The sequence below is a fragment of the Leptodactylus fuscus genome, chromosome 1 (assembly GCF_031893055.1).
Source record: "Leptodactylus fuscus isolate aLepFus1 chromosome 1, aLepFus1.hap2, whole genome shotgun sequence".
In the NCBI taxonomy this organism is placed as follows: domain Eukaryota; kingdom Metazoa; phylum Chordata; class Amphibia; order Anura; family Leptodactylidae; genus Leptodactylus; species Leptodactylus fuscus.
The window spans coordinates 340896289-341184646 of NC_134265.1; the positions used below are offsets into that span (position 1 = coordinate 340896289).

Below are 288358 nucleotides of genomic sequence, written 5' to 3' on the forward strand. Positions count from 1 at the left end.
TGCATTATTTCTACTGTCTTCCAGATTCTTCCCACTGCTTAAAGGGATTTTCCCATCTCATTGTTTCAGCAGTTTGCCTGTTGTCTCTTCTTCTTACTTCCTGTATTTCTCCTCTCCTCCTCCCCCCTCCCTCTTGCTGAACGGGACACTGAAGTATCACAATACACAGATCTGATAATATGCATATGCTTGTAGAGAACCAACTCAGTGTTATCTGTTTGTTTACCTAGAGACAAAGCTTTATTAGAAAAATGCAATTAGCTGAACTGATTGTCTTGCCAGCAGAGCAGTGAGTGATATCACTTGTCCTATCTCCCAGGTCCGTGGTTATTTCCACGCTGTGTAAACAATGGGAGTAATAAGTTCACATAGCAGGCAAAGCAGTGTTTATAAAGCAATATATTTAAGAAAATTCTTCAATATACATAAGTTACTAGTATAAATAGGATCCTTGAGATGGGGCAACCTCTATAAGGTTCTCTGGGACTCTGGAAAAAGTAAAATATGGACTTGATACAGTCCTATGAAAAAGTTTGGGCACCCCTATTAATCTTAACTTGCAACTTGCAATTGGCCACCTTAAATACCTTTTCTTATGATTGGATACACCTGGCTATGAAGTTCAAAGCTCAGTGAGGTTACAAAACCAATTTTGTGCTTCAGTAAGTCAGTAAAAAGTAGTTAGGAGTATTCAAATCAATAAAATTATAAGGCTACCAAAATTTTTGCACCGGTCAAATTTTGGTTTAATGCATATTGCACATTTTCTGTTAGTACAATAAACCTCATTTCAATCCTGAAATATTACTGTGTCCATCAGTTATTAGATATATCAGACTGAAATGGCTGCTGCAAACACCAAAATATTTAGAACTTAAAATGATTAATATTAATAGGGGTGGTACACCCCTGGTACAGCTTTGTGGTCCTGGCTTTGAATCTGATCATGGATAACATCTGCATGTAGTTTGTATATTCTACTATGTTGAGTATTCAGGTCTCTTTCTAGTCCAAAAACATACTGATAGATTAATATGGAATTTAGATTGCAAGCCTTATGGAACAGGTACTGATGAGAGTGATGACTCTCTCTATGCAGCAATGCAGAATGTGTTGACAATATATACTGGCTTTGTTGGTAATATATACTCAGATTATTGAATTATTATTGGAATTGACATGGATTTTGGTTTGGGATTGCAACCAATCTGAAATATGTACAGTCCTATGAAAAAGTTTGGGCACCCCTATTAATCTTAATCATTTTTAGTTCTAAATATTTTGGTGTTTGCAGCAGCCATTTCAGTTTGATATATCTAATAACTGATGGACACAGTAATATTTCAGGATTGAAATGAGGTTTATTGTACTAACAGAAAATGTGCAATATGCATTAAACCAAAATTTGAGCGGTGCAAAAGTATGGGCACCTCAACAGAAAAGTGACATTAATATTTAGTAGATCCTCCTTTTGCAAAGATAACAGCCTCTAGTCGCTTCCTGTAGCTTTTAATCAGTTCCTGAATCCTGGATGAAGGTATCTTGGACCATTCCTCTTTACAAAACAATTCAAGTTCAATTAAGTTTGATGGTCGCCGAGCATGGACAGCCCGCTTCAAATCATCCCACAGATGTTCAATGATATTCAGGTCTGGGGACTGGGATGGCCATTCCAGAACATTGTAATTGTTCCTCTGCATGAATGCCTGAGGATTTGGAGCGGTGTTTTGGATCATTGTCTTGCTGAAATATCCATCCCCGGCATAACTTCAACTTCGTCACTGATTCTTGAACATAATTCTCAAGAATCTGCTGATACTGAGTGGAATCCATGCGACTCTCAACTTTAACAAGATTCCCGATGCCGGCATTGGCCACACAGCCCCAAAGCATGATGGAACCTCCACCAAATATTACAGTGGATAGCAAGTGTTTTTCTTGGAATGCTGTTTTTTTTGGACGCCATGCATGACACTTTTTTGTATGACCAAACAACTCAATCCTTGTTTCATCAGTCCACAGGACCTTCTTCCAAAATGAAGCTGGCTTGTCCAAATGTGCTTTTTCATACCTCAGGCAACTCTATTTGTGGCGTACGTGCAGAAACGGCTTCTTTCTCATCACTCTCCCATACAGCTTCTCCTTGTGCAAAGTGCACTGTATTGTTGGCCGATGCACAGTGACACCATCTGCAGCAAGATGATGCTGCAGCTCTTTGGAGGTGGTCTGTGGATTCTCCTTGACTGTTCTCACCATTCTTCTTCTCTGCCGTTCTGATATTTTTCTTGGCCTGCCACTTCTGGGCTTAACAAGAACTGTCCCTGTGGTCTTCCATTTCCTTACTATGTTCCTCACAGTGGAAACTGACAGGTTAAATCTCTGAGACAACGTTTTGTATCCTTCCCCTGAACAACTATGTTGAACAATCTTTGTTTTCAGATCATTTGAGGGCGGGCTGTCCATGCTCGGCGACCATCAGACTTAACTGAACTTGAATTGTTTTGTAAAGAGGAATGGTCCAAAATCCCTTCATCCAGGATCCAGGAACTGATTAAAAGCTACAGTAAGCGACTAGAGGCTGTTATCTTTGTAAAAGGAGGATCTACTAAATAGTAATGTCACTTTTCTGTTGAGGTGCCCATACTTTTGCATCGGTCAAATTTTGGTTTAATGCATATTGCACATTTTCTGTTAGTACAATAAACCTCATTTCAATTCTGAAATATTACTGTGTCCATCAGTTATTAGATATATCAAACTGAAATGGCTGTTGCAAACACCAAAATATTTAGAACTAAAAATGATTAAGATTAATAGGGGTGCCCAAACTTTTTCATAGGACTGTATATCTATCCACTCAGAAGTGGACATTATGAGAGAACCCCTTGTCTGTTCTGGCTCCAGGCCACCCACTTTGACTGTAAAGAGTATAATTAGCACATCAGGCACCAAAACTAACTGTACTGATTTCTCATTAATGGTGGGGGTTAGATGGAGCCGTGCCAGTCAGTCTAATGGATTAGGTCAATAATAGCATTCACTACTAAGTAACAGTGAATGTGATGAGTCAAAGCCCTTGTCCATAGCCTTCATCCCATAGTTTTGCTCAGGTTCCCCTACGATTTCTTGGGGGCAGCATACAACAAGATATTAATATATAGAGATTTTAATGGAACTCTCTATGAGTAGATACATGTTACTGTAACAGATTGTTCTTAAACATGTCAGCATGGCTACTCAGAAAAGTAATAGCTTCTTTTCATTTTTCGAACTTTTCCCTCGGGATTTTCACATTTCTTCTTAACCCGTAGGTTAGTGCGATAGCGCTGTCTTCTCCACGCCGTTGGTGCAATCCTTTCAAGCTTGTTTACAGTGTATAAGTATATATTCTATCTATCTAGCTCTCACAATTGTCAATGGATTTAAGTAATCACGCTGTTATCATCCACATGGGCAGTTATTCAATATTCAGTCATCCATACTGTTTGCCTATTATCCAGCATGTCCCAGCAAGCCATAGCATAATAAGACCAGGTTTCCCATGGATTTCTGTCATATGCATGATTGAATGCAAGTCCCATGATAAAAATCACCCTGCAGTCATTCCATTATATCTGATACGGACTTAAAGCAAATTCTTTACAATAAGTGCTTTATTGTATTGTGATGTTTTTCTACAGGATGTTCAGAATATGACAGCGTTACGGTAAAATATTGTGCATTGTATTATATATGACGGACATTATTTTTCAAACCTATATAGGGCATGACCTCATAACTAGATGTGTATAAAAATAATACAATTCTATCTATTAGAAAGGTAGGGCAAATCAGAATCATAAATGCTTTATTGAACACCATTTCTTTATGTTCACCTCTGTGTCAGGAGGTTTATTGTTCTGATTCATCGAAGGACCATAAGAACGGAAAAATGGACCACAACTATAGCAGATCTGAATGAAGCCAAGTTTAAATTAGGTTTGACTGTTGTCCACTTTTTTTTTTTAAATTGAAATAAATTAACAAAAAAGTCACCTTTTCATCCAGCGATTTATGATGAATCTTTGTCAGATGGACACCTGATGCTGATGTTGAAGCCTTAAAGGGGTTGTCCCATCACAAGGATCCTATCTATACTGCTAGTTTATATGGCTTTAAGACATTTCCTAAATGCATTGCTTTATCAAAACTACTTTGTTTGGCCGCGATCTTAATTTATTCACTTCATTGTTTACACTCTGTTTCTATGGAGCTTGGGATCGGAGGATTAGGAGAGGTAAGGGAACATACAAAACACTGTTACTTACCTTTCCTATGCTCCAGAAGGCTTCAAGTCTACTTGGTGATGTCCCAGACGTCACTTGGGCTGGGCCTGCGTCCTTATGCATCGCGACGCCGGCCTGGGTCAGTTGTCAACTGGTCCATCATTGAAGATGGTTGACATCAGTGGGGAGTGCACTGAAAAGTATAATAATTGTTCATGGGTGGTTCACAATGGAGAATAATTCTGTGTGCAAGGACCACTATGGGACATAATACTGTGTGCAGGAGCCACTATATGGCATAATACTGTGTGCAGGGGCCACTATATGGCATAATACTGTGTGCAGGGGCCACTATGGGACATAATACTGTGTGCAGGGGCCACTATGGGACATAATACTGTGTGCAGGGGCCACTATGGGACATAATACTGTGTGCAGGGGCCACTATTGGGGATAATACTGTGTGCAGGGGCCACCATGGGGCATAATACTGTGTGTAGGGGCCACTATGGGGGATAATACTGTGTGCAGGGGACACTATGGGGCATAATAGTGTGTGTAGGGGCCACTATGGGGTATAATACTGTGTGCAGGGGCCACTAAGGGGAGTAATACTGTGTGTAGGGGCCACTATGGGGCATAATACTGTGTGTAGGGGCCACTATGGGGGATAATACTGTGTGCAGGGGACACTATGGGGCATAATAGTGTGTGTAGGGGCCACTATGGGGAATAATACAGTGTGCAGGGGCCACTATGGGGCATAATACTGTGTGCAGGGGCCACTATGGGGGATAATACTGTGTGCAGGGGACACTATGGGGGATAATACTGTGTGCAGGAGCCACTATGGGGGATAATACTATGTGCAGGGGCCACTAAGGGACATAATACTGTGCGCAGGAGCCAGTAAGGGACATAATACTGTGTGCAGGGGCCACTATGGGGGATAATACTGTGTGCAGGGGCCACTATGGGGCATAATACTGTGTGCAGGGGTCACTATGGGGGATAATACTGTGTGCAGGGGCCACTATGGGACATAATACTGTGTGCAGGGGCCACTATGGGACATAATACTGTGTGCAGGGGCCACTGTGGGACATAATACTGTGTGCAGGAGCCACTATGGGGCATAATAGTGTCAAATGTTCACCTTGGGACCCTGCCATTCCTAGTTACGCCATTGATTAAAATCTTCTGACATCTGTGGCAAATGTATGGCCTTGACAGTGGTAGAAATACAGCATTGTTAACCTGAATGTTCTGCTGTGCGATAGCTTTCTGCAGTCTGACATCTTAACAACAAAGTCATTGGAAAGTCATTGTCACATCAGAGAAAACATTATGTATTGCAGTGTTGTTAACATATTAGTGTAGACATTAAATAACCTTGTTACATCAGCATGTGGTTCATTCATTCATTTTGTAAAATAAAGGGACCCTGCACAGTTTGTATTTTTTCTCGCGTCTTCTGTATTGAAGATCTTAGACAATAAGTCTTTTCAATAGAGTGTCATAGAAAATGGTGCAGATGTATATAACCGGAATGTACACCAAACGTCTTGCTCATTATATACATGGGGCACACAGGATGTAAACATTAGGGGTATTTCTACATTGTTTTGTGATGAGTTTATTTTGTGTCTTCCCCACCCATAAATGCAATGAGATCACATTCTTTCCAGTAAAATCATTTAATTAGATTTTGTGGGTCTATAAACAACGCTCTATGCTAATGGATAGACAGCTAGGAGTAAATGAGGCCTCGTGGGTAGATTAATGATAAAAAAGAATATGGCAATTAACACCATCAAAAGGAAGATCAAAGTATATTAAATGCAAATCATATGCAAGCACCGTGATAGCTGTCAAAATGGAATGACAAGGAAAAGTGCAGACATCAAACACTCCAAGACTATATTTAATTACATGAATTAGAAAGACCCTAAACAAGGGCAGAAACCTGAGATACAAAGTGTTAAACCGAACTTCATATGCAAAAGCACTACACTGTAATGTAAGGACTACATTGTATTACTCTGCCGTGTATTATCCCTTAGGTCTTCCCTTTTACATGCTGCTGGCCTTCTTCTTATCTTGTCATTGGCTACAGAAGAAGTGCCCAAAAATGTTCACCTAAATCAGAACATAGGGCGTTAAAGGGGTATTCCGTATCAGAAGATTGATGGTCTATGGTTAGAGATGAGCAAGTACTGTTCGGATCAGCCGATCTGAACAGCACGCTCGCATAGAAATGAATGGACGTAGCCGGCACGCGGGGAGTTAAGCGGCCGGCCGCCGTCAAAGGGGAAGTACCAGGTGCATCCATTCATTTCTATGGAGCGTGATGTTCGGATCGGCTGATCCGAAAAGTACTCACTCATCTCTAGTTAGGATAGGTCATGAATATGAATTGAATGGGACAAAACTGCAATATCAAACGCTGCCACTACCAAGCCTATGGTACACAGGTAGACGGACTGATGTAGACTAGAGATGAGTGAACACTAAAATGTCCGAGGTTCGAAATCCGATTCGAACAGCCGCTCACTGTTCGGCTGTTCGAACGGATTTCAAACCCCATTATAGTCTATGGGGAGAAATGCTCATTTCAGGGGTATGCGAACTTCGATAAAATTATACTTATCAAGTCCACGAGCGACGGTCGGGCTGGATTCCCCTTGAAGTCTTCTCCCGGCGCAGCACCCCCGTGGCGTCTTCTGGCTGGAATTCACTCTGCCTAGGCATCGGGGCCTAGGCAGAGCCGACTGCGCATGCGCGGTCGGCTCTGCCTGGACCGACGCCTGAGCAGAGCCGACTGCGCATGCGTGGGCATGTCCGCGCATGCGCAGTCGGCTCTGCCTAGGCCGGATGCCTAGGCAGAGTGAATTCCAGCCAGAAGATGCCGCGGGGACGCTGCACGGAGAAGACTTCTAAAGGTAAGAGAAGAACCAGCGTATATGTATGTATGTATAGCATTCTGCCAATCAACGCTGGTTCTGCATCGAACCTTAAACTTCGAACAGCTAGTAGTGTTCGGTCGAGTACGAGTATTTCGAATACCGTAGTATTCGATCGAACATCTAATCGATCGAACACTACTCGCTCATCTCTAATGTAGATAATACAGGGGAGGGGGTTCTACAATTGAACCCAAACTGACCAGATATTCATGAGCTATCCTAATGATTTTTTAGCAAAATCATGAATCCAGAAATCACCATTAAAAAAAAAACCCAAAAAACTATCTCATAAATTTACAAAAGTTTAAAAAGAGTCTTAAAGCTATAAATCAATTTCTGTATTAAAAACAGAAGCTTCTTTATGGGTTTATAGTCTCAAGTGTCCAAAATATCTACTGTAGACTTGGATCTGGTCCCATATCTGTGCAATAAGATCATCACAATATCTACACAATATACTTACTACTCTATATTAGTCTTCCATAGTAACCAAATGAACCTTTGGGTCCAGGCAATGAACACCCCAACACATTCCAGACACCACATACACATAAGCGGCTGCCATTACTGGAGTATAACAGATGAAACACTGTATCCAGAGGGTGAAAGGGTTAATGGCTTTGGTTTCTTTAGAGCGTACAAGAACCAAAACAGTTGTTCATTTGTTAACCCTTTGTTAACCCTTTGAAGCTTCAAAAAATAGACTGTAGGTGTCAAAGTTAACACTTTCTCTCTGCTTCAGGTGTTTTCTGGACGCAAATTGATTTTTCATACTACTAAACTATCCACAGGATCTGTGACCTGGACCCTACACAGTTCAGGGCTCGTTCACATCTGCGCCCGGTCTCCGTTCTGCAGGTTTCCGTTTCCTGCACAAAACAGAGGCACGAGATGGAAACCTGCAGGACTCTTTCATACACATTCATTTGAATGGGTTTGAAAGATGTCCGGCCGTGAGTGTTTTATGCTCTCCGCCGCGAAACCGTTTTTTTTTAAATCGAACACAGAGTTGGACATGCAGTACTCAGAGTCCGATTTAAAAAAAACGGTTTCGCGGCGGAGAGCATAAAACGCTCACCGCCGCTCACGACCAGACCCGGCCTGACAGGTTTCCGTCTTCTGCATGCACCCGAACGCAGGTGTGAACCTAGCGTCAGCTGTTGTGGTGCTGTACTTCTCTGAAACCACCATTAGGCAGTGGATGGGGTTTCTAGATCACTTTGGCCTTGCTGACACACTGTCCCGGAGGTGCTGCAACAGCTGATCTGTGTGGTCTAGATGTCAGACCCCTACAGATCACATACTAATGACGTATCCTATGGATAGTTCATCAATATAAAAGAGAAATTCAATCGGAGGCCAGAAAACCTGAACATATAAGCTCTGACTACCGAAGTTCTGCACATCACCTACCTGCAGTAACACTTCAATGGCTTTATTTTCTATACTGAATTAACCATGTGAATGCCAAGTTTTACGTTTGTAGTCATAACTTCTATATTTTAGCCATGCGAGTATTAGAACAATTCCTATTCACTTTGGAAACATCAGAACAAAGACATATACAATGCAAGCTTCCCTTCCCAGTTTGATGTAACCGCCAGTGACACTGACTTTTTCCTTCCCTTGTTTTCCTGCGGTCTTTTCTATTTCATGTGGACACAGGGTTATGTTCTGCTTGATTAAGAAACAATTTATTTTGTTCACTCCTGTTATTTCGGTTGCCCCCCTTTCTCTGACCTCCTGAAGTTGAAAATTGGTTCTTTCCATATGTCTTTCACAGTTGTGTGAATACTGCTTTGTGTTCATAGCTTTAATTAACAAATCCCTGTCAGTTGTAATTTCTGTCTATTTTATTCTTATTAGCTCAAAGCTTAGTACGAACTTTTGCATCTTTGGAATAGCTGAATATCAAGGTTTCAGCTTAAGGCCAGTACTTCTTTATAGAGCATATATTTACATTGAGAAGGAAATGTTATTTCTAATGTGTCCAAAACATCCTCGGGCAAAGCAATATTAATATACAGAATTATAAACATAAATATACTTAAATAATGAATAATTAATGTATTATTATTGAGTGGAAAGGTATGTAAAATATAATCTAATAATAGCATATAATAATATATTAATATAATTTAAAAAATGGTGAAAGTTTCTGGAAGGTAAGAACTAGAGATGAGCGAGTAGTATTCGATCGAGTAGGTATTCAATCGAATACTACGGTATTCGAAATACTCGTACTCGATCGAGTACCACTCGCTATTTGAATGGAAAAGTTCGATGCAGAACCAGCATTGATTGGCCGAATGCTATACAGTCGGCCAATCAACGCTGGTTCTTCTCCTACCTTTAGAAGTCTTCTCTGTGCAGTTTCCCGCGGTGTCTTCCGGCTCTGAATTCACTCTGCCAGGCATCAGGCCTGGGCAGACCCGACTGCGCATGTCCTCTTGTAGTGTGGGCATGCGCAGTCGGCTCTGCCCAGAGCCGATGCCTGGCAGAGTGAATTCAGAGCTGGAAGATGCCGCGGGGACGCTGCGAGGAGAAGACTTCTCGGAGGATCCAGCCCGCCAATGTACATTTCTTCCCTAACAGTATGTCTTCGAAGTATGGGAGAAAATCCATACAAACACGGAGAGGACATACAAATTCATACAAATTCCTTGCAGATGTTCCTGGTAGGATTTGAACCCAGAACTACAGTGCGGCAAGGCTGCAGTGTGAACCACTGAGCCACCATGTTGCCCTACCTCATCTGGTCTGTCTGGGATTACAGGAAGAGACAGAAGGATTGGATCAAGCCTACAACCACAATCTCCAAGATGTTTAGAACAACAGATGTCCCTACCAAGCTTCTTCAAAGCCAAGTGTTCCTAGAAGAACTGATGCTAGTTTGAAGGCAAAGGGTGGTCACACCAAATACAGATTTGATTTAAATTTAGATTTTGTTTATTCACTTAATTTTATTAATTGACAAAAAAAATTATTGGCTTTGAACATTCATATTTAGCAACATTTTTTTCATTCCTGCCTAAAAATTTTGCACAGTACTGTATGTCAGAAGTTAAGTAAAGTAAATCATAGGTCAGCCGTTCGGTGGCATGGGAAAGAGGTACTACAAAGTGCTATGCCACGAATGTATAAGAGCATAGTCAGCAGACTATCTTATGTATATAGGCTTTTTCCGAGTCATTGTGATGGATCCTTTGTTCTCCCAAGAGATAAATTGCTTCTGCACTTGTCCCGCAATGACTTATTCCCATTTTCCCATTCGAATGGATTATTTGCAGTTGCTCTCCACTCCAAATAAACAGGAATACTAAACAGGAAACACCTTCTAAGCTATTCATTTACTGTCATCAGAAATACAGGCAAAGGTTGTCCCAAAATACTAGTCCATTATAAAAAAATAAAAAAAAAACTAATAAAGTGGCTTTGATGTTATAGACATGGCCATATCCTTTCATTGTTCTCTACCGTATCTAACCACTATTCTGCATACACTTGTGTTTGCACTTTATCTTTAGTCCTTCCAGTCCCCAGGAGGCTTGAACCTGCAATCATTTCTTTGCAAGTCGCATAGACTGCAATACAAGTGTATTGCAGTCTATGGGAGATTCTGTACATTACTATTGAGGCTGCTCATAGACCAGCCACAATAGTGATATTACTATGCCAGGTCTGGGAGTCTTTGGTAGGCTCCTGGCTCTCACAGGAACAGGTCTTACTGCGCGGGAGACAGCATGCAACTTTAGAGGTATGGGGCCAGTGGAAACCGGCTCCTTGAGCAGTTTTAAAACTTTGGGGGTTAGGGAGGGAGCTTTTAGATAGTAATACCCGAGATCAGAGTGTACATTACAGCGGAGACCTGGTAGCTCCAGCATAGCGGCCGCCATTATCTTTGCAGTGGGACACCCTCTCCTCCATGTCCATCGTCCCATTCCTGCCACTGCAGGAAGCTACAGTATACACTCCGCTTACAGAAAACATTGAAAAACTCAAATACTACAATGATTTAAGGTGACACTATGGTGGAAATCTACTTATGATTTTGCAATGTCACATTTTGCAGTGACTCAGTGGTCGGGTGCCCATTGCTCCCTGTCGAGGGTTTTGTTAACATATCATGATATTGCATTGATCCACACCCTGACGGGGAGAGATACTGCTTTCTTTCAATACATTTTTTTAAAACAGATGTCAAATTATAAATAAGACATTAAAATACAGCATAAGACTACACTCCAAAAACTTGCTGGGTTTCAGAATTGAAAGCTTTCCATTTCAGTTTTATACATTTTTAAGGGACTTGAGAGATAACTAGACGACACTGTACTTGTTTTATTACCTGATTGATGAATCTGTCATCATTTTATCTGAGACGCTATATGGAGGCAGAAAGAGTAAAATATGGTAAGATATAAATTCTTTATATCAATTGTAGCCACAAAAGGAATATTAGCTCTGAAATGCTATCCCTAGGTTACATTCTAGCACTACTGTTCAATTTTGTTTCAATGACAGAAAGATCAAAAATTGCATTATTTCTCTTTTCTTTACTAGAGATGAACACGCCGGCTCATAATGAAATGGATTAGACCTGGATTTCATAAAAGTTTCAGTTTCCAACTAAACTGAAATTTTTGGGATTCTTTTTGGACAAACCAGATGGTACCAGAATGCCTGGAAGCCTCCTATGCCTCTCTGAGTGCTTGACAAACGTTCCTTAGTGTGTAAGGAAAATTCATTCTACACACTGTGCCCAGACAGCAGTGGTTAATAATATTCATGGTTTGCCCAAGAAGGTGTTAATTGTGCTCTTGCCATTATCCCAATTAACTACTTGAGATCAGGGACTTCTTTAATAGGAGGCAGCGGCCAGGCTCATCTATCAGGCTAGACGCTACAGCGATGCCTCCGGTCTGTGCCAGTCACTACACTGGCTGCCTATTCATTATAGAATAAAATATAAAGTTATTATTCTCATCCACAAGGCTCTCTATAATGCCGCACCTCCATACATCTCCTCCCTCATCTCTGTCTACCGCCCAACCCGTGCTCTCCGTTCACTCAATGACCTAACACTTACATCCTCTATTATCAGACCCTCCCATGCTCGTATACAAGACTTCTCCCGAGCTGCACCACTTCTCTGGAATGCTCTACCCCGGACAATCAGATTAACTCCCAATTTCTACAGCTTCAAGCGCAAACTAAAGACACATCTCTTCAGACAGGCCTATCACAATTCCTAATGTCAACCCCTCCGTACTACAATTAGAATCCCTACATTTTAACCCTCCTCTGTCCCCGCTCCCACATTACCCCACTTGATATGATGCCTTTCCAGCCTAACTTATTTGTTCAATCTCCATCCACATGTTAAAGGTCACCACTAGTGACGGCTCATACAGTATTATTTGTGTATTGACAGTAACCTCTATTACAGAATTGTCTGAATACTGTATAAGTAATGCCACCCCTGCTACCTCTTGTGTCACCCCCTCTACCTCATAGATTGTAAGCTCTCTTGAGCAAGGCCCTCAGTCCCATTGTGTGAAATTAAGTTCTTTGTTATGTATCAGTCTGTATCTGAACGCTACAAATTGTACAGTGCTGCGGAATATGTTGGCGCTATATAAATAAAATGTATTATATTATTATCAGGAGAAATCCACCCTCTCTGATGCAACCTCTGATAGATACCAAGTTCAAAACCAGCCCTCTAAAGCTAACTCTAACTCCCCATTATTACCCAACTACACACTACCACCAGCCGGGTGCCGAAAGAGCAAGGTAGAGCCCAATATCTGACTATATAGTGATGAGTCTAGTATTGATACATCTGCAATTTTGTGTTACTAAGCCCAAAAATCATGGTTTTACTCACCCTGGTAATACTAGGCTAATACTGCTTTATTTTATCTGTCTGGTTCTGAAAATGGGAGGGATCTCAGAAAGTTTAAAAAAATAATAATAATTGGGGGGAAAAAAAACATGGTTGGGAAAAATCCATGGGGTTGGAGCTTTTTCATCCTAATAACATCTGCCTTCAGCTGCCCTTTACCATCCTCTAGATTTTTGGTACTATTGGACTTTACCTGGCTCTTCCCAGTACCTTTGGTGGTGGTGTATACTAGGTAATAATAGGAACTGCTGATTGCAGGACTACCTAGGGGCCAGCAGTGACTAATGCTTACTGCAGTTCCTCAGACACGGAGGGTGATGAACACTGTATAGCAGCCCTAAGCAATGTTTGTTAGGGCAGACATACAGATAGAATATAGTGGTCATTATAATGTAGATTCAGAAAAAAAAAATTGTATCTAGCCTGAAAATGATTTGCAGAGTGAAGTGGCTAAACCTGAAGCAAAACTTGAGCAGTTCACCCAACACTATTTACAAATTGATGATTGTTCATTTCATTGTTTATTCAGACACAATGGTTCGTCCCTCTGGGAGGCCGGACTGGTAATGCAGTTCATTCATTTCACTCGAATGAGACTGGATGAGACTCAGCTGGAGTATCCTCAGGACCACTTTTTTAAACATTTCAAAGTCGTTAAGTTACCAGTTGTAGATAGAAGGAATACATTGTTATTTGAGAGAGATTGTGGCATTATTTCGTGAAAAATTGTAGTTTCTATTACTTCTGATTGGTCAAGCAAAAAGCCCTAGTCTTCTAAAAGTTTGAAACAATATACAAAGTAAACTTATTTTTTACCATGGTTCAGAAAAATAATGTCAAGAGACGTTAGATGGGAAAGAATCTGAAATTGAAAACACCTCATTAGATGGTATAGGGAACTACAGAGCAACAAAGACGATATAAATGAGGTCAAGTCATGGATTGTTATACTATCGTCTCAGCAAACACATAATAGACATCTTCCAGTACACAAGAATCAAATCAACTAGATGACCGAGAAAAATTTAAGCCTAAAGAAATCAAAGGTTAATAATTTTTCATTAAGTTGATACAGTATACAGTAATTTCAGTCCTAGGGTATATTTCCCTTTGGCCTAAAAAATTGCTTCCATTATAGCTTAATGGAAGTTTTCTTATTCTTTAAAAGAAACTGATAATTCTTCAAGGAATCTTGGGTATGGAATTGGAAATGACACCAACCCTCAGACCATTTATTGCCACCATTTGGCCTGACAGGTTTATATCAGCCTGGATGATTATTCTTTCTGTAGAGTCTGGCAAAACAAGAAATCCCTCCAAGACATGTTTTCATTCAGTTTAGAAACAGATAAACCAATTGCAACTTTTGAAAGCAAAAAATTGCAGAAGATTGACTTTGGCAATATCTAGTAAAAAGGAAAGTTTATATAGAATTCATGCCTGATATCTTTAGACGTGAGCAATGAGATTGCGGCCAAAAATGGAAAATGAACATTCCTGTGCTCTCGGTGGGAGATCTTTTTACGGTAAAATGCTTGTGTGTTCCAATAGTAGTTTTTGACACTCTTAGTAGACTTGGAATGGCTGGCCATAGGCTCAGGAGATTCCCAATATGAGATTTGTATTTAGGACTACCCCAGGTTTTCGGGGGGGTTTGCACACAATAGGAGCAGTATGGAAGCAACTGGAGATAACTTAAACTGTTTGCACAATTTTGTACCTCCAAGCCTGTTTTTTTCACATGTTCTTCAGTGTATCAGAAAGAAATATTACTCTATTTTAGCTTGTGTTAATTTAAAGGGGTTCTACCACTAAATCGCTTTTTTCTGTGCTTTAGACGTCAGAATAGCCTTCAGAAAGGCTATTTGTCTCTTACCTTTAGACGTGGTCTCCGCGGTGCCGTTCCTTAGAAATACCAGTTTTAACAGGTATACAAATGAGTTCTCCGCAGCGATGGGGGAGGGCCCCAGCACTCAAACCCACTGCTGCCAGAGAGCTCTCTCCAGCGACGCCTCCATCTTCAGCTGCAACCCCGCCTCTTCTGTCTTCCGTCTCGGTCCAACCTCCAATGCCTGCGCAGTACGCTCCTGTATTGAACTACAAGAGCAAGAGCAGCCTCCCAAAAATGGCTGCCGGCCGCAGTACGCAGTACGCAGTACGCCCTGTTTGAGCGCTGGGGCCCGCCCCCATTGCTGCGGAGAACTCATCTGCATGCTGGTTAAAACCGGTATTTCCAAGGAACGGTGCCGCGGAGACCACGTCTAAAGATAAGAGACAAATATCCTTTCTAAAGGCTATTCCGACGTCTAAAGCACAGAAAAAAGCGATTTAGTGGTAGAATCCCTTTAATTTTGTTTATAATGTAGATTGTGAGCTCCATATAGGGCTCACAATATACATTTTTTTGTTTTTCCTATCAGTATGTCTGTAGTATGGGAGGAAATCCACGTAAACACGGGGAGAACATACAAACTCCTTTCAGATGTTGTTACTGGTGGGATTCAAACCCAGAACTCCAGCACTGCAAGGCTACAGGGCTAACCACTGAGCCACTGTGCTGCCCCAATTTAATTATTGTTTATTGTTTTACTTTTGTTTAGTTCCAATAAAATATTTTTAAAACATTCTGAAGGATTTTAACGCTATTAACCCTGTTTTAGGCCTTAATGACTGAGCACGTTTTATATTTTTTCCATTGTCACATACCAAGCCCTGTAACTTTTTATATTTTTTAAACAATGTAATTTTTAGCATTTATTGGGGCTATTTTAAATAAACAGTACTATATGAAATCAATTATTGGAAGGAATAGGAATATATTCAATTTTATCTGTCTTTTTTTTTTAAATTCAGTTTTTCATTGGTTTTATTAAATATAATACATAAACATGGTATATTAATGCAAAAACAACATTTTCAAGGAAACCACGTACTGTCCATGTAACAGTAATGACATTAGGGAGTAATGCACATAGGCACAATGTCCAATGAGTTGTAAGACATATGCGGAGTCAAAGACATATCTTATATACAACATAAGTGAAGAGAAGATACATAAAGAGGGGGAATGGTGGGAGTGTGAGGGAGTGTTAGTACCGTATATACTCGAGTATAAGCTGAATTTTTCAGCACAGTTTTTGTGCTGAAAAAGCCCCCCTCGACTTATACTCGAGTCAAGCAAAACAAAAAAAAAAAGTTTTTTTTTTTTTTTTTTTTTTTTTTTTGGGGGGGGAGGTCTATGACCAGCCGCAATAGTAATGTATAGAATCTCCCATAATATAGTGAAAAAAAGAAGCTTTAAAAAAATATAATAAAAAAATAAAGTAAATAAAAGTTGTAAATCCTTCCTTTCCCTAGAATACATATAAAAGTAGAAAATGACTGTGAAACACAAACAAATTAGGAATCCCTGTGTCTACTGAATATAGGGGGTCTGCAGTGCTCCTGTTCCGTCAGGAAGGGGTTAATAGGAGCACTGCAGATCCCCTATAGTCAGCCAGACTGAATTCCAAGTGGGGGAAAAAAATCCCAGTCCTCAAGCTCAGGGAAGGGGCAGACAGACAACCAAAACACCCCCTCCCCTTCCCCAGCAACTACTGCACCCAAAAACTCTGACTATTTTAATTTTTGAAATTTTCCAGTAGCTGCTGCATTTCCCCCCTCGGCTTATACTTGAGTCAATAAGTTTTCCCAGTTTTTTGCGGTAAAATTAGGGGCCTCGGCTTATATTCGGGTCGGCTTATATTCGAGTATATACAGTAGTTAGTGGAGGAAAGGGGGAAGAGGGGACGGAGTGTAGGGAGACTGGGTGGTAGAAAAAGGGGGAAGTGACTGGACTCACGATTGCCGTTGTTGCCAACTTTTTCAATGAAATTGTGTAAGGGCTTATTTTTTGCAGGAAGACCTGACATTTTTATAGATGGCATTTTGGGGAACATTACACTTTTTAATTGCTTTATAGAAAATTTGTCGGTGGCCATCAGACAATAAATGGCAATTTTGGCATGATTTTTTTTTTTAGATTTTTAACGTGTGAGTAAAATAGCATGGCAGTTGTATTGCTCAGATTAAGAATGGTGCAGCAATACCCAATGTATGAGTTATGTTATTATTTTTTATTATTTATTAAATATTTTGGGATGAAATGATTAATGTGTTATGATTTTACTGTGTTTTCCATTCAATTTTTTTTCTATTTTTTAACTTACAATTCTCTGATCTCTTTAATAACATATTTAGTTCTTAAAATGTGCAGTGACCAGCTGTGTGGTATTATAACGCACATGTACAATATGAGCCTGAAGCTGGGGGTGGTACCTCAACTGTGGAAAACATCTTGCGTGGTACCAGTCCCAAAGAAACCCAACCCGATGGGCTACAATGACTACCGACCTGTAGCACTGACATCCCACCTGATGAAGGTCCTAGAGAGACTGGTCCTGACACACCTACGCCCCCTAGTGAGCTCCGCTCTGGACCCCCTCCAGTTTGCCTACCGGCCAGGCATTGGGGTAGATGATGCCATCATCCACCTTCTTCATAGAGCTCTCTCTCACCTGGAGAAACCCGGGAACACTGTGAGAATAATGTTCTTTGATTTCTCCGGTGCGTTCAACACCATTCAGCCAGGGCTACTGAGGGAGAAGCTGAACCTTGGCGGTGTGGACCATCACCTGTCCAACTGGATCCTAGACTACCTGACAAACCGCCCTCAGTATGTGAGAGCCCAGGACTGTGTGTCTGACACTGTGATCTGTAGTACGGGGGCACCTCAAGATACAGTTCTTGCCCCATTCCTCTTCACACTGTACACTGCTGACTTCAGGCACAACTCATCCAGCTGTTACTTACAGAAGTACTCCGATGACTCTGCTATAGTCGGTCTTATCACTGATGGCGATGATAGGGAATACAGAGACTTAAACCGGGATTTTGTTGAATGGTGCCAGCAGAACCAGCTCAGGATTAATGCTGGGAAGACCAAGGAGATGGTGGTGGACTTTAGTAAACGGAGAGGTGCTCCGACCCCGGTGGAGATCCAAGGAACATGTATTGAGATAGTCAGGACCTATAAGTATCTGGGTGTGCTCCTCAATAATAAACTAGACTGGGCTGATCACCTGGAGGCGCTGCACAGAAAGGGCCACAGCAGACTCTACCTGCTCAGGAGGCTGAGGGCCTTCGGAGTCCGGGGGACACTTCTTAGGGCCTTCTTCAACTCTGTGGTTGCCTCAGCCATCTTTTTCGGTGTGGCCTGCTGGGGAAGCAGTATATCAACCAGGGACAGAAATAGACTTGACAGGCTGATCAGGAGGGCCAGCTCTGTCCTGGGGAGCCCCTTGGACCCAGTACAGGTGGTGGGTGACAGAAGGATACTGTCTGTGGTGACCTCCATGCGGGAGAACAAATCCCACCCCATGTATGGGACCCTGATGGGACTTGGCAGCACTGTAAGCGACCGTCTGCTTCACCCCAAGTGTGAGAAGGAGCGCTATCGCAGGTCCTTCCTTCCAACCGCGACCAGGCTGTATAATCTACATCAGACCAAACGAAGAGCTCTCCGCACAGAGAACTAATGATTATGAGGATGACCATGAGGTCTTCCTCTTTCTCTTCTGTTTTTCCTTAGCTGCCATGGACTCCTAGTATATCTTCTCTTCTCAGCTTATCTGTGTCTACGTCTGTAACATATTACTCTGTATTATCCTGTATCTGTATTACTATGCTGCTGTAACACGATGAAATTTCCCCAAGGTGGGACTATTAAAGGATTATCTTATCTTATCTTACACTACCTATGTAGAGCGATGCATTATACTGCCTGTCATATTCTGACAGGCAGTTTATTAGTCCATAACTTCGGCACTAATAATAGCCTAATAGGATTGTACAGAGCCATCAGACCTCTGAGATTTTGTTTGCAAGGGTTCTGATTAGAGATGAGCGAACAGTAAAATGTTCGAGGTTCGATATTCGTTTCGAGCAGCCCCTCAATATTCGACTACTCGAATCGAATATTGAACCCTATTATAGTCTATGGGGGGAAAATGCTCATTTCAGGGGTAGGCAACGTTCGATCAAATTATACTTATAAGTCCACGAGTGAGGGTCGGGCTGGATCCTCCGAGAAGTCTTCTCCGTGCAGCGTCCCCGCGGCGTCTTCCGGCTCTTCATTCACTCTGCCAGGCATCGGGCCTGGGCAGAGCCGACTGCGCATGCTCGCACTACAAGCGGACATGCGCAGTCGGCTCTGCCCAGGCCCGATGCCTGGCAGAGTGAATTCAGAGCCGGAAGACGCCGCGGGGAAGCTGCACGGAGAAGACTTCTAAAGGTAGGAGAAGAACCAGCATTGTTTGTCCGACTGTATGGCATTCGGCCAATCAATGCTGGTTCTGCATCAAACTTTTACATTCGAGCAGCGAGTGGTACTCAATCCAGTACGAGTATTTCGAATACTGTAGTATCCAATCGAATACCTACTCGATCGAGTACTACTCGCTCATCTCTAGTTCTGATGCCTACACAGTTACAGTCCCATTCCTTTCACATCAATGTTGTCAAAAACCTTCTATGTAGATAACAATATATCAATAACAATATTCACGTGAATGGATCTATGTAGCAGTTCTATGGGGTTTTTTTAGGGGATCAGTTATTTTTTCAATAATCAGTTAATTTTCAGATTTTACAGCAAAAAAGCAACAATTAATAAAGATAACATAGAAAAGGCTTCAATACAATTAGAAAAAATCAAGAGTAAAAGAGTAAGAACTTTCTTGGGAGAAAATTTATATACAGATGTGTCCACCTAGAATAACATACCACCTAATAACTTGTCACAAAACTATGTCGTGTTTAGAAAAGCTAGTTAATTTGTGTTTTATATAATTGGAAATGCCCAGCCAAGACGACATCTAAGGGAGAATTCATGTGTGTATACAGTATAACTCATAATGCTGCAGGTTAAGAAAATAAAAAGCAGTACTCACCTCTCCAATCTCCCTCCACTCCTATTCTGGTACTTCCCACTACTCCATGTTCCTAGAGAACACTGGTCGCACACAGTCAGTGATCGGATGAGTACCATTTCCTACATATTGAAGTTGTTCAGGGAGTAGAGAACACTGGGGAGCAGTGATTAGGACCAGTTGGGATCAGATCTATTTCCAATTTTTTAGTTACCCTATCCTTAGCAATATATAAAAAAAAACCACCCCACCTTCTTGGAAAACCCATTTAATGCCAAATAGACCCTGTTTAGGTCCCAATGATCATCAACTGAACAATCAAAATATTACAGTATCCTTAGAAATACATCATACCAGTCTTAATGTACACTGTCTACCAATAAGTATTTGGTCACCCAGTAAAGTTCTGCGGAGGTGGAGTTATGGTCTGGGGGAGTTTCTCCTGGTATGGACCCTTGGTCCCAGTGCATGGTAAACTCAACCCCAATGTCTATTGCACTATTTTAGATAACAGTGAGCTTCCTACATTATGGCCGTTCCATGGGTCGGACCAATGTTACTTCCAGGATGACAACGCCTGCTGTCATGTAGCAAGGTACAGTGACAATCAGGTTAACCCACTGGACTGGCCTGCCCAGAGCCCAGACTTGCACCTTGTCGAGCACCTCTGGGACGAGTTGGATCGCCGAACTAATGGGTGCAGCAGCCAACCATAATCGGTGAAAGCACTTAACTGTCTTCTCCAAGCCAAATGGAATATAATATCACTAGCCATCATACAAGGACTTGTGGAAAGCCCCGGAGGGTTGAGGCTGTAATTGCCGCCCAGACCACAGGTGGCCAAATACTTATTGTTAGACAGTGTAGAGCTGATCACAAAACTGCACTGATGCTTTATTTACCGGGGAAATGCATTGGGATTTTCGGCATCCGGTTCCCTGTTTGCTGGACGTTCCAGTGGTCGTATCCCCAATCTGAGGCTCGAGAATAAACATCTACAATAGCTAAGCCTTTGTAACTGACAAAACATTGAAGACTTCACCTACGTGAGGTTTCCTACATAAGCCTCAATATACTCTCAGGCAAATTACCTTCATTATGTAGTATAAACCTATCCATCACTATTTCCTGACTTTAAGAGATGAAGTATTAATTTTAAGGGCTAAAATTATTTTAACAGCGGGAAACATAATATAATAATAAAAATAACAAGTCTAATTGAATTTTTTAGCTAAATTATTCTACAGAAAATACAGATCCGGCTTTATTGCTATCGTTGAGTAATTGAAAGAGGATGCCGCTATTATGGCTTTTATTGCAGGTGTATTTTTGTGTTTCCAAATGATGCCTTTCTTCCAATAATTGACTATGCCATTTGTTGTTTGCGCTGAAGAGTAATAAATCTTTAAGAACATTTTCCCCAGTATTGTATTCAATTAAAAAAGGAAAGCAGTCAGAAAGCATATACTTTTCTCATACTAATGGCTTCATTACCATGACTCAAGTCAAATGAAAAATGCATAGTGCAGATAAAATCAATTCCAGAGTGAAGTAGCACACATGCTGTAATTATCCCTATAGACGCTCCAAGATTTTATTCTTTCTGAGAAAAAAAATGAAAATTGGCCAGATATTCAATGACATTATTTATTTCAAAGTTTATTATTTCCAGACAAAGACCATCTAATGTATAAGATGCACAAAGAATAGTCAGCTGCAACAAGAAGCAGAAAATATAAGATAGGAGAACATAAAACATGGCATACATTTATAGAAGGTAGCGAAATGGGTTAATTTCTACCATGAAAGCGCAATCATTCCAATGATAAAACTCATACATCAGCCATACTTATTAATGTTACATGTAATTATAATGAGCCTTCTCTCATGTCCGACTTCTGGACAGGTAATATATCTAGCGCTAATCTGAAATGACTGAGAAAACTAAAAATGGAGACTATATAAATAGGTACTGAAAGATGTGAGAGGAAAAGGCTATGACGATCCTGGAAAACATGGAAGTCTTTGCTCAGATTTTTGGCTTTTCATTTAAAAGGGTTATACAACAAACTGGCCAACGTATAGTCATAGTTTATCTGGATAGAACTTGTTCACTGGACCTCCATTTATTATACTCTGGGGTCTTAAGATATTTTATTATTATTATTATTATTATTATTATTATTATTATTATTATTATTATTATTATTATTATTATTATTAATAAATATTATATTATCATTTTTATTATGATTATTATACTACTACTACTAATAATAATAACAACATATAATATAATGTGTATCATGATTATGATGAACATAATTATATGGTAATAGTAATGCTAAAAATAAAAAATAATACCAAGGATAAATGTTATATTGTCATTATTATTATAATTATTATTATTCATAATAACATATAATATAATGCTTATGATGTTGATGATTATTATTATTATTATTAATCATAATTTAATAATAATCGCATTAATAATAATGTTAATAATAATGATAAAATTATTATTATTGATGTTATTAATAATAATAATAATAATAACCATAATAATGTTATTAATGATAATGCTAATAGCAAATAATAATAATAATAATAATAATAATAAAATTATTATTATTGATGTTAATAATAATAATAATAATAATAATAATAATAATAACCATAATAATGTTATTAATGATAATGCTAATAGCAAATAATAATAATAATAATAATAATAATAATAAATATTGTATTAATTATTTAATTATTGTATTAATTATTATATTATTATTGTATTAATAATAATAATTATTATTATTATTATTATTATTATTATATTAACAACATTATTACTAGAGATGAGCGAGTAGTTAAATACTCAATATTCGTTTTGAGTAGCCCCTCAATATTCGACTACTTGAATCGAATATCGAATCCTATATGGGGGAAAAATGCTCGTTTCAGGGGTAGGCAACATTCAATCAAATTACACTTACCAAGTCCACGAGTGAGGGTCAGGCTGGATTCTCTGAGAAGTCTTCTCTGCGTTGCATCCCTGCGTCATCATCTGGCAATGAATTCACTCTGCAAGGCATCAGGCCTGGGCAGAGCCGACTGCGCATGCCTGCACTACAAGAAAATGGCCGCTTACAGTCAAAGCGGCCATTTTCTTGTAGCGCGGCATGCGCAGTCGGCTCTGCCCAGGCCCGATGCCTAGCAGAGTGAATTCAGAGCCAGAAGACGCCGCGGGGAAGCTGCACGGAGAAGACTTCTAAAGGTAGGAGAAGAACCAGCGTTGATTGGCCGACTGTATAGCATTCAGCCAATCAATGCTGGTTTTGTATCAAAATTTTCCATTCGAACAGCGAGTGGTACTCGATCGAGTACGAGTATTTCAAATACCATAGTATTCTATCGAATACCTACTCGATCGAATACTACTCGCTCATCTCTAATAATAACAACTATCATCATTATTGTTATTATTATTATTATTATTGAGTTTTGCCAATTTTGTAATAAACATGGCTTGCTATGAACGGCTTCGCTCATCTCTAGTGACAAGCTTGTTACCTTTTTTTAATAAACTACAATTCTCATTGCAGCTCACGATTTTATTATATGCTCCAAATGATGTTCAAGCATTAAACACGGGTTCAAATTACTGTAACATTACCAAAAAGTTGTGTAATGGATCCACTTTAGAAGAATTTCCTTGTGATACAATATTTATCCATTAATTCAATCAAACTTGTTGCATTTTTCATCAAAAATCTTTGTATTTGGCAGCACATCTGTTATTTCCGTCTTATCAGTGTTAAAACGAAAAAGATCACATTCTAATCAGATTAGAGGCTACAAGCGTGGTGCTGCCATATGGTTATTATATCAGCTAGAAATGGGACTTCAGGATTTGTGCTTTATTTCATTTACTTTCATTTAGAATGTATAACATACACAAAAACAAATCGCTGTAATAAAAAAGTACTATGCTCACTATGTAACTAATAGAAGACACAGGGGTTTAGAATATTGTAGTATGTATGTAGACACTGTTATATACTGTATATGTCATAACATTATGAATGTCGGGATTTAACCACTGGAGCCAAATTACAAAGAAGTCTAATTCTCTTTGGCATGTCACCTGCAAAATGAAGTAAGTGGATCTGTGATAGTTTCACACCAATATCCAGGGTAATTCTGCAAAGGCTAAATATCACTTAAAGAGGACCTTTCACCATTTTTCCCAAAGGCAGTTCTATATACTGCCGGAAAGCTGACAGTGCGCTGAGTTCAGCGCACTGTCGGCTTTCCCGATCTGTGCCCGGTGTGAAGAGCTTACGGTCCGGTACCGTAGGTCTTCTATGGTCAGAAGGGCGTTTCTGACAGTTAGCCAGGAACGTCCTTCTGCCTCACGGCGCCTATCGCGCTGTACTGTGTGAGCGGGGAGGAACGCCCCCTCCCCTCCTGATAATACTCGTCTATGGACGAGCTGTGTGAGCAGAGGGAGGGGGCATTCCTCCCCGCTCACACAGTACAGCGCGATAGGCGCCGCGAGGCAGAAGGACGTTCCTGGCTAACTGTCAGAAACGCCCTTCTGACCATAGAAGACCTACGGTACCGGACCGTAAGCTCTTCACACCGGGCACAGATCGGGAAAGCCGACAGTGCGCTGAACTCAGCGCACTGTCAGCTTTCCGGCAGTATATAGAACTGCCTTTGGGAAAAATGGTGAAAGGTCCTCTTTAACTAGCGTATTCATGATAAGATGATGCTATATCCTGGCAGGAATCCATCTCCTTACAGGATATCATCACCCTTTATGGTGATAAAGTCCATTTTGGAATGCAAATAATTTATCTTTCCCTCAGCATTGTTAACACATCTCATATTATACATGCTGAACATCAATGTATAATATTTGTAATGAATTTATTATACCATTATAGGGCCATAGGTCCATAGTGCCATAGCCTTAAAGTTTAAGGGTTAGACCAGTGGCGTAACTAGGGATGGCAGGGCCCCGTGGCGAACTTTTGACATGCCCCCCCCCCCACCGACACTGACGACCTCAACCAGCCCCTGCACACAGTATTATGTCCCTTAGTGGCCCCTGCACACAGTATTATGTACCTTAGTGGCCCCTGCACACAGTATTATGTCCCTTAGTGGCCCCTTCACACAGTATTATGTCCCTTAGTGGCCCCTGCACACAGTATTATGTCCCTTAGTGGCCCCTGCACACAGTATTATGTCCCTTAGTGGCCCCTACACACAATATTATCCCCCATAGTGGTCCCTTCACACAGTATTATGCCCCACTGTGGACACCTATAAACAATTATTATACTCTGGGGTCTTTTCAGACCCCAGAGTATAATAATCGGAGACCCAGGGGAATAAAAACATAAAAAAAACACTGTTACTCACCTTTCTCCTGGCTCTACTGTCCTCTGCTGTCGGCCTCCACTGTAGTCCATCTTCAATGACGTCAGACGTCACATGACCCTGGACGCAGGCCGGGGTCATGAGACATCAGACGACTAGGCCTGAAGCCTGCCCGGATCGTGAAGAGGTAAGTAACAGTGTTTTTTATGTTTCTTACCTCTCCCGGGCCTCCGATCATTATACTCGGGAGTCTGAAAAGATCCCAGAGTATAATGATAGTGTTTGTGGGGCCCGCGGTTTCACTGGGCCCTGCCAGGATCAGTAAGTAAATAGGGCCCATTACCAGCTGGAGTAACTACAGCCGGTAATGGCCTATTAAGAAAAAAAAAAGCAGCGGTAGCGGCTGTTGCTGGGCCCCCTAATGTCCCGTGCCCTGTGGCAGCTGCCTCTGCTGCTACGGCAGTAGTTACGCCACTGGGTTAGACCTTATATCTGTAACTCAGAGGGATGATCTAAATAAGTAATATATACCAAGCCAATATTTCATTTTGATTCAGTGGTGGTTCATGCTTGCTACAGGATCATATATGATAAAAAATAAATAAAAAAAATAGTTTTTCTGGTTTAGATTGGGGCAGTAAGAATTACACCAGGAAGTTCTTCATAGCCAATGATGACCATACACGTTAGATGAATATTGGGTCATTGGGATGGAATCAACTCTATATCTAATGTCTATGGGGTGTTTTTGCTCTTACCAGATGGCAGGTGTCAGTAGAAAGAACAATTAGTCATGTTGGCATATCGGATTGTTCTCAAGAGAGGTACGCCACTGTGAGAAGTATCTGGCAGTGATCTATTACCTCCTTCCCAATGAGAACAAAAAAATAATATTATTTGATCATATTATATAGATTAGAAATAAATCTAACTCTCTGATGTAACTATGTTACCTAAAATGTATAATCTCAGTCAATATACACTCTCTACCAATAAGTATTTGGACACCCAGTAAAGTTCTGCAGTGGTATGGACTGGGACCTATTGCACTATTTTAGATAACAGTGTGCTTCCTACATTATGGCGGGTCTATGGGTCGGACCAATGTTACTTCCAGGATGACAACGCCAGCTGTCATGTAGAGAGTAGAGATGAGCGAACACTAAAATGTTCGAGGTTCGAAATTCGATTCGAACAGCCGCTCAATGTTCGTGTGTTCGAACGGGTTTCGAACCCCATTATAGTCTATGGGGAACAGATACTCGTTAAGGGGGAAACCCAAATCCGTTTCTGGAGGGTCACCAAGTCCACTATGACACCCCAGGAAATGATGCCAACACCTCTGGAATGACACTGGGACAGCAGGGGAAGCATGCCTGGGGGCATCTAACACACCAAAGACCCTCTATTACCCCAACATCACTGCCTAACAACTACACACTTTCCACATTCAAAAAAACCTCTATCAAAGTGGGAAAATACCTGGAAACCTTCTTTACTCCCCAAATGGATGGACACAAACCCCAATTTAAGCTCAACAAACAGTAACAACCACCCCTTTAAATCACGTTCCCCATGACAACCACAAATGGAATAGGCAATGGGAATTCCAAAAGCCCTCACCCTTAACTGTCATTTTGAGTGTGTGTGTGTGTGTGTGTGTGTGTGTGTGTGTGATGTGGTAAGACCTTCCAAAATTCACTTTTCTAGCCCTTAACATGAGCCCTTCCAAACAAAGTTACATGACCTTAAGCTGAGCTACCAGCAGAGATTGAGGCCCTTGGCATGAGTAGAGCCTTGCACCAGCAGTGTTTTTGGCACTTAGGGTGAGTTGAGCCTTGTACCAGCGTGTGTCCCTTAACATCAGGCGGGCCCTAAGTTCTGCGCTTTGCACAAAAGTTCCACATTAACTAGGCTGAATGGTACAAAGATTAGTAGGCCCGAGAACCAGGAACAGGTCTTGCAATGGCTGTCGGATAACGCTTAAAGCACATTGTCCACCAGCCAGTCAGCCTCTACCTCCTCTTACCCAACAGTCTTGTCCTCCTTCCACCCAAAATTCCCAATCTTCTCAGAACAATAACCCCAACTGTCCCTGCTCCCCAGAGCTGTTCTCCCTTCCTTTGACTGTACCGCAACCTGCCCCTCCATTTCGCGATTCCACGGACCTAACAGACGAGTATCTGTGTCCAGATGCTCAAACACTAGAGTCTCCTCCATTCCATCTCCGGTCGATTTGGTGGCGGATGACCAGCAACCCACCCTCATCGACGACGATGAGACGCAGTTGCTGTCAGGGCAGCCAGTTGACATGCGCATTGTGCAGGAGGAGGAGGCGAGACAGGAGTTGGAAGAGGAGGTGGTGGACGACGAGGACACCGACCCCACCTGGACAAGGCAGATGTCAAGCTGGGAAAGTAGTGTGGATGTTGAGGCAGGTGCAGCACCAAAAAGGGTAGCTAGAGGCAGAGACATGTCCAGAGGCAGAGGTCAGCTGCTTTGCCGAAGCCAGGCCAGACCCGGAATGTCCGAAGATGTTCCCTTTTGTACCCAGCCCAGAAAAACTCCCCCATCGAGGGCACGTTTCTTGAAGGTGTAGAGTTTTTTCAAGGAATGCGCCGAGGACAGATATAGTGTCGTCTACACAATTTGCCTCTCGAAATCGAGTAGGGGCCCTGAGAAGAGCAACCTGTCCACCACTTCAATGCACCGTCATTTGGAATCCAAGCAATGGAATCAGTGGCAGGCAGCAACGGCAGGACAAACGTCGCCCGCCGTTCATGCCACTGCCTCTGCTCACAGTGCTGGCGATGCACTCCAGAGGACGAGCCAGGACATCACTTCATCTGCCTCCGCCACTTTGTTGACTTCTCCCTCATCCTCCCCTGTTTCTGTCTTATCTCCTTCTCCTGCACCATCAAAGGCACCATCAGGCGCTTCTTTACAACAACCCACCATCTCTCAGACATTGGAGCGCCGGCAGAAATACACCGCTAACCACCCACCCACGCAAGCCTAGAACGCCAACATCGCTAAACTGCTGGCCCAGGAGAGGTTGGCGTTCCGGCTTGTTGAAACTCCCGCCTTCCCGGACCTGATGGCAACTGTGGCACCTCACTATGCCGTCCCTAGCCGTCTCAACTTCTCCCGGTGTGGCGTCCCCGCCTTGCACCAGCACGTGTCACTCAACATCAGGTGGGCCCTTAGTTCCGCGCTTTGCTGCAAGGTCCACTTGACCACCGACACTTGGACAAGCGCCTGTGGTCAGGGATGCTGCAGTGCTTATCTTTAATGACAGGCAGGGTGAATGTGGTGGAGTCTGTTCCCCGGGTGCAAACTGGGGTGGCCTATCTCCTCTCCCAGGCCAAAATTCATGGCAGGAGTAGACTGAAACCCTACGACGCTGCAACCTCCACCACAGCTACTAGCGGCAAACGCTAAAACACTGGTGTGGGGAGACGTCAGCAGGCGGTGCTGAAGCTCATCAGCTTGGGGGACAGACAGAACAGTGCCTCCGAGGTCAGGGATGCCATCCTGGCTGAGATGGCATTTTTTTTTCCCTGCTACACCTGGGGCCTGGCATTTTTACGCCTGTGATAATGGCTGAAACCTGGTAGCGGCTCTGGAGCTTGCCAGCCTCCAACACGTTCCATGTTTGGCCCACGTCTAACCTAGTGGTGCAAAGTTTTTTAAAAACATACCCAAATGTACCGAAGCTACTGTTGAAAATGCGGCGCTTGTGCGCCCACTTTTGCAAGTGCACAGGAGTCGCTGCTAGCCTAAAAACACTCTAGCAAGGCCTACATCTGTCCAAACACAGGCTGTTGTCCGTCATTCACACACGCTGAAACCCTACAATACCATATCTTGAGCAGGGTGTGTGAGCTGCACAGACCTTTGATGGAGTTCCATCTACAAAACCCAAGGGTTCCTCAAAGTCAGCAACCAAAGTTTCTGCACCATGAGTTTCCAGGGGTGGCAGAGTTATGGCTAGGGGAAGAGGCATGGATAGGGATGATGTCTAGGGGCAAAAGCAGTGTGGATGTGGAGGCAAGCTAAGCAGGAAAAACTGGGGGTACAAGCTAAGGCATGGACTGGGGTGATGTCTAGGGGCAAAAGCAGTGTGGATGTGGAGGCAAGCTAAGCAGGAAAAACTGGGGATACAAGCTAAGGCATGGACTGGGGTGATGTCTAGGGGCAAAAGCAGTGTGGATGTGGAGGCAAGCTAAGCAGGAAAAACTGGGGGTACAAGCTAAGGCATGGACTGGGGTGATGTCTAGGGGCAAAAGCAGTGTGGATGTGGAGGCAAGCTAAGCAGGAAAAACTGGGGGTACAAGCTAAGGCATGGACTGGGGTGATGTCTAGGGGCAAAAGCAGTGTGGATGTGGAGGCAAGCTAAGCAGGAAAAACTGGGGGTACAAGCTAAGGCATGGACTGGGGTGATGTCTAGGGGCAAAAGCAGTGTGGATGTGGAGGCAAGCTAAGCAGGAAAAACTGGGGGTACAAGCTAAGGCATGGACTGGGGTGATGTCTAGGGGCAAAAGCAGTGTGGATGTGGAGGCAAGCTAAGCAGGAAAAACTGGGGGTACAAGCTAAGGCATGGACTGGGGTGATGTCTAGGGGCAAAAGCAGTGTGGATGTGGAGGCAAGCTAAGCAGGAAAAACTGGGGGTACAAGCTAAGGCATGGACTGGGGTGATGTCTAGGGGCAAAAGCAGTGTGGATGTGGAGGCAAGCTAAGCAGGAAAAACTGGGGGTACAAGCTAAGGCATGGACTGGGGTGATGTCTAGGGGCAAAAGCAGTGTGGATGTGGAGGCAAGCTAAGCAGGGAAAATGGTGGCTAGAGGCAAAGGGATGTCCATAGGCAGCAAGGGCAAAGATGCAAAACTCTCCCGTTTCAAGAATTTTCCTGACTTGTTTCCCCACAAAACATTCCTGGGAGGAGGGCTGAAACACCACCCTCCTCCTCCTCCGCTGTTAGATTTACCCCAGCTACGAGCTGAAAACGCTGCAACACTGGTGTGGGGAGACGTCAGCAGGCTGGGCTGAAGCTCATCAGCTTGGGAGACGGACAGCACACTGCCTCTGAGGTCAGGGATGCCATCCTGGATGAGATGGCAATTTGTTTATCCCCGCTGCCCCTGGGGCCAGGTTTTTTAGCTTGTTGGAGGGCTCTGGAGCTTGCCAGCCTCCAACACGTTCCATGCCTGGCCCACATGTTCAATGTAGTGGTGCAATGATTTTTAAAAACATACCCCAAATTAGCTGAGCTAAGGGTGAAAGTGCAGCACTTGGACACCCACTTTCCCAAGTCTACAGTACCTGGAGCTAGCCGCAATACACTCCAGCAAGGCCTACATCTGCCTGAAGCACCTACTGTTGTGCGAGGTCACCACACGCTCTAACCCTAGATACCGTATGTTCAGCAGGGTGTGTGAGCAGCAGAGACCTTTGATGGAGTACCAGCTACAAAACCCAAGGGTTCCTCAGAGTCAGCTCCCTCACTTTCTGCACCATGAGTTTCCATGGGTGGCAGACTTATGGCTAGAGGCACAGGCATGGATAGGGGTGATGTGTAGGGGCAAAAGCAGTGTGGATGTGGAGGCAAGCTAAGCAGCAAAAACTGGGGGTACAAGCAGCCGGTGACATCATCACTGACAAGCACAGCTGTCTGTCAGCTGACAGGCTGACTTTCACCAAAATGAACAGACAATGGATAGACTCATCATATACATGTCAGTTACATGACAAATTTAGTGCAATTTGCAAGTCCAAGATGGTTTGGAGATCTGCGGAGAGGAATCTCACCACCTCTTGCGGGTGCCATCATTTGGAAGGCAAGCCCTGGGCTCAGTGGGTGAGAGCAAGCGCAGGATAATCGTCGTTTGGCCTGGCGGCCACTGCCTCTTCCACTGTTGACAGGGCTGGCGCTGCAGTCCAGACCAGGAGCCAGGACACCTCCACATCTGCCTCTGACACTTTGGGGAGTTCACCCTTATCCTCACCTTTTCCTGCCATTTCTCCTTTTGCCCGCGCCATCATGCGCCTCTTCCCAGCAACTCCCCATCTCCCAAGCCTTTCATTTCATGCTAAAGTACAGCGCAACCCACCCACATGCCCAAGGCTTCAACGGCCTCATCTCAAGAAATCTGGCCCAGGAGATGTTGGAATCCCGGCTGGGGGACACTCTGCCCTTTTTGGGCAGAGTGTCTACTGCGCCACCGCACTGTGCCGTCCACACCAGCACTTTCCCCCAAACATGAGGCGGTCCCTAAATTCAGCGCTTAGCCCTAAAGTTCCATGTGACCAGTTACGAATGGACAAGTGCATGCGGACAGGGACGCTACCTTTCAATTTGGGCACAGTGGTTGAATGTAGTTGAGGCGTGGACCGGGTCGCAAAATGTGGTGGCCTGACTTGTCTCCCCACACAACATTCCTGGGAGGAGGGCTGAAACACCACCCTCCTCCGCTGTTAAATTGACCCCAGCTACGAGCTGGAAACGCTGCAACACTGGTGTGGGGAGACGTCAGCGGGCCGTGCTGAAGCTCATCAGCTTGGGGGCCAGACAGCACACTGCCTACAAAGTGAGTCATGCCATCCTCGATGAGACGGCAATGTGGTTTTTGCCACTGCACCTGGGCCCAGGCATGTTGTCATGTGTGATAATGGCCGTAACCTGGGATTGGCTCTGTAGCTTGGCAGCCTGCAACATATTCCATGCCTGGGCCACGTTTTTAACTCATTGCTGCTAATCTTTTGAAAAAGGTACCCCAATGTTCCTGAGCTACTGGTGAAAGTGTGGCGCTTGTGCGGATAGTTTTTAAAGTGTATAGTTGCCGCTGCTAGCCTCTATGCACTCCTACAACGCCTGTACCTGCTGGAACAACGGCTGTTGTGCGACGTCTCCACACTGCTGGCACTAAACATATCATGTGTTGAGCAGAGTGTGTGAGCAGCACAGACCTTTGATGTAGTTCCAACTCCAAAACCCTCGGGTTCGTCAAAGTCAACTCCCTCAGTTGCTCAACCATGAGTGGCCATGGGTGGCAGACTTATGTGAAATCCCATCCCATCCATTGCACTGGACACGAAACATTAGCATGCGCTCAGCACAACTTCGGATATGGCAGATGCGTTAAGCAGGGTGCAGGGTACAACACAGACCAGGCCCGAGCACCAGGAACAGGTGTTAGAAATACTGCAGCATCTGCCATTTCCTTCCAATTTTGGGGTTTTGGACCCGCCACCGACTTGTCTGGACCTAAGTGGGGATCATGAGACACAGTTGCCATCAAGGCAAGCTGTGGTCATGTGCGGTTTGCAGTAAGGGGGCAGTGCGCAATTGGAAGAGGAGTTGGTGGATGACGAGGCCACCGACCCCACATGGACAGGGGTGATGTCTAGGGGCTAAAGCAGTGTAGATGTAGAGGGAAGCTAAATCAACAAAAAACCTGGGTAGAAGCAAAGGCATAAACTGGGGTGATGTTTAGGGGTGAAAGCAGAGTAGATGTGGAGGGAAGCTAATTCAACAAAAAAAACAGGGTAGAAACAAAGGCATAATTTGGGATGATGTTTAGGGGTGAAAGCAGTGTAGATGTGGAGGGAAGCTAAGCAGCAAAAACAGTGGGTAGAAGCAAAGGCATGCAAAACTCTACCCTGTTGGAAGACTTATTCCTAGGTCTGGAACACGTTAATGGCCCCCCTGGACAAATTACTGCCACTCAGGGGCCTAGTGTCACCAGGAGGGACAAGTATAGGCGCATGTTGTGGGAATACCTGGCCGACACCAGCTCTGTCCTCTCCGATCCCTCTGTGCTCTACAGCCTAAACTTATTTTCTCATCTTTTTTTCTGAACTGCACATCTCTTGCCTGCTTCCTTTGGGATCTTAGAAATGGTGGTCCACTTCCACAGATGGTAACTTCAATAGACAGTGTAACGGGAGTAGCTGAGGGATCGCTGTCTTAACCACTTTTTGGCACAAAATTAACTTCCAAAGCCAAATATGGTGCAAGTATATGATGCAAGGACACCTACACACCTATCTCTGACACATTGGGGAGTTCACCCTCATGCGCCCTTTTGGCCTGCACCATCATGCGCCTCTTCCCAGCCACTCCACATTTCCCAAGCTTTTCATTGCAGGCAGAAGTACAATACAACCCACCCCCATGCCCAAGCCTGTAACAGCCTCATCGATAAACTGCTGGCCCTGGAGATGTTGGTGTTTGTTTATGCTTCTGGAGACCCAGGCCTTCCGTCAGCAGATGGCAGCTGGGGCACCTCCCTATGCTGGGCCTAGCCGTTACTACTTCTCTTGGTGTGCTGTCTCTGCCTTGCGCCTGCATGTGTCCCATAACATCAGTCGGGCCCAGAGCTCTGCGCTTTGCTGCAAGGTCCACTTGACCACCGACACATGGACAAGCGCCTGTGGTCAGGGATGCTGCAGTGCTTATCTTTAATGACAGGCAGGGTGAATGTGGTGGAGTCTGTTCCCCGGGTGCAAACTGGGGTGGCCTATCTCCTCTCCCAGGCCAAAATTCATGGCAGGAGTAGACTGAAACCCTACGAAGCTGCAACCTCCACCCCAGCTACTAGCGGAAAACACTGTAACACTGGCATGGGGAGATGTCAGTAGGCCGTGCTGAAACTGATCAGCTTGGGGGACAGACAGCACAGTGCCTCCGAGGTCAGGGATGCCATCCTGGCTGAGATGGCATTTTTTTTTCCCTGCTACACCTGGGGCCTGGCATTTTTGCGCCTGTGATAATGGCTGGAACCTGGTAGCAGATCTGGAGCTTGCCAGACTCAAACACGGTCCACGCATGGCCCACGTTTTCCAACTTGTTGGTGCCATGTTTCTTTGAAACCTACACCATTGTGCCTGATATACAGGTCAAAGTGGGGCCATTTTCGTAAGTGAGAACTAGCCTCTGCTAGGCAGAAAACATTCAGAGCACACTCCTCTCATCTTCGCACCGTTGGCTGGCGGAGGAAGACGAGGGGGTTGGAGTGGCATCTGATGTCCCTATCCCACACGAGGCTAGAGGGTGCACTTCAGTGCATCCCATTGCTTCACCACAAATGGTGTGAAGGGGAGTGGAAAATGGAGGAAATGGAGAGTGACCCTTACAGTTGGGGCCAGCAAAGGCATGCCAAGTAACACACTGGCACACATGGCTGACTTCATCTTGGGTTGCTTTTCAACACATATTTCACATCATGAAGAACAAATAATACTGGATTTTTTCAAGCCTCGAACCCCGGTCTAGGTCTAATGTCTGTTCCTTTCTTATATTAGGGGAGAGGGAAAAAAAATTACTTCAGTGATACGTTTAGCGTACATAGACTGACTATTAATGTGTATCCCACTTAGTGTTGTTAGGGTTACACACCGTCACAACCTGGCTAAAGCTTCTATAGCTGTTAATAAAGTCAACATAACTTTACGGTATCCAAAAAGACAGCTGGTACCGACAGAGAGCAAGACAAATGTCACCCAAAGCTGTGAGCTCTGAACACCCACAGTGACTTTGGCGTCATCATCATTATAAGGGAGCGGGTGGTAATAAATAACTTGGCAGTGCCTAAAACCCAAAAAGCTTATACAACTATATTTACATTAAGATACACAAATGAAACTTTTCAGTAGCATGTCATGAGACAAGCTGATAAGCTCTTCCTTTGTGCAGTGCTATTTGAAAGTTAAACGCTGCCTTTATTTTAATTCTGGAGAAGGTGCAGACATTAGATTTAGAACATGTTGTCTTCATTGTCCAAATCCTCTATATAGGTAACGTGTTTTTCGGGCCGAGCTGTCTGGGAACGAGCTGGTGCAGCACTGACAACCTTGGGTGAATATGGCAAGAGCCTGAGATGTAGGGTGAATGAATCCCCAAATTATTTGTGGAATTCCCAGTGAGACAATGGCACTGTATACCAGTATTAAAAATTGTGGGTGCACATAACCCCAATATATTCTTTGAATTCCCAGTCAGACAATGGCACTGTATACCAGTAGTAAAAATTGTGGGTGCACATAACCCCCATATATTCTTTGAATTCCCAGTCAGACAATGGCACTGTATACCAGTATTAAAAATTGTGGGTGCACATAACCCCCATATATTCTTTGAATTCCCAGTGAGACAATGGAACTGTATAGCAGTAGCAAAAATTGTGGGTGCACGTAACCCCCATATATTCTTTGAATTCCCAGTCAGACAATGGCACTATATACCAGTATTAAAAATTGTGGGTGCACATAACCCCCATATATTCTTTGAATTCCCAGTCAGACAATGGCACTGTATACCAGTATTAAAAATTGTGGGTGCACGTAACCCCCATATATTCTTTGAATTCCCAGTCAGACAATGGCACTGTATACCAGTATTAAAAATTGTGGGTGCACATAACCCCCATATATTCTTTGAATTCCCAGTCAGACAATGGCACTGTATACCAGTAGTAAAAATTGTGGGTGCACATAACCCCCATATATTCTTTGAATTCCCAGTCAGACAATGGCACTGTATAGCAGTAGCAAAAATTGTGGGTGCACGTCACCCCAATATATTCTTTGAATTCCCAGTCAGACAATGGCACTGTATACCAGTAGTAAAAATTGTGGGTGCACATAACCCCCATATATTCTTTGAATTCCCAGTCAGACAATGGCACTGTATACCAGTATTAAAAATTGTGGGTGCACGTAACCCCCATATATTCTTTGAATTCCCAGTCAGACAATGGCACTGTATACCAGTAGTAAAAATTGTGGGTGCACATAACCCCCATATATTCTTTGAATTCCCAGTCAGACAATGGCACTGTATAGCAGTAGCAAAAATTGTGGGTGCACGTCACCCCAATATATTCTTTGAATTCCCAGTCAGACAATGGCACTGTATACCAGTAGTAAAAATTGTGGGTGCACATAACCCCCATATATTCTTTGAATTCCCAGTCAGACAATGGCACTATATACCAGTATTAAAAATTGTGGGTGCACATAACCCCCATATATTCTTTGAATTCCCAGTGAGACAATGGAACTGTATAGCAGTAGCAAAAATTGTGGGTGCACGTAACCCCCATATATTCTTTGAATTCCCAGTCAGACAATGGCACTATATACCAGTATTAAAAATTGTGGGTGCACATAACCCCCATATATTCTTTGAATTCCCAGTCAGACAATGGCACTGTATACCAGTATTAAAAATTGTGGGTGCACATAACCCCCATATATTCTTTGAATTCCCAGTGAGACAATGGAACTGTATAGCAGTAGCAAAAATTGTGGGTGCACGTAACCCCCATATATTCTTTGAATTCCCAGTCAGACAATGGCACTGTATACCAGTAGTAAAAATTGTGGGTGCACATAACCCCCATATATTCTTTGAATTCCCAGTCAGACAATGGCACTGTATAGCAGTAGCAAAAATTGTGGGTGCACGTCACCCCAATATATTCTTTGAATTCCCAGTCAGACAATGGCACTGTATACCAGTAGTAAAAATTGTGGGTGCACATAACCCCCATATATTCTTTGAATTCCCAGTCAGACAATGGCACTGTATACCAGTATTAAAAATTGTGGGTGCACATAACCCCCATATATTCTTTGAATTCCCAGTGAGACAATGGAACTGTATAGCAGTAGCAAAAATTGTGGGTGCACGTAACCCCCATATATTCTTTGAATTCCCAGTCAGACAATGGCACTGTATACCAGTATTAAAAATTGTGGGTGCACATAACCCCCATATATTCTTTGAATTCCCAGTGAGACAATGGAACTGTATAGCAGTAGCAAAAATTGTGGGTGCACGTAACCCCCATATATTCTTTGAATTCCCAGTCAGACAATGGCACTATATACCAGTATTAAAAATTGTGGGTGCACATAACCCCCATATATTCTTTGAATTCCCAGTGAGACAATGGAACTGTATAGCAGTAGCAAAAATTGTGGGTGCACATAACCCCCATATATTCTTTGAATTCCCAGTCAGACAATGGCACTATATACCAGCAGTAAAAATTGTGGGTGCACATAACCCCAATATATTCTTTGAATTCCCAGTGAGACAATGGCACTGTATACCAGTATTAAAAATTGTGGGTGCACATAACCCCCATATATTCTTTGAATTCCCAGTGAGACAATGGCACTGTATAGCAGTAGCAAAAATTGTGGGTGCACGTCACCCCAATATATTCTTTGAATTCCCAGTCAGACAATGGCACTGTATACCAGTAGTAAAAATTGTGGGTGCACATAACCCCCATATATTCTTTGAATTCCCAGTCAGACAATGGCACTGTATACCAGTATTAAAAATTGTGGGTGCACATAACCCCCATATATTCTTTGAATTCCCAGTGAGACAATGGAACTGTATAGCAGTATTAAAAATTGTGGGTGCACGTAACCCCCATATATTCTTTGAATTCCCAGTCAGACAATGGCACTGTATACCAGTATTAAAAATTGTGGGTGCACATAACCCCCATATATTCTTTGAATTCCCAGTGAGACAATGGCACTGTATAGCAGTAGCAAAAATTGTGGGTGCACGTCACCCCAATATATTCTTTGAATTCCCAGTCAGACAATGGCACTGTATACCAGTAGTAAAAATTGTGGGTGCACATAACCCCCATATATTCTTTGAATTCCCAGTCAGACAATGGCACTGTATACCAGTATTAAAAATTGTGGGTGCACATAACCCCCATATATTCTTTGAATTCCCAGTGAGACAATGGAACTGTATAGCAGTAGCAAAAATTGTGGGTGCACGTAACCCCCATATATTCTTTGAATTCCCAGTCAGACAATGGCACTATATACCAGTATTAAAAATTGTGGGTGCACATAACCCCCATATATTCTTTGAATTCCCAGTCAGACAATGGCACTGTATACCAGTATTAAAAATTGTGGGTGCACATAACCCCCATATATTCTTTGAATTCCCAGTGAGACAATGGAACTGTATAGCAGTAGCAAAAATTGTGGGTGCACGTAACCCCCATATATTCTTTGAATTCCCAGTCAGACAATGGCACTATATACCAGTATTAAAAATTGTGGGTGCACATAACCCCCATATATTCTTTGAATTCCCAGTCAGACAATGGCACTGTATACCAGTATTAAAAATTGTGGGTGCACATAACCCCCATATATTCTTTGAATTCCCAGTGAGACAATGGAACTGTATAGCAGTAGCAAAAATTGTGGGTGCACGTAACCCCCATATATTCTTTGAATTCCCAGTCAGACAATGGCACTGTATACCAGTATTAAAAATTGTGGGTGCACATAACCCCAATATATTCTTTGAATTCCCAGTCAGACAATGGCACTGTATACCAGTAGTAAAAATTGTGGGTGCACGTAACCCCAATATATTCTTTGAATTCCCAGTCAGACAATGGCACTGTATACCAGTATTAAAAATTGTGGGTGCACATAACCCCCATATATTCTTTGAATTCCCAGTGAGACAATGGAACTGTATAGCAGTAGCAAAAATTGTGGGTGCACGTAACCCCCATATATTCTTTGAATTCCCAGTCAGACAATGGCACTATATACCAGTATTAAAAATTGTGGGTGCACATAACCCCCATATATTCTTTGAATTCCCAGTCAGACAATGGCACTGTATACCAGTATTAAAAATTGTGGGTGCACATAACCCCCATATATTCTTTGAATTCCCAGTGAGACAATGGAACTGTATAGCAGTAGCAAAAATTGTGGGTGCACGTAACCCCCATATATTCTTTGAATTCCCAGTCAGACAATGGCACTGTATACCAGTAGTAAAAATTGTGGGTGCACATAACCCCCATATATTCTTTGAATTCCCAGTCAGACAATGGCACTGTATAGCAGTAGCAAAAATTGTGGGTGCACGTAACCCCCATATATTCTTTGAATTCCCAGTCAGACAATGGCACTCTATACCAGTAGTAAAAATTGTGGGTGCACGTAACCCCCATATATTCTTTGAATTCCCAGTCAGACAATGGCACTATATACCAGTATTAAAAATTGTGGGTGCACATAACCCCCATATATTCTTTGAATTCCCAGTCAGACAATGGCACTGTATACCAGTATTAAAAATTGTGGGTGCACATAACCCCCATATATTCTTTGAATTCCCAGTGAGACAATGGAACTGTATAGCAGTAGCAAAAATTGTGGGTGCACATAACCCCCATATATTCTTTGAATTCCCAGTCAGACAATGGCACTATATACCAGCAGTAAAAATTGTGGGTGCACATAACCCCAATATATTCTTTGAATTCCCAGTGAGACAATGGCACTGTATACCAGTATTAAAAATTGTGGGTGCACATAACCCCCATATATTCTTTGAATTCCCAGTGAGACAATGGCACTGTATAGCAGTAGCAAAAATTGTGGGTGCACGTCACCCCAATATATTCTTTGAATTCCCAGTCAGACAATGGCACTGTATACCAGTAGTAAAAATTGTGGGTGCACATAACCCCCATATATTCTTTGAATTCCCAGTCAGACAATGGCACTGTATACCAGTATTAAAAATTGTGGGTGCACATAACCCCCATATATTCTTTGAATTCCCAGTGAGACAATGGAACTGTATAGCAGTATTAAAAATTGTGGGTGCACGTAACCCCCATATATTCTTTGAATTCCCAGTCAGACAATGGCACTGTATACCAGTATTAAAAATTGTGGGTGCACATAACCCCCATATATTCTTTGAATTCCCAGTGAGACAATGGCACTGTATAGCAGTAGCAAAAATTGTGGGTGCACGTCACCCCAATATATTCTTTGAATTCCCAGTCAGACAATGGCACTGTATACCAGTAGTAAAAATTGTGGGTGCACATGACCCCCATATATTCTTTGAATTCCCAGTCAGACAATGGCACTGTATACCAGTATTAAAAATTGTGGGTGCACATAACCCCCATATATTCTTTGAATTCCCAGTGAGACAATGGAACTGTATAGCAGTAGCAAAAATTGTGGGTGCACGTAACCCCCATATATTCTTTGAATTCCCAGTCAGACAATGGCACTATATACCAGTATTAAAAATTGTGGGTGCACATATCCCCCATATATTCTTTGAATTCCCAGTCAGACAATGGCACTGTATACCAGTATTAAAAATTGTGGGTGCACATAACCCCCATATATTCTTTGAATTCCCAGTGAGACAATGGAACTGTATAGCAGTAGCAAAAATTGTGGGTGCACATAACCCCCATATATTCTTTGAATTCCCAGTCAGACAATGGCACTGTATACCAGTATTAAAAATTGTGGGTGCACATAACCCCCATATATTCTTTGAATTCCCAGTGAGACAATGGAACTGTATAGCAGTAGCAAAAATTGTGGGTGCACGTAACCCCCATATATTCTTTGAATTCCCAGTCAGACAATGGCACTGTATACCAGTATTAAAAATTGTGGGTGCACATAACCCCAATATATTCTTTGAATTCCCAGTCAGACAATGGCACTGTATACCAGTAGTAAAAATTGTGGGTGCACGTAACCCCAATATATTCTTTGAATTCCCAGTCAGACAATGGCACTGTATACCAGTAGTAAAAATTGTGGGTGCACATAACCCCCATATATTCTTTGAATTCCCAGTCAGACAATGGCACTGTATACCAGTATTAAAAATTGTGGGTGCACATAACCCCCATATATTCTTTGAATTCCCAGTGAGACAATGGAACTGTATAGCAGTAGCAAAAATTGTGGGTGCACGTAACCCCCATATATTCTTTGAATTCCCAGTCAGACAATGGCACTATATACCAGTATTAAAAATTGTGGGTGCACATAACCCCCATATATTCTTTGAATTCCCAGTGAGACAATGGAACTGTATAGCAGTAGCAAAAATTGTGGGTGCACATAACCCCCATATATTCTTTGAATTCCCAGTCAGACAATGGCACTATATACCAGCAGTAAAAATTGTGGGTGCACATAACCCCAATATATTCTTTGAATTCCCAGTGAGACAATGGCACTGTACACCAGTATTAAAAATTGTGGGTGCACATAACCCCCATATATTCTTTGAATTCCCAGTGAGACAATGGCACTGTATAGCAGTAGCAAAAATTGTGGGTGCACGTCACCCCAATATATTCTTTGAATTCCCAGTCAGACAATGGCACTGTATACCAGTAGTAAAAATTGTGGGTGCACATAACCCCCATATATTCTTTGAATTCCCAGTCAGACAATGGCACTGTATACCAGTATTAAAAATTGTGGGTGCACATAACCCCCATATATTCTTTGAATTCCCAGTGAGACAATGGAACTGTATAGCAGTATTAAAAATTGTGGGTGCACGTAACCCCCATATATTCTTTGAATTCCCAGTCAGATAATGGCACTGTATACCAGTATTAAAAATTGTGGGTGCACATAACCCCCATATATTCTTTGAATTCCCAGTGAGACAATGGCACTGTATAGCAGTAGCAAAAATTGTGGGTGCACGTCACCCCAATATATTCTTTGAATTCCCAGTCAGACAATGGCACTGTATACCAGTAGTAAAAATTGTGGGTGCACATAACCCCCATATATTCTTTGAATTCCCAGTCAGACAATGGCACTGTATACCAGTATTAAAAATTGTGGGTGCACATAACCCCCATATATTCTTTGAATTCCCAGTGAGACAATGGAACTGTATAGCAGTAGCAAAAATTGTGGGTGCACGTAACCCCCATATATTCTTTGAATTCCCAGTCAGACAATGGCACTATATACCAGTATTAAAAATTGTGGGTGCACATAACCCCCATATATTCTTTGAATTCCCAGTCAGACAATGGCACTGTATACCAGTATTAAAAATTGTGGGTGCACATAACCCCCATATATTCTTTGAATTCCCAGTGAGACAATGGAACTGTATAGCAGTAGCAAAAATTGTGGGTGCACGTAACCCCCATATATTCTTTGAATTCCCAGTCAGACAATGGCACTATATACCAGTATTAAAAATTGTGGGTGCACATAACCCCCATATATTCTTTGAATTCCCAGTCAGACAATGGCACTGTATACCAGTATTAAAAATTGTGGGTGCACATAACCCCCATATATTCTTTGAATTCCCAGTGAGACAATGGAACTGTATAGCAGTAGCAAAAATTGTGGGTGCACGTAACCCCCATATATTCTTTGAATTCCCAGTCAGACAATGGCACTGTATACCAGTAGTAAAAATTGTGGGTGCACATAACCCCCATATATTCTTTGAATTCCCAGTCAGACAATGGCACTGTATAGCAGTAGCAAAAATTGTGGGTGCACGTCACCCCAATATATTCTTTGAATTCCCAGTCAGACAATGGCACTGTATACCAGTAGTAAAAATTGTGGGTGCACATAACCCCCATATATTCTTTGAATTCCCAGTCAGACAATGGCACTGTATACCAGTATTAAAAATTGTGGGTGCACATAACCCCCATATATTCTTTGAATTCCCAGTGAGACAATGGAACTGTATAGCAGTAGCAAAAATTGTGGGTGCACGTAACCCCCATATATTCTTTGAATTCCCAGTCAGACAATGGCACTGTATACCAGTATTAAAAATTGTGGGTGCACATAACCCCCATATATTCTTTGAATTCCCAGTGAGACAATGGAACTGTATAGCAGTATTAAAAATTGTGGGTGCACGTAACCCCCATATATTCTTTGAATTCCCAGTCAGACAATGGCACTGTATACCAGTATTAAAAATTGTGGGTGCACATAACCCCCATATATTCTTTGAATTCCCAGTGAGACAATGGCACTGTATAGCAGTAGCAAAAATTGTGGGTGCACGTCACCCCAATATATTCTTTGAATTCCCAGTCAGACAATGGCACTGTATACCAGTAGTAAAAATTGTGGGTGCACATAACCCCCATATATTCTTTGAATTCCCAGTCAGACAATGGCACTGTATAGCAGTAGCAAAAATTGTGGGTGCACGTAACCCCCATATATTCTTTGAATTCCCAGTCAGACAATGGCACTATATACCAGTATTAAAAATTGTGGGTGCACATAACCCCCATATATTCTTTGAATTCCCAGTCAGACAATGGCACTGTATACCAGTATTAAAAATTGTGGGTGCACATAACCCCCATATATTCTTTGAATTCCCAGTGAGACAATGGAACTGTATAGCAGTAGCAAAAATTGTGGGTGCACATAACCCCCATATATTCTTTGAATTCCCAGTCAGACAATGGCACTGTATACCAGTATTAAAAATTGTGGGTGCACATAACCCCCATATATTCTTTGAATTCCCAGTGAGACAATGGAACTGTATAGCAGTAGCAAAAATTGTGGGTGCACGTAACCCCCATATATTCTTTGAATTCCCAGTCAGACAATGGCACTGTATACCAGTATTAAAAATTGTGGGTGCACATAACCCCAATATATTCTTTGAATTCCCAGTCAGACAATGGCACTGTATACCAGTAGTAAAAATTGTGGGTGCACGTAACCCCAATATATTCTTTGAATTCCCAGTCAGACAATGGCACTGTATACCAGTAGTAAAAATTGTGGGTGCACATAACCCCCATATATTCTTTGAATTCCCAGTCAGACAATGGCACTGTATACCAGTATTAAAAATTGTGGGTGCACATAACCCCCATATATTCTTTGAATTCCCAGTGAGACAATGGAACTGTATAGCAGTAGCAAAAATTGTGGGTGCACGTAACCCCCATATATTCTTTGAATTCCCAGTCAGACAATGGCACTGTATACCAGTATTAAAAATTGTGGGTGCACATAACCCCCATATATTCTTTGAATTCCCAGTCAGACAATGGAACTGTATAGCAGTAGCAAAAATTGTGGGTGCACGTAACCCCCATATATTCTTTGAATTCCCAGTCAGACAATGGCACTGTATACCAGTAGTAAAAATTGTGGGTGCACGTAACCCCAATATATTCTTTGAATTCCCAGTCAGACAATGGCACTGTATACCAGTATTAAAAATTGTGGGTGCACGTAACCCCCATATATTCTTTGAATTCCCTGTGAGACAATGGAACTGTATAGCAGTATTAAAAATTGTGGGTGCACGTAACCCCCATATATTCTTTGAATTCCCAGTCAGACAATGGCACTGTATACCAGTATTAAAAATTGTGGGTGCACATAACCCCCATATATTCTTTGAATTCCCAGTGAGACAATGGCACTGTATAGCAGTAGCAAAAATTGTGGGTGCACGTCACCCCAATATATTCTTTGAATTCCCAGTCAGACAATGGCACTGTATACCAGTATTAAAAATTGTGGGTGCACATAACCCCCATATATTCTTTGAATTCCCAGTGAGACAATGGAACTGTATAGCAGTAGCAAAAATTGTGGGTGCACGTAACCCCCATATATTCTTTGAATTCCCAGTCAGACAATGGCACTGTATACCAGTAGTAAAAATTGTGGGTGCACGTAACCCCAATATATTCTTTGAATTCCCAGTCAGACAATGGCACTGTATACCAGTAGTAAAAATTGTGGGTGCACGTAACCCCAATATATTCTTTGAATTCCCAGTCAGACAATGGCACTGTATACCAGTATTAAAAATTGTGGGTGCACATAACCCCCATATATTCTTTGAATTCCCAGTCAGACAATGGCACTGTATACCAGTATTAAAAATTGTGGGTGCACATAACCCCCATATATTCTTTGAATTCCCAGTCAGAAAATGGCACTGTATACCAGTATTAAAAATTGTGGGTGCACGTAACCCCCATATATTCTTTGAATTCCCTGTGAGACAATGGAACTGTATAGCAGTATTAAAAATTGTGGGTGCACATAACCCCCATATATTCTTTGAATTCCCAGTGAGACAATGGCACTGTATACCAGTATTAAAAATTGTGGGTGCACATAACCCCCATATATTCTTTGAATTCCCAGTGAGACAATGGCACTGTATAGCAGTAGCAAAAATTGTGGGTGCACGTCACCCCAATATATTCTTTGAATTCCCAGTCAGACAATGGCACTATATACCAGTAGCAAAAATAGTGGGTGTATATAGCCCCAATTCTATTGCTAGGGGACTTGCAGGGTATTTCTGAGGTGAAGGTGGGGGGGCACACCGTTGGAACGGGGATTTGGGGTGTATATATGGGGTATACGGGAATACACTGTCAGTGTGTTCCATTCAGGATCCTGGGAAAGCTGGGTTGCGGCGATTGAGCCCGTCAGTGCCACGTTACACTGACAAGCTTCTCCCTGGAATTGAAGTTATATGTAAGCCCAATATATTCTTTGAATTCCCAGTGAGACAATGGCACTATATGGCAGTAGCAAAAATAGTGGGTGTATATAGCCCCAATTCTATTGCTAGGGGACTTGCAGGGTATTTCTGGGGTGAAGGTGGGGGGGCACACCGTTGGAACGGGTATCGGGGGTATATATCGGGTATACGGGAATACACTGACAGTGTATTCCATTCAGGATCCTGGGAAAGCTGGGTTGCGGCGATTGAGCCCGTCAGTGCCACGTTACACTGACAAGCTTCTCCCTGGAATTTAGCTCTTATAAGAGCTGTTGGTTGTCTTCTCCTTCCTATCCTAGCCTGTCCCTGCCTACCCAGAATCTAAGCCCTAGCTAACTGGACGGAAACCTCCGTCCTCGGTGAATTGCAAGCTCAGAATGACGCGAAGCTGGGCGGCGCTGTTCTTTTAAATTAGAGGTCACATGTTTTCGGCAGCCAATGGGTTTTGCCTACTTTTTTCAACGTCACCGGTGTCGTAGTTCCTGTCCCACCTACCCTGCGCTGTTATTGGAGCAAAAAAGGCGCCAGGGAAGGTGGGAGGGGAATCGAGTAATGGCGCACTTTACCACGCGGTGTTCGATTCGATTCGAACATGCCGAACAGCCTAATATCCGATCGAACATGAGTTCGATAGAACACTGTTCGCTCATCTCTAGTAGAGAGGTCTGCCATGGCTTGGTACAGTGACAATCAGGTTAACCCACTGGACTGGCCTGCCCAGAGCCCAGACTTGAACCCTATCGAGCACCTCTTGGACGAGTTGGATCGCCGAACTAAGGGGTGCAGCAGCCGTCCAAAATCGGTGAAAGAACTTACCTGTCTTCTCCAAGCCGAATGGAATAAAATACCACTAGCCATTATACAAGGACTTGTGAAAAGCCCCGGAGGGTGGAGGCTGTAATTGCCACTCGGACCACAGGTGTCCAAATACTTATTGGTAGACAGTGTACTCTTGTCTGAGCAAGCTTCTTATTTCCATGATTTAAGATTCCATTCTCTTACATATAAGACATTGGAGTTATTAATCTAATATTTAAGAACTCTAGGTGTTGTGTATTGGTATATGGTGACCCCTTACAGCCAACTCCAATAGTATACAGACAGAGATGACCGCTACGATGTACTTCTCACTTTCAGAGCTGATATACTTGTTCTACTTACACAATTTTTTTTCTTATATCATTTCCACTTCAAAACCTGATACTATTTTAATTTAAAAATAAATGTGATAATTTTGCATTTAGGGCACAGATTTTCTGTAGCCTCTGAAATCCCTTTTTCCACCTTCTATGCTTTAGAAAAGCTGATTATTCAACATCTGTGATCCTCCGCGCCTATAGAAAACATTTCTGTTGTTTGGTTCTGCTCTTAAACAGATAGGTTACGGACTTTCATCCTGAGGTTGCATTATCATGGTGTCACTTGCTTTGTCATGCTCCCCGTATGAGAAATACATCGGCCTGATCTCAGCTTTGCATCTGCTGGCTGCATAAATGTTGCTGCTGCAGCTTACAGTAAATTCAATGTAATGTTTGCCATTGTACAGCATTAGATTATAGGTGCAGAATAGCTGCTTTTACTGGTTTTGATGACTTTATGGAAAGTGTAAATGAAGTTGATATTAAGTAGAGGCCAAATTTGTGTACAGTGTTCAGCAATTCTTTAGGATGTGTTTAGGTTTCTGTAAAGCACCGCTCATATCAGCTCCACCAAGACCCTTCAAAAACTGTCTGCAAGTGTGCCTAAAGTCTCCACACACCTATATGGTAGTCTCTCCCCAAGGAGTGACGATATGCCCCTAACCCTGTCTAAGCCTCTCACCTCTACCAGGTTAGTCTTCTCTACACTGGGCTGACGAGATGCAATAACATCGAAATGGTTGTTCTCGATTGAGGACTATATCTGGTAATAATCCCAGCATCATTGCAAAACAAAGGCCTCTTGGAAGGTCGAGCATGATGTTAAAGGGAGCAGCCTTTATTGGGCTATATCACTGAGATTCTCTCTTCCTAATTATATCAGGGAAGACAGGCTTGCACATTCCAGTGAGCGCCCTCTATTGGTTTGCAACACTGAGGCTCCTGACTTCCTAATTACATCATGGAAGACAGATTTGCATATTCTTCCCATGTGCCTAATGGTAAAGGTGATGATGAAGACAAAGGGCCAAATATTGATGGGATTTAGAGTTCGCGTCTTTTTGTTAATTGCCAAAAAACTATTAAACAATTAACACTTCTATTTTTCAAAGCATTCTTACTTTGCAGCATTTTTCTACCTAAAACCTTTGCACAGTACTGTAGTTCTAGGCAGCCATATAATTCCAAAGTAATTGTGCAATGCAGTGCACAAATGTTACTTTCGTAAGATAGCAAAGCAGGAGATCCCATCACTGTCTCTTCATAGATGACATTTTGTGGGAGATATTTTTGCATATTATGCATGCATGATAAACAAGGGGAATGATATGGAAAATCAGCACAAATACCAAGGCTTCATTCTCTAAAATCTAGAGAATCTCTGACTTGCTGTGTAGTTATAGGCTGTAATAGATCAATTTTATGACGGTCAAAGAAGAGATGGACGACATGAAATTTGACGAACACCAGGCAGTTTTGCTTAGGTTTGTTCTAAAAAAAAGAGCTTTTATAATACTAAGGATTCTCTTTAGAACCCAGAGTATAATAAGTGAAGGCTTAGGTGAGGTACGGTAAATTAATAATAACAAATCAAATCAAAGAAGCTTTATTGGCACGTCCAAATAGATATTTGGCATTGCCAAAGCAAGTAAAGTGGGAGGGGAGAGTTGGGGATGGGGGGGAGAATGGTGAGTATGAGGGTGTGGGGTGGGTTATTTGGGGTATAGCGGTCTGTGGAGTCTCATCTTCCTCTTGTTTGGTGACAGCTGGACACGTATTGGGCAGCGATCTCCACAGTGGCCTCTTCTTCTCCCAGTAGGATGTAGAGTTTCCTCTTCTCGTCTGCAGATGTGAAGTCTGGGATGTGGGCAGAGAGTCTTTGGTAGTAGACGGCCCTCACAGCTGAGTATATGGTGCAGTGTAGAAGGAAGTAAGCCTCATCTACTAGGGCCCCCTGGTCACAGTGCTGGAGCAGTCTATTCTCTTGTGGTTTGTACATCTGCCTGTGTTGCCTTGTCTCCATCTCCAGAATGTGGGCACTCGAGTCTGTACCAGCTCCTTCCCTTAACTCTCCTGGGATCCTTTGAGGCATCTGTCACTCCATCACAATCTTCTCCCGGCATATGGGTGATACTGTATCACAAGCCCTGAAGTTCTGTTGAGGGTTGTGGATAGACTTGAGCGGTCATGTGGGGTGCAGTGACATCCTAACGCTTGCCTCAAAGTACCATGACCTCAGTGCTCCCCATGTGACTGCTGAGACCCAATCACAGGCCTCTGTAGTCCCCTGGGGCTGGTGATATCACCTATAATGCTATAAGAGGCTGGAAGAGAACCATAATGGAGCAGTATACTCATGTATATTGTCACGAGTCATGTACATATAACATTGTCATAGTTATGTATTTTGCACATTATTGTGTCTCGTTAAGGTTTTCATTGTGGTGGTTATCTCTTGCTTTATGTATAATGTGTAACTGAAATGTGACAGTCCACCTAATATCCAGGTCAATTTATGTGCCCAGTGGCCAAGTGGCTTATTGTATGGTACATATAAGATATCCCAGCTGAATGGTTTAAGCCAAGAATCCTGCACATCCAAACCTACATAGAGGTAATTGAATAAATAAGACTTCAAACATCCATCCATCTTGTTCGATGACTAACGAAGGTTCTTGAGCATCTCCTTGTAGTCTCAGCTAAAGATAACTAGATGTAACATGCCAAAAATCTTTACAGTGACTGTGTGTGGGGTGAGGGGCTGTGATCTGTATAAGCCAGCTGAACATGTTCATACATGGGAGACGAAGAATTGAAGGAATGTTTACCAACTGGCCGTACATGGACAGCAAGGGATGTATAAGACTGATCAGCGACAGAATGTAACCTGGTCTGGCTCATGTAAAAAGTGTTAAGTGTACAAGTTAATATTAAAGTAGTAAAGTACATGCCACATTAGATGAGTAACCAGTGCAGGCTTTAAGTGTTTTGGGGATCTTGGGCATCAAAATCATAGTAAGCACCCTGACTACCCCAACTTATCTTGACACGTGTAACATATTTGAACCCTTATTGCCATGGCGCCTTCCTAGGTTTCCCATGTGTCAATGTTTCAGAGGCTCCTTTAAGACTCTATATTGCAAATTACATCAAAGTGGATGAAATAACACGGCATGTTGCACTATGTTGACTGGAAAAAAATGACAGAAACCATAACAACAATCCCAACAGACCCTGTTATAGTCAATGGGGGTTGTTATTTTTTCTGTTCTCCATATGACTGACAAATTACATTTTTATAACATGAAAGAAAAATGGAAAATACATCAATGCTTGTAAAAATATCTAATCTTTGTATACATGTTTATACATTCTGATTTGCTTTGCCTTATAGAGAAGATGTGTTCATCTCTTATAGAGGTTATTTAATGGATATCACAAAGAGTTAAACCCCATCCCCCTTCCAGGAGCCTTTTCATTCACAGTCTCTCCCATTTGCTGATTAAACCTGATAGAAATACAGATGTGTTCACACTAGAGATGAGCAAACACTAAAATGTCCGAGGTTCGAAATCCGATTCGAACAGCCACACACTGTTCGACTGTTTGAACGGATTTCGAACCCCATTATAGTCTATGGGGGGAAATGCTCGTTTCAGGGGTATGCAAAATTCGATAAAATTATACTTACCAAGTCCACGAGTGATGGTGGGGCTGGATTCTGCTTGAAGTCTTCTCCCGGCGCAGCGTTCCCGCGTCTTCTTCCGGGTGGAATTCACTCTGCCCAGGTCTGACGCCTGAGCAGAGCCGACTGTGTATGCGTGTGCATGCCCGCGCATGCGCAGTTGGCTCTGCCTAGGCCGGATGCCTAGGCAGAGTGAATTCCACCTGGAAGAAGACGCGGGGACGCAGCACGGAGAAGACTTCGGAAAGGTAAGAGAAGAACCAGTGTTGATTGGCAGAATGTATAGCATTCTGCCAATCAACGCTGGTTCTGCATCGAACATTAAACTTTGAACAGCTAGTAGTGTTTGATCGAGTATGAGTATTTTGAATACCGTAGTATTCGATCGAACGCCTACTCAATCGAACACTACTCGCTCATCTCTAGTTCACACTTAAATAATCCACTTTGGTTAAGGATTCCAAATCTCATGAACCCAATGTAACACTAGATTGCAACGAAAGTTTAGAATTCAGACCTGCTCTGTGTGGCCATAAATAGGCACAAATAGGATCTGGACATATTCACCCAAGATAACAGGTAAGAAATCTGTGTTTGTATTCCGTCCAGGGGAATCTGGATAAGGACCACCCTGAACGAAATACTGAACACAATTTCAAGTGAAAGCACACGGACCCCACAGACTATAATGGGAGTCAGTGTGCTTGCCGCCAGTTCTCCGCAGGGATCATGCAGACAGGAATTTAGTTCACAATTTACTTTCCTGATTCGTGCAGGCAGCGCGCGGCAAGCACATGGACCCCATTATAGTCTATGAGGTGCATGTGCTTTTACTGCACAGCGCTTGCAGTTGCGTTCAATATTCCATTTGGGGGGTCCCCATGCGGACTCCCCTGGACGAAATGCAAACGCAGATGTGAACGAAGGGTAAAGAAGGATATATCTATATCTATGTATTTTTAAACATTCTAACCATAATAGATAAAGGGACTTCAAAAGCAAGATACAAAAAAGATACCAGGTACACAGACTAAATTGATTATATAGTTTGTAGATATGTCCAAGGTTCTCTGTGTCTGTCATTTTTTTTATACATTAGTCGCAAAGTATTTAAAGAAGTGTCCTTGTTGTCCTTATCAATCCAAACACATATTCTTCATTTTCAATACAATTCAAAAACTAAAAATCTGAATTAGGCCTAGTTCACATCAGCGTTTGGGCTTCCAATCGAGGATTCCACTTGCGGCCCCCCCGACCAGAAATATATCCGCTTAAAAAAGCGGTTACCTTTGGAAACCGGCAGACCCCATAGACTATAATGGGGTCTGATCAGTTTCCGCACGAAAGATGTGGAGAAAAAAAGTGCTGCTTGCAGATTTGCATATTTTTCCAACAATCCACTAGTGGAGCAAAAATGGCTTTGTAAGACTCCGTACGCCTGTCAAGGTGATCTCTCCTCAAGGAGAGATATTATACCCATAACCTGGTCCAGAAGTCTATCATCTTTGCCAAACCTGTTTTCCCTATGCTGTGCTGAAGAGATCCAACCAGATCGAACAGCACTGTTCACAACTGGGATTCCGTTCCTTTTGGAATACAATAAATTGGTTTGCCATATCCTCGCATCATAGCAATAGACTTGAAAAAGCCATGCATGATGTTTAAGAGGGCTACCCCTAGAGGGCAGCAAACAGAGGCACTGTTTTCCTATTTGCATATTGGAGAACAGATTTCCATATTTTTCCTACATACATCTGATATTAATTATTATTATTATTATTGTTTATTTATTTATATAGCACCATTAATTCCATGGTGCTTTTCATTATTATATTAATTCCATGGTGCTTTTCATTATTATATTAATTCCATGGTGCTGTACATTATTATATTAATTCCATGGTGCTTTTCATTATTATATTAATTCCATGGTGCTTTACATTATTATATTAATTCCATGGTGCTCTGTACATTATTATATTAATTCCATGGTGCTGTACATTATTATATTAATTCCATGGTGCTGTACATTATTATATTAATTCCATGGTGCTGTACATTATTATATTAATTCCATGGTGCTTTACATTATTATATTAATTCCATGGTGCTGTACACTATTATATTAATTCCATGGTGCTTTACATTATTATATTAATTCCATGGTGCTGTACATTATTATATTAATTCCATGGTGCTGTACATTATTATATTAATTCCATGGTGCTTTACATTATTATATTAATTCCATGGTGCTGTACATTATTATATTAATTCCATGGTGCTGTACATTATTATATTAATTCCATGGTGCTGTACATTATTATATTAATTCCATGGTGCTTTACATTATTATATTAATTCCATGGTGCTGTACACTATTATATTAATTCCATGGTGCTTTACATTATTATATTAATTCCATGGTGCTGTACATTATTATATTAATTCCATGGTGCTGTACATTATTATATTAATTCCATGGTGCTGTACATTATTATATTAATTCCATGGTGCTTTACATTATTATATTAATTCCATGGTGCTGTACATTATTATATTAATTCCATGGTGCTGTACATTATTATATTAATTCCATGGTGCTGTACATTATTATATTAATTCCATGGTGCTGTACATTATTATATTAATTCCATGGTGCTTTACATTATTATATTAATTCCATGGTGCTTTACATTATTATATTAATTCCATGGTGCTTTGCATTATTATATTAATTCCATGGTGCTTTACATTATTATATTAATTAGATGGTGCTGTACATTATTATATTATTCCCATGGTACTGTACATTATTATATTAATTCCATGACGCTGTACATTATTATATTAATTCCATGGTGCTGTACATTATTATATTTATCCCATGGTACTGTACATTATTATATTAATTCCATGGTGCTTTACATTATTATATTAATTCCATGGTGCTCTGTACATTATTATATTAATTCCATGGTGCTTTACATTATTATATTAATTCCATGGTGCTTTGCATTATTATATTAATTCCATGGTGCTTTACATTATTATATTAATTCCATGGTGCTTTGCATTATTAGATTAATTCCATGGTGCTCTGTACATTATTATATTAATTCCATGGTGCTGTACATTATTATATTAATTCCATGGTGCTTTGCATTATTAGATTAATTCCATGGTGCTGTACATTATTATATTAATTCCATGGTGCTTTACATTTGGGGGTTTACATACAATACACAAAATATAAAGGTAGATATAATACTAACAGTGACCGATTGGCACAGTGGGGTAGAGGGCCCTGCCCGCGAGGGCTTACAATCTATGGGGAGGGGTGACTAAGCTGCCACCAGACACATTTAGGAGGGCTTTATCCGGACTGAGAAATATAGGACTGGGGTTGTTGGACTCCAATGTATTTGACTTTTTCCCCCTCCTACGCCATCTGAAGAGTTGGGGCCCCCAAGCACATTATATTGTGCATGTAAAAGGAAATTAGAAACACAAATACTTTAAATATCTTCCATTGAGTTATTTAGCTTGTAAGTTTCCTTTATCTAAATTGAATCTGTCTTCCATTATTTTGGATTCCATCCACATTTATGGCTTTACCATTTGCAATTTGGAAAATGCGACAAATTGAAATCCTTGCAGATCTTATTTGAATGCAAACATAGAACCCATCGGAGGTTTCAGCTCTAAAATTCTCATGTGCTGAAAGACTGAATTCATAGTTGGTAGGTATTATATGTAAAATATGTAAAGTCACGGCGGAGATTTATGGACTCCGCGGCACAAGGTTGGTGGAAGTCATGAGGTGAGCTTGGAGGAATATATAAGAATCTAAGTCCTAGAGTAATCATTTTTATTGACCTTATAGGCAAATGAAATATGAACTCTTGCCTAAAGCTATGGGTTTATGAGAGCCGAGACAAATGAAGGTGCTTTATATGCTAAGTGATATGTGAACTGTCTCTCCTGTAGAGATTTCATCCTCTAGTACTCTCTATGTAGCAGAGCTAAGGTTGCCATTATGCAAGTTTTTTAGATACATCTGCTATGCCATTTTACTGTAACATGTTATGGTATCTCATGACAATCCCTTTACCGTATTCTGTTCCTAGAACTCTCATTGTGTGGATAGATACCTTGGCTTCAAGGGCCCTGGTGTCAACATACCCCAAAAAGTAAGCATATATACATATTATGCAACATTTGCTTGTAAAATATATTGAGGGAAATGTATTAAAACTGTATGTCAGTCTTAATCAAATCCCTGAATGGCGTGAGGTGCTCCTGAATTATTACAAGGCTCTGATGCCATAGACGCTCCATCCAAATAGGGAACATCGGACCCCTGATGTAGATCATTGATCAGTTGTGCTTGTATTGCAAACCCTCTTGTGCTTTAGTGATTGGTGATTCCCTGTATTGTACAGGTGGTGGGTGACAGAAGGATACTGTCCATGGTGAGCTCCATGCTGGAGAACAACTCCTATCCCATGTATGAGACCGTGACAGCACTGGGCACTACTGTCAGTTTAAAAAAAACTAAAAGTGAAGCTCTTATCACAATAGAACGAAGTTGAAGTGATGTGTCAGCATGAACAGGGAAAAGAGGCTGCACGGAGGGAAACCCCGGACTGTGGCGAAACACAATGCTGCAAATGAAGAAGCTGTCCACTCCAGCATGCCAAATAAAAAATAACCATTATTTCAAAAAAGATACATGAGTGCGGATCCCAAACATGTTAAAAACAAGGAAAGAAGAGCTTACGTGTTTCAGGAGTATACATTGAGTCCCTTAGTCATAGTTTGCGGGGACTCATTCTATACTCCAGAAACGCGTAAGCTCTTCTTTCCTTGTTTTTAACCTGTTTGGGATCCGCACTCATATAACTTTTTTTAAATAAAGGTTATTTTTTATTTGGCATGGCTGGAGTGGACAACTTCTTCACTGCTGTCAGTGACCACCTGCTTCACCCCATGTGTGAGAAGGAGTGTTATTGTAGATCCTTCCTCCCAAACGCGGTCAGGCTACATAATCTACATCAGGCCAAGCGAAGATCACTCCGCACAGAGAACTAAATGATTCTGAAGTCTTCTTTTTTCTTTAGCTGCTATTGATTCCTATATGTGTGTCTCCTTCTGTAATATATTACTGTTATTATCCTATATCTGTATTACTGTGCTGCTATAACACACTGACATTTTCCCATGGTGGGACTATTAAAGGATTATATTATTTTATCTTAATTCATCTGTTTTTGTATCTCCCCATTTTTATTTTATTCCCTTTTAACCAGCCCATATTTTTTCTATTTTCTTACATTTTGGCTGCACTATTGTATTTTGCTATTTTTTTTTACTGTCAGATGATTCCGATGATTTTGTTGATTCATTTATGATATTAATATATATGTAAAGTACTGAATGAATTAAAGACCTGAATTAAAAACCTGTCTTGCCGGAGTACCCACAGCTGCTTTAATAACCTGCCGGCATATTGTTAATGCACACATTACAATGCACTGTTGATTTCTGCATTCAATTTATTGCATTTTGCCTGGCTGTAGTACTGTGCCGCCTATGTTTGTAGGGGGATACAAATGTATATTAAAGTATGCTGTGATTGATACTTTATATTTCATCCAGGGAAGACATCTTTTCATAGGGAACCAGTGAAATCAGCTAATGCAGCCTGAAAATCATTTTGCTTTATTATCCCTATTGTATAGATAGCTGATGAGATTTATCATGAGACAACTGATGTGCGTTCTATTGTATTGTACCTGAACCATAACTTTAATTGAATTTTTTTTTCGCTATCAATGGACTGTACTATAAGACCCGCGTATTACTTTGCATATGTGTAACTCATACAGACACCGTAATTGAAATGCTCCAGCTCATTCAATCTGAGCAACACTCAGCACTATTAATGATCTGTGCTTTCCTTTCATCCATCTGCCCATAGTTAGCAGTGTGTAACTGTCCTACCCATCCCTCAAAATCCAATTTGTAATGTTTCATATGCCTACATCAGCAGGAGTAGAATAGGCTCCACCACCGCATGGAGACTAAATGAGATGCTGATCTTCACCCACAAAGACAACATGACTTAGAACCACAACCCATAGGATATTGTGACTCTTACATTTCCCAAATGGTGATGGATTTTACAATTACAGAATGTCTGATTTGAGAATAGACATAAAGTTGAACTTTTATAGAGACAAATTGAGGCATCAATACCTAATGAAACAAGTGGTGAAGCTTGACTTATTGAGAAAGGCCAGAAGAGGTTTTGTGTCTCTTTAAAGAGGACCTTTCATGTCCTCGGGCACATGCGGTTTTATATACCGCTAGAAAGCCAACAGTGCGCTAAATTCAGCTCTTCCCCCGGGGCACATAACAGAAAAGCCGACAGTGCACTGAATGCAGCACACTATAGGCTATAAATAGAGCATAATATAGTTGAACTACACCTCCACTTAATCCATTTGGAAGCCCATACATTTAGTGAGGAGTCGACCAAATAGGTACCCCACCAATTGGGGCAAGGACCGTAAATAAGGCACCGCACTCGTTCCGACTTCAAAATCACGCAAACATTTTATTGTGATGGTGTACTCCCAATAAATGTTTTGTGTGATTTTGAACTTGGAAGAAGTGTGGATCCCTGCCCAAATTGGTGGTGTACCTATTTGGTCAACTTGTTTCCTGTATCTGTTCATCCCTTCGTGGATGTTGATGTTGGGTCGCAGCTGTCTCCACATCTGACGTTTTGTGCAGAGTACTCTTATACAGGGGGAAAGCTCCCAATTGGTAGCCTACCCTGCACCTTCTCAGTTGCTCCGTGCATCCTTTGTCTGTTGACCCTCCCATAGAGTGTACTTGTACTTTAGGGTGAGCATAATATGGCTGAATTACACTTCCCCTGATTTTTTTTAAAGGCCAAGGTTTACAGAGAGGTGAGTCTTTGTAGTGTAGGATCCCATCTAAAGAGGTCATCCTGTTTGTCAGATAAACTTATACGATTTGATCACAATCTTAACCAATAACTTAATTTTCTTGTATTTATATACAGAGTAGACACAGCAGAAATACTCTTGGCACCTGCAGAGTGCTGCTGTAATTTTTTGTACATTTTTTTGCAGCCATTGCAACATGTGCTAGCACACAGTCAGCAGTGCTGACTATTTTTTGTATTTGCTGCACTACTTATAGATCGTACATGTGCTGCTAAGGATTCTGGGAGAAAAATAAGCAAAAAAGTCATACCTCATTGAAAAAGGAAGCCTTTCTTTAGCGCTACCTTTTGGAAAGTAGTTTGCTATAGACCAATGCCAGATATTCCTGAAACCTAGTTTCTTGTACCAGAACACTGGAGCCTATTCCAGGGCTGCTAGTTTACTGGGGCAGATTTGTTAACGTTCTTGCAGATGACCGTGGCCGAGATCAGTGTGCTATCTGCGTTTTTTCCAGCTAGCACACTGACCCATTCATTTCTAAGGGCCCGTACACATGACCGTGAATTACACGGTCACTTGTCTGGGTCGCAAAATATAAAACGAGTCTTATTCATGTCTGATTTTGTGGCCCTGCTTCTGTGGCTCCTATTCATTTAATAGAAGGGACCATGGAAGTACAGCTGGTGCATGGGCGGCACACGTGCAGGTTCAGAGCCTCTTATATATTAGGAGAACTCCTGTGCACCAGAACGATGATCACTGCCAGTTTGGAGCTGACATAGACTTCCTTTACAATTCATGGCAGAAAACTGTTGCGTTATAACTAAAGATGAGCAAACAGTAAAATGTTTGAGATTCGATATTCGTTTCGAGTAGCCCCTCAATATTCGACTACTCAAATCAAATATCGAACCCTATTATAGTCTATTGGGGGGGAAAATGCTCGTTTCAGGGGTAGGCAACGTTCGATCAAATTATACTTACCAAGTCCATGAGTGAGGGTCGGGCTGGATCCTCCGAGAAGTCTTCTCCGTGCAGCATCCCCGCGGTGTCTTCCGGCTCTGAATTCACTCTGCCAGGCATCGGGCCTGGGCAGAGCCGACTGCACATGTCCGCGCTACAAGCGGGCATGTGCAGTCGGCTCTGTCCAGGCCCGATGCCTGGCAGAGTGAATTCAGAGCCGGAAGATGCCGCGGGGAAGCTGCACGGAGAAGACTTCTAAAGGTAGGAGAAGAACCAGCATTGATTGGCTGACTGTATAGCATTTGGCCAATCAATGCTGGTTCTGCATCGAACTTTTACATTCGAATAGCGAGTGGTACTCGATCGAGTACAAGTATTTCAAATACCGTAGTATTCAATCGAATACCTACTCGATCGAATACTACTCGCTCATCTCTAGTTATAACGAATAGGTCGGGCCGTCCAATATCATCCTTCAATGCCAGTTTTCGAGGCAAAGAGATTGATACATTTTCCTCCCTGTACATTACCACTTTTGGGAGCAGATGATAATCATTCAGGAAGAAAGCGTGCAATTCTTGCAAGTGCTAAATAAAGTGACTGTTCAGCACCGACGCGTTTCTTTACTATAATTGTCTAGCACCATTCCTTTGTCTGACTCCAGATCTGTAAATAACTGAAGCTACTTTAGTATCTCATAGTTGATATCTCTGGTTGAAAGATTATATGATGTGCGAAAATAACAACATTTGCAGTTCTGGGAAATCTCATATAGATGAATGTGCATAAAGCAGCTAAATTGTGAAATTTATTATTATTTGAAAGCACATTAAATCACGTCTTTATTCTTTAGTTCAGAAACCATGAACATTATGCTGATGAGATCAGATCCACAGCTGGCAAATGACGGGAACAAACGCAAAGTATACTTGACAGATGGTATTGCTTTTCAAGAGTCACATTTCTGAAGGCTCAACAAACTCTTCTATAATATGAATATTTTGAGAAATAAAAACCTTGTCATAGTATCTAATATAGAATGAACTGCGATGCTGTTTCGGCTCTGTCTCTCGGAGCGTGTCCTAGCACTGTATTCGGCATGTGGCACACAAAGAAATCACATAAGCTCCAGCCCAAGGCAAGCAGTCAGCTTCATTTCCCTCAGCAGTTGGACACTGCCAAAAACCCAATATTAATCACTTGAGAAGAATTAGTTTTCACATTTTCAAAGCAAAGACACAGAGATTACATTTGTATGTGAATGATTTGATAAGTAAAGCTGAGTCCAGATGTACGGCCGCGAATATTACATGAGCCACGATTCACACACGGCTCTCACGTCATCGTTCAATAGTTTGAAACTATTCTTTTATTACGTTTTCTATAGGTCAATTTTATATAAAGGGGTTTGTCCATAAATTTGTAGTCAATTAAAAGTGAAACGGTTTTGCAAATATAAGGTATTCAAATTTTTGCAGTGTTTTAAAGGGATTCTATTAGAGATGAGGGAACAGTAAAATGTTCGATATTCGTTTCGAGTAGCCCCTCAATATTTGACTACTCGAATCGAATATCGAATCCTATTATAGTCTATGGCGGGAAAATGCTCGTTTCAGGTGTAGGCAATGTTCGATCAAATTATACTTACCAAGTCCACGAGTGAGGGTCGGGCTGGATCCTCCGAGCAGTCTTCTCCTTGCAGCGTCCGCGCGGTGTCTTCCGGCTCTGAATTCACTCTGCCAGGCATCGGGCCTGGGCAGAGCCGACTGCGCATGCCTGCCCTACAAGCGGGCATGCGCAGTCGGCTCTGCCCAGGCCCGATGCCTGGCAGAGTGAATGAAGAGCCGGAAGACGCCGCGGGGAAGCTGCACAGAGAAGACTTCTAAAGGTAGGAGAAGAACCAGCGTTGATTGGCCGACTGTATAGAGATCGAACTTTTCCATTCGAATAGTGAGTGGTACTCGATCGAGTATGAGTATTTCGAATACCGTAGTATTCGATCGAATAACTACTCAATTGAATACTACTCGCTCATCTCTAGATTCAATCACTAGAACCCCTTCTTTGAACTAAATACACATAGGAATAGCCTGAATAAAGGCTATTCTTCTCTTACTTTTATTATTCTGATCCATGCCGCCATTCCTTAGAAATATCTTCTTTTTTCCTTATGCAAATGAGGCATCCCCAGTGCTGCTTGAAAACTCTCCAGCGATGACCTCTGTCTTCTTCTCTGCCTTCTTTTCATGTGCTTTTCTTCTCTTCGTTCCAAAGTGCCAACTGTGCATGTCCATCGGCGAGGCCACCGGAAAATGGCTAATTGTGCATGTCCGTTGGCCATTTTCCTGTGGCCTCTCCCGTTTGGCCACAGGACAATGGCCGACAGACATGCACAGTTGGCACTTTGAAACGAAGAGAAGAAGAGCACATGAGAAGAAGGCAGAAAAGAAGACAGAGGCCGTCGCTGGAGAGTTTTCAAGCAGCACTGGGATGCCCCTGGTGCTGTTGAGTGCTGGGGAATGGCCCCAGTGCTGCTTGAAAACTCTCCAGCAACGACCTTTGTCTTTTTCTCTGCCTTCTTCTCGTGTGCTTTTCTTCTCTTCGTTCCAAAGCGCCAACTGTGCATTTCCATCTGCGAGGCCACTGGAAAATGGCTAACTGTGCATGTCCGTTGGCCATTTTCCTGTAGCCTCACCCGTTTGGCCACAGGAAAATGGCCAACGGACATGCTCAGTTGGCACTTTGAAACGAAGAGAAGAAGAGCGCACGAGAAGAAGGCGGAAAAGAAGACAGAGGCCGTCGCTGGAGAGTTTTCAAGCAGCACTGGGACGCCCCTGGTGCTGTTTGAGTGCTGAGTGCTGCGTGCAAACTCATTTGCATAAGGAAAAAGAAGATATTTCTAAGGAACAGTGGTGCGGATCAGAATAGTAAAGGTAGGAGAAGAATAGCCTTTCTTAAGGCTATTCCCATATATATTTTGTTTAAAAAGGGATTCTAATGATAGAATCCCTTTAAAGATTTTCTACAACCTTCTTAGTAATGGCAGTCTTTTGTCTTAATCGTTTGCCAATGGATAAGATCAATTTTTCTGATTTGGGACTTGTCAGAAACAAACTGGGTTATCTTCTCACACATATGTTGTCCCTGCCTGTCTCATGGCCGGGTTTATGACAAATGTCAGACCATAGAAAGTTCCTGTGGTGATGGTCATATTCATTGGCAACCAATCATGACAAAAGATGGTCATCACTATGATAGTTGGAGAAAATCTTTAAATCTGCAAAATTTTGAATGACTTGCTACACTTGCATAAATTAGAACGTCAAGTGTAGCATGCCTGGTCGCCTTCAGTCACATATCACGGACGGCCGGGCATGCTGCCCTAGAAACTCGCTATTACAATTTTGTGGCAGGGTTGTATTGGTCTTGGTGCATCCTGCTTCTGCCCAGGAACTACGTTTTGCCTCTGATGAGCTAAAATTTATTAGCAGAAATGCGTCAGCCAAGCTGGGTGTGTGTGTTTTGGACCTTGTGCCCAAATCTATGTTGCCTTATTAGGCATGTGTTATGGGAATGTAATGTAGGCTCCCTAGTCAGTCAGTATTCTGGTCGGTCTTTTACTGATCTTTAGCCAGTGGGTGTGTGGTTGGGTTTGTATGGAATCTCCCAATAAATCCCCCTATCCCCTCTTTGAGTTAGGGTGTTTTTTTGGTGTAGGTTGCCATTAGTGTTGGGGAGTATAGCATCAATTCAGTATTTAGTAATTTTTGAAATTTTCCAGTAGCTGCTGCATTTCCCCCCTCGGCTTATACTCGAGTCAATAAGTTTTCCCAGTTTTTTGTGGTAAAATTAGGGGTGTCGGCTTATATTCGGGTCGGCTTATACTCGAGTATATACGGTGCTTTTTAGTGCATTTCATTACTGTTAGTTTTTGAGTTCATTGTTGAATACACATTCCATATTTCTTTATTATTTTTTATTTAAAAGCTAAGACTCTGCTCAAACTAGTATCATGGCTTCCATGTAAGCAATGTGCAAATAAGATCTCATTGGTCAAAAAGAGGAATTTGCTCCTAGAGCCACATTTTGAAAGCTAGATCCCTATAGATCAATATTTGGTTTTCAAAGTCTAATTATCAGAATTAAGATTAATCAGAATTGGGTGCTGTTGATAAAACTCTGATCAAACCCCAAAGAGTGTGAACAGAGCCTACATAGCACGTAGATGTTTATGGTGAACCAGTCTTGGACAGAATTTTAGGAGCTCAGGTCTTAGCATATGTACCGAGAGTGAGGTTATATACATATGACTGAGACTCCTACAGCGTGTTATACATTATCGTATGTATATTTATTTATAATACTAATATATTGTTTTATGTGTATTAATGTTTGTAATATCCATTGCACATGCTATAATCTCATCTGATGCATAATCTTGTAATGATTATAAAAGGCATGGATTACAGATGAGGCTGTTACATGTTTAATCTGGAGGAAAAAAACTATACAGATATAGGAAATAGATTTACTAAGCAAATGCACCAAATCTGTGTCTCAGTTTGTACATAGGATACATTCCATGCATTAGATGTAGCATGTGTTTTTATTATGATTCTTCCTACATAGAATTAGACAGTAATAAATACGCCATAGCTGTCAATCACAGGGCATGCTAATGGAATATAGTGCAATGTACTGCTAGGAAAGTGAAAGTGCTCTGCAACTAATTTGTAGGCTTTTTCCATAATTGCCATGAGTGACACTTAACTATCATAAAATTTATTTTTTTCCACAATGCAAGGTTTTACAATTTTCCAATATCCTTTTTGTATCAATTTATACGGTTTTCTACATCGATGCTTGCTGTTATTAATTCTGCTTACTTACAGTGCTCATGTGATATATGGTCCATGGTCATGTGATATACAGTCCATGGTCATGTGATATACAGTCCATGGTTATATACAGTCCATGGTCAAGTGATATACAGTCCATGGTCATGTGATATACAGTCCATGGTCATGTGATATACAGTCCATGGTCATGTGATATACGGTTCATGGTAATGTGATATACAGTCCATGGTCATGTGATATACAGTCATCCACGGTTGCCCGACTCGCCCGGCCCTGGATCCGCCCCTGACCCCTTTAAGCCTAGTAATTGCGGCAGCCACAGTGGTTGATCAGTCACACTGATCCTAGGAATACTATATAGTATGCCAACAATGTCTGCACTGAGGCAACTCATTTAAATATAACAACTCCTTTAAGTTTCTGCTGAAAGGTTAATAAAGGTTTATACTATGGTTCATGAACCTAGACTTTGTAATTCTTTGATATATTGTATTGCTTTTATCATTTCATGTTAATGTCAAGTGGCCTAACAACAGTCCCACATGGCATAAGCAGCGATTTACAGTGTCTGTGTAGTGGATGGGATTCTAGCAAATCTCATTCCCCACAGTGCAGGAAAATATGCACTGTAGACATGCAACAATTTCCAAAACCATCACGAGTTTGGAAATCACAGCATGTAAATTATACCTAAGGAAACACCAGCGGTTTCCCCATAGGTATAATGGAAGCTGAGATTTCCTGTTGCTGCTGCAATTTTTCTCACAGAGCTTTTTTTTTGCTCCAGGACATTACATGGAGCCTGTTCATCTTAGGTTAAGGTCATTGATGCCGTGATGCCAATATGTCACTGTTATGACCAGGAATGGTGGGTGAGCACATACCGGGAGTAGATGCATTGGCATGTAGGCGTGTAACATCTCTTCCTGTTCGGGTCACTGCACCACCCTCTGCTCGCATGCGGCGGTGCAGGAGGCAGGTGCAGTTTGGTTCTTGGCTTAAAGTTTTTGGTCGCACTGTGGGAACATGGCTCTAGTTCTCTGATTGTATTTGCACCACACTCGTCTTCTGCCCTTGTTGCCTCTGTCCAGTAAGTGGTTACATTTTGTCTTGCCCTTTGATTGGTAGCCTGCCTTCCTGTCAGGTCCAGGGGTGGGTTCTTCCTCCCTATTTAGCCTTGGCTCTCATTCACACCAGTGCTTGCTATTGCCTTGTGCATACCTCCTCCTTGCTGTCACTACTTTTTGCTTGCATTCTTATCCTTGACCTCTGGCTTTCCCTACTGACTATTCTTTGGACTCCAATTAGGCACTGCATCGCTCGACTGTTACCGAACCCTGGCTAGCTGACCTCCCTTTGTTGTTGTTCATCTTGTCTGCATTTTGTGTCTCACATATCCAGGAAGGGACCATCTTCGTGGTTGCCGCCTATTACATAGGATACGGCCTGGCAATAGAAAGGGATAGTTGGGGGCTTCAGCTTAGGGCTCACTGTCTCGTGTCCCGTCCCAGGGTTCAACAGCTACTGGGGAATTGCTGTCCTAGCAATTCCCTAACAAGGCGGGAGAGAATTGGTAAGGTATTAGCGTTCTGCTACTACGGTATAGTATTGTAACTTGTTTGTATAAAGCTACATTTGGCTTTATAACCTCTTTCCCCATTCACAGACTGTGACTTCATGGCCATTGTTGCTAAGCACAAAATGCCAAGGCTTCTATTGTACTGCTATACAATCGAGTCATTGTCTACTTCTTCACTTACGTCAATGTATATGTTATTTTTCTGACTACATAACCGACAAGGAAACACAATCCGTTATAGTTAAATTAACTTTAATAAGAAATACAAAAAGAGAATATTAAGCAAATACTGTAATTTGAAATAGCAAGCAAAGGTGATACATTAAAACAGTTTCTCACTTGTGTTAACGTTTCTTTGAACAAGGTCACAAATTACAGAATATTTCCATTTCGTTTTTTTTTTCTTTTTTTTTTTTTTAAATACATATGTAAAAATAAAAAAAAAATTTGATCAGGAACCTTAAATGTCAATGATACATTGGGTTCTCAAGAATGAAAAGGAACATTTACACACTAATAGGTAACAACTGCTGTATACACTTGCTTGTTTCTCCCAAATAGCAGGTTCTTTGTATTTTGGCATATTTTGTTGTGTTCTTAGATCCTTAATAAGACATAAAACATGCATTGTACACGAGAACATAATATAGAAATACAAGCTCTTACTAGGGCAATGGTTACAGATTCTTTTCGTTTCGCTTGTAACATTCCATTCACCGTTTACATGGTCTGGTTTACATATATACAGAATAAGGAAAATAATCATTCCGGTGCAGAATTCGGTAAAGTGACTAGTGAAGAGAGGTACAGGAAAGTTAAAATATCAACTAAAGGAACGTTATGACATCTTGCAGAGCGATTCTCTCATGTTTCATTGCAAAAATCTGTTTTTATACTGTATTTATGTATTAAAATGTATCTACTATTATATCTTTAAAAATGTCTAACGCAACGTTCATTTACAACTCTGATCACACGTTCCTCTCATGTAGAGCCAATGTATCATACAGTGTATGGCTGTCAGCATCACTGATTTCATACGTACTAGCTAGTGCAAAGCGGAAAGTCAGTCATTTGCAGGACTCTTTTCTCTACCGGTAATACATAACTTTCTATAGTATATACAAATGATTTACTGTCTGAAATATTATATTGCTAAGGGGGTGTTCACACTACCACCGTGGTCCGTCCAAGGGTTTCCATCCTAAACCCCGGGGAAACTGGACAGGGGATGGCTTGCCAGTGGTCAGCTTTAAAACCCATTCATTTGAATGGGTTTACCGCAGGTGTCCGTATGCAGGCTGTCCCCGGCGAAACCGTTTTTTGCATGGATACAAAGTTGTACATGCAGGACTTTGTGTCCGTGCAAAAAAAAAACCCCAAAAAACGATTTCCACGTGGAAAGGTGGCATATGGACACCGGAGGTTACCTTTAAAGACCCATTCAAATGAATGGGTTTTAAAGCTGACCGCTGGCAAGCCGCCCCCTGTCCAGTTTCCCATGGTGTTTAGGATGGAAACCCCAAGGCGGACAGTGGAAGTAGTGTGAACGCCACTTAAGAGTATATCCACATGGTGAAAGCTACACCATTACCACACTATGACCAACTGTGACATGCCGTGATCGTACAGTTATTGCAGTTTTCTAAAACCATTACTACAACAAAAAAAAACTGCTGCAAAAACTGAGTTCATTGGCATGCAGTTTTCCCCATGGTAATGTTGCAACACTTTTCCTGAAAAGAAAAGAGTAAGGGTGCATTCACATGATTTTTGTTGGCTCGTAATTTGGAACATAGACGCCGCGGGAGCTTTTGTGGGCCGCATACGCTCCCATTGATTTCAATGGGAGCCGGGACCATATACGCGGCACTATTTTGCGACCGCCGCAAATTCACGGCTGCAAAATATCGCCGCGTACACGGTCCGCGTATACGGCCCGCAAAAGCTCCCGCGGCGTCTATGTTCCAAATTACGAGACAAAAGACATTGTGTGAATGCACCCTTAGCATTTTATTTTAGCATTTTAACACGATTTAGAGATATACATACTGTATGCTATGGTAAGGATTGTATAGGTACCAAAGGAACAATGAAACATTACTACTACAGCTGACATCACAAACTACATTTCCCTGGCAAATTCACACTAGGTTTTTTTTTTTTTTATTGTAAGTTTTTTTATTTTTTTTTATTTTATATGCAACCGATAAATAGAATCTGTTTTAGATGTCAGTTGAAGAACAAGGCGTCAGTTCTGTTTTTATTACTTTTCAGACTTTTTTTTACTATACTTTTTATGTTATTACTTATTTTGATCAATAGGATTTGACTTACAAAGTGAATTAGTCTGCAGATACAAGATAATATATATATATATTTTTCAATGCAGGGTACAATAAACCATATTTTTTTTAATATAAAAAACATACAATTATTAATTTTTCTGATATTTTCACGCAGAGAGGGGAACTGAATGGCCCAAACGCAGATGTGAACTAAGCCTAATCTGATCTCACCGATCATTCCACTAACTCAGTAGTAACCTATATAACTAGAGATGAGTGAGTAGTATTCGAAATCTATCTAATCCAATCTATCTATCGATCTAAGGTCGGATCACAATGGAGACTGCTGTAGCCGACCTTAGACTCCGCCTCCTCACAGACGAGCCTCCGGCAGAACCAGCGTTGATTGGCCGAATGCTGTACACTGGCCAATCAACGCTGGTCAATTCATTCCTATTAGAAAAAGTAAGCTCCCTCGTAATAGCAAGCTGCCTGCTCTCCTCACTAGCAAGGACGAGCCTGCTGCAGAAACAGTGTTGATTTGCCGCAGGCTCGTCTTTGCTAGTCAGGAGAGCTGACAGCTTGCTGTTACGAGGGAGCTTACTTTTTATCAGCGCAAATGGGGTCCGTGCGCTTTAACTGCACAGCGCTCCTCCTAAACACTCTCCTCCTGCTATTCATGGACTTGGTGACTCTCCTTTAGTCGAATAGTGGTTTCCCCTGAAACGAGCATTTTTTCCCATAGACTATAATGGGATTCGATATTCGATCGAGTAGTCGAATATTGAGGCTCTACTCGAAACGAATCTTGAATATTTCACTGTTTGCTCATCTCTATATATAACCTATTCTTATAAGGCTAGAGTTAGTCAGTCTCACTTGCTTCATATATAATACTGTAATTATATTATATATGAGTGCTCATAATGCTGGGGATACTTACAGCTGCCTATTGTAGTCTTGTATTTTGTTTCCGATTTTCGGACATTTTGTTTTTCTGCCAATAATTATGGAATTATTGATTTTGCCATTGCTATACTCTTTTGTAAAATATTGTGCTGTTAGAGATGAGTAAACTGGTTTGTAACAAGCCGGGTTTGTTACACATTTTCCAAACCTGAAATTTTTAGGGTTTGCTGCATGTGAAAAATTCTAATACTCTGGCATATATTGAAGCCCCGGAGTATAATAATAGAAAGCTAGAGACAGTGCAAGAAAAATAAAACTTACACACCTTTCTTGGGCTCCAGCACTGCTTCCAGAATTCTTCTGCTGTTCCTAGCCAACGTCATCTACCCACAGGTCAACACCGGGGCTGTGATTGGGCCTCATTGGTCATGTGGGGGCATCACTATTATTATATTCAGTTTGAAATAAATCTTATGGGCAAATCAAACGAAAATAGGCAACTTGCAACTTGCAAGGTTCCCCCATCATGATCTGTATACAACTGGGATAACTATCTTCCTTAATTTCTATGTTATGGTCAACATTTGTCTCCTGTTCTGTATTTTTACTTTCTGATGTACAATTTATGGCCAAAGTTTACATAGTACATAGGAATGCTTAAACTGGTTTACTTTCATCCTTTCCCTATTTTACAAAATTCGGTTATCATGTATCCTACCTCTGAATAGTAGCTTTAATATTCTACTTACAGTCCTTTTCCAGTAAACAAGAAGTACTTAAAGGGATTGTCCAGAATATGATCTATAGCACATAAAGGCCAAATACACAAAGCTTTCATAACTCTTAGACTAGCATTGTGTGTCTGTCCGGGGATTCCGTCCCCCATATCAATTAAATGTGGGTGGAAACCAGGTGGAGACTCGGCGGACCCCATTATAGTCCATGAAATTCCCAGGTTTCTGCAGGTAACGGCTTTTTAAGCCGATAGGGTTTCCGTTTATCAGGTACCAAAGCGGACCCAAAGACTGGAAATCAGAACGCTAGTGTAAATCTTGAGTTACTCAAGTATCTGATGATTTCCTTTCATTCTGTATAACAATACCACAGTAATGTCGAATTAATAATCATATAATATCACATACCACATGATCCAAAATACATGTTTATTCCATTCTTATAGACTCCTAGCTTTAAAAATGTTTCATCACATCAGGCAATTCCTATGGAATCACAAAAGTGAAGATGTCTCCACCTTTACCTTAGTATGAATTTGGCAAAGAACTCCAATTTCTCATGAAACAACTTCAATACAATATTTCAACATGCTAGGAAAACCCATAACCATTACATCCACTAGACATCTACACAGTAGAGACATTTCCTGATGTTGCAAAATCATGTTTTTTAAAAAAGCTGATCATCCTGCAATACGTATGTCTGTCTGGTTATGCAGTATATCTTTACTTGTACTTATAGATTACATTTGTGTTACTTTTTGTAAAACCTACAAAGAATCTATGTCTACAACTTATTGGTCAATTCTTCAATCATTGGAAAAAAAAATGTAGAAAATAATCTACGTGCACGTGGGAATCAATCATGTGACTGATGCTAGGTTCACACCATCAGTCGGATGAATCCACCCGAAATCATTCTGAAATCGTCAGAAACCAGGTGGAAATCCGGCAGATCCCATGTGGACTCGAAGGATGTAAACCGAGTGCGAGTGTGAACCTATCCTGAGCAAACCTTGAATAAGTTAATTTTGTACTATATTTCATAATAACAATTGAGTTCTATATTAAATAATCTTGACAACTTGCATTAGAAAAAATAAACTTTCTGATGTCTAGTTTTGGTAACTTTCAATACTATAGTAAGTAAAAAATTCATTAGCCTCCAAATACTCTGAATTTTCAGTGTTATAATGTTAATCCTTGAATATTGTACTACAGCTGGTTAGTATATTAATACAGAGGAGTGACCTTTCTTTTTTCGTGGCCCATGTCCATTATTGTAAGCAAAATGTCATTTTTAGTCCTATATTTAGGAATTTACACAATATATTAGAATTTTGTTTCGAATTTACTCTGCATGAAAAAGTTACTTTGTGACCTCTGTTAAATCCTGTCATTTAATATATTTGTTCTACTGTAAGTAAGTAAGTAATATTCCACATTACTTTTCACTGCCACTACTCTACAATTTTAGTACGGTTGTGCCTAAAATTGTATATACACTTTCTATTATAGTCCGACCAACTCATTGATTTCCACAAGACAAGCCAACCACTTGATATGTACACAGGCCTCCTTGATTTTAGCGTAGTTGTTAGAGATGAGCGAGTAGTATTCGATCGAGTAGGTATTCGATCGAATACTACGGTATTCGAAATACTCGTACTCAATCGAGACCACTCGCTATTCGAATGGAAAAGTTCGATGCAAAACCAGCATTGATTGGCCGAATGCTATACAGTCGGCCAATCAACGCTGGTTCTTCTCCTACCTTTAGAAGTCTTCTCCGTGCAGCTTCCCAGCGGCGTCTTCCGGCTCTGAATTCACTCTGCCAGGCATCGGGCCTGGGCAAAGCCGACTGCGCATGTCCGATTGTAGTGCAGGCATGCGCAGTCGGCTCTGCCCAGGCCCGATGCCTGGCAGAGTGAATTCAAAGCCGGAAGAGGACGCAGGGACGCTGCACGGAGAAGACTTCTCGGAGGATCCAGCCGGACCCTCACTCGTGGACTTGGTAAGTATAATTTGATCGAATGTTGCCTAGCCCTGAAACGAGCATTTTCCCCCCTAGAATATAATAGGGTTCAATATTCGATCGAGTAGTCGAATATTGAGGGGCTACTCGAAACGAATATCGAATCTCGAACATCTTACTGTTCACTCATCTCTAGTTAGGACTGAATTACAAAAAAAAGATATTTTGCCCTTTCAAAAATCAATGATCAAATTAAAATAATATCTATGACATATGGAATATTTACAGATCATTGTGTTATATACAGTATATGTTACTTTATACATCTATTTATAGTAGTATTAATGGTGCTACAGTATCATTTACATTTCTTAAGTGTTAAATTTAGACTCCACCACCACTACCGCGTCCAAAGATTCACATGAAAATAGAGAATTAAACGATAATAACTATTTAGTAAGTGTAATGAACTAAAATCACTGTATGCTGCAAATAGTCTACACTATACTTATGTACTTAAGCGTATGTCGTGTGCATGTATGTGACTTAGTATTATTGCTTGCCAGTAACTGTGTATGATATATTGCACACACCTCAATGGAAGATCCCGATTAAATTTAGGTCTTCTACTTTCAATTACATATATGAAAAAATATATTTCTTTCTATCATATGGATAAAGTGCTTTGCTTCACCTTATATCCCTTTTTGCCTGAAAATTAACAAAAACACTTAAACGGTATAATGGAAACACTTAACATAAAATAGAACTAAACTACTAAGTGACAATACTCAAGATAAGCCGAGGTGTAACCTGAAGCCCCAATATAAAACTTGTTAGAGGATTCTCCAACTACTACACATCATGTCTGGTCCCGTGTTGGGGGCCAGGTAGCCCTTCTGCACCTTCACATGCTTAAGGACTCGGCTGAGACTGCAATCTTTGCATCTCCTATGCTTACAACTCTATATAACAGATGTTAAAGAGCATAGGGAAACGTTAGCAATACTTTTATACTTTAATGATATCCAAGTCTAAAAATATTCAGTTCACGACAATGTAATCTAAGAGAAATTAAAGTAAAATAAGAAAGACAAAAAAATTTAAATATAATATTGTAAAATTGTAAAAATAGAACTATGGTTCTTGGAACCAAAATATTCATAAGAGTGTTCTTAGTTTTGTGGCTTCTTTTGCTTTTTCTTTTACAAGTTTTCCTCATTAAGTTATGAAACGTCCAAGGTAAACATATCCATTTGCATTAATTAAATACTAATCCAGTTGTCAAGCACTGTTCCTTGGGATGACTTTATTTTCTGTAATTACCTAAACTTGGTAATAAAATGAATTTGTGACCTTGGTAATTATGTTGTCACACAAAGAAGAGCATTAAGTTGACGAAAACAAAATTAATTGACGATACTTTACGATAACAGAATGGACGTACTCTTGATAGTCTACTTGATTAATTCTATAGAAATATACAGTATGCCGCCTTCTCATGCTAAATTTGCTATCCTTTACTGAAATCCTGTACTTGATACGTATACACTGAAAAAGGTTTTAAAGAAAAGTTCTTATCTACAATGTTTTTACAATTGAAATGCTACCGCATGTGACATGTCCAGTTTAAGGCTGCATTCACACAGAGTAACGCCAGGCGTTTTTTGTGTTTTTTGCACATAGCGCCGCGTTTACGCCGCGTAGCGCCGCGTTAACGCCGCGTATACGCCGCGTTAACGCCGCGTTAACGCCGCGCTATTTAGCGGTGGCGTTGCCCGGCGTTAACGTGGCGTATACGTGGCGTTAACGCGGCGCTACGCGGCGTAAACGCGGCGCTATGTGCAAAAAACACACAAAAAACGCCTGGCGTTACTCTGTGTGAATGCAGCCTTAGAAGCCTTTAGGGCACTTTTACCCTGGAAACTTTCCTGAAAAATTCACAAAACACAAAAATGTTCTGTTAGCAAAAATGGTATACTGTGGTTTTGGCCATGTGTTGTAGAATACAGTTTTTTAGGCCACTGCTACAGTAAAAACAATAGAACAAACCTCAAGGGTGTTGAACACCCTATAAAAACAAAATCAGATCTCATAGACTGTTTTCGTTCTCAGGAGTTTTAAGGAGCCCTAAATCTAGAGATGAATGGTAAAGGAAACAAGAAATCTATTCATTGTCACAGTCTGTAGCATTTTTGACGTAATACTGATATAAAGAGTCTTGTACAAATCCTCCGGGAAACACAAGGGTTAAGCTCCTTCTAATCTGTTCCATCTTTGGCTGGAGGCTAGAGGGGCTGGGTTTAGCAAAAGTTTGGCATTAATGCCCTTTGTTTTCTGCCGGTAGGGCTGAGGGTGAATCTACTGTTCCAGCCAGTTGTATTGCAACCAGGCACAGGTTTTAAGAATCATCAGGTACGGAACATGGCTGATCTCCTGGCCCATAGCGAGAAGATAGCTGATCTCCTGGCCCATAGAGAGAAGATAGCTGATCGCCTGGCCCATAGAGAGAAGATTTCATTATCTATGTTTCATCTTAAATTTCAATACAAGAAAATAGAGAAGAACGAGGACCAAGGAAATGTAGAAGATGAGAAAGTTCCAAAACGTTATGTATTTTCTGTCTATACTGTTCATTTGAAGGTTATATCCACCTTTGTGGTCAAGTTATATTGAATCAGTTTCTAAAAGTAAGAATAAAACAAATTTGCAAATTGTCTGCAAATCCTATCATTTTGTCTATACAGCTTGTGCACCGATATATGTTTCTCTGTGGTGACTATATATCGTTTTCGCCCTTCTTCTTCTTCTCATGTATACATGGTACGTTAGCAAGACGTAGGTAATAAAGGAATACGACTGCAGGATCTGACTACACAGGATTTGTTTGTAGTCTGTAACCTTAGAAACACATAGAACTGCACAGAAGATGTATAAACAAAATATTGAAATTTTCAAAATTTTTAGAAATTTTTTCAAAAATCATTTGGTTTCTTTAAATGGATTGGGATAATAAAGGTAAATATTTGCTTTAATACAATAGCATATTAAGTCGGCTTATAGTTGGATGTTTTAAGTTGCTCCTGTCTACTCCGATTATTATACACACAGAGACTAATAAGCTAAGGAAACCATTTTGTGACCTTCTGTAATTGTTGTGATTTTGGACCCCTCCTGCTACCCCAGAGAAAGCACCAGTGTAAACACGTAAATTACAATGCCCGTCTGGACTTGGTAAACTTTAAGATAACATAGTTTCAACTAAATAAAATAGCATTGCACAATATTACAGAAATACTTTGGGCAAAAAAAAAAAAAAAATTCATATAATTTTACATGTTACTTTGACATAATATATTTAAAAAAAGCGAACAGAACTTAGTGCAATTCCAGTGAACAAGCACATCTTAGCAAAGGTTTCAATGTTTCTGACATACAAATTTCCCTGATCAATTTGTTAAACGCCACAACAACACAATGTTACTAAAATGGAATCATTCCTTTTAGTGTGAATCAAAGAAAGAAGAACCTTCATAATTTTACATAAAAATGTCGTTTTAATAATTTGTGTGAAATGGATGGTACACCTAAAGTATGGTATCAGGAAGGGCTTTTAGTACATAAGCACATTGCATTATCATATAAAAGAGTAACATTGTAGTTAACAAAATAGGATCCCCAAAAAGAAAATCAAAAATCGTCTCCGTAAAATGTGTTCTCTGTTAACAAGCAGCCTTTTCCCATATACTGCAGTTACACCTTAATCCAAAGTCAAAAAACTTTGTCATCAAGAGGAAACTTTTTTCTTTTTTTTTTTTAATATGTCAAGACTGCTACAGTATCTATTCAAAGCTCCTCCTAGTTAACAGAGCCCCACCCCACTCTTCTTAGATAAGAGGTGGTTACTGTACATGTCAACTCACAAGTTATTTGTCATACATACTAAAACAATCTATCGGAGTCTGAGAATGCCGATGTATCAGTAGCGTACAAAGTATCGATTCTACTTGGAAAGGACAAGCCCTTCTATGGCGAGTTCCCTGTTCAGATAAGTGGCCCAATATACCAGATTAAATGTACCAAATAAGAGTGGAAAGACTATCCTAGACATTCTGTCAATTTTACTAACACTGTTGAATGTTTTCTTTGCCTCCTGTGGTTTTGCTTTGTTGGCATCTGCCGTGGCACTTTTTGATATCGTTGGGAGGGCGGAATCCTTGGTGATGTTTGGAGCATAGTTTGCTACAGCGACTGCATAGGCATTGTTCTTCTTAATGACAGATGCTTTCTCCTTTTTCTGAAACAAGAGGAAATTGATCAAAAATATTAATTGTTCCCTCAAAAATAAAATAGCCATGAGCTATATTGTCCAAAAGGTTTCATATAATGTTTTCACTTCCTAAAAAAATGTACCAAGAAATAAAAAGTAGTCAAAGAGAAAAGGAGGTTTGAGTCAAGATCGTTAAAAAATACTACAATTGATGTCATATCACAACTTTTCACCCAATTTTTTTTTTTTTTTTTACATTGTAAACTTATATTGAATCTACAATGTTAAACAAACCAGAATGTTTTATATTTTAGGTTCTTCAAAATAGCTTTGCTTTGATGACAGCTTTTCGTACTGAATCAGCTTCATGAAGTTGTCACATGGAATGGTCTTCCATTAACAGGTATGCATTGTCAGTGTAAAATCTTTTGCTTTTGTTTGAGGCCATCAGTTGTGTTGGGCGATGGTAAGATTGGGATACAATACCATACAGTATTTAGCCCTAGTCAACTACTATTTTAATCCATATTATGGCAAAAAGCTCTCGGCTAACGAATGAAAAATGTCAGTCCATTGTTATACTCAAGTAAGGGGGCGTTCACACTACCGTTGGATTCCGTCAGCATTGTCCATAGCTATTGTCCATAGAAGATTTTAGGAACGTACACTAGCTGGTGGGTCTGAAATTTCCTTCATTTCAAAGGAATTTTATCTTGTGTCCATTAGTGTCCCTTTGTGTCCGTTTACACCGTTGTCCCTATAAGTGTCCGTTATTATTTTAACATTGAAGTCTATGGGCTACGGACTTCTAACAGACCGTAACTGATATCTATGTTACAAAAATGTTACTCGTCGTGCATGACCAACTCCTCTGTGAAACTGCAGCAGTGTACCTCGGTTTCAGTAGGCATGTGCTGGACACTCCAGTGTGAACTCAAAGTGAAGCCAAAGTGCACTTCCCTTGCTTCACCGAACAACTGCACAGGCACCACAAGCATTTGAGACTCATTGGATTCCTCTTCAGGTAGTATATTTTTTTTTTTTTTTTTTTTTTAATGCAGACATGGACAATGTTACAACATTGGGACATTGAACCCTCCAGTAGACAGGGTGGTTTAATGTCCTAAATCGACCGGTTCCCAATTAATAGGTATTGATAGTAAAGACAAACCGTTATTTTTTTTCTAATAAAAAAAATTCTCTTACCTTATCATTGACAACACTTTTTCCATCCCAAGCCCATCCTCTCTTTGTAAAATAGTTAACAGTGGCAAACTCTATCAAAGCTGAGAAAACAAATGCATAACAGACAGCGATAAACCAGTCCATAGCGGTAGCATAAGCTACTTTTGGCAAGGAGTTTCTGGCGCTGATACTGAGCGTTGTCATGGTCAGAACAGTTGTGACACCTAAAAGCAAAACAAAACATCAATCAATGTCTTTACATAATACGACTTTATTCATGGCAGATTCCAATGAGGAATTATAATAAATCTGTTGAGCCTTGTACGATAGAGACGTGGAAGATGTTACAGGATAATAAAGTAAAAGAAGACGATAATAATGAGAATATACAATGGCTCGACAAGAAATTACTTATCCAAACTTGAATAAAGTCAGGGTTACACATCAGATTGTGATATGTATCACTTTTTATTGAGGAGTTTGATATATCTACCTGCTATTATCCACTGCCTTGCTTCACCATTTTCTACTCAAGATCCATATGGCACTTGATTTCAGTGCCAGTCACATGGTCCAATAAGTTCTATTCCAGCACTCCTTCCTTCTCTCTGTAGGTGATATGCTTGAAGGAGCTGACTGTCTGGTTGAGTCTGCTAGCTAAGCCAACCCCCTACTAGGTCTCTGCATCAGCCAGTCCCCTTCAAGCACATCACTGACAAAAAGAGATGGCTTCCGCTGTGTCGGATCGAATACAGAAGTACAGCTTTATACTGTAGACTGAAGGACTGTCACCGATAATTCAACCAGATTGATACATTACATTAAATGATATTGGTAAACCAACAAAATAACTTTCTATACCCTTACATTTTAACAACGTTCTGTCATTTTAATATATCAGTATGAAATTTGTAATTTATACATTCGGTAGTGGAGTCAACAAAAGAAAATTCTCACTCTTAACAGTTTTCATAAAAATTCTACCCAATGAATTACAATAGGGAAATCAGAAAACTGTGACTTTTTCTCTTCTTTTTAACACATTGAAACCTACTTAAACAGACGTCCTTCCATTTGGCTTATTTCCAAATTTTTTAACTGATCTGTTACAATTTTATGTTTAGCCAAAAAGTGATATGAACATAGCTGGAAATAATTACCATATATACTCGAATATAAGCCGAATTTTTCAGCACAGTTTTTGTGCTGAAAAAGTCCCCCTCGGCTTATACTCAAGTCAAGCAAAAAAAAAAAAAAAAAAAAAAATATATATATATATATATATATATATATATATATTTTTTTTTCTTTTTTTTTGGGGGGGGGGTCTATGACCAGTTGCAATAGTAATGTATAGAATCTTCCATAAAATAGTGAACAAAAAGAAGCTTTAAGAAAAATATAATACAAAAATAAAGTAAATAAAAGTTCTACATCCCTCCTTTCCCTAGAATACATATAAAAGTAGGAACTGACTGTGAAACACATACACATTAGGTATCCCTGTGTCTGACAGTGCCCGGTCTACTGAATATAGGGGATCTGCAGTGCTCCTGTTCTGTCAGGAAAGGGTTAATAGGAGCACTGCAGATCCCCTATATTCAGCCAGGCTGAATTCCAAGTGTGTGTGTGGGGGGGAACCCAGTCCTCAAGCCCAGGGAAGGGGCAGACAGATAACCAAAACACCCCCTCCCCTTCCCCAGCAACTACTGCACCCAAAAACTCTGACCTTTTTAATTTTTGAAATTTTCCAGTAGCTGCTGCATTTCCCCCCCTCGGCTTATACTCGAGTCAATAAGTTTTCCCAGTTTTTTTGTAGTAAAATTAGGGGCCTCGGCTTATATTTGGGTCGGCTTATACTCGAGTATATACAGTATTTGAGACTTGCCTTCAATATCTAAGCACCAACGCACACCAATAACTTAGCATCATCTTAATATAAAGAATTTTTACACAACCATGAAAAATAAATAAATTACAAAAACATTTGGAAAAATTAAATTGTTAACAGATTATATGATTTTATTTAAAGGAAGCAAAATAGCTAATTTATATAACATTCTGTATTAACGGCAACCATAAAAATATTTTAACCTACAAAATTCACCAGGAACCCCTATATCACATAAATTTGGTATACCCCACAAAAACTATAAAAATAACTTTCAGTTATTAGGGAAGAGCAGGAAGCTTTGAGAATAGGTGTCCTGGAAGATGAAATGAAATTTATTTAAGACAATTCATGACTCTTATGAAGAGATCACCGTGCGTTCAAAATGTGTAGAACTGATAAAAATGGAATAACATAAAAAAACAAATTCTGAAAATGACTTCAATGACCCACAAAAAGATCTAAGAATCAAATTAAAGTTGAGCTAATCGCTTTTACTTTCTCACCATGTTTTGCAAAGTATACCTAAAGCATATTCTTCTTATCAGAAATATGTTACAACATTTACATTGCAAACCTACTGTATGTGCTAAAATAATTTTAAAATTTTTCATAAAATAACTAAAACACTGCTTATTCTTAATAAAGTTAATCTACTGAATCTGTCTCTTTGAAGATCATTCAATTTCTTATATAGACATAACTTAGTATCTATAAAAGAATAAGCACATACGTTTTCATTGATGGAAAAGGAAAACTTGCTCTAGTGCCACCTTTGGAAGGCTGTTCCCTATAGATCAATGGCTGGAGGTGCTAGAGGGAGTTTTCCTTTTTTCGATCAAGGAAAACTTGGATATTTCTTTCCCAGAATTCCTAGTAGATTAGGCAGGTCTGTCAGGCCATTAAAAGGTGGCCTGCAAAGGTGTCATCGTCTTAAAGAACTATAGTACCCCTTCTTACCTTAATATCAACAACAGACACATATTAACCCCTTCCTGCCGTGGGCATTTTTTGACTTTCGTTTTTGAATCCCCCCCAATTACAAATGCCATAACTTTCTTATTTTTCCGCTCCCAGAGCCATGAGGTCTTAATGTTTGTGGGACAAATTTTTCTTCATGATGCTACCATTAAAGGGATTCAATCATTAAAAAGCAATTTTTTGTCCCTAACGCGTAGGAATAGCCTTCAGAAATAGCCTTAAACAGCTGACATTTACTGTACTAGTACGACGGATGTAGAGAAGGGGACAAGAGCTGTTTTAAGAGATTGAGCATTCAAATGATTTAAGCGGTGTCTTCGCTGCTTACCAAGTGCAGCATAGTACACTGTGTATAACTAGAGATGAGCGAGTAGTATTCGATCGAGTAGGTGTTCGATTGAATACTACGGTATTCGAAATACTCGTACTCGATCGAGTACCACTCGCTGTTTGAATGTAAAAGTTCGATGCAGAACCAGCATTGATTGCTCGAATGCTATACAGTCGGCCAATCAACTCTGGTTCTTCTCCTACCTTTAGAATTCTTCTCTGTGCAGCTTCCACGCGGCGTCTTCCGGCTCTGAATTCACTCTGCCAGGCATCGGGCCTGGGCAGAGCCGACTGCACATGCCCGCACTACAAGCGGGCATGTGCAGTCGGCTCTGCCCAGGCCCGATGCCTGCAGAGTGAATTCAGAGCTGGAAGACGCCGTGGGGACGCTGCATGGAGAAGACTTCTCGGAGGATCCAGCCCGACCCTCACTCGTGGACTTGGTAAGTGTAATTTGATCGAACGTTGCCTACCCCTGAAACGAGCATTTTCCCCCCATAGACTATAATAGGGTTCGATATTCGATTCGAGTAGTCGAATATTGAGGGGCTACTCAAAACGAATCTCGAACATTTTACTGTTCTCTCATCTCTATGTATAACCTGTTCTTGGTATTGCAGCTATGTCCGATTCTTTTGAATGGGTCCGGGCTTTAAACAAGCCATGTGACAGATGAATGTGACGTCACTGCTCTTTGAAGTGGAATTGGCACTTGGCTCATGCCAAATAGGTAATCTAAAGGTGTATCAGGTGTTATATCCTGTGAGCAAAAAATCTACATCTAAACTCGTAAAATGCATAAAATGTAAAGACTGAATTTTTTGAAATTTCTCAACAGCACGTCTCACGGGACAGACATCTGCAGATTCAAGTGATGGCACATAAACCTGATAAGCTATTCTCTTCTACTCTATGCCAACTGTTTGTCTTAAGTTTATTTCTACATCTGTAATAAAATGACTCATGTGTGGAAATTGTTAAATATGTGTATAGTATAATTATTATGCACGCATGCATCTGGGCTTTTGTTACAGCTACAGTTGACAGACTACTCCGGTGGAAACAATAATAATGGGACTATATTTGCATATTTTCCTACTTACATATATTCTACTCATGGTTTATTTTTTTTATACATAAGAATTTTTTTTTTTTCAAAATATTCATAAGAAATCTGAAATATAAATATAGTCACATAAATAAAAAATATTTTCGTAATAATTAATATTTACATTAGGTTATATGATTTTGAGTTGACCACTAAAATAAAACAGTACTTTTCACGTTCAAAACCAGATACTGATCCAAATGTTTTTAAAATCTGATTTTGTTTTTTTATATTATAGATTTTTTTTTAATTCTGTTGTCCGTACATGATTATGGGGGCAGCCATGCTAAGGGCATTCAGATATGATTTACAGTAGCCACATGGACCATAGGAATATGTAGTCTGGAGATAATTCATTGAGTTGTGTAGAGGTTATCATGAAGGATTTAGAAGGTCAGTTTTGTCAGTTTTCTGGCAGATGAGGCAAGAAAAGTCGCAATTTTTATTTAATGTACATGTGTTTTTGCGCAAAGTTTTTTGTTTTTTCTTTAATTTTCCACTTTTTGCTTTGCTTGCCACATTTGAAGAAAAAGATGGTGGACTGGAATGGGGACACCTTGTCAACCTAATTTGAAGTTCCTCTGTCAGGATGCGAAGAATGTAATTGGGCACCTTCACCCCCTATAGCTACACCCCTGCCTGAAAACTATATCACTCCCTGACTGGTATAGATTTATTTTCTGGCACACGGACAGTTACGGTAATGCACAAATGGATTAATACCAGCAAATTGAGTGCCAGTCTGAATAAGTTGGCCATTGTGTGTTTTCTGCTTGTATACTGTTGGCCTTATCTTTTTGTTGTATGACAATGCTAAAAAGTGATCTTTACTCAGCAGGAAGTGTAACCCTACAGTGAGGCTCAACGTATAGTGTGAAAACTTGTGGAGGTTCATATCTGTGAAAAACACGTGAAAGACCTGGGCGTGGGCATAGCTGTGGTGCCGTGTATGCCCTGTCACCCATATGGGAAGGCGAGCTCATAACCTAATCTCTTGGTAAGCTAAAAGTACAGCATAAATAATGAAAAAAACACAGCAAAAATTCTTTAAAAATATGTTTACTACAAAAAAAGGTGATTTAACCCCTAGATGTCACTAATCTGCCTATTTACGTTGCTCGGTCTGATGCTCGGTGCGTCACGTTAATTAATGTCAAACACAACAGTTGTGATTTACAACTGCTCCTCTACAAGTGATAAGTGCTGACATCTCCATGCTAAAGCTTTTAGGACTTTTATCATCACTTTTATCAACAAAATTTAACTCTTTGTAGTGATGATAGTAACCTGAAAGAGACTTTCCATTCACTTTGGGGCTTCCTAACCCCCTACTTCTTATATGTTTGCTCCCAGTCTCAGCAGGGAGCCTAGCTAGCAGTTTACAGCCCTCTACCATACTAAACTACTGGTTAATGTACACATGGACTAGAGGTCCAAAAAATAAGCCATGCTGAATATAAAATGATATATTAAACCTAATTTTTGTTAAAATAAACTATATAATCGTGTAGCCCATGTGATCAGAAGAACTAGGAAAGTAAATTTTAACATGTTTATGTGCAATATTATATATCAAAAAATTTTGTTTTAGGTATGAGAAGCAAATTTTTCATTCTTTTCATATTTTATACCATTTTTCTACTTGTAACCTTATTTAACAAATAATCCTACCTATTTGAAGCCTTATGTGTAGAGATGAGCGAACAGTAAAATGTTCGAGGTTCGATATTCGTTTCGAGTAGTCCCTCAATATTCGACTACTCGAATCGAATATCGAACCCTATTATAGTCTATGGGGGGAAAATGCTCGTTTCAGGGGTAGGCAACGTTCAATCAAATCATACTTACCAAGTCCGCGAGTGAGGGTCGGGCTGGATCCTCCGAGCAGTCTTCTCCTTGCAGCGACCCCCGCGGCATCTTCCGGCTCTTCATTCACTCTGCCAGGCATTGGGCCTGGGCAGAGCCGACTGCACATGCCCGCACTACAAGCGGACATGCGCAGTCGGCTCTGCCCAGGCCCGATGCCTGGCAGACTGAATTCAGAGCCGGAAGACGCCGCGGGGAAGCTGCACGGAGAAGACTCAGCATGGATTGGCCGACTGTATAGCATTCGGCCAATCAATGCCGGTTCTGCATCGAACCTTTACATTCGAACAGCGAGTGGTACTCGATCGAGTACGAGTATTTCGAATACCGTAGTATTCGATCGAATACCTACTCAATCGAGTACTACTTGCTCATCTCTACTTATGTGTCCTGAAAAGACATTGTAAAAATTGTTGAGATATACAAAGCCATTAAAAAGATATTGTGGTGTAAAGCAATGCATACAAAAGTGCTTTGGCCTGAGCCTTGGGGCATCAATGATACTTGGTCCTGAAAGGGTTAAAATATAGGACTTTTTTAAATTAAAAATTCTATATAGGTTTTTTGCTAAATTTCCGAAGAGACAGCAGAACAGGATATGAGTATAAAAAAACACAATCTTTTAGTTGCATTGCAATGGTGGATTCCTTGAACAAGTTCAAAGAGGGCCTGGATGCCTTTCTTGAAGAGAACCATATTACGGGTTATGGACTCTAGATTTTAAGGACACGTTGATCCAGGGTTTTATACTGACTGCCAGACTGGAAACAGGAAGGATTTTTTTTTTTCCCCTGAAACGGGGCAATTGGCATGAGCCTCATGGTTTTTTTTTTTGCCTTCCTCTGGATCAACACTGTAAGGACTGTAGGGTTATAGGTTTGACTTGATGGACTGATGTCTTCATCCAACCTCATCTACTATGTACCGTATATACTTGAGTATAAGCCGAATTTTTCAGCCCAGTTTTTGAGCTAAAAAAGCCCCCCTCGGCTTATACTCGAGTCAGCAAAAAAATATATATATATGACCAGACGCAATATTAATGTATAGAATCTCCCATAAAATAGTGCAAAAAAAAAAAGATTAAAAAAATAAAAGTTCTAATCCCTCCTTTCCCTAGAATACATATAAAAGTAGAAAATGACTGTGAAACACATATACACATACTGAATATAGGGGATCTGCAGTGCTCCTGTTCCGTCGGGAAGGGGTTAATAGGAGCACTGCAGATCCCCTATATTCAGCCAGACTGAATTCCAAGTGGGGGGAAAAAAAACAGTCCTCGGGGAGGGGCAGACAGACAACCAAAACACCCCCTCCCCTTCCCCAGCAACTACTGCACCCAAAAACTCCGACCATTTTAATTTTTGAAATTTTCCAGTAGCTGCTGCATTTCCCCCCCTCGACTTATACTCGAGTCAATAAGTTTTCACAGTTTTTTGTGGTAAAATTAGGGACCTCGGCTTATATTCGGGTCGGCTTATACTCAAGTATATACGGTAACTATGTAATACTCATTACCCAGCTATGCCCTATCACTCAGGCCATTCCATTCTTGGACAAATTCTCTTTTCACTTACAAAACATCGAACTAAAATTGAAACTTAATTTCTTTTTTTTTTTTTCTAATAAAGTTGCCCAAGATTATTTTTTATGATCACATACTGTAATTCAGAGAATGGAAGAAGGGAGTGGGAGGACAGCAAACTGTAGACTTATTATTTTCTACAGAAATCCCACAATCACAAATCAAGAAGTACAAAGCAATAAAGCCTTGTTGTCAGTGACTCATCCGTTATGGAAAAAAATAATGAAAAGACAAATTGAGGGTGTATGGAAATAAAAGTAACAATTATAAAGTCCCCCCGCGGGAAGGCACATATTCTAATGTGACAACTATTTGTAGATGGCAATTATTTCAATATTTAATTGTTCGCTGTTGATAATAGGTAATATTAGGTAATATAATGTATACTGTCAGATTGCAAGAGGATTATTACTGTGCTATGGTAGAATTTAAAGGGAACCTGTCAATGAAACAGACTTGTTTAAATGTTGCGTTTTAAAGTTAGGGCAAAGTGGATGGGATTCTAGTGAATCCCATGCCCACTTTGCTGTAAAAACCGCACAGTGAACAGTCCGCGATTTCCAAAACCATTGCAGTTTTGGAAATCGCAGAATGTAAATTATACCTACGGAAATGCCGGCAGCTGCCCTATAAGTATACAGTCCTATGAAAAAGTTTGGGCACCCCTATTAATCTTAATCATTTTTTGTTCTAAATATTTTGGTGTTTGCAACAGCCATTTCAGTTTGATATATCTAATAACTGATGGACACAGTAATATTTCAGGATTGAAATGAGGTTTATTGTACTAACAGAAAATGTGCAATATGCATTAAACCAAAATTTGACCGGTGCAAAAGTATGGGCACCCTTATCATTTTATTGATTTGAATTCCCCTAACTACTTTTTACTGACTTACTGAAGCACAAAATTGGTTTTGTAACCTCAGTGAGCTTTGAACTTCATAGCCAGATGTATCCAATCATAAGAAAAGGTATTTAAGGTGGCCAATTGCAAGTTGATCTCCTATTTGAATCTCCTCTGAAGAGTGGCATCATGGGCTACTCAAAACAACTCTCAAATGATCTGAAAACAAAGATTGTTCAACATAGTTGTTCAGGGGAAGGATACAAAAAGTTGTCTCAGAGATTTAACCTGTCAGTTTCCACTGTGAGGAACATAGTAAGGAAATGGAAGACCACAGGGACAGTTCTTGTTAAGCCCAGAAGTGGCAGGCCAAGAAAAATATCAGAAAGGCAGAGAAGAAGAATGGTGAGAACAGTCAAGGACAATCCACAGACACCTCCAAAGAGCTGCAGCATCATCTTGCTGCAGATGGTGTCACTGTGCATCAGTCAGCAATACAGCGCACTTTGCACAAATAGAAGCTGTATGGGAGAGTGATGAGAAAGAAGCCGTTTCTGCACGTACGCCACAAATAGAGTTGCCTGAGGTATGAAAAAGCACATTTGGACAAGCCAGCTTCATTTTGGAAACAAAAATTGAGTTGTTTGGTTATAAAAAAAGGCATTATGCATGGCGTCCAAAAAGAAACAGCATTCCAAGAAAAACACTTGCTACCCACTGTAAAATTTGGTGGAGGTTCCATCATGCTTTGGGGCTGTGTGGCCAATGCCGGCATCGGGAATCTTGTTAAAGTTGAGAGTCGCATGGATTCCACTCAGTATCAGCAGATGCTTGAGAATAATGTTCAAGAATCAGTGACGAAGTTGAAGTTACGCCAGGGATGGATATTTCAGCAAGACAATGATCCAAAACACCGCTCCAAATCCTCAGGCATTCATGCAGAGGAACAATTACAATGTTCTGGAATGGCCATCCCAGTCCCCAGACCTGAATATCATTGAACATCTGTGGGATGATTTGAAGCGGGCTGTCCATGCTCGGCGACCATCTAACTTAACTGAACTTGAATTGTTTGTCCAAAATACCTTTATCCAGGATCCAGGAACTGATTAAAAGCTACAGGAAGCGACTAGAGGCTGTTATCTTTGCAAAAGGAGGATCTACTAAATATTAATGTCACTTTTCTGTTGAGGTGCCCATACTTTTGCACCAGTCAAATTTTGGTTGAATGCATATTGCACATTTTCTGTTAGTACAATAAACCTCATTTCAATCCTGAAATATTACTGTGTCCATCAGTTATTAGATATATCAAACTGAAATGGCTGTTATAAACACCAAAATATTTAGAACTAAAAATGATTAAGATTAATAGGGATGCCCAAACTTTTTCATAGGACTGTAATTGAAACAGAAAGTCCACAGAGGAAACCTCTGCAAACTTTCTGTCTAAAGCGCTGCAGGAACAACCACGGTGATTTGCTGCCGCGTTTTTTCCCACAGCACTTTTTTGCTAGATGGGGCCTTAGTCTAACTCACTACAGAATACTAGCCCTACCCCAGCTGTCCTTGCTCTCTACCCTGTTCTGAGCAGATTAGAAGCAGTGGTGCAGACCCAAACAGTCAAGACAGGGACACAAAATGTGCCGCCAACTGGTTTATTTTGAAAAAACTGAAAAATAAATAAATCTGGACTTAAGGCACAAAAATAGCAAAACAAATTACAGCCTTAACTTCAGGCAAAAAAATAAAATAAAAACCTGCTCGTCTGAGCAACCAACTAAACAGAATGGATAACTGTAACATCTCTGCCTGTTCAGGTCACTACGCCACCCTCTGCTGGCATGCGATGGTGCAGGAAGCGTGTGCAGTTTAGTTCCTTGCTTAGAGTTCTTAGTTGTACTGCGTGAACACGGCTCTAGTTCTGTAATTGAATTTGCACCACACCCGTCTTCTGCTCTTGTCTGCCTCTGTCCATGAAGTATTTAAATTTGGTCTTGCCCTGTGAATGACAGCCTGTCTTCCTGTCAGGTCCAGGGTGGGTTCATCCTCCCCTATTTAGTCTTGGCTCACATTCACACTGGTGCCTGTTATTGCCTCATGCTTGCTGGCTTTCTCTTGCTGTTTTGTTACTTGTATTCTTAATCCTGACCTTGGCTTTTCCTATTGACTATTCTTTTGGACTTCGATTTGGCACTGCATTGCTCGACTGTTACTGGACCCTCAGCTAGCTGACCTCCCTATGTTGTTGTTTGTTTTATATATATATATATATATATATATATATATATATATATATATATATTATATAGAATAACTTTAGCACAATCACGTTTTTTTCTGTAAGTTAGTTATCCCGCACCACTCGCATCTTTAGCCCAGAACAAAGGTAAAGAAGGATTAATTTGTAAGCCTGTAGTGTATTAAGGGTATAAATTCCCCAATATTTGGCTTTAATCTAAATTTGTTTGCTTAATATCTTATCATTTTACTTTTTCATTCATATAATTGAGGTTTCCTTAAAAGCTCAGTTAAATGACCTTTAAGCAATAAGCGAATGGTGTAACCTTGTAATTACGATGCGTTGCTCATCGTTAGTAGTAATACTATTCTTGTCAGACTGTAAGCTCAGATATGATTGCAATCAGTGGAATCCTGAGAATATATTCTATGACTCAAGAAGCCTCAATGTATCCAATCAAGACACTTTAGTGATGTCTAATTGTTGTGATGTTCCGCGATGTGACACTCCGATATTATATTATTAAGCATCTCCTATTATTTAATACATTATTCAGTGGTTATCACGAAGGCAAATGCAGTGTTGTGTCAAAACTCATTCCTTCTGCCTAAATGTAAAACCATGAAGATCATTACTCATAAATAAGCACATGAAAAAGCACTTATAATATATCAGCAAATTAGAGATTCAACCTTTTTTTTTTTTAGAACTCAAGATGTTACGAAGGTTACACGCACGAAGAGAAGGACCAGACCCTACTAGGTAGCAAAAAACTGCAATTGTAGGTTTATTAAAAGAATCTGTTATGTGGTGTACATAAGAGCTGACCATTGAAATGTCATCCTGTACTAACAAAGGAAAAGCAATCAGATCAATCAATGGTCAGTCTTATAAGTGGACATGCCATGTAATGTATAGGGACGATTTAGAGAATGATGAATGATGGCTTGTGTCTTAACTGAGCTACTACATATTGGGAATATTGAGTATAATCCCCTCTGGATTTCAGGGGATCTATTACCAATATAAACTATATAGATTGGGAAGTCATTAGGTATTCTACCCTTAACTTGCTGCAAATTTTGGTAAGGATTCCAATTATTCATGATGCAAATAAATTATCTAATTATCTGGAAAATCCTATTTACAAGAGGTAGGTAGGGTTTAGCTAATAGTGGCGGGGATTGTCAGCAAATGTGTGGCTTAAGGTGTGACACCATATGCCAAAAATGTGCCAAAATGTTGTCTGCGACAACTCATAGGTAGTATAAACTAGAATGTATAACAATTCAACTAATATTATAAATGTGAAAGTTCGTGGGTTAGGATGTTTGTATTTTTGTTACATAATCATGGCTACTTTTTATCCTGGTAAATGACATGGCTTCATGACTGTTATGAATTTATGTTCACATACTATATTATACTGCACTTGGAAGCAGGTCTGTTATCTCTCTGTGAAAACACACAGCTAACCCTCAGTGGATTGTGTACATTCATTTACATATTACATCGACTTTACTATACCACAAGTAAACTTTACAAAAAGTAGTGGTACAATGACCCATTTTGCATTAAATGTGTTATAATGGGACACTGATCCCCATACTCCCCAAATTAAATACTGGAGTCGGATTATTCACAAACCAAATGAAAATCTTCTGCATAGACTCCACTGTGTCCAACAGTTTGTATCTTAGGTAATACCTGCAGTTTGCGTAGATATATGCTGATAAAGTATGGTTAATATTTTGGTGTATTGAAAAGATTGAGCTGGGAAACCTTGGTCCTACAGATTTACTATTAATCATGCCAGACAACTGTTGGAAGTTATACCAGTTTCTTACTGGTGTAGACTTAGATGCTGGTATTCAGGGCATCCCACAGTACACCAGAATTATTAAGAAGTCGGAGCATCTGGAAAATTCTGGAACATCTGTCAGTACTCCCTATATTAAGACCAGTCAATGCAATTGGTCAATGCACCAGTCTTAAGAAATTTTCTGAATGTAGGTCAGACTTGGTCTACCTTAGATGTATACACAGGGCTAAATTTTCACAAGCGTAAAATCATCATTTACATAGAAATGCATAATGCAAGTAACTGAACACAGAAATAAATATGGGTCTTAAATTTGTAAGGCCTGGTTTACATCTGCATTCAGGATTTGGGGATTCTCTCCGCATATTCCATGTGGACACTGAGCGGAAAATACACGGACCCCGTTATAGTCTATGGGGTCCTTGTGCTTTCATTGCGCCAAGTGGACTCCCCTAATGGAACACCGAACGCAGATGTGAATAAGGCTTAATATTAGAGATGAGTGAGTAGTATTCAAAATACTCATACTCGATCGAGTACCACTCGCTATTCGATGGGAAAGTTCGATGCAGAACCAGCATTGATTGGCTGAATGCTATACAGTCGGCCAATCAATGCTGGTTCTTCCCCTACCTTTAGAAGTCTTCTCCGTGCAGCTTCTCTGCAGCGTCTTCCGGCTCTGAATTCACTCTGCCAGGCATCGGGCCTGGGCAGAGCCGACTGCGCATGCCGCACTACATTTTCTTGTAGTGTGGACATGCGCAGTCGGCTCTGCCCAGGCCCGATGCCTGGCTGAGTGAATTCAGAGCCGGAAGATGCCGCGGGGACGCTGCACGTAGAAGTCTTTTCGGAGGATCCAGCCCGACCCTCACTCGTGGACTTGGTAAGTGTAATTTGATCGAATGTTGCCTACCCTGATACGAGCATTTTCCCCCCATAGACTATAATAGGATTCGATATTCGATTTGAGTAGTCAAATATTAAGGGGCTACTCGAAACGAATATCGAACATTTTACTGTTCGCTCATCTCCACTTAATATCACCACAGTCAACTGTTTCCACTTGGAAGCAGCTGCAGCGATCAACAGATCTTGACCGGTCTGGCCTCAAACACTTAGAGACCATCCATCAAACATGACAGTGCCTCAGTATGTGATGCAAATGTTTCTAAATGTATTCCATTCTGAATACTTATTTTAATCGCAAATGATATTGTCTATATCTCTCTTGGCATATCATACAATAACCCATAGCTGAAGAATGCTTTCCTAAAATATTCTAGACACATAAAGATGGACCAATATTCAACCATTTCCCATAAAGATGGGCCACCAAGGCACGGCTTCCTCTATAGATCCATTGCAGCTGAAGCCTCGGTGATAATATATATGCTGGAATATTTATGGGGCAGCGAGAAATATTCTAATGACTTAGCTTCTGCTTCGAAAACATACGTATTTTCCATAAACCCAAAGGGAAATGTACAGATAGAAACAACATTTTCTTCTAAAACCTGCCATTGATTTCAAGAAGTTCAATTGGAAATACCAGCAGCACAATAAATGCATTAAGAGCCAGGTCCACATTGCAGAATATCTTGTTCTTGGAAGAATTTCCTTCAAAGAGAAGTAGCTATTCTGCTTGAACAGGGTGCAACTAATGTAACACAAGCAACCCGATAAGTCCTAGAAGGTTATATAGCCAAGATTGAGGCAGTTACCACGCTCAATGAAAATGCCAACATTTATCACCAACACACCCATCAATAACCTGAAGGACATAGGACTGTAATGAGCCATTTGTCATGACTGATACCGAATGTCTACAGATTGTAATCAAAACAGCCTATTTACCTGCTCTATCCTCTCTACTAGAGATATAGTACATATCATTGTGGGGTAATGAGAACAGAGACTGCACTTAGATCCCCGGATTCTTATAGACACACTGCAATCTAAACGGAAGCAATAAGGAGGAATTGTAAGGTGAAGTTACTTGGCGCATACTAATGGTTCAAGGCACCAGGTAAGATCATCTGGAAAACCTTTGAGAAAGTGATCACACCGGGACAGAACTCCATAAGAGAATCCATTCCCTAACCTATAATCCAAGGGCTGAATCTAGCAGACTGTGAAATGTAATGAATGGACATTTCCAGAGGGAAGAAAATTACTTATTGATAACTTATTAAGGTCTAAAATAATCCTTTCCCAGGAGGAATAGAGGAACTGAGGAGATGACTATACGACTTCCACTACTGTTCTTCACATAGATTGGTTACAGAATTGATTTTCTAGTGTAGTTGGGGATGGATCTCTATAGAAAGCATCAGGTACCATATAATTTACCTTACCTTACGTATAACTAACTCATATTAGGAGGGTCCAATAAGATTTAGTATAGTTTTTTAATCCTCTTAATGTTGTTTGTGTCTAAACTTGGTATTCTAGTGGGTGGCCATGGTAAGTGACACAATGAAGGTTGTAAAATAATGAAAATATTGTACATCCCAATGGACTCTAGTGGGTGCCCTAGTAAGTGACCTAAGGAAGGTTGTCAAATACTGAAAATATTGTACATCCCAATGGACTCTAGTGGGTGGCCATGGTAAGTGACACAAGAAGGGTTGTCAAATACTGAAAATATTGCACACCCCAATGGACTTTAGTGGGTGGCCATTGTAAGTGACACAATGAAGGTTGTCAAATGCTGAAAATATTGTACATCCCAATGGACTCTAGTGGGTGCCCTAGTAAGTGACACAATGAAGGTTGTCAATAACTGAAAATATTGCACATCCCAATGGACTCTAGTGGGTGCCCTAGTAAGTGACACAATGAAGGTTGTTAGTAACTGAAAATATTGCACATCCCAGTGGACTCTAGTGGGTGCCCTAGTAAGTGACACAATGAAGGTTGTCAATAACTGAAAATATTGCACATCCCAATGGACTCTAGTGGGTGCCCTAGTAAGTGACACAATGAAGGTTGTCAATAACTGAAAATATTGCACATACCAGTGGACTCTAGTGGGTGCCCTAGTAAGTGACACAATGAAGGTTGTTAGTAACTGAAAATATTGCACATCCCAATGGACTTTAGTGGGTGGCCATTGTAAGTGACACAATGAAGGTTGTAAAATAATGAAAATATTGTACATCCCAATGGACTTTAGTGGGTGGCCATTGTAAGTGACACAATGAAGGTTGTAAAATAATGAAAATATTGTACATCCCAATGGACTCTAGTGGGTGGCCCTAATAAGTGACGCAAAGAAGGTTGTCAAATACTGAAAATATTGGACATCCCAATGGACTCCTAAAGCTAGAAAACATGGATGCCAATAAATAAATCACAAGTCACAATAAATCTTTTTCTACAAAATCATATATATCATAATTTCCTCAGCTCCTTCTGCACTTCTGATTCAGATCAGATACCACTTGCTAGATTTTAATGTCCAGAGTTGTTTGGTTACATGCTATGCTACTGATATTTCCTTTGTAAGGGCATACAAATAAAGGATAGCTACTAGATTAGCAAGGGTATGACCACTGGAACCCCTACAGATGAGAATGGGGTCCTCAGTCTCCTGCTTGAATAGAGCAGTGGGTACATATGCTGCTCCATTCACCTTTATGGGACTGATGAAAAGAAGACAATTCCAGGCTTTGGCTATTTCCAGCAGTCCCATAGAATTAAATGGATTGGTGGTGTGCTTGCCCTCCATTGGTTATTGATGCTGTCTTCTCTTCACCAGTCTAGCAGTTATTCCCATTTAGTGGGCAAGAGATTATGTGTTACTAATGGAACAACCATTTACACGCCTATTTAAGCATTGAAATAAAAAAAAAAATTGAGAGTATTCTTCAGTAGTCTTCAGTCTTCAGTAGTTGATACCTTTATTAATGGCTAACTTAAAAAAAATGATGACATATTGCGAGCCTTCGGGATACTAAAGCTATCCCTTCATCAGGCAGGTATAACACAATGTCTGAAGGCAAGTATATTTATACAGGAATAGAGTGTTAGATGCAAAATAGATGGAAAGCAGAACATGCAAATAAACAGTTCAAAAAAGCATATATATCAGTTCACAGGAAGGTTCTCTGGGTTTATGGTTCCTTTGATCAGTCACGTGGTGTCTAGTCACGTCATAAAACCCTGTGACTGGTTTAACCCCATTTGGAGTGTGTCAAAGGTCATCATGAGTTTATATTCCAAAATCCTCCCATCTTTTTTGTTTTTGAAATTTCCTCTTAAAACCAAAATCTTCATATCATTGGTGATATTATGATTTTGATTGCAGAAGTGTTTTGGCACAGGGAGGTCCATTCTCTGTTCTCTAATCGTATGTCTGTGTGAGTTCATCCTCATCCTAAGTGCTTGTCCTGTCTCACCTACATACAGGCCCCCAGGACACATGGTACAGATTATTAAATACACCACATTAGGTGTGCTGCAGGAGAAGTTACCTGGGATCTTGTAGTCTCGATCAGAGTTCGGGATCTTTATTTTATCCGTGGTCAGTATGTGAGGGCAGGTTTTGCACCTTTTCTGTCCGCATGGAAATGTTCCTGTATTAGTTGGAGGTGACAGTGAGCTGATAATCACCGTGTTCCTGAGGTTTGGTGGCTGTTTATAGCACAGGAGAGGGGGGTCTGGAAATATGGATTTTAGATGGTGGTCTTTTTGCGGTAGTGGATGTAATTTGCGTGTGATTCCTCTCAGCATCTCCAGGTGTGGGTTATATGTGATGACCAGGGGCACCCGAGTGTTCTCCTGTTTGGTATTGTATTTTGATAACTCCGATCTTGGTATTCTCGTGGCCCTGTTAATTTGGTTTTCAACTGCTCTTGGATGGTAACCCTGCCTAAAGAAAGTGTTTTTGAGGCCCCCAAGGTGTTTGTCTCTATCTGCAGGGACTGAACATATGTGATGGTATCTGATGGCTTGACTGTAGACGATGGAGTTCTTTATGTGTTTAGGATGAAAATGATCCCATCTTAGGTAGGTAGGGTGGTCAATCGGCTTCCAATACAGCGATGTCTCAATTTTGTTGTCCTGTATCTTGATGACTGTGTCTAGGAAATTTATTTCAGAGAAGGAGTAATTGAACGTCAGTTTGATGGTGGGATGGAACTGGTTGAATTGTTCATGGAAGGTTTTCAGCTGTTGTTCAGACCCAGTCCAAAGGATTAGGATATCATCAATAAAGCGATACTAGGCCAAAGGCCTGGTTGTGCAGGTGGATAGGAAATCGCTCTCAAGCTTTGCCATGAAGAGATTAGCGTACTGTGGCGCCATTTTGCTCCCCATTGCAGTGCCAGTCTGCTGTAAATAGATGCAGTCACCAAAGGAGAAGTAATTGTGAGTGAGGATGAATTTTGTGAGTTTCACCACAGCTTCAGCATTCATACCTTGCTTTTCCATAAAAAACTGGCAGGCGTTTACACCGTCCTGGTGAGGGATGTTAGAGTACAGGGATTCTACATCCATGGTGGCCAGGATGGTTCCATCTGGAAGGGGACCTATAGTGGATAATTTATTTAATAGATCTGTGTAACCTGAAGGTTGCTGGCTGTATCCTTCACTAAGGGTTTGAGGATGCCCTCCACCCATTCAGAAATCTGTCCAGTGAGAGTCCCAACACATGAAATGATCGGTCTCCCTGGGTTCCCAGGTTTGTGCAGTTTTGTAAGCATATAAAAGATCCCCGTCCTTGGACTTGCTGGTATGAGGTCGCTTAGGCTTATTGCTCCATCAGATAGGCCGGAGATCATCTTTTTTAGTTTTTTTGAATATTCCACTGTGGGGTCTGAATCCAACTTGGAGTAGTAGTGTGTGTCTGTCAGTTGTCTGTGTGCTTCCTGTATGTAGTCTGATGTGTTCATCATGACTATAGCACCACCTTTGTCCGCTGGTTTAATGATGATGTCTTTGTTATTTCTCAGGGATTGTATGGCCGTTCTTTCCTGGGCACTGATGTTAGATGGCCATCTTTTGTCTGTATCCAGTATAGTTGATTTGACCATGTGTCTGAAGCAATCTATGTAATTATCCAGATGTATATTGTGTCCATTGGGAGGAGTCCAATCAGATGTCTCCTTTTTTGCTAAGGTTGGAACCTCTGAAGGAGTAGGTTGGGTCTCCTCTGTGTCATTGTCACCAACATCTGCTAGTTTCAAGGGGTTAACTACTTTGCAATGTTGATGGCCATCAATATTAGATACTGGAAGACCCGACAGCCGCATATCAGCTGTTCATAGACAGTGTGACTCAGGTAAGGTTGGGCATCAATATTAGGAAAAGGATGACTCCCTTAATCCTTCTTTTGTTTGTTTCTAGATTTTTGGTTTGTGTTCGATACACTAGGTTATGCTTCTTTTTCCTTTCACCCATGGATACAAGCACACGTTTTTTGGTTTTGTGAATTTTTGCATTGTAAACTTTTGCCACTTCTGAAGTATAATGATTTTTGCAGTTTCTCAAATATCTGGTTGAGTTTTATCAGGGGTGAACCATGGCTTTCTGCTGCCTGAAGCAGACGTCAGAAAGCCGCTCCCCTTCCCCCGGAGGAGGGGGCGGGGTCACGCGGAAGGGGGTGGGGCCAAGCGGAGCGAGCGTCTTTAGCAGGCAGAGAGCAGGCACGGAGAGGACCAGCCCTCTGCCTGAGCGTGAGGGGCGGCCACTGGAGCAGCGCTGTTCCAGCGGCCTCCCCAATCTACAGCTTGTCCTGGACTGGCTTAGGTCAGCAAAAAATGCCTCCCTCCCCGGGGCCCTGGCATAGCGCCACCTGAAGCGGTTGCTTCAGGTCGCCTCATGGGAGGTGCGGCGCTGAGTTTTATATATCTAAAGAGAAATGTCCTCTATCCCTAAGGACTGAAATGTTGCTTTAGGAATAAACCCATATCTTTATATTTTTTCCAATATTTTGGCTTGCTGCCTCTTTTATCCCTTGGTTTTTGGTCTGAGTGAGATCATATACCGGATCTCTGGTAAAGACTGTTACATAGTGCTGCTCTGAATTTATATACACACGTGGACAAAATTGTTAGTCGCCCTCGTTTAATGAAAGAAAAACGCACAATGTCATAGAAATGACTTATAGATGACAAAAGTAATAATATCCAAATTATATGTTGACAATCCACAAAGATTCTGAAAGAATGTCCTATGGACAGATAAGACAAAAATCGAAGGCACATCAGCTCTATGTTCACCGATGGAAAAATGAAGCATATCTTGAAAAGAACACTGTCCCTACTGGGAAACATGGAGGAGACTCTGTTATGCTTTGGGGCTTCTTTGCTGCATATGACACAGGGTGTCTTGAATCTGTGCAGGGTACAATGAAATCTCAAGACTATCAAGGGATTCTAGAGAGAAATGTGCTGCCCAGTGTCTGAAAGCTTGGTCTCTGTCTCAGGTCCCAAGGGGCGCCACGAACTTGTAAGTCATTTTCAGCCAGGTGTCTGGATACTTTTGATCACATAGTGCATGTGTGATTGTGACTATGTTGGATGAGAGACCTGTTATAGCTGTTACATATGGTAAATTCAGAACACTTTACTGTACCTGCCTTTTCTGTCTGATTTTGTGATTTTATTTTCCTTCATTTCCATTCAGTGTTATTTTATAATTATATTATCTATACATACAGATGAAACCTAACAGAACTGCGATAGCTGTCACGTTGTATTTTACATTGTCTCATTACTTTACGTAGCTAAATTGTCCCAAATAGCTTTATCACAACGTGGTTGTTGAGCAACAATCTTTCATTACGGAACGTGTTTGCTATTTTGTATCTCATTTACGCTTTGCTTTAGGCTTATTTTAAATATGTGAAATGTCTATTTTTTCTTCCCATGATATATACAGTACATATGATATAAACTGAACTCTCTCTACATATTATTTATTCTGACACATATCCCCGAGGGGTGGAACTGTTACATCCTCAAGAGCTTTTCAAGAATATATTTTAATAAGTGAAACAAACACTTTTTGCTTTTTCACTGTCTGGACAACATTTCCAATAAAAGTCAAAACACGGGAAGAATCTTAATGTGTGGTGAGAGATTTCATTGAAGGCAACCTCTGGGACTATTTATCAGCGCACAACAACATCAGCAATATCCAGAGCAAAGTCTGCATGTGCTAAGAAAACAATGCAGCAGCTGGATACAATGGACATGACAATGCAAAATTACACTGCTAAGCGTGTTGGTTTTGCAAATGTCTGTGCTTTCTGGATTGGATTGGAGGGTATAAAAAAGTCACTGAAGAAAACAGACAGTAAATTTGTTGTTAAAGGGGTTGTACCACATATTAAAGGTATCCTCTACCCATAGGATAGGGAACACAAGATGCATAGGTTGGGATCCCCTACAGTTCCGGTTAATAGAGAGCTGCATCTACATCCATCTATGTGAAGAGATAGAGGATATGGAACCTTATGTATGTGTATCCAACGCTCCATTCAACCCTGATGACTGTAATGCAAAAGAGCATTGTATTTTTGGTGGACTTAATGAGAACTAAACAGCCGTGACTTGGTTCGGCCACTACATAGAGCGCTGTCTGCTTCCTGCTCCATTTTCTGTGTATCAACAGCGGATCAGTGGCATTAGCTGTTAAACCCTTACCAATCTGATATTGATGACCTATCCTTAGGCCCGATTCACATCTACATTCAGTGTTCTGTTCGGGGAGTCCGCTTGGGGACACCCTTGGGGGGCCAACAATATCTCTTGAAAAATTAAGTATAAGATGGTGGGGGCCGAGATTGCGCTATCTCTCTATCTCCCTCTCAGAGATGGAGCCAGTTAGGCTGGGTTCGTGTTGCTGTATACAAAAGATCAAAGCTGTTTGTCTTTAGGGCCTCTGAATAGGTCACTTAGGGTGTGTAGAAACAGGTTCTATAGCCTATTAATCGTTAGCCCCAAGGTTGGAGTGGTCTGACCAGCATGTGATCATTATCTCTCTGGCCCTGATATATACATCTAGAATTAGTGTAAGATGTCGGTTTACACATAAATATTTTAAATTCTTCGTTATTTCATGAGAAAGGTCATCCCAGTTTAGAAAGTAATAATGAGATGCAGATTACATTAGGCCTTATCCAATAGTCATGTGCCACATTTTATGTTATAACTCTACATCCAATCATCCAATCCAATCCATAACTACCAATCATGTTATTAGAATAGTCCAACCTGCTTTTGTCTGTATTGTATTTAAACTACCTTTTTGCACCATTAAAATTAGAACTCACTTGATACACCATCAGCTGTGTGTGTGACTTCTCCAGGCCTGATATTTACCTATGAGAACATAACTCAGGGGTCTTGTGCCTGTAACACCCCGAACACAATACAAAACACATTAAAAAGCGGTGAGGAGTGAAAGCACATGGACCCCATAGACTATAATGCGGTCCATATGTTTTCCACGTGGTGTCTGCTTGAGTCATGCGGAGAGAAAACTACTTTAAGAGCCACTGTCCTCTCCGCATGATTTGTGTGGACACCATGTGGAAAAACCCCGGGCCCCATTATAATCTCTTGGGTCTGTGTGCTTTCATCGCTCACCACTTTTTTTTAACGCGTTCGGTATTACGTTGGGGGGGGGGGCAAAAAAAGGCATAAACGATTTATAACTCTTGCCCAAGTACAAAATAAGCTAAGAGTAACGAGACAAAAGTCTTCAAAAATGACCCCAATCTCTAACAGTACATTACATTGACAGCCTATTTCAGTATAAGCAATGTAATGCATCACTTCTCCTGTGGGGGTGCTATGGGACCGTTAAACTTTTGCTGTCAAGCTGATGGTTGAGCCTTTCAACAAATTGCCCTCATAAATGTCCATACAGAATGTTTCCTTCTGAATTTTCTACACAGAAAATACAGTCTACAGCCTAATAAATCAGAAGTCCATTACCCAAACACTTCGACCATATGTCTGCTTAGATTTAGGATCCAGTTCTGAGCCTTGTAAAGGTAGCAAAAAATCAAATAGCGTGTCAATGTCTCCCAGAAGAGGACCCTCACTTCGTGGTACCATTGTACAACTACCGATATAGCGGAAGTTAAGAGAGCTGATCTCGAATAGAAAATCTATTGTGTTCGCAACAGATTTTAGAAAAGTATTCAGTCTAGTGACAGATCTGTAGTCAGGCTGGATATAGAAGAATAGATTTTAGACGTGATATTTTTCAGGTTATATAAAACATATATACTAAGATAATCTAGATGGTGGTTTACATAGAAAAGTTAAAATCTGTAGCTAGCTCACATACAGAAGTCTATGGAGAGGGGAGGACAGAGGAGGAGGCTGTTAATAGAGTTACTCATTCTGTGCAGCACTAGGTGGAGTCTCTTGAAACATGGCAGTGCTAAAAGGGGTTCCCTCATTCCCAGTGTAGCCAAGTGTGCCCTTTCCAGCATCCTCCTTCTCCCTTCCCCCCTCTCCATAGACTTATATGTAAAAAGTAACTCAGTTTGATATACTGAGAAGGAAACACATTTCTTAAGTAAAGTAGATTACAAAGTTTCTGATATCCGCATGTACTATTTATTGATGCTTTATAATTGGAGGGATGTTATAAAGAAGTTGTATCATGAATTAAACATATCACCTATCCTGGATTATTTCCCCTAATCTATTTATGAGCCTTAGATTTTATGAAACTGTTGCCCATATAATCCTCCAATCTTTTTACTCTGCCATTACTATATCCCGTGCTGTACAATCCACAATCTACAAACTACCGTTAAAGTGAAGAATCCCCTCCTTGGATGGCCGTAAAAATATTTTCTATTAAATTTCATGAGCGCCCCCCGGTCATCCGAGCTTCCGTGGACACAGCTTTTTGTCAGATCTCTGTACCGTCCTCTCATGTACTGTATTTATACACAGTAATACGGTCGCTATAAAGATATCTTTTACTAGTCATTGGGATTTCTTCTAACATTACAAAAAACAGATACAAAGTAACACTTAGGAGATGTACTGGAAATAGCGAGAAATGAAAGTTACTGAGAAAGTATATGATCTATCTATCTATCATCTATCTATCTATCTATCTATCTATCTATCATCTATCTATCTATCTATCTATCTATCTATCTATCGCTCTCTCTCTCTCTCTCTCTATCTATCTACACTACGTGATCAAAAGTATCCAGACACCTGGCTGAAAATGACTTACAAGTTGGTGGCGCCCTCTATCGGTAATGGAGGGGGCTTGCACCCCTTGTTGTTTTGCGTGGCACTATCACAGCACAGGCCTACATTGATGTATTAAACACCTTCTTGCTTCCCACTGTTGAAGAGCAATTCGGGGATGGCGATTGCATCTTACAGCACGATGGAGCTCCTGTTCATACTGCACGGCCTGTGGCGGAGTGGTTACACCACAATAACATCTCTGTAATGGACGGGCCTGCACACAGTCCTGACCTGAATCCTATAGAACACCTTTGGGATGTTTTGGAACGCCGACTTGATGCCAGGCCTGACCGACCTACACCGATACCTCTCCTCAGTGCAGCACTCCATGAAGAATGGGCTGCCATTCCCCAAGAAACCTTCCAGCACCTGATTGAACGTCTGCCTGTGAGAGTGGAAGCCGTCATCAAGGCTAAGGGTGGACCAACACCATATTGTATCCAGCATTACCCATGGAGGGCGCCACCAACTTGTAAGTCATTCTCAGCCAGGTGTCCGGATACTTTTGATCATATGGTCTATCTATCTATCTATCTATCTATCTATCTATCTATCTATCTATCATCTATCTATCTATCTATCTATCTATCTATCTCCTATCTATCTATCTATCTATCTATCTATCTATCATCTATCTATCTATCTATCTATCTATCTATCTCCTATCTATCTATCATCTATCTATCTATCTATCTATCTATCTATCATCTATCTATCTATCTCCTATCTATCTATCTATCTATCTATCTATCTATCTATCTATCTATCATCTATCTATCTCCTATCTATCTATCATCTATCTATCTATCTATCTATCTATCTATCTATCTATCTATCTATCCCTCTATCCGTCCATCCACCTATCTATATTGTATGAAATGTTCCTGATACAGAATAATCTTTATTAATTCAATTTATGTTTAGATGTGATTGATCTCACAATAAAATATCTATAAGATTAAAGGAGAGCGGATCCAGATTATCATGATAATCCAGATTGCCTACCGTATAAGCAATTCTACAGAAAGTGCTCCATTCCCTACAATACAATTCCTTTTACTACATTTTGTCAGTTTATTGACTACACCATTTTTCTTTTTTTATTTTGCAAGCAGAGCTTATATAAAATGTTTTCAGAATTGCACACAAACCTTAGCTTCAATTTCGTTAATTTGTCATGAAACGACTTCAATATAACGTAAGAGCAAAACATGTGGTAGCCTGCAGTTCACAACACAACCACTAGGTGGCCCTGTCACACATATAAACCTATAGCTTATATATCTTGTGACAGAATATCATGAAAACGTGTTGTTTTTTTGTATAGCTGGTCATCTTGCATTATCTCTGTATGCCAAGCAAAGAGGAGAGCTAAGGCAACACATTGTAGGAAATTACTCAAATTAAATCTCCGGATTAAATTATATTCTGTATCTGTACAAATAGATTAACTGTGAATGACTCGGGCCACTTGTTGGTGCGCCTATCGCATCTGACACCTATATAAAACTATTCATAGTCAAAATGATTCTGGTAGAAAACTGTTTTTTGAAATAAATATATTGAAATACTGAACACCAGAATTATTAATCCATTTAAATAAATATCAGGATCAAACTGATAGAAAGCTTGTTTAAACCTTCTCACTTCATGCAATCCTATCTCTACTTTCTTCTTGGCTATCCTGAAATGAGGGGCATAAATTGACCCACTTTGAAAAAAGCCACATGATTTTGCAATAGTCTGACATAACATGCCTATCGTATATGTATTTATCTGTTGCCACCCAGTGGTTGTATTGTGAACTGCAACCTGTCATGTTTCTGCTAACAGTTTCGATTTTGTATTGTGAGAAATTGTGAACCTTCACCAAAGCGGAGCCATCGTAAACGTGGACACATCGGTGTGAGGTAAGAGAGGCCTTCTTTATTACTGAGCATTTAAAATGTACAATATGACGAACATAGCATATGATGAATGAGACTGTTGCAGATATTTCTGCAGCAAATGTAATGCATGTTACTATACCCAAAAAATGTTTACAAAATTAACTAAAAAATATTACAGTAAGCCTTAAGATCCTGAGTGTCCTCTAGTGGTGGATCCAGGTAGCTAACATATAAGCCTTAAGGTCCTAAGCGCCCTCTAGTGGTGGCTCCAGGTAGCTAACATATAAGCCTTAAGGTCCTAAGCGCCCTCTAGTGGTGGCTCCAGGTAGCCAACATGTAAGCCTTAAGGTCCTAAGCACCCTCTAGTGGTGGATCCAGGTAGCTAACATATAAGCCTTAAGGTCCTAAGCACCCTCTAGTGGTGGATCCAGGTAGCTAACATATAAGCCTTAAGGTCCTAACACCCTCTAGTGGTGGCTCCAGATAGCCAACATGTAAGCGTTAAGTTCCTAAGCGCCCTCTAGTGGTGGATCCAGGTAGCCAACATGTAAACCTTAATGTCCTGAGCGTCCTCTAGTGGTGGCTCCTGGTGGCCAACATGTAAACCTTAAGTTCTTAAGCGCCTTCTAGTGGTGGCTCCAAGTAGCCAACATGTAAGTCTTAATGTCCTGAGCGCCCTCTAGTGGTGGTTCCTGGTGGCCAACATGTAAGCCTTAAGGTCCTAAGTGCCCTCTAGTGGTGGCTCCAGGTAGACCACTTATAAAAGTTTAAGAAATAGCAGACTTAAGCACCTAAAATATCATTGTAATAAAAAGTGGTTGCTGTTTATGTTTCATAGAATTCACTGAAATAATTGCTTAGTGTGAATACAATAACATATCATTGTAGATCATGCTCAGTTATTCTCCTATACTATGGCATTTATATTAGCTTACAATAGCAAAATTTACATTTCCTATTGCTGTCTAGTGCTAGAGCTGTCACTAGGTAACTATGACGCCTCCATATTGAGCGAGGAGAAAAAGGATGATTACAGCAATGGAAATATCCAACCGCTCCTTGGCAACCATTTTTTTCTATAACATGACTGGTTTAAAAATTGTGTGTACATGGAGATCTTCATCTGCCAGGTGGATGAGACACCTACAGAAAATCTTATAGACGTCCATAGAGTAGAGATACAAAAAGCCTACGTGATCTGAGCTGACCTGATTGGATCTATACTATACAAGTGAAATAGAAAACATCTGATATTTGTGATATATTTATATATTCTCTATGAATCCCATTAAAAGCTTTGAATTCTTCTTCCATGTTAAACAGGAGCGTTATCAGAGATCCTTCCTCCCAACCGCGGTCAGGCTGTATAATCAACATCAGGCTAAGCGAAGATCACTCCGCACAGAGAACTAAATGATCCTGAAGTCTTTCTTTTCTTCTTAGTTGCTATGACTCCTAGTATCTTTTCTATCTGCTATGAGCTTGTATGTGTTCTTTCTTGTAATATATTACTGTATTATCCATACTGCTGTAACACACTGAATTTCTCCATGGTGGGACTATTAATGGATTATCTTATCTTATTAAATAGGAGGAAAAAATATTAGTACTTGTTTATTCAAAAGATTCCAAATGTTCTACATTACTTATCTATTATAAGATAAGATAATCCTTTAATAGTCCCACAGTGCGGAAATTTCAGTATGTTACAGCAGCCTAGTAATACAGGTACAGGATAATACACAGTAATATATTACAGACGTAGACACACATATGCTGAGAAGAGAAGATATACTAGGAGTCCATAGCAGCTAAGGAACAGAAGAAGAAAGAAGGAAGACTTCATAATCATAATCATTAGTTCTCTGTGCGGAGTGATCTTCGCTTGGTCTGATGTAGTTTATACAGCCTGGTCGCGGTTGGAAGGAAGGACCAAGAGGAGAGGATCTGTCTGTTTGTATTTGTTAATTCTTGCACTACACACAATAAAGTAATTATGAAGGATCTTTTATATGACCTTGGTGTTGTGACGTTCCTCTGTTATTCCTCCTGGTAGTTTATGAATAAATTGGCAACTGGATGTAATCATTCAAATTGGCGAAGGGTTGTGTCACTGCAGAGTATGACACTGGAACTTTACATGTTAGACTGTGTAGTGCCACAACCTCAACTGTTAACCAGGCCTGTGGAGTCGTTCGGTCAAACCACCAACTTCGACACCTCCATTTTTCCACAACCCAACTCCAAAGCCAATTCCTTCTCCGACTCCTTCTGATGAACTGACGATAATGGTCAGACAGAAGTAGTAAAACTCCTCAAATTCGTTAAGAAGCAGCATGTAGCCAAATATGGAACTAACTACACTTATAATTAATTATGCAATATTAATAATTGTATATTATCATTAAAGGGATCCTAACATAAAAACTAAATTTTTTATGCCTACCACATAGGAATAGCCTTAAGAAAGGCTATTCTTCTCTTACCTTTAGTTGTCTTCTCCGCGCTGCCATTCGGTATAAAATCTGGTTTTCGTCGGTATGAGAAGGAGTTTTCTTGCACTTACAATACTGTGTAAGCGGCCATTTTCTTGTGGCCGGCGGGCATGCGCCCTAGAAGTTTGAAGCTACCGGCAGAAGAAGACGCTTGAAGAGGCCGGTTCCTCAAGAAGATGGAGGGGGCACAGGAGAGTTCTCTCACAGCATTGGGGACGCCCCCAGTGCTGTTTGAGTGCTGGGAACCGCCCCCAGTGCTGCGAGAGAATTCATTTGCATACCAACGAAAAACGGATTAAATACCGAACGGCGGCATGGAGAAGACATGTAAAGGTAGGAGAAGAATAGCCTTTCTTAAGGCTATTTCTATGTGGTAGGCAGAAAAAAATTGAGTTTTAATGATAGGATCCCTTTAAAATTCTTAGTTCTTTTATTTTGAGGTCAGAGGCGCTAACTTTTTTCCAACTCCTCCCAAAATTGTTGCTTACACGGATTCTTCTATATACATTTTCTAGAAGGACTAACCAAGGAATGGCACAAGACAGAATTCTTAAGAAAGGATTGTTATTCCCAGAGAAATACAAGTAATTACTACAATAGATATGTCCAGCATGCTAATACATCTTCTTTATGTATTTTCTGCAATATCCTCTTAGTAGCTGTGATTATAATTGCATATTACATGTGACTGATATTATACACCGTCTATCTATGGGAAAAGTAAAGCACTTCAATAATAATGCCATAACTATGTGACATTACTTACCAAAGACTGTTCTTGCAGGCACAGACTCCCTGTTCAGCCAGAATGACACCTGAGACAAAATGACTGTCATGATGCAGGGGAGATAGGTCTGAATCACAAAATAACCAATTTTTCGCTTCAAGTGAAAATGTGTTGTCATAACGGTGTACTCTCCTGCCAGACAGAAAAATCCAAATGAGAATTTTGTTCAGAGAACAGAAAATTCACTGCACAGATTACTATACAAAAGAGCATGAAATGCAGCACAGGATGGCCTCATTCCTCTGCAGGCAAGGAGAGGTCATAAACAAGGCAAAAGACGTTTTATCTGTCCATGGTAATACATGGTATTCATCTTTCATCAATCTAAATTAGTATACTCAGAATTAACGGGAGGGGTGGGGGTGCTGGTTTCATATTAAGAAAGCTTAAAGAGGACCTTTTACCACCTGGGGCACATGCGGTTTAATACACCGCTAGAAAGTCAACAGTGCACTATCGGCTTTCCCGTTCTGTGCCCCCAGTGAAGAGCTATCGGTGCTGGTACCGTAGCTCTTCACCATCAGAAGGGCGTTCCTGACAGTCAGTTAGGAAGGCCCCTCCTCACAGTAACGTCTATAGCGCTGTACTGTGAGAGGGGGTGTTGCTTACCGCCCACTGAGGATGTTGATCAGTGAGGAATGCCCCGTAGTACTAGTCTATGGACGAGCACTATCAGGAGGAGAGGGGGCGTTCCTCTCCGCTCTCACAATACAGCACTATAGGCGCTACTGTGAGGAAGGGCGTTCCTGACTGTCAGAAAAGCCCTTCTGACAGTAAAGAGCTACAGTACCGGCACCGATAGCTCTTCACCGGGGACACAGACCGAGAAAGCCGACAGTGTGCTGAATTCAGCGCACGGTCGGCTTTTTAGCGATGTATTAAACCGCATGTGCCCCAGATGTTGAAAGGTCTTCTTTAAAGAAAATGTAACAGGGCACATCTACACACTCCGGATTACCAACATTCAACTGGAATCCCTACAACCCCTGACGGCCAATGACTGCACAACATTGAAGCCAAAACCTCAGATGGATTTCTGCCACATTCATTTATTTATTTATTTATTTGACAGTATTTTTTTGTATCATTTAGTGACAAAGTTTTTTTTATATAATACTGTATATAATATAGAGAATTAAAAAAGATCAAAACAACAAAAACGGTAACGCTTGAACGCTGCTATTGCAAGGAATTGCAAATAAATGGCAATGCAACTAATGAATGTAAAATACTTTACTCCACAAAACCAAGGATAAAAGAATGGGCAATGTGCCATCCTGGCATCTTCGTCAGGCCAACAAGAGGTCAATAAGACCATATAGACAATTAAATGTTAAACATTTTTGCAAAAAAAAAAAAAAAAAATTAAAATTTTGCAGAATTTTAAAGATTTTTTTGTAAGCATCTTACTAGTCACAGTCTGTTGTCCAGGCCTTAGAAAGTTACTGTATACATGAAATACCCCTTTAAGTTTTCTGAACTGTTTAACAGAATAGAGGTGTCAAACAGATGTAACAATATTTGACAGCCAAAGGCAGCACGGTGGTTAGTGGTTAGCACTGCAGCATTGGATCCTGGGATCGAATCCAACCAAGGACATCTACAAGGAGTTTGTATGTTCTCCCTGTGTTTGCATGGGTTTCTTACGGATATTCCCAACCCCAAAGACATACTGCATGATGACTTAGTGGTTAGCGCTGGAGTCCTGGCTTCAAATCCAACCAAGGACAACATCTATAAGGAGTTTGCATGTCCCTCTGTGTTTGCAAGGGTTTCCTATGGGAGTTCCCACATCCCAAAGATGTAATGATTAGAGATGAGCGAGTACTGTTCGAATCAGCCGATCCGAACAGCACGCTCCATAGAAATGAATGGATGCACCTGGTACTTCCGCTTTGACAGCGGCTGGCCACTTAACCCCCCGTGTGCCAGCTACGTCCATTCATTTCTATGCGAGCGTGCTGTTCGGATCGGCTGGTCTGAACAGTACTCGCTCATCTCTAGTACTGATAGGACAAAAAAAAAACATACACTGCTAAGTATATGAGGCTTTGTATGTATCTTACCTGATCTCTGGATATGGGGGTGTACCCACCACTTTCTAAAGACTACAAAGCCATTGCATTTACTTGTCTACTGAGTCCCATTCATTTAGCTAACAATAAAGATACTATGGCCTAATGAGATGACTTGGTTCATTCTGTTTAATCTATACAGTAAAGATACAAAGTCAGCACCAGAAAACATTAACCTATTGTGGATGCTAGAAAGGCCAATGTGTAAACCGATATGCTTAATTTTTTTTTATATGGTTATATAGTTATAAGAATATATCAGCTCATAGCCAAATACTTAGAAGAGTTGTACACTGATTTTTATTTTTTATTTTTTGGCCTATCTTCAGAATTGGTCATCAATAAAAGATCAGTCCAATACCCAGGGCCACTCCTGATCAGGTGTTTGGAGTGGCTGAAGCCCTCATGTAAGTGCTGTCACCTCTTTCGTATTTACAACACACCCTGTTTCATAGTGGCCGTGCAATGTAAAAATGACCTCGTCCCATTCATTTTTTTCAGACAATCCCAAAAATTTTTGGGACATCACATGACTACTATGAAACAAATGTGGTGCAATGTGAATTTTTTTAAATGTAGATTGTGAGCCCCACATAGAGCTCACAATGTACATTTTTCCCTATCAGTATGTCTTTTTGGAATATGGGATGGAAATCCACGCAAACATGGGGAGAACATACAGACTCCTTACATATGTTTTTTTTTGCCCTTGGTGGGATTTGAACACCAGGACCCAGCGCTAGCAAGGCTTCAGTGCTAACCACTGAGCCACCGTGTGCAATGTAAATTGTAAAGTGATCAAGGCACTCCATGAGAGCAGCAGCTCCCTGTAACATCTGGTCGGTGGGGGTCCTAGTTGTCGAACCCTCACTGAACTTTTACTGATGACTAGAGATGAGCGAGTACTGTTCGGATCAGCCGATCCGAACAGCACGCACGCATTGAAATGAATGGACGTAGCCGGCACGCGAGGGGTTAAGCGGCCGGCCGGCGTCAAAGCGGAAGTACCAGGTGCATCCATTCATTTCAATGCGTGCGTGCTGTTCGGATCGGCTGATCCGAACAGTACTCGCTCATCTCTACTGATGACCTATCCTAAGGATAGGCCTAAATAATAAAAAAAAAAACAAGTGGACAACCCCTTAAATATACCATTGTTGTGCACTAAGGCAACACTTTAGGGGGCGTTCACACTTGCGCCCGTGTCCGCCCGTTGGATCTCCGTCCTACTCTCCGGAGAAACTGGACAGGGGACAGCTTCCTGGTGGTCATTTTTAAAACCCATTCATTTTAATGTTTTTTTTCAAAGTAAACCGCCAGTGTCCGTATGCACCTTCTTCGCAGGGAAACCATTTTTTTTTTTAGCACGGACACTAGGTCCGGCATGTCCGACTTTATGTCCGTGCAAAAAAAGCCAGTTTCCTTGCAGATAGGTCTCCTACGGACACCGGTGGTTTGGTTTGAAAAAAGCATCAAAATGAATAGGTTTTAAAACTGCCCGCCAGGAAACAGTCCCCTGTCCAGTTTCTTCAGGGAATAGTACGGAGAAACCGGCGGGCGGACACGGGCGCCAGTGTGAACGCCCTCTAATTTGAAAAGCAAATGTTAATTCATAAGTAAAAAATTTCTTCTCCAAAGTAAAACAAATTCACTTACCTGTACTTGACTTAATGGTTTCTTTCCCAACCAGGTGACCTAAAAGGACATACTGATTCAATCTTGAGCCATCTGGTGCCACCACCACTGATTCTGTAGCATTACGTGTCCATACATACGTCACTTCTGAGGTTGTGTAAGCATCTGCGTAAGGCAAATAAAGGAAGATTTTACATTTTATTCATGGCTTGTCACAGCATAAGTGTCTGAATGGAAAAAACATTTGTCAGCATCTGAATCAGACAATATATCTGATATATCTAAAGAAGTAAAAAAAAAGATCTGTACAATGGGTAGATAGATAATTGTGCTCATCTACTGGCAACTGCAGATGGGGCTTTCCTTCATGGTGGAATACTGGAGTCAGGGGATAATCATACAGATCAGGGAGAGTGTGTGCCTACATAGGCAGTACGGAGACTTACAAGTCATTCCTGCTCCGCTAGGGATTCAGTATCCCTGCGCTATGCTGAGGAGGCCCAATAGGCCGAAACAGCGCTGTCCATAGCTGGGAATCTGTTCCTTTTGGAATAGAAATACTAATTTGGCAATTAAATCCGCATCATGATAGTAGACTTTTTAACTGAGTCATGCATGATGTTAAGGATGCTGCCCTCTAGAGGGCGGCACACAGAGTGCACTGTTCTCCTAATTACATCCTGGTGGAATACTGGTGAACTGCCGATTCAACCCCATGGAAAGCCCGCTTAACACAATACTACTAATATTTCTTCGATTTGTCTACAACACAATAGATAATCATTATTGTTCTGATACAATAGGGTTATGTATATTCATAGAAAACTTACATTTAGAGATGAGCAAATAGTATTCGATCGAATACTAGTATTGGTCGAATACTGTGCAGAAAAATTCCATTGAATTCAATTCAAAAACCTCCTCGTGCTCCTCATCCTGCTACTTCCGGAACTTGGAGGATCCAATGTGTCGAACCATGGAAACCGGAACAACATTCCCGTTTTTTTCCCATAGACTATAATAGTATTCGAATACTACTCGCTCATCTCTACTTACATTCTCAGAATCATGGACTTCAGTAAACAGTTCATAAAAATGACTAAACGTAGACTATAAGCATAACAAAAAAAATGCAACTGATTCTCTAAGATACCTTTGTTTTCTAGCTAAGCAGAGAAGTTATTTGATCTGTACAATTTAATATGTATGTGTAAAGCTAAACATATCATTTATGGTCATTTCTAATCTTCAGCTAAGTACTTCCTTATCCTTCCTCTTAGCTGGACATGCCAAGATAGAGATGTCACAAAATAAGCAGATTTTCAAAGCAACATGATTTCATTATACTCAGATGCCAATCCTATACATGGCTATGTGTGGACACACAGTGGTCATGTGGTGAATTGCAGCCTGTCAAGGATTTTTCTAGTATGCAACCATATAGCGATGGAATTATGTCATAAGAAATTGGAGTCTTTCACCAAATTCAAACTAAGATTAGGATGAACACATCTGTATTTTTGTATTATCTGGGGGGCATCTCTGTTAATGTAACTCCCATTTTATTTAATTTTTTTCCCATTGTGCCAGAATTATTGAAGATTTTTCTAATATCCTTAATTAACCTGCCTAACCTCTTTTTAATAGATTTTAAGATTCTCCCTTGCAACTTATTAACTGAGCTGTTACCAGGGAAAACCTGTATACATTTGTATTGTCAGTATGTACATCTGTAGCAATTTCCATTGGGGGATTGTCATGTCAAATGGCTGTAGCTTTCAGTCTTGCAGTACACTTCACTGTACAATATGTGTACGGCAGCTGATAGAAATCTTGAAAGTTTGACACTATAGTCACCCACCCTACCATAAACAGTTCCCTTGACCAAAGGGAATCTGAGTTTTATTCAATTAAAAAACATTTAATGTATATCATACACATGTATAATAAGAAGATTAAAGGGGTTGTCCCATCTCAATGATCCTATCTACTAGTTTATGTAAATTGAAGCCTTTTCCTAAATATATTGCTTTAGAAATTCTGCTTTGTTTGCCTGCTATCAGACCTTATTCCTCTCATTGTTTACACAGTGTTGCTATAATGACGGATCTATAGGAAAAGTAACATCACTCACTCACTGCTCTTGCTGGCAATCATTCAGCTAATTGCAGTTTGCTGATAAATCCGCCTGTTATCTCTCTATGTAAACACACAGATAACACTGAGTCCGTTCTGTACAAGCATCTGCATATTATTTGATCTGCATAAGTGTTGTTTCCTTTAAGCTGTAATTTCTAGTGCAATACTAATCAAGGACAATCATTCCTTATGTCTGCTACATCTGTACCTCTTAGTTCACTATATTTGGCAAATAACTTTTTATTACTTGAGTTCCGAACCTCAATATAGATGCATAGCCTTGTGCTCTCCTTCAACACTACTATGTAACCAAAATGTACCTAGCTCAATGTTCTTGGCAGATAATACATGCACTCATAAATACAGTACCATTCAGTTCACGTCTCTTCTTTAGAGACTGAAATTTGTTTAATTATATAGTATAAATATAAAAAATGTAAGACTACAAATTGAGAATTAATACATGTAGCCATGAAACAAAAGATAAGTTACATGAGGTCGTTCTCTGAATTTTTACCCATTAGAAATGGACAGTGGCCTTGAAAATTAGCTGTCAGTAAAAGATGAATGGCTGTCTACATACAGTAGGTGATAAGTGAATGGTAAGCATCACCGCTGACCTATCGTTCGGCAATTCACAGCTGACAAGTCCAAGTTTAATTTATAGTATGTCTTAATGCTTTGACACTTAAATGCAAAAGCCGTTGTTTTACTTCTCTGCCCACAAAATACTATTCTTTTATACTATTAGAATAGAAAAGCTCAACTGTCTGCTTAATACAGTGTTAAAATATTATAAAAATAATACATAACTAGCCAAAAATATTGTAATCAGTAATGATGGTTAAGTGTTCCCAGACATAAGAGAGACCCAAATGTAGGCTAGGTTCACACGAAATGTAGGCTAAGTTCACATGAAATGTAGGTTAGGTTCACACAAAATGTAGGCTAGGTTCACACAAAATGTAGGCTAAGATCACACGAAATGTAGGCTAGGTTCCCATGAAATGTAGGCTAGGTTCACATGAAATGTAGGCTAAGATCACACAAAATATAGGCTTGGTTCACATGAAATGTAGGCTAGGTTCACACGAAATGTAGGCTAGGTTCCCATAAAATGTAGGCTAGGTTCACACAAAATGTAGGCTAAGTTCACATGAAATGTAGGCTAGGTTCTTATGAAATGTAGGCTAGGTTCACACAAAAAGTAGGATAAGATCACACGAAATATAGGCTAGGTTGACACGAAATGTAGGCTAGGTTGACACGAAATGTAGGCTAGGTTCACACGAAATGTAGGCTAGGTTCGCACGAAATGTAGGCTAGGTTCACACGAAATGTAGGCTAGGTTCACACGAAATGTAGGCTAGGTTCGCACGAAATGTAGGCTAGGTTCACATGAAATGTAGGCTAGGTTCACACAAAAAGTAGGATAAGATCACACGAAATATAGGCTATGTTGAAATGAAATGTAGGCTAGGTTCTCATGAAATGTAGGCTAGGTTCACACAAAAGTAGGCTAAGATCACACAAAATGTAGGCTAGGTTCACATGAAATGACGAAATGTAGACTAAGTTCACATGAAATGACGAAATGTAGGCTAGGTTCACATGAAATGTAGGCTAAGATCACATGAAATATAGGCTAGGTTGACATGAAATGTAGGCTAGGTTCTCACGAAATGTAGGCTAGGTTCCCATGAAATATAGGCTAGGTTCACATGAAATATAGGCTAGGTTCACACAAAAACTAGGCTAAGATCACACAAAATATAGGCTAGGTTCACATGAAATGTAGGCTGGGTTCACATGAAATTACGAAATGTAGGCTAGGTTCTCATGAAATGTAGGCTAGGTTCAGAATTTCCAGCCCAATTTTGAGCGGCATTCAACTCCAAATTCCATCCAGAATTTGCCCCTCATTGTTTTCAATGTGAGTCAGCAACGGATGCTGAAGAAAGAAGCGTCCTACTCGATCTTCCTGCAGACTCTGTTCCTGATTCAGCTGCAGAAAGTGCAGCTTCGACTTTCTGCTGCAGGATCTCCCGGGCTAGAATTTGTAGAGAAATCTAAGTTGGTTAAGATTGCCTTAAATTCCCCTCCATATTCTGTCATGTGGACCTAGCCTTATACTGTCATCCAAATTCCTCATCACTGAAAAAGAAGTATGAAGTTTTGCTAGGAAAATTGATGGAGGAAATTTAATAGACAATGATAGGCAAAACTGGTTAACACTATGGCGGCCTTTAATTTACATAAGGTAGAAAGATTCCTCCCATCTCATCCAATATGGGAATAGACCTGTCTCCATCTCCCAGAGGTGGTCAGAAATTACGAAAACAGCTGATCTCTGTTGTTTTATGCTTTCGTAATGCCCATAGAAGTCAATAGGAGTTATGGAAACAGTGTGGCACAGAGATGCTGATGTTATGGAAACAGCAAAGCTCACAATCTATGTCGTTTCTGTTTGCTCTTGACCGTAACTGTGACTCTGGGACTTGGGATAAGAAGAATAAGCTGCATATTCCCATTTTGGTATGGACCTTATTGCACATATATCTTCATTGCTGCAATTTTACCAACTATTTCTACTATGAAAAACATATTTAGAATTGGTCACTATTCATTTTCCTTAAATTTGTCCATTGCAAGCTTAAAACTTGTGAAATTCACTAGACCTTAATTAGAGCTTTATAAGTTTACATTTTCAGGGAAATAGAACTTTTGATTCAGACTGAATTCATTCAAAATGAATCGAATCGAAAATCTGGGAAATTGGGGCAGCATGGTGGCTCAGTGGTTAGCACTGCAGCCTTGTGGTGCTGGGGTCCTGGGCTTGAATCCTGCCAGGAACAACACCTGCAAGTAGTTTGTATGTTCTCCCCGTGTTTGCATGGATTTTCTCCCTTTCTACAAAAGACATACTGATAGGAAAAAAAATCTACAAGCTAAAAAAAACAAAAATGGAAAATTTGTTCACCAAAGCCCTTCTTTTCGGATGGATATGTCCAGATATTGTATGTGAGTCACAGGTGGTTAGTTTGTAAAAAGAATACTATTTTGCAATATTGTGTCACAAAGTGATATGCTATATGTGACTGTGAGGCCACCCAATGGATGTTTTGTGAACTGCTGCCTCTCAAATCATTATATAGTTGTGGGACATTGTATTACATTGGAAATCTGAACTTATTTGAGACAAGTTATCAATAGACATATTTGTAGTCCCATGTCATGTAGCGGTGTCATGTTCCTGTTATACTGTAACTTTTGTACTATGAAATACACTCACCGGCCACTTTATTAGGTACACCATGCTAGTAACGGGTTGGACCCCCTTTTGCCTTCAGAACTGCCTCAATTCTTCGTGGCATAGATACAACAAGGTGCTGGAAGCATTCCTCAGAGATTTTGGTCCATATTGACATGATGGCATCACACAGTTGCCGCAGATTTGTCGGCTGCACATCCATGATGCGAATCTCCCGTTCCACCACATCCCAAAGATGCTCCTCTATTGGATTGAGATCTGGTGACTGTGGAGGCCATTGGAGTACAGTGAACTTATTGTCATGTTCAAGAAACCAGTCTGAGATGATTCCAGCTTTATGACATGGCATTGCATTATCCTGCTGAAAGTAGCCATCAGATGTTGGGTACATTGTGGTCATAAAGGGATGGACATGGTCAACAACAATACTCAGGTAGGCTTTGGCGTTGTAACGATGCTCAATTGGTACCAAGGGGCCCAAAGAGTGCCAAGAAAATATTCCCCACACCATGACACCACCACCACCAGCCTGAACCGTTGATACAAGGCAGGATGGATCCATGCTTTCATGTTGTTGACGCCAAATTCTGACCCTACCATCTGAATGTCGCAGCAGAAATCGAGACTCATCAGACCAGGCAACGTTTTTCCAATCTTCAATTGTCCAATTTCGATGAGCTTGTGCAAATTGTAGCCTCAGTTTCCTGTTCTTAGCTGAAAGGAGTGGCACCCGGTGTGGTCTTCTGCTGCTGTAGCCCATCTGCCTCAAAGTTCGACGTACTGTGCGTTCAGAGATGCTCTTCTGGCTACCTTGGTTGTAACGGGTGGCTATTTGAGTCACTGTTGCCTTTCTATCAGCTCGAACCAGTCTGGCCATTCTCCTCTGACCTCTGGCATCAACAACGCATTTCCGCCCACAGAACTGCCGCTCACTGGATGTTTTTTCTTTTTCGGACCATTCTCTGTAAACCCTAGAGATGGTTGTGCGTGAAAATCCCAGTAGATCAGCAGTTTCTGAAATACTCAGACCAGCCCTTCTGGTACCAACCACCATGCCACGTTCAAAGGCACTCAAATCACCTTTCTTCCCCATACTGATGCTCGGTTTGAACTGCAGGAGATTGTCTTGACCATGTCTACATGCCTAAATGCACTGAGTTGCCGCCATGTTGGACAGGTGTACCTAATAAAGTGGTCGGTGAGTGTACATGGGAGTCAAGTAAAACGAGGCAAATGTAGGTTCATGTTCCATAGGCAGTAGACCTAGACCCACAGAAGCCAAATCCTTCCTGACCCCATTAAGTTCAGAATATATGAATTCATTCCCTGGATCAATCGATAGTCATGGGGCGCAATCACACTACCATTGTTAATGTCCGTTGCTGTCATGGAATTGCGTCACACTTTAAATACATTTTCTTAGCAAGAACTTCCTAAAAGTTCTCTACTACTGAATATGCAAAGTTATGGCTAATATTCCGAGCCATGTGTTACAGCTCTTTTATGATTCAGACATCCAGGGTAGCTACCTACAGGTGACGGTAAAGAGACAGCTTTATTCCTTATGGAGATTTAATTTGCATCCCTTTTCCCCCCAAGGACTATAAGAAGGCTCCTGAAGAAGAACCATTTTCCCCCCATCCTTACAGCTACTGCTTCACAGTGAGTGACAGCACCGCATCTCCTGAGACTTGTGTCACCCATAGGCAGCAGTATCTATTCCTAATGTCCTAAATATGTGAAGGGTATAGAATACAGAAAGTACGGATAATTAAGAGCCATAGACAGGTTTCTTCAGAATATAGTGTTCATACAGAAAACTTGCTTTCTCATGAGATTTCCAAAGGACTTAGGACTGCATTGTTCGGGGAAATCCCAAAATCCAGGAAGAACTGAGTAATACAACAGTGGCATTAATAGCACTGAAAATGTTCTTTTTTTAGTTTGTATTCATCTTCCGGAGCTGTCACAGAACTCTAGATGTTTACCTTATTGGTTTATTCTGCAGTTTGCTAAGGTCAGCTCCAGGATGATCGGAATAGCTCAGCACTGACTTTCAATGAAATGATCTCTTCTACTACAACAGCTTCTTGCTATGATTCCTGACAAAAGGCACTGTCAGGATAAAGGGCATGTAAAATATCCCTATGGTATATGGACATCATAGCGCACCCGACCCTATGAGATGTATACTCGAGTATAAGCCAAATTTTTCAGCACAGTTTTTGTGCTGAAAAAGCCTCCCTCGGCTTATACTCGAGTCAGCAAAAAAAAAAATACTGCACCCAAAAACTCCGACCATTTTAATTTTTGAAATTTTCCAGTAGCTGCTGCATTTCCCCCCCTCGGCTTATACTCGAGTCAATAAGTTTTCCCAGTTTTTTGTGGTGAAATTAGGGGGTCGGCTTATATTCGGGTATATACGGTAACAATAATACAACATATTTTCTCATCATTTCCTCCTATATTCCTTCTAGAAATTAATGAATGTATTAACTGAATACTTTTGTCCCTGTTGAAAAGTGGGTTTCTGCACATTGTCAACACTTGGGGGGTTCACTTTACCGTCAACCACTTCAGTACCGGGCCAATTTGTGGTCCAGGACCAGACACATTTTAAGTTTTTTTTGGATGTGGATGCGGTTTTGAGGGCTGTAACAGTTTTCTCATATGTCTCATTCCACTAATTTTTGCGTCTTTTTTCGAGGACACATAGGGCTTTATTTTTATGGTGTTTATATTTTCGAATGTGTTTTAATTTTTTTATATCTAGGAAAATATAAACATAATAGGAGGGAAAATATGTCCGGTTTTCACTGTTCTTTTAAAAAAAAAATGTAATAACAGTGCTACTGAAAAACGTTATAAAATATTTTTTCCTCTCTTTTACGGTAATTTTTTTATTTTTTATGGTGTCAGCAGGGGGTGGGGCTATAACCTTCAATAACAGCGTTTTATTGGCATATTATTTTATTTATTTTTTAAATTATTTTATTTATATTTTTTAAAAACTTTTTTTATTCATTTTTTCACTTTTTTTTTTTTTTTTTTTTTTTAACTTGTGTCCCCATAAGGTCATAATAGACCTTTGGAGACATCTGATCACTTTTTATTTGTTAGGGAGTCCGATTTCCTCTGCAACTGGGGCTGGTACATTTAGCCCCAGTTGTAGGAGGAATCCAGCCTCCTGTACGCTACTATACACCTGTTGGACCCAGCAGCTCTTGCAAGATGCTGACACCGGCGGATCACGCGACCGCCAAGTCAGAGGGCGGCCCCATCATGGTGGTGCGCATCGCTGTGTATACAGCGCTCATAAAATGAATGCTGACTGCAGTTAAATGTATACACAGATATACACAGCGATCGAGAAGGCAGGGAAGGTAATAAACCTTCCCTGCCTTCTCTCTGGGAGCTCCAGCTTAAGTTCCAGCCGGCTCCCAGTATCAGCAGCTGCACGATCTCGTGCAGCTGCTGTGTTCTGACAGGATGTACTGGTACGTCCTGTCAGAACAAGGAAATCACTTTGGGCGGTCTGTAAGTGGTCAATGTCCATTGCTGTCTTCCGTCATAAAATGACAGCAACAGACATTAAACTGTCATAGAGAACAGACACAGACTGAGCCGGTGTCCATTCCCATTGAAACTAATGTAAAAAACATGATGGATGCTATCTTCGTTCATGTTATTGTCATAAGGGAATCAAATATTGGTGTAATAAAGTTCAACTTGAACTTGGTAATTTGCTACATCATAATAACTCATAATAAAAGCCAAGTTAAAGTATTCTACTACTGATTATATTAAATCGTTATCTGCTAAATTAACTTTTCTACATCTGTATATTCTAAAACAGACATGTTAGGAGAGCTGATAGGTCTTTAAAGGGGTATTTAAGTTACAACAAGATACCTCATATCCACAGGATTGGTGGGAATCTGGCCACTAAGGACTGCATTGACCATAAGAATGGGGATCCTGTTCCCCCATGTGAATGGAGCACTTCTGCTCCAATCATTCTCTATTGGACTATATGTGGCTATATCTGGTATAGAAAGCCACAGTCACAGCCAAATGCTCCATTCATTTGGGGATGTATGGGATCCCCATTCTCATGGTCAGTGGGGGTTCTGGTGGTCAGACACCTAGTGATCAGCTAAATCAAACATGGGGAATTTTTTTGCAACTGGAATACACCTTTAAAACATACTGGACTTTGTGTATCCACTGAATGTACAACATAACACTGAGCAAACTGAATCTGGGGAACTGGATACATCTGTCTTCACTTTACTCCCCCTAGTGGCAGCCTACTGTGTCAAAAATATTTGTGTTTGGCAAATCTTTGCATGTATAGAATGAAGTTTATCAATATATTATAAATGTATATTATAAGTATAAAAAAAAGAGTAGGGCCAATAAAATAGTAATGTTAATAGTAATAGTAATATTTACAATCCTATCCACCATAATCCAAAGCCGCCATGGATATGACTATGACGTCTTCCTTCTTTCTTCTTCTGTTCCTTAGCTGCTATGGACTCCTAGTATATCTTCTCTTCTCAGCATATGTGTGTCTACGTCTGTAATATATTACTGTGTATTATCCTGTATCTGTATTACTAGGCTGCTGTAACATTCTGAAATGTGCCCACTGTGGGACTATTAAAGGATTATCTTATCTTATCTTATATATAGGTCGGGATGGTAGGTCAGAGCAAAGTTTGCATAACACATACTGTATACCGAACATCTAGCCATATATTTAAATGCAGGAATAGAAGCAATAGTCTTTTTTCTATGGAATTAGAAGTGATAAATTCATTGCCATTAATATCTGGTTCTTCTTTGTGTTCTAGAACACTGTAATTATGTGCAACAACAATACATGTAAAATGGACACAAAACAAGTCAGTACATTCTAATTAACAAGTGACCTTCAGACAAAGACCAGCAAATACTTACAGCTGCCAAATTTTAATGGACAGGCATGTGCATCCATAGGAAAATCTTCCAAATGCATGGGGCATTCAGCCTGGACAGTGAGCCTAAGAAGCAGACACAAAAAAAACAATATGTTTTCTTTTCTAAAGATTAATACAAAAGGGAAATCTGTTGCACAATGCAGCCCAACTTATGGTGACTGAGATAAAGAATTGCTTCGTTCCGCTAATAACATCATTAACATTTAAATCTGCGCTTTTATTTCCTTTTCATGTGGCCCTTCACAAGGCGTTTAGAACATCAAAACATTGCAAACAAGCAAATTTCCATAATTTCCATATTTTATAGACATTCACAAATACAACAGCAGTTGTCATATTGATGCGGTATCTCAACACTTGGCTTATTTGGGAGAATTAATGGTAATGATACTTCAGCTAGAAAGTTTTTTTTTTTTTTTTATCAGAAACACCTGAGCAAATTTTTTTATAATACAATTAGAGTGGAGGAAAACACAATGATTTGTTTAAAGGGAATGTGTCACCAGAAAATTACCTAAACTAGTGTTATATTTTTTCAATAATTTTAATTTTTTTTTAAATTTCCATACTGCAATGCAGAATAAGTAAGGCATCTTTGGAAAGCTACTGGCATTAGTGTGATACCTTAAACTGCGCTGCCCACTTAATTCACCTCTCCCCCCGATCTTCATCGGCTGCTCCCCTCTGCCAGTCCCTCCACTAGCTACCCAAAGCCCAGCGAATTGAGTTCAAGCTACTAACGCTAACATACAAAGCCATCCACAACCTGTCCCCTCCATATATCTCTGACCTAATCTCCCGCTACCTGCCCACACGTAACCTCAGATCCTCCAATGACCTCCTACTCCGCTCTGCTCTCATCCGCTCCTCACACAACCGTCTCCAAGATTTCTCCTGTGCATCCCCCATACTCTGGAACGCCTTACCAAGACACATAAGACTGATCCCCACAATCACAGACTTCAAGAAGGCCCTGAAGACTCACCTATTCAGGAAGGCCTACACCCCCCAATAACACTATCACCGCACCGCCATCTGTACAGTCTCCCCCTCTCCTTCTGTCTCTACCCCCTTCCCTCATAGATTGTAAGCCCTCACGGGCAGGGCCCTCTACCCCACTGTGCCAGTCGTCACTGCTAGTATTATATCTACCTGTATATTCTGTGTATTGTATGTAACCCCCAAATGTAAAGCACCATGGAATTAATATAATAATGTAAAACACCATGGAATTAATATAATAATGTAAAGCACCATGGAATTAATATAATAATGTACAGCACCATGGAATTAATACAATAATGTACAGCACCATGGAATTAATATAATAATTTACAGCACCATGGAATTAATATAATAATGTACAGCACCATGGAATTAATATAATAATGTACAGCACCATGGAATTAATATAATACTGTACAGCACCATGGAATTAATATAATAATGTACAGCACCATGGAATTAATATAATAATGTACAGCACCATGGAATTAATATAATAATTTACAGCACCATGGAATTAATATAATACTGTACAGCACCATGGAATTAATATAATAATGTACAGAACCATGGAATTAATATAATAATGTACAGCACCATGGAATTAATATAATAATTTACAGCACCATGGAATTAATATAATAATGTACAGCACCATGGAATTAATATAATAATGTACAGCACCATGGAATTAATATAATAATGTATAGAGCACCATGGAATTAATATAATAATGTACAGCACCATGGAATTAATATAATAATGTACAGCACCATGGAATTAATATAATAATGTACAGCACCATGGAATTAATATAATAATGTACAGCACCATGGAATTAATATAATAATGTACAGTACCATGGAATTAATATAATAATGTACAGTACCATGGAATTAATATAATAATGTACAGCACCATGGAATTAATATAATAATGTACAGCACCATGGAATTAATATAATAATGTACAGCACCATGGAATTAATATAATAATATACAGCACCATGGAATTAATATAATAATGTACAGCACCATGGAATTAATATAATAATGTACAGTACCATGGAATTAATATAATAATGTACAGTACCATGGAATTAATATAATAATGTACAGCACCATGGAATTAATATAATAATATACAGCACCATGGAATTAATATAATAATGTACAGCACCATGGAATTAATATAATAATGTACAGTACCATGGAATTAATATAATAATGTACAGTACCATGGAATTAATATAATAATGTACAGTACCATGGAATTAATATAATACTGTACAGCACCATGGAATTAATATAATAATGTACAGCACCATGGAATTAATATAATAATTTACAGCACCATGGAATTAATATAATAATGTACAGCACCATGGAATTAATATAATAATGTACAGCACCATGGAATTAATATAATAATGTACAGTACCATGGAATTAATATAATAATGTACAGTACCATGGAATTAATATAATAATGTACAGCACCATGGAATTAATATAATAATGTACAGCACCATGGAATTAATATAATAATGTACAGCACCATGGAATTAATATAATAATATACAGCACCATGGAATTAATATAATAATGTACAGCACCATGGAATTAATATAATAATGTACAGTACCATGGAATTAATATAATAATGTACAGTACCATGGAATTAATATAATAATGTACAGCACCATGGAATTAATATAATAATGCACAGCATCAAGGAATTAATATAATAATGTACAGCACCATGGAATTAATATAATAATGTAAAGCACCATGGAAATAATGGTGCTATATAAATAATAATAATAATAATAATAATACCGATTTTTTTGCTGATAATGCCCCTTTAATATAAAATATCACCTGCCTTTCTCAATGTTTTAGCCTTCAATCTATTGATATTTTTGTGGTTTTAGGCTATTTTAATTTCAGCTTAATTCACTAGTAGTCTGATATATGCAAAATTGTCTATGTGCAGGAAAATGTTTAAGAAGCAAAAAAATACTCACGCTTTGAATGTTCCACGTTGCTACACAACTGGAACAGAAGTGATGACATCCCATCCATCATCCCATGGCTGCCGTAACCAATAGCTGGCCTCATGAGTTATATTTAGATGGTTGGCAACATGACCAAAGAGACCAGTGATTGGATACAATGGTGCATGGCAATTACAGCTTGTAATCACTTCCAGAGACCCAAGGCAGTGGGGACAAGAACAATGGCGTTGGAATGGGGAAATTTTAAGGGTAAATCCTCTTATTTATTTACCTTTAAATGATGTGGACAAGCCCTAGTTTACATATACACAATGTTTTGCGGTCTTGCTATACTTTATCAGTACATGTATACAGGGATAGTCATAGATTAGACAAGCTGATTAGAAGGGACAGCTCTGTCCTGGGGAGCTACCTGGACCCAGTGCAGATGGTGGGTGACAGAAGGATACTGTCTGTGGTGACCTCCATGCTGGAGAACAACTCCCATCCCATGTATGAGACAGCAATGGATAGAACTGTCAGTGACCGACTGCTTCACCCCAAGTGTGAGAAGGAGCGCTATCAGAGGCCCTTCCTCCCAACCGCGGTCAGGCTGTATAGTCAACATCAAGCTAAGTGGAGATCACTCCGTACAGAGAACTGCAAGATCTTTAAGTTGTGATATCCCTCCTACTACCTTTTTTTACCTTTACCTTTTTATCTGTACATACTATCTCTGTAATGCCTCTACCTTTGACAACACTTTTGTAAAACTTTTTTTTTTATATACAAGACAATGCATACATGAAAGAGTGGGCATACATGGGTTCCATAGAAAAGATCAAAATGGGATCCCCTCTATGATGTTCGTTATTGATATCTATCACACAAGAGTCCTGCACTGGCTCATCCCAACCAGTAGTAAAAGAGGTGAGATGAACAAAACCAGAACCTCAAGAATTGGTCAACTGATGCTTACTACTTGTTCTAGCCCCACGATACGCCTCACCTCCCTGGTCCATTCACCAAGCTGTCTGTTGAACCCGGCCGAAGAAATCTTTTGGAGCTCCATTGGGTTCCTTATATTTGCTATGTAGAATATAACTGTAATTACACATACTGTAGTAAACCACGGCCACACACTGACACTAGCTCCAAACATAAGCCCCAAAGAGTAGAGGGCTCCATTATAAAGTCGGTAGACCAAGTCATTAAACAGTTTCTTAATCTTCCAAGTCTTTTTGGCTAATCTCCATAGAACACTATTAACTTCTAAGACTATAAAACTACATCTTAATGCAGAATAATTTTGAAATTGTAATAATTATAGCAATATTTTTGGAAGTAAAATTAAAACTGTGCATCTTCTGTTGTAATAGCCGGCCGTACTTTAATATCCAGCCCAGCCATAAGCAGCGATTTGCTTAACCTACAACATATACAATCTGTAACAGGAATAGTGCGTGGTGCCTGTTATTCTATAGCAGCAGGGATTGTTACAGTAGCACGAAGCACAGACTAGTTAAATATTTGAGAAGCGATGATTTGTCGGAGTGGCAGTGTCAATATTCGGAGATTTGAGAAAGAAGGCATGAAGCACAGTATAGAGTATTGAAGTGGAACACAGAAAATCTCCTTTACACGCCATGACACTGTTCCTTTCTACAACATATCCTTCAAAGCGTCTCTAAACCATCACAGCAACATCTTTCATGTGATGCTATTCCAAGCTAAACATTTTGGGGGCAGCAGTCATTGCATTTTAAATGAAAGGATCCTCTAAAGCATTTCTCGACTGTGTACTGATGTCTGCTATAGGATAACAGTCTCACAGACAGGAGGTTCTGATCCTTATGGTCTTCTCCATCACTCACGTCTCACATCGATAATCTTTATTTTTAACGTTTTAAGGTCTTTAGATAGCGCTACTGTACAGAATTGTCATTAATATAAAACTATGTCAGTAGGGTTTTAGGCTTATTTCTCAAAACACTTAGAAAGTGAACCTGTCCATACATGAGGAATAACACTTTCTTTGGCAACTTTATGGCTTACACGTTGCAAGTTTCAGCAGTTTTCCCCTGAAGGCTTTGTCTATAAATTGCAGTTTTCTCTGAGCTTGTGGGTGGAGATTAGCTACACAATGGCGTCTGCGGGTCACCAGGACCTACTACTACCTTCATCGACTACTTCATCTCCTGACTCATACAATTCAACTGATACCCCTACTATCTTAATGGGAGATTTCGACACACCCAGGGAAACAGAACATCCATTTGCCTCCAGTGGCCACGACACCCCCTGTTAACACATCACCATCTTATACTCTTGTTTACTGTCTCTATCTCTCTTTCCTTATAGATACTAAGCCCTTGCGGGCAGGGTCATCTGAGTCCCTAATTTTTTCTCACTCAGAAACAGCCCCAGAGTCATGTAATACATACAGATCTACAGATGAAAATTTAATAACACTTACCATGTTAGAGCAAGCTTTAACTTGATAATGGCCACCATTTTTTTAAGTTTTTAAAATCACAGAGGGAAATACATTCCTTTCATCTAATCTGTTTTTATTTTCTTATTGTAGATTTTTTAAATTCCTTTATGGGCCCAGAAATCTATCCTTCTCCTCTGCTCTGTTAACATAGATTAGTGATATGTTTTAGGGCTCGTTCACACAGGGGGCAGTGGGGCGGATTTTGACCATATTTTGACTCAGGGAGCCAAGTCAAAATATGGTCAAAACCCGCCTGCCATGATGTTGCAGTTGCGGCTTCCCCCACCCCGGAGTCGGCTCAAATGAATGGGCCGCCTGAAGAAAGGGCAGCTCGCTTCTTTTTTTTCCGCTATCGGTAGTTGCGAGACTAGTCTAATATTTATTTGTAGCATATAATAGGTAGAGTGAAACATATAAGAATCAATTCCATGACCACTTCAGTTACCGATAGCAGAAAAAAGAACGCTAGTGGTCTCCACAGACCAACATTGTAAAGGGGCAGATTATGACGTGGATTTCGCTGTCAAAATCCGCCCCTTTGGCCCTGTGTGAACTAGCCCTAACATGATTGTCGTAGAGATATGGACAGGAGATGAGCTCGCACTATATACAATGGGTACTAGTTATATTATAATTAGAGATGAGCGAACAGTGTTCTATCGAACTCATGTTCGATCGGATATTAGGCTGTTCGGCATGTTCGAATCGAATCGAACACCGCGTGGTAAAGTGCGCCATTACTCGATTCCCCTCCCACCTTCCCTGGCGCCTTTTTTGCTCCAATAACAGCGCAGGGTAGGTGGGACAGGAACTACGACACCGGTGACGTTGAAAAAAGTAGGCAAAACCCATTGGCTGCCGAAAACATGTGACCTCTAATTTAAAAGAACAGCGCCGCCCAGGTTCGCGTCATTCTGAGCTTGCAATTCACCGAGGACGGAGGTTTCCGTCCAGCTAGCTAGGGCTTAGATTCTGGGTAGGCAGGGACAGGCTAGGATAGGAAGGAGAAGACAACCAACAGCTCTTATAAGAGCTAAATTCCAGGGAGAAGCTTGTCAGTGTAACGTGGCACTGACGGGCTCAATCGCCGCAACCCAGCTTTCCCAGGATCCTGAATGGAATACACTGTCAGTGTATTCCCGTATACCCGATATATACCCCGATACCCGTTCCAACGGTGTGCCCCCCCACCTTCACCCCAGAAATACCCTGCAAGTCCCCTAGCAATAGAATTGGGGCTATATACACCCACAATTTTTACTACTGGTATACAGTGCCATTGTCTGACTGGGAATTCAAAGAATATATTGGGAATACAAATACCCTCATTTCTTGCTACTGCCATATAGTGCCAGTTTCTGACTGGTAATTCAAAGAATATATTGGGGTTACGTGCACCCACAATTTTTACTACTGGTATACAGTGCCATTGTCTGACTGGGAATTCAAAGAATATATTGGGAATACAAATACCCTCATTTCTTGCTACTGCCATATAGTGCCAGTGTCTGACTGGGAATTCAAAGAATATATTGGGGTTACGTGCACCCACAATTTTTACTACTGGTATACAGTGCCATTGTCTGACTGGGAATTCAAAGAATATATTGGGGTTATAAATACCCTCATTTCTTGCTACTGCCATATAGTGCCAGTTTCTGACTGGTAATTCAAAGAATATATTGGGGTTACGTGCACCCACAATTTTTACTACTGGTATACAGTGCCATTGTCTGACTGGGAATTCAAAGAATATATTGGGAATACAAATACCCTCATTTCTTGCTACTGCCATATAGTGCCAGTGTCTGACTGGGAATTCAAAGAATATATTGGGGTTACGTGCACCCACAATTTTTACTACTGGTATACAGTGCCATTGTCTGACTGGGAATTCAAAGAATATATTGGGAATACAAATACCCTCATTTCTTGCTACTGCCATATAGTGCCAGTGTCTGACTGGTAATTCAAAGAATATATTGGGGTTACGTGCACCCACAATTTTTACTACTGGTATACAGTGCCATTGTCTGACTGGGAATTCAAAGAATATATTGGGGTTATAAATACCCTCATTTCTTGCTACTGCCATATAGTGCCAGTTTCTGACTGGGAATTCAAAGAATATATTGGGGTTACGTGCACCCACAATTTTTACTACTGGTATACAGTGCCATTGTCTGACTGGGAATTCAAAGAATATATTGGGAATACAAATACCCTCATTTCTTGCTACTGCCATATAGTGCCAGTGTCTGACTGGGAATTCAAAGAATATATTGGGGTTACGTGCACCCACAATTTTTACTACTGGTATACAGTGCCATTGTCTGACTGGGAATTCAAAGAATATATTGGGAATACAAATACCCTCATTTCTTGCTACTGCCATATAGTGCCAGTGTCTGACTGGTAATTCAAAGAATATATTGGGGTTACGTGCACCCACAATTTTTACTACTGGTATACAGTGCCATTGTCTGACTGGGAATTCAAAGAATATATTGGGAATACAAATACCCTCATTTCTTGCTACTGCCATATAGTGCCAGTTTCTGACTGGGAATTCAAAGAATATATTGGGGTTACGTGCACCCACAATTTTTACTACTGGTATACAGTGCCATTGTCTGACTGGGAATTCAAAGAATATATTGGGGTTATAAATACCCTCATTTCTTGCTACTGCCATATAGTGCCAGTTTCTGACTGGTAATTCAAAGAATATATTGGGGTTACGTGCACCCACAATTTTTACTACTGGTATACAGTGCCATTGTCTGACTGGGAATTCAAAGAGTATATTGGGAATACAAATACCCTCATTTCTTGCTACTGCCATATAGTGCCAGTTTCTGACTGGTAATTCAAAGAATATATTGGGGTTACGTGCACCCACAATTTTTACTACTGGTATACAGTGCCATTGTCTGACTGGGAATTCAAAGAATATATTGGGGTTATAAATACCCTCATTTCTTGCTACTGCCATATAGTGCCAGTTTCTGACTGGTAATTCAAAGAATATATTGGGGTTACGTGCACCCACAATTTTTACTACTGGTATACAGTGCCATTGTCTGACTGGGAATTCAAAGAATATATTGGGAATACAAATACCCTCATTTCTTGCTACTGCCATATAGTGCCAGTGTCTGACTGGGAATTCAAAGAATATATTGGGGTTACGTGCACCCACAATTTTTACTACTGGTATACAGTGCCATTGTCTGACTGGGAATTCAAAGAATATATTGGGAATACAAATACCCTCATTTCTTGCTACTGCCATATAGTGCCAGTGTCTGACTGGGAATTCAAAGAATATATTGGGGTTACGTGCACCCACAATTTTTACTACTGGTATACAGTGCCATTGTCTGACTGGGAATTCAAAGAGTATATTGGGAATACAAATACCCTCATTTCTTGCTACTGCCATATAGTGCCAGTTTCTGACTGGTAATTCAAAGAATATATTGGGGTTACGTGCACCCACAATTTTTACTACTGGTATACAGTGCCATTGTCTGACTGGGAATTCAAAGAGTATATTGGGAATACAAATACCCTCATTTCTTGCTACTGCCATATAGTGCCAGTTTCTGACTGGTAATTCAAAGAATATATTGGGGTTACGTGCACCCACAATTTTTACTACTGGTATACAGTGCCATTGTCTGACTGGGAATTCAAAGAGTATATTGGGAATACAAATACCCTCATTTCTTGCTACTGCCATATAGTGCCAGTTTCTGACTGGTAATTCAAAGAATATATTGGGGTTACGTGCACCCACAATTTTTACTACTGGTATACAGTGCCATTGTCTGACTGGGAATTCAAAGAGTATATTGGGAATACAAATACCCTCATTTCTTGCTACTGCCATATAGTGCCAGTTTCTGACTGGTAATTCAAAGAATATATTGGGGTTACGTGCACCCACAATTTTTACTACTGGTATACAGTGCCATTGTCTGACTGGGAATTCAAAGAATATATTGGGGTTATAAATACCCTCATTTCTTGCTACTGCCATATAGTGCCAGTTTCTGACTGGTAATTCAAAGAATATATTGGGGTTACGTGCACCCACAATTTTTACTACTGGTATACAGTGCCATTGTCTGACTGGGAATTCAAAGAGTATATTGGGAATACAAATACCCTCATTTCTTGCTACTGCCATATAGTGCCAGTTTCTGACTGGTAATTCAAAGAATATATTGGGGTTACGTGCACCCACAATTTTTACTACTGGTATACAGTGCCATTGTCTGACTGGGAATTCAAAGAATATATTGGGGTTATAAATACCCTCATTTCTTGCTACTGCCATATAGTGCCAGTTTCTGACTGGTAATTCAAAGAATATATTGGGGTTACGTGCACCCACAATTTTTACTACTGGTATACAGTGCCATTGTCTGACTGGGAATTCAAAGAGTATATTGGGAATACAAATACCCTCATTTCTTGCTACTGCCATATAGTGCCAGTGTCTGACTGGGAATTCAAAGAATATATTGGGGTTACGTGCACCCACAATTTTTACTACTGGTATACAGTGCCAATTTCTAACTAGGAATTCAAAATGCGCAAGGCTCCCGGAAAGGGACGTGGACGAGGCCGTGGGCGAGGTCGGGGGAATGGTTCTGGGGAGCAAGGTAGCAGTGAAGCCACAGGGCGTCCCGTGCCTACTCCTGTGGGGCAGCAAGCATTGCGCCACTCCACAGTGCCAGGGTTGCTTGCCACATTAACTAAACTGCAGGGTACAAACCTTAGTAGGCCCGAGAACCAGGAACAGGTCTTGCAATGGCTGTCAGAGAACGCTTACAGCACATTGTCCAGCAGCCAGTCAGACTCTGCCTCCTCTCCTCCTATTACCCAACAGTCTTGTCTTCCTTCCTCCCAAAATTCCGAAGCTTTACAGAACAATAACCCAAACTGTCCCTGCTCCCCAGAGCTGTTCTCCGCTCCTTTCATTGTCCCTCAACCTGCCTCTCCACGTCACGATTCCACGAACCTAACAGAGGAGCATCTGTGTCCAGATGCTCAAACACTAGAGTCTCCTCCATCTCCGTTCGATTTGGTGGTGGATGACCAGCAACCCACCCTCATCGACGATGATGTGACGCAGTTGCCGTCAGGGCATCCAGTTGACCGGCGCATTGTGCGGGAGGAGGAGATGAGACAGGAGTTGGAAGAGGAAGTGGTGGATGATGAGGACACTGACCCGACCTGGACAGGGGGGATGTCAAGCGGGGAAAGTAGTGTGGATGTTGAGGCAGGTGCAGCACCAAAAAGGGTAGCTAGAGGCAGAGGCAGAGGTCAGCAGCTTAGGCGAAGCCAGGCCACACCCGGAATCTCCCAAGATGTTCCAGTTCGTACCCAGCCCCGAAAAACTCCCACCTCGAGGGCACGTTTCTCGAAGGTGTGGAGTTTTTTCAAGGAATGCGCCGAGGACAGATATAGTGTTGTCTGCACAATTTGCCTCTCGAAATTGATTAGGGGCTCTGAGAAGAGCAACCTGTCCACCACTTCAATGCGCCGTCATTTGGAATCCAAGCACTGGAATCAGTGGCAGGCAGCAACGGCAGGACAAAGGCCGCCTGCCGTTCACGCCACTGCCACTGCCTCTGCCACTGCCTCTGCCACTGCCACTGCTGACTGTGCTGGCGATGCACTCCAGAGGACGAGCCAGGACACCACTTCATCTGCCTCCGCCACTTTGTTGACTTCTACCTCATCCTCCCCTGGTCCTGTCTTATCTCCTTCTCCTGCACCATCAAAGGCACCATCAGGCGTTTCTTTACAACAACCCACCATCTCTCAGACATTGGAGCGGCGGCAGAAATACACTGCTAACCACCCACACGCGCAAGCCTTGAACGCCAACATCGCTAAACTGCTGGCCCAGGAGATGTTGGCGTTCCGGCTTGTTGAAACTCCCGCCTTCCTGGACCTGATGGCAACTGCGGCACCTCGCTATGCCGTCCCTAGCCGTCACTACTTCTCCCGGTGTGCCGTCCCCGCCTTGCACCAGCACGTGTCACTCAACATCAGGCGGGCCCTTAGTTCCGCGCTTTGCACAAAGGTCCACTTGACCACCGACGCGTGGACAAGTGCATGCGGACAGGGACGCTACATTTCACTGACGGCACACTGGGTGAATGTAGTTGAGGCTGGGACTGCTTCCCAAACTGGCCCGGTGTACCTCGTCTCCCCGCCTAACATTCCTGGCAGGGACACGAGAAGAACACCCCCCTCCTCCTCCTCCTCTACCGCCTCCTCCTCCGCCACCGCCTCCTCCTCCGCCACCGCCTCCTCCTCCGCTGTTAGATTGACCCCAGCTACGAGTTGGAAACGTTGCAGCACTGGCGTTGGCAGACGTCAGCAGGCTGTGCTGAAGCTGATCAGCTTGGGGGACAGACAGCACACTGCCTCCGAGGTGAGGGATGCCCTCCTCGATGAGACGGCAATATGGTTTGAGCCGCTGCACCTGGGCCCAGGCATGGTCGTTTGTGATAACCGCCGGAACCTGGTAGCAGCTCTGGAGCTTGCCGGACTCCAACATGTTCCATGCCTGGCCCACGTCTTCAACCTAGTGGTGCAACGTTTCCTAAAGAGCTACCCCAATGTTCCAGAGCTACTGGTGAAAGTGCGGCGCATGTGCGCCCACTTTCGCAAGTCGACAGTAGCCGCTGCTAGCTTAAAATCTCTCCAGCAACGCCTGCATGTGCCACAACACCGGCTTTTGTGCGACGTCCCCACACGCTGGAACTCAACGTTTCAGATGTTGAATAGAGTGGTTGAGCAGCAGAGACCTTTGATGGAATACCAGCTACAAAACCCTAGGGTGCCACAAAGTCAGCTGCCTCAGTTTCACATCCATGAGTGGCCATGGATGAGAGACCTTTGTGACATCCTACGGGTCTTTGAGGAGTCCACAAGGAGGGTGAGCTCTGAGGATGCGATGGTGAGCCTTACAATCCCGCTCTTGTGTGTTCTGAGAGAATCCCTGATTGACATCAGGGATAACTCAGATCACACAGAGGAGTTAGGGATAGCATCCGATCCGTCACAGCTGGAGAGTAGGTCCACACATCTGTCCGCTTCACTGCGTTTAATGGAGGAGGAGGAGGAGGAGGAGGAGGAGGAGGAAGAAGAGTTGTCCGATGATGTGATGGTGATACAGGAGGCTTCCGGGCAACTTCGAATCGTCCCATTGTTGCAGCGCGGATGGGTAGACATGGAGGATGAGGAGGAAATGGAGATTGAACTTTCCGGTGGGGCCAGAGGAGTCATGCCAACTAACACTGTGGCAGACATGGCTGAGTTCATGTTGGGGTGCTTTACAACCGACAAGCGTATTGTCAAAATCATGGAGGACAACCAGTACTGGATCTTTGCTATCCTTGACCCCCGGTATAAAAACAACATCTCGTCTTTTATTCCGGTAGAGGGGAGGGCCAATCGCATCAATGCTTGCCACAGGCAATTGGTGCAGAATATGATGGAGATGTTTCCAGCATGTGACGTTGGCGGCAGGGAGGGCAGTTCCTCCAGTAGGCAACCAAGTTCTCACCGGTCCACACAAACGAGGGGCACACTGTCTAAGGTCTGGGACACCTTGATGGCACCCCCTCGCCAAAGTGCCGCCACGGAGGGTCCTAGTGTCACCAGGCGTGAGAAGTATAGGCGCATGTTGCGGGAATACCTTTCCGACCACAGCCCTGTCCTCTCCGACCCCTCTGCGCCCTACACGTATTGGGTGTCGAAGTTGGACCTGTGGCTTGAACTTGCCCTATATGCCTTGGAGGTGCTGTCCTGTCCTGCCGCCAGCGTCCTATCTGAGAGGGTGTTCAGTGCAGCCGGTGGCATCATCACTGACAAGCGCACCCGTCTGTCAGCTGAGAGTGCCGACCGGCTCACTTTGATAAAAATGAACCACCACTGGGTAGAGCCGTCATTTTTGTGCCCACCTGTGTAAAGCACCCCAACATGAAACTCCATGTCTGTACTCAACCTCTCCAATTCCTCCGCATCCTCATACTCATCCACCGTAAGCGTTGCACAATTCTGCTAATACTAGGCTCCCTCCAACATGATTTCCCCCAACTCTGCTGGTTAGAGGCTCCCTCCACCCTGATTTCCACCAACTCTGCTGGTTAGAGGCTCCCTCCACCCTGCTTTCCCACAACTCTGCTGGTTAGAGGCTCCTTCCACCATGAATTTGCCCAAACTGGGCTGTTTAGAGGCTCCCTCCACCATGAATTGGTCCAAACTGGGCTGTTTAGAGGCTCCCTCCACCATGAATTTGCCCAAACTGGGCTGTTTAGAGGCTCCCTCCACCATGAATTGGTCCAAACTGGGTTTTTTAGAGGCTCCCTCCACCATTAATTGGTCCAAACTGGGCTGGTTAGAGGCTCCCTCCACCATGAATTTGCCCAAACTGGGCTGTTTAGAGGCTCCCTCCACCATGAATTTGCCCAAACTGGGCTGGTTAGAGGCTCCCTCCACCATGAATTGGTCCAAACTGGGTTTTTTAGAGGCTCCCTCCACCATTAATTGGTCCAAACTGGGCTGGTTAGAGGCTCCCTCCACCATGAATTTGCCCAAACTGGGCTGTTTAGAGGCTCCCTCCACCATGAATTTGCCCAAACTGGGCTGGTTAGAGGCTCCCTCCACCATGAATTGGTCCAAACGGGTTTTTAGAGGCTCCCTTCACCATGAATTGGTCCAAACTTGGCTGTTTAGAGGCTCCCTCCACCATGAATTGGTCCAAACTTGGCTGTTTAGAGGCTCCCTCCACCATGAATTGGTCCAAACTGGGTTTTTTAGAGGCTCCCTCCACCATGAATTTGCCCAAACTGGGCTGTTTAGAGGCTCCCTCCACCATGAATTTGCCCAAACTGGGCTGGTTAGAGGCTCCCTCCACCATGAATTGGTCCAAACTGGGGTTTTTAGAGGCTCCCTCCACCATGAATTGGTCCAAACTTGGCTGTTTAGAGGCTCCCTCCACCATGAATTGGTCCAAACTGGGGTGGTTAGAGGCTCCCTCCACCATTAATTGGTCCAAACTGGGCTGGTTAGAGGCTCCCTCCACCATTAATTGGTCCAAACTGGGCTGGTTAGAGGCTCCCTCCACCATGAATTTGCCCAAACTGGGCTGTTTAGAGGCTCCCTCCACCATGAATTTGCCCAAACTGGGCTGTTTAGAGGCTCCCTCCACCATGAATTGGTCCAAACTGGGTTTTTTAGAGGCTCCCTCCACCATGAATTGGTCCAAACTGGGCTGGTTAGAGGCTCCCTCCACCATGAATTGGTCCAAACTGGGGTGGTTAGAGGCTCCCTCCACCATTAATTGGTCCAAACTGGGCTGGTTAGAGGCTCCCTCCACCATTAATTGGTCCAAACTGGGCTGGTTAGAGGCTCCCTCCACCATTAATTGGTCCAAACTGGGCTGGTTAGAGGCTCCCTCCACCATGAATTTGCCCAAACTGGGCTGTTTAGAGGCTCCCTCCACCATGAATTTGCCCAAACTGGGCTGGTTAGAGGCTCCCTCCACCATGAATTGGTCCAAACTGGGGTTTTTAGAGGCTCCCTCCACCATGAATTGGTCCAAACTTGGCTGTTTAGAGGCTCCCTCCACCATTAATTGGTCCAAACTGGGCTGGTTAGAGGCTCCCTCCACCATGAATTGGTCCAAACTGGGTTTTTTAGAGGCTCCCTCCACCATGAATTTGCCCAAACTGGGCTGTTTAGAGGCTCCCTCCACCATGAATTGGTCCAAACTGGGGTGGTTAGAGGCTCCCTCCACCATTAATTGGTCCAAACTGGGCTGGTTAGAGGCTCCCTCCACCATTAATTGGTCCAAACTGGGCTGGTTAGAGGCTCCCTCCACCATGAATTTGCCCAAACTGGGCTGGTTAGAGGCTCCCTCCACCATGAATTGGTCCAAACTGGGTTTTTTAGAGGCTCCCTCCACCATGAATTTGCCCAAACTGGGCTGGTTAGAGGCTCCCTCCACCATGAATTGGTCCAAACTGGGGTTTTTAGAGGCTCCCTCCACCATGAATTTGCCCAAACTCTGCTGGTTAGAGGCTCAATCCACCCTGATTTTCAAAACAAATGTTGGTGCCAACCTCAACTTACTACAAGGGCCAAATTCACTGCTGGTGACAAGCTCTCCTCACTGCAAGTGCCAAATACACATGTTTCAAGGTGTTTTCCTACTGTCAGAGAGGTGGTATTGAGTGTGTAAAGTGTGTAGTTGTTAGGCTGTGATGTTGGGGTAATAGAGGGTCTTTGGTGTGTTAGATGCCCCCAGACATGCTTCCCCTGCTGTCCCAGTGTCATTCCAGAGGTGTTGGCATCATTTCCTGGGGTGTCATAGTGGACTTGGTGACCCTCCAGACACGGATTTGGGTTTCCCCCTTAACGAGTATCTGTTCCCCATAGACTATAATGGGGTTCGAAACCCGTTCGAACACACGAACATTGAGCGGCTGTTCGAATCGAATTTCGAACCTCGAACATTTTAGTGTTCGCTCATCTCTAATTATAATATAATAATTATTAAACAGGAGTCTGATAGTAATAGCTGTGAATGGTGACAATACCAAATGTGGCTACATAGATGGCGTAGTTGACTGCAAGTCCTGACCGTCAGGGCAAAAATACCAAGCAATTCTTAACTCTGTCTACCAGGTTGACTCTGTATATGTGCATGTATCAGAAAAGCAATACAAATACAAATGAATTAGCCTAAACCAGAAGATAAAACATATATAAAATAAGTTTTTTCTACATGCAAAAGATCCAATTTTCTAAAACCAAATAGTGATCTTCCAGGAATTTTACAGCAAAATTATAATTTTGTATTCATGACTCTTTTCTAAATGCCATGATTATGTAAAAGAGTCACTTTGTACAAGTCACATTTGGTCATCACCCTGGATAACACAACCCTCCTGCTGACCAGATTTCTGGCTTGGAATGAATTATGTGCGTCTTGAATGTTTATAGTGATAACAATGGACGTGTTAATAGCGGAGTCATCATCAGGTCTCCTCACTGATGTATTGAACGTCATATCTCCAAGAAAATTTGCCAACATCCATAGATTTATTCAACCCCTGCGAGACCAGTCTAATATTTATTTGTAGCATATAATAGGTAGAGTGAAACATATAAGAATCACTTCCATGACCACTCCACTCAGCTGAATGAGTTATACAGTATACACCACAATTTTGAGATCAATGGTTGCCAGTAAACTACATCACTCAGCCCAGAATTTTAATCTGGAAAATGATTACAATCCAGTCACTGTGGATTAATAGTTCCCCTGACTCCACCAACTATATTGATCTCAATAGTATACAAAACGTATTGACCGAGTACAGCCAGAAGAACATAAACTATAAAAAAAAAACAAAATAAAAAAAATATATGCATATATTTTTATCTGGTAAAAAAAAATATTGCTGACCGAGATCATCATCCTCATCATACACTGTCTACTAGAGATGAGCGAACAGTGAAATATTCGAGATTCTATATTTGTTTCGAGTAGAGCAAAAAGAAGGAGCAGGCCTAGAACCGCCCACAGCCTGAACCCTCAGCACTGCAGGGAACTTAACCCCTTCAGAGGCCAAGACACACCAGCCACTGATCCACGAGGCAACACTTCACATGAACCATGCTTGAGTGCTACCGCAGAAGCAGCATGCCCAGTGTGAACACTCCCCTGCAGCGCATCAGAGGATTCACGTACCGAATGCCGCTCCGACACTCTGCGCCTGAGCCCAACAGGCCTAGATAGTGAAGACCGGGTCATAACACATTCTATCCAAAAAATTGTAGTTCCCATCACCTGTTATATTTATACTTTTGAGACTCTCATCCAGTGCCCTCTTAAACTTCTATAAGTTATCTGACATCACCCCGTCTTGTGGCAGTGAGCTCTGTAGCCTTATTGCTTAGTTTGGAAAAGCCCCACTTATGACTATGGTAAAACCATAATCATAAGAAGATGCCTCCTCATATCAGTTACAGGCCTAAGTGTAAAGAGTGTACTTCATGATTCAAACCCATCTTTTTTCCAAACTCAACAACCCCAAGTTTGATAACCTTTAGTCTTTATACTCTAATTGGCCCATCCCGTTACCTTGGATTCCCTCCTCTACACCCGTTCCAGTTCAAGTCTTTTCTATACATACGCTCATCATTGTGCACAGTATCCTATGATTTTCTTTCCCTTGGCAGCAGCTGCCTGACGCTGGTTGCTAATATTAAGCTAACCATTAATTAAGTGAACCATTCATTAAGTTGACAATTACTTTCCAATATCCCCAATTATTTTTCTGCACTAGTTTACCCAGTGTTATTTTTAATACATAATTGTAAAACTTATCCCCGTGGCCCCAATGCGTAACTTTACATTTATATACATTAAAATTAATTTGCCATTTCCCTGCCCAAGCTACCAGTTTCCCCAAATTCCTTTGTAATATTACATTATTCTCCTGTGTGGCGACTCCTTTACTTAGCTTTATATCACTATTGGTATCATCATATCCTCAACTGAAACTGATAGTATGGGCCCCTTCACACGGAGTTTACGCTCGGTGTATTCTGTACATTTTACACATGTAAAAATACACGTGTAAAATGTAGTTAGTCATTGAGTTCAATGGCATGCTTGTATAACGCACGTCTTTTTGCGCATGTGCAGACGCGCAGCTATTACTGTCAGACTCCTGTTTAATAATTATTATATTATAATATAACTAGCACTAGAGATGAGCGAGTAGTACTCGATTGAGTACACTCGCTGTTCGAATGTAAAAGTTCGATGCAGAACCAGCATTGATTGGCCGAATGCTATACAGTCGGCCAATCAACGCTGGTTCTTCTTCTACCTTTAGAAGTCTTCTCCGTGCAGCTTCCCCGCGGCGTCTTCCGGCTCTGAATTCACTCTGCCAGGCATCGGGCCTGGGCAGAGCCGACTGCGCATGCACGCTTGTAGTGCGGACATGTGCAGTCGGCTCTGCTCAGGCCCGATGCCTGGCAGAGTGAATTCAGAGCCGGAAGATGCTGCGGGGACGCTGCACGGAGAAGACTTCTCGGAGGATCCAGTCCAACCCTCACTCGTGGACTTGGTAAGTGTAATTTGATTGAACGTTGCCTACCCCTGAAACGAGCATTTTCCCCCATAGACTAACGGGGTTCTATATTCGATTTGAGTAGTCGAACATTGAGGGGCTACTCGAAACGAATATCGAATCTCGAACATTTTACTGTTCGCTCATCTCTACTAACTACATATTACACGTGTATTTTTACACGTGTAAAATTAATAAAATGAGCGGAGCATATACAGAATACACGGAGCGTAAACTCCGTGTGAAGGGGCCCTGAAGGTTTTACATCATAGAAAGAATCTTTACTGAAAATAAAGGTGCCCATACACCTTCAATAGCTGTCAGCAGAGTGGATGGCTATTCATCTCAACACCCATATACATGCACACTTGGCTCATCGCCTTATATACCCTGAGAACAAATAAATCAGGCATCATGTCCGATCCTGTTCTTCTTCTATATCCTCGATTATGAGGAAGTCGGAATAGTCGCATGCACTACAGAGATGTCTGATGAATGGATTGATTCTGGTTTGTTATAAAGAGCCAATACAGAGTTAATATTAGTCAGTGGAGCCTAAGACTCTCAGCATCTGTTTCTCACGCTCTATTAATTTTTACTGGAATGTCAATATCAATGTATTTTTCATAGAAGTCAATAGTTCAATTGACTTCTATAGGACTGTATCGACTTTTCCACCAAGCTGCAGGAGCCTAATTTGTCACATTTTGTCAGCGTCTATTTCTTCTTCTGTGTGAATAGCACACTATGAATAGCATACTCTGGATGGTGCTGGTCCACGTTGACTTTTACTGGGTCTCATTAGATATCACTACTAATGTTTGTGGCTTTACTTTCTGAAAGAATCATTAAGAGCGTTTTTAATCCTAATGATACTGAGGACCTATCTTTAGGATAGGAGGTCAATTTCAGATCAGTGGGGGTCCAACACCAGACACCGCCACCGATCAGCTGTTATCAGCAGCATACCGTATGTGAACTATGCATTCTACATTACCAGAAGCAGACAACTCCATATACTGTACAGTTACCATCCTGGGATACTGCAGCCCAGGATACTACTTAGTATTAGAGATGAGCGAACAGTAAAATGTTCGAGGTTCGATATTCGTTTCGAGTAGCCCCTCAATATTCAACTACTCGAATCGAATATCGAACCCTATTATACTCTATGGGGGGGAAAATGCTCATTTCAGGGGTAGGCAACGTTCAATCAAATTACACTTACCAAGTCCACGAGTGAGGGTCGGGCTGGATCCTCCGAGAAGTCTTCTCCTTGCAGCGTCCCCGTGGCGTCTTCCGGCTCTTCATTCACTCTGCCAGGCATCGGGCCTGGGCAGAGCCGACTGCGCATGCCCGCACTACAAGTAGACATGCACAGTCAGCTCTGCCCAGGCCCGATGCCTGGCAGAGTGAATGAAAAGCCAGAAGACGCTGCGGGGAAGCTTCACGGAGAAGACTTCTAAAGGTAGGAGAAGAACCAGCGTTGATTGGCCGACTGTATAGCATTTGGCCAATCAATTCTGGTTCTGCATCAAACTTTTACATTCGAATAGCGAGTGGTACTCGATCGAGTACGAGTATTTCGAATACCGTAGTATTCGATCGAATACCTACTCGATCGAATACTACTCGCTCATCTCTACTTAGTATGTGTCAGAAAGCTGCGGAATCCTTTGGTACTGATTCTATTGTTCTATGGTTATTTTTCACTTTTGCTTTGTAGGTGAGGTTTATGCTAGTTTTAATATGAAAAATACCCCGCACACAATGATATCTATGGGTTTAGTCACATGACCATCTTTTTCATTTAACATGCTGTCAAATAAAAAGAGACCATGCCCTATATTTGTCTATTTTCACAGGATCCTCAATAGCCTCAAGTCTAGGAGGGATATGTGAAAACAGATGTCTGGTGGATGCAAGATGTAAAAAAATCACTGTTTCTCAGTTTTTCATGGCCGTTTTTTACCATGGTCGTGGGAATGTTTCCTAAAAACGGTAACTTTTGTTCTCTAAATAAAGCATGGTTATTCTATTTCTTTTGATGTATTAAAGCCATATGGATCAGGATGGCATGAATACGCCCTGGGGACGAGTAAGCACCATCTGCCTCAGGCTGCACCCTTCCCTGCCCAGGGCCGGCCTTTCAGCAGATGTATTGTATAGGTATTCTCTTTAATTTGCAGAATTTGGGAGACATAAAATCTACATACTTACAGTATGTATACATTCTATTACATAATGCACTTGGAAGAAGTCAGCCATTCTATACTATTAATGCGATGGGAAATATCATTAGACATGCCCTTAAGAGAAACGACTATTAATTATTACTGTATTAGTAAATACATGTTTTACTAATAAAAGGGCTAGCAACTGGGACTCTCCATTATTAATTTTATGGAGAGCAGCATCCAGCACAGCTTTCAGCACTAGAGAACTGCAAGGTCACACAATTTACACCAGAGACTCTATGGATACATTAATATTGCAGTTCTGACCCCACACAAAGCTGCAAGTATTATGGGATATTTATCAATTCCACCATATTTTATTGCACTTTCTCAAACCAGTAGAAATTACAACTGTGTCCATATTTAGATTAAATTTGACTTAAGATTCCAATTTCTCATCAAATATATTCAATGTGATAATAACCTTTGACAGGTTGCAAGCAACTCACATCATAGCCACTACGTGGACACATTTATAGGATAGACATCTTGTGACAGAGTATCAGAAAAGCTTGTTTTTTTTTTTTTTAATTGTTCATTTTGTGCCATACATATCAGGAATAGTAAGAAAGGACACAAATAGTAAGAAAGGACACAACTACAAATAATAAATTTTAAGCAACGTGGTATTCTGCAATATGCCAAATCATAGCTGGTGTATATGTTTTACGACATGGTACTTAATAGTAGACATCTATTACAGTATGAGCTTTCACAATGTGATCTGTAAGTGTTGGAGAAAATATTGTATTAATGTGACCCTACTTCTTAACCCGTTAATGCTACATACGAATATATCCGTCATCAGAGGGGGCAGACAATGCCAATGTAGCCACATGATCTACAACAGGTCTGTCACACAAAACTGTATTCTAGCTACAACCAGAAATTTTCCCTGCTCTCAACACTAGCGAGTTTGGACCTTGAGCATTCGGGTCCGCCTAGCACACCCAAGGAATTTAATGGTACAACTATGACATGTCCTCCCAGGCAAATATTATCAGAAAACCATATTTCCTTTGAAGATGGCCTTGGTGACATCAGGTCTGGATTGTGTATGTTTAGAGCTTTTTCAGTATACAACTCCATGATAGCCCCCTGCTGGGATAATGAGGTCAGCTAATACAAATTAAGCCAGGGCTGAAACCACAAAAGGCTTTGATTACAGAGCTGTCATCCCACATTCCTGTGCCTAAACTAGTTTTATTAGTAGGCACAAACGTCACACTGTGTATGAGGGGTCTGCAAAAGTGATAACATGTCAGGGCCAGATACATAATTGTAAAATACATAGCTGGGAGTCTTTTATCCTAACAGACTGGATATCAATATAAAAGGACATATACAATACTCTGCAATACCAAGGTACTGCATTTTATTATACAATACAGAAGTAGTAATATTAGTAATATTATCATTATTATTATTATTATTATTATTATTACATATTTATTTATTTATATAGCACCATTAATTCTATGGTGCTTTACATTTGAGGTTAATGTAGAGTATTATACAAGTGATCACATTTTCAAGTCCTTTATGTTAGAAATATAAAAAAGTAAATCAAAGCGTAAAAAAATCACTATTTTGCCCTAACACATTGTTTTGTTATGGTAAAAAATACAAGGCACATTACCAGGCACAAGCTATGGTAAAGAGTGGTGAACAGTTTCTAAAAAAAATATACCAAAATATAAAAACCTTAAATATTAAAAAATAAAATAAAATTATTTCAATTCAATCGTGTTAAGTATTTACTTTCCTGTAAAATTTGTGTTCTTACAGAGCACTGACATTCAGTGACCGCGATAGAAAATCAGTAGCATATGTAGTGTACTGTATACAAACAAGAGGTGTATGAGCACATATGTCTAACACTATACATTTACTCTGTCCTTATATTTACAGTGTGCACACGACACATCTATCATGTATTGATGGAGCGTGGGCTGTAAAATTCCCATTGAACGATATACAAGGCTCCAAGGATTTGTCAAGTTTAATTAATCTTTCCAGTTACATCCCAACTAACCTGCTATTCTGGGTTTTTTTTTTTTAATGTTTGACCTGGTTTTCAAAGAGCAGAAATCTAATCTCTCCTGTAACAAATTTAAATCACCTGCCAGTATAAGACTAGATCCTGGAAACCTGCCAGCACTCCAAGCCCATCATTTGAGAAGTGGAATTATGATAGAACATACAACATAATCAGCAGTGACAGCGCAAGGAACACCTCCTCATGTAAAAAAATATCTTATAACTCATCACCAGCGCTGTCAAGCCAGCAGAAGCTCAGCTTGTTTATAGAGTCTGTTACATTAATATTGCATTAAGCATGCAAACGTCTCAGCTCATCATTCAATCTACGCTGTGTATCCAAGCTGACATAACTGGACAAGCATAGACTGCTCTTGATGGACTGCGAAAGGAGATATTTGGGATAACACGTGGCTGGATTCATCAATAGTGTAGGTCTTGATGATGATGACAATGATGGATTTAGCCATTACCTATTCTAGCATCACACCCAGGCTATCCCCATGTAGGGTTCTACTGTTGGAATAGATCTAACTGGATACATTTTGGATATTGTGATACAATAAGTTGTAGATTGTGAGTCCCGTATTGGGTTCACAATGTACATTCTTCAGTATGTCTCTGGAGTATGGGAGGAAATCCAAACAAACACAGAGAGAACATACAACCTCCTTGCAGATGTTGTCCTTGGCAGGATTCAAACCCAGGACTCCAGCGGTGCCACTGAGCCACCATGTTGACGCCTGTGTTTTGAGTTTTTCATCATTTAACTTCAGATACTAAACATCTGTCCTTAAAGGGGTTGTCCGGGATAACTTGACATCCCTACACTATTCTAAACACCTTCCTACTTTCTAAATAACATCAATTATCAAAAATGAATGGTTACTAGGGTTGAGCGATCGTGTTCGGAAAAAATCGGATTCTGATCGGCGATCGAGAAAAATTCACGATCGCGATCGGAATCCCGAACACGATCTTTTTAGGTGGGATCGAGATCGGTACTATTTCCCACAATGCTTTGCTTAGCCTTCACACTGAGTATATAGTGTATAGTCAGTGTGAAGGCTCCGCTGCAGATCCATAGGAATGAATGGAAGCAGCCGACACACAGCCTTAACCCTCTGCGCGCCGGCTGCCTACATTCATTGTAATGGGAGACTAAACTAATATCTCTAGTAGCTACTTACCTCCAGAGATGGCTGCTCCGGTGTTCTTCGCCTCGCTGGCCCTCCATGCTGCTCTTCTCACCTCCCAGGTTAGTGTTTAAAGCGCTAGGAAGGCGGGGCTTGTGGCTTAGGAGAGTGTGGGCGGGTACAGGGCGGGGAGACGTGACGTCTCCCCTCCCAGTACCCGCCCACACTCTCCTAAAACGCCCACAGTCTCCTAACCTGGGAGGCAGGGCGAGAAGAGCAGCGTGGAGCGGCAGCGAGGCAAAGAAGAACACCGGAGCAGCCATCTCTGGAGGTAAGTGGACACCAGGGGGGACTAAGTAGCCAGAGGATTAAAAAAAAAATCCTCTGGCTACTTAGTGATTCACTACACAGCGTGGATTCTAACAATTAAAGCATTCTATTGTTAGATTCCATGCTCTATAGTGAATAGGATTGATTTTAAAATCTGATCTCCGATTAATAATAAAATCCCATTGACTTGCATTGGGATCGGAATTGGGATCGAGATCGGGTTCGAACGAAAAATGATCGGAAATCGGATTTTAAAATCGATCCTGAAAAGTCAAGATCGGCTCAACCCTAATGGTTACCCATATCCCTGGGACGGTCACATGACATTTAGAAGATTGTTGATAACAATAATTTTTTAAGCTCATTACTATTGTATTAGTCACTATACATTACTGATTATTGGCGGAAGTTCTGCCAATATGATAGCCGGTGGGTTCTTTAATAAAATAAGCTTATCATCTTCTAGGTGTCCTAGTTTCATAGACCTTTTAAAATATAGTGACCGCAGTCTAGTACAAAGCCTACCGTAGTAACCGTATAAAATACCATTAAACAAGCTCAGTGCTTTTTTACGGTTCTTTAAATCACCTAAACATCTCACTGTTCATGGTTTTACTTGTAATATAACCGCTATAATAGTATAAAGGAACAACACCATAACATTATCGCTACATAAACAGCTACAGGGTCATAAGAATATTTTCCACTCATCGTTGGCGAAGATTCCAGGAATAATTTATGCTAGTAATGAGAATTCTGTTTGGGCTGGAGCAGGAGCCCTGCCCGTGCCCCATCCCTCACCTGGGCCCCTTTTAAGAAAATGGTGAGGGTGGAACAGATAAGAAAAAGTGAGGCTCGGTTCACATCTGTGTTTGGTATTCCATTTGGGAAGTCTGGTTCGGGACGCCCCAAACGGAATAACGAATGCATTAAAAAGCAGTGAGCAATGAAAGTACTTGGACCCCATAGTCTATAATGGGGTCTGTGTGTTTTCTGCACGGTGTCCGCACGAATCATGCAGAGAGAGAAATACTTCAAGAACTACTTTCCTCTCCACATGACTTGTGCGGACACCGGGCAGAAAACACATGGCCCAATTATAGTCTATGGGGTCAGTGTGCTATCATTGCTCACTGCTTTTTAATGTATTTGGCATTCTGTTCAGGGGTCCCCAAGCGGACCCTGCTTGGGATGATAATGAAATAATGGCTGAGAATTGATTCCTATAGGCCAGATCAATGGGACAATTCCAGAAATGACTGCAATAAATCTGCCACACGTGAATATATCCTAAACATATAGTGATAGAGATAATGAAATTCCTATACAAGATTGAGCCGTGACCTGTATTATATTTTTTTTATATTTTATTTCTTTGTATCTGAGTGTCTACTGACAAACAGAAAAGAAAACTAAGAATAGAGAATCATTGAGTATCATTAATGGAATAGTCCCTTTGCATATCAAACACATTTAATACATATATCGTATATACTCGAGTATAAGCCAAATTTTTCAGCACAGTTTTTGTGCTGAAAAAGCCCCCCTCAGCTTATACTCGAGTCAAGCAAAAAAAATAAAAAAAAAATATATATATTTTTTTTTTTTTTTTTTGGGGGGGGGCTATGACCAGCAGCAATATCAATGTATAGAATCTCCTATAGAATAGTGAAAAAAAAAAAAAAAAAAAAAAAGATTTACAAGAAATAAATAAAAGTTGTAAATCCCTCCTTTCCCTAGAATACATATAAAAGTAGAAAATGACTGTGAAACACAAACACATTAGGTATCCCTGTGTCTACTGAATATAGGGGATCTGCAGTGCTCCTGTTCCGTCAGGAAGGGGTTAATAGGAGCACTGCAGATCCCCTATAGTCAGCCAGGCTGAATTCCAAGTGGGGGAAGAAAAAACCCAGTCCTCAAGCTCAGGGAAGGGGCAGACACCCCAAAAACACCCCAAAACACCCCCTCCCCTTCCCCAGCACCCAGCACCTACTGCACCCAAAAACCACGACCATTTTAATTTTTGAAATTTTCCAGTAGCTGCTGCATTTCTCCCCTCGGCTTATACTCGAGTCAATAAGTTTTCCCAGTTTTATGTGGTAAAATTAGGGGCCTCGGCTTATATTTGGGCCGGCTTATACTCGAGATATATACGGTAATTTATTCTAGCGGCATGCTACCAAAATCCTTAACAATATACATAACCACTAAAGCAAACATCCCATACAAATCTACCTACAACACATGCCTAGTAACATGCTATATCACAAGGTTAACTCTCCTGTCTTTTGGGGGCCGACCTTTAGTAATAGCATCCAGCATATCCTCTTCTGTTAGACAAGACATCTATGTGCACACAAGCAAAATCTCTGCCAACACAGCAACCCATACCATGAAATTATCTCAGAAAACATGATGACAGTTCATTCTATGCATCTATGAGGTGACTATAACACCTTGCAATATCTGTTTCAGCACCGATAATTGACTTTCAGGAGAATTCGGACCCAGTATTATCTATTGACTGATATGTCATATTGAGCAAAAAAAACACATTTGCTCTACCTAAATAAATCATTGGCTGTTCTTTTGGGTATACCGTATATAATATTGCTGTTGCACCAAATAAAAATGCAGCTGCAGCAGTTGGGACGGTCATTGCGACAAAGCTAAGTGGCGTTTTCTATAATGTGTTGTTTGTATCAGCAAGTTGTATCTGGATTTCTGCTACATTAGTATATTGCTGTAACAGTAGGAAAGTGTATTGTTAGTCATATTAAAGAAAGATATACAGTCCTATGAAAAAGTTTGGGCACCCCTATTAATCTTAATCATTTTTAGTTCTAAATATTTTGGTGTTTATAACAGCCATTTCACTTTGATATATCTAATAACTGATGGACACAGTAATATTTCAGGATTGAAATGAGGTTTATTGTACTAACAGAAAATGCGCAATATGCATTAATGCCAAAATTTGACCGGTGCAAAAGTATGGGCACCTCAACAGAAAAGTGACATTAATATTTAGTAGATCCTCCTTTTGCAAAGATAACAGCCTCTAGTCGCTTCCTGTAGCTTTTAATCAGTTCCTGGATCCTGGATAAAGGTATTTTGGACAAACAATTCAAGTTCAGTTAAGTTAGATGGTCGCCGAGCATGGACAGCCCGCTTCAAATCATCCCACAGATGTTCAATGATATTCAGGTCTGGGGACTGGGATGGCCATTCCAGAACATTGTAATTGTTCCTCTGCATGAATGCCTGAGTTGATTTGGAGCAGTGTTTTGGATCATTGTCTTGCGTAACTTCAACTTCGTCACTGATTCTTGAACATTATTCTCAAGAATCTGCTGATACTGAGTGGAATCCATGCGACTCTCAACTTTAACAAGATTCCCGATGCCGGCATTGGCCACACAGCCCCAAAGCATGATGGAACCTCCACCAAATTTTACAGTGGGTAGCAAGTGTTTTTCTTTTTGGACGCCATGCATAACGCCTTTTTTTATAACCAAACAACTCAATTTTTGTTTCCAAAATGAAGCTGGCTTGTCCAAATGTGCTTTTTCATACCTCAGGCAACTCTATTTGTGGCGTACGTGCAGAAACGGCTTCTTTCTCATCACTCTCCCATACAGCTTCTATTTGTGCAAAGTGCGCTGTATAGTTGACCGATGCACAGTGACACCATCTGCAGCAAGATGATGCTGCAGCTCTTTGGAGGTGGTCTGTGGATTGTCCTTGACTGTTCTCACCATTCTTCTTCTCTGCCTTTCTGATATTTTTCTTGGCCTGCCACTTCTGGGCTTAACAAGAACTGTCCCTGTGGTCTTCCATTTCCTTACTATGTTCCTCACAGTGGAAACTGACAGGTTAAATCTCTGAGACAACTTTTTGTATCCTTCCCCTGAACAACTATGTTGAACAATCTTTCTTTTCAGATCATTTGAGAGTTGTTTTGAGTAGCCCATGATGCCACTCTTCAGAGGAGATTCAAATAGGAGATCAATTTGCAATTGGCCACCTTAAATACCTTTTCTTATGATTGGATACATCTGGCTATGAAGTTCAAAGCTCAGTGAGGTTACAAAACCAATTTTGTGCTTCAGTAAGTCAGTAAAAAGTAGTTAGGGGAATTCAAATCAATAAAATGATAAGGGCAGGGGCGTAACTACCGTGGTAGCAGCAGTAGCAGCTGCCACAGGGCCCGGGCCATTAGGGGGCCCGGTGACAGCCGCTACCGCTGCGGTTTTTTTTGTTTTGTTTTTTTTTAAAAGTCCGTTACGGGCCCTATTCACTTGCCGATCCTGGCTGGGCCGGGATCGGCAAGTGACACCGCGGGGCCCACAGAGGCTATCATTATACTCGGGGGTCTTTGCAGACCCCCGAGTATAATGATCGGCGCACCGGGAGGGGTAAGGTAACATAAAAAACAGTGTTACTTACCTCTCCACGATCCTGCCAGGCCTCCGTCATTCGTGTCTGACGTCTCTGACGTCACATGACCCAGGCCAGCTTCCCGGGTCATGTGACGTCTGACGTCATTAAAGCTGGACAAGAGCGGACAGGACAGCCGACAGGAACAGGTAAGCAACTGTCTCTGTTCTTTTAATGGTTTTAATCCCCCGGGTCTCCGATTATTATACTCTGGGGTCTTTTCAGACCCCAGAGTATAATAAATGTTTATAGGTGTCCACAGTGGGACATATGGGGACACTATGGGGGATAATACTGTGTGTGCAGGGGACACTATAGGGGTTAATACTGTGTGCAGGGGCACTATAGGGGTTAATACTGTGTGTGCATTGGACACTATAGGGGTTAATAATACTGTGTGTGCATTGGATACTATAGGGGTTAATACTGTGTGTGCATTGGATACTATAGGGGTTAATACTGTGTGTGCAGGGGACACTATAGGGGTTAATACTGTGTGTGCAGGGGACACTATAGGGGTTAATACTGTGTGTGCAGGGGACACTATAGGGGTTAATACTGTGTGTGCAGGGGACACTATAGGGGTTAATACTGTGTGTGCAGGGGACACTATAGGGGTTAATACTGTGTGCATTGGACACTATAGGGGTTAATACTGTGTGTGCAGGGGACACTATAGGGGTTAATACTGTGTGTGCAGGGGACACTATAGGGGTTAATACTGTGTGTGCAGGGGACACTATAGGGGTTACTACTGTGTGTGCAGGGGACACTATAGGGGTTAATACTGTGTGTGCAGGGGACACTATAGGGGTTAATACTGTGTGCAGGGCTTACTAAGGGACATAATAGAGTGCGGAGGAGGGGGTCAGTCGAGGTCTTCGGCATCGGTTTGGGGAGGGGGGGCCCCATGTCAAAAGTTTGCCACGGGGCCCCGCCATTCCTAGTTACGCCACTGGATAAGGGTGCCCATACTTTTGCACCGGTCAAATTTTGGTTTAATGCATATTGCACATTTTCTTTGCAGACCCCCGAGTATAATGATCGGCGCACCGGGAGGGGTAAGGTAACATAAAAAACAGTGTTACTTACCTCTCCACGATCCTGCCAGGCCTCCGTCATTCGTGTCTGACGTCTCTGACGTCACATGACCCAGGCCAGCTTCCCGGGTCATGTGACGTCTGACGTCATTAAAGCTGGACAAGAGCGGACAGGACAGCCGACAGGAACAGGTAAGCAACTGTCTCTGTTCTTTTAATGGTTTTAATCCCCCGGGTCTCCGATTATTATACTCTGGGGTCTTTTCAGACCCCAGAGTATAATAAATGTTTATAGGTGTCCACAGTGGGACATATGGGGACACTATGGGGGATAATACTGTGTGTGCAGGGGACACTATAGGGGTTAATACTGTGTGCAGGGGCACTATAGGGGTTAATACTGTGTGTGCATTGGACACTATAGGGGTTAATAATACTGTGTGTGCATTGGATACTATAGGGGTTAATACTGTGTGTGCATTGGATACTATAGGGGTTAATACTGTGTGTGCAGGGGACACTATAGGGGTTAATACTGTGTGTGCAGGGGACACTATAGGGGTTAATACTGTGTGTGCAGGGGACACTATAGGGGTTAATACTGTGTGTGCAGGGGACACTATAGGGGTTAATACTGTGTGTGCAGGGGACACTATAGGGGTTAATACTGTGTGCATTGGACACTATAGGGGTTAATACTGTGTGTGCAGGGGACACTATAGGGGTTAATACTGTGTGTGCAGGGGACACTATAGGGGTTAATACTGTGTGTGCAGGGGACACTATAGGGGTTAATACTGTGTGTGCAGGGGACACTATAGGGGTTAATACTGTGTGTGCAGGGGACACTATAGGGGTTAATACTGTGTGCAGGGCTTACTAAGGGACATAATAGAGTGCGGAGGAGGGGGTCAGTCGAGGTCTTCGGCATCGGTTTGGGGAGGGGGGGCCCCATGTCAAAAGTTTGCCACGGGGCCCCGCCATTCCTAGTTACGCCACTGGATAAGGGTGCCCATACTTTTGCACCGGTCAAATTTTGGTTTAATGCATATTGCACATTTTCTGTTAGTACAATAAACCTCATTTCAATCCTGAAATATTACTGTGTCCATCAGTTATTAGATATATCAAACTGAAATGGCTGTTGCAAACACCAAAATATTTAGAACTAAAAATGATTAAGATTAATAGGGGTGCCCAAACTTTTTCATAGGACTGTAAATCATCTGTTTCAGACAAATAAAAACAACATTGAATCAGGCAAAGGCTTGCTCACTCATCAGCTCAGTCACAGCAGGAAGGTGGCGACAGTGACACTGTGACTTTAAGCCAATGTTCATCAGGGTTCCTGGAAGCATTTGTAAGAGTCTCTGCGGTAAAAAATGGCATTGTCTGTGTATAAACCCCCAAAAGGGATAATTTTTGGCCATTTGACAGCACTGTGTTTTTAAATGAGCTGGTTTTTCCACCAGCTACTATCTATTTAACTACAGCCATATCTGTTGCGATCACAATGACATCACTAAATGTGTGTTTGCAATATAGAGTTACAGAAGGCCTAAATAAAGTCCTAGAAGCCCTCAGAGTGTCACACATGACTTTTTACAATTTTGGTTCAGAACAAATGTATTTTTTGGACTATAAGACGCATTGGACTATAAGGTTTTAGAAAAGAAAAATAGGGGAAAAAAAATTCAAGCAAAAATGGTAAAATATTTAATATATGGGAGTTGTAGTTTTGCAACGGCTGCAAGGCCACATTGACAGGTGACCCTGCAGCTGTATGGGGATGTATAGGGCGTTTTTGTTTTTTTTGTTTATACGTGTATACACGTGTTAGCATTTTGCGCGCTCAAAAAGATCCCATTGATTTCAATGGGAGTTACGAGCGTATACGCCGCTTTATTTTGCGCCCTTAATTTTGCGGCCACAAAATTACGGACTCAAAATAACGTGGTGTATATGCTCGTAACTCCCATTGAAATCAATGGGATCTTTTTGAGCGCACAAAATGCTGACACACGTATACGTGCCAGCTTGCGCTCCACTTTACTACATGTGAACGCACCCTAAGACGCACCCTCAATTTCCGAGAGAAAAGTGTTGCTTGCAGGACTTTTCTCCACACATTTTTCATGTGGAGAGGGAAATGGAATGGTCTGAACGCAGATGTGAACTGGGCCTAAGTTTGTTAATTAATTTAGTCGGTATATTTCTAAGAGGAATAACTGAGGAATGATACAGCACAGAGTTCTAAGAAACATTTATTTAGAATTACAAATTTTTGGGAAATATAAGTATTTTCTATACTGACATGTCAGGAAAAATAACAGCTCCTCTCTAAGGGCTTGTTCACATCTGCGCCTGGGTCTCCATTATGCAGGTTTCCGTTTCCTGCCCGAAACTGCCCGAAACCCATTCACTTGAATGGGTTTGAAAAGCGTCCAGCCATGAGCGCCATTGAGCGTTTTGTGCCCTCTGCAGTGAAACCGTTTTTTTTAACTGGACACAAAGTCAGACATGCAGGACTTTGTGTCCGATTTAAAAAAAACGGTTTCGCCGCGGAGAGCACTAAATGCTCCCCGGTGCTCACGGTCTGACAGGTTTCCTTCTTCTGTCTGCAGAAGACAGAAACCTGAGAACGGACTCCAGTGTGAACCCAGTGTAAATATGTGGATTGGTCAGTTCACTGATACTCTGCGACTCTCTGCTCTGTTATTTCGGATTTTCTGTATTGTAGCACTGTCCTGATGCCCCAACCCCTCCAAACTTGATAAACTAGGTATATTATTTTTAACCAACTTAATAAATATTGAGTACTCAAGATTCTTGTTAATTTTCTTAAAATTATAACATAATAGAGGAAAAAGAAAGGAAAATGTTTTATAAACTATTGCTGAAGTGTAATGTTGTACATGGGTTAATATAGATAATAAAGAATATACCTCATAGTATATAGCAGCGTGCCATCATCTTGAATTCTCAGCAGCTTATTAGGCATTGTCATGTTATGAGCTATAGACTTCTTTCCATTATGGAAGAAAGTGTCCGGAGTCCAAATTTTATTAGCCATCAGGTTGTTTAATCGTAGAATGCGCATGGGTCCAGTGAACCGCAGTCTTTCATCTTCCCAATTTTGACGAAAAAATACGTCTATAGTGTATTCCTATAGTAAAATAAAGCATAGCAATTATGTATCCATGTTACTTCACCTCTCCATTTCATTGTGTCTTAGTATAATAAATTCATTTATTAAGTACAAAATATTCACAAGCCACAAATATATAATAATTTTAAAACAATAAAGTAGAACCAAGACTAAATCCCTGATATAAAAAGTCATCAAGGAACCTTGAACTAAACCACAGACTGAACAAAACCGTAGCAAATTATTTAACATACAGATGCTTCAAATGGTAGCTGTTAAGTTCACATATATATACCAGGGACCCTGGTCTATAGTCTCTCACTCTGCCAAATCAGTATCCCTACGCTGTGCTGAGGAGGCCCATTAGGCCGAAACAGCGTTGTCCATAGCTGGGAATCTGTTCCTTTTGGAATAGAAATACTAATTTGGCAATTAAAAAATTAGACTTCTTAACTGAGTCATGCACGATGTTAAGGATGCTGCCCTCTAGGCAGCGTATAGAGTGCACTGTTCTCCCAATTACATCCTGGAGAATAGATTTGCATATTTTTTACCCATATATATATATATATATAATATATCTTAGAAATGACTAGCAAGTAATGTGTTAAATGTCAAGTTTTATTCATTTATCATTATGGAACCTTTTAAAGTCAATTCTGCGGGAGTCTGCATTGGAGCATCAAATTTATCAAATGTTGTGCAACTACAATTCTAACACATCCGTCCTGAAATGTGACCCCACTTTTTTTTGTCATCAACTTGCGATAATTTTTTTTTAAAAAGAAGTCATAGTTAATTAAGCTGAAGTACCGACAACTAAAAAGGCTAACCACGCACTTTTGAAAAGTGGAGTGATTAGTGCAGAAATCAAAAAGTTGCAAATTGTTTGCACAAATGAGCTAAGAAATCCCTGCTTTGCCATTTTTTTTACACCAGAATTCTAGAATGTGGGTTTAATAAATCAAAAAGTTGCAAATTGTTTGCACAAATGAGCTAAGAAATTCCTGCTTTGCCACTTTTTTACGTCAGAATTCTAGAATGGGGAGGTTAATAAATTACTCAAAATTTGCTACATCAACTTGCGCTCCATCTGTACAGTATCTATATTAAAGTGCTTGCTTACAAGGGTTTTACAGCGCCTAATGCCAGTTTCATACTGAAAAACAATCCACCTCATAGGTCAATATCTGGTCTGTGGGGGTCCGACACCCAGACAGCACAGAGATCAGCTGTCCAACCAGCCTTTTGGATGCCAAATGCCGCGGCAGTGGATGAGGAGCAAGTGCAGTCTGCTCCTATACAAGTCCACTTGAGAATTTCAGCCATGTATTGATTACTTGGATAGGAACCGACTACGTTTGCTCCACCTCCATGCTTGATGCATGAAAACATGGCTAGTGATGGGTTTGAAAGGGACCAGCTGTCTGACTTAAGATGAGATAAGCCAGCCCCCTTCTCCATCATGGCTAATTCAGAAACAGAAAGGAGTGGGCTTAACTAATGAACTGAACCCATTCACGTAGGTCACTAGTCAAGTCCTGGGTTTGAAGGTGGGAAAAGCTGCCCTCCTATATAGATATGAATGTGGACCAGCAATGGCGCTAAAAGTGAAACATCACTGCAGATTTGTGCAATAAAGTAAAGAAGAATAGAACATACAGTATTTCCTGTCGCTGGACAACCCCTTCAAATGTTTGGATTTCACATTCTATATAGTACGTCTTTACCTTCAAATGTCTACAAACTCATTCCAAGCTTTTGCGACCAAGTCACCGAGAGGGCCAAGACTGAGCATGGAATTAAATGAATAAGGTAAAATAAGATTTCAGTGACTTTGGGAGAATAAGAATGGCCCTTGACATCCCAAAAGGCTCCTTTCACTCTACACTGTTTAGTTCGTTGATCTGCTCCCCTCATGAACGCAGTGGAACATAGAGAGGAGCACAAAATACTAAGATCATAATTTTACTAAATATCTCTGATGCTTTAAAAAGATGATATTACTAGAGATGAGCGAACAGTAAAATGTTCGAGGTTCGATATTCGTTTCGAGTAGCCCCTCAATATTCGACTACTCGAATTGAATATCGAACCCTAATATAGTCTATGGGGGGAAAATGCTCGTTTCAGGGGTAGGCAACGTTCGATCAAATTACACTTACCAAGTCCACGAGTGAGGGTCGGGCTGGATCCTCCGAGAAGTCTTCTCCGTGCAGCGTCCCCTCGGGATCTTCCGGCTCTTCATTCACTCTGCCAGACATCGGGCCTGGGCAGAGCCGACTGCGCATGCACGCACTACAAGCGGACATGCACAGTCGGCTCTGCCCAGGCCCGATGCCTGGCAGAGTGAATTCAGAGTTGAAAGACGCCGCGGGGAAGCTGCACGGAGAAGACTTCTAAAGGTAGGAGAAGAACCAGCGTTGATTGGCCGACTGTATAGCATTCGGCCAATCAACGCTGGTTCTGCACCGAATTTTTCCATTCGAATAGCGAGTAGTATTCGATCGAGTACAAGTATTTCGAATACCGTAGTATTCAATCGAAAATCTACTCGATCGAACACTACTCGCTCATCTCTAGATATTACTATAGTATGAGTTGCATATGTAATAATGGTAATACTTGCCATTCAATGCATTGTCTAGTGCTCTGGCCATGATACACCACCAGTTCGTGTCGACATGATATAGTATCAATAACTTCATGGGATTGGTCTAAAAACATAAATGGTCAATATACGCTTTGAAATAAGGTGAATAAGTTTGGTGACTTCTAGTAGTCACATCCCTACATCTATTCATCGCCTTAAGACAAAACTACTTTCTTCTCGAAGCAAATGATGATGCCAAGTACATTTGTGCAATAGATAAAGCAGCGCCAACATATAATGGGAAATCAGTGCTGCATTAATAACTGAGAGTATCTATTAGTCTGGAGAGGGAATGCGTTCTGTCATCAGTCAGGGCTAAGTAGATCTGTTTAAATTAGTGGAGAGGTCAATAAATGACTATCTCTAAAATAGACGTCAAGCTGACGGATGACCCAGATCACCCAATATACCTGCATCTAATGGGTATGGAAATCTGAATCTGAATGAAAACAGTCTCCTTCGCAAAACCAACTGGTACCAACGTCTTATATGATAAAATAGGTTTCGTATCTAGAAGGACTTGGAGGTAACTGTTACCTGCTTGCCTAATTTTTTCCAACTTTTTTGTCCAAATCTTACAAAAAATTCACCCAATGGGAATCGTGATTCTACTGCTGTCAAATATGTCATTGTTTTGATTATACCCTTGAAAACATATGGTGCGCCCAGAGCAAAAACCATTATAAAGGGGCAAAATTAAAAGAAAATAGGTGCAACAGACTTGATAAATACTTCCTCTGTGTACTGGTAGTCTAAGACACCCCCGCTGCTCTTGGATAGACCAACAGCAGGGTGAAGACCCTACTCAGAGCCCAGTGTAGTCTGAGGAGCTGGTGGCCTTTCCATGGAAATAAAGTAAGGACTGCACTTGATAGGTTAAAGGGGTTGTCCCATCACAAGGATCCTATCTATACTGCTTGTTAATGTGGATGTAAGACTTTTCCTAAATACACTGCTTCAGCAAAACTGCTTTGTTTGTCTACTATCTTACTTTATTCAATTCATTGTTGACACAGCCCTTGCTCAAAAGTCAAGTGATGTATCTGCTGCTCTCAGGGGGAGGGATGAGGGGCTAAGTGCAGGGAGCGAGCCTGTGTATCTAGCTATTCCTGTGTCTGCACCACGTGACCTAGGTCCTGCACTCAGATAGGGGAAAGGAGCTGCTTTCATTTCTGAACTTGTCTTCTGTTCTCCCAGTTATCAGGCTAGCTAATTCAATTGTGTTCATTATGGCAGAGACAGGCAGTTTCTGTATGTAACACAGAATGGAGTTGCTCCTGCCTGTGCTTCATAGTCCAATATTGTGCATATAGTGTTTGAGGACCTTTGATGACATCACAGGCCCTTCAACGGTGGGCGGAGCTACATGCTAATTCGCCAAATGACGCAAGAAACCAGGAAGAAAGAAGATTTTACAGCAGTGAAGACTGGTGAGAATGCGACGTGGGAATACCTCTTTAAAACAAAGGGCACCATGTATCTTAACTATGCATTTACTGTGAAATTTTTAACTTGACCTAGACCATGACTTTAAACAGTAAACCATTACATTTTAATGTTTTGCAGGTACACATGGGGAAATTCAACAGAAAATACTCAAAATGGGATAACGAAAGCGCACATCTTTCAGATCCTGCAACTGGAAAGTATAGGTCTATATACAGAAGAATATCAAATAGACCAAGGCGATGTTCAACTCATGTTTATGGTAGACATTTACCATATGTTATACATCGAGAACACTTCCAATGTATCCGCGGCAAATAATTTATAGAAATATTTTTACAATGGGTGTTTTATGCAAAATTATAGCTTTCGGTTACATACATTTTGGCTGTATGTTTGGCATATGGTATATTTGGTATGCTGCATTAATAACATTACATTAAAGGGGTATTCCCATGTCAAGGATCCTATCTATAATGGTACCTTATATAAGGTGCAAACTTTTCCTAAATATATTGCTTTTGCAATGCTGCTTTGTTTGCCTACTATGTGAACTTATTCCTCCCATTGTTTACACAGCGTTTTCACAATTATGGACCTATGAGATAGGACAAGTGACATCACTCACTGCTCTCATTGTTAGCTATGCCAGCAGGACAATCAGTTCGGCTAATTGCAGTTTGCTGATAAAGCTGAGTCTGTTATCTCTCAATGTAAACACACAGATAACACTGAGTCCCTTCTCTACAAGCATGTGCATATTATTAGAGATGAGCGAACAGTGAAATGCTCGAAGTTCGAACCTCATTATAGTCTATGGGGAAAAATACTCGTTTAGGGGGAAAACAATTTTCGACTCAGGTGGGTCACCAAGTCCACTATGACACCTCAGCAAATGATGCCAAAACCTCTGGAATGTAACTGGGACAGCAGGGGAAGCATGTCTGGGGGCATCTAACAAGCCCAAGTCACAGTTTTACCCCACCATCACAGCCTATCAACTACACACTTTCCACACTCAAAAAACCCACTATGAAAGTGGAAAAGTATCTAGAAACCTTTTTTCCTCCCCAATTGGATAGCCATAAACCCTAGTGGTGACACTAGACCCCTCAGTGGCTGGAGTTTGGCGAGGGGGTGCCATTAACGTGTCCCAGAGCTTAGACAGTGGACCGGACGGCACTTGTTCGCCTCATGGATGAACTGTCCTCTCTGCCGCCAACAACACTTGATGGAAACATTTCCATGTTCTGCACCAATTGCTTGTGGCAGTCATTAATGCGATTGGCCCTCCCCTCTACCGGAATAAAAGCCGAGATGTTATTTTTTTACCGGGGGTCAAGGATAGCAAATATCCAATATTGGTTGCTCTCCATTATTTTGACTACGCGCTTGTCACTTGAAAAGCACCCCAACATGAAGTCAGCCATGTGTGCCAGAGTGTTACTTGGCATGACTTTGCTGCCCCCACCAGAAAGGTCACTCTCCATTTCCTCCTCTTCCTCCTCCCTTTCGCCCCATCTGCGCTGCAAGAATAGGACGCATTGAACTTCCCCGGTAGCCTCCTGCGTCACAGTCATATCATCTGCCACATCTTCATCCTCCTCCTCCTCCGTCATTAAACGCTGTGAAGCGGACAGGTGTGTGGACCTACTCTCCTGCTGTGACGGTTGTGCTGCTATCCCTGACTCCTCAGTGTGATCTGCGTTATACCTGATGGCAATGAGGGATTCTCGCATCACACACAAGAGCGGGATTGTTACGCTCACTAGTGCGTCGTCACAGCTGACCCTCTTGGTGGACTCCTCAAACACCGGTAGGATTTCACATAGGTCTCCCATCCATGGCCACTCATGGTTGAGAAACTGAGGGAGCTGACTTTGTGGTACCCTAGGGTTTTGGAGATGGTACTCCATCAAAGGTCTCTGCTGCTCAACCACTCTGCTCAACATATGATATGTTGAGTTCCAGCGTGTAGGGACGTCGCACAACAGCATTGCGTGAAATGACTTTCTTCGTAATGCATCTTTCTGTCTGTATTTGAACCCTACAAATTGTACAGCGCTGCGGAATATGTTGGCGCTCTATAAACACATTCCAATACCTGTATTGATACTGTAAATGCCATTTATTTTCCAGTCTCCATCCACTACAGCATGATGTACAATTCCCCTACAGAACATGCTGTGGTTCATTGCTTTTGAGCATATTCTCCACCATATTTCCAATTCCATGCTGTATACCTTGGAGTGGCGGTAAATATTTACAGAGTCCCTCTTCTGTGTATTCATGTACATTGAGTAGTTGTTAATGTATTTAAATGTATTCAAAACCTCTTTTATCTTAGGAGGCCTGATGAGTCCTCATAAATTTCAATAATTTACAGATACTCCTCCTGAATAATTTTATATGTTATATTATTTACTAATGCCTTCAAAGCTGTTTTAGTCTGAAATGCCTCTGGGAGAAATCTCGAGTATTAAATATGGTCTAAGTGTCACAGATTGAAGGCCAATAGAACACATGAAGACATACGGAGAAGATTTACCAACATTTATATGATTGTCTTCATATTTCTGCTGTACAGGATACAAGTGGATAGTGATGGCATCCAGTATTTTAATAGGAAAACACATCCCAATATAGTCATTTCAGCACTTTAGTCAAATAATTTCCTTTGCCAGGTCTTACGCTGTTTTCCTCTATATCTTCGCTCAGACCGTTTATAAAGAGTATGCAAATCTATTCTCCAGGATGTAATTAGGAGAACAGTGCCTCTGTATGCCGACATATTTTTTTACCCAGAATCCCTAGCGAAGCAGGAATGACTTGTAAGTCTCCGTACTGCCTATGTAGGCACACACTCTCCCTAATGTGTACGATTATCCCCTGTCCCTGGTCTATAGTCTCTCATTCTGCCAAATCAGTATCCCTGCGCTATGCTGAGGAGGTCCAAAAGACCGAAACAGCGCTGGCCATAGCTGGGAATCTGTTCCTTTTGGAATAGAAATACTAATTTGGCAGTTAAATCCGCATCATGATAGTAGGCTTATTAACTGAGTCATGCATGATGTTAAGGATGCTGCCCTCTAGAGGGCGGCATACAGAGTGCACTGTTCTCCTAATTACATCCTGGAGAATAGATTTGCATATTTTTTACCCAGAATCCCTAGCAGAGCAGGAATGACTTGTAAGTCTCCGTACGCCTATGTAGGCACACACTCTCCCTAATGTGTAGGATTATCCCCTGACCCTGTTTATAAAGAATCAGACTCTGTATAAGCTTACACACAGAGAGCTATGGACAGGGGAGGGGGAGGAGGAGGCTCTTAATTGATTTATTACCTTATTCTGTGTTATGGTAGTATCTTATCTTGAGTAGTGCTAGTGTCTTATCTTGATGATGCAGAAACCTCATTGTTGTAAGTTTAATTTATTTGATTGCTGTGGTCTCTTCACTATTACCAAGCTCAGTGCCATGCATGGCGTAGAGGCTGTGGTTGGTATGGACACACGGCTCCATTCATTTGAATGGGACTCAGCAGTAGACTGGCCATATGGTTAATGGATGTGATGTCACTGTCTGAAAAGAGAAAGCTAAATATCCTAGCCCTGGAGAACTCCTTTAGACTAAGGCCGCACATTGCGGAAGTGCAAGGTTTTTTGCTGCCTTTTTTTGAGCCAAAGTGGATAGAAGTATAAGAGATTCCTATATATTGACCATTCCTTTTGTAGCCATTCTTGGCTTTGGTTCACATCTGTGTTCGGGCCATTCCTTTCCCCCTCCGCATGAAAAAAGCGGAGAGAAAAGACCTGCAAGCGGCACTTTTCTCTCTGCATTCCTCATACGGAAAGCAAGTGGAAACCACACGGACCCATTATAGTATACGAGGTTGCAGGTTTCCTAAGGTAACCGCTTTTATTATGGGGATTAGGTTTCCGTTCGGGGAATCCCTAAGCAGACCTCCGAACGGAAACCCGAACGCAGATGTGAATCGGCAATGACAAAATTCTAGTTATTTCAGACTACACTGTTGGGCCACTGTCACGTCTTCCTTCAGTTTCAAATGTAATACATGTATTCTAAGAAAAGCAATTTACTAGCATTTCTGAAGGTGTTTCATTTTCTTACAGTTGCTATTGATGGTAAATCTACAAATATTGCAGATGCAAAGTATAAGGTCAGATATTAACTTATACAACTAATAATACAGAACTCATTAATGGGAAGTAGGTTTAAAAAGAAATGAACCACTTCAGTACCGGGCCAATTTGTGGTCCAGGACCAGACACATTTTAGGTTTATTTTGTATGTGCGGTTTTGAGGGCTGTAACATTTTTCCCGTATGTCTCACTCAACTAATTTTTGCGTCTTTTTTCGGGGACACATAGGGCTTTATTTTTATGTTATTTTTATTTTCAAATGTGTTTTAATTTTTTTTATATCCAGGAAAATATAGACAAAACAGGAGGGAAATTGTGTCTGGTTTTCAATTTATTATTATTTTTTTTATTTAATAACACAAAGTGTCACTGAAAAACTTTATAAAACAGTTTTTCCTCTCAGTTACGGTAATTTTTATTTTGTATGGTGTCATCGGGGGTGGGGCTATAACCTTTAATAACGGCGTTTTATTAGCGTATTATTAATTTTTTTATTTTATTTACTTTTTTTAAAAAAACTTTTTGTTATATTTTTAGTTTTAGTTTTTTTCAGATGGTGTCCCCATAAGGTGATAAGAGACCTTTGGGGACATCTGATGACTTTTTTTTTTTTGTACTGAAGGCTGATTTCTCCTATAACTGGGGCTGCTACATTTAACCCCAGATGCAGGAGGAATCCAGCCTCCTGCACGCTGCTATACACAGTATACAGAAATGATCTGAGTCCTGTAGGACCCAGCAGCTCTGGTAAGACGCTGCTCCCGGCGGATCACGTGACCGCTGGGTCAGAGGGCAGCTGAATTATGGCAGCGCCCATAGCCGTGTATACAGCGCTCATTGAGCGCTGTATACACAGCAATCGAGAAGGCAGGGGAGGTAATAAATGTTCCCTTCCATCTCTCTGGGAGCTCCAGCTGAAGTTACAGCCGGCTCCCAGTATCAGCAGCTGCACAATCTCTGTGCAGCTACTGTGTTTTTTTTCCTGTTTTTTTGTTGGGTGATATTACATATAATACACTGTCTACCAATAAGTATTTGGACACTCAGTAAAGATCTGGAGGTGGAGTTATGGTCTGGGGGTGTGTCTCCTGGTATGGACCCTTGGTCCCAGTGCATGGTATACTCAACGCCGACGTCTATTGCACTATTTTAGATAACAGTGAGCTTCCTACATTATGGCGGTTCTATGGGTCAGACCAATGTTACTTCCAGGATGACATTGCCAGCTGTCATGTAGCGAGGTCTGCCATGGCTTGGTACAGTGACAATCGGGTTAACCGACTGGAGTGGCCTGCCCAGAGCCCAGACTTGAACCCTATCGAGCACCTCTGGGACGAGTTGGATCACCGAACTAAGGGGTGCAGCAGCCGTCAAAAATCGGTGAAAGAACTTACCTGTCTTCTCCAAGCCGAATGGAATATAATACCACTAGCCGTCATACAAGGACTTGTGGAAATCTCCGGAGGGTTGAGACTGTAATTGCCGCTCGGACCACAGGTGTCCACTTATTGGTAGACGGTGTATACTACCTGCAATACGCATGTGGCGTTGTCCTTGTCACAGCCTGATTATAATCTCGGTTGGATAAAATGCCAATTTTTATAGACCCAACAAAAAAAACCAGATGTATTATCTACATTAGTATACATACACCTATGTAGATTTTGCACATTTAAGCATAGACCTACGGTATAATAATAGAGATGAGCGAACACTAAAATGTTCGAGGTTCGAAATTCGATTCGAACAGCCGCTCAATGTTCGTGTGTTCGAACGGGTTTCGAACCCCATTATAGTCTATGGGGAACAGATACTCGTTAAGGGGGAAACCCAAATCCGTGTCTGGAGGGTCACCAAGTCCACTATGACACCCCAGGAAATGATGCCAACACCTCTGGAATGACACTGGGACAGCAGGGGAAGCATGTCTGGGGGCATCTAACACACCAAAGACCCTCTATTACCCCAACATCACAGCCTAACAACTACACACTTTACACACTCAATACCACCTCTCTGACAGTAGGAAAACACCTTGAAACATGTGTATTTGGCACTTGCAGTGAGGAGAGCTTGTCACCAGCAGTGAATTTGGCCCTTGTAGTAAGTTGAGGTTGGCACCAACATTTGTTTTGAAAATCAGGGTGGATTGAGCCTCTAACCAGCAGAGTTTGGGCAAATTCATGGTGGAGAGAGCCTCTAAAAACCCCAGTTTGGACCAATTCATGGTGGAGGGAGCCTCTAAAAACCCCAGTTTGGACCAATTCATGGTGGAGGGAGCCTCAAAAAACCCCAGTTTGGACCAATTCATGATGGAGGGAGCCTCTAAACAGCCCAGTTTGGGCAAATTCATGGTGGAGGGAGCCTCTAAAAACCCCCAGTTTGGACCAATTCATGGTGGAGGGAGCCTCTAAAAACCCCAGTTTGGACCAATTCATGGTGGAGGGAGCCTCTAAACAGCCCAGTTTGGGCAAATTCATGGTGGAGGGAGCCTCTAAACAGCCCAGTTTGGGCAAATTCATGGTGGAGGGAGCCTCTAAAAACCTCAGTTTGGACCAATTCATGGTGGAGGGAGCCTCTAAAAACCCCAGTTTGGACCAATTCATGGTGAAGGGAGCCTCAAAAAACCCCAGTTTGGACCAATTCATGATGGAGGGAGCCTCTAAACAGCCCAGTTTGGGCAAATTCATGGTGGAGGGAGCCTCTAAAACCCCCCAGTTTGGACCAATTCATGGTGGAGGGAGCCTCTAAAAACCCCAGTTTGGACCAATTCATGGTGGAGGGAGCCTCTAAACAGCCCAGTTTGGGCAAATTGATAGTGGAGGGAGCCTCTAAACAGCCCAGTTTGGGCAAATTCATGGTGGAGGGAGCCTCTAACCAGCCCAGATTGGACCAATTCATGGTGGAGGGAGCCTCTAAAAACCCCAGTTTGGTTAGAGCTGGTTAGAGGCTCCCTCCAAAACCCCAGTTTGGACCAATTCATGGTGGAGGGAGCCTCTAAACAGCCCAGTTTGGACCAATTCATGGTGGAGGGAGCCTCTAAAAACCCCAGTTTGGACCAATTCATGGTGGAGGGAGCCTCTAAACAGCCCAGTTTGGGCAAATTCATGGTGGAGGGAGCCTCTAACCAGCCCAGTTTGGACCAATTCATGGTGGAGGGAGCCTCTAAAAACCCCAGTTTGGACCAATTCATAGTGGAGGGAGCCTCTAAACAGCCCAGTTTGGACCAATTCATGGTGGAGGGAGCCTCTAACCAGCAGAGTTGGTGGAAATCAGGGTGGAGGGAGCCTCTAACCAGCAGAGTTGTGGGAAGCAGGGTGGAGGGAGCCTCTAACCAGCAGAGTTGGTGGAAATCAGGGTGGAGGGAGCCTCTAACCAGCAGAGTTGTGGGAAAGCAGGGTGGAGGGAGCCTCTAACCAGCAGAGTTGTGGGAAAGCAGGGTGGAGGGAGCCTCTAACCAGCAGAGTTGGTGGAAATCAGGGTGGAGGGAGCCTCTAACCAGCAGAGTTGGGGGAAATCAGGGTGGAGGGAGCCTAGTATTAGCAGAATTGTGCAACGCTTATGGTGGATGAGTATGAGGATGCGGAGGAATTGGAGAGGTTGAGTACAGACATGGAGTTTCATGTTGGGGTGCTTTACACAGGTGGGCACAAAAATGAAGGCTCTATCCAGTGGTGGTTCATTTTTATCAAAGTGAGCCGGTCGGCACTCTCAGCTGACAGACGGGTGCGCTTGTCAGTGATGATGCCACCGGCTGCACTGAACACCCTCTCAGATAGGACGCTGGCGGCAGGACAGGACAGCACCTCCAAGGCATATAGGGCAAGTTCAAGCCACAGGTCCAACTTCGACACCCAATACGTGTAGGGCGCAAAGGGGTCGGAGAGGACAGGGCTGTGGTCGGAAAGGTATTCCCGCAACATGCGCCTATACTTCTCACGCCTGGTGACACTAGGACCCTCCGTGGCGGCACTTTGGCAAGGGGGTGCCATCAAGGTGTCCCAGACCTTAGACAGTGTGCCCCTCGTTTGTGTGGACCGGTGAGAACTTGGTTGCCTACTGGAGGAACTGCCCTCCCTGCCGCCAACGTCACATGCTGGAAACATCTCCATCATATTCTGCACCAATTGCCTGTGGCAAGCATTGATGCGATTGGCCCTCCCCTCTACCGGAATAAAAGACGAGATGTTGTTTTTATACCGGGGGTCAAGGATAGCAAAGATCCAGTACTGGTTGTCCTCCATGATTTTGACAATACGCTTGTCGGTTGTAAAGCACCCCAACATGAACTCAGCCATGTCTGCCACAGTGTTAGTTGGCATGACTCCTCTGGCCCCACCGGAAAGTTCAATCTCCATTTCCTCCTCATCCTCCATGTCTACCCATCCGCGCTGCAACAATGGGACGATTCGAAGTTGCCCGGAAGCCTCCTGTATCACCATCACATCATCGGACAACTCTTCTTCCTCCTCCTCCTCCTCCTCCATTAAACGCAGTGAAGCGGACAGATGTGTGGACCTACTCTCCAGCTGTGACGGATCGGATGCTATCCCTAACTCCTCTGTGTGATCTGAGTTATCCCTGATGTCAATCAGGGATTCTCTCAGAACACACAAGAGCGGGATTGTAAGGCTCACCATCGCATCCTCAGAGCTCACCCTCCTTGTGGACTCCTCAAAGACCTGTAGGATGTCACAAAGGTCTCTCATCCATGGCCACTCATGGATGTGAAACTGAGGCAGCTGACTTTGTGGCACCCTAGGGTTTTGTAGCTGGTATTCCATCAAAGGTCTCTGCTGCTCAACCACTCTATTCAACATCTGAAACGTTGAGTTCCAGCGTGTGGGGACGTCGCACAAAAGCCGGTGTTGTGGCACATGCAGGCGTTGCTGGAGAGATTTTAAGCTAGCAGCGGCTACTGTCGACTTGCGAAAGTGGGCGCACATGCGCCGCACTTTCACCAGTAGCTCTGGAACATTGGGGTAGCTCTTTAGGAAACGTTGCACCACTAGGTTGAAGACGTGGGCCAGGCATGGAACATGTTGGAGTCCGGCAAGCTCCAGAGCTGCTACCAGGTTCCGGCCGTTATCACAAACGACCATGCCTGGGCCCAGGTGCAGCGGCTCAAACCATATTGCCGTCTCATCGAGGAGGGCATCCCTCACCTCGGAGGCAGTGTGCTGTCTGTCCCCCAAGCTGATCAGCTTCAGCACAGCCTGCTGACGTCTACCAACGCCAGTGCTGCAACGTTTCCAACTCGTAGCTGGGGTCAATCTAACAGTGGAGGAGGAGGCGGTGGCGGAGGAGGAGGCGGTAGAGGAGGAGGAGGAGGGGGGTGTTCTTCTCGTGTCCCTGCCAGGAATGTTAGGCGGGGAGACGAGGTACACCGGGCCAGTTTGGGAAGCAGTCCCAGCCTCAACTACATTCACCCAGTGTGCCGTCAGTGAAATGTAGCGTCCCTGTCCGCATGCACTTGTCCACGCGTCGGTGGTCAAGTGGACCTTTGTGCAAAGCGCGGAACTAAGGGCCTGCCTGATGTTGAGTGACACGTGCTGGTGCAAGGCGGGGACGGTACACCGGGAGAAGTAGTGACGGCTAGGGACGGCATAGCGAGGTGCCGCAGTTGCCATCAGGTCCAGGAAGGCGGGAGTTTCAACAAGCCGGAACGCCAACATCTCCTGGGCCAGCAGTTTAGCGATGTTGGCGTTCAAGGCTTGCGCGTGTGGGTGGTTAGCAGTGTATTTCTGCCGCCGCTCCAATGTCTGAGAGATGGTGGGTTGTTGTAAAGAAGCGCCTGATGGTGCCTTTGATGGTGCAGGAGAAGGAGATAAGACAGGAACAGGGGAGGATGAGGGAGAAGTCAACAAAGTGGCGGAGGCAGATGAAGTGGTGTCCTGGCTCGTCCTCTGGAGTGCATCGCCAGCACAGTCAGCAGTGGCAGTGGCAGAGGCAGAGGCAGTGGCAGAGGCAGTGGCAGTGGCGTGAACGGCAGGCGGCCTTTGTCCTGCCATTGCTGCCTGCCACTGATTCCAGTGCTTGGATTCCAAATGACGGCGCATTGAAGTGGTGGACAGGTTGCTCTTCTCAGAGCCCCTAATCAATTTCGAGAGGCAAATTGTGCAGACAACACTATATCTGTCCTCGGCGCATTCCTTGAAAAAACTCCACACCTTCGAGAAACGTGCCCTTGAGGTGGGAGTTTTTCGGGGCTGGGTACGAACTGGAACATCTTGGGAGATTCCGGGTGTGGCCTGGCTTCGCCTAAGCTGCTGACCTCTGCCTCTAGCTACCCTTTTTGGTGCTGCACCTGCCTCAACATCCACACTACTTTCCCCACTTGACATCTCCCCTGTCCAGGTCGGGTCAGTGTCCTCATCATCCACCACTTCCTCTTCCAACTCCTGTCTCATCTCCTCCTCCCGCACAATGCGCCGGTCAACTGGATGCCCTGACGGCAACTGCGTCACATCATCGTCGATGAGGGTGGGTTGCTGGTCATCCACCACCAAATCGAATGGAGATGGAGGAGACTCTAGTGTTTGAGCATCTGGACACAGATGCTCCTCTGTTAGGTTCGTGGAATCGTGACGTGGAGAGGCAGGTTGAGGGACAATGAAAGGAGCGGAGAACAGCTCTGGGGAGCAGGGACAGTTGGGGTTATTGTTCTGTGAAGCTTGGGAATTTTGGGAGGAAGGAGGACAAGACTGTTGGGTAATAGGAGGAGAGGAGGCAGAGTCTGACTGGCTGCTGGACAATGTGCTGTAAGCGTTCTCTGACAGCCATTGCAAGACCTGTTCCTGGTTCTCGGGCCTACTAAGGTTTGTACCCTGCAGTTTAGTTAATGTGGCAAGCAACCCTGGCACTGTGGAGTGGCGCAATGCTTGCTGCCCCACAGGAGTAGGCACGGGACGCCCTGTGGCTTCACTGCTACCTTGCTCCCCAGAACCATTCCCCCGACCTCGCCCACGGCCTCGTCCACGTCCCTTTCCGGGAGCCTTGCGCATTTTGAATTCCCAGTTAGAAATTGGCACTATATACCAGTAGCAAAAATTGTGGGTGCACGTAACCCCAATATATTCTTTGAATTACCAGTCAGAAACTGGCACTATATGGCAGTAGCAAGAAATGAGGGTATTTGTAACCCCAATATATTCTTTGAATTCCCAGTCAGACAATGGCACTATATACCAGTAGCAAGAAATGAGGGTATTTGTAACCCCAATATATTCTTTGAATTACCAGTCAGAAACTGGCACTATATGGCAGTAGCAAGAAATGAGGGTATTTGTAACCCCAATATATTCTTTGAATTCCCAGTCAGACAATGGCACTATATACCAGTAGCAAGAAATGAGGGTATTTATAACCCCAATATATTCTTTGAATTCCCAGTCAGACAATGGCACTATATACCAGTAGCAAGAAATGAGGGTATTTATAACCCCAATATATTCTTTGAATTCCCAGTCAGACAATGGCACTATATACCAGTAGCAAGAAATGAGGGTATTTATAACCCCAATATATTCTTTGAATTCCCAGTCAGACAATGGCACTATATACCAGTAGCAAAAATTGTGGGTGCACGTAACCCCAATATAGTCTTTGAATTACCAGTCAGAAACTGGCACTATATACCAGTAGCAAGAAATGAGGGTATTTGTAACCCCAATATATTCTTTGAATTCCCAGTCAGACAATGGCACTATATACCAGTAGCAAGAAATGAGGGTATTTGTAACCCCAATATATTCTTTGAATTCCCAGTCAGACAATGGCACTGTATACCAGTAGCAAAAATTGTGGGTGCACGTAACCCCAATATATTCTTTGAATTCCCAGTGAGACAATGGCACTATATACCAGTAGCAAAAATTGTGGGTGCACGTAACCCCAATATATTCTTTGAATTCCCAGTCAGACAATGGCACTATATACCAGTAGCAAAAATAGTGGGTGTATATAGCCCCAATTCTATTGCTAGGGGACTTGCAGGGTATTTCTGAGGTGAAGGTGGGGGGGCACACCGTTGGAACGGGTATCGGGGGTATATATCGGGTATACGGGAATACACTGTCAGTGTATTCCATTCAGGATCCGCGGAAAGCTGGGTTGCGGCGATTGAGCCCGTCAGTGCCACGTTACACTGACAAGCTTCTCCCTGGAATTTAGCTCTTATAAGAGCTGTTGGTTGTCTTCTCCTTCCTATCCTAGCCTGTCCCTGCCTACCCAGAATCTAAGCCCTAGCTAACTGGACGGAAACCTCCGTCCCCGGTGAATTGCAAGCTCAGAATGACGCGAAGCTGGGCGTCGCTGTTCTTTTAAATTAGAGGTCACATGTTTTCGGCAGCCAATGGGTTTTGCCTACTTTTTTCAATGTCACCGGTGTCGTAGTTCCTGTCCCACCTACCCTGCGCTGTTATTGGAGCAAAAAAGGCGCCAGGGAAGGTGGGAGGGGAATCGAGTAATGGCGCACTTTACCACGCGGTGTTCGATTCGATTCGAACATGCCGAACAGCCTAATATCCGATCGAACATGAGTTCGATAGAACACTGTTCGCTCATCTCTATATAATAAACATAAGAACTGAGGGATAAAATATTCTACGGTATTCTCAATGTATAGTAATCATTCTGATTTTATTGGCGTGTTTCCAGTTGTGTAAGGTGGGGGGGGGGGGGGCAAAGCCTTTTCCACACCTCACATGCTTGCATTTTCCATAACATTTCTGATTCTTGAGACAAATACTGCAGGTAGGAATCATTTCACACTTTTCTGTTCTATATCTGTAAAAAATGTAATTTCAAAGTATACCTTATGCGGCGTGATAAAGCTCAGACACTGTAGTCAGGAGCAAATACAAATGCTTATGTAAATGTAAGGCTTCAGAAAAGCAAAGAAATGCTCAGTTACTCTCCAACCATGGTGTGGTGGAATAATAGTAACCTGCACCCATCTGATTTAGCCGATTTAGCTTGCCACTCGTTCTTTGTTCATGTGAGCAAGATAATAAAAAAGGGAATTTTCATTTTAGTAATTTTTTTTTTTCTTATAAATCAATAATGCAGGTAAAGGGAACGAACTTTGCAATATACTTTACTAAAGAAAAGTGTCTTCGCCTACTACTCCTGTCTCTACGTCTAATCTGAATGATTTTGGTCAATACTGCATACATAAGAAGTATCGGTTTACAATGAAGTCTATGGAGAGGGGGGAAGGATATAAACAGAGATGTGTGGACGTCTACCATATTTAATGAGTCATTTCTGTCATTAGAAGGCTGAGTAGTAGAGATGAGTGAGTAGTATTCGATCGAGTAGGTATTCGATCGAATACTACGGTATTTGAAATATTCGTACTCGATCGAGTACCACTCACTATTCGAATGGAAAAGTTCGATGCAGAGCCAGCATTGATTGGCCGAATGCTATACAGTCGGCCAATCAACGCTGGTTCTTCTCCTACCTTTCGAAGTCGTCTCCGTGCAGCTTCCCCGCGGCGTCTTCCGGCTCTTCATTCACTCTGCCAGGCATCAGGCCTGGGCAGAGCCGACTGCGCATGTCCGCTTAGTGCGGACATGCGCAGTCGTCTCTGCCCAGGCCCGATGCCTGGCAGAGTGAATGAAGAGCCGGAAGACGCCGCGGGGACGCTGCACGGAGAAGACTTCTTGGAGGATCCAGCCCGACCCTCACTTTTGGACTTGGTAAGTATAATTTGATCGAACGTTGCCTACCCCTGAAACGAGCATTTTCCCCCCATAGACTATAATAGGGTTTGATATTCGATTTGAGTTGTCGAATATTGAGGGGCTACTCGAAACGAATATCGAACCTCGGACATTTTACTGTTCGCTCATCTCTACTGGGTAGTAAATCCTGATAACCCAGCTGTGCCATGAAAGAGAGCTGTCTCTCTAGAGTGCACATGTCTCTCTGCTTCTGCACTTCAGTCCCTCTCAGTAGACTTCTTTGCATAGATTTGATCAGCGGCAGAAGGAGGCAAATAAGTGAAGAAATTAGCACTTTGCTTATATAAAGTATGTTACACTATTTATCTTTACCTGCACATGGATCATAAAAAAATGCTTTATAGGAAAACTGTTACATTATATATGCTATAGAACAGGAGGTGCTTAGCAGGTTAATATAGAGTTTTTTGGGGGAAAAATTCAGAATAACCATCTATTTTATTCATTTAAATATCTTTCAATAATAATCTCTGTATGGCTGATCACTGAATGGGACCACCCACTGGACTCCTAAGTCCAGAATAAATGGGGATTTAAATGAATGAAATTGAAGTTATAGTCAATCTTTACCCATAAAACCATACAGATATATCAATCTGATCAGCATTTTTGCTACGTTGTCCAGACTGCACTGATGGACACCATGACAGGTTCCCTTTAAAGGGGCTCTATCAGCAAAATCATGCTGATAGAGCCCCACATATGCGTGAATAGCCTTTAAAAAGGCTATTCAGGCACCGTAAATGTTATATTAAACTACCCCCCCCCCCATTTTAAAATAATAACCTAAAAAAGAATGTGCTCTACTTACGGATCGTGCACGCTGGGCGGGCATTCAGGGTTTGTCTTCATCTTCTTCCCCGCCTCTTCTTCCTCCGATGTCCTCCGGTCCCGTCTTCCTCCAGCGCTCGCGAATGGACGGTGATGGCCTGGGCGCATGCGCAGTAGCTGTAGTAGAAGCCGCATGCTACTGCGCATGCGCCCAGGCCATTTTTTTATATCAGTGTCCGCGAGCGCCGGAGGAAGACGGGACCCGAAGACATCAGAGGAAGAAGAGGCGGGGAAGTAGATGAAGACACACCCTGAATGCCTGCCCAGGGTGCATGATCCGTAAGTAGATAACATTCTTTTTTAGGTTATTATTTTAAAACGGGGGGGGGGGGTAGTTTAATATAACATTTACGGTGCCTGAATAGCCTTTTTAAAGGCTATGCACGCATATGTGGGGCTCTATCAGCATGCTTTTGCTGATAGAGCCCCTTTAAGAAAGACTCAGGCTGTAATGGTATCTATGGACTACTAAAATGTGGTATTCTAAACTTTGGGCCAGTACATTGGATTTTTACTTGTACCACTGAGGCGTATATAACACAGACGGTATATAGCAAGGGTGTTTGACATATATATTTGCTTCTATGGTATAAAAATGCTCTTAGTTTTTAATTTTCTCATTCTTAAATCCATTTATGATATTTTTTAAGTCTCCGAATTTAGATCATGTTTATATAATAAGGATTACATTGAACATTTGGCAGACTCGTGACGTCAGCAGTAATGAGGTCCACTCATAGGTTTAGGACTTAGATAAACATGTATCAGATGGACTGTTCCGTGTACAGACAGAAGGATACGTCTTACATCCTGCATGTGTTGCCAGCAGTAGATAGGTTTAAGAAGAAAAAGACCTAAGAGTCTACAATGCTCTTAAGCTCTTAATCCTAATGGGAGCACTGCAGTACTGAAAATAAGAACAGGGAAGCTGAAGATATCTGAAGAGTAAGGAGTGGATGAAGGCATTCAGCTAAGGTGATGGCCTTCTTGCAGAGTGGTATAAATATAATCATGTCCGATCCTTTCAGAACCTACAAGTAGGGTGCTCTCTTGCAAAAAGTTCAGGATTATGATCACACAAGCATAACCTGAAGCATACCTTAAACCGCAACCAGAATCAGCTGACAGCACTATGATACGTCTAATGTTTTAACACATTGGGGGAGTTTATTAAACAATTTATGCATTTTTTTTTAATTCGATCATTTCTGTACATCCCATATTTGCATTCAAATTTTGAGTTGGTTTTAATAAATCTTCCCACTGTGGCACTGATCTATAGGGAGCTACCTTCCAAAGGGTGGTGCTAGAGAATGTTCTCATTTTTCCACCAAGGAGGACATAGTTGCATGCCCTATTCCTTGGGTAGGATATATTCTGTCCGATTTTTTTTTTTTTTTTTTTCAGATTCATGCGACTAGGTTTCAAAAAGAACAGGCATCGTAAGGAACTACCATCCAAAAGGTAAAGTGCAAGTTCTACTTTTTCCACCAGAATCCTTAGCAGGGCTTGTATGGTCTGAGACACCGCAAGGTGGCATCTCTTTGCATCCTTTAATAGTTACTGTACACATCAGGGAGAGTGTGTGCCTACATAGGTAGTACGGAGACTTACAAGTAATTCCTGCTCCGATAGGGATTCTGGGTAAAAAATATGCAAATCTATTCTCCAGGATGTAATTAGGAGAACAGTGCCTCTGTATGCCACCCTCTAGAGGGCAGCCTCCTTAACATCATGCATGACTAAAAAGTCTACTGTCATGATGCGGATTTAAAGAGGACCTTTCACCACTTTTGGGCACATGCAGTGTTATATACTGCCAGAAAGCCGACAGTGCGCTGATTTCAGCGCACTGTCGGCATTCCCGATCTGTGCCCGGTGTAAAGAGCTTACGGTGCCGGTACCGTAGTGCTCTATGGTCAGAAGGGCGTTTCTGACCATTAGCCAGAGACGTCCTTCTGCCTCGCGGCGCCAATCGCGCTGTGCTGTGGAGCCGGGAGGAATGCCCCCTCCCTCTGCTCACACAGCTCGTCCATAGACGAGTATTATCAGGAGCGGGAGGGGGGAGTTCCTCCCTGCGCCACAGTACAGCGCGATTGGCGCCGCGAGGCAGAAGGACGTCTCTGGCTAATGGTCAGAAACGCCCTTCTGACCATAGAGCACTACGGTACCGGCACCATAAGCTCTTTACACCGGGCACAGATCGGGAAAGCCGACAGTGCGCTGAAATCAGCGCACTGTCGGCTTTCTGGCAGTATATAACACTGCATGTGCCCAAAAGTGGTGAAAGGTCCTCTTTAATTGCCAAATTAGTATTTCTATTCCAAAAGGAACAGATTCCAGCTATGGACAGCACTGTTTTGGCCTATTGGGCCTCCTCAGCATAGCGCAGGGATACTGATTTGGCAGAGAGAGAGACTATAGACCAGGGACAGGGGATAATCGTACACATCAGGGAGAGTGTGCACCTACATAGGCAGTACAGAGACTTACAAGTCATTCCTGCTCATGCAACATGATAGGAAACCTCTTCACGCTATCATTCGGCCTTCCGTTCTTTGGGGTCCGTATGGAGACCCCAAAAAATTAAAGCTGACCCACTTAAAAGGCGGCTAACCGCGGACCCCATAAACTTCAGGCTTCCACCCAAAAAATGCAGAAAAATGCAGAGGGAAAAGTCCTACTGGCTGAACTTTTCTCTCTACATTTTTAAACATCCAGAAACAAAATAATAGATGAATAATAGACAAATATATTATAACTTAATAAAATAATAGATGAATAATAGACAAATATATTATAACTTACCATATCTGTGTCAGAGACAGGACCAAAACTTGTCACGTAGATATCAGTGTGGACCTCTGTTACACGGTCTAGAATATCAAAGATACAAGGACAATTTAAGTACCATGTGGGTTCATAGTAAGGTGGTGATACATAGCATTAGCATTAAGGTCACTCTATTTTATGTATTGTCTGTCATAAGGTAAATGGAGCCCAAGGATGCGTTTAATATATGCACATTCCTGGCATATGTACACTGCAGATACAGGATGAAAACACCCTTACCATCCTTTCCAGTCATGTTGTATATGAGTTTGTAGCTAAATAATAGAACAAGAACATATAACAGTATTTAGTATTAGCTCTTAACCACTTGTAGGTCAGGGAATATATCACCTGGGTCCAGGCAAGATGTTCATATTTCTCATTCACAGTAAATTTCCTGTTGCTAGTAACTAATGTTACTGTATTATAATATAACGTATTAATATATTATAACATTATAGTCAATCATTATTATTGGTGTGGATGGACCCTATGCATATATATTGAATATCATTTGACCGGGACCCTCACAAAGTGAGGTTATCTTGGAGGATGGTGCTTCAAGCAGCCAATGGAAAAACCAAAACCACAAATACTGTGAAACGTCTCCAAAAGGCCACCTTTTTGAGAAGACCACCTCCTTACCAAGGCCACATTCTCAGTGACAGTTTTCCTACTAGCCATCTTATTTGAGAAGTTGAGAAGACCACCTCCTTATCAAGACCACTTCTGAATGAACAGTTTTTTCATGCTAGCCATCTTCTTTGAGAAGACCACTTCTCTAGAAGAACAACTTTTTAATGCAATTTTAGGTGGACGTCTCAAAGAGGATTCACTGTACACTGTAAGCTGCGCATAGCAGGGATATCTGAGTTTCAAGACTTAGGTTACCATATATACTCGAGTATAAGCCGAATTTTTCAGCCCAGTTTTTGTGCTGAAAAAGCCCTCCTCGGCTTATACTCGAGTCAGCAAAAAAAATTAAAAAAAATAATAATAATAAAATATATATATATATATATATATATATATATATATATATTTATTTATTTATTTATTTTTCTAGGAGAGGGGGTCTATGACCAGCCACAATATTAATGTATAGAATCTCCCATAAAGTAGTGCAAAAAAAAAAAAAAAAAAAGATGATTAAAAAAAATAAATAAATAAAAGTTCTAAATCCCTCCTTTCCCTAGAATACATATTAAAGTAGAAAATGACTGTGACACACATACACATACTGAATATAGGGTATCTGCAGTGCTCCTGTTCCGTCTGGAAGGGGTTAATAGGAGCACTGCAGATCCCCTATATTCAGTCAGACTGAATTCCAAGTGGGGGAAGAAAAAACAGTCCTCAAGCTCAGGGAAGGGGCAGACAGACAACCAAAACACCCCCTCCCCTTCCCCAGCAACTACTGCACCCAAAAACTCCGACCATTTTAATTTTTGAAATTTTCCAGTAGCTGCTGCATTTCCCCCCCTCAGCTTATATTCGAGTCAAAAAGTCTTCCTAGTTTTTTTTGTGGTAAAATTAGGGGGGTCGGCTTATATTCCGGTCAGCTTATACTCGAGTATATACGGTACAGAATTTGATTTAATAAATAGAAAAATGGCGATATATTCCCTATAAATGACATACTGCATACACTATCATTGACATAGGAAATGTTACCCTTGTATTTCCCTCTGAATTATCCAACAGTTTTTCATCGCTCTCATTGATCTTATTTCTTAAGTGAAGAATGCATTAGTCTGTTTTATCAAAGGATATTCACTAAATATCGATTTCAGCTTAGCCTTACCAGAAGACCTATCCATTAATAATAAGAAGGTCTGGAATTTCTAAAGACTCTTCCAAAAATTATTACGTTGCAGTTTTTGTTTTATATTCTCAACATACCCGACATTCTCCCTACCCAGCTATGTCGCAAATCATCACGTGGATAACTCTTTACTTGTCAGTATGACCCTGTCCTATGTATGAATACAAACCATAGTAATGTACATGTAAGTGGTCTATCCAAGGATTTTTAGGATCACGGCACCTTTGAAATAGAAAACTCTGTCAACATCTTTGTGCAATATCTTCTACCATAACTCAAATGTTGGAGGCCAGGTAAAAATTCTGGGCATAACATTTCACCCAACAGATTAAAAGCTCAGATGCTGTCAGAAAGATTTGTAGCCACAATAAAGATCATTGACCTCTATAGTAAAAGCTATGGAATTGCATGCTACATTTCAAGTGCACTCTGTTTTCAGTGAATACATAGGTTACATATGCCATAAAGATGAATTTGTATTGTATAAACCTTTTAACATTCATAAATCTTGTGATGGAGCCATCTTTGAGGTTTGATGGTAAAGCAAGCTTACCAGACAAATGGGCGAGTATCAATTTAGAAGTTCACTCTAGGTCCATAGAAGGTTTCATACAATAAGGTCTACAATATTAAAAATAAAATAGGTACACAAAAAGAGGCTTATGCTCAAACCGCATGTCTAAATTTATAGAGTTCTTCCAGATATTGTATTTCAATTATGGATACTTCAATTCTGAAAGTATAAAACTGCAGAGTATACATAACTCTGGGTCCAGAGAGAAGTTAACCTTAGCCTATAGTCACATGACCATAGTTACACGGCCGCGGTGATTTCACTTTCGGTAAATGAGGGCTATTCACATGGACGATATATTTGATGGTGCATTGTACCGGAACTGTCAAAATATATACTCAAGTATAAGCCAAATTTTTCAGCACAGTTTTTGTGCTGAAAAGGCCCCCTTGGCTTATACTCGAGTCAAGCAAATAAAAAAAAAAAAAAATATATATATATATATATATATATATTTTTATTTATTTTGGGGGGGGAGGGGATGTCCATGGCCAGCCGAATTAGTAATGTATAGAATCTCCCATAAAATAGTGGGAAAAAAAAGGCTTTTAAAAAAATAAAGTAAACAAAAGTTGTAAATCCCTCCTTTCCCTAGAATACATATAAAAGTAGAAAATGACTGTGAGACAAACACATTAGATATCCCTGTGTCTACTGAATATAGGGGATCTGCAGTGCTCCTGTTCCGTCAGGAAGGGGTTAATAGGAGCACTGCAGATCCCCTATAGTCAGCCAGGCTGAATTCCAAGTGGGTGAAGAAAAAGCCCAGTCCTCAAGCTCAGGGAAGGGGCAGACAGACAACCAAAACACCCCCTCCCCTTCCCCAGCATCTTCTGTCCTCAAAAACTCCGACCACTTTAATTTTTGAAATTTTCCAGTAGCTGCTGCATTTCCCCCCTCGGCTTATACTCGAGTCAATAAGTTTTCCCAGTTTTTTGTGGTAAAATTGGGGCCTCGGCTTATATTCGGGTCGGCTTATACTCGAGTATATATGGTAGATCATGCTACATGAAAATTTTTTATTTTTCACTGCTATTTTGCACCATTTATTGGATGCTATAATACTACTAAGGCCCGTTTCACATGTGCGTTCGGTATTGGGGCCCCCCCAAACGGAAACCTATACGCAATAAAAAGCGGTTAGCTAAGAAACCACACGAACCCATAGACTATAATGGGGTAGGCGTGGTGTTCGTTCAGTTTCCGCACGAATGATGCGTAGAGAATAGTGCTGCAAGCAGTACTTTCCTCTCTGCATGCTTCGTGTGGAAACCACACAGACCCCATTATGGTCTATGTGTCCATGTGTTTTTTTTTTTTTTTTTTATCTAACCACTTTTTAATCTGTATACGTTTTCGTTCGGGGGGGGTCCCCAATAGAGAAAGCAGATGTGAACCAGGCCTTAGTAGTATTATAGCATCCAATCTGAAGAAATAGTCTTGTCACAGTTTTGCAGTAAGCATAGAAGCCATGTTCTTGGCACCAGTAAAATGCTGTTGCAGTTTTTTATGTTGTCATTTCTATTGCAGCCATGGCAGCGTGCCTGCACATAGAGTTCATGTTGTTTGGCAGTGCAGACTATTTTTTGTTTGTCTGCCGCACTAAGCTCTGTTTGCAAGCTTTATGTTTATCAGCTACTATATATGCTTTCGAGTTAGTAGATCAATAATGCTTGTATTACAGATGTGACCATCTTTACATTTTCGAAAAAGTCCTTATGATAACTACTCAGTATGTTAACACAACACGCTACAAGTCACATCACAACCATTGGGTGACCTATAAAGACATAAAGGCACATATGGCATAAACATCTCCTGACATAATATTGCAAAATCATGCATTTTTTTCAAAGTTGGTCATCTTGTGCCACTCATGTCAGGATATGTTTTTCCACTCTTTATTTTATTGAATTTTTCACATTTATAAAACAACTAGCATCTACCTCGTCTGCGGCTTGGTGGTGGCGCTGAACCGCTTAAATGTACGCAATCGCTGGCGCTTCTGATTGGCGGTGCACCCCTGCACGCCCCCGCCTCCCATTGGCCCTCGCTGGGCACCGCGGTCTCTGTACCTACCTATACAGCCCAACGTTCGAAGAGCCGAAAGAGGGAGAAAATATGTGCCGCGGGAAACTTAACGCCGCCCACTTTTATGTTGATTCCGCCCATTCTCATGTTTTTTTTTATGTGCCCTCACACCCCCCCTCATCTGCCCCAGTGTCATGCCGTGCTTCCCCTTCATCTGCAGCAGTGTGATGCTGTTCCCCCCTGCATCTGCCCCAGTGTCATGCCGTTCCCCCCCTTCATCTTCAGCACTGTCATGTCGTTCTCCTCCCCTTCATCTGGCCCAGTGTCATGCTGTTCTCCCTCCTGATCTTTATCTGCCCCCAGTTTCATAGGCCCCTTACGTTATGTCCCCCTGGACGTGTAACACAAAGAAATAGTTGGAATCACCTTCCCACGCTCCCACGCCACTCTCTCCGCTCACTCACTCCCCATAGATGTTGGGCGGATAGCTGGGAGGTATGCGTAGCTGCTCTGCCTCATGTATGCCACACGCAGCCGGAGCTGCGAGTAGGCGCTATGCTGGCCAGCTTGGGATCGGAGAGCGGCCCACCCACACACCGCCTTGAACGTGTCGGGCCACGCCGCTTCTCCACAGGACCACCCAGAGCCTGGCGTGCACCAATGGGAGTGCCGTGAACAGAGCAGCGAGGACGCCATAAGAGGCCATACAGTCGAGCCGGAGTATCGTTTCACCGGTCCCGGTGGGGCTGTCGGGGGAGTACGCACCTCGGGAGGTGGCTTATCATTCCTTCTGGCAAAATATCTAGGTATGTGCGAAATCTCAGCCAAATCCGTTCAGGCATTTGGCTGTGATTGAGGAACAAACATCCAAACACACAAACACACAATAGGCGAGAAGTCTCCCAACAGTATAAAATCCACATTGGGAGGAATGGGGTATCAAAGCAAGCAAGAAAAGAAACACAGGTAAGTATTTGTACCTAAACAGGTAAACCAGAATACTAGTAAACAAGTAATGGCGGAAACCAGGACAGAACATCTGTATACAAGGACTTCTTACATACAGAAGGGAGAATGGTGTGTCTGGAGGAAAATACATTCTAGGTAGGTATAAGTAAACATGAAGAATCTGAGCAAGTACAAGGAGAACACAAAAGCTAAGTCACATAGGCTAAGTCAGGGAAAGATATGGTTAGAAATAGCGAGCTAAGAGGGAGGGCTGGCCTGTTGCCAAGATTCCCAGCTTAGAAGTTTCCTTCTAGAGCTGTGGCCCCAGCTTCAGAGTTCCTTGAATCTAAAAAGCTGATGTATCTTGTTCTTCCACTGCTAGACGATCTGTCTCTTGCAATCTCAGAGTGGATTTTTCTGTGGATTTCACCTTTTTGTGTTTTTAAATGATGATGTCTGTTGTGATAATCTGCAAATTTTAAGGGGTTTTCTGGGACTTTCCTTAGGATACGTCACCAATTTGGAGATCAGCGGGGGTCTGACATCCAGGATACCCATGGATCTGCTGTTTGAAGCAGTGTTGGTGCTCCTTGAGCGCGTCACAGGCCTTGTGATATTAGGCTTATTTTCACCGGGGCCATTCACAGCCCATTCCCTATCGAGTGACTAGGCTAAGCTATGACGCCAAGCAGAGCCAATGTAGCAATATACAGCACTGTACTTACTAAGCAGTGAAGAGGAGCTACGGCAGCTGATCAGCAGGGGTCTCTGGTGTCAAACCCTACCAATCTTCAATCGATAACCCGTCCTGATGATAGGTCATAGGCAGTGGCGTAACTAGGAATGGCGGGACCCCGTGGCGAACTTTTGACATGGCCCCCCCCCCCCCCCGACTGACACCGAAGACCTCGACCGACCCCTTCCTACGCATTCCTGCGCGTTCTAGTATCCCCCATAGTGGCCCCTGCACACAGTATTATCCCCCATAGTGGTCCCTGCACATAGTATTATCCCCCATAGTGGCCCTTGCACACAGTATTATCCCCCATAGTGGCCCCTGCAAACAGTATTATCCCCAATAGTGGCCCCTGCACACAGTATTATCCCCCATAGTGGTCCCTGCAAACAGTATTATGCCCCATAGTGGCCCCTGCAAACAGTATTATCCCCAATAGTGGCCCCTGCACACAGTATTATGCCCCATAGTGACCCCTGCACACAGTATTATCCCCCATAGTGGCCCCTGCACACAGTATTATGCCCCATAGTGGCCCCTGCACACAGTATTATGCCCCATAGTGGCCCCTGCACACAGTATTATCCCCCATAGTGGCTCCTGCACACAGTATTATCCCCCATAGTGGCCCCTGCACACAGTATTATCCCCCATAGTGGCCCCTGCACACAGTATTATCCCCAATAGTGGCCCCTGCACACAGTATTATGCCCCATAGTGGCCCCTGCACACAGTATTATCTTCCATAGTTGTCCCTGCACACAGTATTATGTCCCACTGTGGACACCCATATACAATTATTATACTCTGGGGTCTTTTCAGACCCCAGAGTATAATAATCGGAGACCCGGGGGAATAAAAACATAAAAAACTACTGTTTCTTACCTGTCCCCCGGCTCCTATGCTGTCGGCCTCCAATACCGTCCTTCTGCAATGACGTCGGACATCACATGACCCGGAACGCAGGCCGGGTTCATGTGACGTCAGAGACATCAGACAACAAGGAAGGAGGCCTGGCAGGATCGTGGAGAGGTAAGTAACAATGTTTTTTATGTTTCTTACCTCTCCCGGTCCACCAATCATTATGCTCGGGGGTCCGAAAAGACCCCCGAGTATAATGATAGCAGCGGTATCGGCTGTCACTGGGCCCCTAATGTCCCGGGCCCTGTGGCAGCTGCCTCTGCTGCTATGGCGGTAGTTACGCCACTGGTCATAGGTTATAAAGCCTTTACAATCCTCACCATGGGTCTATTTTCGGGTCTGTTACATGGAATACTGTCACATTATGCTAATGAGATTTGTTAAAATTTGTTAAAATTTGATTTGTTAAAATTTGTTAAAATTTCACCAGCAAGACAACGTGCATGTTTTGCTTGCACACTCACATGGAAAATCCACATGGCCTTTAAGGCAGGGCTCAAGTAAGAGACTTACAGGGATTCTTTGACGTCTACCGCATACAGTATCAAGATGCCAGTAAGATCCTTGAAGTAGGCAACACCAGCACATTAGTAGTACTGTACAGAAAGTACTGACATCCGGACTCACTTAATCCCTTGATGACATCTTTATTGGTTGTACAAAGCCTCAAGGCCTGCCTAAACAGTCGGTTTCCACCCTAGTAAGTGAAAGCTAATTTAGCTTTATGGCTACTTTCTTCTATCGCACATAACAGGCATTGATTCGTGTAATTTCATTGAAGGTCGATTGTTTCATCATCACTCGAACGCAAGGATTTGTCATCACTTGAGAAGAGTGAGTAAAGAGCGCCCACAACCCCGAATACTCGCGAATGCCAATGACTCAGAAGACGAGCCATTACCTAACATGATTATACAATTGCGGCTGTCAACCAATGCACTATTTTTAAGAATGCGTGATGGATTTTCTGAACAATAATCATTTTCATCTGTTGTTAATGTTCATTTTGCTCATTTACTTAGGACAATTATCATTAAGACTGCTCATTATCAATTGCGATGGAAGAACAATCGCTTCATGCAGGAGGGACCTTGCGCGGACTAAAATAGGGATTCCTATTATATGTTTATAGCTAATGATCGTCTAGAAACAACGCTGGTATTACGGAAATACATCCAGGCCTCCATCTTAATGAACAGAAAAAGAATCATAGCATTCATTATATCCAAAAAGAAAACCTTCCCTGGGACCGGCTGCCTATTAACGTGGTGGATACATGAGATAGTAAAGCTCGATGATCATGTACTAGAATCATTATTGTTCAGACGTGATATTACTCCATCCATCACCGAAAGCAATACTAAAGAGCCTCTCGGTATAGGTTGGGGGTCCTCCGAATTTATCTGCATTACATTCAGCCACAGGCTACACTACACTGTGAACGTGATGGGTCAATCCATCCAGTCTTATTCAAAAGAACAGGACAGAAAGCTTTGTTCTCTGTACTGAGATTTATTGAGCTCTCTGATAACACTTCTTCTGCCCAAGGAGGAAATTACAGCTTGAAATCAAAAGTTGGACGCCCAACAAAATTTTTTTTTTTTTTTTAATATTAACAGTAATGCCAAGGTTGGGTGGCCAACAGATGAAAAGTCGTCAAATCAATATTCACATTGCTTTAACGAATCTTTGTTTCCTGCTAGAGAACACTCGTGTATTCACTCTGTACGACAGTGGATGGTTATATAAAAATGGTGCAAAGAACATTTAACTGCAACATCTGTACATAGGTATAAATAGAAACTAAGGGGTTTTGGTGCTCAACTATGAGGACTCAAAAATAGGTAGAAAATTACTGTAGCCGGATATATCTATCCTTACCTTAGCTGGAATCTGGTTGAGCGCTCCAATTATTTTTGAAACCAATTAACAGAATATGCATAAAATGCTAGAATAACCCAACATGCTACAAAGCCCGACAGAACCAGTACATGGCCACGCATAGGATAGACATCTTGTGGCACAGTCACCTAATGTTCTTGTTAAACACTTATCTGGACGTGTCCGGCCAAGAGGAAAGATAAGGAAGGACGTTGTAATCGGCAGTGGGTGCAAAACAAACAAAGCTGCCTAGGGTTATCACTCACCCCAGGTCAGCAACAAACACACATGCCCCTGCAACAGCTAGGAGCGCTTCTGCAACAGCTAGAAGCCACCACGGAAGGTAGAACATACTCCTGCACACAGCTTGGAGTCCCCAGGGGGGTTGCATGCTCCTGCACACAGCTTGAAGTCATCAAACACCCATGCTCCCGCACACAGCTAGGAGCCATACATGAAGTCAGACAGTCTACATAGGCTATCTCAGAGACCAACTCCACAGGCTGGAACAATGTCTATTGCTCCTAGCAGCGCCACACCTCCCATGAGGTGACCTGAAGCGACCGCTTCAGGTGGCGCTATGCCAGGGCCCCGGGGAAGGCGGCATTTTTGCTGACCTAAGCCAGTCCAGGACAAGCTGTCCTGGACTGGCTTAGGGTCACCGTCACTGAGCGGTGGATTGGGGAGGCCGCTGGAGCAACGCTGCTCCAGCGGCCGCCCCTCACACTCAGGCAGAGAGCAGGTCCTCTCCCTGCCTGCTAAAGACGCTCGCTCTGCTCTTCCCCCTCTGCTCGGGGCCACCCCCTTCCACTCGTGTCCACCCCCTTCCGCTCGGCCCTGCTCCCTCCCCCAGGGGGGGGAGGGGGCGGCTTTCTGACGTCCGCCTCAGGCGGCAGAAACTAATGGTTCACCCCTGGCTCCTAGCCCTGGTGTAGAGCTGATAGTTCAGGGTTTACAGGTCCTACCTAACAGCACCCATATAGAAGCAGAGAAACCCCACACAGAGGCCTAGTCTGGCAACCTGCCTGAATACTGCAGCCTATCCCTGAAACTACTGTCATTAGCCAAACTCCGTGGACTTTGAGGTGAAGTGTGAGCGCCGGGCGGGCGTCGGCTCACACTATTTAAAGGGAAGTCCCCGCCCAATAGGGCCAGTGGTGATGACCTCACCGCTCATGCTCAATAGGGAGAAATGGCACTTAGCTTGTGAGTGGCTCCAATAGGTCTGAGCATGGTCAGTAGGGCGAAAGCTGGGCTTGGACTGACCCATAGGTGGCGCTGTGCGCTGTGAGAGCAACCTGCGGGACCCAATCCTAACACACAGACACATCTGCATCTGGACATGCCAATATTAAAGGTAACAACATCCCTGGGAGGAAAAAAAAATGTGATAATACAAGGTTGTAACTGCTAGGCTCTTATGGAGCACACAGTAGAAACTGTGGAGACAAACCTGGGGTGTTTTGGATACCCAAATGCTGAATGAGAGCACAAAAATAGGAAACATAGGCAAAAATTTCTCATGAATAGTGTCAGTAATATTGTATATTAAGGAAAAGGGTAACGCAATTCAGGGACAGAGAGAAACCCTGGTAGATGGAGGAAATGATTAATCGATTAGCATTGGATTGATGAAGATATACCTGATAAGTATACAATGTATCAAATCTATGTAACATCAGGTTATCTGCTCGCCTGGATCATAGTGTAACAGCACAATCCACTGAGAATCTCTCACAAGCACCATTGAAAAATGACCAGTTTGTGATTTGTATAGTCATAATAATCCGAGTAGAAAATGACTATATTCAAGTATCATTCAATTCCCTTCTTTTTACACTACTCTGCCTATCAGGAACAGCAAAAACTTGATACGAGGGAGCCTAAACACCCAAACAGAGCCAAATTGCACCAATGTCCTGGAAAACACATCTATTAATGTCGTTCTTCCCTTTCCACCTCCTTGATATAGCCCAAATCACATGATGAACAGTTTTAAACAAAGAACAATGTGAATTTGTGATACACGTTCCATTTCTGTGATCACCCAGTGGTTGGGATGTGAATTACAGCCTGACAAGTTGTTTACTTGCCTGTCACAAGACTATATTGACTTTGTATAGTCAGAAAAAAAAATGCTGAATTTTAAGGGTTCGTATTGCTCAAAAAGGAAGAGATATAAGATATATAAGATATAAGGACTTAAGAGTCATTGTATAATTTCTTTTCTTGTATCTTTTTTCCATAAAGCTTAGGCTAGTAGGTAATATATTTCCTTTCATGAAGTTTTGTGATGTCCTTATAGTCCGTGTATAGAATACTGGATTATTTCGTATTTCTACAACGCCGACTCTGCTTTCGTTTTTTTCCATCCCTGTGTGTCCTGAATACAGACATGTCAGCTAATGCGGGGTCTAAGGTCACTGGTGACATAATGATTTTGCTGTGATTTATTGGAATACACTATAAAAGAGAACCCAGACTAGATCATTATCTCACTGGTGACCTGACTTGGAAGCTGACAGCTTGATGCATTTTTTTTGTCTCCTTCCAAAGCAATAATACAGCAGCTGTGTGGGTGTAATTTTATTTATACACATCAACTGTGTGGGCCCGATACACCGCTAATTCTTATATATAGTTTCAGGTTCATTTTTCACATGTGACAATCTCATTCACTAATTTATTAAAACTGCCATTACTCAATTGAGTCTACACTGGTAACACACCTACAGATGGATCGGTAATGTGGTTAGAATTTAACCCAAAAAGTCACCATATGACAATATATGGCCTTATTCACACATTGGGTTTACATGGATGTGTACTGACGGCATACAACACAGATGGCGCATAGATTATTGAATTTAAAGCATCCACTTTTTTATTTTTCAGACGTCCTATTTTGGTATTTCATTTAGCAAAACCATGCCAATGCAAGTCTATGGGACAGGACATGGACGCCATGAGACTATACCTGGTAATAATCCCAGCATTATTGCAAAACAAAGGCCTCTTGGAAGGTCGAGCATGATGTTAAAGGGAGCAGCCTCTATTGGGTTATTTCACTGAGATTCTGTCTTCCTAATTACATCAGGGAAGACAGGCTTGCACATTCCAGTGAGCGCCCTCTATTGGTTTGCAACACTGAGGCATCTGACTTCCTAATTACATCATGGAAGACAGATTTGCATATTCTTCCCATGAAAATGCTGTCCGTTTTTAATGGACACAATACACTGTTTACCAATAAGTATTTGGACACCTGTGGTCCGAGCAGGAATTACAGCCTCAACCCTCCGGGCTTTCCACAAGTCCTTGTATGATGGCTAGTGGTATTTTATTCCATTCGTCTTGGAAATGACAGGTAAGTTCTTTCACTGATTTTGGACGGCTGCTGCACCCCTTAGTTTGGCGATCCGACTCACCCAGAGGTGCTCAATAGGGTTCAAGTCTGGGCTCTGGGCAGGCCAGTCCAGTCGGATAACCTGATTGTCACTGTACCAAGCCATGGTAGACCTCGCTACATGACAGCTGGCGTTATCATCCTGGAAGTAACATTGGTCCAACCCATAGAGCCGCCATAATGTAGGAAGCATACTGTTATCTAAAATAGTGCAATAGGTGTCGGCGTTGAGTTTACCGTGTACTGGGACCAAGGGTCCATACCAACACCCCCAGACCATAACTCCACCTGAGCAGAACTTTACTGGGTGTCCAAATACTTATTGGTAGACAGTGTATAGGAATGGTTGATCCATTTTTCCCTATCATGAACCATGGGCACAACACTTGAATAAAGAACAATCAGTCAACTATGTGTGAATAAGGACTAAGGCTCGAAGTGAGGTCATAGGTCTCTAAGGACATAGTTAATCCTATTATTGTCTCAGTCTACTGTACAGTACTCACAATGCAAACAAAGAGTTAAATGACTATGTATGTACACGTAATATTGGTCTATAAAGAATTTAAAAAAACGAATTAAGAATAAAAATACTAAGCAAATAAAATTAAAAATACAAATAAAATTGGTAGCTCTATGAAGGTGAGGACCATAAAAACGCTGTTGTACAGAACCATTTGTCATGTGTATGGTCACCTTGGTGCACGTGAAGTGAAAAAACATCGATTCGGTAGAAAAAGTCATCATTCATTGAATGGCCTATAGATCTGTGTGTTTTTATCAGCACTCGGGAGAGCCAGCAAATATCCTGGACAGAAAGCCAACTCACATCTTTCTCAAGAACACTGAATGTGTCTCATCATAAGGACGTGCTTAGCATAGCCAGTTGTGGGTGAGGGTGTTGACCTACCTGAAATGTCTACTGTGTTTATGTTCTACTACTGAACGAGGACACAGTTACACAAACAGCAGCCGTATACAAGGGATATATCAGTGCACAAACACAACAGCAGAACCCACTGACAAACATATCAAGATCAATAGTAATTGATTGAGACAAATCTTTCCTGCTACTTAGAGAAGGTCCATCTTACAAGTATATAAACCATCCAGCCTTATGTCATCAGTTTTCATTAACTCCTTACCTTCACATCTTACGTAAAGACTAGGAATCACTTTATGTTTGTTTCATGCATACAGGCCCTCTGTACTATACATAGTAACTTCTGTGAAGGAGTTTTCCCATCTCAGTGTTTCAGCAGTCTGCCTGCAATCTCTTCTTCTCACTTCCTGTATTTCTCCCCTCCTCCCCCCTCTTGCTGAACGGGACACTATGAAGTATCATAATACTTATGCAGATCAGATAATATGCAGATGGTTGTACAATGGACTCAGTGTTATCTTTGTGTTTACATAAAGAGATAACAGACTCGGCTTTATCAGCAAACTGCAATTAGCTGAACCGATTGCGCTGCCAGCAGAGCAGTGAGAGACATCCTATATCAAAGGTCAGTGGTTATAGCAATGCTGTGTAAACAATGGGAGGAATAAGTTCACATAGCCGGCAAACAAAGCAGCATTACAAAAGCAATATATTTAGGAATAGTCTTCAATTTACATAAGCTACTGATATAGATAGGATCCTTGAGATGGTACAACCCCTATAAGACAGCTATTGTGTCTACTAAATATACAGGTGGAATACTAGTAATGCAGGGCCCAGTTATTCCCATCCACTTTACCATATAATTGAAGATTTATCCACCCCATTAATGCAATCTTAAGATTTAGAGTTTTCAAGGGTTTTTTTTTTTCAGAATTCCAAGTCTAACAACCTTACAATTTCAGACTCGGGAGATGTTATTAGGAGACTTGATTATTGCTTGTGAGAAAATTCCCTCGCTCTGGACAAGGCCCGAGGAGCTGATTCTTACTTTCTACATGTTCCTTTAATATTGATGGACATAATCCTTACACCAACAAGGGAAATACAGTCAGTAGTAAACTCAATGACTTTCATACTTATATCGAAATAGACATGTACATCAGTTCAAACCCTTACGGATCTAAATAGGCAACTTAGAAGAACGCAAAGCTAAACTAAATGGGCGATTGCAGTTCATTTTAAGGAAGACACTTTCATTCTATGCTCTTCAAAGGCAGTCAGATCATTTCCCTGGATCAATAGAAAATCATTCTTATACACTATGCCAATTGCAAATCTTATTACCAGTGGTTTAGACATGTCTAGACTGTTCTTAATTCAATCATTTATTTGCTATTACTACTACTTGTGGTAGGCCCAGATTTGATCACTTTTAAAGTAAAGAACCCTTTCCTGTAAGATTAAAGGGATTCTACCATTAAACTACCTTTTTTTCTAATGAACACGTTTATTCATCTCCTACCTTTAGACGTGGTCTCTGCCGCGCTGTTCCGTAGAAATACCAGTTCTAACCAGTATGCAAATGAGCTCTCCACAGCAATGAGCACTGAAACACCGATGAGCGCGTCCCCATTACTGCCCAGAGCTCTTTCCTGCGCCACCGCCTCCTTCTTCTGCAGCAACTCCGCCTCTTCTGGCTTCTCTTGCTCGCCGGTCGGCGGCCATTTTTGGGTAGCCGCTCTTGCAGTTCAATACAGGAGCCGGCGGCCATTTTGGGTTGGCCTCTCTATGCTCCTGTATAGAACTACAAGAGCAAGAGAAGCCAGAAGAGGTGGAGTTGCTGCAGAAGAAGGAGGTGGCGCAGGAAAGAGCTCTCGGGCAGCAATGGGGATGCGCTCATCGGCCTTTCAGCGCTGGGGTCCGCCCTCATTGCTGCGGAGAGCTCATTTGCATACCGGTTAAAACCGGTATTTCTACGGAGCGGCGCGGAGGAGACCACGTCTTAAGGTAGGAGACGAATAGCTTTTCTTAAGGCTATTCCGACGTGGTAATTAGAAAAAAAAGTAGTTTAATGGTAGAATCCCTTTAAGGATGCCTCTCCCATATAAACATTACTAGCCTCTGCCCGCGAACTCATCTGCATGTTGTTGGCATTGATGATCTGCCTATATTCAGCAAATTGCTGCCATCGATGGTTCGCCTGCTCTGGTGTTTTGGCAGCTCTCAAGTTGTCCTGCTGCTCAACTTGTTCCTTGCGCCGTGCCTGTGATTGTTCTAGCATCTCAGCAACTGGCTGGGACGTCATATAATGAGTGTGTTGGTGTTGGTGATCCGTATGCTCCGTGTTTTGGCAGCTATCAAGTTGGCCTGCCACTGATTTCGTTCCTCGCACCGTGCCTATGATTTTTCCGGCATCTCAGCAGCCCTCTGAGACTCCAAGTAATGTGTGTGTTGTTGGCGTCAGTGATCTCTCTGAGCTCTGCTTGAAGAGAAGTATGTTGACTTCTGGCTACCTTCATAGGTCATGTTGTTTTAGAATTTTGCGGCAAATTAGATTTTCTTTTCCCGGCATGTTTAAAATTGTCAAACTGCCAATTTGGACTAAGGGGGCTGCCTGGAGCAGATCAGATAATATGCAGCTGCTTGCACACAATGGACTCAGTGTTATCTGTGTGATTACATAGAGAAATAACAGACCAGCAAACTCCAATTAGCTGAGATAAAGCTGCAGGAAGAGCAGTTTAATATAGTATATGAACATAAATTCATAACAGTTGTGATACCATGTCATTTACCGGGATAAAAATTTCATTCAAATCCGTTCAGTCGTTTTTACGTGATTGAGTAACAAACACACAAACATCCAAACTTTCACATTTATAATATTAGTAGGATATTATATTACCCATCCTGTTCTTGCAAGTTAGGAATACAATATTATATATTTAATTAATTAATTAATTAATTATATTGATTATTAATAAATATTCATATAATTATTCCTACAATATTAATAGAATTATAATTATGCATATAGTCACTGAGCTAAACACTACGAACAAGTTTGATAGACCAAACAGACCCAAACTGGTCCTTTTACAGTACAACGATGAAAACTCAATTAACAATGTCTGAAAAAGCTTTCATGGTCAAAACTGTTTTAACATATTTGCCTGTAAAGCCTAAAGGGCCATTGCAGATGCCAAAAAACATGACTGAAATCCTTCCAAAAATGAATATAGGTCCTATGAGTGACATAAAACATCATAAATCCCACAACTATGATGGTATTATTGGCATAAAATACAAAGAACTCATACAAATAGATGCAGCACACACATAATGTCAGACGCACATAAATATAACGGGCGGTGTATGGATGCTTTGCTTAGCTCTTGCATTTTTGTGCTGATCCCTAAATTCTGTCCAGCTACACAGTAGTTGTGGCTGCTGTTTTCGCTGTACGCAACCATCTGAATTATTAAACACAATTCAATATTGTGCTGACTTTTGAACTTTAACGTGAATTTGTGTTGATAATGTTAAAACAAATCCACAGCACTTTCCAGCAAGATCACGACTTTAGGCCATGATATCTAACAACGCAGGAAGTCAGAACATAGTAAGAGATAAAGAATACTCATATATATATATATATATATATATATATATATATATATATATATACTGTACTATGTCCACTCAGCATACTTTAAAGAGGGCCTCTCATCAGGTCTGAAAAGACCACAAGAGCTCATATCTTAGCTCGGAGTCCCATGGAAGTAAATGGAGCATGGGCGGGAAGAGGAGGCTCTACATGCTACTGGGAGAAGAAGAGGCCACTGTGGAGATCGCTGCCCAATACGTGTCCAGTCACCAAACAAGAGGAAGATAAGACCCCACAGATTGTTATACCCCAAACCACCCACCCCACCCCACATCCCCATATAGTGGTCACCAACTAAGAGGAAGATGAGGCTCCACGGACTGTTATACCCCAAACCACCCACCCCACCCCCCATATAGCGGTCACCAACTAAGAGGAAGATGAGACTCCACGGACTGTTATACCCCAAACCACCCACCCCACCTCCCCATATAGCGGTCACCAACTAAGAAGAAGATGAGACTCCACAGACTGTTATACCCCTAGTCCACCCACCCCACCTCCCCATATAGCGGTCACCAACTAAGAGGAAGATGAGGCTCCACGGACTGTTATACCCCAAACCACCCACCCCACCCCCCATATAGCGGTCACCAACTAAGAAGAAGATGAGACTCCACAGACTGTTATACCCCTAGTCCACCCACCCCACCTTCCCATATAGCGGTCACCAACTAAGAGGAAGATGAGACTCCATGGACTGTTATACCCCAAACCACCCACCCCACCCCACATCCCCATATAGTGGTCACCAACTAAGAGGAAGATGAGGCTCCACGGACTGTTATACCCCAAACCACCCACCCCACCCCCCATATAGCGGTCACCAACTAAGAGGAAGATGAGACTCCACGGACTGTTATACCCCAAACCACCCACCCCACATCCCCATATAGTGGTCACCAACTAAGAGGAAGATGAGGCTCCATGGACTGTTATACTCCTAGACCACCCACACCACCTCCCCATATAGTGGTCACCAACTAAGAGGAAGATAAGACTCCACGGACTGTTATACCCCAAACCACCAACTCCACCCCCCATATAGCGGTCACCAACTAAGAGGAAGATGAGACTCCACGGACTGTTATACTCCAAATCAACCCCCCCACCCCCCCATACCTACCACTCACCTCCTGACTCTAACTTCCCCCCCACTTTACTAGCTGTGGCAATGCCAAATATCTATTTGAACGTGCCAATAAAGCTTGTTTGATTTGATTTGGTCACACAATTGCCCTGGTTTACCATTCACAAGCAGGCCTTAAGGGGACGTGCGGACTCCTGTGGAGAGGGGATTAGTACAACCCCTTTAAATCTCTGCTCATTCTTGGTTCAGTAGTCCACTGGGCAGTAATATCAGTAATTGACAGCCTTCTCTTTAGAAGTGTACCTATGGGGAAGACTGACAATCGCTGACAAGGACATCCTACTGGACTCTTAAGCACAAGATAAGCAGAGATTTAGAAGAATAAAACACCATCTTTAGGGATCCCTTCTGTCCTACACATGCACTGCAGAGCAGGAATGGGCAAATATATAACCCAGAGATTTAACTAGGCTTTCCTATATCTGAGGCAGGGGGGCATTATCCATATCGAGTGCTAAAGAGTTTGAAAATTCGAAGATACACCTCCTCCTATTGATATAAATGACTGATAGACACACGTCTTGGTCTCTCTATTACACTCACAAGATGCTAGGGTTGAGACATGTCACGTGAAGAGGCACAGATGACCACCTCACAAATGAATATCCAAAAATGGGATGAAGTTTCTGGTTGCTAAACTCTATATTGCAATGAAGGAACGCTAACTATAGACTTTTTCCATTACAACATTGACTGATATATCAATAATTTTGTATGTTTTTTTCTTTTCATGAAGACTTCAATAAATTTACAGTTGTTTATAAGATGCAGAGTTCTCTTTTATACCCTTTGGATTTGGAATGAACACATCACTTGGGTTCATGTCATTCTACACAAATCACTGAACTAAGACAGCCATAACGATAAAGAACCTGGGAACTGGGAATTGATTATTTGTTTTTATATGTATATAGTAATAAGCCTCTTCCCCCTCCCTCCTGTAATCCTATCCCTGTGTCCAGTTATAGATAAATATGCAGCCTGCAGAAAGTGTTTTTAGATATATCTGAAGAAGGAGCTCTGAGGAAGCTTCAAAACGTCATATTCTGTCATCATTATGAGTTAGCCATTAAAAAAGGTATCACCTACTGAAGACTTGCAAGTTTTTTATTTTTTTATATTTCATAACCACTGGCTAACACGATACCAAAAACCAACATTTTCCTTATCCCTATAAGTATACAGTACAAATATCGCCACTGTTCCATGAGCTCTATTTTTTTGGAAAATTCTGTAATTTTTCTGAACACTTTGAATAAGTTGCAGTTCACACGACAACAAACCTCTCACTTTTTAAATAAAGCTTACTGCCTCCAGCTTATCAGATGTATAAGATCTCATGCAGGCTGAGACTCCTCTAAGGTAACTTTTCTCTATTGTTTGGTGTTTCTCCAGTTCTTTGCCATTTCCCTCCAGCAATAGCCACTAGAGAGACATGAACAATGATAGCGCTAATTACAGCTCTTCATCATGCCGCGAACAATCCTCAATATTTTTGGAAAAAAAAATTTAAATGTAAATTTCATAGAAATGTTCTACTTGTCGTAACCTCCGGGGAGTAATTATTTGTAAAGGAAACTTTCACATTGTGTTCCAAATGGAGGAAAATCGGAGGGAATTGAGTTTTTAAAAAGAAAACATAAATTAACTTTTTCCTTTCCAACCTGCAATACAAGTACCAGTTAAGGAGTCCACATCATTTCTCAATTTTCTCGTGATTTTTGACCGCTAGTCTGTGTCGTTTCATGAATAGTGTAAGTGTTTTGTACTGCATCCCATAAGACAACCATAGGAGGTTGGCCAGACAAGCCTTAAAGTTATTATGACCAGCTGCGACTCCTTATACAGAGTATAATACCGTCCCATGATGTCAATGTGCTACTTACATATGGACATCTATTGATTTACTATTACAAAGGTCTCATTATGGAAATAGTGCAATAATAATAAGACTTACTACATCTATATTTCCCAATGTTGGCCTTTTTGAGCAATATATAAAATATTTCCACACTATGACAATAAGCTAATGACAAAGAATCGTTGTTCGGACCCCCTGTGATCAGCTGTAATCTACAGGACAACCAGGTAGTAAATGCTCAGTTTTCTTACTTCCTAGGAAACACTGAGCATTACACGGTTCCTATCCAAATCTATTTGTTTCTGTGTAATGCTGGACATGGCAGAATCTTTGTAACTACTCCCAACTCTAGACAAGAGAGTCCTAAACAAAGGACTCCCTCTATTAAGTAAGAAAAGTCCATTGCATTTTCAATGTGTATAGCATGTACACTGACTACAGCTGGAATTACATGCAGAGGCAGGCTCCTTAGCCTGCCACTACTGTCCCTGCCCTCTAACCTTCCACTTCTGTGCCTGTCACTACTGTCCCTGCCTTCTAGCCTGCCACTTCTGTGCCTGCCACTACTGTCCCTGCCCTCTAGCCTGCCACTTTTGTGCTTGTCACTACTGTCCCTGCCCTCTAGCCTGCCACTACTGTCTCTGCCCTTTATCTTGCCACTACTGTCTCTGCCCTCTAGCCTGCCACTACTGACCCTGCCCTCTAGTCTACCACTACTGTCCCTGCCCTCTAGCCTGCCACTACTGACCCTGCCCTCTAGCCTACCACTGCTGTCCCTACCCTCTAGCCTGCCACTACTGACCCTGCCCTCTTGCCTACCACTACAGTCACTGCCCTCTAGCCTGCCACTACTGACCCTGCCCTCTAGTCTACCACTACTGTCCCTGCCCTCTAGCCTGCCACTACTGTCTCTGCCCTTTATCTTGCCACTACTGTCTCTGCCCTCTAGCCTGCCACTACTGACCCTGCCCTCTAGTCTACCACTACTGTCCCTGCCCTCTAGCCTGCCACTACTGACCCTGCCCTCTAGCCTACCACTGCTGTCCCTACCCTCTAGCCTGCCACTACTGACCCTGCCCTCTAGTCTACCACTGCTGTCCCTACCCTCTAGCCTGCCACTACTGACCCTGCCCTCTTGCCTACCACTACAGTCACTGCCCTCTAGCCTGCCACTACTGACCCTGCCCTCTTGCCTACCACTACAGTCACTGCCCTCTAGCCTGCCACTACTGACCCTGCCCTCTAGTCTACCACTACTGTCCCTGCCCTCTAGCCTGCCACTACTGACCCTGCCCTCTAGCCTACCACTACTGTCCCTGCCCTCTAGGCTGCCACTACTGACCCTGCCCTCTAGCCTACCACTGCTGTCCCTACCCTCTAGCCTGCCACTACTGTCCCTGCCCTCTAGCCTGCCACTACTGCCCCTGCCCTCTAGCCTGCCACTACTAACTCTGCCCTCTAGCCTACCACTACTGTCCCTGCCCTCTAGCCTGCCACTACTGCCCCTGCCCTCTAGCCTACCACTGCTGTCCCTACCCTCTAGCCTGCCACTACTGTCCCTGCCCTCTAGCCTGCCACTACTGCCCCTGCCCTCTAGCCTGCCACTACTAACTCTGCCCTCTAGCCTACCACTACTGTCCCTGCCCTCTAGCCTGCCACTACTGCCCCTGCCCTCTAGCCTGCCACTACTAACTCTGCCCTCTAGCCTGCCACTACTGACCCTGCCCTCTAGCCTGCCACTACTGTCTCTGCCCTCTAGCCTGCCACTACAGTCCCTGCCCTCTAGCCTGCCACTACAGTCCCTGCCCTCTAGCCTGCCACTACAGTCCCTGCCCTCTAGCCTGCCACTACTGTCCCTGCCCTCTAGCCTGCCACTACTGCCCCTGCCCTCTAGCCTGCCACTACTAACTCTGCCCTCTAGCCTACCACTACTGTCCCTGCCCTCTAGCCTGCCACTACTGCCCCTGCCCTCTAGCCTGCCACTACTAACTCTGCCCTCTAGCCTGCCACTACAGTCCCTGCCCTCTAGCCTGCCACTACAGTCCCTGCCCTCTAGCCTGCCACTACTGTCCCTGCCCTCTAGCCTGCCACTACTGCCCCTGCCCTCTAGCCTGCCACTACTAACTCTGCCCTCTAGCCTGCCACTACTGACCCTGCCCTCTAGCCTACCACTACAGTCCCTGCCCTCTAGCCTGCCACTACTGTTCCTGCCCTCTAGCCTGTCCCTACTGTCCCTGCCCTCTAGCCTGCTACTACTGACCCTGTCCTGTGTAACCCTACCTATTAGCGCAAATCAGTACATTGCTCCTCTTTGTTTTCCCAGAGTATCCCCACCAGTTAGATAGTGAAGGGATGATTGTCTTTAGTGTGAAGAGATCTTTTCAAGATGCTTAAGTTAAAGGGTTATTCCTATCTTGACAAATAATGGCTTAGTTGGGAATAATTGCTTTTGTACCACCAGCAATATAGTGAAGTTTTTATGTCATAAATAAAGTTGGATTTTTATTGTTTCGTTGGAAGACTGGAATTTATTGTTTAAGGCCGAGGTCCCACATGGCGTAAACACCACGGCAAAAACCACAGCGTTTCTAGTGAATCCCATCAACACTTTGCAAAGAAATACCCGCAGTGAAAATGTGATTTCCAAAACTGTTGCCTTTTTGGAAATTGCATCATTTCAATTATACCTATGGAAAACCTGGCGGATATACCTATAAGGGGGCATCCACATGGAGTAACGCCGGACGTGTATCACAGCCGTACACGCCGGCGTTACGGCAGACTGCCGAACACTTCCCATTCACTTCAATGGGAGCGCTCGTAAATACGGCTGTTACGAGCGCTCCCATTGAAGTGAATGGGAAGTGTTCGACAGTCTGCCGTAACGCCGGCGTGTACGGCTGTGATACATGCCCGGCGTTACTCCGTGTGAATGCCCCCTAACAGAAGCAGAAAGTTCACAAAGGAAAACTCTGAATATTTTTGGTCGAAAGTGCTGCAGGAAGATTTTTCACTGTCTTTTTTGGCTGCGGCCCCCTACATGGGACTTTAAACTAAATCGGTTTCTAAGGAGCTGCACTAAAACTCTTCTGTGCGTGGATTGGACATATGAGACGCTGTTTTAACCAGCTGACTTTTTGTGTTGTAACTGCCCACTAGTCCTGACCACTTGAAAACACGGATAACAGATGAGCAGTTCTCCTTGATGCTGTTGCAATCAGTTATTTCCATCTTGGGCATAATTGGCCAAGATGGAAGTAATCCTTTAGCTGTAAAGCTGTATTCAAATTGGTTATGCGACAGAATTTTTTTAAATGGCCGTCACCCAGCTGTATAAAACACAATGCCTGTGAATGGTGATACTCACATGACCTTTTTTGACAATAATAGACACGGCCTATTTTAACCCTCTTTCACAGATTCCTCAAATCTACTACGGATCCCTTAAAACAAATGTCTCATGGATGCTAAAAGCCATGAAAAGAGGTCCCTATGTAGAGAACGTTATCTTCTGTGACAAAAGTAAATAAACATAACGGAAGCTAGCGTCCATCATGTTGTTTACAATAGTGTCAACGGGAATGGACACAGAATCAGTCTATGGCCATTTTCTGCAACGAATTAAAGGGGTTGTCCCATCACGAGGATCCTATCTATACTGCTGGTTAATGTGGATTTAAGACTTTTCCTAAATACATTGCTTCAGCAAAACTGCTTTGTTTGTCCACTATCTTACTTTATTCAATTCATTGTTGACACAGCCCTTGACTTATCTGCTCAAAAGTCAAGTGATGTATCTGCTGCTTTCAGGGGGGAGGGAGGAGGGCCTAAGTGCACGGGAGCAAGCCTGTGTTTCTAGCTATTCCTGTGTCTGCACCACATGACCTACCTCCCTGCTCTCAGATAGAGGAGAGGAGCTGCTTTCATTTCTGAACTTGTCTTTTGTTCTCCCAGTTATCAGGCTAGCTAATTCAATTGTGCTCATTATGGCAGAGACAGGCAGTCTCTGTATGTAACACAGAATGGAGTTGCTCCTGCCTGTACTTCATAGTCCAATATTGTGCATATAGTGTTGTTTGAGGACCATTGATGACATCACAGGCCCTTCAGCCGCCCCATAGGCAGAGCTACATGCTAATTTGGGGGTGGAGCTAAACGGCAGGTTGCATGTGAAACCCCGCCCACCAAATGACACAAGAAACCAGGAAGAAAGAAGATTTTACAGCAGTGAAGACTGGTGAGTATGCGACGTGGGAATACCCCTTTAATGTCTGTTGCTGTCATCCTATGATGGAAGACAGCAACGGACATTAATAACGTCAGTGTGAACCCCCCTCTGAAAGTCTAAAGGCTTTTATGCTATGAGGTTTGCATTTTTTTTAAAAAAAAACAGCACCATGTTTTCCAGATATTTTTTGGGAGTGATGGGAACTCGGCAAGAACAACGTTGGGGATTCAGTGTTCTTTATTTTTGGAATATGAGTCAGACAACCCATAGAATGTGGAACAGTGAAGCATGCATACGTATATACGCATCCTACATTTCTCTTCTTTTGAAACCAACCTGTACACCTGAGAACACACGAGACTAAACATCTAATATATACTGTAAAAATTTCTGCTGCTGAAACAGAATTTTATTAACAAGACGTTAATGTCTTCAGAATAGGTTGTCTAGTATTAGCTAGATAAAAAATAAATGCTGACATTATTATAGCTGGAAGTTTTAATAATTCACGTGTAGGTATTACTAATCTGGGGAATTATTTATGATTGAGACGTAACTGGAAATGATGCTGCGTTGGCTGCCGGAATAAAAGTACTGCATTAGGGCTTGACATTCCTATGGGATAATTACCGCAAAAAGCCCTAAACAAGTAAAGCACCGACCTCGCCGCTGAAGCACAGGATGCACTACAAAGATACCATAATAGAGACAGAAATAAGTAGTAATGCAGCTGTTAAAGTAGTCCTTTCATGTCAGACATTAGTGACCAAGTACTTTCATCTTCACCTTAATATTTCCTGCATCCGCATTCCCCACCCAATCTTATTGACAAATAGAATATCATTAAAAAAAAAAACATCCATAGCCTTAAAAGACAAAGTTAAAAACCGCCATATGATGTCATCCAAATTCAGCTAGTCATGCAGTAGGGTATAGCACACAGAAATTGGATTAGTATTTGGTAGGAATATGTAGGCTTAGTCTGTTATGATTCTATCGTTGAAAAAGATCATAAAAACGTACAGCCTACTCAGCATACATGGAGAGAGATTTATTTCTTGGAGTCTGTGCCCAGTTGGAAAATAAAAAGTTTACAGTATGTTTTATGTTCATTCATAGTCGGTCATTTACCAGTTACAGTTGTAAAGGGGTTTTACACACGGACGAGCTATCTATAGGATCTGATAAGTGGGGATCTGGCACCAGACCCCGCACCCACCAGAGGATGGAGCCAACAATTATAATTGGTAATACAGGTGGTAATAAGAGAAAAGCTGCAGACGCCATCCATTGTAGAGTGGCGACACCAGGGTACTGCAGCTTTGAACACTGGGCGGGTTCTTTAAGGTGTCAATCGGAATTAATTTGTCATTAAACTTTACATTAATAAATAGAACACGTGAATAAAATGATCTTTGCAACGTAACGTAATCGAGAAAATTACTCTTTCTGCCCCCGCTCATTCTAAGATCTCTCCTGAAATTCTACTATAAGTCATTAATTGGCTACAATGTTAAAGGGACTCTATCATTCAATAACATTTTTTTCTCAATAACACGTCAGAATAGCCTTAAGAATGACTATTCTTCTCCTACCTTTCGTTGTCTTCTCCTCGCCGCCGTTCCGTAGGAATCTCGCTTCTTGTCGGTATGTAAATGAGTTCTCTCGCAGCACTGGGAGCATCCCCAATGCTGTGAGAGAACTCTCCAATATCACCTCCATCTTCTTCTGGAACAAGGTCTTCACCGCGTCTTCTTCCGGCGGTGTCTTCTAACTTCTAGGCCTCGGGCCTAGGGCACAGCCGACTGCGCATGCCCGGGGCCACAAGAAAAATGGCAGCTTACACAGTATAGTAAGCGGCCATTTTCTCGTGGCCGATGGGCATGCTTGTCCTCGAGGAAGACCTCATTCAAGAAGAAGAAGGAGGTGGTGCTGGAGAGTTCTCTCACAGCATTGGAGACGCCCCCAGTGCTGTTTGAGCGCTGGGGCTCGCCCCCAGTACTGCGAGAGAACTCATTTACATACCGACAAGAACCGGGATTCCTACGGAACAGTGGCGCGGAGAAGACGAGAAAAGGTAGGAGAAGAATAGCCTTTCTTAGCCTTTCCAACGTGTTATTGAGAAAAAAAAAATGTTATTGAATGATAGCATCCCTTTAAAAAAACAACATATTCTTTTCTATGTAGTTTCCATTTTTTGCAGGATGTCTCCACTTTTCTCCCTGGCCACAACCTTGGTAGGGCATAACCGTAACGTGTACCTGGTTTATACTTGTCTAGAAACAGATGATCACGGGAGTCTGACCAGAGACCTGCATCATTCCTGAGAGTCAAGGGGTGTTTTACCCTGTTGTGAGTACAGCCTCAGTGAAGGCAGATAAAAAACTGGTGGGCTCATGTGCATCCCCACTGCCATTCACTTCAATGGGAGCATTGGAGATAGCCAAGTGATTTAGGGGAAAGTGAATGGGAGGAGGAAGCTCGGCATCTAACAGGGGTTTGCCTGCCTTCAAAGTGGTGCTATTGTAAATGCAGACCCCCACCAATATTTTTCATTGCATAACCCCTTAAAGAAGTTCAATAGAATCTAGCACATATGAAAAAGTTACATCATTTTTCAATCCAAAACTATAAAATTTGACTTAACATCCCCAAAAACACAATATAAAATACTGAAAGCCTAGGGTTGACCAGTTCAAGTTACTATATGAAGCCCGTAAACAGCCGACCGGCATTACTAGTCACCATGTTGATATACAAGGTCCGAAGAACCTTTCAAACCATCAGAACCATCATGAGAATACCATGTTTCCCCAAAAATAAGACAGTGTCTTATATTAAATTTTGGTTCTAAAGATATGCTATGTCTTATTTTCAGGGGATGTCTTATTTTATTTTAGTGTGCTGCTGCCACCACTGTGCTTCACTGAGATGTGCTTGCTGTGCAAAGACTGTATGAGGAAAAACATTGCAACCGGCTGAACGCTGTGTGCGGTGCTCCGTGTGCACAGGTATGCCAGTTGCTGCCACTGCTGTGATATTGTACTTTGTATCCACTGTTCCTGCTGCTGTGGGATGAGCTGGGAGCGTGGACCCCCCCGCCACATACGATGCTTACTGTATGCACAGCGTGCAACTCCCAACTCATCCAACAGCAGCAGGAACAGTGGATACAACGTATCACAGCAGCGTCATCCGCCGGCATACCTGTGCACATGGAGCACCGCACACAGCGTTCAGCCGGCTGCAATGTTTTTCTTCATACAGTCTTTGCGCAGAAAGATTATTATTTTTAGGGAATGTCTTACTTTCGGGGGGTGCCTTATATTAGGCAATTCAACAAAACCTCTGCTATGTCTTACTTTCGGGGGATGACTTATTTTTGGGGAAACAGGGTAGTAACAAACCTGTCATAGAATTGACAAGACATCAGGGACAATATTATTAAGCCCTTACACTATGGATCTAGACAAATATTTCGAAATGGATTGTATTGTGCATATATTAGTGTTTTTATGATATTTGTACAGAATGTTGTGCTCAATGTAATAAGTATCAAGGAAAAATGTATCATAAATGACTCTATAGACACGTAGTAGAAGTACAGTCATTACTACATTATATTGCTTTCATCTAGGGATATGAACTGGTGCTCCATGCAAAACATAACAAATCTTACTCCTTCAATTACATCGGAGTATTTGTCACCAACACAAGACAAGCCCTGACTATATTTATTGCTTCTCCCACACAGGGGCACATCTGTGCTTAGAATTGACATGCTCTGATAAGAGCCATGACCCCAATTTAACTATTGGAACGTCACCTAATGAGAAAGAGAACAGTGCCCGTGGCCAAGGCAGCTTTAAATAAGAACGTCGGTGATGCTAAATTGTTAATTGCCCACGTGTCCTCCGCTCGTATCTAAAAATGGATGTATAAGAAAACAAGCAAAAATTCTCTTTATTAAATGCTACCATCTGTGATAGCTAAGAACTCAGTTTCTATGGGAACCCCTGACAACAGCTAACATCATGTTTTTCTTACATATGGCCGTATTAAATTTAATTGAGCAATAGCGGTGTTGATGATTTTTTTTTTTGGCGAGAAATGGATCATTATACTGGCTTAATGCATTAAGGGTGCGGACCTAAATGACCCAGGTGGCTGTATCACATTTATGTAGGAATCAGAAATATAACTGTATGTGACGCTTCATAAAAATGGATACATGTTAAAGAGAAAAAAAAAAAAAAAAAAAAAAAAAAATATATATATATATATATATATATATATATATATATATATATATATATCGAGCCTAGTAGATAATAATCATTGGGTCTCCCTACCTTTAATCCTTATGAGTAACGATCCCGCACCCTTGTGCATATAATAAGGTTATAGCCCTAGGAGGCATAGCATGAAACTCAGCAAATAAAAGGGATTTTTTTTCTATATAAGAAGACAGATCATGTGAAGCAGATTATTAATGGAGGTTGTGGAAAGAGATACATTAGCTTGCATACAGCGCCTGAAGACAAGCAAACCACACAAGGATATACCGCATTGTTCTAAAGACTCAATTTAACATACGGAAGATAAGGGATAAGAGTTATGTTACATGCTTGACGGGAAAAGATTTCCCCCTATTTATAAGCATGCCAGATTCTTACACATTGGAGCCAGACTAACATCCATAACCTTGCTCTAGAGTAGTAGACGTGTCAGTGGAAACATTGTTGCACAAGCTGTAGATAGAACATTTGCAACTCTGTTTCAGTTGTAGAAATTGGCAAAATTGAACATTCAGTTTTGTCGGGATAGTTGGGCGCTCCTACACATATAGATTTCATGTTCTTGAATCCCTCATTCAGGAAACCTTATTCTGCTTTTCTCCTCTGACCCAGGTACTTAGATACTTACATAAGAGGGCTGTTGCTAAGTCTCCTGCCACATCTGAATTTAGTTTTGTTCTGGGTTGCCTATAAAACTACATTTCATAAATGTACATGTGACTATAAGAAACTTTATATGTGACTATAAGAAAATAATCCCCGCAACATTGCAAAACAAAGGCCTCTTGGAAGGTCGAGCATGATGTTAAAGGGAGCAGCATCTATTGGGCTATATCACTAAGATTCTGTCTTCCTAATTACATCAGGGAAGACAGGCTTGCACATTCCAGTGAGCACCCTCTATTGGTTTGCAACACTGAGGCACCTGACTTCCTAATTACATCAGGGAAGACAGATTTGCATATTCTTCCTATAAGAAACTTTGTCCTTTATCTAAATAAACAATTGTTTCCTTACCTACTTATTGTGCTCCATATATTTCTATGTAAAAAGTTCGGTCTGATAAGTGGAGAAGGAAACATGTATGTCATTGATAAGGTATTTTACAAAGTTTCTTATATTCATCTGAACTGTTAGGAGAAGATACACTTTAGGAAACAGCAAACTTTTGGAATAGTCTTGAAATGCAAGGATGAGGCACATTTCACGTCCAATATAAAAACAAAATCATTCGGACATTTGTCAACCATTCTTAGGACTGGTAGTTCCTGACTGATTACTGGGGGCTGCAATGCTGAGACATCGGGCAATCACTATAATAGGGATCCCAAGGCCGCCATTCATCCTCACACGTGACAATGATATGGAGTAGTTTATAAAAAGCAGCAGACAAACATGGCCGCTGTTGTTACAATAAAAGTCTATGGGACTGACGAAGATAGAGTACTGTAAGGTATATACTCGAGTATAAGCCGACCCAAGTATAAGCCGACCCCCCTAATTTTACCACAAAAAACTGGGAAAACTTATTGACTCAAGTATAAACCGAGGTGGGAAATGCAGCAGCTACTGGAAAATTTCAAAAATTAAAATGGTCGGAGTTTTTGGGTGCAGTAGGTGCTGGGGAAGGGGAGGAGTTGTTTTGGTAGTCTGTCTGCCCCTTCCCTGAGCTTGAGGACTGGGATTTTTCTTCACCCACTTGGAATTCAGCCTGGCTGACTATAGGGGATCTGCAGTGCTCCTATTAACCCCTTCACGACAGAACAGGAGCACTGCAGATCCCCTATATTCAGTAGACACAGGGATACCTAATGTGTTTGTGTGTCACAGTAGTTTTTTACTTTTATATGTATTCTAGGGAAAGGAGGGATTTAGAACATTTATTTATTTTATTTTTTTATTATAATTTTTTTAAGTTTTTTTTTTTCCCACTATTCTATGGGAGATTTGATACATTACTATTGCGGCTGGTCATAAACACAGCCCCACCCCAAAAAAAAAATAAAAAATAAAAAAATTTCTTGACTCGAGTATAAGCTTTTTCAGCACAAAACTGTGCTTAAAAATTCGGCTTATACTCGAGTATATACGGTACATCACTCAACTATTTCTGGCAGTGAATGGTAAAGCAGGGGACATGTTTTACCATTGCTCCTTACAAGCTTTCAAAATAGAGGGCTCCCTATTTCCGTGTTGGGGGCCCAACCGCAATCCAAGATTTATTACTTATCCTGTGGTTACATTGTAAGAGGGTTGAAAATTAGGTCCACGCTCTCCATGAAATAAGATCTATGCCTCAAAAAGGACATTTCTATACCGAACTTGCACTGTTTGCTTTATATTGCTATGAATTATGTGAGATCCTGTTGTGTTGGCAGCCCCATCTGGTACAAGTAGCTATATTTACCATGTTTTTCTATGTAATGTAATGTAAATGTGAGCCATATGTCCTTATTATGTTGCATTTTGCTGCATTTTTATCTCTCTTTTTGTACACCCTAAATCATTTGCTTTGGCAGCTGCTGCTTGGCATTGAGCGCTGCTGCTTAGCTTTTATTTGTACATAGAATACCCAAGTCCTTCTCTTGTTCTCTTGTCCCCAGTTTTATTCCATTTAGCTTCAATGCAGCAATGCTGTACAACTACTGAAGCCTAGGTGCATTACTTTACATCTATCAACATTAAAGCTCATCTGCCAAGTACTTTATCAGTTTAATTTCTTAAGATAAGCCATTGTCTCGGACAGCAATGAGAAGAGTAATGCAGAACACAATGTGTTGGAAAACAAAATTTCTATGATCCTTTGGCTGGTATTGCCTTAGATAATTCACACACATTCAACTCAGCCTGATAATGTAAAATATAAAGTAGGATATAGAACCTGCATTATATTGTTTAATACCATGGCTGGATACTATAGGGTTTCAATGTATACTTGAACCATCTGTCACTCTTCAAAGCACAAATGACTAAGCCATGCCATTTCACATATTATTACATTAGATTTACATAATTTACCAAACAGCCTAGAAACTGACCTGTTTTTATAATATGACCCTTTTATTAGATCTTGTTAAAAATTCTGACCCTGAATCGATGTGCAATAAAAATTGGACATCTTTTTTTATTGATTCAAGGATGAACAATACTTATTTACCGTATATACTCAAGTATAAGCCAGCTTTTGTGCTGAAAAAGCCCCCCTTGGCTTATACTCAAGTCAGCAAAAAAAAAAAAAAATATTTTTTTTTATTTTTTTTAGGAGGGGGGGGGGTGTCTATGACCAGCTGCAATATCAATGTATAGAATATCCCATAAAATCGGGGGAGAAAAAGAAGCTTTAAAAAAAAAATAATAATAAAAGTTGTAAATCCCTCCTTTCCCTAGAATACATATAAAAGTAGAAAATGACTGTGAAGCGCACACACATTAGGTATCCCTGTGTGTGACAGTGCCCGGTCTACTGAATATAGGGGATCTGCAGTGCTCCTGTTCCATCGGGAAGGGGTTAATAGGAGCACTGCAGATCCCCTATAGTCAGCCAAACTGAATTCCAAGTGGGGGAATAAAAAAAACAGTCCTCAAGCTCAGGGAAGGGGCAGACAGACAACCAAAACACCCCCTCCCCTTCCCCAGCATCTACTGCACCCAAAAATTCCAACCATTTTAATTTTTGAAATTTCCCAGTAGCTGCTGCATTTCCCCCCCTCGGCTTATACTTGAGTCAATAAGTTTTCCCAGTTTTTTGTGGTAAAATTAGGGGCTTCGGCTTATATTCGGGTCGGCTTATACTCGAGTATATACGGTAATAATGAATACTGTATACTTGTAGTGGTTCTCAACCTTACTAATACTGCGACCCTTTAATACAGTTCCTCATAGTGTGGTGACCCCCAACCATAATTTTTTTTTGCCTCCAATACTGCTGCTTTCAACACAGTAGCTGCATTTAACAGAGTAGTCGCTCTCTACACGTGTGACTGGTCCGCATAAGTACATTGAGGCGCCAACCCTGTCATATACACCGGTATTTTTACAAAGTGTATGTGATGGGGTTGGTGTGATGATGTCATCATGGCGGGGTGCTCGTATGTGTGTGTATCTGCATATGGATGGACCCGCCTGGAGACGGATAGAGGGGCAGTGTCTCGGTTCCTAAGATAAAACACACATTTCCTAGGGTCTTAGACGACCCTGCCAAAATTTGACTGGTGCCAAATCCAGTCTTCTATCCTATACAATAGTTCTATACATTCATTCTAAATGCAGATCTTACCGTACACCACAACAAAGCATGTTTAACAAGCGTTTCCATGTTTCCCTTTTTACAGTATATAACGTGTCACTAACACAATATAAATTATCCGCTACACGGCTTTGACAATTGTCAGATGCTTACAGCTATGAAGCGACAACCTCGTTGATGCAAGTATTTAATAACATTTAATATCCCTTGCTACAGAATAACATACAACATCACCTTCCTGTTATACATTGCACATTTATTCCTCATATATACCGTACTTGGGAGGTTTAGGGAAGAGAAGATAATACAGAAGTAAAAGAATTGTCTATGTTAAACTGAAAGATAAAGTTAGCTCAATGAATTCAATTACTTGCAAAGTAATTTCCCTGTTCAAGCAAGGCAACAAATTGATATCTTATCAAGGAAAAGAATTACCTTGGAAGAAGTAAGTATTTTGTGATTCATAGCAATCAAGAAAAAAAACGACTGCAATGCAGTAAAATGTTCATTATTGTGTCACCTTATCCTATTAACTCCTGTCTATTAATGGTAATGAATAGACAACGTAATAGATGTTAAAACAGACACCCAAATCTCAGGCTATAATAACAAATGCAATGGTTTAAATGAGCTATGAGTTAATCGAAACACTACAGGTAGATTGTAAGCCCTCGCGGGCAGGGCCCTCTACCCCACCGTGCCAGTCGGTCACTGTTAGTATTATATCTACCTGTATATTCTGTGTATTGTGTGTAACCCCCAAATGTAAAGCACCATGGGATTAATATAATAATGTACAGCACCATGGAATTAATATAATAATTTAAAGCACCATGGAATTAATATAATAATGTACAGCACCATGGAATTAATATAATAATGTACAGCACCATGGAATTAATATAATAATGTAAAGCACCCTGGAATTAATACAATAATGTAAAGCACCATGGAATTAATACAATAATGTAAAGCACCATGGAATCATGGAATTAATATAATAATGTAAAGCACCATAGAATTAATGGTGCTATATAAATAAACAACAATAATAATAATAATAATAATAATAATAATAATACAGGTGCGCAACTGAACATGGATGGTACTGGAAAATCTAGGGAAAACTCGGGGGCAGAAGATATTGCTCATCATGTTATCAAGTCTGCTAAAACTAATGGAAATGTGCAGATTAAAGGGCTGTTCCACTTCATAATTTTAGGCTTGTAACAAATTCTATATACTTACCAGGGATCCAGTGGAACGTCTCCATTTGGCTCACTGGTCTCCGTGACCTTTGGGTGCCCTTTTTCTGCTCAGACACAGTTGGCCTGAGGAAAGCACCAGTTCGGGGTTGAAACACATTGCCTATAATCCAATTCTTGTGTGTCCAAGTGGAATCAATAAAATTCTATCAGTTGTATATTTAGTATTTTACATTAAGTGCTCATTCTTATTCCCAGTTGTTTTGTAATCTTTGATTTTGATTTTATTTATACCAACCAACCCCACAGTTGGTGGTCCCTGGGAAGAGCAACAGCTTTACACCAGCTCACCCTCCCCGGAAGAGCACTATAGTTCACTATACTGCACCCAGTCTCCATACGGGCATTCCATTCACCTTTCCACATGAAAAATGCGGAGAGAAAAACATTGCAGCAGTGCTTTTCTCTCCGCATTTTTTGCCCTTTTTGTGCGCAAACTGAACAGAAACCACGTGGACCCCATTATAATCTTTGGGGTCCACTGGTTTCCTAAGGAAATCACTTTTTTATGCAAATTACGGTTCTGTTTGGGGATCTCCAAGCAGACCCCCCTCGAATGGAAACCCATGCGCAGATGTGAGACAATAGTGGTGACAGTCTGTTGTATTGATTGGTTACCAATGAATATGACCAAGAATGCAGGAACTTTCTATGGTCTGACACCCAGAGATGATTTCCTTATTGTGGACGGGTTATGTAAGTCATGTCCCTGTCCAATAACCTGTCCACAATAAGGAAAACATGGACGTGTTTGTGACAAAAGAAAATTCCAGCATTTATGCTTTTACCCATTGGAAATTGAACAAGACTGGGGAACTAGAGATGAGCGAGTAGTACTCAATCGAGTAGGTATTCGATCGAATACTACAGTATTCGAAATACACATACTCGACTGAGTACTACTCGCTATTCGAATGTAAAAGTTCAGTGCAGAACCAGCATTGATTGGCCGAATGCTATACGGTCGGCCAATCAACGCTGGTTCTTCTCCTACCTTTAGAAGTCTTCTCCGTGCAGCTTCCCCGCGGCGTCTTCCGGCTCTGAATTCACTCTGCCAGGCATCGGGCCTGGGCAGAGCCGACTGCGCATGTCTGCTTGTAGTGCGGGCATGCGCAGTCGGCTCTGCCCAGGCCCGATGCTTGGCAGAGTGAATTCACAGCCGGAAGATGCCGCGGGGATGCTGCACGGAGATGTCTTCTCAGAGGATCCAGCCCGACCCTCACTCGTGGACTTGGTAAGTGTAATTTGATCGAATGTTGCCTACCCCTGAAACGAGCATTTTCCCCCCATAGACTATAATAGGGTTCGATATTCGATTCGAGTAGTCGCATATTGAGTGGCTACTCGAAACGAATATCGAACCTCGAACATTTTACTGTTTGCTCATCTCTATGGGGAACATCTTTTTTTTTTAAAATAAAAAATAATAAAATGTTATTAATACATTAATACTCCAATATGATTCAGTGCATCAATTGCTGTTTTGGGTACAAAATACTAAAAATACTCCGAAAGGAGCCTCTGACACAGATGTGAACTTAGCGTAATATGCAATAGTTTTATTCCTTCTGGACGAAAACGAATTTCTATACCATTTTCCATGGAGCATTGGCTGCAAGTAAGTCTATACACCAGCTGGATATCTTCAATAAAACCCAGAAACTAATCATGAAAATAGACAGTATGCATTGAAGAAATATATCCCACTTGTATTGACGAGATATTGTATACGTACGGTATAACCATCTATAGACGGAATCTCATATAATATTATAGACAAAGCATTTACCTCCAGGTTCCAACTCCCCCCTCAAACTGAAATGATGAATTCTTTTTAATTATGTTATAACATTTTAAATATTAAATATGTAATTAGATGTATAGTTTGTTACATATTTACTTTCATAGGAATTCAGTCACTGACTTAGAGGAGCTTTACTGCGTCTGAATAAACATGGCTATCATGGAGTAGGAGTGAGAGCAGGACTCACCAAGCTCAGCGTTTAGGATTCATTCAATACACTATTAAAAAAGACAAAGTGGTACTTTGTATCTGGTTCTGACTCATGAATCATTTCTAACCATAATAGTGGGGCGTCAAACGCGGCAATGGTCAGGAATGGCCGTTCCTAGAAATGTTCGTTCTGGATCAATGCCCTGTTGTTGGCTGCCTATATATGTGGTCATCTTTGATTTATTCCTCCCTATCCTGCAGGACTCATCCCCATACAATTTGCATCTGTCAGCAGCACATGCCTTGTTTATATGGGATGATGTGCCACAGATGAATGAGCATCTACTTAGCTCCAAATCACTGGCACCTTAACATGGGACAAATATAATTCCTAAAGAATGGAAGTTTCCAATTATTAGCCTCATACTTAGTCTGTGCAAAAGAGCCTTAAAGAGGTTGTCCCATCTCAAGGATCCTATCTATAATGGTAGTTTATGTACATTGAAGACTTTTTTTTAAAAAAATATATTGCTTTAGAAATTCTGCTTTGTTTGCCTGCTATGTGAACTTATTCCTCCCATTGTTTAAACAGTGTTGCTATAAGTACTGACCTGTGAGATAGGACAAGTGACCACTTACTCAATGCCAGCAGGATGATCAGTTCAGCTAATTGCAGTTTGCTGATAAAGCGTGGTCTGTTATCTCTCTATGTAAACAAACAGATAACTCTTCTGCAGATGGAGAGAGGAATGTGGCCTATGATTTTAATTGGAACCAAAAATTGTAGGGTTGGGTATTTTTTTTTTTGTCGAGGGGTCACCTTTCTATAGGTTGCCTCGGTTGGCATAGAGGCTAGGTTCACCTTGTCTATGGGTAATAGATGAAGGTTTACTATTCCATGTATGAATGTTCAGCATTTTATGTTGATTTATGTGCAGCTCGTGTAGATAAATTGGATGTAACCGGTTACAGTACTTCATGAATACTGGAGCCGGGCGTTGTACGTTATGAAAATATAGATAAAAGGAAGGATTTTTTTCCATAAAACTATCACTTTATGTAAATTTCAGATTTAATTTTCAAATGTTTGAATTTGTGTTTTAAGCTTCCCTTTAAATGGGAACTTTTATTAGACTACATGGCTAGATCATGTCCGGGAATGCAAGAGTTAATGAGAATATGGGTGACATTTGTTGAATATGATAAATTGCTTTAATGAGATGGATTCGTGTACTTAACAGATGTATTCTGGATTCCTGCATTAGCAACATGATTAGCCATATGATTAACATAGCAATAGTATTCTTAAGAGACTCTCCGAAAAGGTTTGGTTGCCAGATCCTACCACATGGCGAATCCCATTAAACAATAGGCATATAGAATAAAATGAAAATGTCCCCATATATTAGGCCAAACACCCTTTACCCACCGACACCAACTATAAGAACAGATTTGCTTTAAATCACTCTCAATATACAAGAAGTGAATTAATTCTAAAAAATGTAAAAAAAAACATGAATTATTTACGTATTTTAATCACTATTTACAAATAAAAAATAAACATTTGAAAAGCTTAAATCCGTAAAAAAGAACAATTTATAATCAATGAAATGAGAAAACAAAAAACAAAATCCATTGGAACCAATAAAGGTCTGAAAGTAATGATGGCAAAATCTTGTTGTATCAAAGACATGAGCCCCAGGCATAACAAATACAAGTAATGATGTCCTTCTTATATGGTATATTTAGTGATCTCGAGTGTCGGACAATCTTATAGTAACAAGAGTGAAACAGAGGACATGTAGCACATTATTAAGAGCAATATGCCGCTAAGCTAAAGAAAGAGACATCTCCAGATAAAATGTTAAAATGTCATGCAAACTTTTCAAGCAACATAAAAGTTCAGAACAACGTAAAATGGAAGGTAAAAACTAGAGATGAGCGAGTAGTATTCGATCGAGTAGGTATTCTCGTACTCAATCGAGTACCACTCGATATTCGAATGGAAAAATTTGATGCAGAACCAGCATTGATTGGCCGAATGCTATACAGTCAGCCAATCAATGCTGGTTCTTCTCCTACCTTTAGAAGTCTTCTCCGTGCAGCTTCCCCGCGACGTCTTCCGGCTCTGAATTTACTCTGCCAGGCATCGGGCCTGGGCAGAGCCAACTGCGCATGTCCGCTTGTAGTGTGGGCATGCGCAGTCGGCTCTGCCCAGGCCCGATGCCTGGCAGAGTGAATTCAGAGCCGGAAGATGCCACGGGGACACTGCAAGCAGAAGACTGCACGGAGGATCCAGCCCGACCCTCACTCGTGGACTTGGTAAGTATAATTTGATCGAACGTTGCCTACCCCTGAAACGAGCATTTCCCCCCATAGAGTCTAATAGGGTTCGATATTCGATTCGAGTAGTCGAATATTGAGGGGCTACTCGAAACGAATATCGAACCTCGAACATTTTACTGTTCGCTCATCTCTAGTAAAAACCATTCCAAAAGTGGCAGAGCTAAAAGTGGCTGATCTCTTTAGGACTGTATTGTGTGTGTGTGACGGTGGATGTTTAGTTGCTGAACTATGCAAGTCCAGAGATACTGTGTAGAATGATGACGCTAGGGTCACACCTGCATTCAGGTTTCCATTCGTGGGGTCCGCTAATTTGCTATAATGGAGTCCGCCAGTTTCTGCCCAATTTGCACCCAAAAAATGCGGAAAAATGCAGAGGGAAACGTCCTGCTCGCAGGAATTTTCTCTCTGCATTTTTTAAAGAGGACCTTTCATGCACATGCGGTTTTATATACCGCTAAAAAGTTGAATTCAGCGCATTTTCCCATTATGTGCCCTGGTGGTGGAGATATCGGTACCATTACTGATCTCTGACCACTTTCAGAAGGGCATTCCTGACAGTCTAACTGGGCTGTGAGGTATGCCCTCCTCCCCGAAAGTAGTCGTTCATAGCCCTGTACTGTCAGAGGGGGCTTTCCTTACCACCCAGCCATGATGCTGAGGGGTTTGGAACACCCCCCCTAGTATTAGTCTACGGACGAGTACAGTCAGGAGGGGCATTCCTCACAGCTTAGCATCATGGCTGGGCAGTAAGGAACAGTACAGTACAGTACAGGGCTATGGATGACTACTGTCAAAAGTGGCGTTCCTCACAGCCCAGCTAGACTGTCAGGAACGCCCTTCTGACCAAAACTAACGGTAGCGATATCTCCAGACCAGGGGTACATAATGGGAAGGCCGACAATTCGGCTTTTTAGCGGTATATAAAACCGCATGTGCTTGAGGTCATGAAAGGTCCTCTTTAAACAAAATGGAATCCCTAAGCAGAGACCCAGTGTAAGTGTAAACCCAGCCTTATTTGCTGTATATTGAGGCGACATACTCTGCAGCACATATAATGACAAGCAAACAAATGGTAAAAATTTTTGCTCAACAGACCTTGCAGTCAAATGCAAATGAAGGTAAAAGTGTATTGGGTACAGTAGTGACTGTAGATATGAAATGGAAATACAACTAAACCTGACCCTCACCCAGTATCTGTGCAGCGCTGATATAGAGAGAACTATAGAGTGAGGTGTGTAGTGAGGTAAGAGTGCAAGAATGATGGGCTCAGTGGAAATAGGACAGTTCATGTACGAAGTGGTCATTTGTTTATTTTTTTTATCATGCCCTCTACATCGGTTTTTAAGTGCACAAAGCTTGACAAAAGTCAGAATTTTTGGTGCACACAATTATATTGCCAACATTTTGACCTTTTGGTATACTGTGGCAACTGAGTAGAGAGTTTTTGCTGCATAGTTCTCTGCATTTTCCTTCTCGCATTAAAGCTATAGCAAAAGTTCTCGAGATTCCGCATGCATTTTTGAAAACACATTTTTTCCTGCAATGTGTGGATACGGTTAACGAATTTCCATCAAATTTGTTGGTACTGTAAAAAATTAGCAGCAGCCAAAACCGTCTTTGCAACATGGTGCCTTAGTCTAATGGCAGCCAAACCCAGTGCCTATGCGTTTACGGAAAAGTCAGATTTGTCCATTATGGACAATGGCTGCAAATCCGATATGTAAATTCCAGGAATGGCTGTTCGTGGCTGGCGGAGGAAAATACTAGTGTTTGGTATGATCGGCTACTTTTCGCAGATTTGGCAACTTGTGGTTAATGGTAAAGGCAACATGAGGCTAAGGGGTAGTTCACACGGCGTGTATTTTGGCGTGTAATTTTACATGTGTAAAATAAGACTCCCATTGACTTCAATGACATTTTACACGTGTATTTTGATGTGTATTTTGATGTGTATTTTGGCATATTTTTTTACACATGTAAAAAAATGTAATTGAAGTCAATGGGAGTCTTATTTTACACCTGTAAAATTACACGCCAAATTACACACCAGTTTACTCTGTGTGAACTACCCCTTACGGTGGGATTGTCCTATCAAAAATCATATCATCGATCAGACAGCAGTATGACATCTAATGTCTATGGCTGACTTTACTTGTGTCAGAAAATTTCAGAAAGTTATAGATAAAACTGGCTGGCATAGATTTTTACTTTTGATGGATGGAAGCCAAACCTCTTTCAAGTGAGGGAATGGAATAAGAACAATGAACAAAGTGACAGTTTTACTAAACTGGGCCCAAAGTTTGTAGGCGCAGCTGGAACACAATCATGCCCCATAACATAAGTTTATAAAGCATCAGTGCATTAGGAAAGAGAGAAAGATCATCTCTCCTTTATAGGTACCAGCTTGGTTTCAGCTTCAAAGATTAGATCATAAAACTTGAATGCATGTCCTTAAAGGGATTCTTCCATTAAAAACCTTTTTTCTGTGGATAAGACGTTGGAATAGCCTTTAGAAGGGCTATTCGTCTCTTACCTCTAGATGTGATCTCCGCCGCGCCGTTCCTTAGAAATACTGTTTTTTACCGGTATGTAAATTAGTTCTCTCACAGCGATGGGGGCGGGCCCCAGGGCTGAGCATGCGATGAGGGCGTCCCCACTACTGTTCGAGAATAGGATCCTGCGCCGCCTCTATCTTCTGCTGGATCCTCCCCTTCTTTCCTCGTCTTTCTTCGTCGGCGTCACCTCTGACGCCTGCGCAGTTGGCTCTGATAGTGAGATACTTGTAGAGCCAACTGCGCATGCGCGCAATTGCGGCCTCGGAACTATGGCCGCCGTCCGGCATGCGCAGTCGGCTCTACTAGCGTCTCACTGGCAGAGCCAACTGCGCAGGCGTCGGAGGTGACGCCACCAAAGAAAGACGAGGAAAGGAGGGGAGGATCCAGCAGAAGATAGAGGCGTCGCAGGATCCAGTTCTCAAGCAGCAGTGGGGACGCCCTCATCGCATTTTCAGCGCTTGGGCCCGCCTCCATCGCTGCGAGAGAACTAATTTGTATACTGGTAAAAAACTGTATTTCTAAGGAACGGCGCGGCAGAGATCACATCTAAAGGTAGGAGACGAATAGCCTTTCTAAAAGCTATTCCGACGTCTTATCCACAGAAAAAAAGGTTTTTAATGGTAGAATCCCTTTAAAGGGTTGTCCAAGATACCCAATTTTTTATATGAAGCCGGGGAAGGTGAAAACATTTTTAAAAACCCATTCTCACCTGTCCCTGGTGCTCCGGTGTGTCCTAGCACAGTCTGGTCCTGCTGCTCTGGTGTTTTCTTCCAGTGGAATTCCCTGTCGCATGTGAGCGCTGAGGCCAATGAGTGCCTCAGCGGCTTAAGGAAAGGACATGGAATGTTATAGGTAGAGACGTCCTGTGTCCGTTCCTTAAGACGCCCATTGGCCTCAGTGGTCACATGCCGCAGGGACCTCCGACAGAAGAAAACACTGGAGAAGCAGGACTGGACTAGAATGTAAGACCCCGGAGCACCATGGACAGGTGAGTATGTTTTGTTTCATTTTAAACCACAGATCACAGTCACTTTTGTGGTTGATTTGTCAAGTCTGTGAAAAACAGATCAACTTTTCTTTTTTTATTTCCACTACTTTTCATGTTTGTAAAAAACAGAAGATGGATGCCATCTGTTTTTTGCCATGAGCCTATAGAATTGCAACGATGATAGGCATCCATGAAAAAGCTTCCTTTTTTTTTTTTTACAGACCGTGAAAAAACAAAAATATCTGAATAAATATATTCCAATTAATGGATATTCAAACTGTCCAAGAGAAATGCATACGTACATCATCGGCAGACGTGTGAATAAGATCTTAGACTGGACAGACATAGGCAGTAATATATCACTACAGCATTGTGGATGGGATTTCTACAAAACTCACCCCCGTGTTACAAATAAACATTGGCACAAAGACTCTTACTTTATTGCTACCGTTCCGAAAAAAAGTGGCGGACAGATTTACTAATACTGTCTAAAAGTTTAATAGTATAAGGTTGGATTAGTCAGAGCCAGATTGATCTAAGCTAGTCAAGGACAACATCTGCAAGGAGCTTGTATGTTCTCGCAGTGCTTCAGTGGGTTTCCTCTGGGTATTCCAGTTCCTTCCCACACTCCAAAGACATACTGATAGGGAATGTAGATTGTGAGCCCTGTATGGGACAGTGTTGACTATATTTGTGGAATAGGATGGCGCTATGTAAGTAAGCAAAATAAATCTATAATAATGGCTGATTCTGGGTGATACCGGAAATATGTTGCATTATAACACTGTCTAGTCTTACTATTATTTGTTTTAGTTTACACCAAAAAATTTCAGTGCATGTTTGCCATATGGACCATTTCCTCTCCCCCTTTTTGCAAAAGATTCTAAAACACTTGATAAATGTGGAACAGGACATGGCAGACATTTTTGGGTGCAAAGTACATTTTGCTTAATAGATCCCACTGTGTATCAAACCACCCTAAGATCTGCTGCACACAGATGGATTCAGTCCATTAGATACGGCATGAATGTCAGCCATATGTCCTGCACCAAACAATGAGCCAGGACCCCAACTCTAAGCATCACACTCATCTACTATGCAAGGAATCTGTGCTTCCCTGTGGGATCACTGCCCCATACTAAAAACACAATACAGGGAAGGGTTGGCAGGAACTCCAAGCATCACAGATCACTATTGGGTCCAGGCTCTGTCCATATATCATCAAGTCCATATATCAGGGAAAGAACCCATTGATATGAAGCTGTCCTTAGCCACCCTAAACTTCCACAGATTTCAGTGTGGGTGCTACGCAAGGGAAACATTGGAGATGAGAGTGAAAGGCTGTATCAAAGCCAAGCTCAGCTCTGCCATATCGGAACGTTCCTACAACACATAGCTATAATTGTAACCTATAAAATGAATACTGACAAAGGTTCAGGCAAGGACTGATCGGAACTAGTGCAAAATCTACTGCAGTCTACAGACGTCTGAACACCACTGCCAAAGAATATCAATGCAAAGAGAAGAATGACTGTCTACACCGGAGGGATCTACCGACTAGCAGATTATGTCGTTCCGTTACATAGAAGACACTACATTTAATTTCCATGTCACGCATTAACAATATCACATTGACTGCTATTATATAGCTCCATATTAAACCATAAACGTTCAGCTTATCATCACTAAGTCTTAGTGTCAATGACATAAACAATATGGGTTCCTACAGTCCGCAGCAAGTCAAGAGCTTTCCCCAAGGAGAATTGTACTGTATAGATGAGTGAAAACTAGACAATGAGATGCTAATTTCTTATTATCTCAAGAAAAACATAGCAGGGTTATAGGTGCAAACAGATCTCTTATCCTGAAAATACTGTATATGTACAATGCTAAGATTACAGGCAGCCATACATAAGACTGAATAATGATAGCAAAATGATATTGAGGCATTTGATACACATAGTCCATAAATGAATGAGGTTTGTGTTACACAAGAACTGATAGACGTACAAGGTGCCAAATGGCTATTAAAGCAGGGTATTGGGCTAAGATCGGAAATACTGTGTTCTTCCAAGAATATCAACACTATGAGTGCATGATGTAGATGCAAATGCTTCATGTATCCTCTGTCCACTGATATCCACCAGTGGTGAAGGTCAGTACAGGCTGAAGATATGTATACCCCATATACACAAAACTATTCCAATGGAAGGAACTTTCTGAAATCAAGAATCGGCTGGTATCTATCTATCTGCAAAAGTTCTAGGCATGGGGCTGCAAAGTAAAAATGCTTTCAGAAAGATTGTTTTTGTCATTACCAAAATGAATCCAAAAAAGAAATCTAAAACCCATCAATATTTGGTGTGACCCTTTCCCTGTGGACGAGGAGTCCTGCAAGTGATCAAGAGTCCTGCAAGTGATGATATAGCCCTCACCGATATAGCCCTGATCTCAACATCATCCAGTCTGTCTGGGATTACATGAAGAGACAGAAGGATTGGAGCAAGATTACATCTACAGAAGATCTGTGCTTAGTTCTGCAAGATGGCGGGAACAACCTCCAACAAAACCTTTGTGCAAGTGTATCTAGAAGAACTGATGGAAGGCAAAGGAGGGGTCACACCAAATATTGATGGGATTTAGAATTTGCTTTTGTTCATTCACTTTGCATTTTGCTAATTGGCAAGAATAAACTATTAACACTTTTCACACCTTGCATAAAATCATATATAGAGAAAGTGAGTGTACATATAGAAACATATCATTTAGAATAATATGTTATAAATAATCTATATTACGACTTGCTCTTTCTCCTCCATCTTTCACTAGCATAATGGATATTGGGTACGCAGTCGAGGTCTTCGGCTGAACACATATAGGCATTCTTCCATAGAGAACATGCTCCTGAGTTAATCGATACGTTTCACTCTACACTTTGACAATGCAATCGATCATATATCTGAAATCATAGAAGCATTACCTCCCAATCCAGGCCTGAGACGGTTATCATATCCATCCAGGAGTCTGTCTAAAATTCTTGTGAATATGGTGATGTTATTTTTCGCATCATCATCCACACTGTCTGCTAACACTTGCCTAGACAGGAAAAATACGTATGTTCAGGGTTAACATATGGGAAGTGTCATAAAATATTTAGCACAAACATGCAAAACCAATGTTGTTACATGGTTAGGATTACTGTGTGATGATTCTATAAATTGTTACATTATCGGCATCAATATTTTGGGAGACTCGAAAGGATATCGGTAATATTATTTGGACATCTCGGTATATACCATGGCACACTAACGTAACGTTATCAAGGCAATGACTTTTACAGTATTGTGCATATCACTGCTACAAGTGTATCAGTTACTAGAACTTTATTGTATTGTGTAACTAATGTAACAATAAAGTAACAATGTATAAAGTTCCTGTTCAAACGAATGAGAATTTATGAGAAGGCGATAAATCTGAAGAATTTACTAGACGTAAACATGTCATATTCATCCAACATCACAATGATATTAAAAGCAACCGTACATTGATCCTAGCTAATAAACCTCAACATCTACGATCCTTGAAATGTTCAAAATTTTCGAAAAAGGAATTGAAAATTTTAAGATTTGATAGATTTCAGAGCTAAACGTGGGCTATAAAATGTAATAGACAACAACAATAATAAGACAAATATGTTTTATAAATATGATCTTGCTATTATAGTTCTTTGGACAAACTTTATTCATACACTTAAGTATAAGTTTTAAGCATCTTATCGCTTTTGTAAATTCATAAAATAATAGAAAGTGAAAAAAACACGCGGCCAAAAACTAATATTAAGGTACGCCAAGGGAGAAAAAAGCTGAGTTTTCTGTGCTGAACCATAACAAAAGCTAATGACTTTTATTGTTCTGGCCTCAGCTGAGTTATTTTAGGCATATTTTTTTCGGAATTGCGCAATACATAATGCCCCGTGAAGAAGCGGTAAATTATCCCTTTGGCTAAATAACATCACAGATAAATATAAGCTGCAACAGAAGGAAAACACTTACTATGTATTTATGTTGCCATTATAAAGCAGCAAAACAATGAGCAAAAAGTTGCCTAATAAAGCAGCCACTGTTTGTGTTGGAGCTTGGCATTGTACATTAGCGCCACCTAGAGGACATTACAATAGATCCAGTCTACTTTTTTCACAGACTCTTTCTGATAAATATTGTAGTAACATCACGTTGCATATCAGTAACTCCAGGCAGTGTCTACTTTTTCTCGCTCGTGGAGTCCTGCAGATTTATAGATTGCATGCGAATGAATAAAGTTGGCAATATACTTGTATACTTGTGCACCGAGTCTATACGTGCATAGGCAATAATCCAATCGGTGGATATAATGAACACATACTCGGTAGGAATGACTGCTACCCAGAGATACAGGTGTCTGGCTGTGTATACTTGCTGTAGCACCCATTCTTTAGAGCAATGTGCCTTTACCAAGCATTATGCTCCAATTAGCTTTCTATTGCTAAGAGCCAATGTCAGATATGTTTTAATTAAAATAGCAAAATGTCTAGCAGCTAGAAGCCAGCTAAAATAACCCAGCAGGTGCTTAGGCTAGTGCGAGATCATAGCAAATACAACATGGAAATATTCGCTCACCTTGATGACTCCCACATCATAAGGGTTAGAAACAGGGCTATCCGTCTACAAAACTGCACTTTATTATCCATTTTGCCTCCGGAAATCTTCTAGAACAAGATACCTGAGATAGGGAAAGAGAATATTATTGGGAAACACTTAGATGAGAATATCTGAGGAACTCACAGAGTATGCAGAAAGCATCTACAAGCATGGTCCTGGTGGTCTGGAACTACATGCAAGGTCCAGAATAACCATACATTTCCTAAGATGCAGTCTGACTATGCATACAACAAAGTCTATGTGTACCATCAACAAAGGATCTACAAGCATGATCCTGGTGGTCTGGAACTACATGCAAGGTCCAGAATAACCATACATTTCCTAAGATGCAGTCTGACTATGCATACAACAAAGTCCATGTGGACCATCAAGCTGTTATAGTCACTCTTCTTCATCTGCTGCAGAGATGTCCTACAAGCATGATCCAGGTGAACTTCAACTCTATGCAAGGTCCACAATGACCATGGATGCAGCAGTTTCAATGTCCATGTGGACCACAAAGCTGTTGTAGTCACTCTTCTTGATCTAGGTTCTGCATCCAAGGGTTTGTGGAGCATGAACATAAGAAAGTCCACAAGGACCATGCATGGAGAGGATGAAGTTCTACAGACCTGCTTGAGAAGGACTATTAGAAGGTCTACAATAGGTATATAGGTCCATAGGTATCAAACTCTCCTGGGCATCCCCCGGACCATACTCTACCGATCTTACCTGGAAAACCAGTCTCAGCACCATGTGCTACCCCAGTTGATAAGCAAGGCTCCTTGGAACCCACTACCCCTCTGGTTTACACATGTACATTGCACACAACACAAGAGTGACCACAGGGACTACCATGGGAAGGCTGGCAAGACATAAGAGCTAAGTGAGGATGCCAGAGCATGGCTAAGCAATGGAGATCCGGGCTCACTGCTAGATACACAACCAACAAGCTGAGGCTCTGTCATCTCCACGAGTCGCAAGTTGCTTCCAATCCACCAGACACAGTGCTGAGGAGTCTCGTCCACAAAGCCTTATTGTTGTCTACCTGGAAGGGATGCAGGAGATGGTGCCAGCCCGGAGCCTGCAGAGGATGCTGGAGTTGCAGGTGCAGAGAGGCTGCAGTAGCTGAGATACATACAGATCCTGGCTGCTATGAATGGAGGAGGGATCTGCTGCTGCGGGAGCGCGAGCTGGCTGCTGATGCTGTGGCCGGGGACGCGCGCGGGGGTTGCGTGGACGAGCCTTGCTCTGGGAGTCCCCTCAGCAAAAGGATGGAGAGCTGGAAGCCAGGAGCTGCACACGATCTGCCACCTACGTCTGAGTGTGATATAATGCTGCCTGGCCGGGCTCTATGGACATACATCTATCTGCATGGTCATCCCTCCTCCTATACATCTCCTATGCATCAACCCATAACCCCATTCCAGCACTATAGGCAAGGGCCATATATCCATTGCATAGGATTGTTACATAACTAATTAAGATCCATCTCGTTAGCAGTCTGCACCACTGATATTCTGCAATGTAACCCTATGCCATTCCATGCCTCTATATAATGCTGGCCCCATGTACTATGTGGGATCCCACTCCAGGGGCAGATTTTCTCTTCCAGCCTTTGTTTCACCAGATGTGACAATGTGTTTTTTTGTTATTGTTGCATCTTTTTTTATGTCTTTTTTCTTTGCCAGCTTCCTAAGAAAGTCTTTGCAGGTAATAAGTATTCTGCATAGAGTATCTCACTTCGTAGCTGCAGGTAATTCACTGTTGTCTGCTATAGTCATCCTTGCTTTGGGATAAATATACTGTGTAATTGTCCATTTTCCATTATATGCACCTTTGTTCTAGTTTTGCACTATGTTAGCTCTGCAGTGTTACCGTAACACACAAGCCGTTGCTAAAAATCCACTTATCTCTTCCATTTTCCTTGTTTCTCGTATTCCGTGTATCATCAACATGCAGTCAGCACCTGTGCGTCTCGGCTTCATCCTGATTGACTCCCTACAGACATTCTGCAGATGTAAAATATTAGCAAGATAAAGGCTAGCCGAGGAGATTTCTTGTTTTTGTCGGAACACGGTTCAAATGACTACATTTAACACTATGCGTTTGGTACTTGCGCAAAGAAAAACAAAGTAACTACTATCTATGAAGATGTGAGTCTGACTTATGGAAATATCATTATATAACAGATGTTAGAATCATAACATATGATAGATGGCTCCCAAAGATTGTCTACTTAAAGGGAACTTATCTCTAGGTCCAGGGTCACTAACAAGTCCTTGTGTTGCTGCATTTTAGTATTGCACACACATCCTATTACCTATATCAAATCTTTCCATTCCTGAGACCCCAGCGAAGGGGGAGCAGAAAGTCATCCAGTGCACTTGGATGGCCAACGTTTCATTCACGTCTATGGGGTTGCCAGAAGCTGAGGTCCATGTAGTATTGCACACATATCCTATTACCTATATCAAATCTTCCCATTCCTGCTTTGCTAAAGGGTTTATGTCACTACACACATACAGTCCTATGAAAAAGTTTGGGCACCCCTATTAATCTTAATCATTTTTAGTTCTAAATATTTTGGTGTTTGCAACAGCCATGTCAGTCTGATCTATCTAATAACTGATGGACACAGTAATATTTCAGGATTGAAATGAGGTTTATTGTACTAACAGAAAATGTGCAATATGCATTAAACCAAAATTTGACCGGTGCAAAAGTATGGGCACCTCAACAGAAAAGTGACATTAATATTTAGTAGATCCTCCTTTTGCAAAGATAACAGCCTCTAGTCGCTTCCTGTAGCTTTTAATCAGTTCCTGGATCCTGGATGAAGGTATTTTGGACCATTCCTCTTTACAAAACAATTCAAGTTCAGTTAAGTTTGATGATCGCCGAGCATGGACAGCCCGCTTCAAATCATCTCACAGATGTTCAATGATATTCAGGTCTGGGGACTGGGATGGCCATTCCAGAACATTGTAATTGTTCCTCTGCATGAATGCCTGAGGATTTGGAGCGGTGTTTTGGATCATTGTCTTGCTGAAATATCCATCCCCGGCGTAACTTCAACTTTGTCACTGATTCTTGAACATTATTCTCAAGAATCTGCTGATACTGAGTGGAATCCATGCGACCCTCAACTTTAACAAGATTCCCGATGCCGGCATTAGCCACACAGCCCCAAAGCATGATGGAACCTCCACCAAATTTTACAGTGGGTAGCAAGTGTTTTTCTTGGAATGCTGTTTTTTTTGGACGCCATGCATAACGCCTTTTTGTATGACCAAACAACTCAATCTTTGTTTCATCAGTCCACAGGACCTTCTTCCAAAATGAAGCTGGCTTGTCCAAATGTGCTTTTGCATACCTCAGGCGACTCTGTTTGTGGCGTACGTGCAGAAACGGCTTCTTTCTCATCACTCTCCCATACAGCTTCTATTTGTGCAAAGTGCGCTGTATAGTTGACCGATGCACAGTGACACCATCTGCAGCAAGATGATGCTGCAGCTCTTTGGAGGTGGTCTGTGGATTGTCCTTGACTGTTCTCAACATTCTTCTTCTCTGCCTTTCTGATATTTTTCTTGGCCTGCCACTTCTGGGCTTAACAAGAACTGTCCCTGTGGTCTTCCATTTCCTTACTATGTTCCTCACAGTGGAAACTGACAGGTTGAATCTCTGAGGCAACTTTTTGTATCCTTCCCCTGAACAACTATGTTGAACAATCTTTGTTTTCTGATCATTTGAGAGCGGGCTGTCCATGCTTGGCGACCATCAAACTGAACTGAACTTGAATTATTTTGTAAAGAGGAATGGTCCAAAATCCCTTCATCCAGGATCCAGGAACTGATTAAAAGCTACAGGAAGCGACTAGAGGCCGTTATCTTTGTAAACAGAGGATCTACTAAATATTAATGTCACTTTTCTGTTGAGGTGCCCATACTTTTGCACCGGTCAAATTTTGGTTTAATGCATATTGCACATTTTCTGTTAGTACAATAAACCTCATTTCAATCCTGAAATATTACTGTGTCCATCAGTTATTAGATATATCAAACTGAAATGGCTGTTGCAAATACCAAAATATTTAGAACTAAAAATGATTAAGATTAATAGGGGTGCCCAAACTTTTTCATAGGACTGTATATCCCCTATCCACAATATAGAGGATAATTGTCAAAACACAGGGATCCAACTGCTGAAACCCTAGAAAGTCATCCAGTGCACTTGGATGGCCAATGTTTCATTCACGTCTATGGGGTTGCCAGAAGCTGAGGTCCATGTAGTATTGCACACATATCCTATTACCTATATCAAATCTTCCCATTCCTGAGACCCCAGCGAAGGGGGAGCAGAAAGTCATCCATTGCACTTGGATGGCCAACGTTTCATTCACGTCTATGGGGTTGCCAGAAGCTGAGGTCCATGTAGTATTGCACACATATCCTATTACCTATATCAAATCTTCCCATTCCTGCTTTGCTAAAGGGTCTATGTCGCTACTCACATATATCCCCTATCCACAATATAGAGGATAAGTGTCAAAATACAGGGATCCAACTGCTGAAACCCTTACCCTTTATACCATTTATCCAAATAAAAATGGAGCAATTGGATTCAATATAGGCAGATTTGAGGTGCTAAACCCCAGCTGAATAAGGGCTCGCCTGAAACCTAGACTCCCGTTAAATAGAATTGGATAGAATTTAGAGTTTGGTACCAGGAAACTCAATATTAAACCAGCCGCAGTGCTTTGTATCATGCTGAGCACCATCATACCGTCACATACTGTTAAACAATAGATGCACCAGTTCCTTTAAAAAGACATTTTATAAATATGAACAATAGGCTGAGGTGTAATGGGGTATACAAAAGCCTCAGACCTTCATACCCGAATACAGAGCACTTGAAGGCTCTAGTACAAGAGTCTGAAACACACAGCCCATTGAGCAGTCATCTATGACCAGTGGGGTACCAGAACTTCTGAGGCATTCTCAAGACAGCAGAAAGTAGGCCGAAGGAGGAGAGCACCGACACCCCTTAAAGGTGTTGTCAAGGAAATACAGAACTGGGGCAGGACACTGGGGAAGGTGAAACATTAAAAAAAAACAACAAAAAAAAAAACATACTTACCTGCACCTAGCACTACAGTGTACCCATCCTAAAAAAAAATTTCATGGTAATGATAGACCTTTTGGTCATTCTACATATATGATGGTGCTCAGCATAATGTTCCCTTAAATGTACTGTGGTTGGTTTGGTATTGAGTTTCCTGGTGAAAGGCCTCACATTGCAAATAAGTAGATTGTACAAAGCCATAATCTGACAACTATAGAAGTTTATGACTCCACATCACACCTCTGTAGTCCTCCAAATTTTATATGGTAGCACATAGAGGCACAATAATGGCATGCTCCCTTAAATACCATGTTATGGACAAATACCACCATCAAATGATGCCATATGGCTACACCATACTGTGGCATATAGTCTACAACTCCATGTGATGTAAGGCGGTTCCAGTCTGGCTTGTGGACCTGCCATTCTACTGCCGCTATACTAATGAGCAAGAGAAGGAGGGAGATGATCCACCAATGGGTCTCACCAATATATGGCAGGTGCCATTGACATCCCTCACCCTCAAGAATCACTGGGTTTCATAGTACGCCTGGAAGGAGGTGGTGAGGAGGCTGTTAAAAAAAAATTAAAAAATATGGCACCATCCTAGATATTGGGCCTGCAGTATGTAATGGTAAATATGGTCCTAACACGGATCCTGAAAAAGATGAGGTAATTAAACATTAACTAAAACATACAGTACAGACCAAAAGTTTGGACACACCTTCTCATTCAAAGAGTTTTCTGTATTTTCATGACTATGACAATTGTAGATTCACACTGAAGGCATCAAAACTATGAAGTAACACATGTGGAATTATATACTTAACAAAAAGTGTTACACAACTGAAAATATGTCTGATATTTAGGTTCTTCAAAGTAGCCACCTATTGCTTTGATTCCTGCTTTGCACACTCTTGGCATTCTCTTGATGAGCTTCAAGAGGTAGTCACCAGAGATGGTTTTCACTTCACAGGTGTGCCCTGTCAGGTTTAATACGTGGGATTTCTTGCCTTATAAATGGGGTTAGGACCATCAGTTGTGTTGTGCAGAAGTCAGGTGGATACACAGCTGATAGTCCTACTGAATAGACTGTTAGAATTTGTATTATGGCAAGAAAAAAGCAGCTAAGTAAAGAAAAACGAGTGGCTACCATTACTTTAAGAAATGAAGTTCAGTCAGTCCAAAAAATTAGGAAAAGTGTGAAAGTGTCCCCAACTGCAGCTGCAAAACCATCAAGCGCTACAAAGAAACTGGCTAACATGAGGACCGCCCCAGGAAAGGAAGACCAAGAGTCACCTCTGCTGCGGAGGATGAGGACCGCCCCAGGAAAGGAAGACCAAGAGTCACCTCTGCTGCAGAGGATAAATTCATCTGAGTCACCAGCCTCAGAAATCTCAGGTTACCAGCAGCTCAGATTAGAGACCAGGTCAATGCCACACAGAGTTCTAACAGCAGACACATCTCTACAACAACTGCTAAGAGGAGACTTTGTGCAGCCGCCGGCCTTTATGGTAAAATAACTGCTAGAAAACCTCTGCTAAGGACAGGCAACAAGCAGAAGAGACTTGTGTGGGCTAAATAACACAAGGAATGGACATTAGACCAGAGGAAATCTGTGCTTTGGTCTGATGAGTCCAAATTTGAGATCTTTGGTTCCAAACACTGTGTGTTTGTGCGACGCAGAAAACGGATGGACTCTACATGCCTGGTTCCCACCGTGAAGCATGGAGGAGGAGGTGTGATGGTGGGGGGGCTTTGCTGGTGACACTGTTGGGGATTTATTCAAAATTGAAGGCATACTGAACCAGCATGGCTACCACAGCATCTTGCAGCGGCATGCTATTCCATCCGGTTTGCGTTTAGTTGGACCATCATTTATTTTTCAACAGGACAATGACTCCAAACACCTCCAGGCTGTGTAAGGGCTATCTGACCAAGAAGGAGAGTGATGGGGTGCTACGCCAGATGATCTGGCCTCCACAGTCACTAGACCTGAACCCAATCGAGATGGTTTGGGGTGAGCTGGACTGCAGAGTGAAGGCCAAAGGGCCAACAAGTGCTAAGAATCCCTGGGAACTCCTTCAAGAGTGTTGGAAGACCATTTCCGGTGACTACCTCTTGAAGCTCATCAAGAGAATGCCAAGAGTGCGCAAAGCAGGAATCAAAGCAAAAGGTGGTTACTTTGAAGAACCAAGAATATAAGACATATCTTCAGTTGTGTCACACTATTTTGTTAAGTATATAATTCCACATGTGTTACTTCATAGTTTTGATGCCTTCAGTGTGAATCTACAATGTTCATAGTCATGAAAATACAGAAAACTCTTCGAATGAGAAGGTGTGTCCAAACTTTTGGTCTGTACTGTACTAGAGTATGGTTTGTATATTATAAGCAAAGTAGCGGGATGTAACATATGATTTCCTATTCACATAACTTTTTTGCAAAGTACTTTTTTTTAATGTTTTGGTGCTCATGGGGATTTCCTGACCTTACACTTTAGAGTAGCAATAAATCTCCTTCATTGTGTGAACTTTTTGATTTTCTGCTCTATTTATACACCTGAATAGATCAGTGCTCAGCATAAACTGGTGTTTTTTTTATTTTTTTTAAATCCATAATCCAACAAGGTGTTTGTGTAGTTGTGTTCGGCGCACACTCACAATTGTGAGTATTAGTGACTTACTACACTGTAGATATCATAGATTCTAGTCATCCCTAGTTTTTATAAAAAAATATTAACTAAGTACAGATTGTAAGTCTGCGTTTGCTGTGTGTTTGTATGGCATGGTGTTATTAGTACAGTATATTGTTCTTTGTTTGCTGTGTGTTGATATGGCGTGGTGTTATTTGTACAGTACAGTATATTGTTCTGTGTTTGCTGTATGTTGATGTGGCATGGTGTTATTTGTACAGTATATTGTTCTGTGTTTGTTGTGTGTTGATGTGGCATGGTGTTATTTATACAGTATATAGTTCCGTGTTTGCTGTATGTTGATATGGTGTGGTGTTATTTGTACAGTATGTTCTCCTGTTTTTGCTGTGTGTTGATATGGCATGGTGCAATTTGTATAGTATATGGTTTTATTTGTACAGTATATTGTTCTGTTTGTTGTGTGTTGATATGGTGCAGTGTTATTTGTACAGTATATTGTTCTGTGTTTTCTGTGTGTTGATATGACATGTTCTTATTTGTACAGTATATATTTCTGTGTTTGTTTATATGATATGGTGTTATTTGTACAGTATATGGTTTTATTTGTACAGTATATTGTTCTGTGTTATGTGTTGATATGGTGAGGTTTTATTTGTACAGTATATTGTTCAGTGTTTGTTGTTTGTTTATATGATATGGTGTTATTTGTACAGTATATGGTTTTATTTGTACAGTATATCTGTTCAGTGTTTGCTTTATGTTGATATGGTATGGTGTTATTTGTACAGTATATGGTGGTATTTGTGCACCATTGTTGTATTGTGTATATTGTACTGGATTTGCTGTATGCGTACATGAATTGTATGATACTTTTTGTAATTGAGGCATGGTGTATGTCCGGTCAACATGGATATTTTACTGGTGACCACATGCTCTTCTAAGAGAATATGTACTGTACACTGTCTACCAATAAGTATTTGGACACCTGTGGTCCGAGCAGCACGAGCGGCAATTACAGCCTCAACCCTCCGGGCCATGCTTTACACAAGTCCTTGTATGACGGCTAGTGTTATTTTATTCCATTCGTTGAGTTCACCATGCACTGGGACCAAGGGTCTCCGTCCATACCAGGAGAAACCACCCCAGACAATAACTCCACCTCCATAGAACTTTACTGGGTGTCCAAATACGTATTAATAGACAGTGTATAGTTCTAGTATCTGTAGATATCTATATTGGTAATATTGTATAGCTACATGGTAGTTTTTCAGTACATGAATTGTATAACTTAAAATGTTGCTGTGAAAAAGCTGCATTTGTTGGTTTGTTGGTTTGTTTTTTTGTACAGATTTTTTGAGTCAAAGCCAAAAGTGGCTTTAAAAGGAATGGGAAATACAAAGGAAGCTCCAATACTGCTCCTTTCTGCTAAATCCACTCCTGGCATAGGCTGAAAAAACTGCAACAAAAAGCAGCTTTATCCACAACTTGTGGTCTCAGCCTTGAAGTGCAAGTTATGATGCAGTGCCAAATCTATTTTGCAACAGACCCTGATAGCTGGATGTAAACTGGATTGCTCCATCCTTACTGTGTAGTCGTGGCCCTGGGATAGACTGTAAGCAGTGGCGTAACTACCACCATAGCAGCGGTAGCAGCTGCCACAGGGCCCGGGACATTAGGGGCCCGGTGACAGCTGCTATCATTATGCTCGGAGGTCTTTTCGGACCCCCGAGTATAATGATCGGGGCCCCCTGTTGGTGGAATACTTTCCACCAACAGGGGGCCCCGAAGCTGCAGCAACGGCTGAGACACAGGAGCTGCAGGTCTGGCTCCTGTCAGCGCTGCAGCACGCTCCCCCTCTCCCCCCTCCCTTTCTCTGCTGTCCTCTGCCCACCAATGAGAGGAGGAGGCGGGGCTTATCCCTGCCGTCCAGCACAGAAGAGAAGAGGAAGAAGCTGCTGCAGGAAAATGAAACTGAAGCTACACAGGTACGTACTGGTGTTACTATACTTATTACTATCAGGCATTTGGGGGGATTACTTGTGTTTTAGTAACTCCATGTGCCTCATAGTAATAGCAGTTAACCCCATCATCTCCCTCACATTAACCCCTGTTTGCCTCACCATAAGAGTTACTGATATGTGAGACATTTGGGGGTAATAGTAATGAAGATACTTTATTATTACCTCCATGTCTCTCACATATCAGTAACTCTTATGTGAGGTACACAAGGCTTAATGTGAGGGACATGATAAGGTTAACTGCTATTAATATGAGGCACATGGAGTTACTAAATTGTAATGCACAGGACCAGATTTTTTTTTATCCACAATTTGTCCTGGTATAGCGGTCAGCGGTGACAGTATTTAGTCCTGTAGGGGCCACTAAGGGACATAATACTGTGTGCAGGGGGCCACTATTGGGTATAATACTGTGTGCAGGGGCCACTATTGGGTATAATACTGTGTGCAGGGGCCACTAAGGGACATAATACTGTGTGCAGGAGCCACTATGGGACATAATACTGTGTACTGGGGCCACTATTGGGTATAATACTGTGTGCAGGGGCCACTAAGGGACATAATACTGTGTGCAGGAGCCACTAAGGGACATAATACTGTGTGCAGGAGCCACTATGGGACATAATACTGTGTGCAGGGGCCACTAAGGGACATAATACTGTGTGCAGGAGCCACTATGGGGGATAATACTGTGTGCAGGGGCCACCATGGGGCATAATACTGTGTGCAGGAGCCACTATGGGACATAATACTGTGTGCAGGGGCCACTAAGGGACATAATACTGTGTGCAGGAGCCACTAAGGGACATAATACTGTGTGCAGGGGCCACTATGGGACATCTCAAGGCTACAAGTCCATCTCCAAAGACCTGACTGTTCCTGTGTCTACCGTGCGCAGTGTCATCAAGAAGTGTAAAGCCCATGGCACTGTGGCTAACCTCCCTAGATGTGGATGGAAAAGAAAAATTGACAAGAGATTTCAACGCAAGATTGTGCGGATGGTGGATAAAGAACCTCGACTAACATCCAAACAAGTTCAAGCTGCCCTGCAGTCCGAGGGTACAACAGTGTCACCCCGTACTATCCATCAGCGTGTGAATGAAAAGGGACTGTATGGTAGGAGACCCAGGAAGACCCCACTTCTTATGTAAAATGATCAATGATTTGACTTTTTTTTCATTCTCTTTTGTGTTTTTTCATTGCAAGCAAAATAAAAGAAGATATTAATACCAAAGAGTTTGTGCTTCCAATTATTTTCTGGAAGAACATGAGTATTATTTGACGGAATTGCAGGGGTGCCAATACTTTTGGCCAACACTGTACATACTGTGACTAAGGCACACATTGGAATGAACTGGGACTCGAGACAGGGGCAGAAACCCCAAATAAACAGGGGGAAGTAAATGAGGGGGAATATCTTACCATAGACTTGGCCTGCCTATCATATATCCTAAATAGAGATGAGCGAACACTAAAATGTTCGAGGTTCGAAATTCGATTCGAATAGCCGCTCAATGTTCGTGTGTTCGAACGGGTTTCGAACCCCATTATAGTCTATGGGGAACAGATACTCGTTAAGGGGGAAACCCAAATCCGTGTCTGGAGGGTCACCAAGTCCACTATGACACCCCAGGAAATGATGCCAACACCTCTGGAATGACACTGGGACAGCAGGGGAAGCATGTCTGGGGGCATCTAACACACCAAAGACCCTCTATTACCCCAACATCACTGCCTAACAACTACACACTTTCCACATTCAAAAAAACCTCTATCAAAGTGGGAAAATACCTGGAAACCTTCTTTACTCCCCAAATGGATGGACACAAACCCCAATTTAAGCTCAACAAACAGTAACAACCACCCCTTTAAATCACGTTCCCCATGACAACCACAAATGGAATAGGCAATGGGAATTCCAAAAGCCCTCACCCTTAACTGTCATTTTGAGTGTGTGTGTGTGTGTGTGTGTGTGTGTGTGTGTGTGTGTGTGTGTGTGTGTGTGATGTGGTAAGACCTTCCAAAATTCACTTTTCTAGCCCTTAACATGAACCCTTCCAAACAAAGTTACAGGACCTTAAGCTGAGCTACCAGCAGAGATTGAGGCCCTTGGCATGAGTAGAGCCTTGCACCAGCAGTGTTTTTGGCACTTAGGGTGAGTTGAGCCTTGTACCAGCGTGTGTCCCTTAACATCAGGCGAGCCCTAAGTTCTGCACTTTGCACAAAAGTTCAACATTAACCTTAGTAGCCTTAGGAGGCCTGAGAACCAGGAACAGGTCTTGCAATGGCTGTCGGATAACGCTTAAAGCACATTGTCCACCAGCCAGTCAGCCTCTACCTCCTCTTACCCAACAGTCTTGTCCTCCTTCCACCCAAAATTCCCAATCTTCCCAGAACAATAACCCCAACTGTCCCTGCTCCCCAGAGCTGTTCTCCCTTCCTTTGACTGTACCGCAACCTGCCTCTCCATTTCGCGATTCCACGGACCTAACAGACGAGTATCTGTGTCCAGATGCTCAAACACTAGAGTCTCCTCCATCTCCGGTCGATTTGGTGGCGGATGACCAGCAACCCACCCTCATCGACGACGATGAGACGCAGTTGCTGTCAGGGCAGCCAGTTGACATGCGCATTGTGCAGGAGGAGGAGGCGAGACAGGTGTTGGAAGAGGAGGTGGTGGACGACGAGGACACCGACCCCACCTGGACAAGGCGGATGTCAAGCTGGGAAAGTAGTGTGGATGTTGAGGCAGGTGCAGCACCAAAAAGGGTAGCTAGAGGCAGAGACATGTCCAGAGGCAGAGGTCAGCTGCTTTGCCGAAGCCAGGCCAGACCCGGAATGTCCGAAGATGTTCCCTTTTGTACCCAGCCCAGAAAAACTCCCCCATCGAGGGCACGTTTCTTGAAGGTGTAGAGTTTTTTCAAGGAATGCGCCGAGGACAGATATAGTGTCGTCTACACAATTTGCCTCTCGAAATCGAGTAGGGGCCCTGAGAAGAGCAACCTGTCCACCACTTCAATGCACCGTCATTTGGAATCCAAGCAATGGAATCAGTGGCAGGCAGCAACGGCAGGACAAACGTCGCCCGCCGTTCATGCCACTGCCTCTGCTCACAGTGCTGGCGATGCACTCCAGAGGACGAGCCAGGACATCACTTCATCTGCCTCCGCCACTTTGTTGACTTCTCCCTCATCCTCCCCTGTTTCTGTCTTATCTCCTTCTCCTGCACCATCAAAGGCACCATCAGGCGCTTCTTTACAACAACCCACCATCTCTCAGACATTGGAGCGCCGGCAGAAATACACCGCTAACCACCCACCCACGCAAGCCTAGAACGCCAACATCGCTAAACTGCTGGCCCAGGAGAGGTTGGCGTTCCGGCTTGTTGAAACTCCCGCCTTCCCGGACCTGATGGCAACTGTGACACCTCACTATGCCGTCCCTAGCCGTCTCAACTTCTCCCGGTGTGGCGTCCCCGCCTTGCACCAGCACGTGTCACTCAATATCAGGTGGGCCCTTAGTTCCGCGCTTTGCTGCAAGGTCCACTTGACCACCGACACTTGGACAAGCGCCTGTGGTCAGGGATGCTGCTTATCTTTAAGGACAGGCAAGGTGAATGTGGTGGAGTCTGGTCCCGGGGTGCAAACTGAGGTACCCTATCTCCTCTCCCAGGCCAAAATTCATGGCAGGAGTAGACTGAAACCCTACGACGCCGCAACCTCCACCACAGCTACTAGCGGCAAATGCTAAAACACTGGTGTGGGGAGACGTCAGCAGGCGGTGCTGAAGCTCATCAGCTTGGGGGACAGACAGCACAGTGCCTCCGAGGTCAGGGATGCCATCCTGGCTGAGATGGCATTTTTTTTTCCCTGCTACACCTGGGGCCTGGCATTTTTACGCCTGTGATAATGGCTGGAACCTGGTAGCGGCTCTGGAGCTTGCCAGCCTCCAACACGTTCCATGTTTGTCCCACGTCTAACCTAGTAGTGCAAAGTTTTTTGAAAACATACCCAAATGTACCGAAGCTACTGTTGAAAATGCGGTGCTTGTGCGCCCACTTTTGCAAGTGCACAGGAGTCGCTGCTAGCCTAAAAACACTCTAGCAAGGCCTACATCTGTCCAAACACAGGCTGTTGTCCGTCATTCACACACGCTGAAACCCTACAATACCATATCTTGAGCAGGGTGTGTGAGCTGCACAGACCTTTGATGGAGTTCCATCTACAAAACCCAAGGGTTCCTCAAAGTCAGCTCCCAAAGTTTCTGCACCATGAGTTTCAAGGGGTGGCAGAGTTATGGCTAGGGGCAGAGGCATGGATAGGGATGATGTCTAGGGGCAAAAGCAGTGTGGATGTGGAGGCAAGCTAAGCAGGAAAAACTGGGGGTACAAGCTAAGGCATGGACTGGGGTGATGTCTAGGGGCAAAAGCAGTGTGGATGTGGAGGCAAGCAAAGCAGGGAAAATGGTGGCTAGAGGCAAAGGGATGTCCATAGGCAGCAAGGGCAAAGATGCAAAACTCTCCCCTGTTTCAAGAATTTTCCTGACTTGTCTCCCCACAAAACATTCCTGGGAGGAAGGCTGAAACACCACCCTCCTCCTCCTCCGCTGTTAGATTGACCCCAGCTACGAGCTGAAAACGCTGCAACACTGGTGTGGGGAGACGTCAGCAGGCTGGGCTGAAGCTCATCAGCTTGGGAGACGGACAGCACACTGCCTCTGAGGTCAGGGATGCCATCCTGGATGAGATGGCAATTTGTTTATCCCCGCTGCCCCTGGGGCCAGGCTTTTTTGTCTTGTTGGAGGGCTCTGGAGCTTGCCAGCCTCCAACACGTTCCATGCCTGGCCCACGTGTTCAATGAGTGCAATGATGGGTGCAATGATTTTTAAAAACATACCCCAAATTAGCTGAGCTAAGGGTGAAAGTGCGGCACTTGGACACCCACTTTCCCAAGTCTACAGTACCTGGAGCTAGCCGCAATACACTCCAGCAAGGCCTACATCTGCCTGAAGCACCTACTGTTGTGCGAGGTCACCACACGCTCTAACCCTAGATACCGTATGTTCAGCAGGGTGTGTGAGCAGCAGAGACCTTTGATGGAGTACCAGCTACAAAACCCAAGGGTTCCTCAGAGTCAGCTCCCTCACTTTCTGCACCATGAGTTTCCATGGGTGGCAGACTTATGGCTAGAGGCACAGGCATGGATAGGGGTGATGTGTAGGGGCAAAAGCAGTGTGGATGTGGAGGCAAGCTAAGCAGCAAAAACTGGGGGTACAAGCAGCCGGTGGCATCATCACTGACAAGCACAGCTGTCTGTCAGCTGACAGGCTGGCTTTCACCAAAATGAACAGACAATGGATAGACTCATCATATACATGTCAGTTACATGACAAATTTAGTACAATTTGCAAGTCCAAGATGGTTTGGAGATCTGCGGAGAGGAATCTCACCACCTCTTGCGGGTGCCATCATTTGGAAGGCAAGCCCTGGGCTCAGTGGGTGAGAGCAAGCGCAGGATAATCGTCGTTTGGCCTGGCGGCCACTGCCTCTCCCACTGTTGACAGGGCTGGCGCTGCAGTCCAGACCAGCAGCCAGGACAACTCCACATCTGCCTCTGACACTTTGGGGAGTTCACCCTTATCCTCACCTTTTCCTGCCATTTCTCCTTTTGCCCGCGCCATCATGCGCCTCTTCCCAGCAACTCCCCATCTCCCAAGCCTTTCATTTCATGCTAAAGTACAGCGCAACCCACCCACATGCCCAAGGCTTCAACGGCCTCATCTCAAGAAATCTGGCCCAGGAGATGTTGGAATCCCGGCTGGGGGACACTCTGCCCTTTTTGGGCAGAGTGTCTACTGCGCCACCACACTGTGCCGTCCACACCAGCACTTTCCTCCAAACATGAGGCGGTCCCTAAATTCAGCGCTTAGCCCTAAAGTTCCATGTGACCAGTTACGAATGGACAAGTGCATGCGGACAGGGACGCTACCTTTCAATTTGGGCACAGTGGTTGAATGTAGTTGAGGCGTGGACCGGGTCGCAAAATGTGGTGGCCTGACTTGTCTCCCCACACAACATTCCTGGGAGGAGGGCTGAAACACCACCCTCCTCCGCTGTTAAATTGACCCCAGCTATGAGCTGGAAACGCTGCAACACTGGTGTGGGGAGACGTCAGCGGGCCGTGCTGAAGCTCATCAGCTTGGGGGCCAGACAGCACACTGCCTACAAAGTGAGTCATGCCATCCTCGATGAGACGGCAATGTGGTTTTTGCCACTGCACCTTGGCCCAGGTATGTTGTCATGTGTGATAATGGCCGTAACCTGGGATTGGCTCTGTAGCTTGGCAGCCTGCAACATATTCCATGCCTGGGCCACGTTTTTAACTCATTGCTGCTAATCTTTTGAAAAAGGTACCCCAATGTTCCTGAGCTACTGGTGAAAGTGTGGCGCTTGTGCGGATAGTTTTTAAAGTCTATAGTTGCCGCTGCTAGCCTCTATGCACTCCTACAACGCCTGTACCTGCTGGAACAACGGCTGTTGTGCGACGTCTCCACACTGCTGGCACTAAACATATCATGTGTTGAGCAGAGTGTGTGAGCAGCACAGACCTTTGATGTAGTTCCAACTCCAAAACCCTCGGGTTCGTCAAAGTCAACTCCCTCAGTTGCTCAACCATGAGTGGCCATGGGTGGCAGACTTATGTGAAATCCCATCCCATCCATTGCACTGGACACGAAACATTAGCATGCGCTCAGCACAACTTCGGATATGGCAGCTGCTTTAAGCAGGGTGCAGGGTACAACACAGACCAGGCCCGAGCACCAGGAACAGGTGTTAGAAATACTGCAGCATCCGCCATTTCCTTCCAATTTTGGGGTTTTGGACCCGCCACCGACTTGTCTGGACCTAAGTGGGGATCATGAGACACAGTTGCCATCAGGGCAAGCTGTGGTCATGTGCGGTTTGCAGTAAGGGGCCAGTGCGCAATTGGAAGAGGAGTTGGTGGATGACAAGGCCACCGACCCCACATGGACAGGGGTGATGTCTAGGGGCTAAAGCAGTGTAGATGTAGAGGGAAGCTAAATCAACAAAAAACCTGGGTAGAAGCAAAGGCATAAACTGGGGTGATGTTTAGGGGCTAAAGCAGTGTAGATGTGGAGGGAAGCTAATTCAACAAAAAAAACAGGGTAGAAGCAAAGGCATAAACTGGGGTGATGTTTATTGGTGAAAGCAGTGTAGATGTGGAGGGAAGCTAATTCAACAAAAAAAAAACAGGGTAGAAACAAAGGCATAAACTGGGGTGATGTTTAGGGGTGAAAGCAGTGTAGATGTGGAGGGAAGCTAAGCAGCAAAAACAGTGGGTAGAAGCAAAGGCATGCAAAACTCTACCCTGTTGGAAGACTTATTCCTAGGTCTGGAACACGTTAATGGCCCCCCTGGACGAATTACTGCCACTCAGGGGCCTAGTGTCACCAGGAGGGACAAGTATAGGCGCATGTTGTGGGAATACCTGGCCGACACCAGCTCTGTCCTCTCCGATCCCTCTGTGCTCTACAGCCTACACTTATTTTCTCATCTTTTTTTCTGCACTGCACATCTCTTGCCTGCTTCCTTTGGGATCTTACAAGTGGTGGTCCACTTCCAAAGATGGTAATTTCACTAGACAGTGTAACGGGAGTAGCTGAGGGATCGCTGTCTTAACCACTTTTTGGCACAAAATTAACTTCCAAAGCCAAATATGGTGCAAGTATATGATGCAAGGACACCTACTCACCTATCTCTGACACATTGGGGAGTTCACCCTCATGCGCCCTTTTGGCCTGCACCATCATGCGCCTCTTCCCAGCCACTCCACATTTCCCAAGCTTTTCATTGCAGGCAGAAGTACAACACAACCCACCCCCATGCCCAAGCCTTTAACAGCCTCATCGATAAACTGCTGGCCCTGGAGATGTTGGTGTTTGTTTAGTCTTCTGGAGACCCAGGCCTTCCGTCAGCAGATGGCAGCTGGGGCACCTCCCTATGCTGGGCCTAGCCGTTACTACTTCTCTTGGTGTGCTGTCCCTGCCTTGCGCCTGCATGTGTCCCATAACATCAGTCGGGCCCAGAGCTCTGCGCTTTGCTGCAAGGTCCACTTGACCACCGACATATGGACAAGCGCCTGTGGTCAGGGATGCTGCAGTGCTTATCTTTAATGACAGGCAGGGTGAATGTGGTGGATTCTGTTCCCCGGGTGCAAACTGGGGTGGCCTATCTCCTCTTCCAGGCCAAAATTCATGGCAGGAGTAGACTGAAACCCTACGATGCTGCAACCTCCACCCCAGCTACTAGCGGAAAACACTGTAACACTGGCATGGGGAGATGTCAGCAGGCCGTGCTGAAACTGATCAGCTTGGGGGACAGACAGCACAGTGCCTCCGAGGTCAGGGATGCCATCCTGGCTGAGATGGCATTTTTTTTTCCCTGCTACACCTGGGGCCTGGCATTTTTGCGCCTGTGATAATGGCTGGAACCTGGTAGCAGATCTGGAGCTTGCCAGACTCAAACACGGTCCACGCATGGCCCACGTTTTCCAACTTGTTGGTGCCATGTTTCTTTGAAACCTACACCATTGTGCCTGATATACAGGTCAAAGTGGGGCCATTTTCGTAAGTGAGAACTAGCCTCTGCTAGGCAGAAAACATTCAGAGCACACTCCTCTCATCTTCGCACCGTTGGCTGGCGGAGGAAGACGAGGGGGTTGGAGTGGCATCTGATGCCCCTGTCCCACACAAGGCTAGAGGGTGCACTTCAGTGCATCCCATTGCTTCACCACAAATGGTGTGAAGGGGAGTGGAAAATGGAGGAAATGGAGAGTGACCCTTACAGTTGGGGCCAGCAAAGGCATGCCAAGTAACACAATGGCACACATGGCTGACTTCATCTTGGGTTGCTTTTCAACACATATTTCACATCATGAAGAACAAATAATACTGGATTTTTACAAGCCTCGAACCCCGGTCTAGGTCTAATGTCTGTTCCTTTCTTATATTAGGGGAGAGGGAAAAAAAAATACTTCAGTGATACGTTTAGCGTACATAGACTGACTATTAATGTGTATCCCACTTAGTGTTGTTAGGGTTACACACCGTCACAACCTGGCTAAAGCTTCTATAGCTGTTAATAAAGTCAACATAACTTTACGGTATCCAAAAAGACAGCTGGTACCGACAGAGAGCAAGACAAATGTCAACCAAAGCTGTGAGCTCTGAACACCCACAGTGACTTTGGCGTCATCATCATTATAAGGGAGCGGGTGGTAATAAATAACTTGGCAGTGCCTAAAACTCAAAAAGCTTATACAACTATATTTACATTAAGATACACAAATGACACTTTTCAGTAGCATGTCATGAGACAAGCTGATAAGCTCTTCCTTTGTGCAGTGCTATTTGAAAGTTAAACGCTGCCTTTATTTTAATTCTGGAGAAGGTGCAGACATTAGATTTAGAACATGTTGTCTTCATTGTCCAAATCCTCTATATAGGTAACGTGTTTTTCGGGCCGAGCTGTCTGGGAACGAGCTGGTGCAGCACTGACAACCTGGGTGAATATGGCAAGAGCCTGAGATGTAGGGTGAATGAATCCCCAAATTATTTGTGGAATTCCCAGTGAGACAATGGCACTATCTACCAGTAGCAAAAATTGTGGGTGCACGTAACCCCAATATATTCTTTGAATTCCCAGTGAGACAATGGCACTGTATAGCAGTAGCAAAAATTGTGGGTGCACATAACCCCAATATATTCTTTGAATTACCAGTCAGAAACTGGCACTATATGGCAGTAGCAAGAAATGAGGGTATTTGTAACCCCAATATATTCTTTGAATTCCCAGTGAGACAATGGCACTGTATAGCAGTAGCAAAAATTGTGGGTGCACGTAACCCCCATATATTCTTTGAATTCCCAGTCAGACAATGGCACTATATACCAGTAGCAAAAATTGTGGGTGCACATAACCCCAATATATTCTTTGAATTCCCAGTGAGACAATGGCACTGTATAGCAGTAGCAAAAATTGTGGGTGCACGTAACCCCCATATATTCTTTGAATTCCCAGTCAGACAATGGCACTATATACCAGTAGCAAAAATTGTTGGTGCACGTAACCCCAATATATTCTTTGAATTCCCAGTGAGACAATGGCACTGTATAGCAGTAGCAAAAATTGTGGGTGCACGTAACCCCAATATATTCTTTGAATTACCAGTCAGAAACTGGCACTATATGGCAGTAGCAAGAAATGAGGGTATTTGTAACCCCAATATATTCTTTGAATTCCCAGTCAGACAATGGCACTATATACCAGTAGCAAAAATTGTGGGTGCACATAACCCCAATATATTCTTTGAATTCCCAGTGAGACAATGGCACTGTATAGCAGTAGCAAAAATTGTGGGTGCACGTAACCCCCATATATTCTTTGAATTCCCAGTCAGACAATGGCACTATATACCAGTAGCAAAAATTGTGGGTGCACGTAACCCCCATATATTCTTTGAATTACCAGTCAGAAACTGGCACTATATAGCAGTAGCAAAAATTGTGGGTGCACATAACCCCAAAATATTCTTTGAATTCCCAGTGAGACAATGGCACTATATACCAGTAGCAAAAATTGTGGGTGCACGTAACCCCAATATATTCTTTGAATTCCCAGTCAGACAATGGCACTATATACCAGTAGCAAAAATTGTGGGTGTATATAGCCCCAATTCTATTGCTAGGGGACTTGCAGGGTATTTCTGAGGTGAAGGTGGGGGGGCACACCATTGGAACGGGGATTTGGGGTGTATATATGGGGTATACGGGAATACACTGTCAGTGTGTTCCGTTCAGGATCCTGGGAAAGCTGGGTTGCGGCGATTGAGCCCGTCAGTGCCACGTTACACTGACAAGCTTCTCCCTGGAATTGAAGTTATATGTAAGCCCAATATATTCTTTGAATTCCCAGTCAGACAATGGCACTATATGGCAGTAGCAAAAATAGTGGGTGTATATAGCCCCAATTCTATTGCTAGGGGACTTGCAGGGTATTTCTGGGGTGAAGGTGGGGGGGCACACCGTTGGAACGGGTATCGGGGGTATATATCGGGTATACGGGAATACACTGTCAGTGTATTCCATTCAGGATCCTGGGAAAGCTGGGTTGCGGCGATTGAGCCCGTCAGTGCCACGTTACACTGACAAGCTTCTCCCTGGAATTTAGTTCTTACAAGAGCTGTTGGTTGTCTTCTCCTTCCTATCCTAGCCTGTCCCTGCCTACCCAGAATCTAACCCCTAGCTAACTGGACGGAAACCTCCGTCCCCGGTGAATTGCAAGCTCAGAATGACGCGAAGCTGGGCGTCGCTGTTCTTTTAAATTAGAGGTCACATGTTTTCGGCAGCCAATGGGTTTTGCCTACTTTTTTCAACGTCACCGGTGTCGTAGTTCCTGTCCCACCTACCCTGCGCTGTTATTGGAGCAAAAAAGGCGCCAGGGAAGGTGGGAGGGGAATCGAGTAATGGCGCACTTTACCACGCGGTGTTCGATTCGATTCGAACATGCCGAACAGCCTAATATCCGATCGAACATGAGTTCGATAGAACACTGTTCGCTCATCTCTAATCCTAAATCCACAACAGGAATTGGTGGAGAAGAGAGCCAGACAGTCAAAGCAAGATGGGTGACATCTATACCTGAACTGTTATCCAGATACGTCAACCCATATGCAGACTTATTACGCAATCTTCCTCTACATGTATACGCTCCCTTTGTGCCAAATGTTATTCTTTTTCTATGTTTACCGTATTTTGCGGACTATAAGGCGCACCGGACTATAAGGCGCATTACCCATGAACGCCTTATAGTCCTGCCTAGGTCCATATATAAGGCGCACCGGACTACAAGGCGCAGCGCTGTCCGGTGCGCCTTATATGATTGAAAGCGGCGGCCGGCAGACTTTGCCGGCGGCCGCTTAACCCCCCGCGTGCCAGCCGCTTCTATTCATTTCAATGGTACGCTTCCATTGAAATGAATGGAAGCGCTCGGCACACGAGGAGTTAAAGGGATTCTACCTTTAAAAGAACTTCCTTCTTGATCACGTCGGAATAATCTCCTTACCTTTTTACCATAGCCAGCGCCGCCTTCTTCCGCAGCTCCGTCTCTGTCTTCTTTGGGCCTCATGGATGACGCATGCGCAGTCGGCTTTAACAGGCTCTCGCAGCCAGAGCCGACTGCGCATGCGTCATCCATGAGGCCCAAAGAAGACGACACGGAAGGCGCGAACACAGCTCAGGGAGAAGGCGGCGCTGGCTATGGGAAAGGTAAGAGACGAATAGTCTTTTAAGGCTATTCCGACGTGGTTAGGGGGAAGAGGTTCTTTTAATGGTAGAATCTAGAGTTGAGCGAGTACTGTTCGGATCGGCTGATCCGAACAGTACTCGCTCATCTCTAGTAGAATCTCTTTAAGCAGCGGCCGCCGGCAAAGTCTCCATGCCGCTTCCATACATTACAATGAGAGCGCGCTATTCAAATAGTTAGAGATGAACGAATACTATTTGAATAGCGCGCTCCCATTGCAATGTATGGAAGCGGCATGGAGACTTTGCCGGCGGCCGCCGCTTAACTCCTCGCGTGCCGCCGCTTAACTCCTCGCGTGCCGCCGCTTCAAGCCTTATATAAGGCGCACCGGACTATAAGGCGCACTTTCGATTTCTGAGGAAATCAAAGTATTTTATGTGCGCCTTATAGTCCGGAAAATACGGTAATTACCACAGAAAAAAAAATATATTGAATCATAAAATATACCTTGGTCCTTATGGCTAAGTTTCGGTAAAACGAAATGTATCTTCCCCAGGTATCGCTAGGGCCAGGCATTCATTCCATTCAATATACCAATGAAATACCATTTGTGAGACCCAGTTTTCTCCTGATTTAATGCAGCTGTTAAATGTAGTCGCTGCATTTATTAGTTTTATTTCCTTTTTCCAGCCAAGCGGGACAATAATGTGTCAGAAATGTCTAATCTGCCCGTCCTGTGGTGAGCGTTTAATAGATTTGTGTTAATCAGGCTTTTGTTTTAATCTCGGAGCACCTGGCAGCTCCCAATATCCTAGCAAATGATTCTTACACCAGCGAATATTTCATATTTTATTAAGCCGACTTATAATTGAAAAATACAGCGCTGTGAATAAGGTATCTCTTCCAATAGACATAGAGACCCCTATTTTTGCAAATTTCTCACATCTTCATTGTTTATATCAAATAAAATGTAAGATACAACGCTTAAATTGAATATTTGGTTGAATCAATCTAAGGCCTGGTTCAATTCTATGTTTGGGTTTCCATTCGAGGAGACGGCTTGGGGACCCCTGTATAGAAACCTATACACTTTAAAAAGTGGTTATCTTCAGGAAACCTGTGGACCCCATGGACTATAATGGGGTCTGTGTGGTTCCCGCACAGTCTCCGCACAAGTCATGCGAACAGGAAAGTAGTTCATGAAGTACTTTTCTCTCTGCATGTTCCATGCGGACACTGTGTGGAAATCACATGGACCCCATTATAGTCTTTGTGGTCCATGTGCTTTCATAAGCTCACTGCTTGCCAGTAGGTTCGGGATTCCGTTCAGGGGGGGTGCCCATGTGGACTCCCTGAACGGATTACCAAACGCAGATGTATATCAGGCCTTTTACTTATTGATTACTCAAAGTCAGACTGTGCATTCATAGGTTTGACTTGGGTCAGAGACGACAACACCCCCCCCCCCCCACACACACACACTGATCCTATTGCCTTATGCTTATTATATCACGCGTTGTAGCGTATAATTTAATATGACTTTATATTCAAACACGATCTTTCACCCAGTTTATATACCTGATTAAGGATCCTGCGAACCGAAACGTGTTGTGATTAATAAACAAGAGTTTGTAAAGACTTTTTAATGGTGTCCTCCGCGCGATTAGAGGAAATATATTATGGACTAACTAATACAGGGAAAATCCCAAGTGGTTAACCCTCTAGCCGAATATACCCTATATATAGGCGATAAGAAGACCTTCACCCCTTCAGATAACAATAAGGGACATGTTTGGAAGTGTATTTATAATTATTTTCCTCGGGGGGACAATGACATTTACAGAAACCAACAAATGTCACCAATTCACGTCTGCAAATGGAATTGTTTCGTTGCAAACCTTTTAATGATGCTTTGGATGTGATTACTTAATGGGCTAAAAAATAAAATTCATTATTTTTGATTAATTGTGTATTACGCCATTCCCACCAACAACACTCTCATTAATATTCTGTCTCATTCTTGACGATTGGCACGGGGTAATAGAAATTCGGAGATAAGAAGGCCGTGTTACACAACGGTTTGTATCACCTCTCCTAGGCCAGCTGTGATGCTTGTCTGTATTTCCATATTCTACAGCTCTCTCTAGAAAGTGGAGTCATCATCACAGCTGTATTTCTGCCATCTCGTATAGTCAGACCGCTCTTTATGTGCCAGTCAATTGTTTCTAGACCGGAATACTTTAAAAGGCTATTGTAGGGAGCGCACCTGTTTCGCTTAGGTGTAAAATCGTTCCTCGAGGCTTTTGGCACGTCAGCTTTTATAAAGAAGAATACTATTATCTTTCAAATAAGGCTTTTTTTTTCTTAGCATAAGTCAACAAATCGAGTCCTGCTATTTCCGTTTTGCAGATGCTGTGATGCTATGCCGCTGTCTTACAGGAATATTCTTCTCTAGACACATTGTGGGAACAATACCTGCATAAGATAGCATATAAAGAGACCGTACACCGGTGCTAAGACTACCTATGACTCCCTAAGTCATAGAGATCGTGTGGTACAGAGCCATAGAGACTCAGTTTACCATTATAAAGGATTATCTTATATTATCTTATCTTAACATGCGTGTCTACAAAGCTCCGGCAAATGGACAGTTCACATGGTGTACAAACATACAATATGGTGCAAATGATGAAGAGTAAGAATTAGAATTCGATTCAAATATACACAGGGCTTATCCACATGGAAATGTGATTAACCCCTTTATGCCGGAGGTTGAAATTTTTGAGTTGTGTGTAGAGATGAGCGAGTAGTTAAGTAGTTACTCGATATTCGATATTCGTTTCGAGTAGCCCCTCAAGATTCGACTACTCGAATCGAATATTGAATCCTATTATAGTCTATGGGGGAAAAATGCTCGTTTCAGGGGTAGGCAACATTCGATCAAATTATACTTACCAAGTCCACGAGTGAGGGTCGGGCTGGATTCTCTGAGAAGTCTTCTCCGCGCAGCGTCCCTGCGTCGTCATTCGGCAATGAATTCACTCTGCTAGGCATCGGGCTTGGGCATAGACGACTGCGAATGCCCGCACTGCAAGAAAATGGCCGCTTACAGTCAAAGCGGCCATTTTCTTGTAGTGCGGGCATGCGCAGTCGGCTATGCCCATGCCCGATGCCTAGCAGAGTGAATTCAGAGCCGGAAGACACCGCGGGGACGCAGCGAGGAGAAGACTTCTAAAGGTAGGAGAAGAACCAGCGTTGATTGGCCGACTGTATAGCATTCGGCCAATCCATTCGAATAGCGAGTGGTACTTGATCGAGTACGAGTATTTTGAATACCGTAGTATTCAATCGAATACCTACTCGATCAAATACTACTCGCTCAACTCTAGTCATGATGTCAGCGTGCCCCATGTGACTGCTGATTGATGAGTCTGGGGCCATCCTTTGGAGCAGGAGTCCTGAAAGGGATGATATGGCCCCCACAGTCTGTCTGGGATTACATAAAGAGACAGAAAGATTGGAGCAAGCCTACATCTACAGAAGGTCTGTGCTTAGTTCTGGAAGATGTTTGAAACAACCCCCATTACTTAGTTCCTTCAAAAACTTCCCGGCAAAGGATGGTCACACCAAATATTGATGGGATTTAGAGTTCTCTTTTGTCCATTCAATTAATTTTGTTCATTGAGAAAAACAAACTATTAACCCTTCTATTTCTGAAAAAATGCTTACTCTGCAGCATTATTTACTCACCTACCTAAGGTCTAGTTCACATCTGCATTCGATATTCCATTCAGGGAGTTCATTTGGGGACCCCCAAATGGAATACCGAACGCAATAAAAAGTGGTGAGCAATGAAAGAACACGGAATCCACAGACTATAATGGGGTCAGTGTGTTTTCCACACAGTGTCTGCACAAGTCATGTGGAGAGGAAAGTAGTTCTTGAAGTATTTCTCTCTCTACATGACTCTTGAGGACACTGCACGGAAAACACACGGACCCCATTATAGACTATGGGGTCCGTGTGTTTTCATTGCTCACCGCTTTTTAAAGCGTTTGGTATTCCCCAAGCGGACTCCCCAAACGCAGATTTGAACCAGGCCTAAATGTATTACACAGTACTGTATATCATCGGCCCTATGAAATTTGATGATAATGATTAGAATTTTTGCAAAAGGAAATTCAATGTTGCAGATTAAAAGTTCATCCATGTGACTAGAAAGTCCTGTACACTACAGTAAACTTTATTCACAAAGAGAACAATATCGGTAACAAACAGGCATTGAATTGAAATGTATCATGAATGGATGTTCTTGAACTTCACCTGTTATCTAAGTCTGAATGTTACCTAACTGTTGTAATAGGAATAGTTATCCTAACAGTACGGGAAAGTCAGTAATATTATGCACTGTCATGTAAATCAGCCATAGGAATTTGCAATGAGGTTGTATATAGAAGATACATGGCTACATGCGGATAGAAACATTTTATATAATATCTATAAAGTGGACCTATCATCTGCATTATATAATATTCATGTACCCTGTGAGGCATTAAAGGGGTTGTCCCATCACAAGGATCCTATCTATACTGCTTGTTAATGTGGATGTAAGACTTTTCCTAAATACACTGCTTCAGCAAAACTGCTTTGTTTGTCCACTATCTTACTTTATTCAATTCATTGTTGACACAGCCCTTGACTTGTCTGCTCAAAAGTCAAGTGATGTATCTGCTGCTCTCAGGGGGGAGGGAGGAGGGGCTAAGTGCACGGGAGCGAGCCTGTGTATCTAGCTATTCCTGTGTCTACACCATGTGACCTAGCTTCCTGTTAGCAGATAGGGGAGAGGAGCTGCTTGCATTTATGAACTCGTCTTCTGTTCTCCCAGTTATCAGGCTAGCTAATTCAATTGTGTTCATTATGGCAGAGACAGGCAGTCTCTGTATGTAACACAGAATGGAGTTGCTCCTGCCTGTACTTCATAGTCCAATATTGTGCATATAGTGTTATTTGAGGACCTTTGATGACATCACAGGCCCTTTAGCCGCTCCATAGGATCACGCTATGCAGTGGGCGGAGCTACACACTAATTTGGGGGCGGGGCTAAATGGCAGGTTGCATATGAAACCCCGCCCACCAAATGACACAAGAAACCAGGAAAAGAAAATTAGTTATATTAACTAACTATATTTCAAGGCTTATATTTCGGGAGATCTAAAAATGTTTCACTAAAAAAACATCATGGGGATAAATTGCAGATCAGTTGGGGGGCTGATCACTGGGCCCCCCTCCGATCATGAGATTGGGGTACTTTTCTCCCTATCCAGAATGAAATCGTGTTTAGAAAGGAGTCTACCCACCCCAATCATTTTAATGAGATGGCTGGAGATCTAGCACTCTGGTGGTCCCATCAAATTAATGGACTGGTGGGGACACCTTTTTGACCACTGCTCTACTCTGACTCAGGAGAAAAACACTCTATATAGGAGACATGTTACTGAGGTTTAAAAATCCCTTTAAGGCCGGGGCCCCACAGATTGGAAACGCCGCAATTTGCCAGTGGCGTAAATGCCATGGGAAAAATCGTGGTGTTTTAATGTAATTGCAAAGTGGATGGAATTCTTGTGAATCCAATGCCCACTTTGCAAAACCAGCCCGATTTATGAAATCGCAGCATGTCAGTTATATCTATGGAAACGCCGGTGGCTTCCCCATATATATAATTGTAACAAAGTCCACAGAGGAAAACTCCCAAACTTACTGTTTAAAGCGCTGCGGGAAGAACAGCAATGCATTCCTGCCAGGGTATTTCCTGCAGCGCTTTAGCGCATCGTATCGTCCCGTGGAGCCTTAGCCTAAGAAGGTGTTACTGTGATAGTAATAGAGGGCTTTTGGTCTTTTAAGGTCTAAGACTAAAGTGATTCTTTGATTCTAAGGGTAAGTTCACACAGCACAGAAAAATAAAGGGACATTTGAGATGGACGTCTCAGACCATTCATAATTTACATTCCGGCTCCCCCCCCCCCAACTTCCTGCAGCTGATTTGCTAGAATAGAATGAATGGCTGCTACAATGTAGAATCTTACTGTAAATATACTGTATATAGATGTAAATATACTGTATGTAACCTATACTGTATAATATATCTCTCTATATTATAAAAATGAATTCTTGTCTGTCTGTCTGTCCGCCTGTCTGTCTGTCTGTCTGTTCTCTATACGCGACCAAATGACTAGACTGATCTTCACCAAATTTGGCACACAGATACTTCAAGTATCTGGGAAGGTTTAAGACGAGACTCCAACTTGCTCGGATGTACCGTTGCTGAGATACAGCATTCCCAACACAATGCCCCCCCCCTTAGCCAATATAAACCTGCAATTCTTTCACTCATATTCACATCAGAGGATTAGATGCACAGATCAGCACACAGTATCACACGCCAGAGGATTAGATACACGCATCTGCACACAGTCCCACACACCAGAGGATTAAATACATGCTTCTGCACACAGTTCCACACGCTGAAGGATTAGATATGTGCGTCTGCACACAGTACTACACGCCGGGGGATTGGATACATGCGTCTGCACACAATACCACACGCCGGGGGATTGGATACATGCGTCTGCACACAATACCACATGCCAGAGGATGCATCTGCACATAGTTCCACACACCAAAGAATTAGATACGCACGTCTGAACACAGTACCACACTTTGGAGGATTAGATACATGCCTCTGCACACAGTACCACACGCCAGAGAATTAGATGAGCATCTCAGCACACAGTACCACACTTTGGAGGATTAGATACGCGTTGCTGCACACAGTACCACACACCAGAGGATTAGATACGCGCATCTGCACAGTTCTACATGCCAGAGGATTAGATATACACGTCTGCACACAGTACCACATGCCGTAGGATTAGATACACGCCTCTTCACACAATACCACACACGGGAGGATTAGATATGTGCGTCTGCACACAGTACCACATGACCAAGGATTAGATATGCGCGTTTGCACACAGTTCCACATGCTGAAGGATTATATATGTGTGTCTGCACAAGGTACCACGCAGGGGTAGGTTAGATACGTGTGTCTGCACACAATACCACACAGGGGAGGATTAGATACACATATCTGCACACAGTTCAACATGCCGGAGGATTAGATATGCATGTCTTCACATAGTACCATCGCCAGAGGATTAGATACGCACGTCTACACACAGTACCACACGGAGAGGATTAGATACGCGCATCTGCACAAAGTACCACATGCCTGAGGATTGGTTACGCACATCTGCACACAGTTCCACATGCCAGAGGATTAGAAACGCACGTCTGCACACAGTACCATATGCCGTAGTATTAGATACGCACGTCTGCACACAGTTTCACATGCCGGAGGATTAGATATGCGCATCTGCACACAGTGCCACACGCCGGGGGATTGGATACATGCATCTGCACAGAGTACCACATGCCAGAGGATTGGGTATGTGCATCTGCACACAGTTCCACACACCAGAGGATTAGATACGCACATCTACACACAGTACCATATCCCGTAGGATTAGATACGTGCATCTACACACATTTCCACACGCCAGAGGATTAGATACACACATCTGCACACATTACCGCACACCGGGGGATTGGATACATGCGTCTTCACACAATACCACACACCGGAGTATTAGATACATGCCACTGCAGACAATACCACATGGGAGAGGATTAGATATGTGCCTCTGCACACAGTACCACACGCCAGGGGATTAGATACTTGCCTCTCCGCACAATACCACATGCCGGAGGATTAGCTACACGCCACTTCACACAATACCACATAGGTGAGGATTAGATACCTGCGTCTGCACACAATACCACACGGAGCAGGATTAGATACATGCCTCTGCACACAATACCACACGCTGGAGAATTACATACACATTTAAGAACACAGTACCACACGCCAGAGGATAAGATACGTGCGTCTGCACACAGTACCACATGCCGTAAGATTAGATATACACGTCTGCGCACAGTTTCACTTGTCAGAGGATTAGATATGCGCCTCTACACACAATACCACATGGGAGAGGATTAGATATGTGCATCTGCACACGGCACCACATGCCAGAGGATTAGATATGTGCATCTGCACACAGTACCACACCAATAAGGATTAGATACTTGTGTCTGCACACAGTACAACACACCAGAGGATTAGATACATGCCACTGCACACAATACCACACAGGGGAGGATTAGATACATGCCTCTGCACACAGTATCACGCGCCAAAGGATTAGATACGCGTATCTTCACACAGTACCACACGCTGGAGGATTAGATATGCACGTCTTCAGACAGTTCCACATACCAGAGGATTAGATACGTGCGTTTACACACAGTACTACATGGGAGAGGATTAGATACGCGCATCTGCACAGAGTTGCACACGCCAGAGGATTAGATACGCGTCTCTTCACACAATACCACACAGGGAGGATTAGAAACGTGCCCCTGCACGCAGTACCACAAGCTGTAGGATTAGATACATGCCTCAGCACACAGTACCATACGCTGGAGGATTAGATAGATGGCTCGGCACAGAGTACTACGCATTAGAGTTTTACTCCAGGTTCCCATAGCAACACAGCCATTTTTCTTCACTGCTGTATGTTAGCTTTAAAGAAGCAGGGCACTGTGGATGATACTGTTACACAAGTTCACATACACACAGCTTTACTCCAGGTATCCATAACAACTGATCACAGGTTTTTCACTGATATCCAAAATGAGGTACACATAATCACATGACGCTTATGGACATACACACAAACAACATACAAAATAAACCAGTACAAAATTGGACATTTTTTTTTTATAAAATGTAGATTGTGAGCCCCACATAGAGCTCACAATGAACATTTTTTTCCCCTATCAGCATGTCTTTGGAATATGGGATGGAAATCCATGCAAACACGTGGAGAACATACAAACTCCATGCATGGTTTTTTGCCCTTGGCAGGATTTGAAGACCAGGACTCCAGCGCTGCAAGGCTGCAGTGCTAACCACTGAGCCACCGTGTGGCCCCAAAATTGGACAATTTGTATGGGGCCACTACACAAACAAAACATGTAATATACCCGTGCGAAGCCGGGTCGTCCTGCTAGTAGTAAATATAAAGACTATACAATGTGCAGATAATGAACCAATTCTTATGTATATTGGTAACTTTCTATCTGTTACAAAACCTTCTGAAGGTCACAGGTACTAGGCCATAGTCTTTTCAAGTTTGTCAATCCTTTCTTAGCCTTTAAAAATAAATTTGTGTAAGTCCATTGCACAATGAGCTGATTTTCTTGCATTTTGCAAAACATACAAACTAGAATTAAAAAAAAAACAAAAAACAACTCAAAAAGACATTTTTGCCAATCGATGGGACCAAGCCAGCATACAGCCTTATGAGACTCCCATAAGGCTTAAAGCTTTGTGCTTCTTTCATTTTGAACCACTTTGTAATTGACTTGGCCATGAAAACTAAATAAAAAGAGAATTGATTTAAAAAAAAAAAAAAAAGCAGTCCGGAAAATGCAAAATATACAATAAAGCCAAGCACAGTTATTGTAGACACATTATATGAAGTTCTTTACTATTATGGCACAGTATCAGGTTAAAAAAGTTTAACTAATTTTATCCCCGATGAGTGTATATGTTGTCACGAGAACTCTCATTTTCTGTTGCTAAGAAAGAGAATGTCTAGAGGAGAATTAGCATTCAAGGCTTTGATTCCCACTCTTAATAAGGCACTTTTGCTAGTTTCTAGGATATCTGTAATTTAAGCCTTTGGAAAAGCTCTGGGAATCGTTGAATTTAGGTGTCTTCTGATTAAACAGAATAAAATTACCTTTTTTGCCTAAAGAAAAAGCTAAAAGAAAAATATATGCAGTTATTATACACACGGTAAAATTCAAGTAAAATCCATTAACCTGTTCTCTCCATTGGGTGGCCCTTTCACATCCTAATTGCAAAGCCATTTCGGCAAAAGGATGTGGGAAGGTGTTGAAAATGCACCTCATGTCGCGCTGGGGGCTTCTACACTTTCGCCCTCTCAACACCTGTCATGGGAGAGAGGAGAAGCCTGCAGCACTACAATAAGGATTGCAGTTAGATGCTGAGGTCAATTGCAATGGCAGTATCTAACTGATCTCAGAAGGAGGTGACTCCTGGAGTCACCATGCCATCATGGAGTCACTATGTCACCCGGAGTCACCATGCCACCATGGAATCACTATGTCACCTGGAGTCACCATGTCACCTGGAGTCATTATACCACCATGGAGTCACCATGTCACCTGGAGTCACCATGCCACCATGGAGTCACCATGTCACCCGGAGTCACTATACCACCATGGAGTCACCATGTCACCTGGAGTCACCATGCCACCATGGAGTCACTATTTCACCTGGAGTCACCATGCCACCATGGAGTCATCATGTCACCTGGAGTCACCATGTCACCATGGAGTCACCATGTCACCTGGAGTCACCATGCCATCATGGAGTCACTATGTCACCATGGAGTCATCATGTCACCTGGAGTCACCATGTCACCTGGAGTCACTATGTCACCTGGAGTCACCATGTCACCTGGAGTCACCATGCCACCATGGAGTCATCATGTCACCTGGAGTCACCATGTCACCTGGAGTCACTATGTCACCTGGAGTCACCATGTCACCTGGAGTCACCATGCCACCATGGAGTCATCATGTCACTTGGAGTCACCATCCCACCAGGGAGTCACCAATCCACCTGGAGTCATCATGCCATACATCATAACACATTGCACTACAGGATTAGTGCAATATATTTTGTAAGCAATCAAAATAGTTAAAGTCCCCTAGAGGAACTAAAAATAATGTAAAAAAAAAAATGTTTTAATAAAAAAAAATGGTTTAAAAAGAGTATAAAACATTAATCCCCCCCCCAGTAAAAAAGAAATAAAATAAAAAATACACATAATGGGTATCTCCACATCCAAGGTATAGAATTATCATATTATGAACCTTGCATGGTAAACGCTATAATAAAAATAAAAATAAAAAAATAAATAAAAAAATAAATAAAAAAATAAATAAATACGCTGTGGTTCTTGGAAAGGGTTAAGGCAAACATATTTTTTTTGTATGACAAAGATTTAAAAAAGTAGCAAAACTTTTATATGTTACATATAGTATACAGTATATGTCCAGGCGGTCCCTCTCTTGTTCTGTAAGGACATACTGACACGCGTCCTTATAGCTTTCAGCAGCTGCACAAAATCGTGCAGGTGCTGAAATGGGGTGCCAGCTGTAACTTCAGACGGAGATCCCCTAGAGAAGGCAGGGAAGGTTTATTACCGTCCCTGCCTTCCCGATCACTGAGTACACTCTGCTCCATAAGCACTATATACACAGCTATGTGCGCCGCCATGATGCAGCCGCCCTCTGATGCAGCGGTCACGTAATCTGCTGGGGATCAGAGTCTCTTACAACTGCTGTGTCCTGGAAAAACACAGATCAGCTCTTTAGTTATGGGCAGGAGGCTGAATTTCTCCTGCAATTGTGGCTAAATGTACCAGCCCCAGTTACAGTAAAAAACAGCCTCCCCCACAAAAAAAGGGACCTTATGGGGTTTACAGAATGTAAAATAAATAAATAAATAGGTAAAAAATTTAAAACTAAAGTAAAATAATTAAAAAATATAAGAATACGTCAATAACATGCCCTTATTAAAGGCTCTAGCCCCATCCCCGACGACACAATACAAAATAAAAATTCCTGTAAAAGAGAGGAAAAAAAACATTAAAAAACATGCAAAAATAAAAACAAGATAAAAATAAAGCCCTATGTGTCACCGAATAAAAGACGCAAAAATTAGTTGAATTAGCCAAATAATAAAAATGCTATAGCCCTTAAAACTGCTGTGGAGGCCTAGAAGATTGCAGTAAAACTGCTTCTAGGCCCGAGGCCTAGAAGTTTGACCGCCAGCGCCGGAAAAAGACACGTGAAGAGGACATTCCTGAAGAAGAAGGAGGTGTCGCTGGAGAGTTCTCTCCCAGCATTGGAGACACCCCCAGTGCTGTTTGAGCTCTGGAGCCCACCCCCAGTGCTGCGAGAGAACTCATTTGTATACCGACGAAAACCGGAATTTATACCAGATCCTCAAAGTTCAATGGGGGAGAGCAGAATTAGTTGTGTAAAAGCTGTTGTTTTCTAAAAACACAGACACGTCCGACTGGACGTTTTAACCCTTTCGATCGCGCCGCGAAACATCACAGCGCGATCGAAAGGCATCCGCCGACAATTGAAGCTGATCGGCACCCCCCGCGGCGAGATCGGGGGGTGCCGATAGCAGTAAAAGGTAGTCTGGGGTCTGGCCAGTGATCCCAGACTGCCCGGAGCCCCCACATACCTGGTGATCCTGCCAGGACCTTCTGATGTCAGGCTGTGCGTCTACACAGCCTGACATCCTGCTACGGAATGCCATGTGGGACACCTGCATGCTGTGTCTCACATGGCATTCTATATCAACAAAGTATTGCTGATTGAAGTGTCCTAAAGGGACACATGAAAAAGTAAAAAAAAAATGAAAATAAATAAATACAATGAAGTGTATGAAAAAAACTAATAAAGTTATAAAGCCCAAAAATCCCTTTTTCTCTATAGAAAATGAATTATATAAAAAAAGAACTAAAAAGTAATAAAAACAATGAATATTTGGTATTGTCGCGTCCGTAACAATCTGTACAATAAAACTGAAATAATATTTAATGTACACGGCGAACGCCGGAAAAAAAAACCGGAAAAAACTCGCCGGAAGTAATGATTTTTCGCCATCTCACCATACAAAATATACTATAAAAAATGATCAAAAAGTCATATGCATCCGACCACAGTACCAATAAAAAGCGCAGGTTGTCCCGCAAAAAATAAGCCCTCAACCAACACTGTCAACCGAAAAATAAAATTGTTACGCCTCTCAGAAGATGCTATGCAAAAAACATTGATTTATGTCCCCAAATGTGTTTTTCCTCTGCAGAACTAGTAACACATAAAAAAATAATATAAATGAGGTATCGCCGTAACCGTACCGACCCGCAGAATAAAGGGAACATGTTACTTATACTGTACGCTGCATGGTGTAAAATTAAAAAAGTAAAACTCAATGCCAGGATTGATTTTTTTTTTTAAATCCAGCAAAAAAGGGTTAATAAAATGTATTCAATAAGATGTAGACACCCAAAAATGGTGTCATTACGAAATGCATCTCATCCCGCAAAGAATAAGCCCTTATATGGCCGCGTCACCAGAAAAATAAAGAAAATATAGCATCTAATAATGTGAAGACAAAAACCAGCAAAAATCGCTAAATTATTAGAACACAACTGGCTGCATCAGGAAGGGAATATATAAGCTGTGCGAGCGAATATCAGGGGACACCCCAGATTAGCTTATGAGGGAACAGACACCAGAAGTGACCCCCAAAGTGACCCCCAGAGTGACTCCCCCAATCATAGGAGCTACTGGGACATAGTAGGGAATTTGGTGTCTGCAATGTCCTCCGCACCGCTTATATATTCCCTCTTCGCCATCCGCCGTGCAGTCATGTCCGGGATACTAATACTCAATAGACCCCCTGATAAATTCTTTGAGGGGTGCAGTTTTCAAAATGGGGTCACTCCTGGTACCCCATGGAATCCACTTTTCTGGTACCTTACAGGCTCTACAAACATGACATGGCGTCCAGATACCAAACATCCAAATCTGTGCTCCAAAAGCTGCATAGCGCTCCTTCCCTTCTGCGCCCTGCTGTGCGCCCAAACTGCAGTTTATGACACATGTATGACACATGTATGACACTGGTGTACCCAGGATAACGGACGTAATGTCATATGTGAGTATTAACTGATATTAGGGCACAGCCGGACACAGAAGGGAAGAAGGGTTATTGGGTTTTTGGAGCGCAGACGGTTTGGTTTTTGGATGCCATGACACTTTTGCAGAGCTGAAACGCCAGTAAAGTGGAATCCCCTGATATGTGACCTTATTTTGGAAACTACACCCCTGAAGGATTTATCCAGGGTACAAAGAGCATTTTTAACCCCCAAGTGTTGCTATAACTTATTATCCACTAGCTGATACCCACGACTTCGTCTGCGGTGATTGTAGCAGTGGGTATATACAGGCGCGGGTAAGGTTTTCGTACTGTGTATAAGGGATGGGATATGAAATGTAACTTTGTATCTTGTTTTTGCTGTAATTCAGAGAATACGTGAGACTTTTGTGTTGAAGTTACTTTGTATTTGAGCTGCTATATATACGGTGTTGTGAGAAACTTTACATAGTGACTTTGGGACAGAGGTATTTGAAGTTAACCCTTTCCCGCCGATGGCATTTTTTGATTTTCGTTTTTGACTCCCCTCCTTCTAAACCCCATAACTTTTTTATTTCTCCTCTCCCAGAGCCATATGAGGTCTTAATTTTTGCGGGACAAATTTTTCTTCATGATGCCACCATTAATTATTCTATATAATGTACTGGGAAGCAGGGAAAAAATTCAAAATGGGGTGGATTTCAAGAAAAAATGCATTTCTGCGACTTTCTTACGGGCTTCGGTTTTACGGCGTTCACTGTGCAACCAAAATGACATGTCCCCTGTGTTCTGTGTTATGTTACGATTCCAGGGATACCAAATTTATATGGTTTTAGTTACATTTTGACCCCTTAAAAACAAATCCAAAACTGTTAAAAAATTTTTTTTTGAAAAGTCGCCATATTCCGACAGCCGTAACTTTTTTATACGTGCATGTACGGGGATGTATAGGGCGTCTTTTTTTGCGGGACTGGGTGTACTTTGTAGTTCTACCATCTTCAGGAAATGTTATTGCTTTGATCACTTTTTATTCAAATTTTTATCAGAATCAAAACAGTGAAAAAACGGCGGGTTGGCACTTTTGACCATTTTTCCCGCTACGGCGTTTACCGAACAGGAAAAATATTTGTATAGATTTGTAGAGCGGGCGATTTTGGACGCGGGGATACCTAACATGTATGTGTTTCACAGTTTTTAACTACTTTCATATGTGTTCTAGGGAAAGGGGGGTGATTTGAATTTTTAATCCTTTTTTTTTTTGTTTTTAATATTTTTTTTACTTTTTTAAAACTTTTTTTTTAGCATTTATTAGACCGCCTAGGGGTATTGACATGGGTGGGCGGTGTGGCGGATTGTCAGAGCGGTGGGGGTCGGCAAACATGGCTGCTCCGGAGCGTTAAAGAGGTAGCCTCCTGGAGTATCGTTAAGGTGAGGGGCAAAGTGGTAAAGTATATGTATATGAGATTGTGTGGGGTTAGGGGCGAGGCTGGAGAGGGCAATAGGAATTTTGTGGCTTGCTATGGTCCAAAGTGTGTGAGATTGCAGAGATGGTGATGTGAGTTTGGGGTTTGTGGGGGTCCTGGGAAAAACGTATGTGCGCTATTGTGACGAAAAGTAGCCTATTGTTTAATCGGGTGTATTAACTATGTTTGTGGAAAATTTCAGCCAAATCGGTCGAGCGGGTTTTGCGTGATTGACTAACAAACATCCGAACACACAAACCCACAAACATCCAAACTCACAAACTTTCACATTTATAATATTAACCCCTTCCCGACATGCGCCGTAATAGTACGGCGCGTGTCGGGTCTGCAACTATGGCGACCGCCCGGGAGCCGGGCGGCCGTCATAGCCGCCGGGTGTCTACTGCTTTAAGCAGTAGACAACCGGCTCTAATGTCTCCGATCAGTCCCCGGACCGATCGGAGGCATTAACCCCTCCGGCGCTGCTGTCAAAGGCGCCGGAGGCGCCATCTTCCCGGCGGCGCATGGGCGCCGCCATTTTGGCAGGGATCGCCGGCTCCTGGAGCATGCTCCAGGGCCGACCCCCCGTTGCCATGACAGCCGGGAGCCTTGTTAAAGGCTCCCAGCCGGTCTGCAAATTCTCTCTTTTGCAGGCTGGTGTATACAGCCTGCAAAAGAGATGATGATTTTTTGCAATGCATTGCAATGCATTAGCATTGTAATGCATTGCATTAGTGATCAGACCCCCTGGGGTTCAACACCCCTAGGGGGTCTAATAAATGCAAAAAAAAAATAAAAAAAAAAGTAAAAAAAAAATATAAAAAAATATAAAAATTATTAAAAGTTCAAATCACCCCCCTTTCCCTAGAACAAATATAAAAGTAGTTAAAAACTGTGAAACATATACATGTTAGGTATCCCCGCGTCCGAAATCGCCCGCTCTACAAATCTATAAAAATATTTTTCCTGTTCGGTAAACGCCGTAGCAGGAAAAATAGTCAAAAGTGCCAAACCGCTGTTTTTTCACTGTTTTAATTCTGATAAAAATTTGAATAAAAAGTGATCAAAGCAATAACATTTCCCGAAAATGGTAGAACTAAAAAGTACACCCGGCCCCGCAAAAAAAGACGCCCTATGCATCCCCGTACACCTATGTATAAAAAAGTTACGGCCGTCGGAATATGGCGACTTTTAGAAAAAAAATTTTTTAACACCGTTTTGGAATTTTTTTTAGGGGTCAAAATGTAAATAAAACCATATAAATTTGGTATCCCTGGAACTGTACCGAAACACAGAATACAGGGGACATGTCATTTTGGCTGCACAGTGAACGCCGTAAAACCAAAGCCCGTAAGAAAGTCGCAGAAATGCATTTTTTCTTCAAATCCACCCCATTCTGAATTTTTTTCCTGCTTCCCAGTACATTATATAGAATAATTAATGGTGGCATCATGAAGAAAAAATTGTCCCGCAAAAATTAAGACCTCATATGACTCTGGGAGCGGAGAAATAAAAAAGTTATGGGGTTTAGAAGGAGGGGAGTCAAAAACGAAAAACGAAAATCAAAAAATGCCATCGGCAGGAAGGGGTTAATAGGATAAATGAATACGAAGCTGATTGTGAGAAGTGAAAATGACCATTTTTCCAGGAATACGTCATTTCAGTGCGTAATATGTTGTGCCCGCCTTGTATCAGAGATGAACGCTCTAAAAGCTGTTGTGCCCGGGATACCCGCTTAACAGTTTTTGGAGTGTCTCTGCTGACATAAGTCGGGCACAACATGTTGCACACTGAAATGGCAAATCAGTAAAATTTTCATTTTTAACTTCTCTATCAGTTGCGATTTCATTTCTGGAAACTAAATAAATGCAACACTCAAGGGTTAAAAATTCTCGCTACACCACTTGATAAATCCCATCAGTGGGGTAGTGTCCAAAATAGGGTGACATGTCTGCGGATTCCACTTTATTGGCAATTCAGGGGCTTTGCAAAAGTGATGTCCAAAAACCAAACTGTGCTCCAAAAACCAAAATAGCGCTCCTTCCCTTCTGTGTCCGGCTGTGCCCAAGCAGCCATTTATACCCACATATGGCATTAAGTCCATTATCCGGGGTACACCAGTGTCATACATGTGGGCATACACTGCTATTTGGGTACCCAGCAGGGCACAGATGTGAAGGAGCAATATGTGCTTTTGGAGTGCAGATTTAGATTCTTCATTTTTGGACACCATGTCACATTTGCAGAGACCCTAAAATTGCCCCTACAAAATGGGGTCACTTCTTGGTGAATTCCAGTTTACTGGCACCTCCAGGGCTCTGCAAAAACAACATGGTGCCCAGAGGGTCCCTCTAAATCTGTACCCCAAAAGCTAAAACGCACAGTGGTCCTTCCCTTCTGAGCCCTGCTGTGTGCCCAAGCAGCAGTTTACACCCACATATATAATTTTTTGCCCCTCGGGATGGCCCACTTAATAGTTTTAGGAGTGCAGGTCTCTGACAACACAAAGTGGGGGCAACGTATTGGGCACCGAAATGGCATACTTTAAAAAATTTCAATTTTCATTTTGTACATTAATTTTTGGGAAGTATTTTAGGCTCAAAATGATAATACCCCTTGATACATTCCTTGACAGGTGTAGTTTCTAAAATGGGGTCACTTTTGAGGGGTTTCCATTGTATTGGTACTTTAGGGGCTCTGCAAATGCGACATGGCACCTGAAAACTATTCCAGCAACATCTGCGCTCCAAAATCCAAATAGCGCTCTTTCCATTCTGAGCCCCACCATGTACCCATACAGCAGATTATGGCCACATATGGGGTATTGCCGTGTTCAGAAGAAATTGTTTAACAAACTGTGGGGGCTTTTAATTCTTAAACTATTTGCAAAATTAAAACTATGGCGCTAAATGGACGATTCATTGGGAAAAAAAGTAATATTTCATTTTCACGTCCCAATGTTAATAAAATCTGTGAAACACCTGTGAGGCCAAAATACTCACTCTACCCCTAGATAAATTCTATGAGGGGTGTAGTTTCCAAAATGGGGTCACTTTTAGGGGGTTTCCACTGTATTGATACTTTAGGGGCTCTGCAAATGCAACATGGGACCTGAAAAATATTCCAGCAAAATCTGCCCTTCAAAAGCCAAATAGCCCTCTTTCCATTCTGAGCCCAACCATGTTCCCATACAGCAGATTATGACCCCATATGGGGCATTTCTGTGTTCAGGAGAAATTGTGTAACGAACTTTAGGGAGCTTTTTCTCCTTTATCCTCTTGTGAAAATTAAAAATTTGGGGCTAAATTGACAGTTTGTTGGAAAAAAAGTAATTTTTCATTTTCATGGCCCAATTTTAATAAAATCTGTGAAACAGCTGTAGGGTCAAAATGCTCACTATACTCTTTGATATGTTCTGTGGGGGGTGTAGTTTCCCAAATGGGGTCACTTTTAGGGGGTTTCCACTGTATTGGTACTCTAGGGGCTCTGCTAATGCGACATGGCACCTAAAAATAATTCCAGCAAAATCTGCCATCCAAAAGCCAAATAGCGCTCCTTCCATTCCAAGCCCCGCCATGTTCCCATACAGCATACTATGGCCACATATGGGGGATTGCCGTGTTCAGGAGAAATTGTTTAACAAACTGTGGGGGGCTTTTACTCCTTTAACCCCTTGTGAAAATGAAAACTTTGGAGATAAAGTGACATTTTAGTAATTTTTCATTTACACATCCCAATGTTAGTAAAATCTGTGAAACAACTGTAGGGTCTAAATGCTGACTATACCCCTTGATGAATTCTGTGAGGGGTGTGGATTCTAAAATGGGGTCACTTTTGGGGGGTTTCCATTGTTTTGGTACTCTAGGGTCTCTGCAAATAAGGCATGGCGCCTGAAAATTATTCCAGCAAAATCTGCTGTTCACACACCCAGTGTCACTCCTTCCCTTCCATGCACTGCCGTGTGCCCAAAAATGGGGTATTTCTGTGCACGGGAGAAATTGCACAATAAACTGTCAGATGCATTTTCTCCTTTAACCCTTTGTGAATGTGTTAATTTTAGGTCTAAATGAATGTATTAGTGAAAAAAAAATGAAATGTCTAAATTTCACTGCCATATTATTTTTATTCTTATGAAATGCTTAAAGGGTTAACAAACATCCCAAATGCTGTTTTGAATAATTTGAGGGGTGCAGTTTTGAAAATGGGGTAATTTATGGGGGTTTCTATTATACAGGCCTTTATAATTACTTTCAGAACTGAAGTGGTCCCTAAAAAATTGGTTTGGAGAATTTTCTTGTAAATCTGGAAAATCGCTGTTACACTTGTAAGCCTTGTGACATCCAAAATAAATTAAAAGACAATCAAAAGATGATGCCAATATAAAGCAGAGATATGGGAGATAATATTTATTCATGTATTTGGGTGGTATGACTATCTGCCTGAAAAGCAGAGAATTTCACATTTTGAAAATTGCAATTTTTTTCAAATTTCCATCAAATTTCCTAGTGTTTTTATAAAAAAATGCAAAAATATTGATTAGTGTTTACCACTAACATGAAGTATAATGTGTTACGAAAAAAAACAATCTCAAAATGATTTGTGTAAGTTAAACCGTCTCAAAGTTATTGCCATTTAAAGTGACACATGTCAGTTTTGAAAAAAGAGGCCTGGTCTTTAACATACTTTTGGGCCTGGTCCTTAACCGGTTAAAGGCCTCATTGGTATTCTGGGCCACTAACAGGGGTGTAACTTGAGGGGGTGCAGAGGATGTAGTTGCACCAGGGCCCAGGAGCCTTAGGGGGCCCATAAGCACTGGTATCAGTATAGAGATTGCAGCTTCCATCTGGCCCATAAGCCAAGGAGACCCATAGATTCCCCTAACCACACTAAGGATGATTAAACTCCTTAGCACCCGCAACCATCACTATCAAGAATTCACTGTAGGGATGAGGTAGGGCGCCCTGGACAAAAGATTGCTTCAGGGGCCACAAGTCTACGCCACTGGCCACTAACATCACCTAGGAGGCTGGAAGAACATCAATAAAGGTAAAGCAAGTATGACTATTTACTATTTTTCCGCACCTCCCCTGGGCTACCGATCATTATACATTAGGGTCTGAAGACACCACATAGTATAATACTGTTTCATGGATGATTGAACCCAAGAGTTTTGGAAACTTTGCAACGAACCTGAGTTGTTTTGAATCAGTCTCGACTAGAGACCGATGAGCTCATACAGTCAAGTAGGAGGAAAGAACCCAATAAAAAAATATATATTTTCTGCTTTTATTTTCATACAAGAATCTACATTGAGGGCAGCGAATTGTTGACGGGAATTTATCAAAGTCTTGCAGGCACCTCGAGAGCATCAACAATGGAACTGCAAGGGATTGAACTGCTATTTTTTTTCTTTAATCTTAACATAGTTCCTAATCTTAGCCAAATTTTTTAAAATCTTGAACAACCTTATTATTATACATTTCTTGGTATAATACCGACTACAAATGTAGCTCCGAATTAGGAAATATGTATAAGATATCACAGGATAAATACTCAATGACTTCTATAGTAGTGAAAGTGACAGCACCTCCAGAAGGACAATAACAACTAAAAATATGAATCCTGTAAATTTCTGATAGAATTTTTCTCCAGTCTGGAGTTACAGGGCAGCCATCAATGCTATAACTAAAATTATTTGACATATCCAGTCTCAGACATAAAAATGTGTCACAACATAGTGGTTGGGAGTAGCGAGCTCAAGCTGTTAAAATCCAAGCTAAACAGATTTCAAGACCACGCAGTATTTGAGGGAGAAAGCATGTTTTCTGTTATTGGACTGACACTTTGACACTTGGATTGACACGTCTGTAGATGAACAGTACATTTCTCCTAATTGACACTCTATGGTCAGGTACATTTACCATAATACACATGTCCAATGCTATTGAGAATGGGCAATTAGCTGTTCCCTGGGTGATCAGACATGTACAGTAGGTATGGCTAATAGTATAAAATTAGCTTTACATTGCGATCGTGCATCCAGCGGCTATTTACAATGAAGAGATGTGAAGTTCTCGAACGTGCTTATGTGTGTGGTATCTAGTAAGTGCTCAATGTTACCAAAAATAAGGAACAAAGTCGAGTAACGCCATTAAAATCTCCTCCCGCAGTGACGAAATTCAATTAAACTGACAGGTGATCATATTTTCAGCAGGCAGCACTTGTCGGCTTTGGAGCAGATTTAATTAGAATTGAAGGTGTGTTTTCAAATTGGACAGATTGTTCTTAGAGGTGAGAAATGTAGGTGTGACGGTGGAGAATTAGCATCCCTGGATTCTGGGTATTTCTAATTATTTTTGCAGGCAAAACAATTTTAACAAACTCATTAAGACCGAACTCTCAAACGAAATTGGATTTTTTTCCTCCATAATTTTGCATACATTTGTAACAAGATACTGCAAAGCCTGTTGTCAAGCCAGCTAACCCAATGGTGTGGATAAGTCAGCTAGCGCGCCACTTACCCTAAGCGCTCAGATACTTGAAGGAATTTACTTGAGGTAGTTGCAGTTACATACAGCAGGCTCACAATGAACAGCCACAATGAATGGTCCTCAATGACAGAATCAGAATTACAAAGCCTATGGAGTGATCAGACATATCCCTGTTTATACAAGGATTTCGTACCGAATTCACATCCCATCTATTGGGACATGGTTTCGAAGTTCCAAACCGGACCGACTTTAGCTTGTTCTAAGCTGGCTCCACCTTGACTCCCTTGTCTACATATAAAGCCCTGTCCCCCAGCATGAAGGATGAGAATATAAGTCTTTCCACCCCAGTGTGTTGAAAAATATCATGTTTCGTATATACTCGAGTATAAGCCGAATTTTTCAGCACAGTTTTTCTGCTGAAAAAGCCCCCCTCGGCTTATACTTGAGTCAGCAAAAATTTTGTTTTATTTTTTTGGGGGAGGGGAGGGGGTGTCTATGACCAGCCACAATGTCAATGTATAGAATCTCCCATAAAATAGTGCAAAAAAAAAAAAAAAAAGGATTTAAAGAAAAAAAAAAAAAAAAAGAAAAGTTGTAAATCCCTCCTTTCCCTAGAATACATACAAAAGTAGAAAATTACTGTGACACACATACACATTAGGTATCCCTGTGTCTGACAGTGCCCAGTCTACTGAATATAGGGGATCTGCAGTGCTCCTGTTCCGTCAGGGAGGGGTTAATAGAAGCACTGCAGATCCCCTATATTCAGCCAGGCTGAATTCCAAGTGGGGGAAAAAACAGTCCTCAAGCTCAGGGAAGGGGCAGACAGACAACCAAAACACCCCCTCCCCTTCCCCAGCACCCAGTAACTACTGCACCCAAAAACTCCGACCATTTTAATTTTTGAAATTTTTGAAATTTTCCAGTAGCTGCTGCATTTCCCCCCTTGGCTTGTACTCGAGTCAATAAGTTTTCGCAGTTTTTTGTAGTAAAATTAGGGGCCTCGGCTTATATTCAGGTCGGCTTATACTTGAGTATATACGGTACTTAGGTTGTACCATGGGAAGTATACTGAACACTACCTGCAGAATAACCAATATCACAACAACATTATACCTGTGGAGGGATCACCTCCCTTTCAGAACATGCAATGGTGTGCTAAGGGTATGTTCACATTGTAAGGGTATGTTCTTTGCAGGTGGATTTTGACGCGGGATCCACCTCAAAATCTGTCTGCAAAAATGGCTCCCATTGACTTCAATTATTATTATACAGTCATGGCCAAAAGTTTTGAGAATGACACAAATCTTATATTTTCACATGATCTGATGCCCTCTGGTTTTTATGTGTGTTTGTCAGATGTTTTTATCACATACAGAAATATAATTGCAATCATATTATGAGTAACAAAAGCTTATATTCACAGTTTGAATGAGTTAATGCAGCAAGTCAATATTTGCAGTGTTGACCCTTCTTCTTCAGGACCTCTGCAATTCTCCCTGGCATGCTCTCAATCAACTTCTGGACCAAATCCTGACTGATAGCAGTCCATTCTTGCACAATCAATGCTTGCATTTTGTCAGAATTTGTAGGTTTTGTTTGTCCACCCGTCTCTTGATGATTGACCACAAGTTCTCAATGGGATTAAGATCTGGGGAGTTTCTAGGCCATGGACCCAAAATCTCTATGTTGTGTTCCCTGAGCCATTTAGTTATCACCTTTGCTTTATGGCAAGGTGCTCCATCATGCTGGAAAAGGCATTGTTGATAGCCAAACTGCTCTTGGACGGTTGGGAGAAGTTGATCTTGGAGGACATTCTGGTACCATTCTTTATTCATGGCTGTGTTTTTAGGCAAGACTGTGAGAGAGCCGATTCCCTTGGCTGAGAAGCAACTCCACACATGAATGGTTTCAGGATGCTTCACAGTTGGCATGAGACAATACTGGTGGTAGTGCTCACCTCGTCTTCTCCGAATAAGCTGTTTTCCAGATGTCCCAAACAATCGAAAAGGGGACTCATCAGAGAAAATGACTTTACCCCAGTCCTCAGCAGTCCACTCCCTGTACCTTTTGCAGAATATCAGTCTGTACCTGATGTTTTTTCTGGAGAGAAGTGGCTTCTTTGCTGCCCTCCTTGAGACCAGGCCTTGCTCCAAGAGTCTCCACCTCGCAGTGCGTGCAGATGCACTCACACCTGCCTGCTGCCATTCCTGAGCAAGCTCTGCACTGCTGGTTGGCCGATCCTGCAGCTGAAACACTTTTAACAGACGGTCCTGGCGCTTGCTGGTCTTTCTTGGGCGCCCTGGAGCCTTTTTGCCAACAATGGAACCTCTCTCCTTGAAGTTCTTGATGATGCAATAGATTGTTGACTGAGGTGCAATCTTTCTAGCTGCGATACTCTTTCCTGTTAGGCCATTTTTGTGCAGTGCAATGATGACTGCACGTGTTTCTTTAGAGATAACCATGGTTAACAGAAGAGAAACAATGATGCCAAGCACCAGCCTCCTTTTAAAGTGTCCAGTGGTGTCATTCTTACTTAATCATGACAGATTGATCTCCAGCCCTGTCCTCATCAACACCCACACCTGTGTTAATGGAGCAATCACTGAAACGATGTTAGCTGGTCCTTTTAAGGCAGGGCTGCAATGATGTTGAAATGTGTTTGGGGGGATAAAGTTAATTTTCTAGGCAAATATTGACTTTGCAAGTAATTGCTGTTAAGCTGATCACTCTTTATAACATTCTGGAGTATATGCAAATTGCCATTAGAACAACTGAAGCAGTAGACTTTGTAAAAATTAATATTTGTATCATTCTCAAAACTTTTGGCCATGACTGTACAGTTCTCAGTATATTACTGACTTCAGTGGGAGCCTCTTGCTTTTTTTTTTTATTCCGGTAGCTAGCAGCGGAAAAAAGAAGCGAGATTAACTATCTTGCCATGGATTCCGCATCTAAATCAGCTGCTAGGTCTGCGACTCGAGACATGCTCCTGTTTAGACCCATTCATTCGGGCCAATCAGGAGTGGTATGTCACGACTGACCTTTTCCTCCGTGTGAACATACCCTAACTCAGCAATGGCATTTTTTGATTTTCAATTTTTGTTTTTGACTCACCCCCTTCCAAACCCCATAACATTTTTATTTTTCTGTTCCCAGAACCATATGAGGGCTTAATGATTGCAGGACAAATTGTTCTTCATAATGTGACATCTATTATTCTATACAATGTACTTGGAAACTGAAAAAAAAAATTCAGATTGGGGTGTAGAAAAACTACATTTGTGTGATTTTCTTACAGGCTTCGTTTTTTATGAAGTTCACTGTTCAGCAAAAATGAAGTGTCACCTGTATTCTATGTTTTGGTACGATTATGGGGATACCAAATTTACAGTGTTGGCCAAAAGTATTGGCACCCCTGCAATTCTGTCAGATAATACTCATTTTCTTCCAGAAAATGATTGCAATCACACATTCTTTGGTATTATTATCTTCATTTAATTTGTCTTAAATGGAAAACCACAAAAAGAATTGTCAAAAAGCCAAATTTGATATAATTCCACACCAAACATAAAAAAGGGGGTGGACAAAAGTATTGGCACTGTTTGAAAAATCATCATCTCTAATTTGTGTAATTAACAGCACCTGTTACTTACCTGAGGCACCTAACAGGTGGTGGCAATAACTAAATCACATTTGCAGCCAGTTGAAATTGATTAAAGTTGACTCAACCTTTGTCCTGTGTCCTTGTGTGTACCACATTGAGCATGGAGAAAAGAAAGAAGACTAAGGAACTGTCTGAGGACTTGAGAAGCAAAATTATGAGGAAGCATGAGCAATCTCAAGGCTACAAGTCCATCTCCAAAGACCTGAATGTTCCTGTGTCTACCGTGCGCAGTGTCATCAAGAAGTTTAAAGCCCATGGCACTGTGGCTAATCTCCCTAGATGTGGATGGAAAAGAAAAATTGACGAGAGATTTCAACGCAAGATTGTGCGGATGGTGGATAAAGAACCCCGACAAACATCCAAACAAGTTCAAGCTGCCCTGCAGTCCGAGGGTACGACAGAGTCACCCGTACTAGAAAATGAGTATTATCTAACAGAATTGCAGGGGTGCCAATACTTTTGGCCAACACTGTATATAGTTTTATTTACATTTTATCTCCTTAACAAAAACTCCAAGTCTTTGCAAAAAAAAATATTTTTCTTAAAGCCACCATATTTTTTAAAATATTTCTTTGTACAGGGATGCATAGGGTGTCTTATCTTGCGGGGCCAGGTGTACTTTTTAGTTATACAATTTTGGGAAATGTGTATTGCTTTGATCACTTTTGCTTCACATTTTTATCAGAGGTGAAACAATTAGAGATGAGTGAGTACTGTTCGGATCAGCCGATCTGAACAGCATGCTCGCATAGAAATGAATGGACGTAGCCGGCACGCGGGGGGGTTAAGCGGCCGGCCGCCGTCAAAGCGGAAGTACCAGGTGCATCCATTCATTTCTATGGAGCATGCTGTTCGGATCGGCTGATCCCAACAGTACTCGCTCATCTCTAGAAACAATGAAAAAATTGCGGTTTGGCACTTCACCAAAAATATTTATTATAGGTTTGAAGGCCAGGAATTTCCAAATGCAAAAATATCTAATGTTATGTGTTTCACAGTAATTTTTTTTTACTTTTATATGTGATTCAAATTTTTAATTCTTTTAAATTTTTTTAAAAAAATTTTATTTATTTTTTTCTCATACTGTATGTAATAGACTTCCCCCCTAGGGTCTTGAATCCCAGGCGGTCTGATCACTAGTGCAATGCATTACAATGCTAATGTAATTTTGATTGCATTGCAAAATACCAGCACTTCTAATAAAGGCTGCATAGAGCATCCTTCCAACAGAAGTAATGTTGAGACAAGCTTGAGAGCCTTCAATAGACTTTCGGCTGTTATGGTAATGGATCGCCAGATTTAATTTCGAGTGCTAGCGATCCTCCACAAAATGGGGCCACCCATGCACCGCTGGAAAATGCCAACTCAGTTAGCATTGACTAAGGGGCTGGTGCCTTAATACCTGCAATCAATGAGGGCTCTGATCGTGGGCATTAGTGTCGGCAACTATGCCTATGGTGGCCACTCAGCTCTTGAGCAACTGCTGGAATTTCATATCCAAAATCTACCATAATAGTCCGAGGATGTCAGGAAGGGGTTAAAGCAACAGCAGAACAATACAATAATACAGTATTACAGTGCAAATATATGATTCATCAGCAATAGCAAACTAACAATATACACAATAAAGAACTTTACTCTTACAATGCAGAGAATATATGAATACAAGTATGTCTAGAGTGATGAGTCCTACACGCGAACTATTAGTCCTCCACTTAAGGCATTACTATGGGAGGGGGTAGTTTCCAACACTTTACACATTAAAGGTAAATTCCACCAAAAATCCAACATTCTTTATTTCATTAAAGTTGTCATTTATATAGTTTAATTAAAGGTAATTATCATCTGTGAAATAGTGGAATAATTATCTTATGAGCCATTTTGAACATATGTTGGAAGAAATCTAAAAATCTCATCATTTTATCACAAGACCTATGGGTAGGTCTCATTAATATTGTATGCCATAAGTCTCAGTATTAGAAGAGATTGTGGGAGGCAGGTGAGTATTAAAAAGTCACTGACATAGCCCAGATACAGTGGAACACAGTACAGCCTTGGTGTACAGAGCCTTCTCGTAATGAAAGGTATAATTCGTGAACATAGCATAAAAACTATAACAAAGTTTCTATATATTCACAATTCAATGGTAGTGGTGGATTTTATTCTATCTTAAAAAGGTTTTCCGGGCAGAAAATCTTTTTTTTCCCGAAAGGTCTGTTAGTGCTAGTAATGGGTTAATAAGTACACTCATACACCTTTAGCAGCTGCTGGCATTCTCTCCCTGGTGTTAGCTTCCAGCTGTGCTGCTTCCTTTGTAGCTTTTACACTAGTTCCCTCTCAATCATCACCCCTTCTCACTCTGTTACACTCTACCTCTCACAACCTAGTGATCCTGCCCATTACTAGCCCCTCCCACCCTTCCTGTCTCACTAGACTAGAGATCTTGCCCATTACTAGCCCTTCCCACCCTCCCCTTTCTCCCTAGCCTAGTGATCCCATCCTTTACTAGCCCCCCCCACTTTTCCCTTTCTCCCTTGCCTAGAAATCCCACCCATTACTAGCCCCTCCCACTCTCCGCTGTCTGCCTAGCGACCTCACACATTACTAGCCCCACCTACCCTACCCCCATCTCCCTAGCTAACCTGTTCTGCCCACTACTAGCAGACAGGAAGAGGGGAGGAGCCATTTTCGTACAAAGGAAGGCTTGGTAAGCATTGATGGGGATAGGGGGAAGAGTAACGATGACATTCCATTTTGGAAACGGTGAAACGGAACATCATTGAATTATCAGAAAGTGTCACATGACCACTCCAGGGATATGGGTATTTATAGATTTTTTAAAAAAAATTTAAGTAAATTAGAAGTTAGGCGGTGGGAGTGGGTTTAGCTTAGGGGTTAATTCTTAGTTTATCCTGGAAATCCCTTTAAATTATTGCCATACACTTCCCTGTTGCATGGTATACCTATGCCATGCTTCACGTGGTATGTTCTACAGGCTGGCATAGCCATTTAGCACTGGGATTGCATAAAGCCTATTAGTACAGTTTGTATGCAGTGTGCTATCTCCACACTGAAGTGTTGGCATGCTTTCTGGATTTACCTACCATGTAACTTCTGCAACCGATCATTGCAACTCTCTTTCGACATCCAGACTGAGCACAGGGTGAAGGACACCCATCTGAAAGAGAACCACCAGAAGCTGTGCAATAAAATCATGAACAGTCATATAAATACATAATAAAGATAATGTTGCCTTTCAGTCAACCCAATGGTAGACTGGGAAAACAGATTTGACATGAAGTAATCCAGGTCAGCCCCGGAGGGATTGCTCCACCACTTTATGTCTGCACTAAATGGATAGCATAGGTTTCTATTTGAAATCTCGCGATTATTCACAAAACAAATTTCTTAAGGTTGACCTATTGCTCATTGTTATTATAGAAATTTATTTTTTGCAATAATATAATATTTAATTAAATGGGTATGTTTATATTAAAATAAAACTAATGAATTTACATAAAATATACTGACGTATATTTTGACTGTACTATTCTAATACTATGCTTATAATGTATAGAGTGGGATTTTGGTCAAAACAAAACAAAGAAGATAGCAATTATGAGAGCCAAATGAATATATACATTTTTCAGATGTGGCATTTTCCCAGGCAGAATACAATCCAAAGCAGGCAGATACCAGCAAATGAGTCCAAAAATCCAAGCGGTGAAAGCTGTTTAACACAATTATGCTGTTACTCAGTCAAAATACCTTTGTGACGTTAAGAAAAAGCGGTAATGTGAGTAAGGAGGATGTTTCACTGAATACTGGATTTACCAACGTGTTTGTAAGAATCGTGAATCTAAAAGGGTTTGGATGCATGCCAGCTGAAAATTGGCTGAGAATGTCTGACTTGGTATAATACTGTAATGACTTGGAAATAAACACATGCTATGAAATTCATATAGAGCTTGAGTTCTATTCAGCTGTCAATGTAGATTATTTGGCACTTTGATAATCCAAGATGATAAAATAGATAGATAGATAGATAGATAGATAGATAGATAGATAGATAGGAGATAGATAATAGATAGATAGATAGATAGATAGATAGATAGATAGATAGATAGATGATAGATAGGAGATAGATAGATAGATAGATAGATAGATGATAGATAGATAGATAGATAGATAGATAGATAGATAGGAGATAGATAGATAGATAGATAGATAGATGATAGATAGGAGATAGATAGATAGATAGATGATAGATAGGAGATAGATAGATAGATAGATAGATAGATGATAGATAGATAGATAGATAGATAGATAGATAGATAGATAGATAGATAGGAGATAGATAGATAGATAGATAGATAGATAGATAGATAGATGATAGATAGGAGATAGATAGATAGATAGATAGATAGATAGATAGGAGATAGATAGATAGATAGATAGATAGATAGATAGATAGATAGGAGATAGATAGATAGATAGATAGATAGATAGGAGATAGATAGATAGATAGATAGATGATAGATAGATAGATAGATAGATAGATGATAGATAGATAGATAGATAGATAGATGATAGATAGATAGATAGATAGATAGATAGATAGATAGATAGATAGGAGATAGATAGATAGATAGATAGATAGATAGATAGATAGAAAGAAAGATAGATAGATAGATAGATAGATAGATAGATAGATAGATAGGAGATAGATAGATAGATAATAGATAGATAGATAGATAGATAGATAGATAGATGATAGATAGATAGATAGATAGATAGATAGATAGATAGATAGGAGATAGATAGATAGATAGATGATAGATAGATAGATAGATAGATAGATAGATAATAGATAGATAGATAGATGATAGATAGATGGATAGGAGATAGATAGATAGATAGATAGATAGATAGATAGATAGATAGATAGATAGATAGAAAGATAGATAGGAGATAGATAGGTAGATAGGAGATAGATAGATAGATAGATAGATAGATAGATAATAGATAGATAGATAGATAGATAGATAGATAGAAGATAGATATATAGGAGATAGATAGATAGATACATAGGAGATAGATAGATAGATAATAGATAGATAGATAGATAGATAGATAGATAGATAGATAGATAGGAGATAGATAGATAGATAGATAGATAGATAGATAGGAGATGGATAGATAGGAGATAGATAGATAGATAGATAGATAGATAATAGATAGATAGATAGATAGATAGATAGATAGATAGATAGATCGATAGATACATGGATGGATAGATAGATAGATAGATAGATAGATAGATAGATAGATAGATAGGGAAAAGTGTTAGCCAGTGGGTATAAAATATAAAAAACAAAAAACTTGATCGTCTTCAGTAGTTGATACCTTTTTTTAATGGCTAACTAATAATGATGACAGATTACAAGCTTTTGAAGCTCTTGGCTTCTTCCTCAGGTATATTCAAAGGGGCTCTATCACTGGGAAAAGTCATTTTTAACTAATCACATCCTTGCATAGGCTTTAGAAAGTCTATTCCACACCTACCTTTAGTATGTAGATTGTCTCAGTGGTTTCTGAATAAGTCCGTTTTTATTCATATGCTAATGAGCTTCCAGCCAACTCAGGAAGTTCCCAGCAGCAACTCATCTCTTCTATTATATCCTATGTGTGTGAGGCAAACAGGAAGCTGAGTCATCATCATCATCATCAGCCTGTACATAGGAAACAATGGTAAATAGGAGTGCACAATGCATCGTGCACCAGTCTAATTAGCATATGAATATAAATGGACTTATTCAGAAACCACTGAGGCAATCTACATACTAAAGGTGGGTGTGGAATAGACTTTCTAAAGCCTATGCAAGGATGTGATTAGTTAAAAATGACTTTTCCCAATGATAGAGCCCCTTTTAAAACAATCTCTGATAGATAGATAGATAGATAGATAGATAGATAGATAGATAGATAGATAGATAAAAAAATATAGAAATGGATAAATAATCTAAAATTCAATATTGATTAATCTCATACGATATCCTTGTTGGGGCTTGATGCTGGGTTTTATGGACATACTGTAGAGATATGTTCTTCCCAACTTATGCTCTTGGCTTTACATATCCTGAGACATGTTGTAAGATAACCAGCTTTACAAAGACTAGACACACTTATCAGACCCCTTTTAGACAGCAATGAATTATGTTGGTTTGCTTGTAGTGTGGTAGTTTGTAATGTCTGAGTAACATCAGAGAAGGTTGAAGGAGCCATAATGGCACCAGCAAGTGGAGGATCCAGAGCAACTAGTGCTCCTTGAAAACTGATTTCAGCCCCAACTTTGAAGTTCAGAGACTATCGGTGGTTTTCAACAAAAAGACCTTTAGATAGTACCTGTCACTGGTCACGATGGATTACCCATGTAGTACAGCATGTGCGAGAAGAATGACATATTGCCACAATCTAGCAAGAAGAGTAGACCACTGACCCAGAGCTGGGAGTGTTGTGTTGTGGCTGGGCAAACATCTGAGGTATCCTATTTTTTTGTGCTTAATACTTAAAAAGGACTCGGGGTACAAGCCGTGATCATACAGGCTAGTACGCCATTTACAATTGAACCCTAAGTTTACTGCATTGCTGTAACTCTAAGGCTGAATAACTGCTCCTGAAGTATAACATTAGCTGTCGTCTAAGCAAACAACATTCTATACATTCTAGGTATGAAGATGTTGCAAGGTTGCCCCAGAAAACTATGATTGGGAGGAGAGGGAGACTTCTCCCCCAAGGGTACACCACTAAAGATGGGGTGCAATGAACATGGGAAGCCACTTGATTGTCATTCTGTATTTCTAGTAAAATAATATAAACTGCAGCTGAATGCCTCCAGTGTCTTCCATCATTACACTTGCACACCATTACATGCTGTCAGGGTATGTAATAGATAGCACAATGATTGAATACTGACACAGTAAACTTAAAGGGCATATGTATATGTCAGATTTTCTGCACTGACCATCACTTCATGCTGAGAAAATCACAGCATGCACAGCTTGCAATTCTCCCACTAGACTTGCCATTCAATAGGCAAGTGAAAAAAAAACCTGACAGCGCAGGAAAGCCATAAATGTGCCGTCGATTGTTCACTGATCGTCGCTAGGAATTGCTGAAAATGAACTTCAGATTATTATCACTAAAGCCAAATCTGATGCCAAATCTATTGCCATTTTGGCTTATGCCAATTTTATATCATTTGGACTGAAGCCAATCTGATACCATTTGGACAGGAAAAAAACAGAAGACACGATGAAAGAAAATGGATTCAAAGTTGTCCATTTTTTTCTAGACCACACAATGACTAGTTTGCAACCATTCCCGTAAAACAAGTCTTAGGCCGAGGTCACACATTGCATAAAAGCTAAGTTTTTTTACTGCAGATTTTACTGCATTATTTTCTTTGCTTAGAAAGAAATGAGAAATATAAATATACCGTATATATACCCGAGTATAAGCCAACCCGAATATAAGCCGTGGCCCCTAATTTTACCATAAAAAACTGGGAAAACTTATTGACTTGAGTATAAGCCGAGGGGGGGAAATGCAGCAGCTACTGGAAAATTTCAAAAATTAAAATGGTCGGAGTTTTTGGGTGCAGTAGGTGCTGGGGAAGGGGAGGGGGTGTTTTGGTTGTCTGTCTGCCCCTTCCCTGAGCTTGAGGACTGTTTTTTTTTCCCCCACTTGGAACTCAGCCTGGCTGAATATAGGGGATCTGCAGTGCTCCTATTAATGACAGAAAACGGAAACCTGCATAACAGAGATCGGGTGCTGGTGTGAACCCGCCCTTATATGTATTCTAGGGAAAGGAGTGATTTATAACTTTTATTTATTATTATATTTTTTAAAACTGTTTTTTTTTTTTCACTATTTTATTAGCTTGAACCTGCAATCATTTTATTGCAAGTCCCATAGACGGCAATACAAGTGTATTGTGGTCTATGGGAGAATCTCTACTATTACGGAGGGTCATAGACCAGCCACAATAGTAATATAGCGATGACAGGCCTGGGAGCCTTCATTAGGTTCCCGACTGTCATCAGAACTCGTTACGCATGAGCCGGCCTGCAACTTTAAAGGTATGGAGCCGGTCTGGGGCTAATTTTAAACTTGGAGGGAGGGGGGGGAGGACATCTCCAGAGGGCACCTCCACTGTAACTCTTACAGCGGAGATGCTGAAACAGCTCCGGCATTACCGGTGGTGCCGGTTTCTATGGCGAACGCTCTGCAGCGGCGCCATTACACTTTTATTCCCGGTTCACACATGCTGATGTGTTGCATCCATAAGGGTCTGCATGAGGACCCCTACAGACGGAACACAAGCGCAACTGTAAGTGCATGGGCCCCATAGACTATAATCGTTCGTGCGGGCAGTGCGCGGCAAGTCCATGGAACCCATTATAGTCTATGGAGCCTGTGTACTTGAACTGCAACTTGCAGTTGCACTTGTATTCCGTCCGGGAGGGTCCTCATGCGGACTCCTTGATGGAGCAGTGTGTGTTTGTGTGTGTGTGTGGGGGGTCTGCGTTCCTGGCCTGCTAGCAGAAAATTACCGTAATGACTCTAGTATAAGATGAGGAGCACTTTTTCAGCACAAAAAAACTGTGCTGAAAAACTTGGCTTATACTCGAGTATATATGATACTTTTACTTTCTGCTAAATCCACTTCTGGCTTTGGTTTAATACAATGCAGCAAAATCTGCAAACAGTTGTGTGGCCATAAGATCATGACTGACTGCAGTGTTGAGAAATCGGAAAGTCCTTTCCATCTGCTTTCAGTTTTTTAAGTCTGAAGAAGAAAGGCTATCAATATCATACCACCAGGGGGCAGATCAGGGAGAAGGCAATACCTTATTGATATAAGCTGCTGTACTGTAAGGCACAGGAACACAATGGTTATGTATCCAGGGTAATGGAAGCTCCATTTAGTGTAAGCAAATAAATGACTCTTTGAAGCTCTTTACAACCTACCTGGAAAAGTTTCACATAACTAGTTGTTTGAGGAAAAAAAAAATAGTCCAGACTATTTCGCAACAAATCATGGATCAGGTTTATATCAGCTGATTTATGCAAGGAAAACATTGATATCAACCTACAGTTATATTGCTATTACTATTAACCAGTAAAGGACCGGGTCTATATTTTTTTTTCCTTTGAACTATTCGAATAATTTTTGTGTCTTTTTTAGTGATGAAAAGGATTTTATTTTTATTTTGTTTTAATTTTTTGTTTATTTTAATCAATTTCCTACACACAGTGGATGTCGAGTATTTAAATATGATGGCTGCGCAGGAGCCGAGTGCGCACCATAGCCATTGGGTCTCCTTTACTATACAGAAGCAATGACCATGGTCAGTGTCTACTAATTTGACCAAGCTTTGACTGAGGCACCAACTTGGGGTCGATTGCAGGCCTCTGGAATGAGATTCAGGGCAGTGAACCATTTGCCTGACAGCTGGGAACCTATTGAAGACTTGTCTGAAATGTACTTATATTGTAGGCTGCTCAATGCAGCCTGTAATAGAAGTGGCAGTAAATACAATGTCAGTGTCACACTCTACCTGATACAATGTGTGTTTAGTGGAACCCATTGCTTACACTCCTTATTAGGGGACCTGATTACCCGTATATTTGTTTTATGTGTTAGTTGACGTCCACATGACATGATTTTGTGGTGTATTGGTTATTATAAAATTAAGCTTTATAGTTTTGTTTTTTCCACACCATTTCACTGTGAATTCTATGGATTAGATGGTGAGTGACCAACTGTGCATTGAAGTTAAATATTAGTAAGTATATTAGCTTAATGTTTGAAGTTGAATAATATAATATTTGAAGAAATCTATTCTTGACCTATTGTTAAAACACAGATTACATAATGTATTATTCATGGACATATATGGATATATTTTTAGTTATAATTGATAAGAGTCATAGAACACAATACATACTCAACTTGCACCCAATAAAAGGATAATTCCATTGCCTTTTTAATCCCAGTCTATGTTATACATTTTAATATAATCTCTATTTAACTCATATATATGCAAAAATATCACTTTAAAAGGATTGCAGAAATAGAGCTTAGAAGGGAATGAAGAAAGTGGTTGACAAAGGTTTTTCAAAATGCTTTATTTCTCCATTCATCACATTGTGAAATTCATCGCACAAAGGTTTAGGACAAATGTAGGCACAGAACACTAGTCAGACTTTCAATCACACAGGTATATTAATAATAGGTTATATTAATAGGTCTATATAATGAAATTACCTTTGCAAAATTTAGGAAAATTATCCATTACCTTAAATGGCTGAGTCCTCTAATCGAAATAAATTAAGATATTTCTTTAAAGAACAAATTTGATTGAAAGATACAGATGTAGCAAGCCATATATTAGAAAGGTTTCTCTGGGAAGCGGGAAAAAAATGTGTCAGTGATCTTGCAGTGATAGATGACGGGATACCATTAGTATGGGGGAGCTGGGCATGACTGTGTAAGACTAAGCAGCCACCAGTGCTGTCTTCTCGGCAAAATCCACCCTAAAATACACTAGGATAATAAAAAATGACTGGGTATTATATGGTAATAAATTTTAAGATTGTTTTTATTCTTCTTGGCTGACATGTATTATATATCAGAAACTTCTCAAAAATTGTAAAACTCCAGCATAAACGTCCTTTTTCATAAAAAATAACTTTTAATTGGAAATTTAAAGTTAAAAAATCCACAAGTGTCTCTTAAGCAATTTCTGAGAAACAGAATATGCTATACAGTGAGCTACATTGAATAACTAACAGATGTTAGTAGACACTGACTGACGCGTTTCGACACATGATGTGTCTTAGTCGTAGCCTAATGTGAATTGAAAGGTTGCTCAATATATGGGCATGCAAGGAATGTTAAATTACAGACCGGTGTGGATGGAAGAAGAAACCTCCCAATTAAAATACACATGGTCACATGTAAGTAATGCATGTCCACAGATTGAGAACAGCAACACAGACAAACATAAAAAATAAGCTAAAATACAACATAGATCACTGAAAAATAATAATATCATTAATTACAAACATGTACGTACCATTATAATACGGAAAGGGTAAAGTGAACCTATCTAGAACACACTCCGTAATACACTGAAGTAAAGATGTATAAAGTTTCCACGATTCCCTTAACAAAGATGGTTGATTATGGTATAAGTTTGAATGTGCGCATGCTCCATGGTTCCCTTGGAGATCACAACAAATCTCCTGTGTTAACAAGGAAGTAATGTATAACATCCTGTGTAAAATGAAAAGGAGTGCACCAAAAATAAAATAAAATGAACAGAAAACTATAAACAGAAAGAAGCAAAACAACAGAAAAGAAAAAGAAAAAATAAAAGTAAATTGAATACAAAATGAAAAAAGTGAAAAATAAAGAAAATTAAGGTGAGTGTATGAAAAAATTAATAAATATAAGCTAAATCATTTCTGAGATTCATACCTAGGGGAGATCTCGTTTTGAGTTTCATGATCCAGGCTGCCTCTTTTATTCTGAGTTTATGAGTGCGATCTCCTCCTCGGATCATACATGGTACTCTGTCTATGGCCTTGAATGACAAAGAGGAGATGTCACCTTTATGTGCATTTAAAAAGTGTCTGGAAACCCCAGTGCTTTTAGACAAATTCCTACTATTAATATTCTGAATGTGTTCTGAAATTCTATTTTTAACCGAACGAATAGTGCTACCTATGTAGTTCATGTTGCATATTTTACAGCTGATCATGTAAACTACATAATCTGATGAGCAATTGAGAAATTCCTTGATTTTAAATTTTTTCTCTGATGTAGTGCCCATAAAGGTTGTGCTTTTGTCTACGTATTTGCAAACTTGACATCTGGGTAAACCACATTTGTAAAACCCCTGTAAGTGTAACCAAGTTTCAGATTTTTGGATGGAATGATCAACAAACAAACTTGGAGAGAGATGGTTACCTATGGTTTTACCTTTCCTGGAGATATATCTACAGCCTGTAGACAACAAATTATACATGTCATCATCTTGTTTTAAAATTGATAAGTTGTTTTTTATGATGTTAACAATGTCATGATAATTGGTGCTAAAATTGGTAGAAAAATAAATCGAAGCACTACAATCTCCTCTTTCCAAGTCTTTTCTTTTGTTAGAGAATAGCAGGGTATTACGATCAATTCTGGACGAGATGTTATTTGCCCGATTAATAGACCATGTAGGGTAACCCCGTTCTTTAAGTCGACTACTAACATCTTTAGAATGTTTCTGAAAAACATCTTCCTTGGAACATATTCTTTTTAAGCGAATTAATTCTCCCACTGGGAGCGCTTTTTTGGTGTGCTTTGCATGCATGCTGGTAGCATGAAGTAGACTATTTCCAGCTTGATCCTTCCGATAAACACATGTTTCAACTAAACCTGTGTTATTGTTGCCAAACAGAGTGACATCTAAAAAATTAATGGTGTTAATATGAAACTGATGAGTAAATTTTAAGTTGAAAGGGTTATCGTTAACATATTTGATAAAGTCACGGCACCCCTCCTCCATCCCCGACCACACAACAAGACCGTCATCAATATATCTCCCATACCAAATTATATTATGTATAAAAGGGTTATGATCACTGTAGATGTACTGACTCTCAAACCAAGACATGACTAAATTGGCTAGAGACGGTGAAAATTTGGCTCCCATCGGAACCCCTAAGGTCTGTAAATAAAATTGTCGATTGAATAAAAAATAATTGTGATGAAGTAAATATTCAATTACATCCAATATATATTCACAAACTTCATTTGAAAATTTGGAGAACCTACGTAAGTGATCCGAGACGGCCTGAAGAGCTATGTGGTGGGGGATGGAGGAGTACAACGCCTCGACATCACAAGACATCCATCTATATTCCCCCCTCCACTGAAACCCATCAAACACTTTAAGCAACTCCTTGGTATCTTTAATGTATCCAGGAACTCTGGACACCAATGGCTGCAAAATTTTGTCAATCCACTGACATATTTTTTCATTTAAAGAATTGACACCTGATACAATGGGTCTCAGCGGAGGGGGGACCACCCCCTTATGAATTTTGGGAAGCCCATGTAAAATGGGAATCATGGGAGTAATTGGTTTGAGATATTTCGCTTCTTTTTCTGTGAAAATACCAATACGCACACCCTCTGCAATCAGTCTGCTTAATACACCAGAAAAGGCATTAGTAGGGTCTGACTCAAGTGTTCTGTAAGTTTTGGTGTCTTCAAGGATAGAGTAAATTCCTTTTAAATAGTCTGCTGTATTAAGCACAACTATTTTGCCACCTTTATCGGCAGCTCTAATCGTTATGTTAGTGTTCTGACGTAATTTTTTAAGACTTAATCTTTCAATTTCAGTAAGATTGTCTGACAAAGGTATAGATGAAACACTATCATAAAGACGAACCAAATCTTTCTCTACAGCTGTTTGAAATTGATCAAATACTGTTGTTCTAGCAGTTAAAAGGTAAAATCGTGGATTCGATACATCTACTTTATAGTCTATATCTACAGTTGAATCATGGTCATTCTCATCTAAATTCTGTAAATTCAATAAACAACACTGTTCTTTAAATAGAAGATGTTCAAATTCATTAGAAACCCTGGTAGGAGTAATATCAAGCTGTATACTTGCATTTAAAAAATGTTTTTTAACTACCAAGGTTCTAACGAATTTGTTAATGTCTAGAAGCTTGTCAAAAAGATCGAATTTCTCTGAAGGTACGTAATTCAAACCCTTAGACAAAAGTTGGTAATCTCCATCTGTTAATTCACAAACTGAAAGATTCAAGACATTGTCAAATTTAACATGTCCATTATATTTGTCATGAGACATAGTATCAAATCCATTAGAAACAAGAATGGATGAGGGCATGCTTGAAGATACATTCAAAGGAGCGAGGGTCGTCAAAACAGTTAATTCTTGCGATACCGAGTTCTTCTTTTTATGTTTAAGTCCTCCTCGTCTGTGTCTTTTTCTAAAGTTCTTTTTGGAGTAAGGGCTTTTTTGTTGGATTTTTTCTGTTGATGATTGTCCTCTAAAAAAGACGCATCTGTGTTAGTACTATGTTCTGTATCAGAATAATCTGTATCACGTTCAGACGAACTGAAAGATACTTTTCTGAACTTGGAGGAGTAATGTCTTTTGTTGCCTTTTAAAATGGACTTAGGTGTTGAAAAGTGTCTTTGTGGATTTGGGTTGAACCACCTGTACACCTCCCCCCGCTCGTAATCATCCTTATCCCTTCTGAACTTCTTTTGTTTAATTTCAGTTATGTGATTTTCCAGAGTTTTAATTTGGGTTTGAATTTTGGTATACTCATTTCCATATTCATCAGTATGTGCATATTTCTGGAGTTTTTCTTTGATGTTCGTGATCTCAGTTCTCAAATTGTTGAGTTTTTCTTCTTCATTTTTGACTATTAATTTCATGAGGTTCAAAGAACATTCTGTAAGAATCATATCCCAATGTTCTTTAAAAGTATCATTGAATATAAATGTTGGTAATTTTCTGATTCTTAAACCGCGTGGGATCATTTTCTTTTCCAAATACACATTAAGCGTTTTTAAGTCCCACCAAGTGCGGGTTTCCTGACTTTGAACCTTGAATAATTGATTGAATAAAGCATGACATTCATCACTTCCTTCTCCAGAGGTAGTACACTCTCCAAATACTTCAGATAATTTTTTGTTTCTGAGATCATCAGAGGTAACATCCATTGTGGTTGCCATGATATGTATTATTTATATAATAAGAGACACGAGTAATAAGTAGAACGTGGTAATATATTCAAAACGAAAAACATATATTCAAAAATAGAAAAGTCTCTCTATATTGAAACGCAAGGAATCCTAGAAACCGTAACGAATACCATATCAAAGGGAAACAAGGGGGGGAGGGAAAATTTAGGTTCAACTTGCAAAATAATGTAGAAAAATGATGTAACTCACGTTCTTGAAAGAGTAATGCACGGAGAGTTCTTGCGGCCCAAGAAACTTGTAATCAGAAACTTCTCAAAAATTGTAAAACTCCAGCATAAACGTCCTTTTTCATAAAAAATAACTTTTAATTGGAAATTTAAAGTTAAAAAATCCACAAGTGTCTCTTAAGCAACCTCTGAGAAACAGAATATGCTATACAGTGGTTTGAATTACGTACCTTCAGAGAAATTCGATCTTTTTGACACGCTTCTAGACATTAACAAATTCGTTAGAACCTTGGTAGTTAAAAAACATTTTTTAAATGCAAGTATACAGCTTGATATTACTCCTACCAGGGTTTCTAATGAATTTGAACATCTTCTATTTAAAGAACAGTGTTGTTTATTGAATTTACAGAATTTAGATGAGAATGACCATGATTCAACTGTAGATATAGACTATAAAGTAGATGTATCGAATCCACGATTTTACCTTTTAACTGCTAGAACAACAGTATTTGATCAATTTCAAACAGCTGTAGAGAAAGATTTGGTTCGTCTTTATGATAGTGTTTCATCTATACCTTTGTCAGACAATCTTACTGAAATTGAAAGATTAAGTCTTAAAAAATTACGTCAGAACACTAACATAACGATTAGAGCTGCCGATAAAGGTGGCAAAATAGTTGTGCTTAATACAGCAGACTATTTAAAAGGAATTTACTCTATCCTTGAAGACACCAAAACTTACAGAACACTTGAGTCAGACCCTACTAATGCCTTTTCTGGTGTATTAAGCAGACTGATTGCAGAGGGTGTGCGTATTGGTATTTTCACAGAAAAAGAAGCGAAATATCTCAAACCAATTACTCCCATGATTCCCATTTTACATGGGCTTCCCAAAATTCATAAGGGGGTGGTCCCCCCTCCGCTGAGACCCATTGTATCAGGTGTCAATTCTTTAAATGAAAAAATATGTCAGTGGATTGACAAAATTTTGCAGCCATTGGTGTCCAGAGTTCCTGGATACATTATAGATACCAAGGAGTTGCTTAAAGTGTTTGATGGGTTTCAGTGGAGGGGGGAATATAGATGGATGTCTTGTGATGTCGAGGCGTTGTACTCCTCCATCCCCCACCACATAGCTCTTCAGGCCGTCTCGGATCACTTACGTAGGTTCTCCAAATTTTCAAATGAAGTTTGTGAATATATATTGGATGTAATTGAATATTTACTTCATCACAATTATTTTTTATTCAATCGACAATTTTATTTACAGACCTTAGGGGTTCCGATGGGAGCCAAATTTTCACCGTCTCTAGCCAATTTAGTCATGTCTTGGTTTGAGAGTCAGTACATCTACAGTGATCATAACCCTTTTATACATAATATAATTTGGTATGGGAGATATATTGATGACGGTCTTGTTGTGTGGTCGGGGATGGAGGAGGGGTGCCGTGACTTTATCAAATATGTTAACGATAACCCTTTCAACTTAAAATTTACTCATCAGTTTCATATTAACACCATTAATTTTTTAGATGTCACTCTGTTTGGCAACAATAACACAGGTTTAGTTGAAACATGTGTTTATCGGAAGGATCAAGCTGGAAATAGTCTACTTCATGCTACCAGCATGCATGCAAAGCACACCAAAAAAGCGCTCCCAGTGGGAGAATTAATTCGCTTAAAAAGAATATGTTCCAAGGAAGATGTTTTTCAGAAACATTCTAAAGATGTTAGTAGTCGACTTAAAGAACGGGGTTACCCTACATGGTCTATTAATCGGGCAAATAACATCTCGTCCAGAATTGATCGTAATACCCTGCTATTCTCTAACAAAAGAAAAGACTTGGAAAGAGGAGATTGTAGTGCTTCGATTTATTTTTCTACCAATTTTAGCACCAATTATCATGACATTGTTAACATCATAAAAAACAACTTATCAATTTTAAAACAAGATGATGACATGTATAATTTGTTGTCTACAGGCTGTAGATATATCTCCAGGAAAGGTAAAACCATAGGTAACCATCTCTCTCCAAGTTTGTTTGTTGATCATTCCATCCAAAAATCTGAAACTTGGTTACACTTACAGGGGTTTTACAAATGTGGTTTACCCAGATGTCAAGTTTGCAAATACGTAGACAAAAGCACAACCTTTATGGGCACTACATCAGAGAAAAAATTTAAAATCAAGGAATTTCTCAATTGCTCATCAGATTATGTAGTTTACATGATCAGCTGTAAAATATGCAACATGAACTACATAGGTAGCACTATTCGTTCGGTTAAACATAGAATTTCAGAACACATTCAGAATATTAATAGTAGGAATTTGTCTAAAAGCACTGGGGTTTCCAGACACTTTTTAAATGCACATAAAGGTGACATCTCCTCTTTGTCATTCAAGGCCATAGACAGAGTACCATGTATGATCCGAGGAGGAGATCGCACTCATAAACTCAGAATAAAAGAGGCAGCCTGGATCATGAAACTCAAAACGAGATCTCCCCTAGGTATGAATCTCAGAAATGATTTAGCTTATATTTATTAATTTTTTCATACACTCACCTTAATTTTCTTTATTTTTCACTTTTTTCATTTTGTATTCAATTTACTTTTATTTTTTCTTTTTCTTTTCTGTTGTTTTGCTTCTTTCTGTTTATAGTTTTCTGTTCATTTTATTTTATTTTTGGTGCACTCCTTTTCATTTTACACAGGATGTTATACATTACTTCCTTGTTAACACAGGAGATTTGTTGTGATCTCCAAGGGAACCATGGAGCATGCGCACATTCAAACTTATACCATAATCAACCATCTTTGTTAAGGGAATCGTGGAAACTTTATACATCTTTACTTCAGTGTATTACGGAGTGTGTTCTAGATAGGTTCACTTTACCCTTTCCGTATTATAATGGTACGTACATGTTTGTAATTAATGATATTATTATTTTTCAGTGATCTATGTTGTATTTTAGCTTATTTTTTATGTTTGTCTGTGTTGCTGTTCTCAATCTGTGGACATGCATTACTTACATGTGACCATGTGTATTTTAATTGGGAGGTTTCTTCTTCCATCCACACCGGTCTGTAATTTAACATTCCTTGCATGCCCATATATTGAGCAACCTTTCAATTCACATTAGGCTACGACTAAGACACATCATGTGTCGAAACGCGTCAGTCAGTGTCTACTAACATCTGTTAGTTATTCAATGTAGCTCACTGTATAGCATATTCTGTTTCTCAGAAATTGCTTAAGAGACACTTGTGGATTTTTTAACTTTAAATTTCCAATTAAAAGTTATTTTTTATGAAAAAGGACGTTTATGCTGGAGTTTTACAATTTTTGAGAAGTTTCTGATTACAAGTTTCTTGGGCCGCAAGAACTCTCCGTGCATTACTCTTTCAAGAACGTGAGTTACATCATTTTTCTACATTATTTTGCAAGTTGAACCTAAATTTTCCCTCCCCCCTTGTTTCCCTTTGATATGTATTATATATATACACTCACCGGCCACTTTATTAGGTACACCTGTCCAACTGCTCGTTAACACTTAATTTCTAATCAGCCAATCACATGGTGGCAACTCAGTGCATTTAGGCATGTAGACATGGTCAAGACAATCTCCTGCAGTTCAAACCGAGCATCAGTATGGGGAAGAAAGGTGATTTGAGTGCCTTTGAACGTGGCATGGTTGTTGGTGCCAGAAGGGCTGGTCTGAGTATTTCAGAAACTGCTGATCTACTGGGATTTTCACACACAACCATCTCTAGGGTTTACAGAGAATGGTCCGAAAAAGAAAAAACATCTAGTGAGTGGCAGTTCTGTGGGCAGAAATGCGTTGTTGATGCCAGAGGTCAGAGGAGAATGGCCAGACTGGTTCGAGCTGATAGAAAGGCAACAGTGACTCAAATAGCCACCCGTTACAACCAAGGTAGCCAGAAGAGCATCTCTGAACGCACAGTACGTCGAACTTTGAGGCAGATGGGCTACAGCAGCAGAAGACCACACCGGGTGCCACTCCTTTCAGCTAAGAACAGGAAACTGAGGCTACAATTTGTACAAGCTCATCGAAATTGGACAATTGAAGATTGGAAAAACGTTGCCTGGTCTGATGAGTCTCGATTTCTGCTGCGACATTCAGATGGTAGGGTCAGAATTTGGTGTCAACAACATGAAAGCATGGATCCATCCTGCCTTGTATCAACGGTTCAGGCTGGTGGTGGTGGTGTCATGGTGTGGGGAATATTTTCTTGGCACTCTTTGCGCCCCTTGGTACCAATTGAGCATCGTTGCAACGCCAAAGCCTACCTGAGTATTGTTGCTGACCATGTCCATCCCTTTATGACCACAATGTACCCAACATCTGATGGCTACTTTCAGCAGGATAATGCGCCATGTCATAAAGCTGGAATCATCTCAGACTGGTTTCTTGAACATGACAATGAGTTCACTGTACTCCAATGGCCTCCACAGTCACCAGATCTCAATCCAATAGAGCATCTTTGGGATGTGGTGGAACAGGAGATTCGCATCATGGATGTGCAGCCGACAAATCTGCGGCAACTGTGTGATGCCATCATGTCAATATGGACCAAAATCTCTGAGGAATGCTTCCAGCACCTTGTTGAATCTATGCCACGAAGAATTGAGGCAGTTCTGAAGGCAAAAGGGGGTCCAACCCGTTACTAGCATGGTGTACCTAATAAAGTGGCTGGTGAGTGTATATATATATATATATATATATATACAGCTTTTGTAAAAATGACAAGATTTCATAATAAGTTATCATAAAGTGATAGACTATCTATG

At 41.7% G+C, this 288358-nt stretch overlaps 1 protein-coding gene across 1 annotated transcript; it reads right to left on the reverse strand.

Annotated features, from left to right (window-relative positions):
• Window positions 1-74397: 74397 nt before the first annotated feature.
• On the reverse strand, window positions 74398-222168 carry GABRA2 (gamma-aminobutyric acid type A receptor subunit alpha2). Its single transcript, XM_075261618.1, has 10 exons — window positions 221880-222168; window positions 220811-220913; window positions 219136-219251; window positions 174366-174433; window positions 152512-152732; window positions 119646-119728; window positions 109292-109435; window positions 105540-105692; window positions 76499-76701; window positions 74398-75319 (listed from the first exon to the last, which is right to left on the reverse strand). The coding sequence occupies exons 2-10, from the start codon at window positions 220879-220881 to the stop codon at window positions 75026-75028; spliced, it is 1353 nt and encodes a 450-aa protein (XP_075117719.1). The 5' UTR covers window positions 220882-220913; window positions 221880-222168; the 3' UTR covers window positions 74398-75025.
• Window positions 222169-288358: the final 66190 nt, after the last annotated feature.

Bases quoted from the DNA above. Each gene is read 5' to 3' on its own strand.
- GABRA2 (XM_075261618.1), bottom strand. From the start codon at position 220,881: ATGGATAATAAAGTGCAGTTTTGTAGACGGATAGCCCTGTTTCTAACC. The intron at 119,729-152,511 runs GTATATTCTTTA...TCTGCTTCTTAG, and splicing joins ACGCTGCTATATACTATGAG to GCTCACTGTCCAGGCTGAAT. The intron at 109,436-119,645 runs GTAAGTATTTGC...TGCCTTACGCAG, and splicing joins TCCATTAAAATTTGGCAGCT to ATGCTTACACAACCTCAGAA.